Source organism: Macrosteles quadrilineatus, unplaced genomic scaffold, assembly GCF_028750875.1.
Source record: "Macrosteles quadrilineatus isolate MER2022 unplaced genomic scaffold, UCM_ALF_1.0 Scaffold_5__1_contigs__length_97177068, whole genome shotgun sequence".
In the NCBI taxonomy this organism is placed as follows: Eukaryota; Metazoa; Arthropoda; class Insecta; order Hemiptera; family Cicadellidae; genus Macrosteles; species Macrosteles quadrilineatus.
Genome location: NW_026542598.1, coordinates 15,555,175 through 15,843,532, shown reverse-complemented (window position 1 = coordinate 15,843,532; position 288,358 = coordinate 15,555,175). Strand labels below are relative to the sequence as shown.

The window sequence follows — 288,358 nt, the reverse complement described above, 5'->3', positions numbered from 1 at the left end:
GCGGCCACGGTGGTGGCGGTTACGGAGGCGGTGGAGGTGGCGGTTTTGGCGGAGGATTTGGAGGCGGAGACGACCACCATGGCGGCGGCGGCGGCGGATATGGAGGTTTGTTTACAGTAACTAATAGAAACTTTTTGTGTAGTTTTCTTAGTTATCTTACACTGTTAATAGTTAAGGCCACATAAGAAACTATCATGCCGATAAAAAAAAATAGATGACAATCAATTATTACCAAGCCTCCACCGGTTCCATTGAAGTTAATAAAATACTCCTCAATATTCCCTTCGGTATTGGAATCTGAATGTTATTTGTTCATCATTTGGTAAGTACCAAGTTGGGGCTTTGAAACATATACATCCTCTTCTAATCCTTATAGAAGTTTTAGGCTTTAGATAATCATAATTATTGAAATTTCACTTGCAAAGCTATTTGAGTACAGAAATGGTATACACTTTACACAGCCGAACTATGAAGATGTTTGATGGTTTCGGTCCTTTCTATCAATCTCAGGGAAAGTAAAAATTGCAGTGGCACACCTCGAGAAAATAATCGTTCACTTGTTTACACTCTCTCGTGTAAAGACTCAACGCAACTCTCGACAATCTCTTAACGCCTATTACATTTAATCTTAGAGGTTCGTGTTCATACAAAAGTCATGAATCGGATGGAAATATTTTTGATATAATTTTATAGTTGTTTTGATTAGATGTTTTGTTATATTTACTTGTAGCTGAAATAGTTATTTTGGTTACACGTTATATTTTACAACAACGTTATTGAATTTTATTACAGGAGGTGGCGGATTTGGCGGCGGCTTTGGAGGTGGAGATGACCATCACGGAGGCGGAGGGTACGGAGGCGGCAGTAGTTTTGGAGGAAGCGGCTTTGGAGGAAGCGGCTATGGAGGCGGCGACGACCACCATGGTGGAGGCGGAGGCGGTGGAGGTGGATACAGCTACGGAGGCGGTGACAGCTACAGCGGAGGTGGCGGTGGTCATGGAGGCGGCGGGGACGGTGGATACAGCTATGGAGGCGGTGATAGCTACAGCGGAGGCGGTGGATTCGGAGGTGGTCACAACGACATTGGTGGATACAGCTACGGCGGTGGAGACAGTGGTCATGGAGGCGGTGGATATGGAGGCGGCGGCGGCCACGGAGGTGGAGGTTATGGAGGCGGTGGTGGATTTGGAGGCGGTGGCCATGGAGGCGGTGGATACGGAGGCGGTGGATACGGAGGCGGTGGTGGTTTTGGAGGAGGTGGCGGCGGCCACGGATGGGAAGACGACAAGAAGAAATAATCCACAAAGTCATCAAACAAATCACCATTCTGTTTCCTTCATCGATATCATCGTCGTCATCATCATCGATATCATCTACCACGATCATCGCCATCGCTCCAGACATAGAATGGTCTTGTCTCATGAGCGTACCTAACCTCGCCATACAGTACAACTCCCATCCCTCTTCGCTACCCCTAGCATAAGACGCACCGACTGATCTTTGTTGTTCTCTTTTGTTGTTATCGTTTTTCGTTAGCTGTGAATATTTTGTAAATACGAATGTCGTAGTGTGAATGATGAATACATGTGTGTTTATAAACTGTGTATGATTTATTTAATTCCTTTGAAAATGTTAAGGATATTTTAATCTCTTGATAATTTTTTTGAGAGATTGGAGGCCTTTTAACTTTGCATGTGCTCGTCCACATAAGTCTCAGGCCTTTGTGTGGAACGTATATAGAATAGCAAGGTGTGATCCGTACAGTACTTGAGTTGAGTACTGATAAAATCTAGTGGTGGGCATCAGGATCCGAAACCATGACATCACTGCCATGAATCCTCCGTCGCAGCAAAGACTGAGCTACCGACTTCACCTGGCCGAACCGTAGTTAATCGGTTTGTTTTATTCATAGTTAAAAGTTTAACAGATTTGCTGCCATTTTGGAATTTCGAGTACAAATATCAAACTTGGTTCCTTTGGTAAAAAATATTTGAATTTAAGAAAAAATTCAAGATTACGGAAACCTATGATTACTGTGCAATAGGGGACAAGGCTTAGTTACATAGTCCATTTACATTTCCTCGGTAGCCAATTAGAGTTTTGGAGAACTACTGTAGTGTTTTAGGGTACAAAAAGTCTACAGGTTGTTCTGATAGTATTAGCACAATATAGTAAAAATTAATAATGTCACTTATCAGAAATTACCATCTGCCAAGGCCGCTGTAGGATATACGAATAAACAGTGTGGATGAACGAAAAATCCAGTAAGACGGGTCTAATTGTTTGCTTACTTGCCTCTTTGCATGCAACTTTTTTAGATTTTATTTTTTCAAAAAATTTGTAAGTAAATATAACATTAACATTTTAGACAAGCTACAAGGATATACCACATCTCAGAACGCAACGGTGCGATTTAATTTATTGTGTACTTTAACTTTAACTTTAATATTTAAAACGATACGAACATCAAAATGTAAATCGTATTTTTATCTTAATAGTGAGTTCAATTAAATTAACATAATAAATATCTGTATATCTGTATATGTGTGTATGATGGTACGAACGCTATTTTTCACCTCACTATACAAAATTGAGAAAATATCTATATATATAATACGCTAAGCCGATTTTTGTAAACAGAACTCCTCCCTCATTTTTGGACCGATTTTGATGATTAAAGTGTCAAATGAATGGCCCTGATCTGTAGTTTTGCAAAGTCTTTTTCGTTTTTTGAAATCTTTATTAGTTTGGGCAGGATCCTCCACCAAAGTTGGATTTTCTCCCATAAGATTAACATGGGGGAATCTAAATATTTAATTGGAAACTTTGTCTCCATGAATTTGAGAGAACGACTGGGCGTAGAAACTTGGTAGAGGTGTCCAAAGAAAGGTCTTGGTCCCTAGATGAGTTACCAAAATAAAAACTAAGTGAATCCCGTTAGGGCTCTGCCCCAGAAGCCCTTAAAGATCCCTCCACAGATTTGTTTACATTTTGTCCATGTGGATAATACTTTTTAATGAAACAGCTGTTAATTTAAAATTGTATTTTAAACAACACACATTTATTGGGAGTTACTGAATTGTCCAAAAGAAGTATTTGCAATGTTATTTTCTGATTTTAAAATTGATTTTCTTCTGTATCATGTCATATTTTGCAATATAACGTTCCATTACGAAATCAGTGGAAAATCCTTTTATCACAGTAACTGTTATTTAACAATTATTTCTTATTGAACTATCTTATATCTATTGTACGGGTTGGTGTCTGTCTTTTTCACCACTTTTGGCTATATTTTATCATACTATAAGATTATTGCCACACATGTTTTAAATCATTGGAAAAATCTTCAATTGTGTAATAAAATGCAAAATAATACAAGTGCAGAAGTGTCTTATTAGCTTCAACATCCCCCCAACCAATTTCCCAAAACTATGCTTGAGGGTTATTTATTGGCACAGAAGTACGATATGAACTGACGTGACGTGACGAAGGAAAAATCAAACTTGCACTGCAACGGATGGACCTCCCTTTTAAAGTCAGAACGTGTCTTTTCAATAAACAGATATTTTTCTCAAATAAAATCATAGATTAATCTTTATTAGACAGATGAAATCGCGGAAGTTTTAACTACAAAAGATCCACCAATATGATTTTAATACTATTTAAAGGTTCTTCTAAAAGAAGATGTACCAGTTAACATACTAATAATAACTCCGATGATGTACAGTAAGGGAAATATTTTATTCATTGAATGATCAACCATATTTGGCAACTAACGCAATTAATATCATTATTGTTTTTACACTTATTACTCTTTAAACAATGCTAAATGCTCAAAATATGTGTAATTTCACTCAATTTGTCGCAGTTATATCAGTTGCAAGCCTTGAAAGTAACCGTCGATTTCGACGGGTTTCACCTAGTATACAATAAATGTAATCCAACATTCAACACAATAACAATTTTAAGGTTATGTGAAGCAATATAATTAGAGGAATCAACAAAAATATATAATAAACTGTTGCTAGGCAGCGGTTACTATAAAACAAGTATATTATTGCAATGCATGTATACTGATTGTGTATATAGGGATTTTTAAAATGAATTCAAGTAAATAAGTGAACAGATGATTTTCGGCCCTAGGGCTGTAAAAACCTGCTCGGTCCCAGAAAGTAACAGTAGAAAGTAGCAGACAAAAGTCCACCTGAAGTACTTATGTATCAATATGACAACTAACGAATATGAGTAGAAAAGTACTCATTAATGCGGGCCTACTTTTAGAACAATGAGAGGTAACGAATCAATACCGACTTAAAAATATAGCCTACTGGTTTTAGATTGACATCACATAAAATTTACCATGTACATAATTTACCATAAATAACACCAATTTAACTGGTACAGGTAATCAGTTATTCATAAGTATAGTACCAGACTCAGTAGTAATCAGTATTGTTAAGTAAGTATACACTAAGCACAGCTCTTTGGGATATCCACATTGAATAAACCTAGGTCTAGGTGGGTACAATATAATATTGTATGTGCTCATATTGCCGAGGAAGCGCCGGCAGTGTACCACTATTGCCTACTAGCGCCGTGCTGCCTAAACTACCAACATAACGTACTGTATGTCACAAATACAGTTTGTTATGTGCAGATTTAAATTAGTTATGCATTTAACAGCTATAGTTTTTATCATACATAATTAGTATTTAGTTGATTAAGTAAAAATTTAATTGTTGTACAAGGTTGCGTAGCTTTAGCCAGAAACACTTCAAAATTTCGTTTTGAAATAAATTAACTTATTAAATATTAAAGTGCCATTCGGTTTTACCAAATTATTAATTACATAATTAAAGTACCATTCGGTTTTACCAAATTGTTAATTACATAATTAAAGTGCCATTCGGTTTTACAAAATTATTAACTACATAATTTAAGATTAAGAGACCTAACTTGAGATTAAGCTTAAGTCGAAATAAAATTAAATATTTCTGAAATGTTTGCATACCATACATGTTGATCAGCCAATTATATTTTATGTTGTTTTATCTTAATTTTATTTTATGTTTTAAGTTATCCATTTAATAAACACTATTACTGTGGATAATTTAAAGGTAATCTATCATTTTATTTATAACATGGATATCTGAACAACACATGTCATCACTAGGATAAGTGTGGAAACAGTTATTTTTTATGAATGGATGGTGTTTAAAGACACTTGATCTTTGGAATAAATACTTATTTGGTATTCAAAATGTTTGCAAAGTAAGCAAAGAGTTTAAAAAAATCAAATTTAAAGTAAGCAAAATATGTGAAACTTAAATTCCTAAGGTGAACGGTTCACCAAGAACCAGGATAAAAGTATATTGAAGGTTTCGTACGGTTATTAGTAACGGAGAAAATTCCAAAAATTGAAAATACAAAATTCCTATTTTCTTCTTATAGAGAATAAGTAAGCTGTTATAGTTTGCTTGTTTATGAATACTAGTGGTCGACCAGTGGTCGAAAACTCGACCAAGAATATGTAATGTCCACTTATTGACTATTGTATAGTGAAGTAGACATCCCTTCTACGGACCAGCCATCGCAAGCTTTTTCATTAAAAAAGTAGTTGTGTGAGCCAGTCACAGAACTACCTTAATGTTTGTTGCTGAAAAAGTTGATGGGTCATAACAGTTGCTTTAGCTCATAATAAGTCATTCCAGAAGTTAGACTTGGTAAAAAACATTGTGTATTCGACAGAAATAGTTATTTAGATCAACGCTCAGATCAGTTGGTAGCTCACATCAACTACGACGAATATAATTTAAAAACTGACGACAACTTTAATTACGTTGAGCGAAGAAGAATAGGGGATGGAATGTCTAGTTATAAGCATTGAATTTAACATGTTTCTCTATGTTCATCCCACACTGTAAATAAAACATGTGATAGTAATTTCTTACATTTGTTTTGATTTTATATTTATATTTCGTTGTTATTTCGTCACCAGAATGGCAACCCATAAATCCCATGTTAATTTTTTTTAATTTTAAATTCATTTTTAGTGCTCATTATTGAGCCTATTTTAGTTTTTAAAGGGATTCTGCACATCTACAGGAAAATATCTTTTTAACAGTATGAGTAGATTTTCCCTGCGATGCACACGAGCTGAGAAAAGAGTTCTTGTTAAACAAATTATTAATCTGTTCTCAGATGCTACTAGTCACAGCTAAGGGTTTGGATAAAGATTATGTTTGTATTTTCGAGAATATATTTTTAAACTACCCCTTTTAGTCCACCCTAATGTATTTGCATAAGTCTGTACATGAGAACTAAAATTGAAGCACCATTTCAGTTATCAGTTTCAGTATCAGTTTCTACATTTTCACAGATAGATTTTATTACTCATAATAAAAAGGTTCACCACCTACTTAAACCAGTAACAACGATTTTGGCCAAATCTTATATATTAAGAAACTTTTGCAAAGGTTATGACAGCCAGGCTACTGGACCGAATTACACGCGGTTGGTACAAAATGAATGATATTTTAAATGTGCGGAATCCCTTTATAAATTGAAATAGGCTCGAAAATAAGCACGAAAAATGAATTTGAAATAAAAAAAACATTACATGGGCCTTACGGGTTGCCATGCTGGTGACAAAATAACAACAAAATATAAACATAAAATCCAAACAAATTCCAATCAAATGTTTTATTTACAGTGTGGTGTGAAAATAGAGAAATTGTACATTCATTTTAGGTCGAGTTTTCGACCACTGGGTGAGGTCTAGTGTATAATTAAAACAATCAAAACTCTATTTTGATGTCACGTTAATTAATGTAAATTCAAAATAAGTAAATGAATGAAATGGTAATTTAATTACCATTTCATTCATTAGTTCTTTCATTAATCCATTTGATTTAGCTGTAACAGTACTGTAATTGTTTTCTACTTAAATCAGTAAGTTTATTAATACAATTGTATTCTACACCCATAGGTACCTTGATTGCAATTCTCCCCTTGATTGAATAGTATCTCCCTTCTCTAAAGTTTGACCCTAAGTTTTATTATAAAGATAAGTTATAGTAAGTTAAACACATTAAAATTAAATTTGTAAACGTTATTTTCAACTACATGATAAATGCATTCTAATTTAACACTGGTTTATATCTTTATTTCAACTACATAAATGGAGTTAAAAGTTGAATAGTTCTAAGAAGTAGCAGAAATCTGTGGTATTAATTAATACACCTCGTTCATTGATATTCATAATTATTATCATGAACAACGGCCTACTGACACAGCTACTGGCTTAGGTTGTCCTTCTAACTGACTCAACTAGACTGACTAACTATATAATAACTATAGTTGTCAGTTCAATAACAGATGTTTTGTGTTATTTATGTTATGATTGTGTTCATATTGTGATATTCATGTTATTGATACCTTTGATGATCATTAATTACATTTCAAACTATATAAATCGAAACACATTATAAACAGCGTTTGAAAAATATAGCATTTTACTATTGAATAAATAGGTACCGGTATATAAATTATCATATTCACATTTTTGTTATATGACCTTAAGTTTTTCTGCTGTGCTAGAGCTATAGTGCTTTTATGGTGTTAGTCGAGAAATGAAATTCTTCAGCTTAGCTCAAACTAATCAATATCCGAGCATGCATCACTGAAACATTCTAATTTTCTAAAATTCATTCAACCTAAAGCATTTGTTTGGTTTAGCCTGTCATTATCATCATCATCATTACCTCGTCAGGTAATGATGATGATACAAAATGATAAAAGTGATGATAATGTAAATTGTATTATTCGGTCAATCATAAATAGTCGTATCTTCAGTTTCTCTCCAACCCCCGTATCTTCGGTTCAGGTTGAACGAATAAATACTAAGCTTACCTCATACCTTAAGATCAGCTTGAATCATTACATTTTTAGTGATTAAAGAAAATGAAATGAAAAATGAAATGAAATGAAATGAAATGAAATGATTACTGTACATCTTTTTTAATATCTTGTGTCCATAGTCTAAAAACTCATTAACTCACTTTCCATCTAAGGTACATCATAAGCATCATAACAAGGTCAAATCATAAGGTATAAGGTTAAATCATAACATATTCATACATATTACATTTGTTCGTTGTATTTTAACTTTACCTTAAATCTTAGGCTCATATTAAATTATATTAGAGGTCATCCTGTGGTCGAAAACTCGACTAAAAATATTCAGTGTACAACAGACTTCTCTATTTTCACAACAAGCAATAAATAAAACAATTGATTGGAATTTCTTCCATTTGTTTTGATATTCTGTTTATATTTTGTTGTTATTTCATCACCAGCATAGCAACCCACGAATCTCATGTTAATTTTTTAAGATTTTTAATTCATTCTTGTGCTTATTTTTGAGCCTATTTTCATTTTTAAAGGGATTCTGCACATCTACAAGAAAATATTTTTATGACAGCGTGTGTATATTTTCCCAGCGTTGCACACACGCTGAGCAAAAAGGTTTTAAAGAAACATACTTCCCTATTTATGTACAGGGTTAGTAAAAAGTCTGGAGACCCCCTGTAAATTTTTTAACGGCCCATACTAGAAAAACTAAACTCGGCATAACTTTATGGCATGTTATGAAGTACTTTTTGAGCATAACCACCACTTCGTGGATATCCCCAAAGTGGAGGATTTTGGGGGAAACTCAAAATTTTACAATTTTAAGCCCCATCGAGTGACCTCTCATTTTGAAGGTCGTGATAAAGGAAAACTAACAACTCAAACTAGAGGTCTCTATCTTAACCTAGTAAAGTATGGCAGTCAATTAAAATCTTTAGAAATCAGAATTGGCTTAAAATTAATAATCTAAAGATTTCAATTGACTGCCATATTTTACTGGGTTAAGATAGAGACCTCCAGTTTGAGTTGTTAGTTTTCTTTTACCACGACCTTCAAAATGAGGGGTCACTCGATGGGGCTTAACGTAGTAAAATTTTGAGTTTTCCCCAAAATCCCCTATTTTGGGGATATACACGAAGTGGTGGTTATGCCCAAAAAGTACTTAAGGGGATTCGCCACTGAAAATAGGTAAAAATCATGAAAAATTGTAAAAATATTTTTTTACATTTCTTTGTACATTGGACCCTATTACATCCAAAAAGTATGATATAATCCATGTATGAATGTTATTATATATTATAACCAAGGGGTTTCGCTCTTTACGATAGCTACAAGATCATAGGACACCTTCTTATTCAAACGCTGTTATCCGCAACATTGAAATTTCACGTTTTTCAATACAAAATTTGATATATCTTGAGAGCCACTAAAGGTACATTGTTGAAATTTTTACTACTTATTCTAGACAGTATTAGGAAAATATTTTGGTAGAATTAGGTATCTAAGTTAATTAGGTACTGAACAATAAAGTTTTTTTCAAACTAATTTTTTTTTCTGAAGAAAAATTATATTTAATGTGTCACAGCAAAAAAAGTATCTGAGATATTATTATGAATCTACCTAAATTTTAAGTTTAGATAACTGTCTTTAAAAACACCAAACTTATCAAAATCCATAAAGAACTCTCTTCAGAATATAGATTTTTAAAACCCCTTACAAATTGATCGAAAAACCTCTATTTTATTTTTTTACCGCCTATAGTTTATATTTAGAAGTAAACCAAAATTTGTCCATTTTTTGTTAAACTATACCCTACTAGAAAAAAACATAGTTTAACGACTTTCCTTATTAAATAAAAAAATGCACCCTTTTCAGTGGCGAATCCCCTTAATAACATATCATAAATGTGTGCAGAGTTAAATTTATCTAGTGTGAGCAAAATTTACAAAATTTACAGGGGGTCTCCAGACTTAAAAAGCTGTAAGTTAAATTATACTTCTGAGAATTTCAATTGGCTGCCATTTTTTACTGGATTGAGACAGAGACCTCTAGTTTGCCTCGTTGGTTTTCTTTTACCAGAACCTTCAAAATGAGGGGTCACTCGATGGGTCTTACCAATTGAAATTTTTGAGTTAACCCCAAAATCCCCCATTTTGGGGATGTACGCCAAGTAGTGGTTATGCCCAAAAAGTACTTAATAACATACCATAAATGTGTGCCGAGTTTAGTTTTCTAGTATGGGCCGTTAAAAAAATAACAGGGGGTCTCCAGACTTTTTACTAACCCTGTATAGATAAACTTAATGTAATCATAGCCTCCGTTCACCTTATATCTTAGGTTCTGTTTGAATCAATCAGTTTTCAGTCCTCCTCATATCTTATCTTGAGCTTGAATCAGCCGCGTTACGCCGTTACGCCACTGTGTGGAAGTTCACGTACACTGTACACGGGCCCTTGGCAGTGTCCCCGTACACACACAATATAAGCCGTCACCTCTGCACACAATAGTTAGTGCCAATACACCCATCATGGCTGCCACTAATGTAATGGTGAGCACTAATTACTATACGTTGTACAATTAGTTGTAGACCAGTATTAATGTTTTAAGAGTTACAGAATAGGTTATAGTACAATTTTAATTTTAAGAGTTTTTTTTACCAGTGGTATCAGAGTAACCAATGCTGGCCATTTACGTATGAATTCTACTTCGTTTGTTTGCTCAACTAATCGTATAGGCATATTATGTGACGCTTTTTTTGCAGAACGAACCATATTATTGCAGTTCTATCATACTAATATTATTTCCAATAACATCGTTCAATGGTATACACTGTCATATTAAATTAACTTAAAGTTTGACAATATTAGGATAATATACTGTGTGAACAACTAAATTGTGCCACCGTTGGTATCTCAGAAACTAAGATTTAGAGAAAACATTAAATGGAGGACTTCAACTATTTTCTTATGACATAAAAATTTACCTTTTTAAAAATTACCACCTTTTTCCAATATGACGGTTAGCTAAGGAATTTATTATAAAACCTCTAGTATTTTACGATATTATAGGTTGTAAATGCAATTTTAGAAATGTTTTTATCTTTACATTTTTTATAGATACTCCTTTAGGAGCTACAGGGTGTTCCACCTCCGAAAAAGTGGCTTGCTTTGTACATTCTGCATCCTGCAGCGAAAATTGCAGCTACATTCTAAAAAAGATCAAGTACATAGTGTTTCATTAGAAGTTTTAAGTTAACCACTATTATTGAAAAGCATTTTCTCTTGAATTAGAATTAAATACATACACGACCTTTTGCTGGTTTGTTTACGAACTGTTATTTTCTCTATTAATAAGTAAGTTTCTTAACTTTACATTGATGTTACATTGATCAACTTTCTATTTTTTTACATGTTGTCAGGTAACTGCGATTCTGGTGATTTTGGTGGTGGCAACGAGTGAGTCAACCTTTACAAGACCGTAAGTTGAAGCCAATTATAATAGAAATGTTATAAAATAAAAAAAAAAACAATTGAGTACAGTAAAATATAATCTATTGTTTAATAAAATAAGGTGTATGTCTGGCTATGTGTAACCAGGCTATGCGCTACCAATAAAACTGTATTACCATAAGCATATTACCGTTTCGATATTGTACTTGGGCCTTAAATCAATAATGTTACACTGTTTACATTAAAGAAAGTTACTCTGTTTGGTTACCATGGAAACACAAAAAATGACAATGTAAAATTTTGTTTATATTTTTCAAAGTTATCCATTTTACACTATCAAAAAGTAATTATCAGATGTTATACTTGTGTTTTAAATTGTCACAATGGACTTACATTTTATAACTGTGTTCATATTTTGTTGCTAAGCACATATTGCTACTAGCTATAAATTACAGTATATTTCCTGTAACAATATTCTGCAATTCCTATTCTATGTAAATACACTAAGTGCACCACATTAGTAATTATCGGTGTTTGTATTATGAAAGCTTTACATTACTTGGACTAATATTATATTAATAAAACTAAAATACTGTTCAATACGATAAGTATAAAATAAAATAAAAATAGACTGAATTAAATGTCAAGTGCAGTTTGGAATAATAATCTCGATAACTCTACTGAACAGATATTTATAATTTGAAGCAAAGAGCACTTACCCAGAACAGGTCATTTTTTATTAGCGAATTTCCCTATAGGGAAGTAGCTATTACCGTAGGTGGCACGGTAAGACCTAGACCCGGGACCGATTTACTTTTTCATTTTGATGTCCCCAGAGGCCAAAAACACCATTCGTTAACATTTTTATATATGTATATATATATAGACTTATATATATATATATATATACGTACGTGAACGCGATAACTTGAGCAATTTTTGTCCGATTTTGATGAAATTTGGTTTAAAGGTGTAAAGCGGGATAAAATTGAATGAGTTCGCAAACCAGCACGATCAGACCATGGGAATGGGGCTTTACGGGGGGTTTTATGGGGTTAAAAATTGGGTTTTCTCACTTTTGACCCTCAAAACACAAAATTTCCCGATTTCTCTTTAGACCTTTTTAAAGAGCTTAAAAAAACAAATAATTTAGTATATAAAAGTATTTTTGTTAGATTATTAATAACGAAGAAAATTAAAAAAAATTGTAAATTTAAAATTCCCATGATATTCTTATGGAGAATATTGTCAAATGTTGTATTTTGCTTGTTTATGGATATATTTTGATCAAACTTGGCAAATTTATTTATTTTTTACTAAGCTATCAATATTTTACTCAAAAACACGTTTTATTAGTCTCCTTGTAGCAGCAAACCTAAAATATATTTAACTGAAAATCAATTTAGACAAATGGAAATTCGCTTAGTCGGCAGGTTTGCTGCGGCGGGGGTATTTTATGATTAGAATATGTCAAGATTCTGCAGTAATTCAAAGCTGAACTCTATTGTAAAATTATTACTGTACTAACCAACTTCAGCGCTTATTTGAAAAAAAAATAAATAAATAAATAAACAAACGATACCATGGTTTAAATATTTTAAATATTTCGACGGCTGATAAATTCACTTACTTGTTATTTCAATCACAGTTTAATACCCCATGTGCTTGGAGATATGGTTAACTCGCTTATAAAATATTTAAAATGTAATTCTTACGAGCAATATTTACAACTTTGCAACTTCTCAAAAGGATGTGTCGATGCCTGCAATAAGGTTGCCACAGATCCTTTTCATTTGTGCGCGGCACATGCGTCTCTGTACTGCAGGCGCGACTACTTGAACGTTAATTCTTGAAACCGTGTCATCCAATAATTTGATTAACTTGATGTACTATAATTATATCAGCTCAGAAATGTCAATAAATACTTACTATTTGCTAAAAGGTTAATTGGTTTTTTTTTTAAATAATATTGGCCCCGAAGGAAATGTTAAAATAAAAATTCGCTCTGAGTATTTGACTAAAAGCCAACAACAGTGAAAGGTACTCTTAGCGTTGTCATAAAAATATTTGTTCTGTTAACAATTTTACGGAAAGTAAATGAAAGATACTTGATTACTTACTTGAATACTTGAATACTGCATCGTTGACCGACAAAGTCGGAATAGATTGCGTCACATATAATAATATTACTATTTACAAAAAATTTACGTCTTACATACGTTTTAGATACGTCTTATAACACTTAAAACGTATATTTACGCTTATACTGTTACTCACAAGACGGTAAATATACACAAGAGAGAGATTCGCCTATTGGGTCTGATGATGATTGGAGAGTCCAATCGAAATCTATCACCACTTACCATCTTTTTTGTATATTTACCGTCTTGTGAGTAACAGTATAAGCGTAAATATATGTTTTGTGGGATAAGACGTATCTTTCATTTACTTTCCGTAAATTTAATAACACGTACAATGCTGATCAAGAAGTTATTTAAAAATTCTGATCAATAGTTCATCAATAATTCACTGCATTGGGCTTTGAGGCAATAGTTGCAATGTAACGACAACAATGCAGATAATTTATCTAAAGCTATTTAACTCGCAATTAATTCATATCATACACAGCATGGCAATAACGTTAAAAACTCCCTTGTGTTTAATATACCTATAAATTATTGTCAACAATGAATTTAAAATCGTTGAGGTTTCGCCTTGACTGCGTTGCGTTGTCACGTCGTGCATCGTTCAGTCTCGTCGTGGTTCGCTCAATCTCTCCTAGGTAGCAGCACCGCCTCGGTTATCAGCTGATGAATTACTTTGCCAAACATTCCCTCAATCATTTCATTTGCTTACTACTTTGCTCACTCCGAATGACACTGAACCAAACTTAATTTAGTTCTAGCATTGCAGGAGCAATAGCTGCTTTAAGAAAAAATCTTGTTTGAAATGAATAACTGTTTTTTGATTGTCCATTTGGAAATTAAAACTGTAGACAAAGTACAAAGTAAAATTCGTGTGCGACGTGTCTTTTTTAAACTCTTGAAAATTCATTAAATTTACAACATTTAATAATCACTTGAAATTAAAATAAATATTTCTAAATCTGAAAAGAATTCGTGAACTTCGCCTTTTAAATATCCAAATGATCACAGGAGATTTGGTAATTTTAGGGGAAATAATTAAAAGAAGATTTTAAGGTAAAAAAAAAAAAACAAAAAAAAACTGAATTCCCTGTTTCGGTGATCAGATTATTCACATTGTCCCAATTCGAACTACGTTTGCCGCCATAGGAATACTACAAGTTAAGAGTTTAGATACATTTAAACAATCCAACTTGATACACTCATGAATACCGGGATAGTTGGTCAAAACGTAAACATTTAATAGTTTAGTTATTTTGACAGACTCACTTACTGGCATAACGGTTCCTGATACTACAGGGTTCAACTCCAAGGGCATAGATAACCTGATAACCAACGAGAGACGCATTAAAATTTATGATTACATAGTAAATGCACATTTTTACACTCCTTAAATCAAATGTATGCATCACACCCCCATGATTCTACTCGACAGTCATAATATTACCCAAATTGTTTGTGTTGTCCTTAACATGTTTATCTCTTTGAGGGACCTGTCCAAACGATGGTCAACTGACTGTACAGGCCTACGCCAACCATTTATAGTAGCATCATTAATTTATATCACAATCTGACAAATTAATTGACATATGAAATGGCATCTGGGTCCAGGCTCGATCCCGCAAGAGCCATCCAGCACGATCTGGAGACGAGAACGTTAGCCTCTCTACCACCCGAACTTAGGATAATAAAGACTTAACTTAAATAGGTTGACAACGGCATAACAAAGTTGATGTTACAGGGTAGTGTCCAGGATAGTACATTACTACCCTTCTCCTGCAAGACTGGTCGTACATCATCACCACCCCTCCGTGGCTCGTCTGGTTAGGTACTACCATCACCATCCCGCTCCTCTAGTACACGCCCCACTGGTCGAGGAGTTTGTGGAGCCCCATCCATACACATACCCGGACTACCTCTGGAAACGAAAATAATCTAGTGTTTTTATATAAACTGTGTGTAAGTTTTGGCAGTTACCTTACATGTTAAACTTTATGTTAGTGTATCCGTAGTTAATGGTAATGATCTTAAATGTGATATTTATCCTATTTATTTACTTATCAACCTGGCTGTCAAACGTTTAAATGCAATGTTCAGAATATAATTCATGTTGATGAATAAATTTGGTTGAGCTGTAGATGCTGTACATATTGATTAATTTAAACATTTCGCACCCCCTGTAGGAAGAAACAACTTTTTCCTACAATCACCCAACAAAGTTGGCTTCCTTGCACTGATTATAGTGCAGAAAGCTGATAATTGCTGCATTTACTTAGTATGTTTTCTGAGTTACTATGTCGCACCGTTTATACTTTGTCGCACGGTTTATACTTTGGCGCACACCAGTATTCCAACCAAACAACACAAAACAGCGTGGTTTTATTATGCAAGTAATCCGTGTACGCTTGGAAATAGGTTGGCAACACTTAAAGATACTAGTACTATGATCAGCTGATTGACTATTGATTTACGATTTAACCTGCCATTTCGTGTTTATATTCCATTTTCGTTCATCGCTTGGTTTGGACATAACCAAAAGTGTAGTATTTGAAAGAATTATAAGTGGGCCTAACATGTCTGAAAATAAAGAACTCAGTGAAAGTGATTGTGAATATATGTGTACACCAGAAGAAATAGCAGAAACTACAAAACATGTTTCATTAAACCTGTTACCTGAAAAATCAATACAGAAATATATGAACGAGCATACGGAGCATGCGAACTGTTTTCTCCTTGATGCGTAAGTGCAATTACTTTCAAACGGACAAGCCTTAATCAAATATGGGTTTATGGTAATTTATTTAGTATAACGCATTTATATATCATGCTTTACCTTTGAAGTCATTGTTGCTCTCCCATTAGTTATTTATAAAGGCAAAACAAAATTATCTGACTTCAGAATCATCATCCAGCAGTATGTTTTACATTGCATTCAACAGCACGCTACTGTAACGACCTAGGTTGTTGACAAATTTGTGTTTTCACTACTGGAAACTATTTCCTGCGAATATTATCTAACTTCCTACTACACATGAATGTCACATGCACATCGTAGGTCAACGTTGCGTGAAAGTAACTGGTTACTCCAATTTCACCGTTACCGTAACCTGTTATTTTTCCCTTTCGGTCTTGAAGGCGATTACTATTGTTACTTATTTGCGTCGACTTTGTCCCATGTATCACACTTCTGGTTATAGTTAGAGAAGAGATATGGCTACAATCATTGCTATTTTCTTGAGTCTAACTACTGGTATATAAAGTGTTACAATAAAATACCACACGATCGTCTCAACATGTTATTGAGGGAAATGACTACAGGCTAGAACACTTGTATGAGTCAAAAATGGCAGCCGTTCAAGCTCACGTATTTCAGTAGGTGCGGCTCTCACTGAAATATGAATAAAATAAAAAATAGGTAGTGTATTGTGAAAATCAAAAAAACATAGCTGGATAGAATAAATATATTATACCCCTCCACAGCAAACCTGCAGACTAAGCGAATTTCCATTTGCCTGATTTGATTTTCAATTAAAATATTTCAATAACATTAGGTTTAACGAGTACCTAGGTTTGCTGCTACATGGAGGGTTATAAAGTGTGTTTTTAGTAACTCTGATAAAAGATGAAGATTAACACCTTTAGTTGTAGATAATGTCCTGCAAAGTGGACATTCTCTTTAAATTTTTCTCTATCAAAAACTATCATAGAGCCGCCCCAACTTAAAATACGTGAGCTTGACTATTACTAAAGTTTACTTTTTTATAAATGTATTTAATTCTTTTTAGAGAGTTTAAAGTAGGTTTTTTTACAAAAATAAATTATATATATACATAGTCAAGAATGCATAAATACAGTATAATTAAATCACTATTCGTGAGTTAGTACAATCCATGCTACATTGTTTCTAATAAACTAAGTAAACTGCAAACCATGCACAAACAGTCAAAAATAGAAAACTAATTTAAATAATACGTCAAACAGTTTTTCAAAAGGAACGTAAGCATTTGTTGTCAAACCAGTGGTTATATGTATCCGTGGGTCAAAAAGGTGGTACTAAAGCTTTCAATATTTGACAATGAGCATATGTTGTTGCAAAGCCAACAAATTCCCGGGCGCGAATAGATTAGCAATACAATATTTGAAACGGCTCATAGTTCCGATTTAAAACTAGTTTGCAACTTAGTTTAGTACCTCATTGTGAGTTTATTAAACCACGATAACTCTCAAATAATCCAACCGGTTCAAAAGGAGAAAAGAGAGTGAAACGCAGTGGACAGGAATGGTTACAGGAGTTCGCTTAACTAAGGGTGATAAAAAAAAAAACAGCTAGTAATTCTTTGATAGATTATTTTTCAACAAATCATAGGGTAAGGTCAGATAGTGCTCGCCATACCATGCCACCAGATCAGTTTATAAAAATATGACAATGTTTATGTTCTTGGCTCAGGTCTAATTCTTACTAGCTAAGACAAATACCATGAACACGTTTTCTTACATTTCACCCTCCCAGAAAAAAAAAACACTGGAAAATACTCGTTAGTATAATGACATTTAAATTTTAAGTAGTACTTGAAGGTAAACACATGGTGTACCATTGTACAACTTAATTTATAGTTTATTAGTTACAGTAGATAGTAGACTCCTTGGTGGCCCGTTGCGATCTACAGGATCAGCTGTGGTGTGTACTAGAAGAGTGTTTGGGGAACGAGCTGGTCTATTCGTAGTGAGGAGTTACAATTCCTAAGGTCTCGAGATAGAGTCTCGCAAATCCCCAACAGCTGTAGCTATGTAACAATGCCACAACCTCCCAGGTCTAGCCTGAAGTAAAGTGTAAAATGATTATTTGCTAGGTTCTTAGGTCCTAACTAGCGTCTGAGGATGTAAAGAGAGGGAGGAAATAATAACTCTATCATGGTGTCGATCGTATGCTCCCATTAGGCTACTATGGAGAGTGACCTCTAGTTCATGTGTAGCAGTGCAGGTATTCACCCGTGGATCGCCATGGTCCAGTGACCACGTCTAGCAGCTGATCCACAGTCAGGTCGGAAGTGTTGACTGCTGCCCGCTGAGCTAACACTTTCCCCCTGGAGAGTGTTCGCTTATCTACAGAAAGATCGAAGTAATTGGGATATGATGTGGTAATTGAGTAATCCTACTCTGTTTTGGCTTCCTGTTGGATTTTTCGTTAATTTAGTAACGTGATGAGTAAACATTGAAGAGATTATAATTTATTCCCACAAGGATAATCGGGCTTACATTGGGAATGCGACTTGCATTCTTTTATCATTATAATTAATTTTAATACAATGATATCACTTAGATGCATATTATTTTAAACCAAATATTAGTATGGAATGAGCTGCGTGAAATGATCTATGCGTAGCTCCGTTACTGCTTACGATCAGCTGTTTTCTTAACCAGGACAGTCCTACAGTATATTTAAAGTGCAATGAGCAAGAGCAGGTGGGCCCACTAAAATGCAACAAATCTTTCTCAGAATAAAATTGGCGACTCTGTTCTAACACTGCAAAAATTACCATCAAATTGTTCGAATGATGTACAAAAACTCAACCGCATTCAATAGAGTCCGGTGTAATAATTACAAATCCGTTCATTCTCTTGTCGGTGAACAGACGAATGCTCAAAGAGATGAAGTTTTCACGGCTCGTCTAATCCTATATTTACACTAGACAAACATTGTTTGCTAGCACGCAGTCGGATTCCGTTTCACTCTCAATGCACACACGAAAGCCAAGTGCCATCAGAAAATAAAATGGCGATTTGTTGTCAAAACTAACAATGTACTGCGTTGATAATGTGAAATAGTTAAAAAACAACCAAGAAGTATCGATGGAGGAAAAACATAGAAGTAGATGTGGTCTTCCTTCCCCAAAACACCTTGAGCGATCGATTTTAATATATGTTATGCAAAAATCTCAAACCGGGATTAGCTACAAGACAAAAAACCTTGAAAACTGATAACATTTTCTGACTCGAAATCCAGTTTCATTGGTTCTCTCAACATGGGATGAGACGGCATGGACGCTGCAAGAAACTTATATCCTAGCCGTGTGCTCCCGCTATCTCCGCGTTCCGCCATCTCCGAGCCCAAATCTGTCCCGCCACCTCCGAATTCTTGAGTGACTTACAATCCTGCCTGCGTTGTTAGCTGTCATTGCATCCACGGCTGCAAAGCCCCGTGGATGGAAGATTTGATGAAAATTTAACCCGTGGGTTAGGTTAGGTTAGTTCAGGTTAGGTTAGGTTAGGTTAGGTTAGGTTAGGTTAGGTTAAATTAAGTTAAAATAGGTTAGGTTAGGTTTGGACGGAAAGTCTTAACGCAGGAAGTAACCAAGGATTATAGGGGTCACTTTGAAATTCGGAGGTAGCGGTACACGGAGATGGCGGGACGCGGAGATAGCGGGAGGTAACCATCCTAGCTACGGTACGCAGCAGGCACGGCACGGTACCGTAGTGCTGGTTCAGCCAAGTGAACACTTCTCCTTCTCACGGTCAGTTAGCCTCATGCTGAGTGAAATGATCACAATTCACTTGTTTAAAGATGTATTACTACGTCTTGATCAAACTACCTAATGTGACTAGTTTAGCGCATCTACGTATCTATTGGGGTTTGCTGTTGAGCCTGTAAACCGATCTACTTAAAAGTGCTAACGGCAAGGTTTACTTCGAATCTTAGAACAGATTTATTGTTGTACCATGTTTTAGTCAAAGCATAATACAACCATCATTTAACTGCTTCCAGAGGATGGATATAGCCCCTCTAGTTTTTTTTCTTGATTGGAAGTATCTTCCGAAACCTGGAAGATACCAAGAGTGGCTAAGGAAGAGAAAGAGCGAGATAGAAGATGAATAGCCGCACGTGACCACGCGTCACCTGTTATCATATACAAAGGTCACTCGGAGTCAACTGGACGGTAGTTTCACTATCTTCTACAACTAATATTTATCATTTTCACCTGAAGGTCACAGAGGGAAATTTTGTTATTCGTCTCATTTATTAAAACTCACGTATAAAGAGCATGGTGCACGATAAGGTAGTTTTTGTTGAGCCCTTTTTGGCAAATGATTGCTCATTTCCCAGTTAAAGTGTGTTCGTTGTATTTCTTATTATTTGTGTACTTATAGAAAGATTATTACACCAATTATTATTGTGAGAGAGTTAAGATTTTTATTGGGAGACATCTGCAAATTATATTATATTATTCTCCAAAACAGTACTAAGTTACAGCTCTTGTTTTCTTTAACGTAATACAATTTCTGTTTATTTTATTAAAAACATATTTTAGGCCAATGCATGAAATTGAAACCCGTAAAGATGCTTTTTTAACTGACGGTATGAGGGATCCGTTGGGTGTGGAACATAATGTGATCTAAAAGCAAGCGAAATATCCTACGTTATAATGTGTAAACTATTCACTACGTCTAGAACACTAATCAATGTCCTAAAACTTTTCAAAAAATATCTCAAGAAAAATGCAAAGGGAGAATCATAATGAGCATACCTAAACGTTAATCAACTTGTATTTCAATTGTTGTAAATTTATCACAAACTACTTTAAATACCATAGTGATCATCAAGTAACTATACTGCCTATCAGTAACAGTAATAAACTACAGTAATAAGAACACATAATACCTAAACGCAATACCTATCGTATATTACAATTACGCAAGTGAATAAAACTATGACCATCTAATAATTGATCATGGAAACAAACTATAAGCATAATTAATAATGCAAATGAATGCAAATCATAGTCCTGCGGAGAAAGGGTCCCCAAGCAAACTATAAAATATACTCTCCCACTACTCTTCTAGGCGGGCTAGTTATAAATCAGCTACCAAATTCTATAGTTTGATTAGTGAAAAATGAAACATTATTGCACCCGATACCCGTAGATTGGAAAGCGTGTTATTTTTTCCAGCGACTTTCAAAATACTTTATTTCTACCAACATAAGTTGCACACAATCTATCAGCTTTACAATAGTATAAAGTACGATTATTTTATAACATGTTATATATTAACCAAAAGCAGCACTTTCCCCAGTGAAGATTCCAAGGCCAGTTGGTTCGCTGAATGGTTTATAATTGCGGGGAAGAGAGGTTTTTGTTTTGATGCTCGGGTAGACATTGCAAGCTCAATAAAAGTTAACGTTTCGTGTCATGTCAGGTATTATCAGCAAAACGCTTGCTATTGATTAACAATGGCCATAACGTGGGTCGAATGTTTACTTGTACGAGAAATGAAAGCGAACCTGTAGCACTATGTTAATTTATATTTGCACATGCTGTCTGAACATACCTATATATTTTGTAAAATTAAGAGAGGTACTTTCCTGTTATCTGGTACCTGCGAAAAATTCTTTAACCACAAGTACAACTTCGTCGATCCAGAGTCCGGAGCACATACTACCGTTTAGGTTAGGTTTGGTTAGGTTAGGTTAGGTTAGGTTCGTTTACTTACAATACTCATGTTATTGATAAACTAACCTAACCTAACCTAACCAAAGTACAACTTCGTCGATCCAGAGTCCGGAGCACATACTCAGAACGTCGAACGCATGTGGGGGTCAGCGAAGTGGCGCAACAAGAAGCACTGAGGCACTGCACGTCATCATTTAGAGTCTTATTTGGCAGAGTTTATGTGGCGCAAGATGGTCGTTGATTAATAAACGCAGGTACCAGATAACAGGAAAGAATTTTTTCGCAGGTACCAGATAACAGGAAAGTACCTTAAGAGATAACAAATGTTTTAATTAGTCTAAATAAACACAAATGGTTGGTTGGTGCTAAAATACTATTTAGATTCTCAGGAATGAAACTAATACATTCATTCATCTGCAACACAAATTAATCGGCCACTAGGTAAAAATTTAAAATTATCGTTTTCTAAGATAATTTAATGTTTTGTTACTTATTATACTGATTGTTATAAGAACTAGTTGTTCTGCCCGTGCCAGCCACGGGAGAGGACGAGTGCCTTGTCCAATGCAAACTGCTGGTTGATTAAGCACTTATTCTTTATGAAAAGAAATTTTATCAATGTCAAAGTCATAAGGAAAAATAGTATATTTCGTACCTAGGGCCGAAAATGAGGTTTTGCCGGTTCGAGATATTTTTTAAGTTAAAGACGAAGTCGAGAACTTAAAACGATCGAGAGCTACAAAACCATTTCGGTCCGTGGTACGAACGCTATTTTTCACCACACTATACTATACCCTATTAAACTATTCACCACAATAATAATGCACACTGATAGTCAACACAACTACAACTTTAAGGTTATGTGAAGAAATAATTTGAGGAATCAGCAAAAATAAAAATAAATTGTTGCTAGGCAGCGCTGTTAATAAAACAATCCTATTACTATGTTATGGATACTGGTTGTGTATTTAATATGCATTCATTTTTTTTTTAAAGTAAGCGGACAGCTGATTTGCGGCCCTAGGGATGTAAAAGCCTGCTCGGTCCCCAAATGACGATGACAGCTGACATGGCAAGCAAAACGTATTTTTCAGCCACCAATTAACGTTTGTAAAACAGCTAAAAACATCATAGTGTGGTGAAAAATACTCTACTCTTGGTGTAATATAGAAAACTATGGTACCTAAAATCAAAAGGTTAACTCAAGGAAAAGTAAATAAACAAACTAAATCAAAAACCAATCGAACAGCTGGTGTATCTTCAATGTTTTAAATGCACTAATTAAATGCAGTTCCCGCACTTAGAAGAGTGCTTATCGAAAAACTGATATTTTTCGGGGAACTTTCACAGCAAGACATTTCATTCAAGTATGCGATTGATAGGTGTGCGGCTTGAAAAAATATGAATGAAATAGATTGTAAAATAAATTCAAAACAAAAAATCTGTAACACAATAAAGGCTGTGTTAATAAGAATAAAGTTTTTGGTATGTAGTGTGAAACGGTGAGATTTTAAGGATCGCCATGCTTTGAACCGAATCTAAACTACATCTGTGTTCGTTGTTTCATAAACTGAAGCAGATAGTTTATAAGAATGATCAAGTTAAGCTTTCACATGGTAATGTTACTTTGAAAGTGATTATAAAACTATTCCGTGTTGCTTAAGAATTCCGAACTTGTACTTATTAGTGCAGTTAGCAGAGCAGAAACATGTATCTAGGGTTGCAAGTACTCAAGGAATACATATTTATAGAAACGTTATACCAAACATTTATTGGTGTTTCCCTGAGAATTATGATGTAAATACAATTTATACCAGAAAGTTCTGCTTTCATTACATTGCATACCCGATAACACGTACAGCTGGAATATCATTGTTAATAATCCTACTAATATTATAAATGAGAAAGTTTGGATATATGGATGTATGGATTTATGTATGTTTGTGACAAGTAAACACGAAAAATACTGGTCGGATTGGGCTGAAATTTGGCATGATGATAGCTCACATTCCCGATTAACATATAGGCATGGCATATTCTTATCTCAAAAATCCTTTTGGGCTCCGCCCCAGTGGCTCTGCAGTTCCCCATGTTAAGCTTATGTGTATTCATATTTAAAGGGAATTAAAGAATTTAGCCAGCTGTTTCAACTAAAAGAGTTGGTTCTATGATATGCAAAAGCATTAACAATTTATAAGATTTACCAACAGGGTGCAGCACTATTTTTTTTACATTTATGACAACATCTATCCTATAAAGGCCATAAAGGTTAAATTTTGTTTTTAAAAGGCTTATGTGTAACTATTTTATCAACAGATGTAAAGATCAAAATGTTTCAATTTCGTGTTCTCTTCCCGTTGCAAAGCACGGGTACAACAGCTAGTCTAAAATAAAGATAATCGGTAGCATAATCTAAATGCTGTTACATACATCCAGCTTAAGAAGCCTAATTAATAAATTTGGTACAATTTCTTGATTTGTTTCTTGTAGCAGAAAGATTTAGTTACAGTAGAGCTAAACACATCAATTTGGTAATTGGGCATAGGGATAACGAATTGAGCGTTGGTAAATGACCCGTTTTAATCTGGAGTTGCAACCGTGCATTTTGAAGTAGCGCTTTCGTGACTCATCTTTTCGGAACCCCTGCATTACTTTTTTAGCTGTCCCTTCCAAATCAATACTTTTCGGATCAGTGATTTAAATTTGAATTATTCGGAGCACCAAAAATAAAAGGGTTTGAAAATGCCCCAAAAAATGAACTTTAAATAACCTTTATAATAGAGAACAATGTTACTACAATATGATTGTGTTTATACCTCAATAACCGGTCAGGAGGAACGACTGCGGGTATTCGGGCAATGTAACGAGTGTTGCATAACTCCTCATGCATGTTAATTTACAAACACTTCCGTACACCCACTGTCGCTGTAAGCCACGGAACTACAGACGGTTAGGTTGATGTAAGGTACTGGGTTACGGCAGTTCAGTGCAGGGTGGCCCATTACACTAATTCTGTCTATTGGTTGTGTGGGATAACGGAATTTGAGTGATTAAAAGTAGTTCACAAATTAGGGCAATGCATATGGTCTCTACTTAACGAAGGTATAATCATCTGAAGAGTGTGCAAGTCATAATGTGTGTGACTTGGATGTTTGTTCTTGGGACAATATCTGATGGACCCTTTGCACAACTTAGGACCTCTTTGTAGAATTTGTCAGAGAAATTTTAGTGCATATAAACAATCTTTGGAGATTAAGCCAATCAATTAAAAAAATCTAACAAATCTTAAGTAAGACTTTATAGTTAACTAAGTTAACTAACAGAGTTAGCGTTAATGACTGATGTTGTACATTAGACAAATTTGAGGGTTTAAGCTTTGGCTATTACTTTAATACCTTAATAGTTTTTATTGAAATGGTGACCATACAAAGTAGGTATTTTAAGCCTAGTATGAATGGAGATTAATAGTCAATGGTTTAATGCTGTTAGATTATATTTTAAATACAATAATCAGTTTATTGTCCCGGTACAATACAATAATACAATTATATTACCCCAGCATTATGTGAACAATATTATTTTAGTAAAAATTCAATAAGAAAATGAGAAATTCGCTTAGTCCGCAAGTGTTAATTAAGTGTTTATTAGTTTGTAAGTTTATTGAACATCTTACCTTTGAAAATATTTCTATTTTTTCAACCCTATTTCTTCTTTGGCTAATGCGTTTAAAGCAAATTTATCCGAATCAAATAGTTGAGCCTAAGCGACCACTTCTGTTTTGTTCACAGGTAAGTTGGAGGTTCAATAGTATATTATAACAATGAGATATAACGGTATATTTTAGCATGTTTAAATGCTAAGTACTGTAGTAACACAGTACATCGCATGAAGATGTCAATTTTGGCCAGTGAGTTGTGTGGTTTTCGGCAGTTGGTTACGTCAGAGTTTCATGGCTGTGGTTTGTGATACCATCTGATCGTACCTTCTCCACCACATGAATAACACATGCTTCCACACTCTTGGCAAAAGAAAGTCTTCCTATATCCAAGGGAATCGAGAAAATCACGTGAATAGCGATCCTGTATATCTTTAGAGAACGGCTGACTTATAAAATTGTCCATACCTATACTGTCCTGCGTCGATTTATAAAAATTTATGAAACCTGCATTCTACCGTTTACACAAATTTCACCATTGAGCTATTCAATAAATACGTACAACTTTGACTGTTTCAATGCAAATTATTGGAATTTTAGAAAATGTTTAAAGAATTCGTCAACACACTTAACACATCATTCAATTAACATTTTTATATCACTGCTTGATTTTCTAAATTTCAATAGCCTTTTGACTACTGCAGGTGCTTGAATGATACAAAATAGTATAACTCTAAACTCAGTTTAACATCACACCAGGTTAATTATGATAGTGATTCTGTAATACCTGACTAGGATTTATCTACTTTCATAGCCTACCTCACTGCCATATCTCTTAATAACCATTACAAGTTGACTCACACTCGCCGTAGCCGTCCGGTATCAGCAGTAGCAGATCATTACAGATATTTATGCTCTCTTCCTGCTCTGAGAGAGTTATGACACCTCTGACCTGCAATGTCTTGAAGAAGATGAGAAAAAACTAGAAGTAATGGATATTTTGCTTTCTCCCTTGAGGTCCTTGAAAGACGATTCCCTGCTCCGGGACTGCATGCAGAAAGTGTTATGGGGTTAGTGTAGGGTTACATAAAGGGCGTCGGACATTTTGTGTGATTTTTTAATCTTTCAATATCATTTATGAATTAGTAAAGAGGAAATGTAATATTATATGCAAGTTTATGGCATTTAGTTTTTGACATATATTCAACGGGCCCATCATATTGTAATATTAGTTTTAATCTAAATCTATACTGTAAAATTTAAATTCAACAAGGACAGAGAATAAAAAACCGTAAAATTCCGTAATTCTGTAAAATTCCAATTTTACAGAAAATTTGTTCTCAGATTAGTACCATAACTTAAAATGGTTTGATAGAAATAGTTTCAACCTTTATCTTGATCAAATTTACGACCACACAAATACAGCATCGAACAAAAAACATTTGTGTTTAATTTGTAGTTTAACACAGGACTTTTTGTGTACCGAGTTTTCAATCAAATAAAAAATGCAAATTTTAAACCATAGAATATAACTATGGCTATATATAACATGGTGTTTTCACAAGCTGAAATAGAATTTCTATTGAAGGTCTACGTTTTTTTGTTTGCTACTGATCCGATTTTGTCAAAGTTTTACATTTAAATAATAATTGATTTATTAGGTACGGGAATCCTACCTGGAAACTAAATTTAAAACATATCATGCCATAATACCAATGATTTACTTTTAAACATTTCTTGTAACTCTTCGAGCTTGAGAGAACATCGATGCAATAATAGAGATCGATGGGGAGAACACCATGCCAAGTCATATTTACCTACAATAAAATCCCAATAGCACTAAATCATATAGATAACTATGCAACAATGCATATCAGCTGATCGACAATAAAGAAAGGAAAACAGGGATACCAACATTTAAGCTGGTTTCGTCATTAAAATGTGTCTTTTAAACAGTACTTTTAAACTGGATTGTGTAAAAAAAAAAAAAAAAAAAACACCCTGTATTTTTGGAAGCTACAGAATTTTACGCCTGCCTATCCCTTGCAAGTATCTTGTTTATAATATGAAACCAAGTTTACTGTGTGTATGAACTCGTCGTGAACGTAGTTTCACCACAATTAGTGGATAAATGCACCTAAAGGAGAAAAACAAACACATTGACATGGTATAGTAAAATATTGATTGGTATTGAATATGTAACTGATGTGAAGGGTACTGATACATCATCCAGATGTTATCATATAAAATGGTGAAAGTGATAAAGGTGGCAGAAGTTTAGCCATAGCGAAAGTTGCTGGTACCAAGCGTCATACAGTAGGTTCAATCCCTGGATATGTTGTTTTCTATAATTTGTGACTTATTCTCTGTAAAATATAATAAATTAACTTAAATTTATCTTAAATCAATTGTTTCCTAAGTTTAAGATTTGCACTCAACCGAATAATACCAATGCCAACACGATATTTCTAATATGAATAAAAGACCCAACTAAGTGTAACATTTAATGTTGCTCCAATTAGCAAATTTTGTTGTCAGATATTCAAAGTAAAGGAACTATTACAGTAGAGCTTATAAAATGTATAAGATAATACGATAAGTATTTACTGGAAGCTCTGAGACGGAAATAATAGGGATATTAACTTAGTGGCTATCTTTATCCAGACAGTTGATTTTCATTGTTTGTATTTAATCACGGATCACATTTCACGGGCGTGTTTATATACTTCATGTGGATATTATGATATTACTACTACCGTATTCCAACCCACTCCAAAAAATGTTGTGTGTATAAAATGTTGTGGAATAGGATTGTTTTTCGGTCAGACAACTGCATCATTCTAACGACTCTGATGTATTTAGTTACAACATTCATTAAACTTACAACTACAATAAAACTTCTTACAATTTTATATTCCTCCCATGGAAGTAGGCTTAATCTATTCGATCAAAAAAAATTAATTAAATTATGTGGTTTTTAATACATAAAATTGTTTCATTACAATAATGTAGTGACGATGTTGTGACGACGGGTTCATCAAATCAAAAGCAAATTTTAAATGTAAATATATTTTGATTTATAAGAGAGTTTAAATTTATCTGACTCTCTAAACCCAAAGCTTTAGCCTACACACAGCTTTATTTATTAAGCTTCATACACTTTAATATGATTTGTTCTTTTCGCTACACATAGTTTGATAGTCTCTTCAACACTAGGCGTGAACAACAGTCTCGTAAGAATAACATGATCTATTCTACTCGATCCGAAAATTACTATCCTTTTCACATATAAGGGCACTTTTATCTAACCAGGTATATAAGATTCTAATTCCCTCCCACTAAGCAACGATACTTTTATATTTATTCAGTACCCATAAAAAAAATATAACAACACTAAAAATTGTATTACTGAAAAATATGGAAACTCAGTCCAACAGGTGCATACCAAAACAGAATAACAGTTTTCAAACAGATGACGGACATCCAAGGGGGCGGAGTCCCGACCGGGGGCGTCGATGGCATCGGAGGAGGAAAGTAAGAGTAACCTTGGAGGTCCACGACCAGGCCAAGGTGAAGGGTACGACGCCGCAAACCGTTAAGTAACTGATGATTCAGCTTCAACACAACACCATTCTGCAGGCTCCAGTCAATGAATGGCTTCCATGACACTGGCCATCGCAGGTCTCTTGTCAAAGCTATTTGCCACGTTTATAAAATAATTTATAATAAGTTTAAGATCTATGTAATATTTTGTTTTGCAGAGATTGTTTTGGTAGTATAATATTGAGTCTAACGTAGTGCTGGAAAGTAAATGGATTGAAACAACTTATTCTTATTACATTTAGAAAAAAAGTATAATGGAAAATGAAATTAATATTTTGTTACTAAATGTAAACGAGGGTTTTAAAAGTCAATGTTGCGTTTTTGTACTACTGTAGTTATATTTCGGATCAAACATTCATTTAAAGCTCAATGATTACTTAAGTATATTTTTCGAAGCCTAATAATATGTCTTAATACTGAACCAAAATTGGCACTACTATATTTGTCTAATGTTTCGAAATCAACGGTAGCAAAAATAAGGCCAGTTGTCAATGTTGTTGTTTATAACTCTAAATAACACCTGAGTAAACAAAATGAATATTGCCAGCAGTGACTTGACTGCAAATAAACTTCCGCAATAATACAGCGATTGTAAAAAAAAATATTATTTAATTTTGTTTGCGGAGATTTTCCATCATAAGCGCGTAAAATGACTCTGTTTTTTTTTACCTGAACTGAGGTTTGATGACTGAGGTGAAGACGAGGTCGGAGAATGAGCGAGGGTTGAACAGACACGTTTGTCCATGTGATAAACTATATTTTTCGTCATATGTACCATTATTTAAGCTAACTAATTTAGGAAACGGAAATACTGTTATGTAACCTCCCCCCCCCCTAAAAAACTTGTTTTCATTTTTGCTAATGCAATCAAGCAGCTGCTTGGTAAGTTTGCAATAATTTCGTCTATTACGACAGGGTTAATGTACTATCGACATGTCGAAATATTGACAAGAATGCAACAATTTACTAAAACCATTGATACTAAAATTGTATTGATATTAAAAGCTAAATACGATCTCGTCCATCAATACTAGCTGTTTACAACAGCTGATTTTTACTCCCTAGAGAGTAAAAATGATGTTTACTCCCTAGAGAGTAAAAATGCGACTTTAGACCCGCAACGCATGCATTTTAAAACAGCTGTTTTTGCTGCAGTATGACGAAGGCCGTCCCGTACGGGATTACCATACGAGTCCGGTACACACATTTCGGACGAGTTACGTACGATAGTTTACGCCATACCACTAAATCTGTACAAATCCTTATATATTACCATTAACTAAAGGACTAAAAATCACAAGTGATAACGAGAGGTTATGTTTTTTTTTTTTTTTTTTTTTGTTTCTGACCACTCATGCCCCCAAATACAGTATAATCAGCTGATTGGTGTCCGGTAAAACTCATGACAGCACAGTAGTACGTAATGAAACCCCATTTGATTAAGCTAGCGGCAAACAGCTGTTTTCTGGACTAAATCCTTGCGTGAGAAGTTCGTAAAAATAGTGTAGTGTGGCGTAAAATACTCTTTACTCCCTAGGGGAAAAAGATATACTTTGGACCCGTAATGCATGTATAAAAAACGGCTGTTTTTGCTGCAGTATGACGAAAGCAAGATTTCATGCTAAGTTTTCGGGATCTGAAATCTGGAAAATGTGAGTAAAAATCCCTTGAACAACATTGAATCTGAGAAAGATCATCACAAACTCATCACCAAATTTGAACTTCTAAAAAGAATCATTTAAAAGGTGTTTAGTCTTGAATAAATAAAAATTAAAAAGTTACACATTTTGTTGATTAATCTATGTTAAGAGTCCAAAAGCCATTCGCATTTGCTCGTGTCAAGTATATAATGACTATAATTTATGGAAATAGTTTTCCCTCATCAGAATTTTAAATTTTACGTTGCAGGCTTATTAGGGCTACTCAAGTAACTGTGTTACGTTTTCACAAGTACCTTAAAGAATAATAAAACTCATATTTGAAATTTTGCAGAGCTGAAGACAAAAATCCACTTCTTTAGCGAACACCTATGGAAATCCTTCGGTTTCCTTGTCTGCGGTGACAGTTATCAAAAACTCACCAACATGCACGCCATGCATTGTGATCTGTAATCATACTTGTGACATAAGCCAGTAGTGCACCATATGCATGAAAGTGCCCCCTCCCCCAGCACCATAGTACCTCCTTCCCAGTCTATATAAGCGACGCGGTGAAGGTTACGGCCGATTCACATAGTATCTGCTTCGGTCCTTGCCTCGCCATGGACTTGGTCAAACTGGGCGTGAGTAGCATTTCACTTGATAAATAAATAAATAAAAATATGCCGTAGTTACATTCTCACATCAAAATACTGTAACGATACCGAAAATTGTTTGGTTTTATTTATTTGCTATAACAAATTTAACAAACAATATAAGTTTACTTAAACTTTTTATTACATGGCTGCTTTTGTGTAAATTAATATTATTCGTCAATTTTGTATAGTAAACAATTATTTTTTAGAGATAAGCTTAAACATCCAACGAAAGATAGTTTTGGTATCTTTTTAGATTATCTTTTTGGCAGATTTTGTTTTAATGTTTAATTGAACATTATTAGTCCCTAGTTTTACCGGATTTATGTATCATAAGTAATATATTTGTGGAACAATGTACTTGTATTTATTGAACAATTTGTTTACTAACAATCTAGCTACTATAACTCTTTCACATTTTGGGTTTATTGTATATCAATATTTAATTATTTTCACCGGCATACAGTCCATAATGTTTCGAAAATGCATAACGTCAACATCAATAGAGGGATTAGTTCTGACAGCCTTCAGTGTGTAGGCCTAAGCTTAAATTTTCTTTTCATATGATTTATACAATGAAATGGACTTACATGTTTACATCACACCATCATAGTTCATTTGATATAATCCAGATACTTAAAGCAAGGGCAAGACCTTTTCTATGCTTACAGGTTCCAATGACTAGATTGTAGTTGCATTGAAACGTTTTTGAGATTCTCTTGCGATTAAAATTTTTCCAGATTTTGCTGATAGCGATGGTTGGATTAATATTTTCTGCTCCTGTTCCTGACGGACACCATCATAAAAAGTAAGTATCAACAGATTTCATTTTTTTACATTTACTCTGCCTAAACCATGGCACATGAGTTTATTACTAGGTTTGATCAAAGAATGCGTGGAATTGCCTTGAAATAATAAGTATTTTGTTATTGGTGAATGAGCGTGAAATGATATCCACCAACTCTTGTGATTGTGGACTTGATAAGGATTCTTGCGATTTGACCTTAAACCTTTTTTAAAGCTTAAGATTAGAAGTTTGAAGTTTACAAAAAAATGTAACATTAATAGTTAGTTATAAAAGTATGTATATAAACCTTTTCAAATCTCTTCACATTATTTATGAATATGTTTTACAAACGTTTAATAAAACATAACAAACTTAGTAAAACCCTTAAAACGTGTCTTTAAAGACGTAAAAAATACATTAACAAGCCGAAGAAGGGATAATTGTGTGGTTTTGCAAAAAATGTATATGTTCTACAATGTGTAGCCATTTCAAATCAAAACTAATTCGAACAATTCTTAACTTAAGATAACGTAGTGTTACGTATAATCATAGTGCATGTACACACTATTTAATTCACAAACTTTATGTTCAATTATGCCAATTTACCGTTATTTACATAAACATTTTAAAAAAGACCTGATAATTATGCGTTCCTAAAAGGTTATACAGGGTGATTGGTACTCAGTGTGACAAAAATTGTTTGGTGTAAGTACAAAGTAAATGAAGTGTGATGATGCATATAAAATGTTCCAAGTCTAAAAATTAGCTTACCAAAAAATTATTTTATGTTTAAAAAAAAAACCATGCTTTTAAACTTAATACAGTGATTTCTCAATTACCTGTATATGGATTTGAGTAGATAATGTAATTTTCATGTTCTACATTAAATTTTGAATAAGAATAATACAAAATGACAGAGGATCAGTTGTAAAAATTCCATTGTAAACATATAAGAAAGTAGGCCTACCTACGATAGCTATTAAAGGATATTTGACTACTGTAACGGCATATTTAAAATAATATGTGCAGGTAATGTACTGCATTTATATCAACGTGTGTAGTAATCACTCTGTTCTTTACAGACTATAGAAAGCTTTAAATACAATACATAAACATTTTAAGCTCGTTAGTGTAAAAACTCAGCAATGTTTTAACCTAAGAACAATTCTATTATGAAATAATCACTCCGAGTTTTTAAGAAAAAAATAACAACTATTTAGAATAAACTAAATAAATCCAAATTAAAATGGCCTGCATCTTTAAAAATTGCCGTATCTTTCAATAAGATTTATGTCATAAAAATCATCCTAAATATATACTGTAATATGGCTAGATGGCTAGGCCTAGTTATGCGAGTAGTATAAACAAGAGAAATGAGTTTTGGTGAAGAAATCATTCAAATTGATGTAGTAAGTTGAAAATAGTTTTTAATTCATTTGTATGATAACCCCTAAAAATATTAATTTTAATAATCTGAGTTTACTCTCCCTAGATTTGAGAAATAGGTGATATGGAAATCCACACCTTCTAGTGTCATTGTCTCTATTTCTAGGGGATCATATATTCTGCCATGTAGTGCAACTTTTTACTATTGGAAATGGAAGTAGGATACGGTATCTCGGTACATCATGAATAAAAAAAACCTTTCACCTTCAAGTGAAAACACCTCATGTGTATGTAGCACATGTTTCCAATAATAGATATATAGTATTATATTAAAGTATTATATTTTTTATCATAAATTTAATACTTTTTAACGTAGTAGGACCTTTTATTTTAAACATAGGTCCACTTAACAAAAAAACTACTCAGTGTTGTTTCTTACACTGACAGCTAAAAAATTCAAGTAGTTTTTTTTATTACTTTTTACGAGAGCTCACCCCGTGGTCAAAAACTTGACCAAAAGTATGTATTGTGCAAACTTCTTTATTTTAACCCCACGCTGTAAATAAAACATGCGATTAAAATTTCTTTCATAGCCTTCTTTTGGTACAACGTGCGTGTAAATCAGCCCAGTATTATGGTCAGGCTAATTGTCTTAAGTTTTCCAAAAGCTTTTCAATATATAAGATTCACTAAAGGAATAGTAAACTTTTCAGGCACATGGGAAACATTAATTCATTTAACACAACCTGCATGTAAATCTGTCCTATAGATCTCCAGATCTCACTCCTATGAGAGTTAAAATTTTACCCCATGTTAAATTGTCAATAGATTTTTTAATTTCAGTTTTTAAAACATTTAGGCAAGTAATATCTGAAATCTAAGCAAAATGGACAAATATAGAGACAATTACATTTGGTACCAACCACGTGTAATTTGGTCCAGTAGTATGGTCAGGCTAGCTGTTGTAAGCTTTAAAATGTTGTCCCAAGTTAAATCTCCATAAGAAAAGTCTCCATTAGTATTTTTATATAATATGTTCATAGAGGTCGCCCAGTGGTTGAAAACCCAACCAAAAATATGTAATGTACAGACTTCTCTGTTTTCCCCACACACTGTAAATAAAACATGTGATTGGAATATCTTTCATTTGTTTTGATTTTCTGTTTATATTTTGTTGTTATTTCGTCATCACCCTGACAACCCATAAGACCCATGTTATTTTTTTATAATTATTTTTTTGTGCTTATTTGTGAGCCTAATTCAATTTATAAAGGGATTCTGCACCTCTACAGGTCTTTCATTTGGTACCAACCACGAGTAATTTGGTCCAGTGGTATAGTCAGGCTAGCTGTCATAAGTTTTGCAAACGTTGTTTAGTATATAAGATTTGTTTACTTTACAATCTGTTCTATAAATATGTTGAACAATAAGTAAATGCCATACATACAGCAAAGTAACAAATGCTGTTTTTCGCTTGCATTTATAGGCGCTAATAGGCAATAATAGAGGCTATTATGGTTATACATTAATAAATAATTGAAAATATGTTAATCAACTCGTGAAACGTTTAATAATTTGTGAAAACGTTGCGTGAGCATGCAAGTACTTTATTACTTTAGGAAGAGACATTTAACAGCTGTGATCTGAGGAACGTCGCTAATCGTTAAGTAACGATTACCAGAGGGAAACTGTTACCCGAGTAGATAATAGAGCAATGTAGGAACTGTCTCAGATAATGTCATATTTTCTCTTTCAACATTCTAGTTAATTCTTGTTAACATTCTAGCTCCGATCTATAAGAAATGGTTGATTGAACTGCAAAGTACAGCATGTTGTTGGACTGACCTTTGTCAAGACTAATCAAAAATTTCATACTCTAGGATCAACTTTATTCGTCATAATGCAGCAAAAACAGCAGTTTTAATGCATGCGTTGCAGGTCTAAGGTAGCATTTTTACTCACTAAGGAGTAAAAACCACTTTTTTGTCTCTAGGGAGTAAAAATCAAACAGTTGTAAATTTCGATTGTGTCAATCGTATTGATCAAAATTATTCATCGATTGATTTATTAGGTAAGGTGTTAGCCTATAATTGTGGTCGATCGCTCGACATATCGATGGTATAATATACTATAACACAATCGTAATAGACGAAATTATTGAATCACTCACTAAACAGCTGCTTATTTGCATTAGGAGAATTGAAAACAAGGTGGAAGTCGATTTAGAGGTTATCTTTACACACAAATTATTTCGTTTTCTAGTTTAGTTTGTTAAGTTATTATGCAATATGACGAAAAATATAGATCACAAGACGGGCAAAAAGTATCTTTTTAACCCTCACTTATTATCCAACCTCGGCTTCACCTCGATCGAAAACTTGACCTCGGGTCAAAAAGAGTCACTTTTCCAAAATGGTTTCCTAAACGATTACGCTCATTAATCTCTTGCAATATAAATGATTGCTCCATAGCCAGATGGGCTTGCCTTTACTGGGCACATGCGGCAACTGAAACGCCTTGGCTGGGCACATCCTTTATCTTTGGCAGGGAGGGTCTGCCCCCCTCGGTTCCAGGAAGAACCACGGGAAGAACTCACGTAGCCAGCCAGTGAACTAAAGACGTAACTAATGAACGTAAGACTGTAAGTACAAACCACTAAAACTGTTGGGCTTATTGTATTTATTATAACTACACTCTACCAACAGAATTAAAAGTAGAATAAAAGTTACAATTATTCATTTGTAATCACATGTTAATGAGCATATTTTTCATTATTTCTCATGATCTGGTAGATTTGGACATAATCCGCTATTTTTCCCAACCCCCTGTGACCTGTAATTTGAACCCTCTCCCATGATCCTGTGAGCTAACAAACTCTTACAATTTAGATTTTTTTAAATCTCTTAAACAGAATAGACAGATACTAAGTGAAACCCGTCAAAATCGACGGTTTACTTTCAAGGCTTACTTTAATTAATCCAACTGCGATAAATTGAGTGAAAATTATACATATTTTGAGCAATTAGCATTGTTTAAAGATTAATAAGTGTTAAAACAATAATGCTATTAATTGCGTTAGTTACCAAATATGGTTGATCATTCAATGAATAAAATATTTCCCATACCGTACGTCATCGGAGTTATTATTAGTATGTTAACTGGTATCTCTTCTTTTGGAAGAACCTTTAAATAGTATTAAAATCGTATGGATCTTTTGTAGTTAAAAACTTCCGCGATTTCATCAGTGCAATACAGATTAATCTATGATTATATTTGAGAAAAAAAATATCTGTTTGTTGAGGAGACACATTCTAACTTAAAAGGGAGGTCCATCCGTCACAGTGTTAGTTTGACTTTTCCTTCGTCACGTCGCGTCAGTTTATATCGAACTTCTGTGCCATTGAATAGTACCCTCTAGTATAGTTTTGAGAAATTGGTTGTGGGGCTAATGTTAAACATTTCTAATGAAACATATAACAACCAAGTTAAAGACACAGTATGAACAAATCCGGCATTTATCAAATAAAATGTTCAGACTGTAATAAATCCTACATTGGCCAAACAAGTCGTAAATTCAAGAAAAGGTTCCACGAACACATACAAGCATTAAAATCAGGTAACAAAACGACAATGAAATCAAAATTTGCAGAGCACCTAATTGAAACGTGGCATAAATATAAAAATATACATGGAACTTTAGAAATTCTAGAATAACAAAATAATGAATCTTAATATAAATGTCAAAGAGCATTTTCATAAATATACCCAAATTACTAAAGATTTCCTCAAAATTTACTGAATACCATGAACACCCACAAAACAAATCCGATGTTTGAAAAAATCCTACAATTGCAATAAAACAGAAATATTATATGATATACTCAAAATTAAACAAAGAATAAATCAATATCCTCTAAATTCTAAGTTAGCTCTTAGTTAGTATAGTTAGTTATATGATTATAATTATTCCTTTTATTATTTGTTATTATATTTGAATAAAATATCAACATGACTATGGCCCAAGTGTTGAAACTAGTTGTTTGATAATAAAATGAGTTAAAAGGGTACTAATTGTTTTCTAATGTTTTCATTTGCATATATATATATTTATGAACAACTAATGCACAAATGTGGAAAATCAGGAACATACCAAATCAACTGCAAAGATTGCTCTAAACTTTATATGGGACAAATATGGTGATCAATTTCTTGACGATTCAAAGGACACATTCAAGCAGTAAAATACAACAAAATAACAACTCAAAAATCAATGTACGCCGAACACATTTTATCACATAACCATAGTTATGGACAAATTAAAGATAGTGTCAAAATGTTAGAATATGAACAAAAAGGAGGAAGGATGAATGTAAAAGAAGAATTACATGTATATCTAGTAACAAGAAAAATGAAAACAACATCCTTAACATAATGCAAACACAAAATTTAAACCCAATTTATGAAAAGATGAAAAAATTAAGACAAAATTAATAATTAAAACCATTGGCATAACGATATTTTTAATTATATATTTTTCCAAGACAAGATAGATTGAGTTAAAATTTAAACATTTAAACAAGAGTAAACTATCGTCCGTCACTCGTTCAAAATGTGTTTACCGGACTCGTATAGCAATCCCGCACTCGACTTCGTCTCGCACGGGAACGACCACAGTCTCATGGAGAAAATGAAAACTGTTGTAGTTTACTTTTGTTGTTGTGGTTTACGGATATAGTTTGATAAAATTTGGCAAATTTATTTATTTCATTCTATACTATTGACGTATGGTCGAAAAACATGTTTTACCTTTCCCGTAGTAGCAAACCTCGTTAACACTCGTTAAATCTAATGTTATTGAAATTGGGAATAAATATGTCTTATTTATAGAAAAAATGTAACCAGACAGGTTGAAATTCGCTTCGTCTACAGGTTTGCTGTGGCGGGGGTATTGTATTGTTCTTGATGATTTGTAGAAAGTTTTTCAAACATTGTACTTTTGGATATTTCATGTTTAGTTTGATATACTGAAAATAAGAATGTGTCTTTGATAAATTTCTTCAGGTGTCTAGGTCTGATAATCACAAAATTGAAAGTTCTCACCAGTATTGATTTTTCACAGTGGCTTATCGTTAAATGTTGATGTGGCAGTACAAATTTTAATAAAAACAAAAGAATATATAGACCACTGCTCTTCTATTGCTTATAGCTATATTTTTATAACATTTTACTTTAGAAGATATTTGTGGATGAGACCCTCACTAAAATAGAAAATTAATCCTAGTTAAAATTAGTCCTAGTTTAATTAATACAAGAGTAAACTATCGTACGTCACTCGTCCAAAATGTGTTTACCGGACTCGTATGGTAATACTTACTTACTTACTTTTCGTCCAGTAAACACATATTTTCAGGACTAGTAACGTAATAAGCTATAATGTGCTTAATCTGTCATGTCTGATAGACAAGCGAAGAATTTCACAAAAGAGGTTCATTGTTGTTGCCAGCTGTCTTCTTTCTTGATACATCACTTCACTTATATTTTGGCTTTTGAATCATCTAATGGTGGGATTTTAGGATAAACTTAACCCTTGTTTTGAATAACATGTAACATGCACTTTCTTTGCTCACTCGGGATTTTCTAGGAATTCATTGACGCGCGCCATCTGCCTGGCGTGGACCATGTGCCCAGCCAAGGTGAGGATTAGTGAACCCTTTTTGGCTTGTGCCCAGTGAAGGTTCGTCCAGCCAGATAGCCCGATGCCCCAACATATTTATTTGATAACAATCTTTAATTTATGAAACTTTCTGAACATAAATATCTTTCTACAATGATTCTTTTCAGCTTAAAATAGTCAAAACTGAACTTGATTGTTTGATAACGCTTTATAATTTATCTAAATAATTACAGTCAACTGTTGATTCATTTTACAATCAGGATGACGATTCAATTATTTTATAAAACGCAGCCTCTGAAACTTACCCAACCATTCCACAATCAGTTAAACCTTTACTTGCCTTTAAACTAGCATAACAAATTGAATTAAAAGAAATTGGAAATGTGTGGTAACTTATCAATAGGTTTTATTAGAAAATTTAAAATGTTGTTTTGGCGATCAAGCATGGACATTCTGATCAAATTTGTCAAAAAAATACGACTATTTAATATAATCAATGGAGTATTGTTCATGAACATTACAGTTTGTGAATCTCATTACTTTTTTCTTCCAGATTCATAATCCACGTGCCTTACAAGATCCACACAATCCATCATCACCACATAAAGAAGATTCCGATCTTCCACCACTACGAGCACTATGATCACCACCACCACCATCATCACCACCACCACGAGGAGGTTCACCACGACTACCACGAGGACTACCACGACGATCATTACTAACCTGCGGTAAGTAACCACCACCGTAGAATGAAAACATAACAATCTGATCACAGATTAAAGACCCTTTCAAGATGTACGATAACTTTTCTGTTTCCCTTTGATTTACAATATAACTGATCAACTGTTTATTTTTATTTATTCATTTATTTTTAAAACGGGTAGTTACTTTTATCTCGTCTAAATCCGTGCATTAATTAGTTAAATCAGTCTTGTAGCCTAGCCTGTTGAAGTTCACCATGTTTACATAGCCGAACCTTTTTAAGTGATGTTAAGATCCCATATTGTAATTACTTTGGTGTAAAGAATTCAGTCGTCTTCAGTGTTGTGGGGTTTCAAACTCAAAGTCAAAATACCATTCGGCACTGTGGGACTAAACGGCTCGTTGCTATGTTTACGACGATTTTCTTAAAGAAGTTTTAGCATCATATTATGCTAAATATACTGTATATATACTGTATTGCTGAATGAATTCAGATCTCTTGAGAGGGATTTATACTTTGACACCAGCGCTGCAGGATTCGTTACTTTAGGACCCAACGCTAAGTTTTGACCAATACTCTCCAAGCGAGAAAAAATATACACATCATCAACAATATGCTGTAGGTCATTAAATGTTTCGGGGGTTTGGAATTATTTTCTCTTTGACACTTTGGGATTCGGTACAGAACAACCACACACAACGAGCTGACCGCAAAATACCACTACCAAGTGTAAAAAAATAGGCTATGGCACTGATTTCGGTTATTTAGATATTTAAAAATAATAATATTATATGCACTTTTCAGTATATTTGAATTGTTACATCCTCGAGGCTTTAGGATTCGGGATTAGATACAAAGTATAAGTTTTTACGACAGATTTACAATTGAGAGGTGTATCCTTATTTCCTATATTGTTGATGTACAGAAACTATTTTGTCTTCAGTGCTGTAGAGTGCGGTACTCTACAGCACTGAAGACGGCTGACAACGAACTGCACTCACGGTCAAAGGAATTTACTAGGGTTGGAAGGGTAGCCCGCCTAAGCCATATGGAACTGCACTCACGGTCAAAAATCGGTCTTTCACGGCTGAACGCTTCGCTAGCCCCTTAGTCATCTGTTTATTCCGTCCTCTGTCTTACTTTATCCATTACTTTATTTAATACACGTTTTAGTGTCTGTACCAATAAATACAACAATAAATAACCTAACCTAACCTAACCTAACCTAACCTAACCTAACCTAACCTAACCTTTACAAAAGAAGCTTCGTTATAATAAGAATATAGCCTATCATGTTATAGTAAATACTATGCTAGAATTTCTGTGCACATATGTATGTGTATTTTTTACAATGTCAGTAGTAAGTTTATTTTTTGACGTTTAGATTAATTTAATCAAAACTTTTCAATATATTTCAACTAATTTAATAAGTTTTATTCAATTCAATCATGGTGTTGCACAATGTGATATAGGCTAATTAAAAACTGACCGTGAGTGCAGTTCCAGTACCTCCAGAAAGGCTCAAAGTGACCGTGAGTGCAGTTCCGTAGTTGGATTAGGACCAGGGACTGACCGTGAGTGCAGTTCCAGCCCTCCCCTGAAGGCAACAAAAATGTTACCGTTTGCTTTGTGAGGACGACTCTGTCCACGGCATTGTAGAACCCAATATTGTACAACAGCTGTTTAGTCCGTGACCTAAGTGTCAATCTGTTTAACGCCTCGACCACTGACCACTGACCATAGCGAGCGGAGTGAGTTGTTGTGAGGGGCGGTGACAGGACCACGCACGTGGTGGTAATTGCCATCTGTAGCAAGGAAGTGTCATTACACCAACGACTGGTTCGGAACACTGCACGCAACGAGTTTCACCTAATTATGACTCTTCTTTGTCCGAAGACAAGGAATTCGCGTGATCCGATCCTCGTCCGTGTGTCTCCGACTTTGCACACGGAAATGCAAACTTTTCGCAAAGAATGGCTGGTTTTCGGGGGAAACGGAAGATACTCGGCTGCACAATGGTAAATGCTAATATTATTTATAATGTATTATGGTAATTGGCTCAGTTAATTATACTGTCACTTTTAATTAGAGAAAGATTAATTGGTTTATTCATATTTAGGCATTGTTGTTATTTTAAGATTCGCATCAGAGATGAATTTTAGTATCAAAGACCACAATTAAGAAGAATAGTAGACAATAGACCGAATCAGATTATGCCTAATCATTAGGGTTTAGGTTTGCCTTGCAGATGATGTAAGGACTTTTATGTAAGGATTCACTGCTCGTTACACATACCTGCTACAGATTTTTGTAAAACCTACACACAAGTCACACATGCCTATTCGTGTGTATGATGTGTAAGATCTTGATAAAATGTAATACATGGCACTGTATGTATGTACATAAAAATAGTTAGAGGAACAATCAAGTCAATTAATTAAAACCATTAATGAAATCAATTAAAATATGATTCTTACCTAAGAATAATACCCTAAAATATCCGATACGAATTCTGAAACACCCCGTATAAGTAGATATTGAGCCAAGTGGAGTAAGTTAATAGCCTAAGTACCACAATGATAAAAAGAGTGAATTTCGTCCATTAAAAAAAAAAAAAAAAAAAAAAACTGTCCGTATAAATTTTATTAACTAATTTGAGTAATTTACGAATAGTTATTGCAGTATCATTTTAAAGTAGAGCCCTGTTTATATTTTTAATTTTTTTCTTGATTTATCTTGACTACTATATGGATTACACATTTGGAAATATGCATGTATACCGCTGAAAATGAATGTATATAACATAAGGATTTTAAATCTACTGTTTTTGTACGTTTCCCGTAACCTTTGCCCAATAACATTTGCTACAACCATACAATACGTTTACCGTAACCTTTGCACAATAAAGCTACAAATATTGTTTTTGTTTTATTTTTCACTCGACACGATGGCTGCAATGAAAATGGGACATTTCAATGTTTTTAGGGATTAATTTTTTTGTTAGGGTTTAGGAGTGAAAAAATAGTTTACTCTAAATTAACAAATTATCTTCAGATTTTTGTGGATGAAAAAGAAATAAGTATAAATATAACTAACTAATAACTAACGTTGATGATAATGAAATTTGAATTAAATAATAATGAAAGCTTGCTGAACAGTTATACTAATTATTGAAGATAACGTTATTAACGAATCCCATAGGGAAATAGATATTACCGTAGGTAGCACGGTAATATATAACCTAGACCCAGTACGAATTTATTTTATTATTTTGATATCCACAGAAGCCAGAAGAAATATTCGTTTAAAATTGTATACAGTATTATTGTTTATGATTATTTGTGTCCGTGAACAAGATAATTCAAGCACATTTTGTCCGATTTTTATTAAATTTAGCACGAATGTCTAGAGCTAGAAAAACTTGATTGAGTTTTCCAACCAGCAAGATCGGGCTTAGAAACGAGATGTGACGGGGTCCAATTTTTATTGCAGCCATCGTGTAGGACTAAAAAAACAAAAAAGATTGTATGTTGAGACTTTGTTGTGCAATTAAAGGTTACGGAGGAAACGCTGTAAATTTTAAATTCTAATGTACTGTTATTCTTAAGAAGGAAAAAAACTCTTGTAGTTTTCTTGTTTAAGGATATATTATGATAAAATTTGCCCAACCTATTTATTTGATTTTATAATGTTAACATTTTATAAAGAAAAATGTTTCCTTCCTATAAAAGGGAAGTAGTATAAACACATATGTCAAGTAGCAAACCTAGGTACTCGTTAAATCTAATGTTATTTAAAAAAAAGAGCACGTCCGACTAGTTTAAGAAAATATTAGAGTCAAAATCCATTCAGACAAATTTGTCTACAAGTCTGCTGTTGCGGTGGTGTTTTCAAAGAACATTTCTATGACGATGTTTTGATATACTGTGATAATTATAGCCACGTCAGTTATGTATAACCCATTAACAAGTAATTCCAGTGCAGAGCGAAATGGTAGTCGAGTATGAAAGTCCAAGCGGTCACATTTCCATCACATCCCTGATCATGATCGTGCAATTTTCACCTGAGTGATTCGCGGACTAATCTTAATGTCCGGTGAGTCCAAACTTTCTTCACAATGATGGACTTTTCTGTAAGCGAATTTCCCTATAGGGAAGTAGCTATTACCGTAGGTCTCATGGTAAGACTTAGGCCCGGGACCGATTTACTTTTTCATTTTGATGTCCCCAGAGGCCAAAAACACCATTCGTTAAAATTTTTATATATGTATATATATATTATATAGATTTATATATATATATATATGTGTGTCCGTGAACACGATAACTTGAGTAATTTTTATCCGATTTTGATGAAATTTGGTTTGAAGGTGTAAGGCGGGATAAACTTGAATGAGTAACAGGGTTTTATGGGGTAAAAATTGGTTTTTCTCACTTTTGACCCTCAAAACACAAAATTTCCCAATTTTTCTCTAATCCTTCTTAAAGAGCTTATAAAACAAACAATTTAGTATACCAAAGTGTTTTTGTACGGTTATTGGTTACGGAGAAAACTAAAAAAATGGTAAATTTAAAATTCCCATGTTCTTCTTATGGAGAATATTGTAAAATGTTGTGTAGTTTGCTTATACTAAGCAATAATTATTTTACTTAAAACACACACTTTATTAGTTTCCTTGTAGCAGCAAACCTAGGTACTCGTTAAACCTAATGTTATCTAAATAGATCAATTGAAAATCAATTCAGCCAAATGGAAATTCGCTTAGACGGCAGGCTTGCTGTGGCGGGGGTATTTTCAGGAAACACTGTGCTTCACCACAACATACTGGTATTTGTTGTTTCAGCTATAGTGATATGTGTTTCAATAATGCGTAATGTTAACGCTGGATTTAATTGTTGATTCCTGATAATTGGGCTTTAAATTATCCTGGGTAGTAAAACAGCTGATTGTCAATAACAAATGTAAACATATGTATAACAATGTAAATACATGTAAACAAATCATTAAAGAACCAAACACATTCCGTGTTATCCGATGATGGTTGGTTGTTCAACAGAAGTGTAATCCCTCCTTGGCCATTTAAACAGTGAACCAGCTGGAACGATCACTCTTCTTATTGTATTATATCACTCACCACTCGTTCGTTACTTACCAAATTTTCACTAGAGTAATTACCAAAGTCAGAAAGCGGAAAGGCCGAACCCTGCCTTCTTTATTGAAACTAATGGTCTTCAGGGTGGTTCAGGTGATTCAATTGTACTCTTCAAGGCTGAGGAGATGCTCTTAGATATCTGTATCCTACAGGTGCTATAGGTCCATAAACAATTAAGATATTTTAATTTTTGTGAGGCCGTGTATAATGGTTTTTATTATGTTTACATTTGTTACTATTGTTGCGCATGCGAGGTATGTTGTCTTTATCAATTACCGTCATTTTGTGTTGGTACAAATTGGAAACCAAATACTTTGAGTTAGGCCATCTCTGTCACTCGTGAAATAATTTTTAATTCAATAATTAAAAAGATCAAAAACTTATGTTTACATTTGTTAAAATCACATACAGACAGACAAACATTATAGTCTCATGCTTTATAAGGTTATACTTTATTGTCTAGACATAAGAAAAAATACACAATATATTTCAAAGGAGTTCCCTAAAATATCTTTTTTGAGTCGTAAACTAATTTGTGATTTAGGTTTTGAGGAATATTTAAAAGTTTTTTCCTAAAGGACCCAACTTGTATAATTGCATTTTCGTTTTAAACATGCGAGTAAACTTTGATGCGATTTAAAAAATTCTAAGAATCGCACAGTAGACCTATCAAAATTATACATTTTTTGAAATTCTATCCTGTTGTGATATTATTGTTTCACTTTTATTCTGTTGTTATAAAGATAGGTCTGCTTCTGTTTCAGGCCTTAGCTCCAGTTTTAAGTCATCGCAAGGATAATGTAATCTAGATTCATCGTGATCATCACCTCAGAATCATCATCACACGTCATCAAGTCATCAGTGTGACATCATCATTCACATAATCACACCATTGATCATCATAGTCATCCTCATCATAAGTAATGTTGTTACTAAGATTATTCCAAAGAAATTCTTTACTCATAGGTTTAGTGCTTTAACAACAAAAAGTATTCTCCTTATGTAGGTTAAATTCAATAATAACGTTAAAAAACTCATTCCAGCGAAAAATACAAATTAATTAGTATTTCTAAGTCTAAATTTTTGCTGATTTTTAATCTTTAAAATTTTATAACTTTTCAAATAGCTATAGTGTGTGTTAATAGATTAATATTCTGTTTACGTATTGATAGTTTTAATTAGCTCAACAAATTAAATCAAAATCCTGAATATTCTACCTATACCATGTATATTTTGTATATATGTTTATAAGTTTAAAAAAATGTGATTAATAGATTGTTGACGATTGTACAAATGTTTTGTATTTTGTCTTATTTGCTGAATATCAAAATATATAGTTACACATAACTATTTTGAACTTTTTATACCTGTTATAGACCGTAGACCGTAGACTGCTATTATATTCTATTATATCTATTATATCTCCTAAATGATGTTAAGTATGTTAGTCATTATTTAACATACTGAGTAAATGTTATAAAATATGTTGTTTTCATAATGGAATATACTATAGATAAACATATAGATTGAGGCAAATGATGTCTTCTTTTACATTAAGGGTTCCTTTTTTTACTTTGGTAATACATGCTTCTAATAAAACTTCCACGTTCAAAATTAGGTAAACACTTTTAAAATAGTCATTGTATGTACTTGGATCATGTCGTTGTTTCCCATAAATATAAAGCATTTCACGTAATTCGGCATAATTTGCCATTAAAAAAGGTTTTCATTACTAAAACTACCTTTGAGATAATGAATCTTCTAAGACATGTTCGATTCGAACAGACTCATTTTTTACTTTAAAGCCGCACGAATACTTATATTAGATACCTTACTCATTTAACCTCCTTCATGTAAATTAATTTATTTTGAAGATACATATTTGAGATTATGAACGATTCATTCATCCGTTAATCTTTAAAGTAAATTATAGCATAACAACTAACTTTTGGATAAGTTTTCCTATCACAAACATATAATTAGTAATACCTATACAAATAAAACATGATTAAGTGAATAGACCTTAACACTATATCGTGGCTGAATATTGTCAATCATAAAAAAATGTAAATATGTAACGAATTATGTAAGCTGAGACATGTGGTCAGTCAAAGCAAAGCCAACCAAGTGCAAAGAGAGGGAGCGAGACAGAATATCGCCTCTGGTCTTCCTGATGCAAGTAATTGAAGCAATTCTGTGTATGAGGAAGAGAACGGAATCGGGGAAGCAGTGTGTGTATCGGTCAGTATGCAACTATTGCGATGGTGAATGATGTAATGATTCTTCATTAATCTGGGTGCTACGTAATCGAATAACGTTATAAGCTCAAAACTAATAGGGTATCGAGGATTCACCCAATTTCAGAAGGCTACTTTTAAACTCATTTGACTGACACAGTAAAACATAAATATTTGCAATCCTAAAAAATATGGTAACCCAATTCCATCCTCTTCCTCAAATTTGAGAATTGGTGGTTATATTTTAAAGATTTGCTTTATCCAGTAATATGGTTCGTTGCTAACACTAAACTTGAAGATACAAGGCTAACGGTGTTTATTATATAAAAATGTTTAGTAAAATTGTAAACCTTCCAATTAATAACAGTGTACGCTTGTACTTGTCCTTCAATTAATACACAATTATCATGTTCTTATGACGAATATGATCCAATGAAATATGATCTTAATGTTTCAATTACTGAATTACTTAACTGATAGTTTATCATATTTTAAACCACAAGAATAGTTTTAACCCTAAAACTTGTAATAGCAACCCATTACCATCAACTCCAAAACACCATAGCAAAAGATTGGTTTTGAAAATTATGGTTTGTTAATTGTTATGATGATTCAAGACCACTGTTGTTCTGACAATATTTGTCGTTGTTCAAGAGTAAATGAATTGCCTAACAACTTTGACGGTCTGTAAGTTTTTTTCATTATTTTTTATTCTACAGCATAATGATTCTAGTTGTTTATTTCAGTTCATCGTCTGCTATGTACAGCCATAGATAAAACTATACCTAGATAAAAAATACTCACAGTGCACGCATAATTAAACCCTATATTATACATTGTAATGAATATTAACCATTATTCTGTTCGTTGAAGTACTAACATGACAGCCACACGCATGTTTAGAGAACAGCTGTATCAGAGTCCTACTGTGAGATACTTCTCACGTCTAGTGTGACTCGTCAAGATGAAAGCATTCGAATCACACGTCTATGTTTTTAGTTTCAAACTATAATTAATATCATTAGTACACACTCACTGTGTTAATTCAGACATTTTTCTAGTAATATTCTATATTCATTACATATCATCATTGTACAAAAGAATGCTTTTGAGTGAATACTCTTGAAAATCGATACATTGTGTAAAGTAACTTTTCACAATAAAATATTGTAACTAGGATTGCTAATCTGTAACACACGATATCATGGTTTTTATGAAAAAAGTGCAATTACGTTACCAAAAATATTCTCCTGATTGATTTCATTCAGCTGTCTGCCATAGTAGAGTTTACCATGTTAACAAAGTGAACTTAACAGTTCACCAAAAAGAGTTTAACCAAAATAAAAAGTTATGCTATTCTTTGAAATGAAATAATAGGCTGTACAATTGGTGTATTTAACACACTAAACATTTTTTATAAGTTTTATCAAACAAATGGTGGATTAAAATTTAGACAATAGTTTTATCATGCTATTCAATGCCAGAAACGGTGCGAACCCTGAGGGCTTAGGTCACATGTTGGCCTGACTTGAAGTAATGTGACAAACAATTCCAGGTCTGTGTCCAACAGAGTAGAGGGTGTTTTTTAGTGAGAAGTCTGATAATTTCAGGGGTCTCACACTACAGGCTGGTTACCTTTGTGCTTAACAGCATTTTCCCTCCTCTCCCTATAAAAAATATATCGTATTCAAATAAATTCATGTGTATGTATTTTTTTTTAACCTTATTTAGTTTACAATCTGTTCAAGTTGAACAATAAGCAAATGCAATAAATGAACAAATAAATATGTTTTTTTCCGATCGAATATTATTATTTGTTTTATTTCATTCAAATCAACTTGACAAAGGGTATTTGAGATTTTTGACATAAAATATTCTCGAGCCATAGTTTAAAATTTAAGTTTTACTAAGTATATGACAAGCTTGATATAATGTATAATGTCAACATAAATCGTTCAGTGGCTTTTAAGCGAAAAGTGAAAGTCCAGTTAATAATTTGTCACTTTTGTTGGAATCCGGAAATTCTATCTTAGGTGTCGCAACCTACTGAGCAGACAGTAGGTCAGTCGTAAATAAGTGTGAAGGAAAACTTAACTCAGAAATACTGAATGCGTTACGAAGATTTAGAAACGTAAACTTTTATGTATGTGGATTCTAATAGTGATGTCAGATAATAACTTAAACCATAGATGGTTTAGACGTGTGTACTGTATAATCTACGCATAAACGTCCAATCAGACAATGCTACATATTTTAATATTACTTTAGCAGGTAGAGTAATGGCAGTCCATTCTTAACAGCCTCGTGAATAAAATAATAAACGCAGTTATGAATGATATACAAGAGTCGTGAACAATGAAGAAATAATGAAGCTCTGAAGCAATTGAGATAGACATTTCACTCGTTGCATGACCTGCAGAAACAATATTTAATATGGTAGGTTCAGATTAAAGCAAATAGAACAACAATATTGAAATAAAATCGTAATTTGGATCTAGTAACTTTAGTTTGCATTTCAGGCCAGTAAAATTAGTTTAAAAAACTGGCTGTGCCTGGAAATAATTTCCGGAAAGCTGGAAATTGTTTTTATATGTCTATTTTATATAGAAGTAAAAGGATTTGAAGTTTGTCCCATTTTTCCAGGTAAGCTTCTGACCTGGGACCACACAAACCTTTAAATTTAGGTTTATTTTTTAGTTTTCGCTAAAACGTCAAAAGACCATCCATCCTACAGAAAAACACATCGCAAATGAATTGTAGAGCACAAAATTTCGCATCCATTGAGCATCTGGTGATGAAAATCGAACCAATAATAACTGATTTATCGTAATTTAAACAAAGTTAAAAACTTAACAGGAAGTAATTAATCATTAGGTAAGTAAGTATTACATCATACATTATAAGGATTGCCTTATTTGTTACATCTTACCTTGTTGTTTGTTTAGTTGCCTTGTTGTAGAGTGATAACTTTGTTTCTAAACACAGTTAGTAGTTATCATTGGGCTGTGATTAGTTAATGACGCTTTCTTACAAGAGGTATCGTTAATTTGTTTTATTTTTTTAATATCAATATAGTTATACGACTAGGACTTATAGACTACTATGAAATGTTCACGAGGTATGACAAGATCTTTTTTGTTGTTTCTGAGGTCACTAGTTCAATGGGCAAACGTCTCTGAGGGCCATTTACCATGTTGTCTGTTGGGTTGCCTCACTGTCCCATTGCTATATACAACCAACACTGACGCCTATCTGACCGTATGCCTCGTCCTGCAGAATTACGACCATTTGTGTATTCAAATAGCCAATAAGTACTCGTCGCAGTGCCAGGTCATATAAATAGCCTGTGATGCAACCATGCTTGAAGCTCCAAGACATTTCCCAGTTGCCCAGATGTTTAGACGAATTAAATGACTTAGATTGATAGTTTTGATCGATTTTGTGAACGTAATCAATATTTACGAGTTAAGTTTATAATCTTAATTTAGTTCGTTATGGGTTAATTCTTAATTGTCATGTCATTTATCCTTTTTGGGATTTTTGTGATGTTCCGAAGGTGTTTGGGTCACATTGATAAATTTGTGAAAAGCAACAGTACGTTATTTGAAATTGCAGTATATTATACCTATATACTTAGCTTACCTGCAACTTAACATTAAGTGCGTACGTACCTCAAGTAAACCGTACCGTAAGTACGTACGTCTATTTATAGATTTCTATTTCTGCAATCATCAACCTTTCCAAGTCATCAGCTTATCGACATCCAAACTGTTTGAACGTGTAGCTTTTGGAGGTAATTAATTGTTCTTTAAGGATTCAGAAATACTGTAGTTATATCTGCATTAATATATGCTCTATTTGCACTAGAGGACCCATGCTGCTCCGCAGCGTTAAAATAAATATAATATCATATGCGAGAAATAATCAAATTTATGATTTGTGATTGAATAATACAGTATCTTAATCGCTTAAATGAAAGACGATATTTCACTGAAAGTTTTTAGACCAAAATATATAGTATTTAATTATAACTGGTAAAATACATATTAAATTGGTGTAAGAATTCGAAAATAATCAAATTATGTTTTTTAGTCGAGTAATACAGTAGGTAAATATATGCAGATGCTTGATGTGAAATATTTGCGTGCATGGCATCAATTTGTGACCTAAATCATGAAAATAGGTCAGGTAGAAGAGCCAAACGAACTCGGAAAAGAGAAACCAAATTTAACTCTCATAAAAAAAAACATGGGGAGTGATTTCGTTTGCGTATACGCCGAGTGGGATTATAGATAAATACATACCAATGCTTGATGGCAAATCATTGCTTGCATACCTTCAATTTGAGACCTCAATCATGAAAATCGGTTGGGTAGGAGAGCCAAACGAACTCGGCAAAGAAAAACCAAATTTAACTCCCATAAGAAATACATGGAGAGCAAATTTCGTTTACGCATAACATGAGTGGGATTATAGATAAATACATGCCGATGCTTGATGGCAAATCCGTGCGTGCATACCTTCAATTTGAGACCTCAATCATGTTAATCGGTTGGGTAGGAGAGCCAAACGAACTCGGCAAATAAAAACTAATTTAACTCCCATAAGAAATATATAGGGAGCAAATTTTGTTTAAGTATAAGCAGAGTGGGATCATAGATAAACTTATGCCGATGCTTGATGGCAAATCTGTGCGTGCATACATTCAATTTGAGACCTCAATATTGAAAATCGGTCGGGCAGAAGAGCCAAACGAACTCGGCAAAGAAAAGCAAAATTTAACTCCCATAAGAAATACACGGGGAGCAAATTTCGCTTACGCATAACCTGAGTGGGATTATAGATAAATACATGCCGATGCTTGATGGCAAATCTGTGCTTGCATACCTTCAATTTGAAACCTCAATCATGTTAATCGGTCGGGTAGAAGAGCCAAACGAACTCGGCAAAGAAAAACCAACTTTAACCCCCATAAGAAATACATGGAGAGCAAATTTCGTTTACGCATAACCTGAGTGGGATTATAGATAAATACATGCCGATGCTTGATGGCAAATCTGTGCGTGCATACCTTCAATTTGAGACCTCAATCATGTTAATCGGTTGGGTAGAAGAGCCAAACGAACTCGGCAAAGAAAAACCAAATTTAACTCCCATAAGAAATACATGGGGAGCAAATTTCGTTTACGTATAAACCGAGTGATACTATAGATAATTATATGCCGATGCTTGATGGCAAATCTGTGCGTGCATAGCTTTAATTTGAGACCTCAATCATGAAAACCGGTCGGGTAGAAGAGCCAAACGAACTCGGAAAAGAAAAACCAAATTTTTTTAATATATAAGATTTACTTTACTTACATAGGCTATCGAATTTGATCGATTTTCACCAAGGATAATTGTATGGAACTAAGGTATAGGCCTAACGCTGAGCTTTTAAAAATGCAATATCACAAAATGATGTTCACCTGCTATATTGGCGGATTAATCTAAAAGATTAAGAAGGTAAATATTCTCACAACGTTGCGAATCCCAAGCAAGCCCTACTGTATTTATTTATTTTTAATTTTTAATCTGATCAGCTGTACTTCAAGTTAGGTTATACAGCGTCGGCAGATGTTTATACTCGCCCGCCTCAACAAGACCTCGTGGCGCAACGGTAGCGCGTCTGACTCCAGATCAGAAGGTTGCGTGTTCAAATCACGTCGGGGTCAAGAAAAATTTTATTTTTCCTTACGATTTGTTTTAAAATACTGAGTATTTTCGATATTCATAATCCCGTCTCTATTTTTGATAATTTAATATATTCAGAGAAATACGTATTTAAATGCAATCGTTCGAATAAAGTATTAGTTCATAGTGTAGCTTTTGTGAAACCTATTAAAGAATATGGATTAAATTAAAGTATGGGGGAAGTAAAGCCGATAATCGTTTAAACAATTATTATTAATTTAATATGATAAAGTTGGCAATGGTGTCGTTAAATTTAGCATATACCAGTACTCCAAGAGTGGTTAGACCAATTGTATAGGTAGGCTAAATGTAATTTAATTTTCGTAATGACTATAACATACCAAATCAGTGATTTGTGTACGGGTTTTTGTCATATAAATAAGAACATTGCTGTACTCACAGAGAAGTAATATAATATTCTCTGTGGTGTACTGTATGAATAACTATTATATCTTTTTATCATTATTAGACACGTTATTGTAACATAATATCTTTAAGAAACTGAGTTAAGACTAATGAAAGAAAATTGAAATTGGAACCACCACAGTGTGTTATTACAGTTGAGAAGAAGAACTGTTTGCAATTGCAAAGCAACATCAAGAACGTTCTTTTACTTACAGAGAACGATATTGTTGTGGGACATACCAGATGCAAACACGGTGGCATGCGTGTAGAGCGGAAAGATATCTTCGAGTGGAAGGCTGACTATGAGGTTACAACGGTTGTCAAACCATCAGTGATCGTGGAAATGACTTTCCATACATTATTTAACAACATATATTCTCCGTTTATTCTCCCTGGCCCTTTATGATAAAGGTAGATGGGGCAGATGTTGTTAGTGGAAAGAAAGGATGGTACGGATCATGCAAAAAATATATGCTGGAGCAGATTTAGGCAAGATATAACGATATAGGTAGATATAACTTGAGCGTTTAATTTAGTGCAAATACTAAAAATGGTTATTTTTTGTAAAATAGGGGTCATGTTGCAATTATTGTAAAATAAAATATTCTTTGCAACTATGCGTACTAAGGATGTATTATTAAATATATCAAGATTTGTAAGTCTAAGTTTTCACCAATCACCACACTATGATGTTTTTAGCTGTTTTTAGCTGTTAATTGGTGGCTGAAAGTTACGTTTTGCTGGCCATGCCAGCTATCGTCGTAATTTTTGACCGAGCAGGTTTTTACATCCCCATGGCCGCAAAATCAGCTGCCCGCTTACTTTCATAAAACATGAATGCATATTAAATACACAATCAGTATCCATAGCATTGCAATAGAAATGTTTTATTGTCACCGCTGCCTAGCAACTATTTATTTATTTTTATTCCTCGAATTATTTCTTTACACAACCTTAAAGTGTAGTTGTGTTGACTATCAGTGTGCATTATTATTGTGGTGAATAGTGGTAATAGGGTATAGTGTGGTGAAAAATAGCGTTCGTACCTCGTACCACGGACCGAAATGGTTTTACAGCTCTCGATCGTTTTAAGTTATCGACTTCTCGTGCCGGAAAAACCTCATTTTCGTCCCTAGGTACGAAATGAACTATTGTGGAGTACTTGTCATTTGTATTTTATGTAATTTTTAACAGAGAGAATCTTTTAAACAAACTAAGTATTTGTAAATTAAAGTAGAATGCTCTTTACGAAGAGTAAGTTATGTTAATGGTCTATGTATTATAGTACAAACAATTTAAACTATCGTAAAGAACTATATTTATACTGTATATAATAGTTTTAAAACAGATAACGATTTTTTACTTAAAAAGTAAGTCACTATAGTAATATTGTTGAAATTTGTGCTGCATAGGTATATGTCTAGTCACGTCCAAAATATTTTGCGATATTTTAAACATATTTTTGTTTTCACCCCTGCGGTTTCTATGGTTAGAAACTGTCTATATATCTATTATCATTAAATAATAGACCCTGTAGTTGGCTTGACACTGATCAAACTATGGTTTTTAGGTATGTTAGGAAGTACAATACAATAGGCTTACATCATTGACTATCCTAATGGAAAAATAAGAAAAGAAACGAAAAAATGCATTTCTATGTACAGAATACAAAATAAACAAATTAAAGTATAACAAATAATGTTATGCTGTAGTATTGGTTTGTTACACTGCTCGCTAATGTATCTGCTCTTCTGATGTGTTAGGTAGGATATGTACTGTTTTAAATTAAGCATAAAGAAAAACTACTCAAAGCATCAAGTATACATTGGCCTACGTTCATTTTTAAATCATTGATTTTCTAAACAAAACATTCACTAAACACATTTACAAACAGAAATAACTAATTTATACTAATATATTTATTAGTATTACGTGTAATTTTGTTCGTTCTATATAGAAGTAACATTTATCTAGATTGAAACTTAACAGCTTTCGCACTTCAGCTTGTCAATTTCATTATTTTATACTGTTATATGAAAACATTGAAAGACCGGACGTCAACGCAGAATGGTCGATTTTAAGGACACGAAAAGACTTGTGTGTTAGCAGTTTTCATGTTCCAAGTACAACCATAGATTATAACTTAAGTCTCGTAAACTCAGTATTTTTTGAAACCACCAAGGAACAAACCGATTCATCGGCACATGGACCTGTAGTTTTTAACACAGTATAAATAGGTCATAGTGAAATGTAACTCCGGTAATTTATAGCCCCAGATAATTACTTGAGCGTGTCTCTAGATTGTTGCAAGTGATTAGGTAATTGAAGCATCTCGGAATGCAGGTGACCGGCGCAAAACTAATTACCGTACTTAACTATTACAACTCACGGCGTGTGAGCAGCGGACATTGTAGTGTGAGATGTTCTGCAATGACGAGGAAATCATTATTTCATTTGCAATGGGAACGGTCAGAATTATATAATTTCATTTATATCTCATCTGTTTGTTGGTTACTTGAGCTTATTAATTTACAGGATTGTTTAAGATTCTTTTAACACTTATGCATCATTAAATTTGTATTATATTTGAAGTAGAATATATAAAAAATAAGAGTGAGCACACGTAGAGTGGGGCTTGGCACAGCTAGGAGAGCTGTATTGAAATTAAGTTCGTCTACGTAACAGAAATGCTCAGTGTTGACAAATTACTTATTTTGAATACCGTAACTACAACACAATTCTATACAATAAAATATATGATATTACTGTACGGTATTAACTTAGTAAGGACTGAATGTAAATGGTGTTGGGAGACGAATTTTCTTTTATTCGTATTCAGCACTAACCTGTCACAATACTAGGCAAGAAGCTGTACAATTATTTCAACACAACCTTTATAGTCAGTCGATCTATTGCAAAGTCTAAATATTTAGCAAAACCATAGATTATAAATTATTTTATCATACTGACTTGTACTGACTTTTGAAATTTAATCAATATTTTTGTTGTTTATATGAATAACAATGTTTCTAGTAGCTTCATAACTAAGACCACATACCCACACAAGGCATTTAGTTTAATAGACTGTGTAAACGATTAAGCTATCACATAGTATCAATTAACCTACACTTCGTTTGTCGCTTAAAGATTATATAAGATTAAAGACTTATATCTTAAATAGATAAGAATGTGTACAAACAAATACGATTCATGGAGATTACTAGAGCTACTTAATAAAGGGTGTTTACTGTATTAAAAAAACTGTTTTATAATCCACTTATAACTCAACCGCCGGAGGAAGTCAAACCATAAATTCGTTTTCGACTTCTGGAATCGTGTGAACTGACACATAAATTATATGTATGGCAAATCACGCAACGTTTTACTTGAGGGCGTGCTGCGTGTGTGTGCTACGTTACTCTCATATCACACACACACTACAGGCTTGTGTAACGGGCGAATTAAATCTGGAGTTGTGATAGGGCTTTAAGGAATGAAATGCATGGCCAAACTTAATTTTCGCCATCACTTATCTCATACGAAAATGCGACATAATTTGTAATTTTACCATAAAATACTGTTAAATAGTGTCAGAGGCTAATAAATACCACAAGTTTGTCTTCACATTGTAGGATAGGTTTCGATTCATAAAACCTATTTCTACAGTTTTTGTTTTTACTTGAAACTTAATGTATATAGAAAAATGATAAGCGTTAACTCAAATACAGGTGAATTTTTAGATAGGGTGTACTGTAATTTTTTAGATATATTAACATTTTCAAACTTTAAATTAAAATAAATGCAGACTATACAGGGTTAGGCAAAAGTCTGGAACCCCTCAGTTAACTTCGCGTTGCAGTAGGAAAACCAAACTCGGCATATATTTACAACATAAGAAATTGCACTTTTTCATCAAAGTCACAACTTTGCCCCAGCCCCCGAAATGGGGTATTTTAGGGGCATCCCCAAATTTTTAAATATAAACATCTATCAAACTAGAGGTCACTATCGCACCCCTAATCAAAATGGCAGCCATCTATATAATTAATACGCTACATGAAACTTTGTCGGTTGAACTCCTCTGCCATTTCTTAACCGATTTTATCCGTTGACGTCTCATTGGAAAGAGCGTGTCGCATAGATTTGCAAACTAGCCTTACATTTTTGAAAAAGTCCCTTGGGCTCTGCCCCAGTGGCTTTGAAAGTTCCCATGTTATCCTTATGGAGAACATAATTGTTTACATTTTGATCAGCTGTATAATTTAATTGTTGTTATTTATTTTTCAATTCATTGAAACGCATTGAATACATTTATTTATTATTTGAGTTTGTGTAAATATAACGCCCAAGACGGATCGTGCGAATAGTATGGTTGTATCTTAAATGTGTGTATTTATCGTTGTTTTGTGTCGCTATGGCGGATCGTGTTAGCATGATTGTAACTTAAATTTGTCCATTTATCGTTGTTTTGTGTAGCTATAATTTGTTTATTTGTTGTTTTTTTCTTTTAAATGCCTCCGACGTGACGACAACGAAACATAGACAGGAGGCGTAACCGTGATAACGACCGTAGCTATAGAACAGTGGCGCGTAATAGGCTAACTCATCACAGTCAGCACCTGACTCTGGACAATCTCAACTATTAGGTTACAATTGCACCCTAACACTACCCCAAAACGACTTTTCGTTCTCAATTGGCCCTCTATCAATGACCTGTGTTGCCTGTACAACAAGGTATTTCGAGAAGGAGAAAACCGGCCGGAATGCAACGATAAACATGGTCTGAGTTACACACCGGTAATCTTTGAGTTGACTCTTTTAAATTAATTGTAAATATGACTGTTATTCGTTTTGAAATGACTCCTGCAATACTTTGCAATTGCTCGAATTCGAGCAACATGTACATTAGTTTTAATTATTTAAGATGAGCAAGCAAGATAAAGTCTGGACACCCCCATACTAATGATGAACCCTTTAAAATGAGGGGTCACATGATGGGTGTTTACATTAGAAAATTTGGGGCTGCTCTCAAAATACCCCATTTTGGGGGCTGGGGCAAAGTTGTAGTTTGATGAAAAAGTGCAATTTCTTATGTTGTCTATATGTGCCGAGTTTCGTTTTCCTACTGCAACGCGTTAAAAAGATAACTGGGGGGTTCCAGACTTTTGCCTAACCACGACAAGACAAGTATTACAACATACAAGGATTAGGTTAGGATTAGGTTGTAAGGGATTAGGAGGCCCCAAGGGTTTCCATGGGGTGTCCTAATCCGTCAGGTGCCACGGCTGTGTGAACGGAGTATAGATCACATGGCAAGGTCAATGTCAAGGTCGCGTTTTGTGATGAGTCACGTGATGAGTCTGCCAGTCATCGCAGCTGTTAACAAACGTTCTGAACCTGAACTCTACAGTCTGGCCAACCTACACCGCACATAACCGCATAAATACTAAGAAAATTAAATATACATTGATGATCTGTGATGAAATTCTCAGCCTATGTATTTTGTTGACAAATATATATGTGTGAAATCATCTTTCAAGATTCTCTACACACGTAGGGTAGTTCTACTATTTTCATTTTATTGTAGTTTGCTTGTTTATGAACATATTTTATCAAATTTGTAAAATGCATTTATTTCTTACTTAACTACTAACATTTTACAATAAAAAACACTTTTACCCTCCCTGTTGCAGCAAACCTAAGTATAATTCATTTTTATAGCCCCAGGATCGCGTAATATGACTAATAATGGTTAAAAACGTACCTTGTCAGACAATCCTTGACATGTTGTAAAGTGTCGAAAATAAACTTGCTACATGTTTCGGTGGACAATGTACTGTCCTGCACGCGGCAATGTACGTGCATAAGTTGATAGGCCTATCTGTTACCGTGTATTTAATCGTTTCGTGTTTCGTGTTCGTGTTAAATGTATGTAACAACTCTGACGACACCTCAAGAAGTGGTTTTGTGTGCCTGACGATGGTGGAATTTAATAACCACCGAAACATGTAGCAAGTTTATTTTCGACACTATAAAACATGTCAAGGATTGTCTGACAAGGTACGTTTTTAACCATTATTAGTCAAACCTAAGTAAATAAAAATGTACATTTTTAATTAAAATTGCGAAATTTTAGATGACTTGGTAAATGGTGTTTTCGAAAAAAAATTTTATTAAATTTAAATTTAGATTTAAAAAAATTCCTTAAGTTTTTATTCTCATTTTAAATGAGACACTCTTGTCTCACACACTGTGTATAGACACATTTTTCAGACAAAAATAATAAGCCTAACCTCAAATAAACTCAAATGAATTTTTACATAGGGTGTAAATTTTTAGATACCGTATATAATAATTTTTCAATCTTCATATTAAAATAAATGCACACTGTAAACCACAGATAAGAATATCTCATGGCCCGGTCAGTGTCAAGGTCGTGTGCAGTGATGAGTCTACCATCGTCGCAGCTGTAAAAGCAGACGTACTGACGTGTATTCATTTACATTACTGAGTATGACCGACCTACACCTCACATAACTGATATGTATAACTAATTTAGTGATTAATACTGTGCATAAAGCCATAGAAAGCTAAATATACATATCAATTAATCTGTGATAAAACACGATTACGAGTACAGCTTTGTAATTAAAATATCTGCCTATGTAAAAAGTTGATAAATATATGTGTGTAAAATCATCTTTCTAGACTCTCTGCACACGTAGGAGTAGTTTTAGTATTTTCATTTTAATAAAAATATGAAGCTAGGGAAATTGCCTCTTTATTACTAGTTATTCTTGTATCATGAATGCATAGTAATCAAACTCAATTTTTGAACTACTTTGTCAACAAATTGGTTTTGAAATTAAATTGGTGTATGATTGACCCATTGACTATTGATTAATAGTCAATGATATAACTACGCTTATTATTTTATCTGAGCAAATTATCAATTCAATAAGGACATTTTATGGTTCTAGACATAGTTTTAAAATCTAAGTGCCGAGGCCAAAGTTTATAGACTGAACAAGGTATTGTAACTTTCACCAGCCAAAGTCCAAGTTTCCTAGAACCGATGTTGCAAGTCTCCATTGTGTCACCTGTCCACCGCGTCCTCACAGTTACGAAATGTTTCAACCTTTTTAGCAGTATTTGCTAAGAATTTCTCAGATATCTAAAAATCGGCTAGTCAATAGAAAACTAGGAGCTTTCTGAAAGTGATTTTTTGATACATGCGTAATTTCTTTTTTTAATGTGAAGTAGTGCGTTTTTTACTAAATAAGTCTACTAATGTCCAATCAAAATGTGAAATTGGTTAACAATATACCATGATAGAGGCGACTTCAGAAGGATATATTCTGATACTTCCTTAAACTTTATGCGTAGAGCTATCGTAAATCGTGTTGTACTTTATTCCATGACTAAAATTTAATAACCATCGAATTGTTTTATAAAGTATCCCATTTACTATGGCTCCTATCTCATGTACACTATAAAAGTTTCTCCCTACAAAAGGTAATGAAAGGACACCACCAAATTTCTCAAGTAACAACCTTCAAGTGATGACTAAAATGCTCTTTCACGACGGTATCAGCTTTCAGCCTGAATCACTCAATTTTCAGGTGAGCTCATTCCGCAATACCAATCGCCCTGATAGGGTTCCTTCAAACCGATCACGCTTCCTTGTTGCCGCAAACTGGAGAAAGTTATAACCAGATTGGTATGGTCCATGTAAGGGCACGGGAGGCGTCACCCTGTTGGATACACGTGCCCTGGGTGCTTGTACACTGCAACACTAACTTGCTGCTATCACTCTCAAGAAGATGACAAACCACTTTGTCTGCTGGTAACAATTAGTTCACATTTGATTTTTCCAATGGGTACGTACGCCATTGATATTTTTATGTGGTCAGACCCTCTAAATCGTCATATATTTTCCGGAGATCGTACACATCTCTTTCGCCCCATTATCTGTTATCTAGTATTGTTATCTCGAAAATAGGAAAAAGAACTATCAGTTCTCGCAACAGTTTATTGTTGTTAATATATAGTAGTCTTAGGGACATTTTCTATGAAAGTATCACAAACACTTTTAAGGAAAACTGGTTAAACCCCTATATTTTGTGTATATGCCAATGATTGAACCCGTAGCTCTCTCACCAAAACCCAAGACTTTAACACTCAGTTACTCTACGGTATAAATGATATAAACCATATTGAGAGGTGAAGCAATGTTTTATCATATTTAAATTAAGTTATTGAGATGTTTTAATAAGCTAGTCAATTGACTATTGTTTGGATAATGAATTTTGTAACTTTATATTTACTACAGTTATTTACTTTTATTTTTGTACAATATTAGCCAATGACGTCAAACTACTGTATAGTCTTATTTTATTGACGGTTTTTAATCATCCTATTGGTAGGCCTATTAGCAGGAATCAAATCATCGACTCGGCTCCGCACATCTTATCTAACATCGCACTTTCATTTTCAGAACCAATAAATAACCCAACTAGGGCAGAGGAAGCTCCAAGCGCTGTAACCCTTACTCAACTGCTAACTAACAGCTGATCCTCATTCTAACACAACAGCTGATCTTTCGTGAAACCACCTGCCAATCTCAACCCATGGTTTTTGAAACTTAACAGCTCGTGTCAAATTCAAACGTCGACCATTAACCTAATCGAAACAGGGTTTTATTACTCTATCTAATTGATCTCCAACAAGCTGAGTAATGATGGAATCCAACGACTGATGCTCACTCAGTTAATCTAAAAGTGCTTATTCTTGCGCTTTTTATCTAGTCTAATTCAAATCACAAACTCTTAGTCCAACTATTGACTATTCGATACTGAAGAAGAATCCATTAATTGGACCAGCTTCAGCAAACTTCGTAAAAGAAATTAACCTAATAAAAAGAGGAGTTTTTACCTTATCTAATTTATCTAAGTTTATCCAACAAGCTGAGTTGATGAAACCCAACAACTGATGCTCACTCAGTTAATTTAAAAATGCTTATTCTTGCGCTTTACCTAGTCTAATTCAAATCACAAACTCTTAAGTCTAACTATTGACTATTGGATACTGAATAGAATCCATTATAGGCCTACTTGGATCAGCTTCAGCAAACTTCGAAAAGAAGAACATATGAGTGAGCCTCTCCATAAAGGGTGGTACAATCATATGTCCCGTAGTTATTACAACTGTAATAGTTTATGTGATTTAAAGATGCTGTAGTTAACAAAAATATGATCCATAGGGGCTGACTCCCCACTTCTGATTCTCTGAACCCATAAAGGGTATTCTCAGTCTCGCCTCAACATACTTGGAGTGCACATAACATTAAATTTTGTTTTCAGTCTACCCAGCAAGCAAAAGCCCAGTAACCTAACAGCTAGATACCGGGCCAATATGCTAGTTTGTTGTGCAACGCCTCGGCCGCCGGTCACGCATCTTTAATGTCGATTTTGGATCCGCCCCGCCCGTCCAGGGACCGGCCAACCATGATTTACCTCTACATCTTAGGTAACACCGTGTGGCCTATCATGGGTATTGATGAGACCTGGAAATAGAATGGAAAAAGTAACGCAATAAGGAACTAGGATTGGAACTGTCTGGAACGCTGTTTCAGTTTCTGGTTTTTGACACAACGTTTCTGGATCTAGGGGCAAACGCCCTAAGATGGCTTCAAGACAGGCAGTGGCAGTAACAGTTAACATTTTAAAATGCATTTAACAATTTTTTGATAAGTTGAAATCCACTTTGATGTATTGTCATATTCTAGAGAATTTATGGATGTTTGACTTATTGCTTAGCTTCGCTAAATGCTAATAATAACATAAGGAAAATTGTTGATTCTACTGACGTGCGTAAGGGACTCAACAAAATGTCAACCAAATCTTGTTAGACAGCTAAAAATAAAGGAAATAGATGTCACTAAATACATCAAATAGGAAGATACTTTCGCAACCAATGTTATTAATTCTTTAATACTTTTAATACTTTTCAATGATATGGCGACCATACACAGTAGAATAATGACAACAGTAGAACAATCGTGATCTATTGAAAGTATTTGGGAAACACAAATAAATGTGGCGTGGATTTAAAACAACCGTAAGACAGGCAATAGAATTTAGACACTGTGTTAATAATTTTAAAACCAAAAATTCAACAAAGGCTATTTCCATGCCTAGTCCAATTAGTCGTGAATATCTTAGAACAAACTATAATTCACAATCTCATTGTTGAAATAATTTTACCTCATGACTTTACTAACCAAAAATGACGTAAATGCACATTAAACTATTGATTATATTATGTATTGATTAAGAGACTCGATGGTTCGCCAAGTCGGCCAAGTCCATGCAACTGTTTTGCGTTAGCAGCTCACATGTTTGCATCCCGCCTCTCTCACATAACTCAGCCACTGAGCTGTTCATTAAGCCACTACACTGACCGTATCATTTAACATTAACAGCAGCGGACCCTTAACCTTATCTCACACCAGGCTATGATGGTTGGTGGAAAATTGCAATTTGGCCAGCTTTCACTTACTACATAGCTTGTTGCCATACCTTAAGTTTAAAATAGTGATGTAGTTTTGGTATGATTTATCAGACCGGGATTATGTCAAATGTTTTAAAAAGTTTTGCAGAAAAAGTCCTTAATAAAATATCTTGAACAACTTTAGTATGTTTACCCGGTACGGGTACACTCTAACTCAATGTTTTTATTTCAATGTTTTATTTCGAATTTTGGAGATTTTGGACCCAATGGATTCTATTCTAACAACAACCCTTTTGTTGGTACACAGATATAACATATAACGGTAACATGTGTTCATATCCTAACCAGCATTTACGTTTGCTTACTTGCCCATCCTTAAACAGGATTAGGGTTACAAACATAATATTTCGTAGATAGCATTATACATTATAATACTCAAGCAATAGCTTTAGTAAAGTAACTCAAAACGATAAATTGATAAGGACATATTGTACGTACAGCGTCTTGTTCCTATCGTCATACGAGTACCTATTTCAAATTAAATTAAGACCACTACCATCACAGTTTTCTTCCCCGTGTCGTTCATCATTTATTCCATATCACCAACATCTAGAGTCCTAGTTTAGGCAAGGGAGTTTTAAAAGGGCGATTCGATATAAAGTGGTCCTCATAAAGTGTTGCAGTAATTTAATTATTGTCCTGTCAGCAGCATAACATGTTGAAACCAGCGCGAACCAAACCGTCCCCCAGAGTAACGGGTCTGCAAATTAATTTAGCGATGTCCAAGAAGATGTATTGTAAATGTATGTAAATTAGAATGACTGGAGAATTTCTGTAATAAAGAAAAGTTTCGAAGCTACACAATCAAAGTGGTTGTTGATACTTTTAAAATAAAACTCACGACTTGACAATTTAAGGTAAACGCACCAGTAGCTGACAGTATAAGAAACTATACGCACTTAATAATCCGTGGTTTTGAATAAATAGGAACTAAAGAGATATTATGGATTTTATGTGATTCTAAATTTAGTGTAGTTTTCAAATTTGTCATACAAAAAGGGTTTTTTAAAATATATTTTATAACATTTTTAAACTTAATTCAACCTTTGTACGTGTTCCAGTGGCTGACAGTGAAAAAAGTGCTTGTACCAGTAGCTGACTGTCAGTTGTCCCAGTAGCTGACACAGGAACTAAAAATGTAATAGCTGCTAAACCTTTAAGGGTTTTATAATTTATAAGACGAATAAAATCTAACTTAATAATTAAATTATAAAATCATGTAAAACGTTATTAAGAAGTTTATTTTACTATTTTAGTAAAATAAAAAATATTTACATTAAAAAAAATTATTAAAAAATTACCATGAAACCTACGATAATAGCTCTATTTCCAATAGGGAAATCCGCTAAAAGTAGTTATGGGGTCTTATTTCTTTATTATAATGACATTTTAAGGTGTGGTTGAGATCACATAAATTAAAAATAGCAAGCAAATTTCGATGGGTAAAACCAATTTAATATTGTGCAAGTAGCAAATCCCTGTCAGCTAGTGGAACTTGTATGGCTTTTGTGTACCAAAGCCTGACATTGATATAATTTTAAATCCAAAACCCCTAACACCCCAATTTTATCATGAAATTGTCAACAAAGGTACAATTGATCAAAATAATGAGCCTAATCATTAATACTATTTAAGAAATTCAGCGAAATGACAAAAAACCAAACTTACCTTCTTAACAATTTCATTAAAGGAATCGACTAAATGTGATGTGTACAGACAGGTTCGCTTTCAAACCACCACCATTCAGTGAGTATGGGTAAAATTTCACTGATTTGTTTGTAAACAAATCAAGAATAAACATATGTTCTTCTAACAATGCAATCACGTGTACATATTTTTAAGAGACCACATTATACTTTAAAGAAACTCAAATTGTCAGCTTCTGGAGCACTGTCAGCTACTGGTGCATTTTCTGTACTTTCGTATAACGACCACACCGATAAATGATCGACTTCCAAAACAGATTTTAGTCCACATATAAATCCCAAAGTACCCATACACTTTTGAGAAAACTAAAAGGCACACCCCCATAAACCATATACTTAAAATGTTCGCCATGACGAGAAACCTTGCGCAAAACTATCTCTCTTTAAGGTTGTAATTTCTTTCTTAAGGGAACTTCCTATATACCTAATGTGAAAATACCTCAGCTGTACTTATTTGATTGTTATTCTTTCAATTTATTACCTTTTTTAAATTAAGGTTGGTTACTTGTTTGTATTAATGCATTCTGTTTGGTTTATTTCAGCTTAACTTAACCAATCAATAGTTTTATTAATACTTATGAATTCAAAAGGGATGAAGCCCGTGGGTAACAGCTAGTTAATATAAATAAGAAAATTTGTCTGACTTAACCTTACCTTACCTTACTTAACCTAACCTAACCTATGAGTTTTATTTTGCCCATTTAGGTGTGGAAATTTGTTAGGTGTGGTCGGTATAATACGAAAGTACCGCATTTTCTACATATTTAATTAAAACTCTACTATTTACTATTTTATTGTATTTGAAATATAACTCCATATAAGTTTCAATTTAATTCTTCGCGTACCATATCCATCCAATAGTCATTGCTATATTCAAACAAAAATAACACATATGAACGTGTCATATGTTGAGATTTTTTTTAAACACCTTTAAAAATCAATAGTAGGCATAACAGGTTTTATAGTGAAGGACTTGAGCAAATGCTAAAATGTCCTGCTTAAAATTGTTTACACCTGCGAACGGAACTTCCAAAAATACAATGAACCGTTTCGACCCAATCTTATATATTACATATTAGAACATATGTAGTAATGAAACATTCAATTTTAAACTACTAAATGACGAACAGCTAGCTGTTTCTTTTTACACCATTTCTATAGCCAAACATTGTGTATGTTTTAGTATTTTAAAACGTTTTTATTAGATCGTTTTCATGTTCGGTACAAATTTTACAATCAATTTTACACTAACTGCCCGATGAGCTAAAGACTTGAAATTTGAAACATAGCTCACCAATGGATGACAATGCAATATTATATCATCTAATTTTCATATTTCCCTTGAGCTACGCCTCGAGTTAATTTAAGTCAGCTGCAAATACTTAAATTTTACAGTTCAGAGAGCAGAGGTTAAGAGGTACAGGTTATGCTCCCAAGAGATTCTTTATACAAACAAACATTTCAAAATAAAGATAAACAATCTGATTGCAGGTATAAAGGTGTTTGTTAATAATATCATTGGCTATTTACTTAGTATTCTATGATGTAAACAATAAATTAAATAGATTGATATATTTATAGTTGGTAGGTACATACATTCAATCTAATGCATAATTATATGAAAAGAATCTCAAATAAACCATAGATTTCCCACATGCCTCTGTCTTAATCTGATATAGATGCTTCAAATAGATTTAACATCCACACACATTAAAAACTAAAAAGTTGAAAATAAATAATAATGCTAAAAACTTTTTTTAACACAACGTTTTTAAACGCACTTGAAAGTATAAAATAATTTTTAAATATGTGAAAAGCATAAATACTTGTAAGATTTAAAACGAAAAACGTGGGGCGCATGCATTACAAATCAATCATCTAATCAATCATCTATAAATCATCTATTGCATAAACCTCCCGTTTTTCGTTTTAAACCTTACTAGTATTTATACTCTCCCCATTAAAAAAAATTATTTTCTACTTTTAAGTGCGTTTAAAATAGTTTTGTTTTAAAAAAGTTTTTTATTTATAAATTATTTTCAAACCAAGCTTCTAACGATAAACAAACACAAGCCTTAAACAAATAAAAACTGGAACATTCGCATAAATAGTTAAAGACAAATCACCTTGTATTATAAAATTTTAATACCACCATATAATTAAATTGCAGATTTTAAGTAGATAACAACGTATTCATTATTTAATAATGAAGTATTTTAGAATAAGATTGAACTCCAGCTTTGAATGGAAAATATATATTTTTAATATTTCCATCAAGGTCATATAATTTTACAGCCTCTACTCGACCTTTATTGGCCTTTGTTGCCATGAATGACGATGATACCTCATTTCCCATACTGTACTTTCCTTCAACATTCAGGCGTTGTTGCAGTATGAGTGTGCGAGACAGCAGCTGAAATAAACCTTAGTTTATACTGACTGGTGAACGTATAAACAATCCGTGAGGCAAGGATTATGTGAAAGTTCTGCAGATATAATACGGATTTAACACTCTTCGCCACAGTTGCAGCTCAGCCACACCCATAGATAAAAAAAACGATGAAAACTGGATCTTTTAGTGACGAACCTTTTTTAAAACTAAATTCCTTATCGTCGTGTTGTGATATGTCGCATTTCATTCGCGGAATGCAAATTAACTAACTTCCACCAACAGTTCAAATATTCGACAGTAATAATAACTGTTGATAATAATATCCGTAACAATAATAACAACCAGTAACGCTTTAGTGAGCCGGGAAAATAAAAACACTGTGTTGGCGCGGGTTATCAGTATGGAAAATAGAGAAAATAGAGAAATTCACTTGTGAATTCACAACTTGTAAGACAGGAAATGCTATGAATGTGTAGGAAGGATATTTTTATCAGTCGGTTTATAAGGTGAATAAAAAGAGGGGTTTGAAAAACGTGTGAATTTTCACTGCAGTATAACCTTATTTCCATAAATTCCCCCCAAAAAACTACAGTAGTCAACTGTATTTTAGTAGAGGCCCCAATATCTGTTTTGGCTTACGTAAAACATGGATTTGTACTTATTTTGATTTCCTATCCATAACTACTATTGGCCAAAATACAAGTATATGTGACCTACTAAATAAACACGCCTCTTAATATATTTTTTTATACTAAGATCAAAATCAATCCTTTTTCTTATTACTGTTAAACAATTACGAAGCATTATAGACAATTTGAGATTCCAAATTCGAAATGTTTAGTTTGTGAACGTTTAGTTAATTTCTATTTATTGTATTTAAGTTTGATTGTAGACACTAGATAACACTATGGGTTGTCAGAAACGAATAATTTTATTCTGCGCAATTGTCAAGTGGTGTACTTCACAGAGATACCATACATCAAATCGTAATGCCAAAGAAAGGAACGAAGGAAGTGATCGGTATCGGATTTATCTGTAACAAGACCGGACTACTCGCAGGTATTGACTCCATAAGGCAACTAGTGTGGGGATTCTTTAACAACCTCAACCGGACGTTGCAACCACGGGAACAGGTTGTGGGTTCAGTGACATAACACTGACAATCCTGGTTCCGTTTTGTTCTGCAATTAAAATTGACCGGTCCGACTTTCTCGTTTAAAAGATCCATTATGTCACAGGGTGAGTGAGTGTTAGGCTGATCTTCAAGTTCAATTACTAGACGTTTGAATGGAAATGTTAATTTGGGTAACTGGCTTTGGCTACTCCAAGTAATTATTTTCATATACTATCTTGTCAACCCCCTCTTGGACTGCTCTCATCTCCAACATCCTTAAATTGCTCACATAATGGGAGCTCTTCTGACAGCCAAGATTCTTAACAAATTATTTCAAGAACGTTCTCCACCATTGAATTTGGCTACAACAAATGGACATTTCCCACCATACCACCTCCCCAACTCCCTCTTGAACTGCCTAAAGTGCAGAGAAGAAAATCCATGGGGTACCCACCGACACAAATTTGGGATTTCATCTAATGACCCAATATCCCAGAAAATTCCAAATATTAGTCTTCTGCGATTGAAATTTGATACTTTCGGGTCCACTAATCTTCTGTTCTAACTCATCATATCCATCTTAATTTTGGACACTGCAAGTAGACTTGTTACCATATTGTAAAATCAGAATCAAGTTTTGTATGTTTAGCCAGTTACGTTTTATAGTGGGGTCTGCTTTGCATGGGAACAAAGTGGGCCGAACCAAGTTCACAGAGTAATGAAATTGTTACACATCAAATAACCATAGTTGATAAATGGAAGTTATACAATAGTGTGCAGTCTGCAGTACAGAATACCCTCTTCTATCGATAGGCCAACCGCACCGGCAAACTATAAGATCAAATTACCTAAAGTCTAACCTACCCAACCTAAACCCAAACGCTTTGAATTTGCAGCCATTCTTTGCAGAACGATCCAAATTAAAGTATGCTTCTGGTGAACTATTCAGCCACTACCCCATGGTTCTCGTTACACTTCACTACTCAGTGATACAGAGATAACTTGTCAACAATGTTAGCGCGACATTTCACACTTCTCAGGATGCCGCAACATTCCATCCATTAGAGATGAGCCTTCCAGTTCCAAAGACGGCGGAATGCCAAGTCAGTGGGTCGGAAACTGGAGTTGCGCAACAAAAACAAAACTGACCTGTTTGGCGGCCTTTGGCGTTGTATAACGGCGCGGTGTATCGTGTGTCATGTGCCGTTGTGGACACTCGTTGGTCTTTGATATGCAACTTGGCAGTGGAAACAACTGAATGGCTGCTTGGTTAACGTAATTCCATTGTGCTGTAACTTTCTACAGCTGATTGTTATTATTAAACTGAGCATGCCTGCAAATTAGGTTAATTGCTGGGTATGCCAACAGGTACCTTCAATTTTTGGGATTTATTATTTTTTGTAATGGTTGTATGATTTGAAATACCATATTATTAGTTGTAGATCAATCATTGTGAAATATTTAAATTATGGACATGTTATAGTTTCTTACTAGACACTTTATGATTTTATATGGGCAAATTTATTACCAGTGAAAGACGTAAATATGTTAGATACGATTTTCATTCAATCAAAGCTAAAATGTTTAAATCTACAACATTTCATTAGACCCCAAAAAATAGTGAGGCCGATAAGCTTTAAAATATCTTTAATCATTTATGTTTTTCATCTCGATTCCAAGTGAGGTCGTTGCCAGACCCAGATGCCATTTGGACATTAATGATGCTCTCTAACAAAAGGTCACCGTTGTATGGTAACAAGGCCAGGGTTTGGACCGTTCCCTTTGAAAACGTAAAAATACCAATAGCGTATATAGACTAAAAATGCAATCCGATTGCAGTCCAGCCCTACTAGTGTAGCAGGCTTGCATCCATGCAGTCTGGCTAAACTCCCAGGTATTAATTGACCATCAAAGGGAAATTACCGCCATGTTATTAATAGGTTGTAACTCCAAACTATAGCTAGATGAGCTTGTCATTTCCCATTGTGACATAAAATAGTAACATTTACAAGTGAGAAAGCAATCAAAGCAAATTTTAGTATTTCCGTGGAAAATTCGTTCTATCATCTGAGGTCGGGTGAAAAATCATGAGACTATTCTGTTTTTATATAATTATGTAATTAATAGCAATAGCTTTACGATAAAATCAAATATCTTGTAGCGTTTGTGTACTCATTATTGCTGAATGTGCTGTCTAGGGGCCACTGATGGAAGATAATGTTATGGTTCTTGGTGTTGCATGAATTTGCATAAATAAGCCTATTCATACTATGTACAGGCATAAAAGAGTAAAGACCAACTACTTTATTTAGTACAAAGTGAAGTTAGTGGAGCGATTGAATTAGTTTTAAACCCTTTTTCTATCGAGGCAAAAGTGCGATTCATTGCAATTTGGTCCTCCTGTAGATGACAGATGGGTGCAACGTCAGCGATGATCTGGTCAGGTGGACCGTGATATCGTAGTAAATCTGAGCGGACTGCCTGCGGTAACTAATGCGGTAACGTGTGGTAAATAAGGTGGTAACGTGTGGTAACACCTCCTGCACTGCATCATGCTTCCTCGTAGCCCGGGTCGGAGGGCGAGGTGCAGTAAAGGAGGTCTACGATCACCCTGAGCATAAGGCTATAAACTGCTGGATCAAAGTTGACTTTGGAGTCAACTATCTACTTGTTTACTTTTCAACTTGTGTTTCAATTATAAAAACTAGAGTTCACCCCGTGGTCGAAAGCTTGACCAAAATATGCACAGACTTCTCTGTCTTCACCCCTCGCTTTAAATAAAACATGTGATTGGAATTTCTTCCATTTGTTTTGCTTTTCTGTTTATATTTCGTTGTTATTTCGTCACCAGCATGCCAACCCATAAGGCCCGTGTTATGTTTTCAAATTTTAAATTCATTTTTTGTGATTATTTTTGAGCCAATTTTATTTTATAAAGGGATTCTGTGCATATACAGGCAGATATCTTTCTAACAGTATGCGTAGATTTTCCCTGTGATGCACACCAGCTAAGAAATAAGGTTATCAAGAAACATGCGTGCCTATAATAATAGGATGCGTTTAAAACAATCGTTATTGAGTTTTCTTAATTCGTTGTAAACATACACTCAATAAAGTTATTAAAGAAAGTGTGTTCTGAATGATCCTAAACCACATAGAAAATTAAATTAAATAGACCTTCTGTTTCAATTGAAAACTAAATCATGTGTTTTTAATATTGTTATAACATTTATTTTCATAACATGACGATAATACATAAAACTATTGAAAAGAGGAAAAATATTAAAAAGAAAGTATTTTCCGACGAACAATCTGGTACTTAGGCTGTACGTTAAAATGATTTAAATAAAAATTGAATTTGAACTTAATTCATTATAGATCAAATTATTCTATATAGACAGTGCAAAAATATTATACTATGCATATTTTACGTAGCGGAGAAAGTAAGGGGGGCAAAAACCCCCGGAATAGCGGGAGGTCGGATTACACAGGGATAGGCTGATAGGCTGATGTTCGCACTGAGAACTGCCACTTTCACTCTAGGGCACCGGACAGCTGAAATTAATCGTTATTAGGAAGAACATCCCGGAACATATTCTAAAGATTTATGCTAAAATTAGAAAGGAGAGTGTATTTTCAAAATATCACAGTCACGATAGTATGATCAAAGTGCGTAGCTTAAATCGATACATTGCTTAAATGCTCTTCCAAGTGAACAAAGAGTTTTTTTTTATTTATACAACAATAAATTAACAGTAATAGGTACATCAACAAAAAAAATGTATGTGCTAAGAAAACCTGTGACCGTTATCTTGGCGATTCGCTATTTCATTTATTTGACCGAGGAATCAGACATGGTATGGTAATTAATTTAGATTATTTAATCTTTTGATATATGTCACTATCAAATACAAAAAAATATCAAGTTTAAGTCTTAAAATATGACGAACGTCAAATGAACAATGCAACGTACAATACACACAACATGATTAAATAACCATCTTCCTTAACATTCAATACAATTAACACTGTATTGTATACTATGATTTACATACCATACATAAACATTAAAAATTACAAACGAGGATGTTTAGCGTACTTTAAACTATCAAGTTCCTAATTAGTAAGAATCGACTTCCATATTTTTTAATCAAACACAAACTCGTAGTAACATATATTTAGACTATATGCTAAAACCTCTATACGAACCACAATACTAAGTCTGAACAGTCAGAATAACAATGAAAAGTTATAACTTTAAGCCACTCGGGGAAGTAGGAAGTGTTCTGTTATAATTATAGGTTGTCGCAACCCATAATGCTGTTCACCGGGTCTAGAGGTCTTCCGAGTCCTCGGGCTCTGCCCCAGTGGCATGTAACTGGCCGGGGCTTTGCCCTACTGGCACGTAACCTCCTAGGCCTGTGCCCTGGTGGATTAGTTAACTAATTGGCAGAATTAATTGGCCATTCCGTCTTGTATAGTTTGATAATACCTGTTAGCGGGCACAAGCGATTTCGGGAGATTTATCACGTTTTAGTCAGCCGAGCTCACAGAGGAAATAATAACATTTTTTTCTCTGCTCTTTGATGGAGGGTGGAATTTTTTAGTTACTTTAAATGCAGTAGACTTGAGCCCAAAGAAAAAGGTTGATGAATTGAATCGTGTTTTTGTCATATTTGTTGGGGTGTAGTCACAACTATTGTCAGAGTTTATCTCTTAACTAAATTTTAAAAATATTTTAAAAAATTATGAAAATAAGGTACTTTCCTGTTAAAGGGAACATTCATTATTATCGATGATTTTTTCTCGATATATCGATATTTTTGTTTTCTGGTCCATTACAAATTGATAACTGATCTTGTTTAGGCTAAAATAGACTGTTATATGGATTAAGAAATGAAACTGTTCTAAGCTAACCTAACATAACCAACCAAACGTGTTGTACTATTTAAAATTCCTTTTGATAACAGAAAAGGCAAGGTAAACACGGAATTTTTAAATGTTAAACAGCAAGTTTGGTTAGTTATGTTAGGTTACTTTTTTTTAGAACAGTTTCATTTTATTATTGTTTGTTGATACCGAACAATATTAATCGTAGTTGTCAGCTGATATGTTTCAATTTGTTAATATCGATTTATCGAGAAAAAATCATCGATAATAATGAATGTTCCCTTTAACAGGAAAGTACCGAAAATACTGCTAACTATCAATATTTTTAAGTATTGACATACTGTATTTTAACCATCATAAATAATCTACAACTAAGGTTCTATTTTGAGTAGAATCAGTTTTTCATATGGAAGATTTATACAGTAAAATGTAGGAAAACTCGTTAGGGAATCGTTTGTGTGACAAAAAAAGGGTTTCCACTATAAGCCGAAAGTGTGGTCTAGCCTCTAAATCGTGTCTCAAAGTCATTCATTCTTTGAACGAAAAATAAAAGAGGGGAAAAAGAAATGAGGGGCTTCAAGGGCTGAAAAATTATGTTAGAGCGCCTTTTTTTTTCAAAGCAAAACAATGCTATTTTTGTTAACTTAGCAAACGTATCGCTACAAAGTTTCTGCAATTTACAGCCTGGTATTGTGTGATGGTATTAATATGTGGATTTTACCACGTAAATTGATGTTTGAATTTTAACTTTGGTCAATCGTGTGAAGAAAATTCCTACTCATTTCCAACATTACCAACGTTGACTATAATTTGATAGATAATTGATATAGACCAACGAATTTAGGAATTCGTTTTGAAAACTTTACGAGTCCTTAAGAGTTTATTATAGAAAGATGACCCCAATTACTTCTACGTGTTTTCATTATTTAAATTCAGGGTTTCCGGTTTGAGACGGAAGCAGATTTTCGGGTCCTGGTCCTGCGATGGTCAGTAGTGGTCAGTGGATGACATTTGCCAAAGGTCGCGGGTTGGGGCGGGGTACAGGCGACATCTCAGGAAGCTCCCACCGCACCCCTAGAGTTATGTCAGCTGTGGGGGGAGGGGGGCTCACCTGACAACGTATATATACGTTCTAGACCGCTTCTGTGATATCACCAGTCAGCTGTTCTGTGTGTGACCGCTCCAGCAACCATGGCGTCCCTTCACACACTTGTAAGTACAGTGGGTTCTAAAAATATAGTTTGGTATACAAAAGGATAAATGTTATTAAAACAAGTAAAATGTTTAGTTTGGAACATAAATTGCTGCAGTTTGTTTAAAAATTTGGGAGGGAACTAACTTGATTCTAAAAAATTAAGAGGGTGTAATAAAATAATATATTTGTCAATGGATCTTAGGCATATAGTTTCACGACAATTATTATAATTTTGTTGATTAAAAATAAATTGAAATTAGCCAATGACAGTAAAACATTAAACGAGATTTTTTCAATAATAACACAAGCAATAGGTTTTGTTTTAGAATTTAAAATATGTAAATGTTACACATTAATATCATTTCAACATTCCACATTACGTATTTTTCCAAATCACGTTAATTTTGTGTTTTTTGTAACTATTATTGTAAATATGACAAATAATAATATTTACCTATAAAATACTCTAAACACTTAAAATGAAATTAGTTATTCGCTATAATATTAGTTATTGATGAATAAAACTTACTGAAAAAGTCCTTGGCTTACCATTTGATACTTAGCTTCAACATGATTTATTGGCTCTGTTGAAATAATATACAAGCAAATCGAATTGTTTTAGCACATCAGGTAACTATAAAATTAGTAAATAAACCATAAACCCAAAGTAAATAATGTTACACTACGATTACGTTGATTATCACGCACAAGAATATCCATATAAAATAAATATCGATAGTATTTTATATCTCAGATAATTGTATTTAGTATTTTGAATTTTTCAATTGTGTTGTATCAATCGATCTATATGGCCTTCTGTCGTGGCAAAATACATTGGCTTCTCATTTTTCTCGACAGTGTTTGTTAACTTGTACAATAGTTGGTTTAAAAAATTCACATCAACATTATATGCAATGGCAATAGTGTTAAGCATCATAAGATTTATGCACCATTTAATAATACAGTTACAGAACAGGAATGTTAACAATTTACGCTTACTTATTCAATCAAACAAAATGTTTAAAATATGTTTCTTTACGTCTAAGAAATGCCTGGAGGATTTCTAATATCTCAAATATAAGTAGCAATTATAACATAGGTTCAATACATCACATGAAATATGTTCAGTCTTTTAAAGAAGTGAGAAAATAACTAATGTTTGTTAAATTTTCCTTTCTATGGCATATAGGTATTCTACAATAGACTGAAATTCTTCACAAGAATCCAACAAATAAATTAGCTTGCAATTGATTTGAAAACAATCGTTGTGACGTACTATATTTTCTTAATATTTCTCGAATACATTTTAGTACTTTTATCAGCATGTTTTTGCATTTAGACTGCTTGAGTTGATGGAGTCAACCATTAATACCGTGTTTGATTTAAATCTCACTAGACAAACCAAATCTCTCATAATAAGATTAATAGATAATCGTGTAAATGATTTTTAAATAGTACACAATATAAAACTGAGAAACGTCAATATCTTGTCGTTGTTGGTAATCCTACCTGGTACCTTAAAAATTTGTAATGAAAATAATTTGATAGTACCTTGTAAGCTTTTCAAGCGTGTTTGAAATCAAATAGTTTGCTTTCTATTTTAATAATACTCTGATAGTTTGTGTAGGTTTGCATTTCATTATATTTGTCTTGGTTGCAGGTTGTCTTTGTATTGGCTCTCCTGGCAGTAGTCTCCTGCATGCCCATGCCTAACCCTGGTGGCTTTGGCGGCAAACAGTAAGTCAGACTACATACTCTAGAGATAATCAAACAGTGTATTGTAAAACCACACATTTATCCCTGATGTAGGGTTTAAAGTTATCTTTTTTGCACAAGCAGTTTAATAACTTGCGCCCACTTCAATTGATTATAAGTAAAAATAGTTATACCATTTTGTATTGAAAAAGTACAATGTATATCTATATTTATAAAAGAGGAAGTTTGTATATATTTGAACGTTATGGACTCCGAAACCGCTTGACAGATTGTAATGAAACCTTCAGGCATTATTAAGCATTATTCAAGGATGGTTTGTGTGAAGTTTGGTGCAGATCCGTCAAAAGGGCTCCACCCCAGTGGCTCTGGATTTTCCCATGTTAACCTTATGAGTACTTATAATTAAATGGAATTAAAGAATCTTAACAGCTGGTTCAACTAAACAATTTGATTCCGTGGTGTTCAATAGCATTAAAAAGTTAAAAGGTTTACCAACAGGGTGCAGCACTATTATATATTTTTAATTTATGACAACAGCTAATTTGCAACCAAAAGGTGAGTGAGCGTAGCGAACTTTAACCTGGTGGCGAGTTAGCGTAGGAACGAGCTAAACTGAAGGCAAGTGAGCGCAGCGAACGAGCTCCAACCTACAGGGGAGTAATCGTAGCAAACGAACTATTGAGCAATGTGAACGTGCTCATCTTGAAAATGAACGAGCATTTGTCATAAAACCACATTAGGACAGTACGACGTCTGTCGGGCCAGCTAGTAATTTTGTAATGCTGTTTAACATATTATTTCTAGACCCGCGGTAAATATGTTTGAATATATGTGTGTTTATTTCTCACGTAACATATGGACTTCAGATTTCACTTCGACCGGTTAAAAGTTTGTGACTTCTAAATGCAGCTAAATGCACCATGTCTTTAGTTGAGCCATAGCATAATTATTTCACGAAAGATTTCATTTGTTAAATATTACTCAAAAATCAATGTATGTTTCACCACAGTTTACGTCGTTGTTACTCTCCACTCAGTCTAATTAATCATTAGGATATTTCCTTTAATATAAGGATGGTTTGTGTAGTTTTAATTTTATTACCTGTTGTTTTTACTATGATTTTCTTGACCCATTGCCAATTTATTTATTTCTCTAATAATTCACCAAAGATTTTTCCAACCCAACTTTGCATTTTAGAATACAGGGCTAGGGCCATTGTTAACTTTTAAGCGGGTGAACCAGGGCAACAAATCTCTGCACACACAAATAGGACCAAAAAGTGCAGTCGGGGTGAATATTTTGCCTGGGACCCCAAAATAGAGTATTTTAGCGAACGCTCAACAATTTTAAGCGTATAACCCCAATGAATTGCATCTCAGTTTAACCTATTAAGCTATTATTATGTATCAGTGAAAACTAAAAGTCTCTATCTAAACTCAGAACAAAACTGTAGTCATTTAAAATTTGCATCAGTCCCACTTAAATGTGTTTTTGATACATTTCAAATTACCACCATGTAGTACTGGTTTGAGATAGATTCCTCTGGTTTTCGCTGATATTCTTACTCTCATCCATGGGGCTTTACGTTTGAAAATTTTAAACTGCCTCAAATTACCCCATTTTGGGACCCAGAAAAAATTTTCAAATCGGCAAAGAAATGTATTTTTAAACTATATTAAGATTTGTGGAAAAATAGTTTTTCTGGCTAGATCCATTGAAAAGCTTAAAGGCGGTATTCATTCTTTTGCCTAACCCTGTAAAGATCGTTTATGTATCTTTATGTGTATTTCTGGTTGTTTCTAGTGATCAACTAATGACCCTAGAGTCTTTCCTACGATTTGTCTAGTCCAACTAGTGCTACATAGCGTTAATAGTTTCTACAACATTGTGTACACTAATCTGTGTGGTTGTTTACAGTGAACATTACATTATCCACGTGCCGTACCACGTACACACAGTGCACCACTACCACAAGGTGCCCGTGTACATCCACAAGGAACATCACTACGTCAAGTCTCACGGATGGGACTGGGACTGGTAACTATACTTCCCTGTACTCTTATCCCTAGTCTATTAGGAAAAATTTAAATATGTGCTTCATACGGTATCTTAAAAAATTAGTCTTTACTAAAGCGTAAATCCATTTTAAGTATTTTTTTTTTAGAAATATTTCAGTTAGGGTTGTCTGCATGCTTTTGTTAAATGAAAACTGTCTAGTATAAACAAGGCCAATATGTCACGGTCCTGTGGAAACGAAAACGTGCTTAACACTAAAACGTTAGTCTTTCTATGTTACAAAAACTTAAAAAAAAATACGATGCTACCATCTTAATTCTAGATAAACTTAAGATTTGATTGAATTATCTGAAAAAGCATCAACACTAAAATTAAGTATACAAATACTATCGCATTTTGATCCCTTTGTTCACTAAATATATTGATTGCATAAAAAAATATATACCTATTTTTGGATTATCTTCAATCACACAATTTTCTCCCTCATAGGAAAGTTTGTAAAAAAGCTTAAGATGATTGTACTTTTACACTAATACCGGTTCATCCTCAATCTAAAAAATAGTTTTCTAATTATATGTTTTGGATTAAAATAATAACGAATTCAACTTAGTTCTTAAATTTCAGAATATATTTCATAGGTACTTAAAGGTCATAATTTGTAATCAATAGCTTAAAAACTAATTATTTACTTGTTTTTAAACATGTGTTTTCATTTTACAAGAACCCCATTACCCCGTCACTAGTTTCAAATATCTTCCAGATAAGCAACTAACTGCTGTAGAACTCTACAGGAAACTGCATGCCTCATAAAGAGCATATTGAATCAGATTGCATCTTAAAATGTCTGAAATAAATTGTTGCTAGTCATGGAAGTAAGTGAAAACATCAATAAAATCAATTAAGCCATAACAATTTCCGCTACGTAAACGTTACGTGGGTGCCCATGATAGACAAGTACCGTAATATAGCCATTAGATTGTCATCAGCTATTAGTGTCTACGCGTGGACCAACCACTTTCTAACGGTTTTTATACTAATCTGTGCAAATCAAACTACTTTCCATTAGCAGCCTGATTATTAAAATATTAAAATTTATGTTAATGCATATAGAGTATGGGGGGATTTGTTTTGGTTTTCCTTGAATAGATAAGGAAATGTTCAGAAATGTGTAGAAACTAAGTTGAAATCATTTTCATTTGTTCAAACATTTTTTAAGTTCCATTTTCTGTGTATCCTTTCAAAGAAATATAATGTAAGCTTGAAAACCATGTCATACTTCCTGGGAAGTAAAATGATTTAGAATGCTTTCCTCGCTATTTGAAAGTCACCAATAATTAAAGATAAAATATATTTGCTACTTTGAACGATCAGACGAGACAATCTTTAGTTCCCGTTCTTCAATGGACCAGTTGTTAATAATAAAACCTTTACCAAATTATTTTTACAGTATAACTGGATAAGTTTTAAAATCATTACATTTTTTACATTGAACAATAATATTTTCAAAAGTCGATGCACTACCTGATGCTCAACGTGTCAATTTGTAATAATACCTAGTATTTTATTTTATACTAAAGTAAAAGACTATTTAATATATTTATCATTCAATTTGACATTACTTTAGATTAAGCATGAACTCTGTAACATAAATTGTAAATGCTAACATCTTTTATTACCCAACCAAATATTTGTGTACACAACTAAAATGCGGAAGAGAAAATTTAACTTTATTATTAGCTAACTTTACCCAATAAAGCATTTTTTACCAATGATTTAAAACACTACTTGAGTATGCAATGGCAATAGCTATAGTCTCGTCATTGTGTAGTTATAAAAAAAAATTATCACTCTGTAACCAATTAAGATCTCTGTTTGTTCCAGATCTCGTGATTGTCTTCACTATCTCTCGCCTTGTCTCCCTCACCCAAGTACAACCCCGTGTCGTACCTGATCCCTGTGTTACCAGCTACCAGCTACCAGCTCACTTCTAGCTTTAAGTCCTGTTGTAAAGTCTGTACCATACATTTTAAGACTTGTTAAATATAGCTTTATATTTTTTTGTATTTGTGACATTGTTTTTTTACCTTGTTTTATAATCCACAAATTGGAGTTTTAAGTTTTTAACTGAATGGAACTGGTCTCGTTACTGTCAAACGTTTAAGAGAAAAGGGGAACTCAATAGTGCTTCTAGATGTTGTGACTTCCCATCCAATGTTAAAATTGAAGCCAAAAACGTGGTGTATTCTGTCCAGTAAACCTATACCACCACTATAGTGGTCTGTATTCTTTGGCCGTACCCCCTGTAGATATGGTCTTGCTCTTCAAATCTTCGCTTCAAACTTTCACATTGGATGGAATGTTAAAATTACATTTTTATAAATATTGATGATTGGGTTTCAAAGACTGAAAATTTGTAGGATAAGGAAAAAAAACTCTTTTTTTCTTCATGTAAAATGTTTATAAACCCATAACCTTCCTAAAAAGTAATATTACGTATTTTTGTAACCCTAATGATTCCCAAAAACTTAATAATCCCCCATATAGTTCAGTGCCAATCTCATACGATAAATCAAAGGTTGTCTGCTATATACAAAGGCTTGCATAATTAGTCATTACATATATTTTTTTAAATTATAAATGAATTAAACTTATATTTTTTATCATTTTAGACCAGAGTCACTATTTTACTTTATATATTAAATGCTAACAAACATTCCCTAGTTCTCAAAATTATCTTTCTTTCAACACAAAAATCATGAAAATCCGTCGAGTGGTTGATGCAGAATCGTGAAATAAAAAAACACTGTTTCGTTTTAATATCATAGATTTTTTTATCATTTTAGACCAGAGTCACTATTTTACTTTATATATTAAATGCTAACAAACAGCGTAATTAAAAGAGTCAATTCACATAGCTTTGTATTAGACGATAGTCTAAAATGTTATTCAAAAGTGTAATATGGTAGGTCAAAGATGCATCTATTATATTTCTCAATACACTATAAATAGCTCATACAACTTTTGGAATAGCTAGGCCTAGTCTGGGTCAAAATATTTCTTTTCTGTTTGATAAAAAAAAAAAAACACTATGTAAATGTGTAGCAAGTTTCATGATTTTTTCATTCAAAGATACCAATGGAAGCCCAAATATTCACAAATTAATTTTGAGGACCCCTTTAACTTGATATTCGGCACTTCTAGAAAAAGTTTTGACTAATATGATAAATTAGTAATTCTTTTTACAACTTTTTAAAACTTCATAATTTAAAACCTTATACAAGTAATTCGTGTAAAGAATAAAATATATATCAGTACAGGACCCTTTTAAATGTAAGAACTCCAAGAACATACATCGAATTAAATGGAATTTTCTACCACCATCATTATTATCTTTTTTATCTTTTTTATGATCAATTAAGTTTATTGTTTGACTGCAAAATACTGTAACCGAGCAAAAAACTACAAAGAATGGCTATGTTTACTTTGTTTGTTGTGTTTACTCCTGTTTACTCTTACATACGATTGTTATACGTACAGTGAGCACACTGCATTTTTGCTCAATTGGAACAGCGCCATCACCGAGCTGAAGTAGAATAGACTGCGATGTTTGTGTTTATGCATATAGTTTGTTAATGATCGAGATCAGCTTTGAAAAAAAATCTAGAACCAATTTTTAAACCATCAAGAAGCTACTGACCTTTCTATGGGCCAAACCTACGATTTTCTCCCGCGTTTACACCAAAGCCTTCTACTAAGCTTTCCACTAGTTGCCGCAATTAGTTGTTTTTATCTAAGAAATACAGCAACTTTTTCTGTCTTAAACTAGTGTAGAGACAAGTCTTCTACTCAATTTTGGTTTCCCGTGGAGTTTCGGTAATGATAAAAGAAAGTTTAAACAGTGGAAGATTAGTTGCTGCGCGCTTTGCGCAAGTAACTTGTAAAAAAAACTAGTGAAGAACCGTTTGATTTTATGTCTGATCATTGAAATAATATTCAAAGTCACTACTGGTTATTCTTAGAATGTTTGTTACACTTACGTTGCACCTCACCTCACGTAATCTTCTCGGAGATCAGTTATCAAGTCACTGCCACTGTACCTATCCCTATCCATCAACGAGGGTATCCCCCAATATCTTCGGGCACCTCATGTATACAGTGGCTGGATGACACTGGCAGTCACAGCACTGATAGTGTCTTCTTCGCCCAACATCCTTGTCACTACTGCTTATTTCACTCCAATTCTTTGGCAAAAAGTTGTCAACTGCTTGTTCTAAATAAAAGAAAAACTTTTGGTTCTCCACAAAAAAATGCACCGCTAGTTGCCCTAATGATTTGGAGCAACTTTTAATTGTCAACTTTCTTGTAAACGCACATTAATTAATAAGCTAGTGTATTCATTTGCAGTGCATGGCAAACTATTATAAAAATGCATCATACGTTACATAAAATAATATCATATCATTTTATGAACTTTAATCTGCCAACAACGAATCAAATTTACCAACACTTGTACACCTCTCATGGTATTATTATTATTTATGATTTTTATGATTGTTATTTGTTACTCGTACTAAATAATTAGTGTAATGTTATATCCACAATGTTTCTTTATCTGCACCGGTACCATGGATGTTCTCATATATCGAGAGGTTTTTCCTAGTTCTAATACGTAACATCAACCACAACTCAATCACGAGTCTTACCCGCGTTTTACGACTGCCACTGCAGTTCCCATATCCACATTCCGATTCCATTAGTCCACTTCCACAGTCTCGAATGTTCCAAGTTACACAATGTGTAGATAGCAAGTGGTACTTTCACTGACAGTAAGTGTTCAAGAGTTCCTACATGCGCTGATTGTTGTGGGCGATCGCTTGACCCGTGGAACTGGTCTTGCTGGGGAAATGCCACCAACGAGGTGCTTTAGTTACTGCAGGAGATAGAAAATGTACCCCTTGTATGACCAATAATCACCCTTCTGCTGTGATATATATGCTTTTGCTAGAGTATAAAAAGAAAATGCTCCAAGATAAAAATCAAAGCAATTGCACTATTATGTACTATTCCCTATTTAATTAATATAAATTTATTTGTGTTGTACTATGATTATCAGTTATCAATTATCGAGATGAGAACCCCACCTAGGTGCGTATTTTAGCCATAGAGATGCATGGATTATAACTGGAATCACTACTCTCTGGTTAAACATTTAATTAAAAGAGTGCCTTCAAGATGGCCGCTTTTTATTGTGTTTTGTTGGTCATCCTGTTTCGTTTTGGTCGGACTTGTTTGAAACCTATCGGACTGTTTGAGACAATCTTGTGTCGTCCTGTGGTTGCTTATCAACAAATACACTAACTTGACAAGTGGAAAATAAGTTAGTATTAAAAACAATTAATAATGTTTCAAAATTACTTTAACGCCCAGTTTTAACGTGCAATAGTTAAATGTCCATCAAATAACCTCAACCAACATGGTTGTAAAGATTGGAATGCTTTTGACAGCTATCCAACCAATCAACTATGGCCAACATAACAGCACGATAAACAGCAAAAACAGTGTTTCGTTTTTTTTTAACACAGAGTGGTGACTCCAGTTATAATCAATTCATCTCTATGATTTTAACCCAAATATGAGTGAAGGATGAGTGTAGAGAACATTGAGATGAATATATTACCTATAACTGTAGTCTCTACTCTTTGGTTGAACATTAGAAAAAAGCGTGCCATCAAGATGGCCGCTTGTTGTCGTGTTTTGTTGGTCATACTGTCTCGTTAGGTTGGACTTGCAAAAAATAACCCATCTGATTGGTTCGAATTTGACAACCAACCGATCATAGGCCAACATAACAACAAGAAAACTTAAAAAAAAAACAGCTAAAACAGTGGTACGCCTTTTAAACACAGAGTGGTGACTCCAGTTATAATTATAGCTCAGGTTTAGATTGGTGTGTAATGATCTGTGTAGCTTTGTTACTGACTAAGATCAGCTGTTTCATTAGCCAGGATCACTTATTTAAAGTCCAATATTCAGGAACAGCTGGGTCCATTTTGAAACTATCGAAAATTAAGGACTTTTCTCAGGATCAATCTGGCAACCTTTTGATTGTTAGGTGAGCACTTTAACCCCTCAGCTGATCAGACCGTTCACTATTGAATTTGTTTTCTGATTACTTCTTGTATTATTTGAAAGTCTTATTTAGCCTACTGTATAGGGAAACGATTTTAATTTAATTCTGTTTCTACCATATACGATTTTCTTAGGACTATTAGTGTTGGCTTTGGATACAACTTATATTTCCTTATATGTATGTGTATTCTAAACCCTTAAAAACACATTTCATTTTTAGAAATGAAAATGAAAATGTTTGTATCAATAAATGGTTATAACTTAAATTAAGATATTCCTTTTATTGTTATTTACCAATATGAGTTCTTTGATTGTTCGGTGTGGTAAATGTTGTTTTATTACTTGTTTTGTTCTAAGTTAAATCAATTACTTAAAAAATACACTTTTTGTTAAAATGGGTTCAAGTAGTGTCATAAAAATAATAAACTTCAAAGTCAACTAAGTTAATTAAAGTTTTTACATGTCATTACAAAATTTTATATTCGTAGAAGTCAGTTTCTAGTATTTACTGTGTAAAATAGCTTTATGGTTTAATGTGAACTTAGTTAATCGAGACAAGGAAATAAATAAAATTAACGTTTATAAAATGTATTAAAAAGTATAAAAACTACACTACATAACAATTCTATTATACATAATACAATACAATATAGACACATTTAACAGTCTTTGTTCTGTAACTTTAGCAGTTGTGTAAATGGTATGAATGATTTTTACGTGCCATTTCAATGACAGTCTAAATGAAAAAGTCAACTAAAATATAATTTGAGATTTAAGCCTCTATTCCGTTATTAAATGCTTGAATTTCTAAAGAGGTTTACAAGACCAGAAAAAATATCCTAGCTATATCACGATTTGCGTTATTAATAGGCTACTATTCGTTATATAACAATTTTATGTATGAATTTGAAACTAATTATTTAAGTACGAGGACATCGATTTTATTTTTCTACCATTAATCAGTTATTTGTAATTTATTGTTCTGTCAGAAAATTAGTTTCTGAACTAATAATAAATTAAAACTCGTAAACATTAAACTTCTTCCATAACTACAACAATTTAAAACTTGCGTATTAGTATGATTTGGTTTCAAAATATGTTTAACAAACCATAAATTATTTATAAATCTATACTTGTCCAATTAAAAGTTTTGAGTCCTGGTTAACTCAAACTGTTTCTAAGCTAAACAAATATACCAATTGTGACCTATCATACCCATTCAATTACATAGAATATTGCCCATTTTTTACATTTTATATAAGTAATCTAAACATCCCTGACTATATTACTATTGATTCAAAACAAAATATGAAAATAATTTCCATCAAACATAACATTTAAGATAAAATAATGATAAATCATATTGTTAAATAATCCAATGTTTTACAGAGTTAAAATCTATCAACAAAACATCCATGTTTAACTAGGTTTTAAAAGCAAATATGTTACATCTAACTGAACTCAGCGGAAAAATTAATATCAGAAAAATCAAAATTAAAGTCTTCAAAGCTAGATTTTGTTTTCTCCTCGCCGCTCTCTTTTCTCGGACCCTCGGCGTAGTCTTCGCTGCTCGACCTCTCTCTGGACCGTTCCCTGGACGAGTAGTAGTCCTCCCTCGACGATGACGTGTTCTCCCTGCTCCTACTGTCCGGGTACTCTCCACTGTCCTCGGCACTTTTACTGTCCTCCTTGGAGTAAGGTCTGGCTGAACCATCCTCATAACTATCTTGAGGATAACCCTTCTTTGGTGCCGGTGTTGTACTCTCTGAAGAGAATCCGTCAAACCCAAACGAACCAAAATTGAAGAACGCAAAATCATCTAGTTGTCTCTTGTTCTTATTACTCTCAGGAGGATTTTTCTTATCGAAGAACATCATCCGAGATTGCGCTTTCTGTTGGACGGGAACCACAACACTCTCCATTCCCTCGAACTGATCGTCGTACTCCATGAGACCGTCGTCATACATATCCATGTTCATATCGTGGCCCATGTCGTGATGATCGTCCGTGCCATGTTTGTGGCCGTGTTTGCTATGTCCGTGATGTTTGTGCTCCTGGTCAGAGCCTCCCGAATGTTTGTGGTGATGATGACTAGCTCCTTTGTGCATGTGGTGTTGCTCAGTTCCTCCTTCGTGTTTGTGGTGATGCTTTTTGTGTCCGGAGTGTTTATGTCCATGTTTAGCGTGGCCCTCGTGCTTATGTAGATGATCAGCATGACCATGGTGTTTGTGCTTATGCTCAGAGTGTCCTGTATGTTTGTGGTGATGCTCTCCGTGCCCGTGGTGTTTGTGTTTGTGACCCTGCTCCCCGTGATGTTTGTGGTCGTGTGACCCGTGCCCGTGGTGTTTGTGTTCATGTTCGTTTTTCCCGTGGTGGTGGTGTGAATGCTTACCTTCACCTTTATGATCGTGATGATGTTTTCCTTCCCCGTGATGTTTGTGGCCATGCTCAGCGTGTCCATGATGCTTATGCTCGTGTTTTCCGTGCCCATCATGCTTGTGGTCGTGCCCGTAGTGACCGTGGTGTTTATGCTCGTGTTTGGAGCTTCCGTGATGTTTGTGGTCGTGTTCTGCGTGTCCGTGATGCTTATGACTGTGTTCTGCATGACCATGGTGTTTGTGTTCGTGCTCCCCATGACCGTGATGTGCGTGGCTATGTTTTCCTTCGCCGTGGTGTTTGTGGTGGTGGTCGGTAGTACCATGATGTTTGTGCTCATGTTTTGCGTGTCCATGGTGATCGTGATGGTGCTCATTATGCCCGTGGTGTTTATGTTCATGTTTACTGGATCCGTGATGTTTGTGGCCGTGATCGTGGTGACCATGGTGCTCATGCTTATTCTCAGAGTGACCATGGTGCTTGTGAGAGTGTTCGCTGTGCCCGTGGTGCTTATGGCTATGTACACCAGAGAGATGGTGCTTGTGTCCGTGTTTTGCTTCTCCGTGGTGTTTGTGGCTATGTTCAGAATGCCCGTGGTGTTTGTGTTCGTGTGATGCATGTCCGTGATGCTTGTGGCCGTGCTCTGCGTGTCCCTCATGCTTGTGGTGATGCTGATTATGACCATGATGTTTGTGTTCGTGTTCAGCATGTCCGTGATGTTTATGAATGTGTTTTCCCTCCCCGTGGTGCTTGTGGTCGTGCTCGCTATGACCGTGGTGTTTGTGCTCATGCTTGCCACTGCCGTGGTGCTTATGACCGTGTTCAGCGTGTCCCTCATGTTTATGATGATGAGATCCGTGACCGTGATGTTTGTGGGAGTGTTCGTGATGCCCGTGGTGTTTATGTCCGTGCCCATGATGGCCATGATGCTTATGCCCGTGTTGGTGGTGTCCGTGGTGTTTATGCTCGTGATGACCGTGTCCGTGATGCTCGTGTTTGTGATGACTTTCTCCGTGGTGTTTGTGTTTATGTTCCGCCTCTCCATGGTGCTTGTGTCCATGTTCATGATGGCCGTGGTGGTGATGCTTGTGCTCGCCGTGTCCGTGGTGTTTGTGGTGATGTTCCGAGTGTCCCGAATGTTTGTGTTTGTGCTCGTTGTGTCCGTGGTGATGATGCGCGTGTTTACCATGACCCTCGTGTTTGTGTTCGTGTTTGTGGCCGCCATGATGTTTGTGTCCGTGATCGTGTTTCCCGTGGTGGTGATGGCTATGTTTTCCCTCTCCGTGGTGTTTGTGGCTGTGTTTTGCGTGTCCGTGGTGATGGTGGTCATGTTTGTTTGATCCGTGATGGTGATGTTTGTGTCCAGCATGACCGACATGCTTGTGAATGTGATCAACTTTCCCAGAGTGTTTGTGGTGATGGTAGACTTCTCCTAAGTGCTTCGTGTCATGTATATGTGTATGTTCAATCTCTGACTCCTGCTCCTGTATCAGCGGTATTTGGTTTGCAGGTCTAATGATTGGTCGTCTTGGGACAAACCTGAGAGGAGCGAGTCTTCTATTTCTGCAAAAAAACACAAACATCATTGTTTTAATATATAAAAATAGCCATAAGCCATTTGTAATATGCAATAGCAATGACCATTAATTATACGTGATTCATTGCTATTAGTTTCACATGCCGAAGCATTACAGTAAAATTATTCCCTCTGCACCATTCTGAGTTAATTTTACATTATTATTATATATCTCGAGTGTGTGTTTGTTATGATTAAAAATATATTGTATGTTTTCTTGCCTACCATCGTTTTGTATGAACCACACGAATTAAATAAATTTCTAAAACAAAACTGGGAAAATGTAAGTCCAAGATATTGGGATCTTGGTTCATGTTTTTCTTCGGTTTCCTGCATATAGCCTTACAGGTTTTAATTGACAAGAATATTCACACCAAACAATTGTTCATGGACTTTAAACAGCACTTATCAAAGACATGACAACTCAATAGTGTCATGTACAGTTCAATTGAAGTATCAAACATAAAGCAACATTGTGTATTATGCTTGAAATAAGAAAGAATATTGGCCCTGCAGCTAAGTTCCTGCTAAAGCATTGATGCAGCTTTCCCGACTGTTCTGTTCTATTTTATGAGTGTAGCCGCTTGAAGGAACAATTATATCAGTGAAGTAGTGTAAATATAAAACATTGGGCAAAATAGATAGATTTTAACAGCTATTACGTCATTTTAATTCTATCGTACCTCGTAATATCTGACGCGTTCAAGACGTTTATATGTAATCTAATGATCTACCATTTCGTGTATTTGTGAGGCTTTACGTTTAAATGTTAATTCAAAACTATATTTTCAATTTAGTTTTAGTTGATTGACAAATAAGTTTAATGTCCTGTTTTTATGAGGGTAGATAAATGTGCCATTTTATTGTTTAAAGTAAAAAATTTGACATCCTTAATCATGTTTTGAACTTCAATTACCTACTTCAAAAATTGCAAAAATTGCAAATCTCTTTAGCGTTCCGGAAACGATAGCAAATACCAATTTGGGACGTGACACGAAAAGGGGTGCAAACCATAAACGATTTTGTGTAGTTAAAAAATCTTATATTTCATAAAAATTACATACATATACACAAATATATTTTGATTTTCTTACCTATGGTAATATATTTCAAGATTCACTGCCCATCTCCTTTTCAATTTCAGCAATTTCTTTTTCTAGGGACTTAAAATCTGCATCTTCGAAGGAAAATGAAAACTCTGACGAATCAAATTTAAAATCTTCAGAACTTAAGGGTGATCCTTCCTTGTTCTTACTTGAATGTTTCTCTTGTTTCACGTTGACTTCGGGTTTTGTAATAGGCCTACTTTGCATTTTTGCATCTCTTTCAACAGATTTTTCATTGCTCTGTATCGAAACAGATGCTTTATTGTATGCTATAGGCTTACTTGCTGTAGATGCTGTATTTTTACTTCCCGTTTTCAAAATTCCAGTGTTCATGTCTACTGAGGTCACAGGCTGAACGTTTGTCTCAAGAAAGTCATGATCATCGTACTCGTGTTCATCATGCTCATGGTCACTGTCGTGATGTCCCTTTCCACCGACGCCGTGTTTATGTTTATGCTCACCATGTCCCTTATGTTTGTGCTCGTGATGCCCGTGGCCGCTGTGCTTGTGGCTGTGGTCTGAGTGCCCGTGGTGCTTATGTTCGTGGTGACTATGCCCGTGGTGTTTATGCTCGTGCTTGTTGTCTCCGTGGTGTTTATGTTCATGTCCGTGACTACCGTGGTGTTTGTGTTCGTGTTTGCTGTGCCCGTGATGGCTGTGGTGATGATCGGAGTGTCCGTGGTGTTTGTGGCTGTGATCTGAGTGCCCGTGATGTCCATGGTGATGCTTAGCATCTCCGTGGTGTTTATGCTCGTGTTTGGTGTCTCCGTGGTGGTGATGCTCGTGTTTCCCATGGCCGTGGTGTTTATGGGAATGTTCCGCATGGCCGTGATGTTTGTGTCCGTGAGACGCGTGTCCGTGATGCTTATGGCCGTGCTCAGCGTGTAAATGATGTTTGTGTGAATGTTTCCCATCACCATCGTGTTTGTGGTGATGGTCATTGTGGCCGTGGTGTTTGTGCTCGTGTTTCGCGTGGCCGTGGTGTTTATGGTGGTGGTCTCCATGTCCATGATGGGAATGGTGATGTTTACCCTCGCCATGATGCTTGTGAGAGTGTTCCGAATGACCGTGGTGTTTGTGCGAATGGTCCGAATGTCCGTGATGTTTATGACCGTGTTCGTGATGTCCGTGGTGTTTATGGTCGTGTTCTCCGTGACCATGATGTTTATGCACGTGTTTGCCTTCTCCATGATGTTTATGGTGGTGGTCTCCGTGGCCGTGATGTTTGTGTTCGTGTTTAGCACTACCGTGGTGGTGATGTCCATGGTCTGTATGTCCGTGATGTTTGTGTCCGTGGTCGTGATGGCCGTGATGTTTATGACTGTGCTCTCCATGACCGTGATGGGCGTGATGGTGTTTCGATTCTCCGTGATGTTTGTGGTGATGTGAAGCATGTCCGTGGTGTTTGTGCTCGTGTTCGCCATGTCCGTGATGTTTATGGTGATGTTCTGCATGGCCTTGGTGTTTGTGAGAATGCTCGTTGTGACCATGATGCTTGTGGCCATGCTCTTGATGGCCATGATGCTTGTGCCCGTGTTCTTGATGGCCGTGGTGTTTATGCCCGTGTTCGTGATGTCCATGATGCTTGTGCTTGTGCTCACTATGTCCGTGATGTTTATGTTTGTGACTAGCTTCTCCATGGTGTTTATGCTTATGTTCACCGTGCCCGTGGTGTTTGTGGTGGTGCTGCGAATGGCCGTGGTGTTTGTGTTGATGTTCCGAGTGTCCGTGGTGTTTGTGTCCATGTTCGTGGTGACCGTGGTGTCCGTGCTTATGTTCATGTTCACCATGGTGGTGATGAGAGTGTTTCCCATGACCATGGTGTTTATGGGAATGCTCGCTGTGTCCATGGTGTTTGTGGTGATGGTCAGTGTGTCCATGATGTTTGTGACTATGTTTGCCTTCCCCATGGTGTTTATGGCTATGTTTAGCGTCTCCATGGTGTTTGTGAGAGTGTTTCTGCTCACCATGGTGTTTGTGGCTGTGTTTTGCATGACCCTCATGTTTGTGAACGTGATCTACGTGACCTTCGTGTTTGTGGTGGTGTATGACTTTCCCCACCTTTGCTTTCTTTTTCTTCTTGAATAATTTCAGTTTAAATTTAGTAGCATGTGATACCATTGGTCTCGGCTTAGGATATCGAATCAAAGCAACTCTCCGTTTCCTGAAATCATCCAAATTTATGAAGAATGAATTGTATCAAGAGAATTTGATAGGCCTATGTAAATAAATAATATGTGTAAAGTGTAAATATTTATTCTTCATAAAATTGACAAATATTTTTAATTTAACACTTGAAATCAAAGATTTGTGATTGTTCTTACAATATTATTTTACATTCTTGTAGGTATGCTTGTCGAATGTTTTTTCTATGATATTTTAATCATCTTCTGGCTTAATAAATAAAATATGATTAGCTTTTTTCTAAACTATATGATTATAACAACATCGGTTTGTAAAAAAGGTGAATGATTGTAAGTGATGGTTGTAGTGTCAAATGATTTGAAGTAAGTCTTATTTGCTATTCTCCTATTGCCCATTAGTATACCGTATTAAATTCACTCGGGTATAAATAATGTATGGTATTGAGAAGTTGGACTAAACCAAGATCTGTAAATATCGTTAAACTAAATTACACTCTCAAAAAAACTACTTCTAACAAAAACATTTTTTTATTCCCAGTTTTTAAATTTAAATAATAAAGCGTTAAAACTCAATGCAAATTTAATACAATTGTGTACGTCCTTCTTTTGTAAAATCTATCTAGCATATATGGACCTACAATCTTAGGTAGACCTTATGCCTATTAATAGCAAAAATCAATATAATTCATTTAAACTTATAATAATAAAATAATAATTTATTTCACTTACAAGGATGGCGAGGCCTGCATGTCTGACGGTGTCTGAGAAGTCTCAGCATTGTTTAGTCGTATGATCCTTGGTGCGGCATCCTCTCTGTCAGAAAATTCTACATTTAGAATACACGCAAAACGCTATAAAATTTGTAAATACAGATTGTTTTTGTATGTCAGAGCTAAATGTTACCCTGGTTATAAAATAGTTAACGGTTTCAGAAGTTAGTGCCATTAACGCGATGCAGAAAAAAACAAAACTCGGCACATATTTACAACATAAGAAATTGCACTTTTTCATCAAAGTTACAACTCTGCCCCAGCCCCCAAAATGGGGTATTTTGGGGGCAGTCCCAAATTTTCAAATGTAAACATCTATCATGTGACCCTTCATTTTAAATGGGTTATCAAGAGAAATTGAATGGCGCAAATCAGAGGTCAATATCGCACCTCTAATTAAAATGGCATCTTGACACCGTCAGTTAACTTTAAAAATGTAATATTTTAATACTGGCCAAAAGGTGAATTATCTATTTTTATAAAGGTATGCTGAGTTTAGTTTTCCTGCTATAACCTGTTAACATGTTAAAAGGGGATATTTCAAAATGACTGCCATTTTGATTAGGGGTGATATATTGACCTCTAGTTTGCGCTATTTAATTTGTCTTTAAAAACCCTTTACAATGAGGGGTCACATGATAGGTGTTTACATTTGAAAATTTAGGGCTGCCCCCAAAACACCCCATTTTGGGGGCCGGGTACTAGTTTTGACTTTAACGAAAAAGAGCATTTTTTATGTGCCATGTTTGGTTTCCCCACTGCTACACGTTATAAAGTTAACTGGGAGTGTCCAGACTTTATCTTGCTTGCCCATCTAAATTAAAATGACTGCCATTTTGATTAGGGGTGCGATATTGACCTGTAGTTTGCGCCATTTAATTTGTAAGGGGTTTACATTTGAAAATTTGGAGCTGCCCCCAAAATACCCTGTTTTGGGGGCTGGGGCACAGTTGTAACTTTGATGAAAAAGTGCAATTTCTTATATTGTAAACATGTGCCGAGTTTGGTTTCCCTACTGCAACGGGTTAAAATGTTAACTGGGGGGTTCCAGACTTTTGCCTAACCCTGTATAGCATATTGATTTGTTAAAGTCGATGTAACCTGATTGGCTGGAATGTACCAGAAATTATTTAGCCAATCAGAACAGATCCATATTAAATCCAGCATGATATCGACTAGACCCATCCTCATTCTCGGTTTGTCTGCTTTTGAAGTAGTTTGTCACTTGTTGCATTTGAGAGCAGTAAAATATTGCTATTAGTTTAAAAATCTCCTTTTGGCGAAGTTAATTTATTCATTTTGGATCAATATTTATTCCGTTTGTCTTGATGGACCTAATCTTAGTAAAAATCATCTTAATTGGATGTTTTGTCAGCTAGTTGTTTGAATTTTTAGTAGCCTTCTGTGTCTTGAATTAACTTGTTCCTTTCTAAGGAAATGTAATTGAAGTTGGTCATTATTAAGTTTTTTCTCTTTTTCTTAGAGTTGGTGAATTTGACGAATTTGATGAGTTTAAGAATTCAATTTATATAAATAGTATAAATGCATCCTGATAAATTAATAATGAAAGTAAAAACTAAAATGATCAAAAGAACATATCCAAGTATAAAGATTAAATTAAATGTAGAAGGAAGATTTATTGGATTTAATAATATCTTAAGTATGAAGAAGATATGAATTTGAATAACAAAAGTTGTACCGGTAGTTGGATACTAGGAATAATCTTTGGACCTCTGCTGGCATATGTAATGTTAGCATATGTACTGCAGCTGAGTTTATATACAAATTTTCTCACAATGAAAATAACCTTAAAGATTTTCTAATTTACATTTTAGTACATTTTGAAAAAATGTTTTGGATAGTGTTGAACATTGTTCAAATGTCTATTGCACTTATTCTTCATAAGTTACTGTTTTCTTTAAATAATCAAATGTACACGAAGGCAATTCCCACTAAAATTTGCCTATGGATTTCTCAACAGAGTGTACACTTTGGATCAAGCTGTAGTGGTCCTGGGAAAATTGATTTTATGGCTCATCCTGTCTAGCGTTGTAAAGAGTAAGAACTATTATGGGCTTGCTGATTGGGCAATCTTTGATAATAGACTAGAGTGACAAGCATACAAGAGCAGTAAAGGGGACAACAAGCTCTCGTATGATAAGGTAATGTATTGATCATTAAAAGTGTTCTTGGTTATGTTATAATACTGTACTTATATTTTTAAATACCTAATTCAATCTAGAAAGAAGATAATTTGTCTACTTCTTCGTTCGCTCCACTAAATTGACGGGAACGGACGGGGTAGCGGATTTCTACCCCCGGATATTTACCCCCATGAAAAAACGCCTACGTCATTTTGACGTCACGAGGGGCGGGGCCTATGCACGGTCGAGAAACAGCCCGCGACTGGAAATGTACCCCCAATATATTATTAAATAATCAACATGTAATTGTTTGATTATAAAGTGATTTGCCATAGCATGGAAATCTACCCCCGGACATTTACCCCCAGAAATCCACCCCCGGACATTTACCCCCGGATATCTACCCCCAGACATTTACCCCCGGATATCTACCCCCGGACATCTACCCCCGGATATCTACCCCCGGAAATCTACCCCCGGACATCTACCCCCAGACATCTACCCCCGGACATCTACCCCCGGACATCTACCCCCGGAAATCAACGGCTCTTCGGTTAAGCATTGTCTTGTAATATCCAGTATAAAGCATGCGATATGTCATTGTCTTGTTTAACATTATCTATCTTCCTAATTCAATAAGCTGTAACAGTCCTTTTTCACCCGACCTACTTCACCGATTGTTACGATTGAGGTGTCATTTTAAAGCTTAAGATCTTGCGCAGAGCAAAATGGTAATTAAAAAGGATATTTTGATTAGGGCTTCAAAAGGTTGACCCCTAAGCCATTGATTTATTCCTAGAAGGTGCTTCCAATGGTTGACCAACCTTCACACTATACAGTAACAGTTTTAAAGGTGAAATGTGAGCAGATTACTAATCAGTTCAATTTTTAAGTCAGGTTGAAAACCAGAATAGATCGTCTGCAACTGTAAACAAGAGATGGAACACTACCCCCAAACGACTTTTAGTTCTCAATTGGCCCTCCATCAATAACCTGTGTTGCCTGTACAGCGAGGCATTTTGAGAAGAAGAAACCCGGCCGGATGAATGCTTTAGGTTTATCAATAACGAAGATAAACATGGTTTTAGTTACACACCGGTAATCTTTGAGTTGCCTCATTTAAACTCATTGTAAATATTCATTGTTATTCATTTTGAAATAACTCCTTTAATACTTTGCAATAATTGCTCGAATTTTTGCAACATGTACACTAGTTACAAATTATTGCACTTAAGATTTATTTGATCCGTTTATTAAAGTGAGTCACAACGTTTTTAATCTTACTTGGTTTTGGATTTTATTACACAACGTGATCGGAAATGGTTGCAGTATTTGTAAACAAAATGTAATAACGAATTTCCAGTGACAGCTAGAAAAAATCATCTTTATCCAGCTTTTCATCTTTCTCAGCTGTTCGTTATTTCATTGATGTCGTATTCTCCAAACAAATTATTAGTAGGCTATTTCATAAATTATTTATAAACATTAGGAGTAGCCTAAACTTGACAAAAATGCAAAAAAATTGGGGGTTTGAACAAAATTTATTTTAATTCAAAAGTAGTGAGGCCATATTTTAATGGCTTATGTTACTCGTGCCAATCCACCGAATCCAAAAAGACTATTTAAATCGAATCACGATCGATGCTCTAGTTTTTGAGAAGAAGGTCACGTGAAATGCCTTCTGGGCCTTGACAGACAAGACAGAAATTGAGATAAAGACTTGTTTTGGCTTAGAAACGTAAAAATTACCAAAAAATATATAGTTTTAAGCAATGTTCATAATAAACTCTAATTTCATTAAAATAAATTCGTAAAACCAAAAGAACCATGAGGTAATACATTCCCTATCCCGAAATATCCAATTTTATTCTTTTACATTATTCTCCGTTATTTCACAACCAGCATTGACAACCAGAACCAATCATAAAATATGTTTATGTTTTATTTTTTTCGATTAATTATTTGTGTAAACAATTAGACCCTTTAGCCAATGTAAAACTCCGGATAGTGTCTACGACATAGGGATTATGCTATTTCGTATTACTAGGAGGTAATTGATAGTGAAAAATTATTAATTCATTAATCAACCTGTGACAGGCTTTTTATCAACATTTAATTGCATTTTTACCACTAGTAATCAGAAAATAACCTCCTTAAGTGATATGTTTTAAATTTCACGATCTGCGCTCGTACATGTGCCGTTAGCTATGAGTGTATGTGAAAATTGGTTAACCATTTAAATCACTGCCTGAAAATAAATCAAATGCTTATGGGCTAAACTTTTGGAGCCGTTTATCAAAATATCCTTTTTAATTAACATTTGAGTTGCACTGAATCTTAAGCTTAAAAATGACACCTAAATCAGTTACAGCTTAATGAATTGGGAAGATAGATGACATTAAACAAGACAACGACATATCGCTTAATACTAGATATTAGAGGGTAATTATTAAACGAAGAGCCATTGATTATTTTTATAAACCAATTATTAAAATCAACTACAACAATGAATATTGGCCGATACGTAGTGTAGCACGGGGGGTAGATTTCCGGGGGTCGGAAATAAATAATTCCGGGGTCGGACATTTATGATTTGACCACTGGGGGTACATTTCTGGGGGTAGATTTCCGGGGGTAGATATCCGGGGGTAGATGTCTGGGGGTAAATATCCGGGGGTAGATGTCCGGGGGTAGATGTCTGGGGGTAGATTTCCGGGGGTAGATGTCTGGGGGTAAATGTCCGGGGGTAGATGTCCGGGGGTGGATGTCTGGGGGTAGATTTCCGGGGGGTAAAGTTCCGGTGTCAGGTTTATTAGCATTTTGATTAATTACAACTGTTAAGTAAACCGTGAAATGCGAGTTGATTGAATATATAATAATTTATCCATCCTAAAAGTTCGCGGCCGGAAATCTACCCCCATACATGTGACGTCAAAGTGACGTAGGCGTTTTTTCATGGGGGTAAATATCCGGGGGTAGAAATCCGGCGACCCGAACGGACCGTATGACTAGTTATTTCCTAGAAGCTCATTTTTTAAAGAAAAACACACTTAATTAATTTACCAGCAGAGCGTTGATATGAGATGCTTTAAAATCATGAATCGTTAACTTAAAAGTCATATATTCAAGTCAAGTAAAAGATAGAGCAATGGGTAAGGTTCATTTTTGGGGGATTTACTAATGAAATGATTATTTCGATAAGGCTGCACTCAATTTCGTTGCTTCAACACAAGTTAGTTGTTGTTGTGGTACTAATTTTGTGATTTTATACTAAAGGGTAGATTGAACTACATATCACAGACCACAGTAGATTTCTACATAGTTGATCCTGCAGTTGAAAGTTTGACCCACGCTCTACAAAACTGTAGTGAAATCTTGACTTGATTATGACAGGCGCAGTTGAATGGACAAACTAGGCAAACTAAATGAATATAAACTGGGTAATTGTGTTAAAAAAATTGCATTATAAAACTCTATTCTTATTTATAGAGTATGATATTGTAATGTGTGAGACCACTATACTTTTGAAACTCTTGCAATAATACTCTATTCTACAAATATTTTAAAATCAGTTGTTTTTAATGTTTAAAATGGCTTTTTATCATACTGTATTTGAATCGAACTGATGTTGTCCGAGAATAACAGATAGCTACTTCCCTATAGGGAAATTCGCTAAAAGTAGGTATTTAAAAAATGTCATTTCAAAAGACAACAATAAAATAAGTACATCAAAACAAACTCATACATATATTTTTCGAAAGTAATTATTCATAAGTATGATTTTTTTCCTAAAGTAATGTGCTATTTAAAAATCTAAATAATGTAAGAGGATAATGCAAGATTATGTATGTTATGTTTGATGATGTAAGATGTCATGCTATTAAAAATAACAAATTTCAGGCTGTTGTCAGTGGGATGTTTTTTGATAGAGGCGCATAAACAATATCCATGTTGTAATAAGATCCTTAACAACATTTCCCGAGTGTTTAGCAATAATATATGTAGGCCTAATAGTTATATGGGTTACTCGTCGAACTCACATTTTATTCATAGCTATCGGTACCAGGCTAAGAAAATTGAATTCCTAATTTGTGGTACATAGTTTTACATTAAGTACATCGCAAAGAGAAAATGAGGGACCGCGTCTCGTTGTCTCGCCGTCTAGTTGTACCTACGTCTACTTGTACCTCGAGGCCTAGGGACAACTAGTCGTAGGTACAACTAGACGTAGGTACAAGTAGACGGTGGCACACCCGACTAGTTGTACCTGCAGATTTTTAGGAGGTACAACTAGACGTAGGTACAAGTAGACGTAGGTACAACTAGACGTGTATCCCACCGACAAGTAGTATCAGCTAGCTTGTACGGATGCGACCAGTTGTCCCTACGACTAGTAGTCCCTACGACTAGTGGTCCCTCCGTCTAGTAGTCCCTACGTCTAGTTGTACCTTCGCGTATTTTGCGTCCTTATAGTCTAGTTGTATCTAGCCTTCAATTCGTTACCCTGTTTAATTGATTACTGCACGAGTACTTTTTAATAATACCCTTAATTAAATCAGGAACTGCAGTGTTCCAAGTCAACTGAGTATGATTGGCAAATATTTTTCACCGCACTACGTTGTTTTAGTAGTTTTACACAGACGTTAATTGGAGGCTGAAAGCTACGCATTGCTGTCCAAGGTCGAAATGACAGCTATAGGTGTAGTTAAAATTGTCCAGCCCTAGTACCGAAAATCACTTATTTAATTAAAACATTTATATATATATATACCGGGTGTCCCACGAAGGGGTTTAAACGTTTGATTTTATATTGCGTGCCCATTCATGCACCGAACCTTTTTAAACTTTACACAGTTTACAAAGTAGGTTCTAAAAATATTCTGGAAAAATTTCAACTCCCTAACCTTAGAAGAAACAAAATGGCGGCTTATTGACAAATTTACCAATGTGCTTTCTATAAAAACTACTTTCATGATTTATTATTAGTTATTTATTTATTATTATTATTTATTAGTTATTAGATTAATTTTTGGTTTTCCATTTGGCTATGTTCTAATTTTTTCTTGTTTTAAAGTCATATTGCCCTGGAAAGTAACAATAAAAATATTTTATAAAACCAAAAATACCTTTTTTAATGTTTTAAAGTAACTTTTTCAATATGCCGCCATTTTGTTTCTACTAAGGTTAGGGAGTTGACATTTTTCCAGAATATTTTTAAAACCTACCTTGTAAACTGTGTAAAGTTTCAAAAAGTTCGGTGCATGAATGGGCGCGTAATATAAAATCAAACGTTTAAACCCCTTCGTGGGACACCCTATATATCATTAAATATACAAGCAGTATATCCTTAATGAATTGCAATAGACCGCTGCCTAGCAATTATCTATATAGGTAAATAAAATTAGAGTTTTGTCTGTACATTGCTCAGAATCATAAATTTTGAGGTTATTCAAATTTTCCTGGCTTTTGTAGCAAGTTGTTTATAAAAAATTGTTGTAAGATTGTATGATTTTTAAAGAAATAAAATAAATCCCTAAAACTGGTGACAAGTTGAAGGGGAGATACAACTAGCCGTAGGTACAACTAGACGTAGGTACAAGTAGGCGTAGGTACAACTAGTCGTAGGTACAAGTAGTCGTAGGTACAAGTAGTCGTAGGTACAAGTAGTCGTAGGTACAAGTAGTCGTAGGTACAAGTAGACGCAGACGTATGAGGTACAAGTAGACGGTGGCGTACCCGACTAGTTGTACCTGTAGATTTTTAAGAGGTACAACTAGACGTAGAGACAACTAGACGTAGGTACAACTAGACGTCCGCACCATCGTCAAGTTGTACCTACAGCTTTGGACGAGGTACAACTAGACGCCTGTCACCAAAATGCAGCAGGTACAACTAGACGCCGGTACAAGTAGACATCGCCCCGAAAATGAGAGTGGACTATACTATACCAATCAGAATAGCAAACATTACTAATACTGTCCGAGGTAGTAAGGACAATGGTTTAATTACAATGGTGTCGTACATACCATTTATTTTTGGTTTTGGATTGTCTAACCAACCCATAAAATTGTGACTATGATAGGTCTTTTAGTTGTTTAACATCATTGATTCGTTTATTTAATGCACTCAGTAGTTGTTGGTTCTTAGTTACAATAGCGCTGGACACCAAAACGCACAGACTAACCATGGCGGAAAAGCCTTGGTTCTAGAGGACTTGTAGCTGAGGTTCAAATATTGTGAATAACCAATGGATTTTATACATGTAATAATACTGTGACTCACTTGTTGAGATCCCACCTAGGCTGTTGATTCGCCAGTATAGGAGAAATGTATGCAGCTCTATGGTGGGGATAACGTTTTCCTTAATTGAAGAGGTATCCCTACTTAACATACCATATTCGCATTTGCTAAAAATCGTGATTTTAAATCGGAATTTTACCCCCTGTCCATATAACTAGCGTTTAGACAACTGAAAATGTACGGGCCGGATTTTTCCCCCGAATTTTACCCCCGGCTTTTTACTCCCCAGAATTTTACCCCCTGGCCGATTTTAGAAATTGAATGTTTGATTTTCTTATTTCATTTTTTAATTAATTGTAAACATTTCATTATTTAGTAGCCTATCTTTATTTATTTATTTTGTAAAGAAATGTTCGAAACAATTATCATTCAGTTGATTGTTTATACGTCATATTAACCAACTGTTAGCTTCAAAGATCGAATCCTAATTACTAGAATCTCAAAATTAAAATTAAAAACCTGTTCGGTTAGTTAATGTTACAAATAAATTAATATAGGCTACTTAATAATAAAATGTTTAGTATTAAATTAAAACAGAATGAAGATGATTAATCATTCTCGCTAATTTATATATCTGGCCAGGGGGTAAAATTCCGGGGGGTAAAATTCCGGGGATAAAATTCCGGGGGTAAAAATCCGGGCCGTACACTCTAGGTTTTTATAATTTGATGTGTTCTGATTAAATTCACAACCGTGAAAATATATGTTTAATTCCGCGTTTAATCCATCGAGCTGATGTCGCGAAACTCAAAAGTTCGCGGCCGGAATTTTACCCCCTGGTAAACAAAAAAAAAAAAAATCATAAAAATCCGCTAAACCCTATTATTGACTTAACTATTCTTCAATATCTCATAGCCAAAGCTAAAACTCATAATTTTTTGCCCAAAATCCTTATCAGTGTCAACATATTAGAAATAACAACAATATCATTTTAATGGTACAAGTAACTTTATTGGTACATAATTTCATATTTCATTACATTAACACACACAAAACACACACTACATTTGTATGTGTTTGTGTTTCTTTACATTACTATTGTTTTAAACTGTACAGATTCATCTTCATGGCTAAAATAATCAATTACACATATCGAACACGTTGTCATCAAATACAAAACAAGTAAATGATACATAGGTCCTAGCAAAATATATGGAGATTGTTCAAAAGTTAATAATCAACATTAAGATCATTCTTAGTTAGAGGTGAAACGGTTTAACTTTAGTCACAAAAGAGAGGTTGTAAACCTAAATTCTTATTAAAACTGAACAGAGACAGCTATTTATTATTATAATGTTGTATCTAAGATTATTGTAAACACAAACCTTTAAGGCTTCAACTGTGCAGCCAGTTCATATCCGTGCACATGTTTAATTAATTGATTTTTTGTAATACTTAGTTCTATCAAGTGAATGTCTTATATGTTATTTAAATTTTAATTTGAAAGTTTCATAATTTTAAAATAAGTTAGAAATCCAATTTAAATTTGTTGAAAAGTTTTGATATTTGTAGTAAAAAGATTTGATCATAATTTTTATCTTAAGGGTTTAAAAAGTCGGTTGGTAAATTAATAATCAATAAAATTACCAGTTTACAGAAATAAAGTATAGTTCTACATTTTGAAAATAATCTTACTTTGCATTGTTCTATCAAAATATATTCTTATAGAGGAGGATTCTGAGGAGTGTTGTAGATACAAATAAATCTAAAATAACAGGGAAATCACAGTTTCAATACAGATAAATAAAATATGATTTAGCGAAGAACTTTAAGGTTCTCACGCATGAAAATTCAAGCAGTGTCTCCAGATGTACATCTAATTTATAAACCGATAAACCTCGCTTAATATGCCTGAAAAAATATCTTCTTACTCATTAAAGCAATTTCTTATTTATTTTGTAATACTGATTGATTACTTAGTGATAAACATAACTTGAATATTTTACCATAGGATTATATTGTAATGTGGATTTACTTTACAAGTAACATGAAGCTTTTGCCCTTAGTATTTTATTGTATCATATATATTATAGATTTATGAGGTTATCGAAAGCAATGAAAAAAGACCCATTTTAAAAGAAGAATGGAATGCTTTTTCAATTGTATATTCCGATTGGTAACTTTTTATTATTTTGAAGGTTATAATCTTATGTAAATTTGAAGTACAGCATTAAAGAACATGAAAAGCTTGAATAGAATATCTTGTGAAAGAACGCACCATTTTCGTTCTTTACCAAACCAAACGATTCAATTGTTTCTACAACATTAAATATTCATGCCTATTTCAGCAAAACCTATACATCAACCATCAATAGGGCATTTAGTCGACTCATACACTGCAAATTTTAAATATGTTGGATTATTAACGATTCAGGTAAATTTTTAAAATAACTCAGTAGACAGCAAAGAAAAACTATGGTCAACGATGGTCATCATCCGGTGTGGAATGTTTATGGCCATGTTCAGCATGCCCATGATGTTTATGGGAATGTTGGGCATTGCCATGGTGTTTATGATCATGCTCAGCTTCTCCGTGATGTTTATGATCATGCTCAGCGTGGCCGTGATGTTTATGGCCATGTTCAGCATGTCCATGGTGTTTATGGCCATGTTCAGCATGTCCATGGTGTTTATGGCCATGTTCAGCATGTCCATGGTGTTTATGGGAATGCTTTGCTTCTCCATGATGCTTGTGAGAATGTTCGGCTTCTCCGTGATGTTTGTGGGAGTGCTCTGCATGGCCATGATGTTTATGGCCATGTTCAGCATGTCCATGGTGTTTATGGCCATGTTCAGCATGTCCATGGTGTTTATGGCCATGTTCAGCATGTCCATGGTGTTTATGGGAATGCTTTGCTTCTCCATGATGCTTGTGAGAATGTTCAGCTTCTCCGTGATGTTTGTGGGAGTGCTCTGCATGGCCGTGATGTTTATGGCCATGTTCAGCATGTCCATTGTGTTTATGGGAATGCTTTGCTTCTCCATGATGTTTGTGGGAATGTTCAGTTTCTCCGTGATGTTTGTGTGAGTGCTCTGCATGGCCATGATGTTTATGGCCATGTTCAGCATGTCCATGGTGTTTATGGCCATGTTCAGCATGTCCATGGTGTCTATGAGAATGCTTTGCTTCTCCATTATGTTTGTGGGAATGTTCAGCTTCTCCGTGATGCTTGTGGGAGTGCTCTGCATGGCCATGATGTTTATGGTCATGTTCAGCATGTCCATGGTGTTTATGGGAATGTTTTGCTTCTCCATGATGCTTATGGGAATGTTCAGCTTCTCCGTGATGTTTGTGGGAGTGCTCTGCATGGCCATGATGTTTATGACCATGTTCAGCATGTCCATGGTGTTTATGCTCGTGTTTAGCATGACCATGATGTTTATGGGAATGCTCGCTATGACCGTGGTGCTTATGACCATGCTCAGCATGGCCATGGTGTTTATGATCATGATCAGCGTGGCCATGATGTTTATGAGAATGCTCGGCGTGACCGTGGTGTTTGTGAGAGTGTTCTGCATGTCCGTGATGCTTATGCTCATGTTCAGCATGTCCGTGATGTTTATGTTCATGTTCAGCATGTCCGTGATGTTTATGATCATGTTCGGCATGACCATCGTGTTTATGGGAATGTCTCCCTTCTCCATGGTGTTTATGTTCGTGTTCAGCGTGACCATGATGTTTGTGAGAGTGCTCTGCATGTCCGTGGTGCTTATGGCCATGTTCAGCATGTCCGTGATGCTTATGTGAGTGTTCTGCCTCTCCATGATGTTTATGAGAATGTTTACTTTCTCCATGATGTTTGTGAGAGTGCTCTGCATGTCCGTGATGCTTATGCTCATGCTTAGCATGTCCGTGGTGCTTATGTGAGTGTTCTGCCTCTCCGTGATGCTTGTGATCATGTTTTGCATGACCGTGATGCTTATGGCTATGCTCAGCATGTCCATGGTGCTTATGATCATGCTCAGCATGTCCGTGATGCTTATGATCATGCTCAGCATGTCCGTGATGCTTATGATCATGCTCAGCATGTCCGTGATGCTTATGTGAGTGTTCTGCCTCTCCATGATGTTTATGGGAGTGTTCTGCATGACCGTGATGCTTATGGCCATGTTCAGCATGTCCGTGGTGCTTATGTGAGTGTTCTGCATGACCGTGATGCTTATGTGAGTGTTCTGCCTCTCCATGATGTTTATGGGAGTGTTCTGTATGACCGTGATGCTTATGGCCATGTTCAGCATGTCCGTGGTGCTTGTGTGAGTGTTCTGCATGACCGTGATGCTTATGGCCATGTTCAGCATGTCCGTGGTGCTTATGTGAATGTTCTGCATGACCGTGATGCTTATGGCCATGTTCAGCATGTCCGTGGTGCTTATGTGAATGTTCTGCATGACCGTGATGCTTATGACCATGTTCAGCATGCCCGTGATGCTTATGCGAGTGTTCTGCATGTCCGTCGTGCTTATGTGAATGTTTAGCCTCTCCGTGATGCTTGTGAGAATGTTCTGCATGTCCATGGTGCTTGTGTCCATGTTCTGCATGACCGTGGTGCTTATGGCCATGCTCAGCATGTCCATGATGTTTATGTTTATGTTCTGCATGACCATGGTGCTTATGTTTATGTTTTCCATGTCCAGAATGTTTATGGGAATGTTCTGCTTGTCCACTATGTTTGTGTTTATGGGCCGCGTGACCATGATGTTTATGCTTGTGTTTCGCATGCCCGTGGTGTTTATGTTTATGCTCTGCATGGCCATGATGTTTATGTTTGTGATCAGCATGTCCTGCATGCTTGTGCACATGATCTACATAACCAAAGTGTTTGTGATGGTGAATAATCTGTCCTGGTGATGGACTTGCTTTTCTTTTGATTCTTCTTAGATGATTCACAGCAGTCTCATTGAAATTCAAGTATTTGCTGTCCCTCGGATTCCCCAGCCTGAAAAAGTCGAGATAGAATAAGTGCACATTGTAATAGTATAATTAGTTGAATCAAGCTTTTGTTGGTTTTATTATTTACATCAAATGTATTACCTACTGTGTACTTCGTCATATATCACACATACATACACAATCACTGTTTTGTTGATTTAAACTATATACTTAAATAAGTAAACATTTACCTTGCCTTTCCCTTAGTTGTAGATGTGAATTGAAATCCAGAATGTTCTAAAAACTAAATGCACGATAAAACTTACATATAAAGCATAACAGGTACACATAAAATGTACAGAACTGTGAAAAATATCTTAGAAACATTTATGTATGTTCAGATTATGTTCTTTCTGCACATGTATTCTGGATTCTCAAACTAAATAAACCAAATATATAACAGTTTTCATTTTTTGCTAATTATGTCCTCAACAGAGTCAAAAAAGCTATCATCACTGGATTTCCTTTCAATAATATCGTGGCGATTACTATATGCTGCGTCATGATCGTGATGTCCATGTCCATGTTTGTGTGAGTAATGTCCGTGGTGTTTATGTCCGTGTTCGTGATGCCCGTGATGTTTGTGACCGTGTTCACCGTGGCCGTGGTGTTTGTGGCCGTGATCATGATGGCCGTGGTGTTTGTGTCCATGGCCGTGTTCTCCATGATGTTTGTGTTCGTGTTTGTGACCCCCATGATGTTTGTGTCCATGTTCGTGGTGTCCGTGATGTTTGTGATCATGCCCGTGTGATCCGTGGTGTTTGTGGTGGTGAGACGCTTCTCCGTGGTGCTTGTGTCCATGTTCATGGTGCCCATGATGCTTGTGGTCGTGTCCGTGTGATCCGTGGTGGCTATGTTTGTGGTCACCGTGTCCGTGGTGTTTGTGACCGTGGTCGTGATGCCCGTGGTGTTTGTGGCCGTGGTCGTGGTGTGCGTGGTGGTCGTGTTTATGACTCCCGTGCCCGTGATGCTTGTGCTTGTGTTTCCCGCTTCCCTTGTGTTTGTGGTGATGCTCGCCGTGTCCGTGGTGTTTGTGGGAATGCTTGTGACCCCCGTGGTGTTTATGCCCGTGCTTGTGATGGCCGTGGTGCTTATGCGAGTGTTCATGCCCTCCGTGATGCTTGTGGCTGTGTTTCTTGTGACCAGTATGTTTGTGTATGTGAGCTACGTGGCCTGTGTGTTTGTGGTGATGTTCCACTTTTCCGTGTAACACGTGCTCTCCATGGCTTTTCTTTACATAGGCGTATGCTGGAGCCGCCGCGGGGGCAAGGTACCTAGGAGCATGGTACAGAACGACACCCCTTCTGAATCTTCTGAAACAGAAATACCATAATTTGTGTGTTTAAAACTTTACTGATCATAAAAAGTACTAAAAATTAGATAAACATCTTCTTTTTAAATAGGAATTGTTGATATGTTTTCAGAAGGAGTGTGTTCGTAAAAGGTATTGGGATCTGTTTAGTTATATATATATATTGAATCCAAACTGTAAGTTATTAGATTTCCTTATATTTCATTTACACGTTTTACTGCATTACTAATCCTCCAAATATATTTTACAATTATAACTAATACCTGTTCATTATTGTTTTGGAACACGTATCTTGTCTATTTAAGATACAATCTCGAACTCCATTCTAGGAAAGTTCTTTGGTTAAAGAAGGAATTAAATTTGTATACTAATCTTAAAACTCTACTTCCATCACTGAACTAACAATAAGTAAATATAAGATACTTACACAACATTCCAAGGGGAGAGCTGAAGCTGAAGCATTGTAAGCAATTTCAGCAGAAGCGATGATGTATATTAACAGTTAGCAGCAAAGCACACAAACATTCTGCACACGATGCTGTTGTTTCAGCACTGAAGTCATTATAAACAAAGCACAAAGCACAGAAGAATCAAGATAGCATATCTCAATTCAAACTCATACAATGTACATTATATTTGTTAGGAAGCGGGATTGTTGTGGATAAGGATGTCCTGTGTAAGCATGAAGAAGCATTTTGTTAACATGTTGATGCATTGTAGAAGGATGTACAGTAGCTTGGATGGTTGTGTGTTGAAGCAATTTTTTTATAGGGTGTAGTTACCTAATCGTAGTACGATCTAGAGAGTACATTATCATTATCATTTTAAGGTCAATAAAATGGACTCTTTCGTTCAAATTCTTCCAAACGAATATGTATATTTAAAATAAAATAAAAACGTCTTTTAAATTCTCTGATTTTGATGACATTCTCGACAAAATGATAAATATTATATTTGAATGAATTAGCAAACCTTTTTTTGCCGCGGGAAGATTTGTTTTGGTCGGAAAGGATCATTTTTAACAAATAGGTTTTAATTATTTTATGACAACCGGTTTTTTAAACCGCTAAATAGATTCACTGGTCAAGTCAAAAGGTGAACAACTTAGAGAATTGCATTACCTACTTTACATCCATTAATCACTAAGACATAAAAAGTGGCAAACCACCTGTAATTATCCTTTGACGCTAAGCTGTTCTCAATTATTATGTAAATAAAGAATATCTTCTTTTGTCTAAACTGTGGTACAATATCCCCTTTATGAAAACATATTCAAAATGTAATTGCTTGCTTCAAATTAGTCTACATATAGGCCTAAGTAATATCTGAGTGGTTGATGTAGTTTCAATTTTAAATATTGAAAGTTAAAGATTTCCCTTATAGATCCTGTGATGCAAATTTATTTACTTATTATACAGGCTGTTTGTGAACTCTCTGGAAAAACTTCGCAGGATTGTTCCATGGGTTGGTACAAGAATGTTTTACATTAGATACATGGGTCGCCGGAGCCTCGTTTTCCGGATGTCCGTCTTTATGTGTTTTATATAAATAACTCAAGTTTGAATTGAGGAACAAACTTCAAATTCGACAAATTAGTAAATCTCTCTGTGATACACAAGCATGCAAAATTTAATTTCGTTGACTAAATGTCATTACTGTTCTGTGATACTGTGTGATTTCTGTTTCAAAATGGCGACCATCTAATGTCTTTGACGTCAAATTAAATTAAAAACAGTAGTTTCAAAATAAACACAAGAATAACAAAATGTGGGAAATTTAATAAAATCAAATAACACCTAGCTTTTAAATATAAAAACACATGCAGCTGAGCTATTATTTTTTATAATTAACTGCGATATTTTGTTATTGCTGGGAAACCAATTGTTATTGTTTATTTTTATTTCTTTAAATCATCTGATTCCTTCTAAATTGTTACAACAAAGTAAACCCGTTGGTTTCCACTCCCAACAACATTTAGTTTTTGTTACTAGGAAGTTAAACGTATTAAGTGCCTATTACAAAGTAAGGGTACATTACGTAAACAGATTTCAATAAGTTAAAAATAGGACACATAATTTCTTTTTAAACTAGCTGCATAGGGAAAACCTACAGTGAACGCGGTTATTTATTTTATGCACATTCATCGGAAACTCTATTCCCTCCTGGCTGGAAGAGCCAGGTACAATCAATGCCTCTGTTCAGTAAAAATGACCACCCAGTAACAATTTAAACCAAATTAAAATATAGATATATATCCAACCATTTATGTGTCAGAATTTCTTTGCTTCGTGTCACCTACAAATTTGAGAAAGTTCTCATGTTAATTGCGTTTTATTCATCCAGGTTCAGCATGTACAGAAAAAATGAGTTATAGGCTAGACGAAGTCTGAGCTAGTTTTTACAAAAATAAGCAAATATTACAAATTGCATGCGTGTGGAACCAACCCCTACACCTCTAAAGTACCATTTTTACAAGTTTGTTTATACTTACTGTCCGCCATTGGGGGAGACAAGTTGCACGGCACCAGCTGTACACAGGCTAACCAGTGCAGCCAACACCTGAAATGATTCTCCCATTAGTAGTGTAAACACAGCTACAAATATGTAAAATATGCATATTAGGGTTATCTCAAAATATAGAATAAATCTTACGATGTTGCTTTACTGTTAGCTTATAATACCAGAGGGCAAAACACTAAATGTAAAAGTATTTAGGTACGCGAGTTGCGTACACTACTTTACCTACGACACTGTTTTAATTACTATAATCCTCTCAGTGGGTTTAGTGTTTGTAGTGTTTATGGGGTTTTTTATAATCCTTTCCCCCAACCATTAGTGAATGTTTTAATTACTAACAATCACTACTAATCACTTTTAAGAGAGGTCATGTGTTCGTTTATAGCCTCTGACAGTGATGCAGGTACAACGAAACATGCACCAAACACAATGCACCAATCAACAATTAAATTGGCCTGGACAGCTGATAAGTTTAAGTTCGCATCATTACAATTTTACTTCTCTCTCAATCCTTGAATCTCATTGGTCCATTACCCGTGTTGTTATGAGTAAAACTATTTTGTTATGAAAGTAAACAATGCTGTTATATTAAACTTTTCAATTCTAAGAACTGAACTGAAACGGCTACTTTATAAAACGGTCGTAGGGAAATAGTGTTAACGACACTCGTAGAAAATGTAAGGTACGAGCCTAACTATTAAAATTGAGTTTAACTTGTCTATAACGATAACTAATCTAAGAAGTGTGTTTAAACTGTGCTTAACTTCCGATTAGGAATGCATTTTTACAATAATTATTTCCCCACCGAAATTTATGTGGATGTCCTCAATGAACTTTTTTACAATATACAAATCATCTATCGATAATTATTAATGTAGTCCCGAAGTTAAAGCGTTATTATTACATACTTTTGTTTATAACTGAATTCATTGTCAGTAAAATGTTTCCCCCAGTGACTCTGAATAAGCTTAGTACTTACAATCATCATTTTCTTATACCAATAGTTAATCTCACAACTTGAGAGTTGAAACTACTTGGTACCACTTTACTGTCCAAGATGGACTTGATCATCCTTGCCCCCAAGACTGAGAAATCGAAATATGTAGCCTATATTGTTAACGTGCCTTGTTCGTTTTCAGTCCAATAGAGGTGTCAAAGGAATACCATTAAATGTACTCTGAGTTATGTGTTATGTCTGTTATGTGTGTTTGAGGACAACAAATTTGTCAGCTGATTCTCTTCAATCTTTGATATAATAATTGATCAATGTTTCAACTTCTTTGGCGGACAAGTTATATATTGATAACTCTAAACTGTAGGTCATTTACCCCACATTTGGCCCAGTTCTCGCCCATTACACAGTATTGTCTGAGGCAGACATATGTAGTTTTTGTTTCGCCGAATGTGACTCAGTCGTCATGGTCGGGGAAAGCGTGTATAAGTGAGCAGCAAACACGACACGCGGCGCAATAGCTGGAGACGTAATGCATGATTGGATATGGCACATGGCTCCCACTGCTACCAGGATAAGTCACACGCTGTTTTGTATATTGCTTGGACATTTTTACTAATGATTATACGATTATAACCATCTGTTATCATGGTATTGTTTCCTGGACAAATGCAAAATTAACTCCCGTATTTTGTTTCTTCGAATCATCTTACTTTCTTTCACTGTGTTTAAGGAAAACTCTCGTTGCAAAATTAATCAATTCCTTAAGACACACACTGAGGTGAGTATTCTAAGCTGAATATGATGCACGGTAACTGTTGTGTTTATTGAGATGACTTGTTTCAATTGGTCTTAGGGAATACTTAAAATTCGCTCAAAGTATAGGACTGTTTTCATATGTATTATTTTGTTCTATTAAATGGTACCCTAAAATTAATTTCGAAGTTCTGGTTGCAAAAATGTTACTCATAAGCCTAACAGTGAAATTTAAATGTTGCATTTTGCTTGTTCAGTTTTCTGTTAATGTAGAAAATAATGTTCTGATACTCTAAATGTAGACCTAAATTTCTGTTACATAATTTACATGGTAAAAGTTCTGGTTGGTAGTTTAGCATTTATGTTTTACCTTATTAGGCTCGTGTATCTAATTTATTCGGGTTAATTATAATGTTGAATTTTGCTTGTTCAGTTTCATGAAACATTGATTTATTCATTTATGTTATATATTTAATTTATCTTTTTATACCATAGTAGTTTTAATTATAGTTAATATTGAAATACACTTAGCGAAACTGTTTCATACTGGCATTATTATTCTACTTTTGTTAAATTCATAGCCTACAACCTTAGATGGCTGCTTTTGTATGTACCGAAAATGAATTTGTGATGGTTGCTTTTTTCAATATAGTTTTGACCTTAAGGATATTTATATCACAAAACACTCATATATTCCAAATACAGTCTACATTAAAATTGTACTCTTGAGGAACTTCAAACATAGACAAAAAGGCTATATAAAGTTTATAATAATTTATTAACAAATATTACAACAATGATACACACAGTAACTCAAATTACACGTATAAAAGTACAAAACATGCATCAGTCAATTTCAACAATAAATAGGTAACAAACTGGTAAACAAGGTAGCGGCGACAAGTCGCGAACAAATAAATAAGTTACTACAGCAGTGACTTGGTGGGCAGCTATGAATTGACTTCTAGGGGTGTTCTTGGACCAGCTGGACTATCGGCTGTTGTTGGAGCTCTACCAGGGGCTCGGCGGGGACCGCTACTACAGGGGTCTGAGCCTCGGCGGGGATAGCGAACACCTGGCCTGCAGCGTCGTCGATGATACGAGCGTTAGCGTAGAAAGTAACATCGTCAAAGTCGTGGCTTCCACCGTGCTCGTCGTCAGGGGTGGAGTGGTGATGCCCGTGAGCACCATGGCCAGCGTGGTGGTGGTCGTGGGAAGCGTGTCCATGATGAGAGTGCCCGTGACTGGCAGATCCGTGGTGTTTGTGTCCGTGACCGAAGTGCCCGTCGTGGTGGTGCCCGTGCTCAGCGTGCCCGGAATGTTTGTGGCCGTGTCCAAAGCTACCCCCGTGATGATGAGCGTGGTCGGCAGAACCGTGATGTTTGTGTCCATGACCAAAGCTACCACCGTGGTGGTGCCCGTGTTCGGCGTGTCCGGAATGTTTGTGTCCGTGTCCGAATTCTCCTCCGTGGTGGTGAGCATGGTCAGCGTGTCCGTGGTGCTTGTGGCCGTGGCCGAACTCTCCGTGATGCTTGTGTCCATGGGACGCGTGTCCAGAGTGCTTGTGGCCATGACCGAAGTGTCCATCGTGATGATGCCCGTGACCGAACTCTCCGTGGTGTTTGTGTCCGTGTCCGAATTCACCTCCGTGGTGGTGAGCGTGGTCAGCATGTCCGTGATGCTTGTGTCCGTGACCGAACTCTCCGTGATGTTTATGCCCGTGAGATGCGTGCCCAGAGTGCTTGTGTCCATGTCCGAAGTGTCCTCCGTGATGATGAGCGTGGTCGGCGTGTCCGTGATGTTTGTGTCCGTGACCAAACTCACCGTGATGCTTGTGCCCGTGTCCGAACTCACCGTGATGCTTGTGCCCGTGTCCAAACTCTCCTCCGTGATGATGCGCGTGCTCGGCATGTCCGTGATGCTTGTGGTCATGAGCCGCGTGTCCGTGGTGCTTATGCCCGTGACCGAATTCTCCGTGATGCTTGTGCCCGTGTTCGGCGTGCCCGTGATGTTTGTGCCCATGACCGAACTCTCCGCCATGGTGGTGCCCGTGTTCAGCATGACCTTGATGTTTGTGTCCATGCCCGAACTCTCCGTGGTGCTTGTGTCCGTGTTCAGCGTGACCGTGGTGCTTATGTCCGTGCTCGTGGTGACCGTGATGTTTATGCCCGTGCTCGGCATGCCCGTGATGTTTGTGATCATGAGCTGCATGGCCCTCATGCTTGTGCACGTGGTCAACATGCCCCGAGTGGTAATGGTGGTGGGTCACAGCTTCGCTCGCTTTCAGATCATCATCGTCCTGCCTCCTCTCTGCCTCAAGTGGCACCGCCACCACCGCGACATCTGACGAGGGTTCGCTCTTTTGATCTTCAGCTGGAACAGCGTCTATCACAGGTCTGAAAGAAAAACAAATACATTTGAAAGTTTAGCCACTGAACAACGGCAAAGAATGTGTAATATATAGATCGAAAATAAACCAAATTGTGTTCGAAAGTTAATACATATATCATTTTTAAAGTTCTTAAAGTACTTAGCATATATCCCCTTAAATTGTTTACTCCGTCAGTTTCAGTTCCTACCAACTCGTCTTGAGTAATTTTCTTTCACTAGATTAGTAGGCATAGAAGGAAAAGATAGTATGGGAAACCAAAATTGAATGTAGTTTAGATTAATGTAGGCTAACTGGCAACACACCATTTGGATTTACTAACAGTTCACAAAAGCTTATACGGGCAGGAACGTTTGCGATCAAGTTTTAAGATTTAAAATCAATCAAAAAGGATTTATACACTTGCACTCACTACATCAACGAGCTGTCTTAAAATGTGGGACCTTTTACTTATAGCTCTGCATTACCTCTAATATAACCATATATAGAATTAATTCGTTTGAAAATTTCATTTTTTGAAAAAAAAGGACTATGGCGTGTATTGGTCTATCAAAAATGTTATGCAATATGTTTTTCATTTAACGTTCAATAGGTGTTAGTAAATACAATACAAAGATATACTTACACTTCAGGTATAGGGTCTGAGGTTGCTTTGTGTAAGCATAATACTGCGACTAGAATAGCTATGGTTTTTAACGCCTGGAAAAGAGACACATGTTAATAATATTTAAAATCACATAATTTCAGAATCTCTTCTAGATACTTGGAAATGTCAATAATCATTACAACAGTTGGCTCATAATTTAATGTTCTTAGGCTAAATTAGAAACATTAAGCTAACTTAAAAAATATAAATAACATAGATGCAGACTGTATGAGTGCCAGGAGTTAGGTAGATGAATTATCTCTATGCATTGATTATATTAGACACTTAAATACTTTAAAGAGTTTTTTAATATGAAAAGAACATTATGATCATTGGAAAATCTAGGTTTTGGATCGTGTAGTCTTTTACTTTAAATTTACATTAAATACTATTCAAAAATCTATTTTAGCTACTATTTACGTCTGTTAATTCTAGAGACTTTAACGCTGGTATAAAAGAAGCCTTTCTGGAAAAGTGTATGGAATCTAGTTTGTATACTTTTGTGCCCTAATAACAACTTTGCAAAGCATAAAAATACGTTCTTTTAGCTACAATTGGTCATTCGTGATCTTAATACACCAAGGAGGGTGTGTTTCTTACTTGGCAAGAGTAGCCACTGTCCTAGAGCGGCGGAGTTAGAGGAAGTCTACGGCAAAGCATCTCAGCGGGCATTACCGTTAACGGGTATTGTTTGTGAACGGCGCTAAACGGGGGAAGCAATTTTGACACTAAAACGGCAATAATCTGCTGGATATCCGAGGCTTTCGCCGAGACACAAAAACCGTAACACTCCGAGCAGTGCTTCATGAAAAATGAAAGCATTACGTCATAGTAATGGCTTCCTAGATCATGGTCTTGCAGGTGGAGAGTGGCCAGCAGAATGGTCAGGTGTACTTGGGTTGTTTGTAAACAACTTCCACGACCTAAACGGGGTTTGAGGGGTACTAAAGATTTTTGAAGAAACTATGGGACTCGCATTCAGTTAGATAGATGAACTACCGATTGGCATTTTGAAACTATATATCACTGAATTATAAAAAATTAAAACGTTTTTTGAAAGGTTAATCAATATTTTATAGAAATGCTCAACAGTATATTCAAATTTCGGTTAAATTCATTAACATCATCAGTCCTATTGAGTTTCATTTTTTTAGGTGTCGACTAGTTTCTTAAAGGAATAATCCATAAATCATGTCTTACTGGTATGAATTATGTTAAATAACAGAAAAACTGTTGTATACACAAAAATTCAAGACAGAAATCGTATATCAAGGAGTGGCGTCAAAGTTTAAGCCCGCATACTTGGGAATGTTACCGCTATTATTTAAGAACCGGAATCCATACTTTTAGCACTATGCTTAGTAATTCAATTACTGTACTATAAAACAATATCTTGCACAAATAAATTTTATTTTTCAACAAGATTGTAAAAATAAACTATTAGGCTACAGCAAATTTAAAGAGACAAAAATATATTATTGTATATTATTTATTTAATATTGTTTAAGGAGATAATTTTATTTAACAATCAACTATTTAAGGATTTAAAAAAATATTTTTCAAATGATTAGGATTTCCATATTAAGATTTATAAATCTAAAAATTTCTTTCTTAACAAACATTGTTATACTCTCAAATAGCTGTCAAAGATTTTAGGGGGTCCAAAGTTTATTCAGTTGAAGTCCGTTTGGTACATTACTGGTAAACACATACTCCAATATTACCTTTGAAAGGGTTTACGTTTTACTTATTTCATGTTACATTAATCAAAAATAGTAAAACTATAAAAGTATTAATTTGCAATGCAAAGTAAAAAAATTGTAATTATTGATAACCTATTATTTTTTAAATACTGTTTCATAAAACTACATACTGTACAGGTATGTATGTATAAGGTAGTAAAAATTCTTCATTTATATTTTCAAAATGTAATCATCTCTTTTCAACAAAACAAACTTATTTTTTACAAATCTCTTTTAAAACGATTTTTAAATAAAATATTTTGAATTGAAAACTAAAAGTGAATAGTAAACAAACATAGTACTCACCATGGCGGTGCTGGTTGCGCCTGTATCCTGGCGCTGCTACTGAGTTGCTACTGAGCTGTAGTGAACTGAAGTGAACTGTCCACTGTCCGCCCCTCGACGGTTGACTGTGCTGAGATAAGGCTGATATCGCTATATATACAAATCACAAGAGTGATTCGGTTGCGCCTGTCGCCATCTTAATTTGAGGGCGCCAGAAAAAACGGTCCTTTCCTTTCTCTTAGCGCTGGGTGCTCTGCGCTATAGGGGAGGCGCGCATTGTATTAGGGTGGAGTAGACAGGGGTGCAATGCGCATGTGGTATTGAATAATTGTACTTAATTATTTAACATTAAATCCCCCAGAATGTTTCAAATCAAATCAAATCAAATCAAAATCTGTTTTATTTCCAGAGATTATTCACAACATATACATATACAAAATACGAACAATAGTCCCGCATAGGCCGTAAAAGACCTGTGCGCGGGACGAGCTCTATTACAAATAGAAATATTCTTTAAAACTAAGACTAAATTAATCAAAATTACAATTAAATTACAATTAAGCTATGAGACAGCTACAGGAACATTTAATGCTAAGTAAAAGGTAGTCGAGTGATTGGAGTTGCAGTTACTGATATCTGTTATCTGTACGCTAAGTATTGTTTAGTGTACTTGTGTATTAATTATTGTTATGTATTGTATACTGAACTGATAAGTGTCTCAGACTGATCGAGCCCAATCTCCGACAGCCAACTGCTTACCGAACGTTTATAAACCTTTATGTTTAAATCTACCTTTTTGTGGAATATTCAATTTTTTAAACGCTTACTTGAACAAATATATTGATCAAATTTAAGGATGTTCCCAAATAAAAAAACCTTCAATATAGAATTTCAAGATAACAAATTAAATATTTCAATAAAATCCTTGAGTTTTTAAAACATAATTTTCCAATTTCCAGAGATCGTAATAAACTTTGTGATTTCTAGATAATTATTTTTAGGAAGAAAATCTAAAGATGTATGAGTCAAACTTCTTATACTAAAAATTATCCTTTTTACCTTAATTAGACGTTATTTATAACTAAAACAATCCTTTTTAACTTCGTTAATTTATGACTAAAACAATTTTAAGTAAGTGTCAATAATGTAAATTCAATATCGGATTTACCTAACTAACGTTTATAGTATCATTATTAATTTTTAGTCCAGCCTGCACTCTAATGCTGAAATAAATCACAGGTTGAAATTTTTCATATTGAGTAGTACGTTTTTTTACGTGATAAATAGTTGCACAAGGCCTGGTAAATTATAAATTTTAGTAATCAACAATAATACAATTGTCTCCAATATATTCATTTCAAAAGTAAGAGATCGTATAGACACATAAATGTAGAAAAATATTGTAATTGAATTGTTTTCTGTTGACGTTAATTTAAAAATGATATCTATTTTTCGCTGAATTAGTGTTGTTTGTGTGTGTTTTTTTCAACTAAACAAGCAAATACATATTTTCGTTTGAAAAAATGATTTGCACCCCTTTTTGTAACACCGATAAATGAAAATATAACATTTACAAAATAGTTCACTAATGGTTTTTGATAAGGTTTTCACTTTTGTGTGCAAACTTTTGTGTGATGCTATCAAATTCAATAAACTGTATAAATACATAGTATGCCTACACGTTGTTGTTTAGTATACGTTTTGCCTTGTTGCGGGATTTTAAAAGTATAGCTAAAATAATATGTATGTATTTTTTAGAATGTCTTAAATATTTTAAATCATCTTTCTTAGTATTTATAACCGTCTTAGCACGAAAATGAGAAAGCGTCGAACGAAAATCTTTTAGATTTTCTTGCTAAAAACACAGGGTTCCTTTTCTGAAAGGCATCGTACGTGTGCTGCTTAAAAAATATTGTTGAATATATTACATGGTGAACAATTAAATTTGCTGCTACTGTACGTATTATGAATTTGTTTAGTATATTTGACATTTCAATCACCCTTTTATGTTAGGTTTTTGCTTTGACTATCAATACAACTTCAGTATCCAATAGTCAATGGTTTTAGCTATTATTTATTTCTATGATGATTACATTGTCACAAATTTAAAAGTAAATAAGTGGCAATTCTATCAATCATTTTAGTAGCTAATTTTGTACCTATCCTAGACTTTCAATATACAACAATGCAATGTTTGTACTGTACAGTGCCTTCATGTACCAATCACAATAGACATTGACTAGATAACTTGCATATGAAGTTCCTCATCCGCCACATAACAATATCGTTCCACTCATTTGCTAGCAAATGTGCTGACTAATCGTCAATACCGTTGATTAGGCTAAAAATCAACTTATATAATATAAACTGCAAGTCATTCAAATGTCTTTATTATATCCTCATGGAAGGTTTAATGGCTATGTTTTTCCACAATAACTTTTATTATTTTTTCTATAAATCAGTAATTGTGCTTACTTTGTTACCCATTTTAAAATAAATTTAATGTCTAATACATTGACATGATTGTACTTTAAGGTACGAAAGAAGTAAAGTTGGATTGTCCCTGGATATTTTATAAGTACATTCCATCATCCGCAAATTCTTGTATAAAGCTGTTGCGAAACCAGTTTTACAGCACCCACTAAATCTAAATAGTTGTAACCAACTATCTTTTAGTACCGTTTAAGTTATTTAAAATGGTTTAAATTACATTAGGGTCACCATAAATCTGGAATATACAGGGTGTCTCGGAACTCTCTGGAACTTTTCATATAGAATTGTTCTTTAGATCGAGACAAACACATTTCACCCTACGAACACGGTCCTCCGGTTAGTAACTTTGCGTATGTTGGTATTTATGTGTTTATATCAATTATTTCATAAGTCAAGATTTATTTAAGATAGAAACTTTAAATTTAATATAAATGCGTATCTTAATAATTAAAATAATGGCATGAAATTTCGTTGCTAAATCTTAACAGATTTCAAAATAGCTGTCATTTAAAAATATTTTAATGTCAAATTTCATAAAACCCGTTACAGCTACAAACCATTATTAAGAGAGGTAAAAATGCACAGTAGAAAGACAAATTAAACGGCACCTTATTTACTTAAAACACCACGATAAATTACCAAGTAATTATTGTTGGAAATCAATTCAATTTGAATAACACCACATTACACACCTAAAACATCGTTTCACAGCACATATGAGATGCGGCCCATAATCAATCAGCTGTTTTATGTGCACTTCATGGTAAACATGTATCAGCCTCTTATTAGTATGTGCCACATGTTAAGAGAGAAAAAGGAAACATTAGCTGTTTGGCGTCAACAATGTGTGTTACAACCGTATGTTGTTTTGTTATGAATTACTATACTGTGATATACATTATTCTTTCAATACCAATAAACAACTGGTCCAAGTTTAACATTAAATGGACATTAAACAGCTGATTAGTTATGGGCAGCATCCCATATGTGCTATGAAACTATGCTTTTGGTATGTATCATGGAAATTACATTTATTTACAAAAAAATATTACTACTTGTTTATTTATTATGCGCTTTTAGTAAATGAGGTGTCATTTGATTTGGCTTTTAACTGTGCATTTTTACCTCTCTTAATTATGTTTTGTTGCTGTAACGGTTTTCAATAAATTTGCCTACACAATATTTAAACGGCAGCTATTTTTAAATTTGTTTTTTTTTTATAGAGGGCCAGGCTTCAAGTAACCATGGGATTGCATCGCAGCTAGAACAGCTTATTGTGCACTTTAAATTTGTTTGGTTATAGCAACAACATTTTATACACTTATTTTCATATTTTTATATAATTTGTATAAAAAGCGTAAACGGACCGAAATACGGAAAACTAGTCACCGGAGAACCATGGTTATGATGTGAAATGTGTTTGTCTCGACTTAAGGAACAATTTTATGTGAAAAATTTCTGAGAGTTCCGGGACACCCTGTATTGGATTTTCTTTTTAATTGGGAATTTACATACAAAGTGGAAGTAGGATACAAAGTGGAAGTAGGTTAGTTAGGTTTTGCGCATTGCCAACATTACGTTTGCCTTGTTTCTATATCTAACACTACAAGAACAAACTTAAGTTGAGAATGAACCAAATTTAATTAAGAGTCCTCGGAAAATTTTTCAAAAATCCAAAAACATTATATATTAAAGACAGACTTGAGATTTAAATACATGTGTGTCGTTAATATTTTTCATATCTAATGTTGTTAAAAGTTGATGGAAATAAATTACTAATCTCTTGTTTGGCTTAAGGTAGATGAAGTATGACTATTTACAAGATTTAAAACACCGTTCCAATGAATTAAAGAACCACTCTGTTTAGGCTATTCTAGGACTAGTTTAAAAAACCCGCATGATCATAGTCAAAAAACTTAGTACCTCCTATTGGAGTGGTAATTTCTTTTTCGATATGAGTAACCTTTATACTAAGTATTCACAAATTTACTCACCCATTCACTTAAATACTTTCCTGAGTCATTTATTCGGTAATACTTGAATTCAAAATGGCGACAAAACGAAGGTAATAATGCCATTTTAACAATTATGCCAGATTATGTATACCATTTACAATTTTGGTTTGGAAATTTAGACTCAAGTAACGTAATTTAATGTGTGTCTATTTGGTTCGGTCTCCAAATATGAAAAAGATAATTGTAGACGCGTGTTTAGTCTATCATAAAACGTTCTACCCTATCCCTAAACACGCTACTAGTCCCTCGCTGAAATTAATTATTATTATTTTTTTTTTTTTTTGAAATTCAATATAGGGTTATATGGTTATATATCTTTAAATCTTCAGGGTGGCTTGGGAATTGTTTACTTTGCTATTTGAAACTTCATAAATTCATCTATGAATTTCAGTATCAGAACAGACAGAAAAGACAGGCCGTTTTTCTTGTAGTTTTGTATACATTATAATTGTGTCTAATACTTAATTAGGAATCTCTAACCACTAGGTCGTTGTAATGTAAAGAGCAAACTAACTGTTTAGTTAACGGTAGTTCAATAAGGACCTCTGGGACAGAATATCCACCACCCCTGATGACGGAATCATCCAAGTCGTTTTACTCGTGTTCTACCGAAGAGTGATAGAGAATGTTAACAAATCCTTGTTAATTATCTTAACTTCCTAACCTCTTTGGGTCATATTCAAAATGTTACTAGCGCAAAGCAGTTCACATCTTACCCCCGTTGTTTATGAGTTTCCTAATCATCTACCAAAACAAGTGTCTCATAGCCTAGCTTGATTTACAATGTAGTTAAAAACTAATTATCGTTTAAAATAGTTTACATGGGATTTTGTCTATCTTGTCCCTGTTGTCATCTCTTAGCCTTTCCCATCAAAAGGCTTCACTTCACCCGTCGTTTATGACTTCTCTCGACCATTGCCAAAAGTGTCTCTAGACAAAATTTGATTCAACAAGGAACTTTAAGACTAATTATTACTGTCGTTGAATATGTTTTACATATAATTATGTCTGTCTGTCTGTCTGTCTGGTGCTTTTGTCACACCCTGAAGGTCGCAGGCGACACTACGTCTGAGGCAACCCCTGATGTGGCGTGGCGCCGCCGTAACTCGCAATCCGCCCTTCACGGGTAGATACTGTAACTGGTCGCCAGAGACAACGCGTTTCCGTTCGAATTTCGCCCAGCCGGATCTACCAGCGATCTACACACCAGTTATGCCCAGGTAAGTGTTTTGACTAGCATAATGGAAGTTGGTTGTTTAATATGGCTTGATTACTGGTGTTGGGGATAAAATGTGCTGGTGCAGCAAAATTTGTTTTTTGTAGATCTATTTAAGTTATTTTTAGTCTTAGAGTTGTAATAAAGAAAGTTGTGTGGAAAAATTCTTGTATGACTAAAAGCATAATAAGATGAGACCATCAAAGATGTTTTTATGAAAATAATACAAACTTTTTGGCTCCTTGTTATATCAAAATAACATATTGTAAACTGTCTGTGCGAAACCATCATACTAAAATCTTTAGATTCAAACATTGCTGCATCAATTTTTATTTTGTTCTGGAATCGGATTAAATTAGGAAAATATATCCAGTACGAGGAGAATCCGCAGGGAAAGAGGTCAAACATGGTATGTTCAATAATCAAACTAAAGATACAAATTGTATTTCATTAAAAACAATTATTATTCTTTTATATATATTATTATTTATCTATGAACTGGTTAAACCAAAACCCCCCATTTCATTATTGTCTTACTACCCAATATAGTATTTAGTAGTTTATAAGATCGATGGTATTACGAAAATACATAAACCTATGACTCAGTTTTACAACAAGTCATATACAATCATTTTATAATTACCAGTATAGAAAAGCTCGTTGTTTCGGCCCGTCAGTAAACAAGCATTTGAGGAATAGTAAATTACGTTACTAGTCCTGAAAATAAGTGTTTACCGGACGAGTGTGGTCGTTCCCGTGCGAGACGAAGTCGAGTACGGGATTACCATACGAGTCCGGTACACACATTTTGGACGAGTTACGTACGATAGTTTACGCCATACTACTAAATCCGTACAAATCCTTATATATTTCCACCAACTAAAGGACTAATAAACACTAGTCATAACCTTTGAGAGAGGTTATGTTTTTGTTTATAACCACTAATTGCCACGAAAATACAGTATAATCAGCTGATTGGTGTCCGGTAAAACTCATTGCAGAACAGTATTACGCAATGAAACCCCATTTGAATAAGCTGGCGGCAAACAGCTGTTTTCTGGACTAAATCCTTGCGTGGAAAGTTCATCAAAATAATGTAGGGTGGCGTAAAGTAATAAACGATAAGGTAAAAATACCCACTTTTTCTGTAGACTTTAAATAATTTTTTTAGACGTTGCTTTGGAATTTGAAATTTGAAGGCTTGAGATGTAGCCCAAAATACATTATGTTGATACCAGCCTTTGTCATGTTAAACCCTATAATATATCTTTATCTGTCTCTATGTCAAATTTTAATAATTAATTTCCATTAGGCCATTTTGTTCAAGTAACAACATCCAAATATCCATCCATCAGTCTATTCAAATAGTCATATTTATATTATTATAAAAAATGTATCCTGAGTCTCTGCGGTATTCTGATGTAAATTAAAATTGTACAGTACGTGCTTTTGTTTCGGCAGTTTATAGGGCACGGATGTATTTTCACTACCCTCAAACAAGTGCATTTTCTGTACATAAATTAAAACAACAAAACAAAAGAATATAGGCTTCGAACAATCACGCCCGGCGATCGTTTGTATATAGAGACATTCTATGTGTATATTTTTTTCATCCACGTTTCACATGTATCTAAAATCTAAAATTCCTAATTTTCTAATTAAAATTTGTAAGCAGCACTGAACAGACAAGCGTTGCCTTATTATATTTATTTATCTCCAAAACTAATGGCCTAATCTCTCACTAAGATAACATTAACACGCTTTTATCAATCATATTTTTTGAGATTATGAACAACTAAAAAAAATTAAACTTGGTTATGAAAAGCTTTTATCACCATAGTTGAGATTTGGTAAATTTCATTGAGAAAGTTTTCAAACACCTTTGATGTAAAAGTTTGTTTTCTCCAATTCAGTAAAGTATTAACCAGACTTTAAGCATTTAAACTATTTGGTAAATCCAATATAATAGAGATTACTTCTGTATACGAAACAAGTAACTGGTCAACTTATCTCAATGATTATAAAAAAATCTTTTAACAAATTTGTATGTTTATTAATTTTTACGGTGATTTTCATAAAATGTTTTTTCCAGATAAGGAAATCAGACTTTGTGACTTTTGCCCTTAAGATTTCGTTGTTTTTCGTAAATCTTGTAAAAAATCTAACAACACATATTTTACAACAGTCCACTAATAGCTTCAGTCTTTGAGACTATGAACTTAATGTTTCGACGCTCAGTATTAACGTTACTCTCCCCCTTCTCATTCTCTCTCTCTCTCTCTCCCGCACACTCTATCTCTCTTTCTCTCATTCTCACCGACTCGCCAACTCTTTGTCTCTTTCTGCTCGCCGCAATAGAGCTGTTAAGACCAAGACAACTAAATAGTGGAATAAATGACGTAAGACGATAACTAAGATAATTGTTCATTTCGTCGTGGTCAGTGGCTATGGTATGTTTGCCAGAATTGGTACGTTCTGGGTGTTGTAAGTCCCCCCTCCCCCTGGCAGGACCCACATGTTGACACATTGCTGGAGACACTTGCAGTTCTTATTCAAATACGTCATACAAATCTATGGAAATGTAGATTTAATGTTAAAATACAACCATGGTTAATTTTTAAAATTTAATTGCAGGCCTAGCCAGAGATTTTTTGGATTCACTTAGTCATTTTTGGGGATTGTAAAACTTTTTATTTCTATCTTTAATTTTCATCTACACTGTAAATTGGTCTGTATAGTTTTGGAATGTTTTCCAAGATTTTTCATCGCAAGAACCTATACATATTTTATTTGATTTACAACTCAAACTCTGACCCTCTAAATTGTCCTTTAATTTGATTTGAATCTAAATCAGTAGGCATATCATCGTCCCATTGGCTTTTTAAAATTGCATAATGTAAAGTACATCATACACAAACAACAACAAAAGTGAAATTTTCTAATTTTAAACATGGTTATGTGAGTAGGAGACAGCCTTTTTATCTTAGCCTTTTTATTTTATAGACAGTATTTTTTTAGTATGGTAATGTAGTTAGGTTTCGTGGTGATCAGCAAGTTTAACGAAAAGTAGGAACTAACCCTGGCCTTGAAACGACGAAGAAAAAATATGTTACTAACTAATATGTTTTTTCAAGTTGTATCTTCACCATTAAAATGGTGGTGATCGTAATTTTATGATTCAGAAATAATTCTTATCATAAACGATTTTAAAAGATTATTACTGGTATTTACTGTGAATAATATTTACTCAAAGATATTGTATCCCTTATTATCGATTTAACAGTCGAAATTAACCTACAGTAACAGCCTATCTAAAATTATCCAATACAAGAGACTGTTTACCCAGTCAACAGTTAAAGTAATATAAATTAGTAAATATCACTTCACAGTGGTCATTTTAATTTAGGAATTTCGAAAAACTTAGAGATTCGTATTTTAACTAGAACAATTTAACTGTTCTCAACATTTTGAATTTAATTTGCTTAATCATGTTGCCGTCCTATCTTCTATACTTTGATTTAGTAGATCTTTAACCTCTCTGATATCTATTAGTTAATGTAAATGTTATGTAATGTGACATTTCTTTTTGTAAAACATTTCAATTCAGCACAGCAGTAAGTGTCAGTAAAGTATCTCATTCTTGGGGACCTCTCGCCGCTGGTGCAGGTAGAAAATTACTTTTTCAAGGACTATTGGTCTCATAACCCTCTGAATGTTACTCAAGATCAATTATTAAGAAAATTAATTTTTGGCTAAATGGGAATATTATTAATCGTCTATTGCTTATTCAGCGTTATACAGATTACCCAACTAGTTAACTCTCATTTGCAATTAACTTGAAACAGCTCGGACGTTAAAGTCTCTGAGATATTTCTTGTTGGGTACTGAAGTAAGGAAACTCATTCAGTTAGTCATAGTCAAAATAAGGAGTTTTGGAAACAAAATCTTACAGCTCGGACGTTAAAGCCTCTGAGATATTTCTTGTTGGTACTGAAGTAAGGGAACTCATTCAGTTAGTTATAGTCAAAATAAGGAGTTTTGAAAGAAACCTTACAGCTCAGACGTTAAAGTCTCTGAGATATTTCTTGTTGGTACTGAAGTAAGGAAACTCATTCAGTTAGTCATAGTCAATATAGGAAGTTTTTGAAACAAAAGCTCGGACGTTAAAGTCTCTAAGATATTTCTTGTTGGGTAATGAAGTAAAGGAACTCATTTAGTTAGTCATGGTCAAAATAAGGAGTTTTGGAAACAAAATCTTACAGCTCAGACGTTAAAGTCTCAGAGAGATTTCTTGTTGGGTAATGAAAAAAGGGAGCTCATTCAGTTAGTCATAGTCAAAATTAGGAGTTTTGAAAACAAAATCTTACAGCTCAGACGTTAAAGTCTCTGAGAGATTTCTTGTTGGGTAATTAAGTAAGGGAGCTCATTCAGTTAGTCATAGTCAAAATAAGGAGTTTTGGAAATAAAATCTTACAGCTCAGACGTTAAAGTCTCTAAGATATTTCTTGTTGTGTACTGAAGTGAGGGAACTCATTCAGTTAGTTATAGTCAAAATAAGGAGTTTTGGAAACAAAATCTTACAGCTCGGAATTTTAAGTCTTCTAGAGATTCCTTGTTGTGTACTGAAGTAAGGGGGCTCATTCAGTTAGTCATAGTCAAAATAAGGAGTTTTGAAAACAAAATCTTACAGCTCAGACGTTAAAGTCTCTAAGAGATTTCTTGTTGGGTAATGAAGTAAGGGAATTCGTTCAGTTAGTCATAGTAAAAATTAGGAGTTTTGAAAACAAAATCTTACAGGTCAGACGTTAAAGTCTCTAAGATATTTCTTGTTGTGTACTGAAGTAAAGGAACTCATTCAGTTAGTCATAGTCAAAATTAGGAAAATCTTACAGCTCAGACGTTAAAGTCTCTAAAGGGGTTTCTTGTTGGGTAATGAAGTAAGGGGGCTCATTCAGTTAGTCATAGTCAAAATAAGGAGTTTTGGAAATAAAATCTTACAGCTCGGAATTTTAAGTCTTCTAGAGATTCCTTGTTGTGTACTGAAGTAAGGGGGCTCTTTCAGTTAGTTATAGTCAAAATAAGGAGTTTTGGAAAAAAACCTTACATCTCAGACGTTAAAGTCTCTGAGATATTTCTTGTTGGTACTGAAGTAAGGGAACTCATTCAGTTAGTTATAGTCAAAATAAGAAGTTTTGAAAGAAACCTTACAGCTCAGACGTTAAAAAGTCTCTGAGATATTTCTTGTTGGGTACTGAAGTAAGGGAACTCATTCAGTTAGTCATAGTCAAAATAGGAAGTTTTTGAAACAAAAGCTCGGACGTTATAGTCTCTAAGATATTTCTTGTTGAGTACTGAAATAAAGAAACTCATTCAGTTAGTCATAGTCAAAATTATGAGTTTTGGAAACAAAATCTTACAGCTCTGACGTTAAAGTCTCTGAGATATTTCTTGTTGGGTACTGAAGTAAGGAAACTCGTTCAGTTAGTTATAGTCAAAATTAGGAGTTCTTAAAACAAAATCTTACAGATCAGAAGTTAAAGTCTCTGAGATATTTCATGTTGAGTACTGAAATAAAGAAACTCATTCAGTTAGTCATAGTCAAAATTAGGAGTTTTGGAAACAAAATCTTACAGCTCGGACGTTAAAGTCTCTGAGATATTTCTTGTTGGGCACTGAAGTAAGGAAACTCGTTCAGTTAGTTATAGTCAAAATTAGGAGTTTTTAAAACAAAATCTTACAGCTCAGAGGTTAAAGTCTCTGAGAGGTTTCTTGTTGGGTAATGAAGTAAAGGAACTCATTCAGTTAGTCATAGTCAAAATAAGGAGTTTTGAAAACAAAATCTTACAGCTCGGACGTTAAAGTCTCTGAGATATTTTTTGTTGGGAATTTAAGTAAGGAAACTCATTCATTTAGTCATAGTCAAAATGAGGAGTTTTGAAAACAAAATCTTACAGCTCGGACTTTTAAGTCCCTGGGAGATTTCTTGTTGAAAATTGTAGTAAGGGAGCTCATTCAGTGTTCCATTCCATTGCCGTAACCATTCAGAAATTGTATAAAACGTACCTACTTAAATATTGTGCCCAGTTTAATTTTTTTTACGATATTCAGATGTATGATATAAAATTGCTGTCATTTTGTTTGAAGCCTCTTGCATATCAAATACATCTTTTAAATATTTATATTGAGCTATTTTTTTATAAAAAATAAATTTTATTTTTATTTTAGTAAAGTTTTAATTTTATTTTTTAAATCCTAAGTTTTAAATATATTTTTAATCCTTACAACAATACCTACTTACAATTAGTCAAGGTTCAGTTCATCAGTTAGTGACCAACTTGAATGAATGCAAAGTAAGCCAACAATAAAAACCAACCAATCATTAACATTTTAATTATTAACTTGTCATGTAAATTGTTCTCAGGATTATTTTCTCTTGTAATCAAAATAACATTACACTTGTAAATTCGTAAGTTTGATTTCACGTCTCAACGAAGCCTTCTGTATGAAATCGCTCAATAACGTTGAACGAAGGGAATCTGTGAAACGAACGAGTGTCCTTGAAATGGAATTATATTCTTTGGTATATGAGTCACGTGTGGAGAGAGGGATGAAGCAAGAAGATCGCTGTTTTGTCTGACACTTACATCAGTGACAAAGACTGCCACATATCTGGTGTAGCCGTGACAATTGTTGCGTGGCGTGGCGACAGACAAATATGCACATTTTGGCATACATTTCCGACTGCCAACTCGCTTGTCGAATCTACCAGTGCGCCATGGCCACTCAGCAACGGTTGTCTAAGCCATTTATTGTTATTTCCTAATCCGTTTCAGAACACATTATTGATTTTAACTCGAAGTATTTTTTTTTCTATGTGGTGTTTGCTGACATTGTGCTAAATGCAAAACTATTGTTCAGCCAATCTTTGTCAAGCCTCTTCAAAGCCCATAGATACCCCATTTAGTGGAGTAGTAATTGTGACTAGAATTGTAATTTTTATCCCTTAGTACTTGTAATTCGCACGAGCAAAAATATTTCCTTACAACCGTACAGTTTTAACTCAGCGCATATGTATTTTACTTATATAAATGATAATAGAGATAGCCGTGTATTTTAGATATATAAACGTGTATTTTAGATGTATGTGTAGGTTCCAATACTTCGTGGTAAAAGTAAAACAAATTTTCAACCTCATTTAAAGCTCAATAGTTTGATTTACATCGCTTTTTGACAAGGTTAGATATAAAGGAAAATGTCTTTAACTGTATGGTTGTGATAGTGTGTTTAGCACAGTGTTACTGGTTTTTATCTCGCTTTTGCTTTTTATTCATTTGACTGTTTTTAACAGTTTTTTGTTTGTTTTTTATATTAGGCTTTTGATTCCCACGTTACCCGGCTTCTTTGCTAGGTTACCATGGATCTTTTAAAGAGTCGTTCACAAAGCTTAGTCAACTTCCATTCGCACCCCCTATTTGTCCGGACCTTTCATTATCCATATCTTTCCAGGCACCCCTTATCATACACATATAAACAAAAGAGTTCATATGCACTTTGTCACGGAAAGTAATTATAACAAATCGCAGATGGCAAATATTGACCATTTCCACATAAGGCACACTTGGTGTAAAAGCTCAAGCTCACCAATATAGTCGATATTAAGACTTTTAGGTGCAAAAATTGTCAACTAGGGCGGGTAGGTCAGTTAGTGGGTCAGGATGGTAGTGTGTCGTCAGCGTCTGTCCCTTGGACCGCGTCTCCGCTACGCTACTATGGTACCATGGAGCCATGGAGACATGGTGCTCGGTGTGTCAACGCTGAAGGCCGACTTGCCCAATGCAATCACTTGTCGCACTTGGCTGACTGGTGAGCCAGACTAGAAAAAAGGACAGTCGTTTTGCCCATGTAGCAACCCCCGTTTGGTTACTCGAGGAAAACTAGGAGGGTGCTAGAAGGATTATAGGTAGGACGTTAATTTAGTCTCCTAAATAGTTCTAATTGGAAATTTAAATTGGCAAATAAAAAGTAGTGCTGAAAACAATCATTACAACTCTGGCGTTAAAGTCTCCCATTATTTTGCATCGGGAGTACGCGAGCACATCGAAATGTTCATGCGAAATATATAGGGGTGCTGAAAACAAATTCGTGAACATAAAACAATTTGGTATTCGGATATTTTGTTATAGCTGTTCCTATTGGCTTGTAATAATTCCTACAGCACAGCTGGTAAATTATCTGGGCTAATAGATTATTGCAGAGTCTAAGAATTATCTTAATATTGGTTCCTTCAATTTTTTTAATCCTAAGAAAATAGTATGAATTTTATTTATGAAAAATATTACTTACTAGCAAAGTACCCGTCCTTCGTACGGGGTTGGCGTAAAAGTATAAAATGCTTATTGCAGTTATACTCGTGTTTTGCGTTTGCAATGGGAGAGGACACGGTTTAAGAAATGTAGGTTCTTTTAATTTACGGTATGCTATAGTATAGCACATCTACCATAGCTATAATGTTCTACCACTGCCTCTAAACAATAAAAAAGTGAAATTCTCATTTTTCAAAGCTTGTAGGTGTTAGTTGGTTCAAATTAGATGCTGAAATAAATGCAAACAAAATAATAGTGCTGCACCCTGTTGGTAAACCTTATAAACTTTTAATGCTATTTAATATCATAGAACAAACTTGTGTAGTTGAAACAGCTGACAAAATTCTTTTACTCCTTTTAAATATGAATACTCATAAGGTTAATATGGGAAACTCCAGAGCCACTGGGGCGGAGCCCGAACGGACTTTTGAGATAAGAATGTTTCTATATGTTAATCGGGAATGTGAGCTATCATCACACCGAATTTCAACCCAATCCGACCAGTATTTTCGAGTGTATTTGTCACAAACATCCATCCATACATCCATACTTTCTCACTTATATTATTCGGACTATGCAATTTAGATTTTTTCTTCTACATGTTCATTCTTAGTCATTCAAATCATTGCAAGTGTCCCGAAAGAAACTAGGTAAGTCATATTCCATTTTACGGTCTATCATTCGTGGTACAGTATTACCGAGGACCGATCTGAGATATCCGTCGTGTAGGCTTACGTTTCTCCTCTGATAAGAGTCATCTCATCTCATCTTCCTCATTTGCTAGTGGTCAGCTGTTGAGCTACACGGAAGTCAGCAGCCAGACCGGAAGTGTAATGGCTACTCTGCACCCTAACCATGACAGATGGTGACAATGGCAACATGGCGCACGTATGGCTAGTCATCCGTGTCCACGTAACTTCATATCGTCAACGTTGTTGTGGTTTAACATAATTAACTGCGCCAGACATTGGGACTGTTATGTCATGTCAGAGTAGTGAGCAACTTGGTAGGTGTCTTGGGTATTGACCAACGCGTGGATCCACAGAAACGTAGGTTCTCCCATGTACAAGGACCGCGTTATAGCTTTGCAGTGTTGAATTGGCAATGACTGGCATGTTTCTACCATCGTAACTCGGTTAGTTAGGAAATTTCTGGTACTTATACCGTGTAAACAGCGAAACTGGAGGATCGAAATATAATAGAAGTGATAATGTGAAGCAAATTCGCTTTAAAAGGTTATCACAGACGCGATAAGGTTTGAACGTGGTCTTTTAGACCTCTTGACTAGTGTCATGGAGAACCAAGTTTGGATCTCGGAACTCACCATTAATTTTACAATAACCTAAGTAGAAATAAAACCACGTCAAGTAGCTTTGAGTTTGGTATTACCAACCGAGAGACAGTGCATCCGAAACTACACCCCTAATATATTAAGTGACATAAGCTACGCAGAGTGCTAAAACATTTCTCTCTGCCATTTTTTCTGGCTCTATAGAATAACCGGTATGTTAATCCAACTATCCAAAAAACAAAATAATGTAGGTCTCTTGGACGAAACGGATCTTTAATTGTATTGAAAAACATCCTTCAGTAAACAATCTAATTCAAATCAATAAAAATTCATACAATTTTCTGATACCAGTTACCGTGCAGCACAATCCCGGAGGTTTTGTAAAAATTATGTATTCCAGCCCTCTCGATTTTAAAATGATCGCGAAGTGAATCAATTCAAGATTGAAACTCTACGACGAATCGGTCCCCTTGCCACAGCGGCGGACGTGTGAGGTGGTGGTCACATGCGCACGGCCGTGTAATGTAGGAAACGTAGCCTAATGCCCTGTCATGTGTGGGCTCCACAGCTCCAGTGACGTAAGCAGGGAGAGGTGCCGCATGCCACAGTACTTCCTAGACAATAACGTCGTAAAGTGTTACGGCCGCCGATCACCCACTGCTCCAGTTTTTGTGGCTCCCGATTCGGTAGTGGAATGACTCTATCCGATTGTCTGGAGCGGTTACATTAGGACGTTCATATGCAACTTCTGCAAGGAAACCCCGCCACTATGTCTCGCAGTTGGTGAGTTTTATTACTATTTCCTAGTGCGAAGATCTTTTTCAGATTTATGTGTACCATTACGACAATTTAGTAATCGGACCATCTTAAGCAAATCTATATGTATTGGGAAGTGTGGTGGGACTTTTTAACTGTAAAACCTGAGATTATGCACATTCCCCATAGGTTTATCATTCTTATGTATCAACGGTATACCATTGACTTTGTCGAAGTCCTATCGTCAATTACCTCTATTGTCCTTACATTAAACTCAGCAAACTAAATAAAACAATATAGCAATACTGTGTTAGTAAACCACTGTTGGTCCTCTGATATCATAACTAACGAGTAAAACAGGCACAATAACATGTACGTGCTGAGAAAAAATGTTTTTAAGAAACATGCTTGCCTATTAATATATAGATCCTGGACTGAGGATAAAATATACAAAACTCAAGCAACTAATAAACTATAATACGAACCATAAACCCGACCATAACTAAAATCTAAACAGGCTTCTTCGCTTTATAAATGGGTATAAGACGTCTACTTGCAGTGGCTAAAGCTAAATTTTGAACCGTAGAATAGTCAACTCGTTTAGAGAGCCTACCAAGGGGTGGTAAAATGTAATTACCATTCAAATTATAAACTATCTTCACGACCGAGACAAATTTTGCTGGCTTGTAAAACCTGCCCTATTGTTACAGAAATTATCATAGTTTTTACTGAAATTAAAGCAAATTCCCAAACGATAAGCATATTTGGTAGTACTGTCGTGGTTCAAAATGTATGTACCCCAATTGATAAGAGTAGGCCTATACTTAACATACAGCATTTATTAGGTCTAACCCTTATAGTGCAATATATTATGTGTCTCTTTGAGGGTTAGTTAATAAGCGCGTTGAGTCTATTTCTATTGGTTGATCACGTTATCGCTGTGTACCATAACATAAAATACCCTAAACTGCTATTTCTGCTGTTGCAACAGATACTCAGATCCTTACAGCATAGGCTGATACTATAAATCAGAGCGTATCGCAGTCAAAGTCTAGCAATTTGGTGCTAGGGAAAGTACAGTAAAGTCTATGTGCGAATTTAATGTGATCGGTGTTACGGCTTCTATTAGCCTAGTGATCGGTTTTAGTTTGTGCATGCAATTCTGTTATGGTAAAAGTAACGCTCTTAGTTAACAGTTACGCAAAGCTATAGCTTTGATTTAGAGACAATTAAAAATGTTATGACATGGTGTTTTTTAATTGAAAAAAAAATTCAAATCAAGTTATTTGCATGTATTTTTCCATCGCGCAAAACCACTGGACCAAATTAAGAGTCCATCCTAAGGCCATTTACGAACTGAATTTCTATATTGATCCTGCAGGTTGCATGCCAAGGGTTTATACATGGTTTACGTTCTCAAAAATTTCCATTAATTTAACTTACAGATTTCCTAGAATTAAACCATCATAAAATTATCGATGATACCAACTGTGTTCCTTGGTGGGCAATTTGTTATTCCTGGTCTATATCCGGTCACAAATTACGCGTGAAGCTACCGGTATCATGAAATTATTTGAGAAACTTACTAATTATTGAGTATATGAGAGATAGTAGTTTGGTCACAAGAAATCACAACAAGAACTCTATAAAACTGTGTGTGATCAAAGAGCAAAGTTAAAACTAAAAGAAAAACATTTTTTTACTCATACAACAGTAAAAACAACCGTTTCTAATACATGTTTTGTGGGTCTAGCTGAGGAAGTAAAAGTCAGCTGTTATAAACTCAGTTGTAACATTGACTTTATATCTACACGTTGTAAACTTCGATTGAAAGCAATAGCGTGTATCGAAATTATGCTGTAGCTTATTGCATGTTTTTAAAACGTTTTTATTAGCTCGCTTTCTTGTCCGGTACAAACTTTGCAATCAATTTTATACTAACTTCCCGATGAGACAGAGACTTGAAACTTGAAACATAGCTCACAAATGGAAGACAATGCAATATTATATCATTTAATTTTCATATTTTCCTTGGGCTACGCCCCATGGGATTGTTTTTATTAACTCGCTTTCTTACAAATTTTGATACTTCCCGATGAGCTAGAGACTTGAAACTTGAAAAATGGCTCACAAATGGATGACAATGCAATATTATATCATTTAATTTTCATATTTCCCTTGGGCTACTTTTTTGTTTTAATTAGCTCGCTTTCCTACAAATTTTGATATCAATTTTAAACGAAGTTCCCGATGAGCTAGAGACTTGAAATTTGAAACACATCTCACAAATGGACGACAATGCAATATTATATAATTTAATTTTCATACTTCCCTTGGGCTACGCCCCATGGGCTTCCAAATTTTCCATGTTTACATTTTTAAAGAATGTAAACATATCAATTAATTAATTTAAGTCAGCTGTAAATACTTAAATTTGACAGTTCAAAGACGAGAGGTTAAGAGGTAGAGGTTAGTCTATGTTTATAGTTAGGTAGGCCATATATTCAATCTAATACATAATTATATGAAAAGAAACTCAAATAATCCTTAGATTTCCCACATGCCTCTGTCTTAATCTGATATAGATGCTTGAAATAGATTTAACATCCGCACACATTAAAAACTAAAAAGTAGATAATAATTTATAAATAAATTATTTAGTTCAACATATATTGAATCATCTACTAAACAGCTGCTTGTTAGCAACTAACAAATTGTAAAACCAGTTGAAAGCCGTTTTGAGGGGTTATCTTTACATAAAACATATATTCGTGTTCTATCTTAGTTTGTAAAATAATGTTGCAGTATGATAAAAAATATAATTCATCACACGGACAAAAAGTGTCTTTTCGACTTACGTGAACAACTTAGGGTTTTAAACAACACCAAAGTCTCCTATTTCATTCTTTACACTAGGCCACTTTCCTAATTTACATTAAAATTGCAAAGTAGGATTGTTGAACTTGCATAGTTAAAGAGATTGGTTAAAAGTTGTGCAAGAGTTGTGTTATTGTGTTGCACTTTCAAAGCAATCTTCTGGAACATTCCTTCGTAGCGGAACTGCGACAGGGACAGCGGGCAATGACTTTAGACATTAGATTAACATTGGAGACACCCTATGGTAAATAGCTACCTACTGTGACAATGATAGAGTTACTCATTTTAACCTTCGATTCACCTCACAACAGGTATGTTTGAACCAGATGTGAGGAATTGTGAAATCAAAATTCATTTGACAGTTAGTTCTGCTTGTTCACATTTTAAACTTTGTAGGTTTGTTCTTTGTTACCATGGATACCATCAATCAATACTTACTTTTAAATCTCTCAAATCAAATTTTTGAAAGCCCACGGGGCAGAGCCCTAGGACAATATCAAAGCGGGAATAGTTCTATATGTATCCTCGGAGCTGTAGCTTCATTTGTGTGCAATTTGAGCCCAGTCGGTTCAGTAGTTTTTGAGATTATCTCATACAAACACACGACACACAGACACCACCTCTTCTTTATAATAGTATATAGATATCTTTTCTTCTGGCATAGAAGCTACTGTATAATACTAAACAGTATCCGAAATTTGTATCGTTTATACATTCTAATAAAATCAAATTGACTAAGTAACTTGTGAAATGTGAATGCAAAACGGTTCCTAAAAAATACAGCATAACATCTTAGTAGAATATAGTTCGTACTTCATAATGTGTACCTCAGCCGCAATGGGGAAAACCTGTATCTTACATTGAGATGTACTCTTTGGAACTTGAAATAATAATTCGGCGAGGTTGCTTTTGAATCACCTCATTATTAGCACAATTTAGATCAATTATGCTGAAGTTTAAGTTGAATATTGTATTTTTTGGACCAGTGAATGTACAAACTGTGTTGAATTGAACTATGCCGTCCTTCAATGACCCACCTTATTATGTATGTCCGCCTATGATAAATATTAACAGGTAAAAATAATTAGTCTTTCAGGTAATGGGAACTATCTGTAAAGCATTATGATCAGCCACAATTGATTACCAAATTAATTATACAGGGTTCATTTAAAAACTTTCCATATCTGTTGTATCCAAAGGTAAGGCTTTTAACACTTGTTGGTTCTCATTTCCCCCTAATTTGGACATGCCGAATCCAATAAAATTATTTTTAAAATGATCAGGGGGATTATACCTTTAAATTAATATATCACACAATCCATGTTTACATTTGAAAATTTCTAAAAAGAAGCACCCCTACCCCCCAAATTGGGCCCTTTTGGGGCATTTTTCATCATTGAAAATAATTTTATTGGATTTGGTATGCCCGAATTAGGGCGAAATGAGAACGAATCAAGTGTTAAAAGCCTTACCTTAATACACAACCGATATGGAAAGTTTTCAAATGAACACTCGGTATATCTACTGCATAGTAAATAAACATGATAAATAGATCATATGCAACAATGTTGCAAATCTGCGGTGTGAACCATTCTATGGTTATTTAACTATCTCCTTGTCACCAAACAAGACTACGTGATTCAAACCACGACTGCGAAAATAACTACAACGCTGAGGTATGTGACATAAGCAAGCAAATGCGCAGCAGACCGATATAAAACACAGGCTCAAAGGCGTGTAAAATATCATTGATCCTTGAGTAGCTTTGAGTTTAATATTATCTGTTTACTTTCATGTCAGAAACAAATTATTATTCAATCCACTATTTCCCCTAGTGTCCTTGATGACTTGCCAAACAAATATATAGCTGTATCCATTTTGGTCTACTCAAAAGATTAATTAATGTATTAAATATGGAAAATAGTATAGCCAATAATTTGTGATAAATTTAAAACATATAAAAAACATAGGCCTACAATAAACTGCTAAAAAGGCTGTATATTTTTCTACTTGTCTGAAAGTTTTGTACAAGTCATTAAATAAACAAGTACAGTATTTGAATGTAACATCATCATAGCTAATTACACCAATGGTTTTTTTATGGTTAATCATTAACATTCAGATGCTATTGAAACAAAGCTGTGTATCTTCCAGGTGCTTTATACGTAGTTCTTTGGATACCTGTATAAAATAATCCTTGGTATTGCGATGTTATTAAGCTATAAACCTTAACTATTTTGTAGACGATGTTGTATTTTGTATGGTATATACAACATACATTTTTTCATAAAATCACCCATATTTTAGTAATTTTAGTTTATAAATTGAAATGGCCGCCATTTTGAAATTTTAAGTTGATGGACCTACCTTAACATACATACCAAGTTTCATAAAGATCGGTTGAAAAATTTCAAAGATAAAGTTTTAGGTAAAAATACAAAATGGCGAATATCTGGTTAATGAAGTGATTTTGGAAAAATTGTATTCTTGATTTTCTCTTTATTTTGACCCAAGGAATCGCTATGTAAATTATGTCCCCACCATTTTTTAAACACCCTGTATAATAGAGTGCTATGACAGTTTTTATTACTTAAATCGTTGATAAAGGAAACAACAAGTAATTTTCTCAACCTATTGTAAAATCGTATGTTTGTTTGGATGCATGTTTAATGTCCAGTTAGGTTTGTATTGAGTTTAAAAATATGAAGTGACGACATTAGGAGATAAACCATAGTTAAAAAAAGTTTTTAAGAATCTCTGAGAATGACTACCACAAATTATTGTACAGTACTACTTAGAGTATAAAGTCAAACATTACATTGTTTTGTTGAAAATAAATTAAATATTTTATAATACGTAGTTATAAGAATTATTATTAAGTAATGTGTCATTATGTTTTCCCAATTAAAAAATCTTGCAATTATTCATCGCTTTTCAGCAGAGCGTCCAGCAGTTAGGTATCTGTGCCTTCAGATCTGATATACACACAACCGCGCAGTCCAGCTCGGCGTGAGTGTAGCGTGTTTTCAGGCGCTTTTATACTCGTATGTATTTTTTAAAGTCAATGGTAAAACAAAAAAAAAATATATATTTAAACAATACTTCCAAAAAATACTGTTAGATTTTTACTTTTTTCTACAACGAAAACAAAACTCTCAAACACTCATTATAATGTATTAGTGATCTTGCCTCTAGAGCAGCTAGAAACTACTTAACAGATCACAGCAAATCTAAAAGAAATGCAGTAGAGTCCCGTTGGTCCGAAATGATAGGGACCCATTTCGGATAACCGAATATTTCGGATTAAACGTTTTTTTTATATTTTTTTAAATTTTTTGTCTTAGGACGCTAGGCACGAGCCCGGGATTGTTTTTCACATTACTTTAGGCTTGACTTGGGGGCTGCAGCATTATCACTTAAATAAAATCCCTTTATAATTTGGCGGGATTGGAACCCGGTACGAAAATGAAAAAAATGTTAATAAAAAAAATGGCGAAGTATTTACTAAAAATACTTTAGAAAACAAGTCTTATCTCACCCGGCCGCTACAGAATACTTTGACCAGGTACAGCTAACTGTGTTAAAAGTTAAATAAAAAAAATGTAAAATAAAATGTTTGGTTTCGGATTAAGCGGACTTTCTGATTACCGAAGTTTAGATTATCGGGGCTCGATATATTTTTAATAGTTTATTGTACATAAGTTAGATTCTCCCCATCCTTAATAGGAGAAAGTGGTTGGTAACGTAACGTTTTTAGTGAAGTAATCTAATTTAATATCAATTAAAAAAATATGTTGTAAACAATTCAAACGTCGTTAAATAGATTATATTTTAGATTTATTTTAGATTTATTTTAGATTTATTATTAGATTTTATTAAATACGTAAATACGTTGGATGTAGTCCAAGGACTTACATTTATGGTATTGCGAAAACCCCTTTTTCCTACAGTCACCTGACAAAGGGGCCTACCTTGCACTGATTATAGCGCAGAAAGTTGTCAATTGCTGCATCTACTTACTTATGCCGCACATTACTATTATTTTTTTTATAATAGTGTTATAATAGTGTTTAAAAAACAATTAATTATTTATATGCTTTGTAGTTAGTAACTGTAAGACAAATATACAGTAATGTGTACGCGCTAGTTACACAAATAACTATTGTATACATACACAAAGCTATATTTACGTTATGATAGAAAACATATCGAGTCCAAATAACTTTTTTTATAAATTATTATCAATTAATTCTAAAACTTTACTAAAATAATCATTGGTTGTTGATAAACAATAGTACAGAAACCTGTGTAATACGAATACAAATTACCCCTTTTGTGATAAAACTAAAATCATTGAATTCATTAGAACTATTGACGACTAAATTCTAAATCGTCTAATTCAAATAATTGTTTATCTAACTAAGATGTTTTCTCCGTCAGGTACAGTGTAATACATTATACATTGTCACAACTCAAACGCAGATACAAGAACAAACTTACAGGATGCAATATACTTTAGTACTTTGGTTCATGCAATTTATATGTCGAATTTCATAGCAATATCTCTAGTCAATGGACACACTATTGGATTTTATTGTTTAATAATGTCTTTGACTATCAATACACGAATGTTTTATTTCTAGTCATGATCGATTTGTTGTTCATACAAGATAGGAAATAAAATCAGATGGTATGCCAACTGCACAAGTTTATATCGTCATTTAATAAAAGCAATATATTCCTAGAACATTTTTACCTACCTCTTCAGGGGGATGGCCCACTAGGAGTCAGAAGATAGTTTTAACAAACAGACAACCGAGTCAAAAATGGCAGACGTTCAAAGATTTATTGAATCTGCCATTTTGAATCTTTGATCGGCTGCCATTTTTTACTCGGTTGTTATTTTGAGCTCAAATTTGTGGAATTATTTTCTACTAACCTCTAATTTGATGAGTATATCGATCTAAGCATATGTTTTTGATTTTCTTTCAACTTATAGCGGGCGCCTCCCTGAGAAGGTAAGCGTATAATAGCAATGCTAATTCACTGCATCTTTGAATATATGTAATTTTTGACTCGTTTGAGTTCGGGTTTGAGGCATTGTATTTTACTAACAAAGTCCTTTAATTTGATGTACATGTCAACCTATGCCAACATTTAAGGTTTTCTTCTGTCTCCTAGCGGACCGTCCCCCTGAAGAAGTAGTGCATCTTTGAATAATGTGTTAAAATGATTGTAATGCCCAGTAACTCTGCACCAAGTTTTAAAGCTTTATCTTTATTACTTTTTGAAATATTTAACTATCTTGGGACTTTTTTCCCACCCTGTATATATGTTGAGAGTGAAATGACTGCCACAAATCTATGTTTATTCCACATGTAAACTGTAAATAATCACTTTCGCGGTAGCCACAAGAGATTTAAAGATTTAAAAAATAAATTTTAAATGTGTCTGATTATTTGTGTTGTATACTGAAAGTCAACTTGACCCAAAAGAAAAGCATTGTTTAGTGCTTTCTCATCTAGTTCTTTACGACATTGATAAAAAATGTAAGATCCATAGTCTACTTGCTTCGATGAACCTTTTTTTTCAACACTGATAAAAATCATAGATTTGATCATAAGTTTGTAGCCCCTAACTGAAATGCCATTGAATTATTAGTTTATTATTTACACTTTAGCAGTACCAAACCAGCAAAAGAGACGGTCAACCGCAAACGCGATGTAGGTACTTAAGTCTTGTGGATTACCTTACCAGAAAATGATCCAAGGACTCGGTCAGATTCTCAACTTATAACATTCATATGACAATACACGATTTTATCATTTTCATTTGATTACGTTTGAGATTTACCCTTGCAATCAAACTAAGAAAATAGCCCACCAATATTTATTCAATATCTTTATAACGAGGACATCTTTAACCATAAATAGTTCATCATTAAAAAAAGTTTAAAAATCACGATGAAAATGTGTATAAGAGAAAACATGAACTCAATATTCAATTACTAAAGCGTTCCCAGAATATTGTTACCTTGAAACCTGAAAATACTACAAATTAGCAAACACAACTGATATGTCTAATGTCAAATCTACAGTATTCCCATATAATTAGGTTATCACTTACCAAGGCTAGCAGTGTAATCCTGATAGCTGTGGCACTCATCTCTTGTCCACCACAGTACTGGTCTGTTATCTCTGGAGGACACTTTTATAGACTAGGGTATTTTGGCGGCGTCGGCCCCTCTTGTTCCGTGTTTTTCTGCCCCACTGACAGGGAAAATGGTGTCGTGCGCTTTTCCCTCGGATTGTAATTATTGGAAGTACTTAGTTTATTCTAGGGAAACGAGTTGCCCGCTTCCTGGCTACTTCCTGGACACTTCCCCGTGGTCCATGTAACACCCTCGTCGACGGAAGCGAAGGTATTGTTGGCCGGCGTCGTGTGATGTCATAGCGTCGCCGTTGTAGCCAATGAGATGGATTTGCATCTAGTAAAACAGCGACAAGTGGTCAGGGTTCTGAAACTTGGACCATTCTTGGTTTGACCGCAAAGTTTCAGGTGATGGAGACCAAAAAGGTTGTTTTAGTATTTCATACTATTTCGTATTTCAGCTCATTGTTTCGTAACATTCAATTAGCTATGTGGCAGCATATGATATCGAAATGTAAACCAAGTCAATTAGTATAATTCTAGTGAAAGTATAATCATCACCCTGTTATAGATACTATTAAAATATTACTTGCAATTAATAAAAGATGTCAATTAATAAAAAAGATTAATAAAGGTGTTCTACCTTGCAAGTTAGGACACCCAATGGGTTCATTTCATAACCATTGATCACTAAAGAGATGGAGGGGGTGTTAAGTTTTAACCAGCCGATTACTATGAATGATATATACGTGTTGAGAAAATTGCATTGCCTAATTTTTTTACTCACTAAGATCAGCTTTTCCTGTTTCTGTAATCGGGAAAAGAAAATGATGAAGAACAACTGGGCTAAGTTTAGATCCATAAAAAACTACTGACTTTTCTCAAGGTCGGACCGACAACTTAGCCACCCAGCTTTATGTTGGGGTTTATTGTCAACAAACATGTAGACAGATACCCTCTTCCCAATAATATTATTGGGAGTTTCTTTAAATTACAGCTGAAGTCCAAGTGAAACTAAACAGCTTTTATGATATCCACAGCAGTATTAAATAGGATGTTAATCAAAATAATATTCACGAAATCCTGTGAATTCTCCGGTCGGCACAGTGTTTTGTTTCTAGTTCGTTACACAACAGTATTGCGTACAGGGTCGCTAAGTGTAAAGATGTGGTCGCGTTTTTCGGCTGTTTTGATTTTCCGTAACACCCAGCCGGGCTTGACGTTCCATTCGTCTCTGTTTCACTCTTCGTTATCACGCTGGGCAGGATGGATTCTGCACCTCTTCTGCGAGCGATTATACTGGTAAGTGGAGAGTTCAAGCTTTCCTCACTCGCTGGCCATCACTTCTTAATAATACTATTAAAAGACAATTACTGTAGTTTAGATGCTCTTAATGTGCAAAGATCTATTCTGAAATTCATTATTTTCACAGTGGAAACGCATTTTCCTTGGTTTAGTTGAATATTCTTTTAAAAAGATAATTTTAACTTGTTGTAAATTTAAATCATTTACATGATGAAAGTCCATTATTTAATTAATTTATGTGCAGACAACTAATTTTGTAATTTTTTAACACGTCTCTTTTGATTATTGTGAGGTTAAGTAGACAAAGCTCATGTAAATGTGCTTCACGGTGTTATAAATCGAGTACTGTATCTCTGATTCCAAAAAGACACATTTTGGGCTCTTGACGACTTTTTGCGTTAAGAGTTAATAAAATGTATTATTCAGGCAGTAACACCAATGGTCTTAATATAATTCACAAAATGAGAACTGCGTTCAATAACACGACATGTGAGTCAGTATATTGTGTATCTTTCCTCTATAGAAAAGTACACTTTAAAATTACTCTATAAAAGTTTAAAAAAATAAGGCTATTTAGACCACATAAAGAATACTTTTGAGCGGTTCCAATCGTTTTTAGAAATGGGTAAAAAATAAAGCCCATTTTAGAGTATGAAATAATTTATGATTAAAACATAACTAACAGTATTGAAATCCCGCCGATTTTAAGAGCCAATGGGACGGAGCTTTCACGTTGAATTTCACCAAAACTTACAACATGACCTATGATAACAGGCCTTATTTAATACGAAGCTTATTGATTATAGGCTTTGAGATCTACAAAAGCCTAAATAAAAATCAAATAAATTCAACAGATAGATTGATTGACTCCATATTAATATACTGTAGTTTAACTTTAGTTCGTTCCCTTGTGATTTGGAACCGTATCAAACTTGTATCCAACAATGTTTATAATCATTTTGATTGTACCAAAATCCCATCGATATTATCAATGGATATGTAGCTAAAGGAGTTGACTCTGAAATATTCCAAGTAAAGTTACATCTCAATGTAAATTTCAAGCCTAATTTTATATGCGTTTAATTTTTGTGATGCTTCAGATCACTGATGTTGACCAAATTTTGCTCTCTTATTTTTAGATAGATTTTAGAGTTGCACTTTTCTCTTTCTTACCAGATGATACCAGAGGGTAAGCACATGTTTAAAATTATACCACTTTATTATTCGTTAACAATTGATTTGTAATAAATTAAATGCCATCCCTCTTAATCTTTAATATATGTGAGGGATACTGTATATAGTATATTATTTCGTATCCAGTTCTGTTAATTATTTTCTCCACAGTCAGATCTCCCATCCGACGAATCTCTCTATCTGTAGCTATCGTGATCGGGCAGTCTATTCCAGTGGTCTTTGGTCTTTGTCTAGTGATCGATGTCTATGTCCACAGTCTATGACGGGTCATCTAGTAGCGCTGTCAGGCGTTGGTTCCTTCCTCCGCCGCCACGCCGCGTTACCGTCGCGTTACTAACCACTCCATTGCGTCACCGCAAACGCTCGTTTCGCGCTGTTTTACCTCTGATGACATAAACTGTTCGTGATTGTGGTTGTGAGTTGTGACTTTCAATGATGGAGGAATACTGAAGACTTGCAACAAATTCTGCACGAGCCAATACAGCAGATATTGTAGCAACAAATTATAAATGCATTTTTTACCGAAATTTTAGTCAAGATGGGATTATAAATATAATTATGTAGTTGCAGCCTTCATCTGAAGGCCATTTATTTTTTTATCAGGTTCAAGTTATGTTTGTGATAAGAATTGTATAGCCTACAATTTAATGTAATGAAAGTGTCTACTGACTCTGGAACACTTGGTGTGAACACTTCTACAAACTCATAAGGGGTGTCGCTGGGCTGGGCCGTCCAAGGCATGGAGTAGCAAAGTTTTGAGATTACAGATTGGATAAGCTTAGAAATTAAATTACAAATTAATCAATGTACCTCAAAATAAATAATAGCGAAAACATTTAATAGTAGACAAATATTAAAAAATGGAACAATCACATTTCATTTAATAGAAAATTTGTCAACACATCTCCAGTGTCTCAGCAATCATTATTCATTAGCATCATCTACGGCGCTTCATTCGTCTAGTCGGACTTCGACTTGGCTATGTGTACTTGGAGGTGCAAGTTGATGAACTATCTGAAACTCCATCCCCTTGCTCTGAGACGTGACGTGGCAGATGTGGTGTATCTCCTGAAACTCCTGAACGGTGATGTACGGTGCGCAGACCTCTTGTCAGAAATGTTCTTCAAAGTACCATCAAGAACCAGGTCTCTTGGACTTCTGAGTCCCCGCCACCACTCTACCAACTACGACTAGGTACTACCATTGACTATACACCTCTACAGGTGTAGAGGTGTATAGTCAATGGTACTACAGTCCTCTGGCTCGCTTTGTAAGACTGAGAAACAAGTAGCGTTGGAGTGCGAAGTGCGACCTATTCTTCGACATCAGTCTTTAACGGGTCCCAAAGTGTGCTCTAGAGCTTCTGTCTGGTTGAATCCTACCTAAGTTAGTTAAATGAGTCATGTAAAATCTGATTTAAATGCCTTGTTACTGTCTTGTTTTGTATTTTGCTTGTTGTAGTATTTATTCTGTTGTAGGCCTATAACTAGTGATATGAATATCTCTTGTAATGTCAGTCTTTAAACTATTTATTTTGCTTCTTCGTGCATATAATATTTTATATTGAGTATTTATTCTGTTGTTATAATTAGTATGATATGATGTCTCTTGGAATGTTAGTCTGTAACTATTTATTCTGCTTGTTCATGCATGTATTATTTTGTAATGAGTCGGATCAGTCAATGCAATCTAAACCTTTTCTAGTCTTTTGTATGTAAATTGTGCCATATGAATTGTAATTCTTAAGTATTTATTTTTGCAAACCATCTTGTTTTGATATGAATTGTTTAATGGCATTTGCCGTAGGAATAAATAAATAAATAAATCTAATTCAGAATCTGAAGGATTGCTTCCTGAAACACAGTCAGGTTTCAGGCAGGGGTTTAACACTTGCTCTTCAGCTCTTCTCAATGTTGTTGACGAGATGGTAGTTGACGACTACAGAGTGTGATGACTTCTCTCAGGCTTTTGATTCGGTAAATTCCGAGTTGCTGATTGCAAAGCTGAGGATTTATCAGTTTGACAGCATCTCAGTGAGGTGGTTTTTATCGAACTTGACGGCGTACTCAATGTACAAATAAGGTTAATGGACAGCTCTTGTCAGCACTTCCTAGGTTTGTCGGTGTTCCTCAAGGCAGTTGCTTGGGGACGATTCTATTCAAATTCAAATAGTTTATTGCCATTAAGTATACATGTCATACAATAGGCCAGGTCAATGGAGATAATATACAATTAAAAGTACAATGTACAGAGTCAAGTGTAAATAGATGAACATACTATACTAATAAACTAATAATACTGGGTTTTTGTACAAAACTATTTGAGATGTATTGATAATGATGATAATAATACTGTTTATAGTTAAGCAAACAAGTTGGGTAAGTGCCTATAACAAAATAATTAAGGCTAAAATTGGCAGTGAGATACAGCTTAAAACTAAATAACAAAAAATTTTTAAATAAAGTTCACAGAAATAACATTATTATGAAAGACTATTTATATCACAGTTCATGAAACCATTATTACATACTTTGGAAACAATACCCTACTTAACAATTAGAATTTTACAGAAAATCATCATGTTTGAAAGATAAAAACTCCTCGATAGAGTAGATAACCTTTCTGTTCAAAAAATCGGTCAATACATTTTTCAGTAACTTAATAGGCAAGTTGCGTACATTTTCAGGGAGGGCATTGAAAAGTTTAAGTTGTAAATATTTATAGCTGCGCTGTGTAACATACGCGGCAAAATGTACACACTTGGTAAAGTGAGAATTTTGTATTCAGGAAAAAAGGTCTTACAACTAACTCTACTTTTTATGCCAGCTAGGATACGGATTGCTTTTTTCTGTTTTTTAAAAACGTTAACTGCCCCGCTACTACTGCCCCACAAAATTACCCCATAAACTAAGTGACAATGAAAGAATGCATAATAAACATTAATTAACATACTTAAACTAACATGATTTTTCAACCTCCTGAGCAGAAACAAAGAGTTACTTAACCTTGCAACAACCATTTCAGTATGACTACGCCAAGATAACTTACAGTCTAATATGATTCCTAGCAGTTTAGCATTTGATACTTCAGATACAAGATTTGTCTGTGAAAAAATAATTGAAACAGTTTTGTCATTGTTTACTGAAAATTTATTTGCCTTAAACCAACTATCGGCTGCTATTTTCATCTCCTCAGTTTTAATTTTTACCTCTTGCAAAGATTTGCTTGAGACTATTAAGGAGGTGTCATCTGCATACAGTACTGATTTTGAAGGAAGATTAGATGGAAGATCATTTATTGCAATTAAAAACAAAAAAGGGCCAAGTACAGAACCCTGGGGTACTCCTGCTGTGACTTCTTTCCACTGAGAGGTTTTATTGTTGGCTGATACCATCTGATATCTATTTCCTAAATATGATTTAAATAGATCTAAAGTTTTATCTTTTACACCATAGTAACTTAACTTATCAATCAACAGGCTATGAGAAACACAATCAAATGCTTTACTTAAATCTACTAAAGTTAACTCTAAAAAGGCGTGTGATTCAAAAGCATTCAGAATGTCATCAACAACTGACTTACAAGCATCGATAGTTGATAAACCGGCTCTGAAGCCAAACTGGGAGTTGCTTAGAAAATTACACTCAATAACCTTAGCAAATACCGGGACAAGCGCAATCGGTCTGTAATTTGATGGACATGAAGTGTCGCCTTTCTTGTGAATAGGCACAACTTTTGTAAGCTTAAGATTATTTGGAAAAACACCATTTTGTAAAACTAAATTGATAATGAATGTCGGAGGAGGAACAAGAGCATATTTGAGTTTTTTTACAATGTTTGTTGTTAAACCATAACAATCCTTGCTGGTGGAGTTTTTCAGATTATTGATGATTAAGTCTATATCTTGTGGAAATACATGCTCCCACATGAAGTTAAGATTTTCAGTATAACATTGCTTTGGATGATTATTAAGTAAATCAAAAGAACTAGGCCTATTTGAGTTGCAGAGTGCATTGTTGTTTGAACCATCAACATTTGCTACATTGACAAAAAAGTCATTGAAGTTGTCAACATCTATAATAGGGTTGGATTTATTTTTATTAAAACTACCAGATTCAGACTTTATAATATTCCAGGCCTCCTTACTTTTGTTATCGCAAGTATTGAGTTTATGGTCATTAAACTTCAGCTTTGCCTCTTTGATTTTGCTTTTGTACATTTTTTTGCACCTAACATAAAACTCTCTATTTCTATTTATATCACCTTCTACCATTAATCTGTTGTGAAAAATTGTCAAAAACTCCCTTATCTTTGCAAGTTCAGGTGTAAACCATTTATTTTTATTTTTCTTAGGTCTAGAGTGGATTTTACTGGATTTAATTTTTTTTACACGACAAAACTCATTGAATTGACAAAGAACTACATTTAAAAAATAATAATAATTCCTTAAAGTAAATGATAGTTAAAATAATAGTTCCTTAAATACATAGCAGATTTGAAAGATAATTTGGGTCACTGTTTTTTACACTCTTGATTCCCAACAGCTAATTTCTTATAAGCCCTCGGGAACAGCTGAAGCTATTCCTGTAATGACTTCCTGTACTGTATGCCTTCATTGTATCAACAATGATTTAGAGAGTGTAAATAGATGGTCGGATGACCATGGTTTGCTATTGAACACCAGTAAGTGTTCAGTCTTGCTTGTAGATAAACTATCTTCTGGTGCCCACTCAGCGAATGGTTGTGTCAAACAGTAAACAGTGTATCTTTGTCGATGGCAAACCACTGATTTCAAATAATATTCTTAAGATTCTCGGTCTCACTCTCGATTCCCAACTTGATTTTTCTAAAGATGAAGGTTTACGATTTAGGATGCTAATAAAGCTACTTGCTAGCAACCTTGTGTTTCTAAAATACCAAATTTTGTTCCAGATTACGATGCTTGTGGCAATGATGCCCAACAAGACACTGAGTAAAAAGTAAGTAGTGTAAGGATATTTAAACAATAAGGTAATCTCTGTATTTAGTTCTAGACAAAATAAATAAAACATTAATTATAGAAACCAAGCCATAGAAAACAACAAACAAACGGTTTAGAGCATGAAACCTCCAATGTTCTAACGATCTCGTTTTGGATACACAAAGGTTGTAAAAGGAATGACTAAGTACTTGGTCACCGAATTAAGTTTTATCACTTTGTAAAGGAAGATTCTGTGATAGACCCGTAATTACAATTAGGCTATGTAAAACCTAAAATTACAAAGTATAAGTTCTTAGAAAAGGCTAAAAATCACAAACAATGAATATAACACTTTATAATTTTTTTATAATAAATGGTGGTGTTTAACACCCTTATACAAACCTATTGTTTTGTGGCTTGAGAACGAAAATAGATTAAATTGCTTTAATGGAGGTTGTTAGAAGTCCATAAATTAAGGAGGTCTGTATTGAATTCCCTATAATAAGCCGTGCAAACCCTTAAACATTACATTAATCCAAAAAATCCTAAATAAAAACTATAATTTTAAATTTGTGTGGATTCCCGTGAAGCAATCCTCAATTAACTATGAAAAATGTACATATAAGAATGAAGTGTCCTATTGACATGTTGCTGTTTATGTGTTACAGAGTGATCATCTATGTGCCAAACAAATCAAAACACATCCACCATCATGTACACCTCCCTCGTCGTGTACACCACCACTATGTAGGAGGTCCTGTACACCACTTCCATTCCAGGTTCTCTCACAGTGCTTCTCATGGTGGATCTCACTTTCATGCTTACTAAGGATTAGTCTCATAACTCCATCATGTACATCTCCCTGTTTGTGTACACCACCACTATATGTGGAGGTCCTGTACATCACTGTAAATGGAACAATGTTTTTATGCAGCAAAATGTTTTCAATAAATTGTAGAACAACAAACTTCCTTATAGCCTTCACTGTGATAAAAAAATCAACCACTTTTTCACACAATAACAACTACTTACCTTACCTTACCGCAAACTCAAACTTACCTTACCTTCCTTGGCCACTTAAACCTAAGAAGGGTTGTGGCCTCACCAACAAGTTGCCTCCACTACTGTTGATGAAAACTACTATTTTATCTTAAATATTTCATAATGAGAACAAAAGTACTTGGTCTAGGTGTACAGACAGTTTAATGTTATTCACTACTTCATTAAAGAAAAATTAATTAAGTGGATTTTTCCCAAATTTTCTGCACGAAAAACAGGAAGAATGCAGTAATTTACTTCAATGTAAAACTAGGGTTGCTTTCAGAGATGTGAAAGCCAGTTGAGCGGAACAAACGTGATTTGATATTTGCATAAGTAACTAAATGTAAAAAAGTCAATAGATGTACTAATGCTGGTTTTATTGTTTAAGATTATAATAATTCAGATTTGTTTTTACTACATCTTGTTATTCAGATACCTCTTCCAAAAGTACATTATGGTAGTTTTGACCAGGAAAATATTATCAGTTTATTTGGTGCAACACAAATAAACAACTCGATCAATTACATACCTGTAACCTACACTTTACCTTCCTAATCTAACCTTACTTCAAAACACTTAATGTAGTCACGAATACTCATAAACCCCGACCTACCTTCCCCTCATGCCTAAATTAGATCAGTGTTCAATCTGCGTTTTATTAATAAGTGTAATAACTTACTGCACCGTCGATGTAATTCAACATAATATAACCTGTGATGTATTATCGGATTAAATATCGATTTCGATTCGGTTCAATATATAGCTTATTAAATCCTGATTTCTAACATTGGCTGTTTCTAATCAGCTGGCAACACAAATAGGTTCATGGTTTAAAAATGTTTAAAAGGAAAGTCTAGAAAGTTCAGAAATACCTTATGATTCTCTTGTTTACATTTTTCTTGTAAACAAAAAACTGTCATATGGCTACTTTAGTCCCATAAGCCTAATGTTAAAATTTGGAAATTTTAAGTTCGTTTTAAATTGCATCAGCATTATCTAATTGAAATTTGTTTGTTTATTAACCATCTCACTATTAGTCTAAGTAATCTTGTTAAGTTTAGCTGAAATGTGTTCTGCCGTTATTGAGTGATGTTGCTTTATTTGTTGCATTGAAGTTGATCCCAAAGAGCTACGCTCGCTTCGCTCGCTCCGCTCAAAAAGGATTTCATACAAATAAATATCTTATAGAAGTAGCCTATAACACTCCAAATATTAAACACTCAGCCAAATAGTGTTCTTTTCTCACTCTTGTTTGAGGATTATATATTTTTTTATTATTCTCGATAAAATTTAGGTTTAAATTCAAATTCTACTTGATGAAAACCACAAGGATAAATTAATATACCATAACAGATAATATACAAATGTTTCAACTTTATTTGATTTAATGTCATTAACAGTTTATTTGCCAAAGCTTGCGACAGCCATATAGATGACAAATAATACAAATATTAATATTATCAATAATTTATACAGGAATTAATCAAAATGTTTACAAAAAGATGTAAATGGAATCTAAAACAATCATTGTGACATGCTATAAAATAATTTATTTGCCTATATCAAAGTAACATATATAATTATCGTAAAAGTAATTGTGTCAAGGATTAAAACATGCTGAGCAGTGGTACAACCTTGGAATTGGCACAAAGATAGGCTGAAGTGATCCAGTAATGCCTGGCTCACTATCAGCAAATAAATCTACTGGTACATAATTTATATAAAAACTAGCGGCTATTTTCCCATAATTTATGTTGTTTAACTATGTAAATTTAATATGTTTATGTGTTTTACCCAACAATATTTTCAATCACAACCAATTGTACACACAACTTCATTGCAATTATTCTTTACATACAAACTATTGTTTACAAAACCCTAGACAAACAGAGCTAGTAACAAATCAAAATTATTTTGTTATATCATTTAAATGTTGAATAATTGTCCGTAATACATTAGAGTAAATTTTAAATGGAGGGTAAAATATATTGGATGGACAAAAATAAAACCATGTATTTTGCTCAGGCTCTTCATGTTCATAAATAAAAACAGACATTACACTAAAATACAACACATTTTCGGTCAAATTTATATTTTGTAAAAAAAAAAAACTATTTTGAACTTTTCAAGTTTGACTAACCACTCAGGTTGGTATACCTACTTTAATTGATATTATTACTCGACTGTTACATGTTTACTTTAGGAAACTTATGAAAACTCTAAATGTCTCGGACTAAGGATTGGATTTAGAAACAGTTTTTACAACCTGCAAGTGGTCCTAAACGAGCTAAGCTAAGTGACTGTCCTGGGCTCTAAATCGTATATACAAGTTAGTACAAAGAGTATGGCTGGGCCGAGCCCCATGTAAAAAATCGCTCACTCCACTCGTACATACACTGACAAAATAAAATACAATTACAATGGGGAAATCACATTTTTACATCAAAACAGTGTGGTCTACTGGTCACGGCTGCAGCTACGGGCTATGTACAGGGGTTCATGACTAGCCTATGACGGGTAAATCTATTCCATCATCACAGCGGCATCTGGCAGTGTCTTTGATCGTAATTTGCCACCTTAGAAACTAATAACCGAGTGAAAAGTTATTTGTGAATAAACCCTTGAAAAATAAAAACAATAACAAAAATTTACAAAACGAGCAAAAATTGTCGTTCGCTCGAATAAAATCTCGTTTGAACATAGAGCGTCTCTAAATCTAAGCTAACACAGCCATTTCTCACGAACCTGTCGTAAGGACGGGTCGATCGAAACAATATAAACTATAAAGCGAACTAAACGTAAAAAAATTTCAACAAAAAATAAATTTCCTGTGATGATAGAATACAAATCATTTACAACCTAAGATAATTAATTACACTAATACAATAAAGCGACTATCGGATTCAATCTGTCGAGTCCACTTCATATACAGCAGTACAGCTTTAAACAGAAAAATTGTGCCCTTATTGTAAAAGTTAACTGGGATCGTATCAACATCTGAGTGTCTTTGGGAAACGTTTTGAGTGGATGCTTTCTTAAATCACAAATAAAAACTATTTTACTACAACTACCACCATATGACTGAACAACAAAAAAGGATCAAATATAATAATGAATAGCACTTTTAAAAGTCGTTTGAAAGCAGTTTTAAAAAGAATAAAAAGAATATCAAAGAATTTAAAAACTGCAAAGGTACAATTAAAACCATCATAATTGGGATTTATTGATACAGAAAGCTTCCATTCAAAACAGTTTCCTCGCCACACTACAGGCCCCTGGTGGGAGAGCAGCTCCTTCACATGTTATACGCTACGTAGATGGGGTCCAGTTGGTCGGCCAGGAAGCCGTCGCGTAAGTGCATCCTCTGCTTCTCTCCCCGTGAGTTGATGGGTACGACGCCAGGGTCCACCACCACAGCCACGCCTACTATCAGGTGATGCTCCTCTAGTACTGCGTTGGTCACCAGTGGTACCAGGTCTAGTGCTTCACTCTCACTACCGTCCAGCTCTACCACCACCACCAGCAGGTTGGTCCACGTGAACACAGCGCTGCGACAAACAATCAGACACTCAGTCATTGAATTGTCTTAAATATCACACCTGATCAGACAAGGTTGAAAACTGGACTGGACGTTAAGTGAAAGAGAAAAGATGGTTAGCGTGTTCGTTAAAGTACCTGTCCAGTAGTTAAAAGCGTGCTTCAACCTCTGACAAAGCTGTCATAATTCACTTAGCTTTAATTATGTAACAATTCTGGTTAAAAAATCTGTTTGTCGTTGTTAGAAACAAAGGTACAAAAAGGTGTACATAAATTGAACATTAATCCATCATCCATGACCCTACTCGAGTAGCATATATTTCAATGAAAGTGACTACACCGATGTAAATACATCTTAGCAGAAACTCTATTTTAGTGAAAGCAAAACTATGTATGTAGGTAAACGACAATGTTAGAAATGCAGTCAATTGATGCACACATAAAATATCTGTATAAGTGATTTAATTTTTATTTTCATTAAGAAACGAGCCTCTTTTAACTTTGCATTTGCCTGTTCACGTAGAATTGTGGGTGGCCTATGCATAAAATCAAGCAAAGCAACCAAAGATAAAACTACTGTACCAGCACAAATACTACAAAGAATATTGGCTATTGGTTATAAAATTATACCAATCACGTTAAAGGTGTTTTCATTATTTTGTTTACTCCTATTAATATTAAGTTACTGACCATTCAGCGATTTTCTTATGACAGCGCATGACACTGTTTTCAATGTCTATGGGGTGATAACGCATCCCTCGCAGCATAATCGTCTCATCCAGGGCTCCAACCACAAACACTGCGTCGTGTAGATCTAAAACAACAACTTGGTAATAGAGGTTGGCTTGTTCACTAAATTCAAATAGGAAACAGTTAGTTTACTGACAATGTATACAATTTGGTATAAAGAAATTGCTTGAACATATTAACTTATGTTGGGAAACAAAACTCTAACATATCTACAAATTTGCAATCTGTATTGTGATTAGAGTGACAATTCTATGGCAAGATTGAATGAAATTAATTTACTGACTCGCGGTTTATACCATTTCTACTTAAATATCAAAAGGAGAAATTGCAATTTTTATTAAATATGACTTTAAGAGCCAAAATTTAATGTTATCATGTTATGCAACATATAATTAATTATTTCAATTCCTACTTTTATAAGTTTGGACATAACTGCCAAAGACTTTAATCATGTTCAAATAAAATAATTTAACATTGATAGCTAACTGTCTAGTTACTTGTACTAAGATAAAAATGAGATGCACACAAAATAAGACTCAACATAGTTTTAATAACTTATTTTAATTGTTTTTTTTTTTTTTTTTTACATAGACAACAAATTTAGACTACTGAAAAACAAAAAAGTACACTCTTATTTAATTTTTAAAATTGTAAATCAATAACTTTCCCAGTTGCAAAGCAGCCTATATTTTTTTGTAATTATACGAAATGTGCATTGTAGTTAGAGAAAATGAGTAAGTAAACAGTGAAATTCTAGCAAGTATAGTTACTAGTTAGTTCTATTGATGAGTTAGTAGAAACCCAAAATGTTTGTGATAGGGCCTATATACAGACTACAGTATACCCTCTCTTAACAGCACCTCAAGTAAAAAGGTCATTTCAAAAAAGCAACATGTAAAATACAGCTTGTAGAAATACATGTATTATTGTTATTATATGAATGAAAATCTCAGCTGCCAAAATGCTTATCAAATGCTTAGTTTTGAAATGTGTTCTTATGATGTTCGATGTACTCAAGTAACACGCAACAAATTATGCAAAGTGAATAAAAATAGACAAGCATGACATGACATACGCCTCTTTCACACGACGCGGCGCGCGCCGTGCGGCGCCCGCCGGATCCGGCGTAGGGCTATGGGAGTATATGAGTCCTTTCACACTATGTCCGGCGCGCGCCGCGCGGCGAATTTGCCGCACGGCGCGCGAGTTACCGCCGGATGCACCTTCAGCCGGACGACAGCGCCGCGCGGCGTCCACGCCGGACAACTCGGTGAAGGTGCATTGGTTCTTATGGGAGCTTCCACACGGTGCGGCGAGCGCCGCACGGCCCAACCCCTACACTGTCTCATTTTAGGCAAACTACCTGACCAAGAGGGTGCAACAGTTAATTAAGAAATTATATATCGTTGTATCGGAAAATAATATATTTAAAGTTATTACAAAACATATATTTTTATGTTAATCCCATGCAAATCGACCAACTTAAAGTATTAAAACAAAAATTTCCTTTAATAACTAGAGGAGAATATTTAGTATTAAATTAATAATTTAGTAATTTATACGTAGTGAAACATTTTTTTTAACTTCTAGAATACAATATTTTCAGATATGACGAATACTTATATATAATACGTGAAGGTGATTTCTACGAAACACTACTCCTCCGTTAACAATGAACCGATTTTTACAAACGATGTGTCAAAATTAAATATTTGTTGTGTACACGCCCCCTTTCACCAATTCCTGTAGTAAAAAACAAGTTATTTGTTTATAAATAACTCCTGTACTTCTTTGCAATTGCTCGATTTCGAGCAACATGTACACTAGTCTTTGGTTAAACGGACGAATAATTTGTATTAATTACAGCTGTTCATAGTACACACATGATACACACAAGAGTTTTCGTTTTCAGTTTCGATAGATGGAGTGGAGTTAGCGTTCGTTTTCAGAGTGAGTTCGTTTCCAGTTTCGATAACTGGAGTGGAGTGATTGGTTACATTATCTTTGAGTTGACTCTCACACGTCAACGGAAATAGTGACAGTTATTCGTAAAAAAACTCCTTTAATATTTTGCAATTGCTCAAATTCGAGCAACAGGTGCACTAGTTTATTATATTTAAAATTATCCTATTCATTTAATTTGAACTTTCAAGTGGAGTATTCATTTAAAAGCCACAACTGAACAGAAAATAATAAATATTTAGGAGTGCCGTACGGCGCGCGCCGCACGAAACCGTACTAGTGTGAAGACACACGCTTGTCCGGTGCAGCGCCGCGCGGCGGACGCCGTACGGCGCGCGCCGCTTCGTGTGAAAGAGGCGATAGCTGTACAAATTTACTGTGTAACATAAAAAAAACGATGCCTCTTCTATAGAACAGTACTGCACATTTTTCTCTTAAATGTAGAAAATAGTAGTAGAGCACTGATTATGCGAAGCGCGGTTATTAGAAATGTTGGTTAGCCGAAAGACCGATCACTGTTATGGCTGCAATCGCTGGAGAAAATCAAAGCAAGTAAAAATTGCATGTAAGAATATTAAAATCAATTGTATAATCAAAGTAAAAATATTGCATCATATTTTTACTATCAATAACCGACTATCTGAAAAATTAACTAGTCAAACATCCCCAATCCCCAATTATGTTGGGTAATCAACTCTTTACAGTAATCTAACCACACTGATTATTACAGCATTTATTAATTTACACAATTACTATTGCAATATATTTCTCACATGATCAATTATGTATCAACAAATTGTAAAATTGACGTGAAAAAGCCAGGTTCATAAAAAAATTAGACCTGCACGGACTTGATTCTATCACATTGTTACAATAAGGATTAGAAAGGAAGACTCTGCATGCCTGGAAAAGGTCAGTCAAACCAGCTGGTTTTACAATTTTAGTCATAAAACCATCCTCTGGTTTTTCCTGGGTAGAGAATAATCGAGAGTCTGTTAAGAGAGGGTCTACTGTAATAACAAAGTGTTAATGATACAACAATGATAACATGTATGAGTGAAGCATGCACACAATGACAGAAATGAATGATTTTCCCACACACCGGACTGTTCCTGCTCACCGGACGTGTCTTGTGGTGGGGGGTTGATGGTGAGAGCTGACAGGTCGCTTATGTCCGTCGCCTCAGAGGCCATACCCGGCGCAGTCTGACCTGCCACCGACTCTGTACGCCGCAGGAACCCTAGGTAGCCTGTACGAGCGTACACCTCGCCTGTGCTGCCCGTAACTAGGCGAGCGTTGAAGTGTTCCCCGTACTCGCTCTCTTCTCCGTAGATAGAAAAGTAGCCACTGGCGTTGTGCGGACATTGCACCCAAATCTACAAGCACACAGGGTAAAGATAAGTCATTGTTATGCTTAGTTGTAAAAAAATAATGGACTCAATAAGTACAAATTCCTATATGAAGGAAGCAGTCATTGACATTGAAATTGCTGCATCCAAATATCATATTTCAAATTGATTACAGTCAATAAGTAAAGTAAATTTCCTATAAAGGGAATATACTATTACTGTAGGTCTTATGGTGATTTACCAAACTATTTGATCTCCAGGACTGATTTACTTATTCATTTTGAGGTGCCCAGAGGCTGAAAACACCAAATGTTGAAATTCATATATAATATAATGTGTCTGTTAGTACAATAACTCAAGCCAAAATCATCCAATTTAGATGAAATTTGGTACAAATCTAATCAGTTGTCATTTTATATCAGCTTCCACAGTTGTTTTTAGATACTTCCCCATTTGAGAATTGGATGGATCCATTTTCCCTGGTCATACAGAGGTTTACGATTCAACAAACTAATACAAAAAATTAATTCTTACTAAATTATATTAATTTACTGCCTAGTATTGCACATACCTCTCCCAGATGGGAGTCCCCACATTGTCCCTTGGTGTCTGGGTTGGCTATGATGACCTTGACTCCAGGCAGAAGCTTGCCTGACTCCAGCAGACACAGAGAGTGTGGACTTCCCCTCTCTACTAGTGACACTCGGTCATTGCGCAGCGCACGCAGGTCTACATACACACAAGATGGTTCCGGGCTTGACGCTCCCTACACAACACAACCAGGTCAGCATGGGTCATGGTAAAATTACCGAATGTCATTAATTCAGTTGTATAATAAATGTACAACAACAAACAACAAACTAACTTGTCTCAGACAAAACATATTACTAAATGCTGACATTAAGTATGGTATGATCAGGTTTAAGGTTTCTATATTAATTATTATTTGAATATTAATCAGTATCCAGACACTGAAATGTTGAAAAACATTTGTACTTCTAATGATTTCGGACCATAAGGTGACAATTTTTTCTCCAAGTAAAAAAATCTCGTACACAGACCCCCAGTTATGACAAAAAAGTTTAATAGTCTGGCTACAAAACAACGCCATTCAAATCACCCTAATGTTAATGACAGATATAAAAGATGACAGTACCTGAAGGCAAATAGCGACGTTGACACGGCAGCCGAAGCTGGTAGAGACAGCCCGGGGACTGAGGCCGAGGGCTGAGAACAGTTTAGAGAAGCTTGTGGACAGGTTGATCCTCGGCCTCTCCTCAGCGACCACCACACAGGTACGGACACAAGCTAGGGACACTCCTCGGGACTTGAGCTGCTGTATAGAGGATCCTAGACCCTTGGTGCACAACTCCATCACACCTGCAGGACAGACAGTGGTGTAGGGAAACAGTCTTACATCTTACAAACTACAATTAGTAAGCTCCCACTACTAAGCTACAGTAATTACTCCCACCACTATTACATGCAATAATAAGATGGCACCATCTTTCTGTACCACAGAATCATTATGTACAACAAAGGAGTCACGACGTTTTCTTTATTGTCCGCTAGATTGTTTGACTATTTGACATTATATTTTCCTTTCTATGGAAAAAATGTGATCATAGTTTAATTTGATCCCTTTAGTACTTATATTTTAGACCAAAAGTTTTCAAGTGTCATCAGACAGATGAATGTAGTATGCCTACTAACCGTAGGAGCAGAACGTATCCCTCACTCTGTACTGACTGACAGCTGACAACCACAGGGCTGGGTTCACCTCCACCTCCGAGGGGGGGATCAGGATGGAGTGGTGACCTGAGTAAACACTGAAACAAACAAACAATCAAATAGTAATATCTTATTTTAAACAAAACCTTCCTACAAGTTTCAACCTTCCTTTGTTAAAAACACTGTTTGTTACAGTGAAATATTCTAATTTGTGTCTATCGTGTAGCGTTCAACAACCATTCCCTATTATCCCCTGGTACCTATACAATTAAAAAAAATCCTTAAAAACTAAGCACGATGTTACAGCCTTAAATTCTGGATTAGCTTACATTTGTAGAGCCAGGTTTAGCTTGAATGTGCAAGCTTCAATTATACTAAATGATAGAGAGGAAAAACTGCTTTAGTTTCACCATATTACATTGAATTGCCACATACTTAGAGTATTGCATTAGACTCTCCCCTCCCCCAAAATCTGAATACTTGTTGGTGTCGTCTAATAACACTTGAGTGCATTGATATTGAGAAAATGTTATCCTTTTATTTTATGGCAAATTTACTCGTAAGTTACCATTTCGTATAAATGGTTACAAAATATTTACTATTCTGTTTGATTTTTGTAATTTATAAGTTAGTGAAATAACAAATAATAAATGGAAGACACAACACACTCAAGAGTCAACAAACCAGAATCAACTTTCCATAAAATTGTCTTCAGCAGATACTGTAGAGAGATCAATGTAAACGGCAGTAAGATACATTTAATTACCTGCTAAGACACCAGAGCGCAAAGCCGAGGCCGCAGTAAGGGTCGAGACACAACGCGATGTGGCGTGACGGGTACAGTTCACAAGCTAGCTTCATGGATCGACACAGAGATGTCACGGCTGCATGAGACATTTTGATGCCTGCCAGCATTCCGGTGGTTGACACACTGCAACAGTCACATGATAAGTAACTTTTACTCCCCAAGGAATCAGTTATCAGAAAATGAAGAGTCGGCAAAATTAATTAAAAAATAAAGAAATATTTCTTCTTAGCTGTATATCTTTAATGAATTTCTTATTTACCAAGGGTACAAAATAAAAACCTACAATAGTAGAACTAAATGCTTTCTCAAATTCAATCTACTACTTTCTTTGGAAGATGCAAGAAAAAATACCATAACAATGTAAAAATAGGCATTGCAACTAAATGTATCACATCAATCATGATATGGAATAAGTATGAATTTATGTAACTGCAGTTTTACCTGAAGTCCAAGTAAGCCAACATCTCAGCTGTGGGAGCTCTGTACATTGCTGTCAGCTTCTTCTTAGGCATGTCGTCAGTGTCCAGCGTGACAGGCCATGACTTGATATCAACAACATTGCTGGCCTCCTGCAACACAGAATACACGTTCAATAACTTAATTGGTTAAAGCTTTAAACGCTTATTTAAAATATAACAGTCAAGTAATGTAACTTTTTCTAAAAAAATATACAAGTAATTCTATTGCAACATATCTAAATTATGGGAAAGCACACATATTTTCACAAGTGTATTACTTAATTGACTCAACTTTTAGTTAAAATTGCAAATATTTGTGAGACTACTAAATGAGCAAAGCATTAACATAAATTTAATTCCTTTTCAACTTATTTTCCTACCACATTTCCAAAGGATAACAAACCTTGGACTTGAGCAGTTTGATGACATTCTGGTTGGATAGGACTAGAACAGACTTGCTGACATCCACGATCATACGGACAGTGGGCAGAGTCGTCTGGAGGTTCTGGGGATGAGGCGGTCGGATCGTCACGGGCACAGCACCTGCATAACAGAACACCATGTGATACTGCAAAACTGTAATATCAAGGTTTTTATTATCTTTGAGAAGTTTTCTTTAAGAGCAACCAGTGTTTTGGAAAGTTCAAGGAACAGTAAAAGCCCATTTAACTGTACCCGTTTGTCCGTAACCCGGATTAACCAAAATATTCAAAACCATAATAAAAATTAATAATCAATAGGAAAATTAGCAAGTTGACAGAATTTGTGCGCCATGGCTCAAGTAATTGACCCGCCCTGGCCAAGAGAGTATAATGTAGTAGACAATGACATGGCTCTCATACTGTGATAGAGATAAGGATCAGAAACCCACTGCCAAGAAGAAATACATTTTGTGTATGCAGTTGCACATTTTATGACAATAATTTAAATAAAAAAAAAAAAAATCTCTCTGTCCTAAAGTACCGTAGCCTTTAAATTCCTACCATTGATAAAAAACAACAACAACAAAATGGGTATGTTAAAGGTCTTGCCCTCTTTATTTGAGCTAGTCAGGGTTTTACCCTACTGCTGCTGTCATTACAAAAAAACCAAGATTTAAGATATTAAAACAATCCCAATAAATTGTTAAAATAAACCTAATCTTTTTTTTTTTGCCAAATACCTTATTCCTTGATGATGTGGTTTTATCATCTCAAAATAGGCAGAGCTGTTTATTTCTACAGCTGATTAAGAATTTACCATTTATTAAGTTTACCAGTACTGCAGAAACCCTAACTTATCTGCTACCTTTTGAACTTTTAACTGCTAGATTACTGAGTGCAGTTTAAAAAAAGCTCTACAAGCATGAATAGGGGGAAATTCTACAAATAAATCAACAGATAATCTACTGCTGATATGAAAATATAACGGTATGGAAGCCAATAACTAATCTGGCACTTTATGAAGTTTAGTAGAATGCTTGACCACTGAGTGTAGTCTAAAATACAGCTGTTATTGCAAGAATATTATACATCTAAATTTACAGATCTGTCAGTTAACTCAACCACACGTCACTTACCAACATACAGACAACCGTAGAAAGCGCAAATGAGATCAATGCCCGGTGGGAAGATGAGCGCCACATGGTCCCCAGTGTTTATTTTTGCTCGTTCGAGCAGCAGTGAGCCGACTCGCTCTGCTCTCTTATGTAGCTGTGAGCAAGTGAGCAGTTGAGCAACACCTCCCTTGGCGTTGAGCAGTGTGAAGATGACGTGCTCAGAAGTGCTCACTGCTCGCCACCGCAGTATCTCAGAGATGAATTGATACTGGAAAAATTATAACGGTTGTTAGTATGACTAAAATGGCTAACATTGCTCACAAGCTGTATAATTATAATTAAGGTTCTTTCATGAGTCATGGTTATTGTCAAGTTTCTCTTAGTATGGTGGAGTAGTTAAGTTTATGTTCTACCCTTCCCAACACACACACAATCACACTAAACTAGAAGATCCAAAGGAGGAAATATTAGTTCTGAACAGTGAACCAAAGTTTTTGATCAATGGACAACTCTATCTTTGAAACTACAGTAGAACCTCTTTAATCCGAACTAATTGGGACCAGGGGTAGTTCGGACTATTGAATAGTTCGGATTACAGAACATATTGTTGTTTATACATAACAATAGCTAAAACATGGCTAAAATTGATCAACATTATTTTGGGAAAAGTGAAAAATGTTTTATAAAGTAAAATACAGTGTTTATTTAATACAGTAGTAAACATGGTGAATAAACAGTACTGTAAATTAAATACAGTATACAATAAAGAACTGCTGTACTGTGTATAGAGTACAGCAATGAGGGGTTCGGATTAGTGGAAGTTCGGATTACAGGGGTTCGGATTAAAGAGGTTCTACTGTATAAGAATTAATAATTTTAATACTTTTTAAATCTGTACCTTAACTAATGATTCAAAACTTGATTCTAAATATTTTTGGTACAAAAACCTTGACATCTTAATGTATGACTGAGTCAAAGTAAAGCCAAGGCCACACTGTTTGCCGTCTCCTATTGTGACGTCATGCTTGACGAGCATTACGGCCAGTTTTTTTAGTGTGGCCTTGGTAAAGCCCACATTAGCACGATTGATTTCAAGTGACAAATTAAAATTACACCTACCAAACTCTTACAAATAAGTTAGTTGAATTAATTTAATAGAAATCACTTTGCACAAAAATACTCTTTTTCTCTTAAATTAAATAAACCTTAGGTCCTTTAACGTTAATTCACTACCACTTCTTTTTTAATTAGTTGTTGCAATTCCGTTTATTCACTACCAGAATTTTTTCATAATCAGCAAGTTTGGTTGATTAGGTTAGTTTAGAATAGTTTAATTTTATAATAGGCTAACTGTTAAAAATATCGGAATTGCAATAAAAAAAGTAGTGGAATTAACGGAAAAGAACCAAACCTTATTTTAATCAAAACCCTTGTTTCATCATTTTAAACATATTTATTACACATACACAAGACAAAAACTATTACTAAAAATTGGTTTCTTGAAACTATTGCCTAATTCAACTGCTTATAACTGTATTGTTTTACAAACCCAACAAAAATCAATTTCCTTCCAAAAAACCTAATATCTACTATTTTTTTCTCTTAGAAGAACATCCACCCAAAAAACATCTTCTAACGGAGGTGTTGCTTGCTCACCTTCCTTGCAGAGTCAGACTCCTCGTCCTGGATGCCCATGTCTCGGCCCTGCGCACTCGCCAGTCTGTTGCCTTGTACGATGTTGCCCACCATCACACTGGCGGGACCCACATCTGGAACACAGCCAGAGGCTAGCACAGAGACACAGCTAGCGTTACACACTCACAACAACACCAACAATCAGCCAGAGCAATCAGCTGTTACCTGCGGCGCTGCCAACACGACAACCACTTATTTCCCTACAGTGTAACTTTAAAAAAAGTGATGTGATTTAGATACAACTTCAAATTAATAAGTTGAATTTTCTTAAGAAATGATAGGTAAGGAATAATCACTGAATTATAATTTTTTTTGGTCTTGTTAAAAAAATGAGCATGTACAACATACATTTAAAAACAAATTTTCATCAATTTCACAAAAGCGGTATTGTTCTGTTGCGTGACTGTGAAACATGGTATTATGATGGTAAAGGAACAAAGAATAAAAAACAGATTAGAAAACAAAATGGAACACACAAAAAAAAACAGGTAATCGATTACGTTTAATTCAGGAAAAATCTTATCTTACTAATATTATAAATCTGAAAGTTTGTGAGTTTGTGTGTATGTTTGTGTGTATGTTTGTGTGTGTGTTTGTGTGTGTGTTGCTCAATCACGCATAAACTACTGGACGGATTGGGCTGAAATTTGGCATGATGATAGCTCACATTCCCGATTAACATTAAAGCATATTCTTATCTCAAAAACCCTTTCGGGCTCCGCCCCAGTGGCTCTGTAGTTCCCCATGTTAATCTTATGATTTTTCATATTTAAAAGGAATTAATGAATCTTAACAGCTGTTTCAATTAAACAAGTTGGTTCTGTTCTATGATATTCAATAGCATAAAAGTTAAAAGGATTACCAACAGGGTGCAGCACTATTAATTTTTTTTTTAATATATGACAACAGCTAATTTCCAACCAAAAGGTGAGTGAGCGTAGCGAACGAACTTCAACCTGGAGGCGAGTTAGCGTAGCGAACGAGCTAACCTGAAGGCAAGTGAGCGCAGCGAACGAGCTCCAACCTAAAGGTGAGTGAGCGTAGCGAACGAACTTCTACCAGGACGTGAATGAGCCATGCGAATACTTATGAAGTTAAACGGGGCGAAGCCCGCGGGTACAGCTAGTAAGTTATATTTCTTAAAAAACAAACCACAGTAACAGCTGATTGTTGACATAAAAAGCATGCAGGTTAAATAATTAGTATGACAAAACATTAACATATAAAATACATGGTGAATCCATAAACTTAATACAATATGGGCAATAACATCCCTTTTTCAGCCATCTTACTAAAGCAATTTTAGCGATTGTGGTGTCATTCTAAAGTTTATGATCAAGCGGAGAGACAAATGGTACCTAGAAAGATAATTTCCTTAATGCTAATTGTACAATGGAGTATACTGACATAAAAATACATAACTTTTTGTTATGAAACGGAAACATTGTAAATATAGCAGAATGGCTTGTTAGTTTTTTGTTAACACAGGTATCATAAACGTTAAGTAGGCGGGGACGTGATTATACCAAAAATTTAGACGGTTAAAGAGTTAATACAGTTTTAAAGAACCAGAGTTCTGAGCTGGTTTTATATTTTCTATAAATATCAAGAAACAAAAAAATATTATTCTTACAAAATTTTTTATATCAGTGGTTACCTGAGTGGACCTCACGAGGCTTGGGCAGGTTGGTGACGCAGGTGTGTGGACACAGCAGTACGTTGGCCGGGTGTAGAGTGCCTTCCAGGAACCTCCTCTTGCACTCCGACAGGTGTATGCCGCCTAGAGGTGTCTTGGGGAGGTAGTTAGGCGGCACCAGCGCCAGGCAGTACAGGCCCACCTGGTGTATACTGTCTACTGCCTGCAGCACTCTCGACATCCACTGGAAACTCTGCAACAAACAGATGAATAGATCATTTAGGACATACCAACCCAAATGAAAATATCAATGTTCATCAAATCAGCTTTTCAAAATTTTGGTCAAACATTTAATATTAAAAAGGTTTAAATACCTGCTATCAATCAATCCATTTAATTGCAGTTGCAACTAGTTTCGACTCCTATGTGAAGTCATCATCAGGGCGGTAAAAGGACTTCTTTTTTCTTCATATGAAGAGCGTCATATTTAACACGTAAAAATAAATAAACATTTACACAGGACACAAAACACGTTACGAAAAAGAAACATTTACTGATCAGTTACGACAACAGACGACGCTAACCCGACAGAGTTTAAGTCCAGACTGCGGATGGTCATTGCAGTGGTGTACGTCCGTTATCTTATCACATCAGGTTACGTCCTAGTCCTGGCTAACACACTTCCACTCTCCAGTATCCTTATGGCAGTGTCATATATAAAATTGGACAAAAATGTTAGTTGGTCATTTAACACATTTTCGTGGTCGGATGTTACTGCCTTATAAATCTCAAACTCTTCTAAGGTGTTTAATTTAAATCTGTCTCTAGAGAAATGTAAAATATTCATGTTGTTACTAATGCTGGTATAATTGTGGCCTTGAGAAATTAAATGTTCTGCAAAAGATGATGTCTGGTGTACTGTTGACGCTTTTGGGAGATGTTCCTTGAAACGTTTTGTAAAGGAGCTAAATTTTACATCGGCCAGACGGCACGCTCTTTTACACCACATAGGAGTCAAAACTAGTTGCAACTGCAATTAAATGGATTGCTTGATAGCAGGTATTTAAACCTTTTTAATATTATTTGGCAATCCGGAGGCTACATCCACAATGGAACATTTAATATTGATTGGTGAGTCAGAAGCTGAGTTGACAGTGTAACAGACAATGAATACATGGCAGCAATGACCCGTCTGCTAGGCCTACTTACAATTTATCAATACAAGTTCATTTAACATAACATAAAAGGTTGTAATTCATTAATATAAAATTTTTAGGGATGGTCAAGTCTCGAAATTTCAGGAAATTTCCGGGAAATTTTAAATCTCGTTACACGAGACGAGATTTCTTTTTGGCCAAGATTTTTATCGAGACAAAAAAAAAAAAAAAAAAAAAAAAATTAAAAACGCCTGCAGAAAGTCAATGCAATACCCGCAATACAGGAGCGTGTTGTAGTTGCGTTTCTTTTGCGAAGGCGTTCTTATTTAATTAATTCTTTAAATGTAAATATTACTTTAATTATTTTAATAATATTACTTTAATAACGTTTGAGAAGTTTTGTTAAGTGTAAGCAGTGTGAGGAATGTTTTATTACTATAAAAAGTCAAAACAAGTAACTAGCCTATTTTATAAAAATTAATATTGCTTTTATTTTATGATTTATTTTATTTTAGGATAAGTTGAACTCTATCCTAACTGATATCACTATGTTTCCTAATCGTATGCATTTTTAATAAGTTAGGGGTGATTAGTAAAAAAATGTTATGCTGATGTTTTTTAATAAAAGATTGTAAATATTCTTGGCTATTATCATTACTTTTGTATTTAAACAGTCATCTAACAATGTTACAAAATCAGGTAACAATTTGAAATTGCATTTCCCGTTGTGTATGAGAAGGGAAATCCCGTCTCGATCTCGTCTCAAAATTTTATGAGAAATAAAAAATCTTGTCTCGTCACGTCTCGAACTAAAAATCCAATCTTGTCCATCCCTAAAAATTTTTAAAGAAGTATACAAAAGTAGCTGAAAAACACTAAACGAACCTCCTCCTCACTGCAGTCGGGTCTTTGCTCAGCAATTACACATATCCTCTCATCTCTCAACACTCGGATGCTGAACACTGCAATGCGACCGCGATAGATGAACTTCATCGGCTCAACTGCAAGAACTGTAGCAATGATGTCGTCTGCATTGTGTTTGCGACCAGTCACTGTCATCAGGCCATCCCGCGACCCACACACAAACACCAGACCACCCTGCAAACAGTACACAATTACCAACTGTATCATAAAACAACAGAAGATTGGGTTGGCTACTAATATTTTAGTGTAATATGGTGAAAAAAAATGTTAAACCTAAACTAAATCTAAATTTAGGTTCTGATAATGTTTTTATTTGATATATTTGACCAAAAAACCACAATATTTCAAACCTTTCAATAAACAATTTATCCATTGAAAGTTCGTATGCATCCGTCAAATTCAATAGTTGTAGTCTCATCTAAAATGTGAGCTTTTTAATCATATAACTTTTTTTAAAAAAGGTAGGCTAGCTGCTATTTATTCTAGAATTCAGAATCCTGGCACAAGCCTTCCTTACACAAACAGTATTTAGGTCAAGGAAGTGTAACGTACCGGTCCCAGGAAGCCCAGTAGGCCAGACCTAGTGTAGAGCGCGTCACTAAGAGGTTTTCCGTCTGCCAGCAGAGCTTGCACTTTGAACGTAGAGTTTGTGAGACCGGCCAGTCCCCAGTACTGACTGCCTGTAGCCTCACTGCTTACACATATCTCTCCCACCTCATCAGTCTTACACAGGTACGACGGTCCTTCCATCTTCACCACCACTATCACACCTACAGCAACACAGAGACGTACAGTGTGTAAAGAAGTGGGTTCAACCCTTACTAAAGGTGTCTCAAAACCAAATCTCAAATCCCAAAGCCACCAAAAGTTACAGATTTAGAACACAGAGTATATAAAAAGTGAATGTAAACTGAATATGGACGCTGATAATTGAGGTAGGTAATATTTTGTGTTGAGTAAGAAAAAAAGGTTTAATTCATCACCCGTCAAGGGTATTGTTCTGTGATTGCAGAGAGCAATTTGCTGACACGGTTAGTTTGATTACATTTGAATAAAAACAGAGCATACGCTCAAACTTAACTGCCAGAGTTACTTCTTTGACTATTAATGGAAGACATCTCATTCCCATGTTAAAATATTATAGCCAGTTCTGAAATAAATATTATCATAGTTGAAGGTTAATTGAGCCACCGACAGATTGCAATGATGTCGATTACTCATTTATGTCAAATGCACTATCCTATTACCCACTGAAATATAAACTAAAGCGACCCAATTGAATCCACAGTAGCAAACTCTGTGAGTGCTCTAACAAAACATTGGCTACACCTGGTCCATTAGGTAGGTAGGATACTCAAGTACCCATAGACAATGGTTATAGTTTTTAAAAGTTCACATGTAAGAGTAGAGTATTTTTCCTTGAGTGCTTAAAGCTTTGAGTAAAGTATTGTACGTCAAAAATAACAAAAAAATACTCACATCCAGGCATGACCTGTCCACAGTCCTGGAGCGTGAGTGATGTGAGAGAGTTCTCCTGATCCACACGGACCACTCCATAGCTGAGACCTGACATGGACAACACTCCTCTACCTGTGGCGTTCACTCCAGCTCTGCCAGGCCTGTAAACATACATGGGAAAAATACATAACAAGCCAACATATAATCAAGCACATTACCGGTGCTTTATCTTCATGCTTTGGGTTGTCTGCATAACTATGTCTGCATTTGTGTATTACAGTGTTTCTCAGAGAGCCTTTTATTGGTTTTCACAGGGGCTAATATTCATGTAAAAATGAAGAGATACATGAAGTACCTACATGCATTCACTAGCAAAACTTATGATAGAATACTTCTTATGAACAAAATCACAAATAAAATTTAAATCAACCGCCTTACCTTCTGACAGAGACTGTGAGACACTCGCTGGAGCTGGCGCAGGGACAGACAGCGTCCGGTCTGAGACCCTTTGCCTGGAAGACACTGAGGAACTGATCACACGAGGACAGAGACCAAGGGTTGGCTCCGTCACCGACCAGCAGCAGACGCAGCGAGCTGAGACTAATGTCCTTGTGATCCTTGGTGGCCAGCAGCCCCCAGTGTAGGTCTCTGGACTTGACTACGGCCACACTCGCTGTAACAGAATATAGTGCTTGTACCTTGAGTGTAATAATTGTAGAAAAGTCGCTGAATGTAAAATCGGTTACGCTTATCAAATTTTTGGGGGAAAGATAATAACCTGTTTCTTTATAGTCAAAGCAATAAAAGGCTGAAGAAGAGCCAGTGAATTTATAATTGCTTTAGAGGATTGACAGTTCTTTATGGCTAAAGCGTCAAAAGGAAGAAAATTCACTGAATGTAGAATTGGTTAAAAACAAAACAAGGAGAATCAGGGAAAAAGGAAAAATAAAAAACCATAAGATGAAGTATATGTTTAACATGTAAACATATTTGCATGGATTCTAGATATTTCATCACTTGCTGGAAGGATAGCACTGAAAATTTGGACCACAAATAGAGTAAAAGCGTTGCATTTGGCAATCTTTAGGGAACTTTAGCATTGATAACACAATCGTGTAAGTTGTGAATGTAAATGAGACGTAATTGAAATAAAATATGAATAAACGGCAAATGTGGGACGGTCTGGATGACTTCAGTAGCTTTGTCACTAAGACCAGCTGCTCCTTTAGACAGAGTCATTAATTAAAAGTCCAATAAAGGGCAGCCATATGCAATTTTAAAACATACAAAATGGCTGACATTTCCCAATATCAAACCAACAACCGTAACTCAGCTACCCACTACTTTAAATTAGATGTACAATTCAAATTTAAGTGGAAATTAAACTGAATTTTAAAGATTTCACAAAACTAGAGAATTGTACTGCAACAATACTACAGACTAACCTCTATACTTGGTGATCATCTGCATCCAGCTGGCCGGGTTGACCTTCATGAGAGCGTAAGGTATGAAGACCACATGCATGCCGTTGAGTATACTGGTCAGCACACTGTGCCATAGACCCGTTTCTCGTTTGAAGTCCAACACACACACCATGTTCTCTCCCTCGGTGTAGTTGCAGGATTGAGTCAACATGCGACAGTGAGACAACATGGCCGACCTAGTCACTGTCACTCCCATCACTGAGCCGTCTCTGTCCGTCGTGTACTGTGGAGGACCAAGAATACATCAATAACAGGATCAGCGTAAAGTTATAACAACAGTGTGTGATTTGAATCTCAATAAAATGTGCATTAGAATAGTTAGCTACAAGTTTACTTGATTATTAAATTATTCTTTTTTTTTATTATGATTCTTACTAAAAATGGATATGGACAAGAGGTCAGTAGTTTCATATAAAATAACCAATGTTTTAAAAGATGTATTTGCCTTGATACTTAAAAAAAGTTATATTTTGATTTTTGTGGTACGTTTGTCAAGGAAAGAAAGAAAACAAGGTCTACAGAGTCTATAATTTACAATCGTGAAACTAATTTGCCATGCTAATGCCGAACAGTCCAACCACAAATGTTACGAGGATTCCACAGCTGTTCCACGATACTTGCTTACTCTATACAAATTTTAAATAAAATAAGCAGGCTATATAGTTTGTTTATGATGTGCGATTATGAGAATATGTCCCTGGTTATTTCTAAGCTCTATTCACCTCTATGTAGGCTGGGGTGTCATCAGTCAGTCGAGGTGAAGCCTGCCAGTCCTTGGGTGTCTTTGGCAGATGTTCTGTGACAAACCAGTGCAGCTTGGGCCAGCCCTTGAATGCGACTACCTCGCCTGCCGCAGTCTTGGGCAGTCCCTTGAGACACGCCTCGGAGGTCAGTGCCACCTGGATTCCACAACTGCCCAGCAGGAACCCTATCTGTTGCGACCCTGCGTCCTGCATACATGAGGAACATATGTCAGTCAGTGGAACTATAAATTGGTGCTAGGATATTATTATGATTCATACTAGTAGGCCGATACAAACTTGATAGTTTAAGGAACCAATTCCAAAGCAAGTAGGTTTATGTATTTGTGTTTTTATGCAAAATTTCAACAGGAAATTTACTTGTGTCTAATAATAAAGGCAGAAAGCTAAGCACCATCAACAACGATTTTACTCTCAACTGAACGATATATAGCAACACACTGTTGAAATTGTTTGAATAGAAAATTTTTCAACACATTGGACCATTTGTGCTTTTGTGACAGATATGGATGGTTAATCTTATGTCTTAGGTTGACGGAACGATTCTTTTAATCAAGCATTTTATTATCATAACAGGTTAATTATGTAATTACTGAATTGTAGAGAAATTAAAAAGTTCCCCGGCCATTTTTAAAGATCTTTGCAAAATGAGTGGGTAAGTTGCCTTTCACCACTAACAATTGTTCTATTATTTTTCCAATATAGTCATCGTAAAAAATAAGGATTAATATGGATTAATTTTATATTTCAATACAAGAGGTAAATAATATGAATAAAAGAACTAAAATCAACCACCCATATCATTCACCCAACAATCAAAAGCCAAAATTTTCATTTATTTTTTAAATTCCAACAACTAAAATATTTTGCCACAAAAACTTTTCAGTAAAATTCTATAATTTTATTTCAGGGTTGATCTACACCTGACAGTAAGCTATGTTAACATATTCTGTCAGTAAAACAATGAATTCCTAATATTCTCTACTCAATATTCAAATCTGAAATACTTTCCACTTATAAAGCTTCTAAAAGAATGATCGCAAGACTTACCCGTCTGGTGAGAGGGACCTCTATGGGCACAGGTACGATGCCAGCCAACATGCAGCCGTAGAATGCACACATGAAGTTGATCGGGTCATTGTTGGGGTAGACTAGAGCAATGCGGTCGCCACACTTGAGACACGTCCCATCACCAGGCTTGCTGAAAGACTTGTTGAGCAATGTGTACGCGACCTTCTGCGACCGGCTCAACAGCTTGCCTACAACAACATTGCAAGTGTGAGTGGGCCAACCAAGGAGTGATGAAAAACAACAATAAAATATATTTTCCTATTGATGAGCATGTAGAAAAACACTGAAACAAGAAAATAAAAAAAAACACTAAATTGAATTTCATTTACTCTAAGACTGGATAAGGGACAGAAATAAATACCTTGTCGGTAGCAACCAAATCTATTAAGAGTCCTTGGAGGCCAGTGGCCATCTTGGATGATTTGAAACAGCTGCTGAAGAGTTAATGATCATCCAAAAATAGTTTTTCAAACACCAAAGTGATTATAATGTAATATCTAGTATACTGTGAAATTAGAAATGTTGTTTGTGTTTTGCAAGTATTTCCAAGGGAGTCCATGGAAGCCAAAGGCCATCTTGGATTTACTCGCCATAAGAAAGAGCAATGTTAATTTTGTTATTTTGTTATTTTCAAACAACCACTGAAGAGTTATTTACCACCTCAAAATATTTGTTCGAATGCCATAATGATTGTATTTTAAATATCTAGTATACTGTAAGATTAGAAATTTACTTTGTATTTTATAAATTAGAGTTAGAACGTCAGGCTCCAAGGACTCTTAATGATTAACTGAGTTATAGATACTCCAAAGGATTTGTACAAGCACAGTAATATTGTTCACAAGAAGAATAAAATCCAGAATAAAATCCATTAATAATAGTACAGAAGTAGCAATACTAACCGTAAGTAAGCGTAATACTGAGTTTTCCATTGGGGTCCAGCACTGTTGCCACGGGGGCTTTGTACGTTGCCGAGCCATACCTCTGGATAGCAGCCTCTAGGTTTCGTGGCAACCCTGAAGGTACCTGCAACAGGAAAAATTGTAATTCACATTAAAACTAATGATAAAAACAACAGTAAAACTTTAATACAACAACTAATGAACAGTGTTAATGAAACATATTTATATATATTTTTACAAGGCTCAAATTGGCCAATTATCAAGTAAAACTAATTATTTATCAAACAGTGGAGCAATGTATTTGCCCCAACACCAATACACTTTGGTGACTAATTAATTTGCTGATAGGACAAAGCTAATGAACGATTGATTTTACTGACAATACAAACTTGTTTGCATTGTTCACTTCCAAACAAGCCTAGTGAAGAAGTGTTTACTGAACTAGTAGTGGGTAAAATCTGAATGAGTTTTGTGAATTAATTTAGATAATAATCACCTTTAGTTCATACAGCGGATAGATCTTGATCATTTTATTTATCATTCTAAGAATTACAAACCCCAAACACACTACAGTATGTGAAAAAGACTAGGAAACATATTCTTCTACATAGCTACAGCCAGCAGAGATAAGTGTGATGGCGAAGAAGACTCATAGAGAAATAATGTTTAGAGGACATTCAAGGGAACAGGGAGCTGATAAGGTTGATAAGACAACAAAAGGCTGGAAATAAACACAAGAATGGTCAAGGTCCAGTCCTGGAGTTGTGAAACACCCCATGGGAAATAACTACATATCTCAGGACAATAGTGGGAGCACGATTATGTTATTCCCATGTTACAAAACGCATTGGGAACAAAACATTTTTATTTGCCTTTGTCTTAAAGAACATATAAATTCAAAATTAATCTAATTAATATGAATAAGTAAATAAAAAATAGAATATAATCATTTATAGTATTATTATTGAAACAATTGTAAAATTTGAGCCTTGATATGTTTTAGGATTACCTATTCCACAATAAAAGTAAATAAAGAGACAAATATAATATAAATATTAGTAAATATATCACTTTTAAACTTCAGCTTGAGCTTGGTAGTTTTGCAACCTGATGATGAGGAAGTTTTCAATAACTGTTGACACAAATGTATGTAGCATGTTATCTACAGGTCCACATGTCAAAGATTGTTTAGTGACGTATGTTTTAGCCATTGGTATATCACACAATTCTGTGTGGCTATGAAACGAAGTATAGCTTTATGGGTAAATTTTATGCCAGAAGAAGTATAAATAATATCCACGTTATAATTTTTAGTCTGTTCTGGAACTTAATATTTTTAACTAAAAGTCACTGACCACCAGCTGATCCCCGATGGCTGGAGTCATGGTTCCGCCCTCAGGTTTGGGAGCGTTGGGGTCCTTAGGGTTGGCAGCAATCTCCAGCTCGATGTCATCGTCCTCGTAGAACTCTGGCAGCGGCCGTCGCTTGGGCCTCTTGAGTGTGTTGAGCAACTGTTGTATCTTGGCGGACACTTTCCATCGACCCGTACTGGTCACTGTGCCTGCAACCCACCATGGACATTAGAACTATCTGCGGCATCGACTTGGGGCTTCAATCAGTACGGAACTTCAAAATGGCAAAAGATTCAATGCAAGAGTTTTCAAAGAGCAGTTCTAGAACTAGTGAAAAATGTTGAGGGAAGAGGTGCAGAATTTTGCAAAACCCAATGCATGATGTAAGTAGTGTTTAACCAGTGTGAAATGTTGAAGAAACAAAAGATTCCAAAGTTTGCACAAACCTATTGCACAAGGTATCATTGTTACATTTGTAAATTCAAAACATCATTTGAAAACAACATCAAATGTTAAGAGTTTATTTGACAAGAAATATATTTTAAAAAGTCTTAAATTTTTAAAAAATCAAACAAAATGTTGATCATTACTACAGTAAAAAGTTTCTCTTGTCTGTTACTGTACTGTAACTATAGTCCTATCTCTCTTTTTATTCCTATATTAAAATATTCTGTAATTTGATCAAAACAAATTATGTTCAACTTCAGTAAGATTTGATTTAAAATAACAGTTGACAGACTACAGTATAAGTCAGTACTGACCCATTCCGTCGTCCGAAGACTGGCGTGAAGAGTTATATCTGTTGACTCTGTCCGCTGGAGTAATGCGTCTTGACTGTGCGGTGTTGTGCGTTACGTCCGGTGGTTGTGAATCTGACAAGTAGAAATTAATTGTAGTACTTATTTATGCAAATAAACGGTAGTTTCTTTAAGATACCACAAATTAGACGATTTTAGCTAAACTCATTTGGATAAGTAAAGACTATTCTCTTTGTAACAGAATCTGAAAACACATAAATTAAGTAATATGTATCTGCAAGCACTCAATAAGGAAAACTTTAGTGTTTTCTTATTAAAAAACAGCTTCAATAAACTGGATCTCATTCTCCTAGCAACTTTTCTTCTGATCTCTAGCTTTCTTCCTTATTAAATTTAGTCCTGATAACATCACTCCCTTCATCTGTAAACTATATCTAGTTTGTTCCTTATATCATTGTAAAATACAAAACTCATCCAGACCTCATGCCTACGTTTGGTCAAAACCTCATTATAACAGGTTGAGGAACTTTGACTATCCGTAAATAAGTATTAATATGGATACCGTTAAACAAATACAAATACCAATCTCAACTGAAATTAATGCAAGTTTTGATGCTGAAAACATACAGCAGTGTGGGATGTTTCAAGAAAGCAATTAACAGCTGTCTGCCCCAAACTTGCAGTACTGCTAGTGTAATATGTTGAACATGAACACTGCCTGAGGGGGTTATTTAATAGCAAGCTAGTTATAACTTCTGCTGAACACTGATTCAACCAATTTAACCCACAAAGTATAACAAATACAGATCAGTTATATTACTTTCATCAACATGAGTAGGTACGTTGATTTTAGTGAAATGAAAACATCTTAGTAAGAACTAGATTTGCAATTACTATCAAACTATCCAACTTCAATGACATTTGGATCAAGTGATGAGTAAAAATATGTTTGATTAAGATGAAGAGGAGTTTTGGAATACAAACAATTAAGTATCAGTTTGTTACTTTACCATTAAACACTTATGGGTTATTAATATATTGAAAGTGCTTCCTACAAAAGCTGCTACCAAATTAAGGAATGGGTTGAGAAATTAGTACATCATGACAAATTCTCAATGATGAACAGCAGAAGGGAATGAAATCGTTAAATCCAACATTCAGCTACTGACAAAGGGATAATAGACATACTGTACTATCTTGAACTTGTTGAATTTTCAATTACGCATATAGAAAACTAGTTATCCTACGATAGCTTTTAGTTATTATTCAACTAAAGATACAACATATGTTGAGGCTGTATGTACTCACAAGGTCTGAGGTTGTGCATGACGTCTGCCAAGTCTGTGATCTCGTGTTTGTTGCGTTTGTGTTCCTCCCATACCGTCTGTCCACCACCACCGTTTGGTAACCTATCAACCAATAGCACTGTTGAGTAAAGAAAGTAGTTTCATTACATGCATGAAATAAGACATACACAATTTCTTTGGTGTATCCTAATAGTATATTAAATGCAAGGTAGACCTCCCTGGTTCAAATTAACATTCTTTATTTGAATGTTAATGATATTGAAATTCCAATCAATGATTCAATTTCAGGCATTGGTCAGCTTTAATTATATTTGCAATGACAAAGCACATTTATATTCCATTTCTTGTCCAGACAGGTCTTATGGGAGACAGGCGTGCTATGAAGTATTAACATTACTAGAAACATCATGCCTATTGTCATTGTTCCATTAACTGACTTTGTGATGCTTGTGAAGGCTCCTAGAAGCATTTGAACTTCAGTGTGACAATGGTAAAAAGTGTAGGAAAATAATAAAAAGAGAGGGGCCTTTTTGTAGATGTGAATGTCTTTAAGACAGTTAAGTGATGCTAAAACTGCCATTAGAAGTACATGGGTTATGATCTTTCCGTATTGATTGCTGAAAGTTATATGTGGTATAATATTTCAATGGTCCGTGTACCTTGTGTGCCTGTGTATCTGTCGCTGCTGAGGAGGTGTCTCTCGTGCTGACCCAGTGCTGCTGGTGTCAGACTGTGGAGGTAGAGGCTGCACCCCTCGGCTGCTCACTCTCTCTCTCTCGGGTGTACTGCCAGCATCCCCTCCCCCCACACTCTCGTCATCCGAGCTAGACGCTGTAACAACACGTCAGTGTTCAGTCAAACAAACGTCGGTGATCAGTCACAAGTAGATTATTAGTGACAAGTATCAAAGCAATATCGTAAAACAAATGTCAATGGTCAGTCGCTAGTCAATGCAGTAAATATCGGCAGAGACTAGGAGATCTTCTATTCCCTTGTCTGTCATATCGGTGATCATTCATAAGTACCTCGACAAGTCAGATAAACAACGTGTTTTGCCTTTTTTCTGTACTCCAATTTAAAATTATGAAAAACGATACGTTAAAAAAATTAAATGGACAAAAGTAAGTCTCCACAGATGTAGGTGCGATACACAACCCAAATGATCACAGTCAGGCTAGTTTATACAAGTGAAGGTTTAAGTGAGTATGAGAGGATAGCTTACTCCTCGAGAGCTCCTAGTAAATGACTTAGTGTAGGCATGTGGAAGCACTTTTTCTGTGAAAATGTAGCCCCCTTTAGGAAGGAGATGGATAGGTTGGTTTTTTCCCAGGGCCTAATCACTAACATTCAGGCCACCAATGACCATTCTCATTTAATGTTTACAAAAAAAATAGTGTTCCATTCTAAATTATAGTCATTTTCTTCAAGCAAATAAAAGTAGTGAATACAAGTGTACATTGTTAACCTGTTGTAACACTGTATTCGACCACTCAAGCAATTATTAAAAGATGAATTACTTATTTGAAACTTTATGCAGATTATATTTGAGCATAGTATTTAACGCTAAATCACATAACATTTTTTTGGCTTCATCCATATCCATCCATGTCACCAAAACCTGATGCTCAAACTGGTAAGAGATAAAAGAATATAGACACTATATTGAATCAGAGACAATCTTTCACTAGAGGCTGAGGTTATTCAAGCATAAACAAAAAGGTTTGCCTTACTAAACTTAAACATTAAATAGGATAGTGTTCAAACAAAATTCAATAATGAGAACTGTTAACTGTTTAAATTTTGACATTAATTGCCATCAAATGCTTTGAATTTCAAAAGAGTAATATACTATACAAACTTAACAAACCCGAGGTTAAAAAATAATAATTCTTAAAAAAAATGTTTCTTTGTGTGAATACTTTTCACCATACAAATCTAATAGTTCAATCGACAGTTGAGAGGAAGTTGATTCCAAACAACACTTTGGTTGATGAACTGGCTCGGGTCAGACTCTTGATAAAACCACAAACCAAGGTTAATGTATGAGTTAACAACACCACAGATAAACTACACCAACGTCACTCCACCACAGTGAATCACTGACAGGTTTTACAACTACGGCTCTCAGCCTAGTGGATAATGTGGCTGAATACTAACAAAGGTGTTAACACATTAGTACGATAAACTATTTTCTATCCATACAATATCATTTCAAATCAGTAGAACCTCGATAACAAGACGCTCATGGGGATTATTAAATAAGACTTGTTATCAAGGTCGACTTCTTATCGAGGTTTGCAATAACATGTGATTAGTCCAAAAATAAAATTCAAGGGGATTAGAAAATGACACTTGTTACCGAGGGTCTTGCTATCAAGGTGCCACTGTAAATGTTAAATGATAAAAACATTCATGTGGAACAAAAATTGGAAAACCTAGACCGAGAGACAAAGTAAAATAAAACTATATTAGTTCATCCATACTAAAACTCTGATAATACTGACTTGTTATTATTGATGGGTAATTTGACTAACACATATTTGTGCTTCCATCAATAACAGGTGATGTTTGCTGTGCAAATATGTACATTGAAACACCGGAGCTATCTCAATCTCATTATGGAAACAAACAATTAACATACATCCATGACATGTTAAATTTACATAAGTGAAACTACTCAGCATAAACAGCTGTGTTACCACAACAATGTGTCTGGAGATGAAGGCGCAGAATATAGACACTGAAGATACGATTAATATAGGAACATGGACCTTACCACTAAGCAAATTATGTCAGTGACACTAAAATAAACAAGTACAGAGCTGTTTTGGTTTAAGGGAAATGGCAAAAAAGAGATTTTGTTTGATATAACAATTAATAAAAAAAAAATAATAATAAATCTCACAAACACATTTAAGAATATTTTATAACATTTTCTAACAAATATTAACTTATATATTTATATTCAGAAACTTAAACTTAGATTTTGAGTCACTGATGTTGTATTGGTCAGTATCTGGTCTTTAGCAATTAAGATACTTTACAGTGATGTTGTCAGACAACTTACAACTAGATTAGACAAAGAGCAAATACTGTACACACTATGTCTAAGGATACTCATTAAAAGTACTAACAAAGACCGAACTAAATCATCAGTCAGTTTTTTTTTCTGGCAAGTTACATCTCAAGATACAGAATATGCAAATTAGAAAATGTAGGTACACTAAAAAAACGCTTAAAAAATTTTTAAAACTACATAAAAGTGTTAAACTTAAGAGACATTATTTCATACAACTTAGTTTGTTGCCCTATTAAAAAAATATGGGTCGCATATTTTCCATTAAGTTGATACATTGTTGAGCATGAAAATTTGTCTCTTGGGTGTCGTTTGTGCCATACATGAATAAAACCAGGTGTGCTTTACCCAGTTCATAAACGTTTATTGTTTGGTGTTTTATGAATGCATTAAGGAATATCTAATAACAACCATTGATAGTATGAGAAGAGAATATACCACTGACTTTTGTATATTAAGTTAAGACATAATGTCATATACTGTACCGGGTTTCCCAAAAAGAACTTCCTAGTTTTAATAAGGTTGTAAAGCCATTCTCTACTACTGAATAAGCGCAAAATGTGTTAAGTACTTTTTTAAAAAGTATTGACAATCCCACTTTACTGAATTATATATGTCAATGTATTTTTCAATCTACAAACTTATCTAGGAATACCATATAGCTCAAGGAATAAAATGATACAATTTTGTTTTAAATTAACTGGTGGCATACCCGTGGGTTGACAACTAATTAACAGCAAGAACAGACGGACTAGCTGACTGGGGAGGATTTGTATGAATAATGGCGAATGATATTTGAAAAAGAATGAAGAACCCCTCTGCTCAAAGTAAGCCTGTCAAAGCAACTTATTTAAAGTTGTCTGAACAAAGGAGAGATATGATTTTACATTTTAATATTATATCTTGGCACACTCTTTTATACTCAAAGGCTAGAATGTTAATAATAAAATATGTATTTTGCGAGAAAGATGAAAATTGGAATATTCTACAACAATATTATAACATATTTTAATTTTGTCTAAGGTAAGGTTAGATTAATTTGAAAAAGGTGTAAATTACACAACAAATGCGTTGACAAATTGGTCTTTCTTAGTTCTTATAAAAAAAATGCATTTGTACAAAATTAAATAATTTTTACTTAAAAAGTACATTGCCTTTAAATGTCCAATATATTTTAGTGTATCAAAATATCACCTGTGGTGACTTCTAAAACCAAATTTGTCTCCATATAAAAGCGAATGAATCATGAAAACGATATTGGAAATGATATTTCCATGCAAATTATATTGGAAAAGATCTTTCAAACCAGAATTTTATACCTTGAGGGAAGATCGCTTACTGCATCATAAAGAATATCATCAATGTAAAGTTCTAAGTCCAAAATAAAGTTTTATTTTATGGTATGTCAGTTAAAATTATTGGATCGATATATCAAGATTTATCTCAAAGGAATTTAAGATTATACTTCAAAACCATTACAGTTTATTATATTGTTTATTTTATACTTTAGGGAATTACAGTATACCCATCTCTTTAAAATCTTAAACTATAATTTACAGAACACAAAATATCAGGCAAAAATGTTAAAAATCAAGTTAAACTATCAATGTTTTGAAACTGGGTGCTAAAGAGGATTAGAGTTCATTAAATAACTACAAGCTCATCATGAACAGATATTTTTTGTCTAAGATTTGTTTTTCAACATAACCACACAGCCACCATGACAATCCCATCACTCATCCTCTGTCTCGGCTTGACAGTTCATCAACCGCTCAACATTCCTCACTTTTTCTGAGAGGAAACGTCACTTTAACTCCAACTGAACTGAATAAACAGCTGAAATAAGCCAGCTGCCACATGATCGATCTCGCTAGATGGATAGAAAAAGTACTTTATTTACCTAAAATATTGCAGATAACATGTAACAACAAAATATAATTTTAAATTATTATTGATTCTCATCACATAGCATATAAACCATTGTCGTTGAGACCGTTGGAAAGGTGACTGATCAAATCTGAGTATTTGCCAACCACATGCACTATTGTGTAATGTTTAAACTATTGGATACTTTTGGATCCATGCAGAATGTGTAATCGACACTTACTTTACTTTACTTTAAAAAAAGGGGTTGGTGGCCTCTTTTAACCTTGCATTTGCCCGTCCAAATAGACTAACTGCCTGTGCATGGAACGTATCCAGCAAAGCAAGGGGCGATCTGGTACAGTACGAAGGTGAACTATACTGATAAAATGTTTGTGGCAGTGACCGATCCGAACCCACGACATCGCTGCCTTGGGCCCGAAGTTCGTGACAATACCGACTGAGCCACCGACTCACCTCAATTCTTAAGCTCAATATTATAGCTACAAAAAACTAATTCTCAAAATTATAACATTCTTTTATTAGAACAGAAACAGCAGTGTTTTACAGTAGTGCTCGATTCAAATTGATATTCATAAAATAAATACAACATTTAAACTGACAATCACAGATATCTGAATCATATTCGTACTTCAATACAAAAAATGATTTCAGAGTAATATTTAATCAAATCCAGTGGAATAGAGTTTGTATTTGAAAAGTCAACAAAACGTTCTTTAATAAAGGGTATATTTTAGCAGAACAAACAGGTATTTCTTAATCCAATTTAATTAACATCCAACAACAGCTGTTGTTTTCCACTCGGATAACACCTTAATAAATCCTTCATAATTGATTTTTAATGCAATACAATCCATGTTAATATTGATAGTCAAACAGTTTCGGCATTAAATGAACCCGTGAAAGAGTATAAAACATTTTTTATAAAATAAGTTTTTGCTGACTCATTATAATTGAAAACTTGTATTAATTACTAAAACCATTGGCATTACTTTTGTACAACAAAAAACAGTTAGGTAACTTACTACATTTTAATCGGGGTTACACTACTTGTTCTTCACTGGACAAATTACAACATTTTAATTTCAAAATCCAATATTACAAACAGCAGTTATATTTTACTACTGTAGTTATTAAGTAAACTATTCTAAGACAAAATGTTTTCATAAAATAAGTTACAACTTGAAAAAATAGCTAACATTCTGCCAAACAGAGCTTTTGCTTTGGCTAGATCCTGCAAAAGCTATATTAATAATTAAAAACTGCAAAATAGTATTTTAGTGCAAACCACAAAGTGAAGCAGACTTTGTCATAAACAAGCTGAGCACAGTGTTCTCATCATGTAAGTCTGATGTCATCGTCTACTTGACTGGGATGAATCACTACTTGTAATATGCCATTTACTGCCATCTTTTAGGCCATTCAATGAGCTGATTAGTCTAACAAGATTTCAGAATAGTTTAACAATATATAAAAAATTAAATTGTTTTCCAAACAGAAGCAATGGAAACAATGTTTTGTAAACCAGCCCAATGTAGATTTTGACTAACAATCAACAGTTTGTATATTTTCAAGTTTTAAAACATATAATTGAAATAAAAGTTCAAACGTCAAACAAATGTTTGTGTTCTTATGCTACCTTAGGCAAAGCCCTCACTGACTGACTGACTCACTCATCACTAATTCTCCCACTTCCCACTTACCTAGGAGGCTGAAATTTGGTACACTGATTCTTTAGGCATTAAATAGGAAAACTGAGTGGTTTTTATTCTGATCGGACTCTCGGGCTCTGCCCCAGTGGCTCTGGAGTTTCCCATGTTAACCTAATGAGTACTCATATTATTTAAATGGAATTAATGAATCATAACAGCTGTTTCAATTAAACAAGTTGGTTCTGTTCTGTGATGTTCAATAGCATTAAAGTTACTAGGATTACCAACAGAGTGCAGCACTATTATTTTTTTAAATTTATGACAATAGCTAATTTGCAACCAAAAGGTGAGTGAGCGCAGCGAACGAACTTCAACCCGGAGGCGAGTTAGCGTAGCGAACGAGCTAACCTGAAGGCAAGTGAGCGCAGCGAACGAGCTAACCTGAAGGCAAGTGTAGCGAATGAGCTTCAACCAGGACGTGTGAGCGCAGCGAACGAGCTCCAACCTAAAGGTGAGTGAGCGTAGCGAACGAACTTCAACCAGGACGTGATTGAGCCATGCGAACGAGCTCACATATGAAGTTAAACGGGGCAAAGCCCGCGGGTACAGCTAGTATTGTAATAACTTTACATCCTAGGACCGTAGTTCTAGCAGAACTGCTTTACACATACTTCAGGCTAGTCCTAGAGGGTCCCGGCATTATCACATGGATAAAATCCATTGGTGACAAGTGAGATTTGAAACCGAGACCTTAGGCTCCTAAGTCTTGAGTTCTACCACTAGACCAGCTCCTTCCCATTTCTTATTTAATTTATGCAAGAGTAGATAGTAAAGAATTTAATATAAAAAAGCTTCAACTTTAGGATACAAATATTCAGCTTTTGCAAAAACATTTTCAACAGGATGTTTAGCAATTGAATTTAATAAAAACTTTCTGGCGTTCTTTATGTAAATCTACATGTATTAAGTACTATTAATACTTGAATAAAAATATTTTTGTCAACTTGCACATAGGGAATAATATAGGTCAAAATGGTTCCCATGAACCATTATATATATAGCGTAGCATGCACATTTTTGACTGGGGTACCGTTTTTACAGCAGAAAAATATCTATATCCAATGATAGTTTTGATTAAATCTTTGGCTGTGAACTGCAATTCAGTTTCACAATAGATTGCACTACATCGGGTTTGGGTTTATTTGAGGTCTTGTATCGTGAGGTTAAAACCACCAATCAAATAGGATCGTGCTTGCTTAATGCGTACAGTAGCGCTTCATCTGTGTTTACATAGTTGACATAGTTTTATGTCAGTGGCAACGTTATAATGCACAAACACTCGGTGTTTTTATAGAGCATAACTTTTTTAACTTTGGAGGTAAAAAAATACATGGAATCAAATAGAATTGAGGTAAAAAAGCAATATTTCCCCTCAGTATGATTAAATAAAACAGATAAAACTAAGTTAAAGCAAATAAATAGCAATTTAATAGAGTAATTTTCAAAAACTGAATGATAGTCCGAATAAAAGAATCCGAGCCAAAGTTGATGATTTTGTTACACAGAGTACAAAGAAGCAGACGACCCTATGAAGGTTGGTTAGAGACACACATCCACCTGACAAAAGAATACTGACAGCATTGTCACATGGGCTGCATGCAGCATGATGACATGATGACAACACCATGACTCACTCGATTACATGTGTTCAGCTGTCACTTTCACAAGGTAATATATGGCTTTGGGTTGCATCCACAGTAGGGACTGGTTATAAATCAAGCAAACTTGTGCATCAATGAATCAAAGTTGATAATGTATACTGGTGTACATTATTTTAAATTCATAATTTAAGTTTCTTGTAGTGTTGAAATAGTTTTGTAAACACAACTCAAGTGGATAACGGTTCCAAAAATGCAAAAGAATTATTGAAGGCATGAAACAAGTGATCTGATCCAACACATTTGCCTCCCTAGAACCTTGTTTTCTGATCTGGATAAACGTACTAATGGTTGAATGACTAGGTGCTAAAGATGAATTAATCACTGTAATCTGGAGGACTTGGCTAACTAAATGAAACTTTGGAAACATTATGGCTACCATATAATTGAGTGGAAGGGCTCAAAAATAAGGAAGATTAATTGCATAAAAAGGTTAAGTAAATATCAGTTAAGAGAAACATAAGGAAATAAAGTAACCCCTTAACTAAATGGAACGACTCTGTAGAAAATAGAGCATCTTAAAATAGAGTGGCTGTGCATTGTGAAATTGACTATACACCATCAAGCAAACTATATTAATTAATATTATCATTCATCAATTATCAATCATTGAGATGGGGATGCCCCCTCGGTTCGTATTTTTACTCAAAAATGAGTGAAGGATGACTGAAGAATGTAACCTCTCCGTGAACGAACAAATAATGTACAGTGCAACCATGAAGACCGAAGGTAGTTGGCAAAATGAGTTCTAGGGACCCCACCACCATCAGTTGTTCCTCATTAGCCACTCATTAGTACATCCTTACCAGATAACCGATGGATGATAGGACCATTTATAGTGTAATAGATTATCAACGATTGTCCCAAGGTAGTTTTACAGCTTGAACACAACTGAGCACTGTGCTAGACTTACCGGAGTCGTGGTGGTCCCGGTCCGGACTCTTGGCCATGACGGAGGTACGCTTGCTGGGCATGGGCAGGGAAGGCTTTGGTCTGTTCTGCATGGCTGCCAGGGCTTGTTGTACTGCCTCCTGCCGCACCTCTGTCAACAAAACATACACATCAGTACAAGTACAACCAACCACTATCTTGAGAACAAGGAATGTTTCAGCTAAACCTGCTCCAAGATATAGAAACAAGACCAGCACCACAAGAAAACTGTTTGGGGTTGCTAGAAGCCTTGCCTTTGAGGAGAAGTTGACGTTGTGGCCAGATTTAAAACAAAATTGAACTTGTATCTTTACCAATATGGGAGCACCCCTGACCATATGTATTTTATCTGGCGGTCAGGGGCACTCACATATTGCTAAGGGTATAGCTGAATTAAGGCACTAGCATGATGCCAAATAGTGATTTCTGTAGTTTGTGCTGACTTTTAACTAAGACAACTGTACTTTTTGCATATTTAATACCTCCATGATTAGGTAAGTATTGAAAACTAAGAAGAAATTAAGTTTTAACAGTGGCACATACACACACACACACATCGAGCAGTTTCTTTAACTGTTTTATTTGAATGCTAAATGGGTTTGGAGGTCCATAGATATATATATATTTCAATATAGAATGTCAATGCTAGATACAAAATCACAACAGAAATCAAAACACATTGTGTATTAAGCAAAGGGGTTTTCATTAGAATAGTGTCAAGATCATGAACATATCCCTAATGGGAATTTAATGAAAACAGTGAATATCAACATGTAGATAATTAGGGACAAACAGATAAAGATAAAAACCTAATAGACACACCACATAATTTGTATTGTATACATTATGTAAGACTGAATTCATAGTCATGTTTCTATGATGATACAAACTCATGAGTAAACTTGCCCAACTTGACCAACTAATTATGTTATAATTGAATAACTGAATCAGTAATTAGCGTTAATGATTAAGAGGAAATGCAATAACCAGCGTAATGAACTTTCATTCAGGCCAAATCAGTTAACTGCAGGAAATATTAAACAAAATAAATGTCAATTACCTTGTTGAGATAGCTAATGGTCATTTAATGTCTATATTTACCATTCACACCTTTTGATTACCACTCATTTCACAATTCTATTTTAATAAAGTACCAAAGTGAAAACATGAAAAATGTTAAAACTTGTAAGTTGACACATTATTCTGTGTATTTTACAACCTTCAGGGAATGGGTCACTTGAAACATTTACTTACTACTCTGGGATTTTCTCTATTTGCAAGATCAAGAGTAGGCCTATGTTATGCTTGCTATTAAATTCCTTAAACATGGATACAAGGTATCCTCATTCAATCATTGAGTACTTTGTACCAAAATATTAACTACTACGCATAGCCAATATAAACTTTTATATTTTTTATAATGTAGATTGCAGGTTGCAATTATATATTTCGGAACCTGTGCATTGGTGAATCAACAACGAGGTATTCATGATGGAATATTGATATTTCAATTTAATAGTCGTTTGTAATCAACTTGTATTGAATTGTAAAAGGTATGCAACCTTGATTGTTTTATATTTCAGAAGTTCTGGAGAGAAAAAATTCAGTTAAATAAATTATTTGTCACAAACTTAGAATTATTAGCTTGTATTTTTTGTTTACAAACTACTTGGACCTGTTATTTTTTATGTTTTTGTCATTAGGTTTAAAAATTGGTGTTTTATCATTCACAGCACACAGTTCTAACCGTGCTACACTGTATCTTTTGTGAAGTAGAAGTTATATAACTTTAATTCCAAATCCTTCAAAAAGGTCTTCCGTTTTTATTATTTATGAACCAATGGCGAGTAAAAATAGACTAATCTGCAATACCAAACACCCTAAAAATACATACCTTAACACCACAAACTTCTAACCCCACATTTTATTTCACCAGTATAAAAATACTAAGCACAGATAACACATGCACTATACACAGACACGCGGTATATTCACATTGTAGTTAGTGTAGTCAACACAATGACACAAACATTGGCAAGACATTGACACATGCAATGACACATGCAGTAGGCAGTGGCAGTGGCAGTGGCAGAGTTAGTGGCAGTGGCAGAGGTGTCAACAGGAAGGAGGTAGTCGCCACTTTGATTGGTCATTACAGATCATCAAGGTCGCGGCTTTGCCCTGATAAGCTAGACTCCGCCCATTAATCTCCCATCCATCACGTAATGGACCCATTCACAATCTTCGTCAATGAATGGTACACGAAACGCATGCACCGAGTAGACATTTCTGGACAGGTGAGGAGTTTTGACATTTCATCCTAAAGTAATATTAAGGATTTATGATAGAGTTATCATATACAATAATCTGTATAGGTAAAAAAAGAGTATTGATTATTCCATTCGATTGTCGATTGTCGTAAATAATCACTTATTAATGGACTTTTAAATATTATTTTTGCTTATTCACAAGTCATATAACTAATTGAGCTTTATAGTTCAAACTAATATTACACAACAAAGTACCAACGTAAAATAAGTAAATTAGTTGTAAAATCTAAAAAGTTTTTTTAAAAGAACTACACTAAGTAATAATCGATAATTGTCGTTATCGATTTGTACGGTAAATATTTGTTGAAATATTGACATATCGTAATGGGAATAAATTAAAATTATCACAGACTTAAAGTTCGGTAAACTGTAACCATGTGGCAATTTTTGAAGGGTAGACGACTTGACGGATGTCTGGGCGCCTACAATGAATGTGCGGAGTCCCGCAACGCGGCAATGTATAGCGGTGGGCGGCTACAGGCTAGTTAGGCGACACAGCTATCGTGAATACTGTATTGTACAACATTCTATCTGACATAAAACCTAATTTTGCCTGACGTATTCGCCTAATAATATAAAAGATGTCACAATTCTTTTGAATACGAAAAATCTTGCCTGAAAACCAGATGTATGCCTCACGAGGATAGCTGTGCGATCTATGCTATTTATAGACATTTGTATTTGTTAGATAACAATAGTATTATGTGTCCATTACATTATCTTGTCGGTCTTAGTTGCTTTTGAAAATATTTTTAATGGGTGAACTATTTAGTTAGACATAAAACAATTATTTGCCACATACCTAAAACCTTACAACGTGCATACGTAAACATGATACACATCTATAGTAAAAACAAGAAATTCGATGAATAAATATGACGTTACCTACAAACATAAAAAAACCAAGTATGGCCACTATTATTCTATTCAGCTACCTGATTTGCAATTTTATGAATAAAGAATGTAATCTAAGTATTGAACGAAACTGTCGAAAGAGATTAGGGGATTGTATCTCGGCTAAATGATATTAGCAGTATTGGAGGAAGAACGAACGCGACGCAATCGGGCGAAATTGAGGAACAATCCAGAGATCCCTTAGCTGATTAACATTCATGAACTTGACGTCAGAGTTGAACGTTTAGAACGTCACCTAGCTATCTGTTTTTGATCAGAGATAACCACTTCACTGTCGTATTGCTTTGTAAAATTATCGATGTAGCACATGCCTTCTGTATTTAAATTCATTAATTTTTCCGTCAATGTTGAACGATAAACACTATCACACGTCACCATATCTAAAATGAGGGATCACATGTTACTGATTATCCTTACTTAATTACAGACGAGGAGTAGGCTCTACTATAAATGTAATAATTGAGGAACACCTCTTTATTCTGATCTCTAAATAACAAGATTCAAAATAAAATATCATGAGTTCCAACAAAAATATATACATGAAAAACCCCAACTGTCATGACAATGGCATGCAGAATTGGCCAATCAACCATCTATCAATCATTTTTACATAACTACTTGACCAGATGTCGACCTGGAAAGTCTGCCAGGCATCGGTAGACCAGGAAATGTGAATCACTTTCAAAACAAGGACATAAACAACACCGATACATGGTGAACATATCAGATCATGTGGCGAATGGCGACAAGGACGATAAGACATACAGGGTTGGCTAGTGAACAGATCTGTGGCGAGAATCGTTCTTTGTGTGACTTGTGAACAGATCAGATCATATAACATGGAGCTGACTAATGAACAGGTCTGTGGCGAGAGTAGTTCGTTCATTGTGAGACTTCATATTGGAAATAGTTGTAATGTATGTAATTTGATATACAATTGCCAACAACGATATAATGTGAAATGTCGTCTTTACATGGTGAATTATTAACAGCCAGAGTAGGTTAAGCACCAGTTATAGACCACTGGATCTTCACGATCATATCTCGTAGATTCTTTTGCTTGTGAGTTGGATTGCCGGACTTGAAGTGTAAAAAGGAAATGCACAACTAGTTGTAATTTGATGATTGAATAATTTCAACTATTTTTACTTAACTCCCACTGAAACATAGGTCATATGACAAAAATGTCTCTCGATTCCTAAAGACCTCGTAATCCTAAAGTCAATCATCATTCTATCTTAAATAAAAAAAGGTCTTAAAACTATATTGTATTTAAACAGTGACAACCCAACTGCAATAAACCAAATAGAAGCAAAAGTTTAAATTTTCAACCACAGGTTAAAATTTGTTACAATATAACATGAAAAGTTTGAAAACTAGAAATAATAGTCTTCTAATGTTATATTTCTATTTCGTAGTGAACATATCAACTTAAAAATAGTGTTGAGTGTGAGAAAGGCGAATTTTTTATCCATACGACGTGGACGTACGAAGCTGGACCAAAAGCTTTGCTTTGAAATCGGATTAGCGCTGGAACGGACGAGCGTAAAAAACGGCAAATACGTTTTACGAGATTTGGGAGCATTGGATCTCGCCTTATTCAAGGGCCTCTGGAGTTTAGAGTAGCAACGCTGGTGTAAAAGTATTATGGGTAAGTTTAAGAGTTATCCACCATTGGTGGTTTGGATTGACATAGGAATAAATGATCATTGCATTTTACAAATATGGTAAAACAATCCAACTTATCTAACATCAAAGTGAGAGTATTTTGATGTCAATTAACTGTTTTACGTCGTATTCCTGGATTCGGCCTAAAAACAAATTGTAAATGAATAATTTGGGCATAGAATAGAAACATATTTCAGGTAAAGCCAACGAGTGGTATTTGCTTCAATAGGTAAAGTTTTACACAAATTACTAATTAGAATTGTTTAAGTAAATTTTGTATTGCTCTACTGAGTCCAGGTATATAGTTTGAAATTAAAATCAGCCAAGCTAGATAAGAATAAACAACCACAACCAAATCAATGTAGGCTTCAAGCATTGGATATTATATACTAAGGCAAACAACACATCTGTATGTTCCTGTTGTAGCCAACTTTTGTATTCAGTTGGATGCAAAATGAGCCAATCACCGAGTAAGATAATGTCAACCTTATATTTTCTACATTTGATTTACAATAAGTTGGACTTTTATTTTGGCTTTGTAAAAACATTAGTGTATACAGTAACTGATGAGCATATTTTGATTGTCTAATCCTAGCCTTGAATGTCTTTTTCAGCCTGTTTATGCATCTGCGTTTGTGCCATAATTTATTTGCATACTGTGTAAGTTTATGTGTCCTAAACCTTTGTACTTGTTTATCTTTTGTGCAATTTTCACATGTTGTTGATCGACCTTGACTTGTACTTCCACTCGCATGTACTTATATAATTGACTGTGTATGCATTTATATTAAATAATGTCTATAGATGGATAGATATAATTTCGTTTCACAATCTTTCAGGGACTCATCACAACCAAAACCGGCTACAACATTTACATAGGAATGTGTAAGCTGAACCCACAGTCTTAACAGTTAAGACTTTAGATGAAGAATACTTCGAAACATAATAAATTTGTTCATACAGTTAACCTTGAAAATGAAATTAAATTAAAATCCTTCTTTATTGAGGCGAACTTAGGACCTCGTGGTCCATTCTTACAGTTAACCTCTTTTCTTTCAAACTTCAACTTTCAAAGTGAACAGTTAGTTACACCGGTATTACGCAACACCTGTTGACCTGTTGTAACGAATGACCACATGACAGAGCAGCGGGGAGCAGAGCCAGAGCACTGCGGGGTGTAAAAGTATCTGAATTACTACGTCAGTTACTCTATCTGCCAAACATAGGCGGAAGTGAGCGGAGAAAGCTCGGTAGTAAATTTGGCGTTTGGCACCTTGGCTGAAAAAGTGAACAGTATGGCCTTATACACCCAGCTGTAGGTCCGCGTATGTGACCTTGTACACTATCTACCATACGAGTCTGCGTTAAAATGTCAACACAAAACTCATGTTAAATCCGCTACACAAAATTGAGTCTTGAATTGCAACAAATAATGTTACACTGGTGCTAAGTTTTTATGAAAATAATAGCAAATCGTAGTTACATAACTTAGACAATTAGTTTGTAATTTTATTATTGTCACAAAAAAGTTGTGCAGTTTCCAAACGGAGCCTATTCTAAAAATTCGATTTAAACACATGACCCTGAATGTGAATTCAATCAATACTAAATCCACGATTGGTGAAGTAAAAAAATGTAACAATTCACTAACGGTAGCCAACTCTACAATAAGTGTTGCCGTGGACAATTTATTTTTAAACATTGAATCCAATTCTACATTTCCTACGATGATTTTTTTTCGGCGAGGTAAAGAAATACCACATCAATTCCCCAACAAGAATGTGCAGTACTCGCAATGCACTCAAACTAGCTCGTTATTTCAACCAAACGGATAAAACCCTTGACCTAGACAGATGAACGGAAGACAGATAAACACTCCGTTTGGCTGAGTATTCTCGGTATGTCTGCTCAATTTGTATTAAGCCCATTAGTAGAGCATGTCATTACTGCAGTACCATACTACCACTACTCGTGGTGCATCTCATCGTTTAATTACACAATTTTAAATTGTTTTATAAATATATCCAATGCAATAATTGTCCCTAGTACATATATAATTGCTCCGTAAGCACCAGACTTGATAAACTATTGGCTAAATAAATAGATATACATAACAAGTAAATAGATCACTTCGTCAACAAAACTAGTGGATATAACTATAACATTACAGCATCCCGTCGTATAATAGAAGTGGAACAGTTAGACAAATAGCACTTTAACATAAAATACGATTGCTCACAGGGAACTACTCCACCTTAATGTGACAAAGGTAAGGGTAAAGAGATGAGGGGGGGGGGAGATAGAACCAGGTCTCAGTAGTGCTCACTAACTGCTTTGTTCATTAAAACAATATAATAGTATCACATACAGTAGTGCTCGAGAGGTCTAGTGTTGCGACATTAGCGACGAGATAGCAAACACTAGCTCGTCATGTGAGGATTATTACCTAAGTGTGTCAACCGTACAACTCAAATACTACAGTAGATATAATATGCATTTATAATGTATAGTCCTCGATTGTATCTCTTTAATGACTTATAAAAAACTGTATCTTGTACTGTTAACTTTTGACCCACTTTGTAAAGTGAAGTGAAGATGGGGGTGGGGCGGGGGTTCCAAATAGACCGATTGAGAACCAAAGCTTGTAAAAGGTAAAATTCTAATTCATACAATAATTTACATTGAGTATTATAATACCTCATATTCATAATAAAAGTTAGTAAACGTAATATGCTATCAATGATTTGATTTGTATTTCCATATGACGTAACATAGGTCTACGTTTCTGATTTGACTGAAAATTGAAATGACTTAAATGTTTTGGATACTTGTACAATTAAAGTCACAAATAGTTTTAAAAAACTATTTATTCGAGTTTCTTAATGACATTGTAAGATAGATGAAAGCAAATTATTATTGGTAATTGCATAAACACATATACAACAAATCGAAGGCATAAAAGTGAATACCTGCATTCCTGTACATAATTTGCCTTGTAATATATCATGTAGCCTGTTGTTACAATTGAATACAATGGTTTACACAGAAGTCACTTGAGTTCCTTAATTAAAGTAGAAATCTTTAACAAGAAAATCGAAATAAATTTAGGTCTAAGTAGGTTATTTTTGCACACTTTGCAGAAACACTAAGACGCCCACGCCACGCTGGAGAGCAGACCACTTCGATTGTTAATAACGATCTACGTAGTTCTTAATAAGCTTTGTTCACAAAAGATACATTTGAAAAATCTTTCTAAACCAGATGAGAATTAGTTGTACAAAACACCTGACAGTTTGAGATCCTATTTCGCAAACAGTGGGTGACATTTTCTTCTTTATTTTCCATACCAATTTCATCATTACGACCTCTTCAATAACACAAGATAAAATGTGTGTTTAAAGTGGGCTGGGTGGCTTATAAGCCTAAATTAAATATAGCATTTTGATAGTCGTACAGCAAGCAAACATAAAACAAACGTACAAAATACAGTACAAACCAACCACCACCACTTCTCATTCAATTCCTTTAATCCTCATTCATTGGACCTTCTGGCCCGTAAGTATCCATAGACCTTCCCTCTTTTGACTTCCAATGATTGGTTATATTTTAGCATCCAGCAATACTTGAGTATCTAAGTCAGCATCGGTCGGGTACCAATAAATCCTGGGAAGCTGCGTAGAGAGATCAATAGGATAAAGCACAATTTATTGCGAGGCTGTGTCGTATGTTCCGGCGAGATTCTTGTACCTGTCCCCGGAGTTCCTAACTTTACCTTGGGGATTCTCTGTGTAAAGCTCTGTTTAATAGTTCCAATATTCATAAAAAAGGTTAGTACACGCTATATATTGTCAATGATTTGATTTGTATTTCCATATAACGTGCATGGGGATAGTTAATTAAAACTAAACTTTTGTTTAGCCGACATGATAAAATTCTAGTTGCTAATACTAGAAAGCATAGATGATATCTGAGGAAATTGCCAACCTTGCTTGAATTTGATCACAAACCCAGAAATTATGTTGAAAAAAAAAATACCAACAAATTTAACTCATATCAAACAGATACAAAATGCAACTTTTCACGATAGTATTTTTTCAAATAAACTTCCATGTAATCTAGTAATAAGTTTTAAAGTCCAAAGAACCTGTGCTGGAGGGTTAGAAAATAGTTCAAACCTGAATCAACAATGGTGTTATTACACGTAAAAAAATAAATGTTAAAACATTATAAAATAACTAAAGATGAATTTTCTTCTTGGATTAAAAGATGAATTAGATACATTTATTTCCGTCTCCAGTTTATCATCAAGAACTGCAACACTAGAAACACTGTAACGCCCAAATAGATCAAACAAATTTACAGTCCCGGATAAGTTGTTTAGAGGAAGTCGAGTATCTCGGAGTGCAAAACCAGTCAAGCCAATAAAAATGGGTTGCAGTATAGGGAAGGGGGGAGTGTTTGAGATGTTTGAAACTGGGTTACTACTGCAATAATCCACCACCGGTCAACCCTCTATTAACTTTACGTGTTGTATCAGGGTCGGTACTGTGGTGTAGTGAGCGATGCACGGTGAATAACAAGCAACACTACGTGGCAAGGGGTGCAAAAGATTAGGTTTTGTTTAACAATAAAAAGAAAATATATCTTTGTCATTAGAATTTCAAAAAGCAACAAACAGAAAAAAATGTCTGATGATAATAGAGAACGATCAATAGTCGACAGACATGGTCATACACTCATTAATGTGAAGGGTATTGCAACCAACTAAACTGCCTACTTTTGAACCTTCCTGTAAACACTTGGAGTAATTAGAATCCAGTTAACTCTAATTGTCCTATGAACATCGAGAACCACGTATTACAAAGAATACATAAATTTAAACCTAATTTCAAGACAATGTTAACGCATGTAAATGTGGTATTAACGCTGGTGTATGAGTGGAGTTAGCACCCATTAACCGCTGCGGGCAATTATTGCATTTACATACCTGATTGCGGTTCGAACGTGGAGAATTAGGTGTCATTAAAAGCAAGTATTCATTGGTAGCCAATCGTTCAATTGGAAGATTGATAACGTGCCACATAAAAAAACACGTTTTCTTTGACAATTAGTTGACATTATCGTTACTTTTGACATAGAAATCCTACCTCGAAGCGTATTTTAGCAGAATATGGACTTGAGTGGTGAATGGAGTGATCTGTGAAGCTTATTTACCACAAATTGGAAGTTTCTGTATCCAGGACCATTAATTATGATTATCATAATAATTTATTATTATCAAATTCCAATGGCCAATGTTAGCTGGGCCAGTTACCGTTACAATTCCTAGGGCCTACAAATACTAAAATTTCACATCCCCCAGTTGTAAAATTGTAAAACTAATCTAATACTACTTTAAATACTTTGGGGGAGCGAGCTGGTGTAGTGGTTAGAGCACGGGACTTCAGTCCCTCAGGTCCCGGGTTCAAATCCCGCCAAGGTCACCAATGGATTTAATCCAAGTGATAATGCCTTAACCCCTAGGTCTAGCCTGAAATAATGTGAAAAATAATCCCAGGCTCGTGCCTACTGTCCTAGGAAAAAACTATAAATACTATTTCATCTATATAAAACGAACAAATTGTACCAAAACATATATTAAATATGCAACTTCCTAACCGCTTTGCTATAGTGTAGGCTGTAGGGACAGTTGTACGAGTAGCACGTTCTCTAATGAAGCTAAGATGACAACGTGGTCCGACGTGCGACGTGGGACGGTGGTCTGTCGTTAGAGAACAAAACTGACCACACTATGTGTCCTGTGTACAACTACAGCGGCTAATGTTGTCATTTAGTACTGTCGTACAATACTGTACAAACTTACTGTATAAACCTAGACCCATTATACGATAATGACCAAGTAAATGCGAAACTATAAAAGATGAGAAGAATTTAATTACAAATATTACAATTTTGCACAGGTCTATGTGATTGTTATTTATTGTAATACTCCTTTGGTATTTGTAACAAAAAAGTTAAGTATAGGGTTAGCAATCTTTTACATTAATTTTGTACAAAAATTAGTTTATTTAAGTTCCAAATGGTTGGGAATCAGATGTTGAAGTAATTCCTGATTCTACAAGAAAAAATCATTATAAAGATATATTTAACTGAAATATTTTACATATCTTATACTTAGTTGAAAAATCCTGCACACAAATGAAGATTTCAGACGGTATTGTTTTATCTGAAATTAAAACCCTTATTCACGGATTTAGATATTGAAACTCCCACAACTACCATTCAAAAGTACCTACTGGAATGAATCATCACTGAATTCACTGATTTAGATGTTGAAAACGCACACATATCTATTAGTCTATTTAAGAGTACTTTATAGATGTAAGTGATGTAACATACATCGATATAATCGTAGTTTAAGTAACAAGTCGTCACAGAAGTTTATAATTTATCCATTATTATTTATCCATGGGGTTAAAACTTGAAAAAAAATCACGCACCGAAACACATTTTGATGGATGATGAAGGTGAAGTTGGTAGTGATAAAAGCACAAATTGCGCCTAAATTACTCCGCACTGCGTTTCATTCGGCCTCGCAGATGGATAGATTGGCGGACTGAATGTATTCTATTGGACGCATCAGCTTCCGCCGCCATCATAATTAGTTCCTGTCGAAGTGATGTTTGTCTAGGCCTTGTTGCCGTGACTATTGTGTTTGTGACCGATATTGTGCTAAAAACAACGTTAAAACCAATCCGTACCCATTTAGATTTGTTTACCTGAATGCTATATGTGTTCGAATGTATATCAGGGAATACATTGTGATTTAATAGTTTTGCGAATATTGCACGCCCAATAATTATGTCAAAATCACAAAAAAATAATGGTTTACCTACAAGTACTAGGAAGATAAAAACAATGGAGAATTTCAGTATCAAGAGTATTTGCTGACATACCCAGATGAAAACATAATTTTTTTTTTCATTATTAGATGTATTTAAAAAAAAACAAAAAATATATCGCAGAAAAATATATTTTGATGTTGGCCTTAAACAATAGTATCGTAAATTTTTGTAAAAGTAAATTTGTCAGATAATTCAGGTGTTCTCCTATACAGCATACACACTCTATTGTTAATTTTTTATTTCACAGAGCACATTTCTGTTTTGTACTGTTTTTATTTTATTTTTATTTTTCAAACATATATAAAAAGATTCTAGTTCAGCTAGATCTAGACTGCAAGAGACTGCGAGTTCTCGGCGTCGACCTGTTGCCAACGTAACGACGCCAAAGTTCAAAAGGGAAGTAGTAAATATTTCACGCTGTCAGATATTTACCACGAACGCAATAAAGGACCACTTAAAGCGAGGTAAGAAGCGGTGTTGGAAGCAAGAAGCTTGATTTACTGCGGTTTCTATGGGAAAATCGACATCGGATGAGTTACTGCCGCGCTGCTAACTGCTAACTCTGCTAGCAGATGTCGTCCATAGCAACGGCTGCTGTATGTTACTAGCGTAACATATGTTAAGTCTGTCAAACTAATTTATATATAAACCATATTGATACAACATATTTGGAAACTGAGTCGACATAATTTACCTAGCATCACAGATTCTGTGCTAGTATTCAGGTGGTTTAAGGTTTAAAAATAAGTATAGATTCCGATAGAAAGTTGTGACTTTTTTAAGAATCGAAACTGGGTCCAAGCTCTTGATCGGTATTGGTCAGTAAAAAAAATACACAAGTTATCCAATTTTTTCCTACAGTAAACCCACATATTTGGGTTAAAATACGCCCATCAAAGTCTCCACCCTGAATGGTAATAAAAGTATTACAAAATTATAAGTTTACTGGTTCGATGCTGGACAATTTCATTTGCTTTTTAATGGTTTTTGAAACTGGAGTTGAAAAGCTGTCATCTGATTCGTTCAACACTCATCCTTCACTTACACAGCCAACGTGTCCGCGTAGTCTAATAATGTAATTAGAAGTAATATAAAATCACAAAACATATCATAAAACAAAACTGACCTACTAGACTTCCATGGCAGATATAGCTAGTTCTTAGCATGCAATTTAGTCATAGCATGCAACGTCTAATCATGGGGGTCCATCTATCTGCTCCGTAAGGGGGCTGGGGGACTTGAGGGTACGGCATAACCTCCAGTAAAAAGGGGCCCTTCTCTGGAAAATGTTAAATATGGTTGATTTACCAAATTTTTGTAATTAAATTTACTTTATGTAATGTAAAATTGTGGGGTTTAATAGTCAAGATATTAAATTATTTTCCTAGTTACATTTTACTGATTTTCCCATAAGCAAGAGGAGTATTTCATCCGATACATATTTCATGTAACTACACTGATATTGGCTAAAAGTGTCTTGAACTATGAAATTAAGAAAGTTGATTATATTACAATAGCGAAAAAGACGAGCACAAAGACATAAGAACTCGAGGAACAGGTACAACAATCTCTTGTTTCAATGTAAGACAAGACACAGGCTCGCAATAAATTGTGTTTTATCCCATTGATCTCTCTGCGCTTGCCTGGATTTATCCAGACCTGACTGATGCTGACATAGATACTCTAAAGTGCTGTTGGATGTTGAATAAAATCAATAAATAGAAATACGTACGTAGAGGAATATTCCTATTCCTTCCTGTCTGTGCTGTAAGCTAGATTTTGATTGGGGGAAAGCAATGATTCACAGCTTACAGCACAGACCACAAGGATACAGGACATTGGTGTCTTCTCATAAGCCTGATAAGAGATAAGGAACTTTTACATGATATCTGTCTGGCTGCATGGTTCCACAATTACTTGACAAGTAATAAGATTAAACCAAGTGTAGGTATGTTATACCTTAGATCATTTGATAAAGCATACAAATTGTCAAAGATTTTGAAAAAAACCCATTAAAAATGTAATTTTTGGAGTAAAGTAAAATGTCAAATTTTGAAATTTAAAAGTGTCATAACTCTTGAACGGCTCAACGCATAGGTATGGGATTAACTGCAGGGTGTATATAATTCAAATATCTACAATATCTGATCAAAAACACAATATGTCATAATGCAACATATAGTGGTTGTATGGTTGACAGTTCTGGCGTCAGAGGCGTGGCGGCACTGTGGGTGGTCTTTAGGTTTACGCTTTAGAAAACTCATTTTTTGAGTAAACTAAAGGCTTTTAAGATTTCTTTTTGGTTTATTACCTTGCTCCAACTAGTACCCTGTTGATATATGAGGTTTTAGACATTCTAAAGTGATTAATTTGAAAGATATTAACAAATAATGTATGGTTTGCATGAGTGAAACGAATGAACTTCTTGAAAATCTGACTATGTTTTTCAATTTTTAACCAAACTATTGGATTTTTATCCTCTAAATCGGTTCTATACCATTGAGTATTTAGTTCTGTAGTGTAATAAAGCATTTTCAAGCGTTCAAAATATACAACCTTCAAGAAAATAAACAAATAAAGTAAGATTGCACCAAAAATGATTTTGACTTTTTTGTTAACGTAATGCTTTTAACCCATCAAATGAGTGTTTTTGGTCTATATTATAGTTTTATTCTATTTATACACGCTTTGTGCAATTCACAAAGCCATAACCCTATTCAAAATTATCATATTTAAGCTTTTTTGGCCATTTTATAGTTAAAATCAGAAATTTCTTTTACGCGAAATTAATTTTCACGTAATGTTTTTAACCCATTAAATGAGTATTTTTTGTATATCTTATACTTGTATTCATTTTTTATACTCTTTGTGCAATTCAAAAACCTATAATTGTATTCAAAATCATATTATTTAAGCCGAATTTAAGCATTTAAAGGTTTAAGGCGGGAAATATGTGAGACCAAATTAATTATTTTACGTAATGTTTTTGACGCATTAAATTATGTTTTTGACATAATCTATAATCATATTAGTTTTTTAGCCTCTTTGTCTTATTATAAGAGCCATACTTTCATTTAAAATCATAGTACTTAAGCCAATATTTGGTATTTTTATGTTGTGCAGAGTTTAATTTAAAATCAAAATTACGTAAAAAATGCTAATATTTAGGCTAAAATGTGACTTTTTATGTTATAATTCAAAGTGGTTCTATCCGTTAAAATAGTGTAATGCCGTTAAAGGTATTTTTAGCCTTAATTTACTACATATTTTTACTTTTTTCGGGAAAAATTGATTTTTCACGTTGGAAAAGTCAGATTTAGATGCTGTTTGGACTTTTCTTTACCATAATTTCATGAGGATTACAAATCAATAAGTACATTTTATCTATATAGTCTTTTCCAACGTTTAAATGCAAATAAAAGTTTACAATAATACCATTCGCAAGGTACACTCTTCATTGATACCTGAGTCAAGGCCGGACCTCCCAGGAATGTGCTGACTCCACATTCTTTCTGCGCCGACAAATAATAGCCTAATACAGTTGTAGTTTTTTCTTAAATCAGAGTTTTGGAGATGATTAAACATATTCATCTTGTAGTACTCTTTATGCTGATTAAAACTCAGTTTTAACCAAAGCTGTAGCTATTGTAGTTTTAAAGTTACAGACGTTTAATGTATCCATACTTTTAATGCATTTTTCCCCAAAATAATATGCTTTTATTGACAAATACAATTGTTTCATGCTCTAAACAGTTGGGACAAATGGTTGACTAGCATTCTAATCACTTAATATCACTCTTAATCTTCCCAATCACCAAAATGCAATTAACAGTATCTTCTTACCTGATGTATTGATTAATGCTAATTTTAAGTTTTTTTGAGTTTAGTTAGGTTAGGTTAGGTTAGGTTAGGTTAGGTTAGATAAGTTCTATCTTAACCTCAAATAACCTTAAAATGCATAAGGACCAGACAGGCAGATACCATGTAAAGGTTCCTTATCTCTTATCAGGCTCATGGGAAGACACCAATGTCCTGTATCCTTGTGGTCTGTGCTGTAAGCTGTGAATCATTGCTTTCCCCCAATCAAAATCTAGCTTACAGCACAGACAGGAAGGAATAGGTGTATGGAGTTGTTTACATGAGTAAGATATAATGAAGAAAATTACTACACTATTGTACAAGAGAAAAGTGCAAAACATTCTTGCAGATATATCCAAACACATTTGTATAGTTAAGGTTGTTTATTAAAATTTGTATATTTATGTTTGTATTTTAAGTTAAAGCTAACATTTTTCATGTTTTTTTTTACTTTATGGCATATTTTGTGTGTAAATCATGTGCAAAACCATAACTGAAATCGTGTAGAATTACTCACAAACCGCATACGTTTTAACCTTTCTAATTGCGCACTACACTATTTACACAAATAACTATTTTTCGCAAGAATATATGAAGCGCATTGCATACACGGTTCTAAAACTGTGATGATTTTAAACATCCTTCAAGCAACAAGTCTAGAAGTTTTATTCAAAACACTTCGCAGCGACGATAATACCGAAAGAATTCTACAAATCAAGTTGCAAGTCCACAAAATAACAATTTCTATTGACCATAGAAGTTGCATAATCTACAACAACAGCAATAACGTAATCAACGTCACGCCACAGCAGCTGTGGACTGTGAAGTGGTTTGTGTTTGGTTTACTACTGGGCAGATGCAGATCCTGCTAATGTATGTAAATCTGCTAAAGGTTATTGTTGCTGCCAACCTGCATTGTACAATATTAAAACCAATGCGTAATTTGTGCATCGTAATATTGGAACAATTGATGGAAATAGTGTTGCGTAGCCTAAAAATATTCTAAACAAAATTAGCTTATGAAAGGTAGTAGCAATGAATACAAACCCACGAATCGAATGGGCATGTTGCAGATAATACAGAATATTAAACAATTGCCACCAGATAGAAACAATGTACTGAATTTTTATTTTTATGAAATTCTGGTTGTAACAGGTCTTCAAAATTTATTGTAGTAAATAATAAATTAGCACACAATATAAGAGCCTCTATGATTGATTCATTATAGCTGAAAATGTTTAAGTTGGACTTGTTTTCTAAATATCGTCAGCGTTTTGAAAGCTATTGTTAAGTCAGATACAAAATGATTATATAACTTAAAATGTAGTATAAACACGCATTAGTCACGTGATAAACGTTTATAAGTTATAAGAATTCAAACGTGCGTTGTTTAGATTCAAGCATCATATTGGTAAGCCCGTCAAATGCAATTGTATTTGAATAAAACCACTAACCCAATTGCAAATAACCTAAGCGAGAAACGTCTAATATAATTTCAAACGGGGGATTTTCTAGAAACGCACTTTTAACGAATCCATTAATAGATAATCCGTAACAAACATCAGTTGAAATTAATTGTACGTGACAAACTGAGCAAGAGCCAGATGATTCTAAATTAAATACATCAGCTGTGGACACACGTGGAGATGGCTTTATCCTATTGTGTTGCACGTTTCCGAGGAATCGCAGCGACTGTGTAAATGTAAACAGCTGATTAACAGGTAAGTAGAAAACTCAGCCGAGCGAACATTCACTGCTTATATTTGACATTCAACGTTCAGCGAGCGCCAAATCAATAGCATCCGTGGAATTCAGAGAATTTTACATGGTAAAATAACCACTGGATATGCCTTCTACTTGGAAAATTAACTCTGTATTTTGTTAAACAAACTTTTTGACACGTATTTTAAACTTTAAACTCATTTTAACTTTGCTTCAAAAATATGGGGACAGTTTTTATCTCCACAAGATGCAACCATTAAACCTAAGTAGATATATTCATATAAAGAATCGATATGACTTAATTAGTCATATACGTTCATAGATGATCCAATAACGAATGCTGTTGCAAATGGGACCCACCTTCAGCCAAGATATATAATACCTAACCCCCTTCGTGTTTTGAACAATTTTATGACTAGCACTTTAATCTATGGGCGACATATCGTTTTTTTTATATCTGTTCAAAATAAATAAGCTTAGGAAAATACAATCATATCCCACACTACATATTTTTATCCAAGCAATTTCAACGTTTATCTTTGCATAGGCATGTAATTAAAAAATCGTTTTTTTTACTAAATAATTATTTAATGATCAAAAGTTATTACATGTCTCGTTCAAACACGTTTTAATGTGTTAAGCATTTTAGAAATTGGAAACGATTCTTTAATATGTACATATTATGAAACCGGGCAAACTAATCACTGCTATTCAAATTAACGCAGTAGAGGAAGACGGTAAGTACATAGACTCGCGGTAAGTAAATAATGAGCGGCAAGTGGTTTTGTGACTGTTCATTTGGCTAACCAAAGAAACTCTATAATGAACTCTAATGAGCTTCTTTTATAAAATTCATGACATAAATGTATCCACCAGTAACAACGGTTTTAATATACAAATACTATTTTTATATGAGCATAAATTGTATATGAGGAATACTAAAAGTGTAGAGAGTAGCCAATGTTAACAGTAGATTAATTCTTCCTTCCTGTATTTTTCGAGAAATATTCACCACCCAAAATTAATTTCACGTTCACAAACTTGTTATCCGAGCAGTTTGAGAGTTACAACCTCCGTCTCTAAGAATGTTGTCTACTCAAGGATCCGGAAACGGCCCAAACTGTCAGCGGTTTAGTTTAATTAATTTACAGCCGTTCCTAGAACTCCCTTCACTTTTAACGAGGCGGTTTTGAGTTCTTAGGAAAGGAGTCAAAGTTGTTTGAACAGATCGAAATAACGTGTGTTTGTTTAAAACGTACATATAAAGGATCAATTATCAAATTTTGTTTAGATCAAATTTCGTAGTAAATGAATAATTCGAGCGCCTGCAATATTGCATTGAAACTTCAAATATCTTGGGATGTCAATAAACTAAATGCATGGTACATAATGAAACCAAAACTAAGATGGGAGAAAACTATTCGCCAATGAAGCAAATTAATGTATATTCTATTGCACTAATTTAAACGATAATTTAACATCTTAAATTTAGGATTTTAATTTTTAACTTCCCGTACTTTATACATAATTTAATTTTACAATAATGTAGTGAAAAACAAGATGCTTGTTGTATACGATCGAATAATGATGTTACATGATGTTATGCATGACTGTAAGGGTTACCGTACATATATTATTTCCTGTGTAGAGAATAGATGGCCTGACAGGTTTTCGTGAGGGTCCAATTTATTGGGGTGGTTTTATCGTTATTGCAAACGAACATGGGATTTCTTATGTTATTTACTAACATTATTAAGTGATAAAATAAAATAAGATTTATTAGAAATATTATTATTATTAGAAATACAAAATGTATCAAACACTACGCGAAATCCTTACTGAATATATAGTTTCTTAAGAGAAAAGCAAGTAATATCATTTAAACTTCAATGTAGACCTACAGCAGCTAAGTCCCCAATCACGACGCCAGTGGCGGTCCACGAAGAACAACACAGAGAAAGTAAAATCAGCTGGAGGCGTGCGTCTTCCCAGGAGAATGGTCTGATAAATCAGCTGATCGCTAGGCTCGGACACTAACCACTGAGTTGTAACTTCCTCCGCCTCGAGACATCATCCTCTCAACGAGCATCGGGCGATGCAGGGAAAGGTCGATATGCATCACTACACGGACTAGGGAGTGAGATCAACGTACCTGTCACAGTTCAAACTATCAAAGTACCAAAAAGGGAGGTGGCAGCAGCCCTATCTGTGAGTGGTCAAGCACTGTGAGTAGTCCATTCAAGCATGCTATTTTTTTATAAATAATTGGTATTGATAAGATGTCTATTTCAGTATCCAGAATAATAATTTATTACTTTATTATGATAAAGTTAGTTTTTTAAAGCTCTAAATTATAGTAGTACTAAGAATGACAACGTGTTGCAGTTGAAATAAACAATAACAACATAATATGAAGAATAACTCCTTTTTAAAGTAATTTTGAATAAACTAACTCTCCCAGTCATTTTAGAGTTCTCTCTTATTTAAAATTTTTTGAGGTTTGGAGTACGTTCAAACTATAATATAAAATGAAAAGTGTATACGAATTAACTAGATGCTACACAATCAATATAGCTGTCAATATTCTATCCATACCTATGTACCCGCATACATTGAAAGGAAATGTAAGGCGAAGTAGAGTATAGCCATGATATTGGCTGGCAAAGCCTTCGTGCTATTTCTACCCAACAGTAAACCGCTTTTAATTACATTTCTCGACAGAGGTTCAAACTTTCTAAACCCTACTCTAAAATTGTGTAGTGCTACCACAATATCAGGCGTAACAACAATCACAAATGCGTTTACATATGATTTTAAAATGATAAAATCTTGTAATCTAAATAGTTATTACAAACCACGTTGTTTATTTTTGACTAAATCAATTACTAAACAAAGAGTGTCGTAAAAAAAATCTTTCATGTAAATATTGTATAAGGAATATTTTCAAAGTATTCCAGGAGAATCAACAGGAAAACACGAACTCAAGTATCACGTAGCCTTCGTTTAAGCACGTTCAGCTTACGAAGGGAGCGACGTGGAATTTTATAAAGTGGAATTTTTATAGAGCAGTATTTTACTATGTAACTGTATAAGATATCTTAGTAAACAAGCAAATGAAACATAAAACATTTATTTAGCTAGTTTACATAGGCTGATTAAACCTATGTTTTGATAGCCCAGCACACTTAAATATCACATAAACATAGTTGGTACGTTAAAGATAACAAAATAAGTACGTCAACAAAACTGTTCAAATTCTTAAGCGGTTTAATCCAATGCAACAAAGCAACGCAAAAACAGCTGATTCGTAACATCAGCTGGTTAATTTGTTAAGTGGAGAGAGAGTAAAACAGCTGATACCGCGTAACAGCACTTTTCCGTTGAGTGGGAAATTACATTGTTAAAACAGCATGATTAAAATTCGTTCAGTGTATTTCAACTGAATCGAAATTGCCTGTAGTATACAGTCATTTAGTAATAAAAAAACCATCGAGGTTATTGTAAAATCTATAAAAAAAATACTAAACGAAATTGCAGTACAAGTAAAGTAATTAAGTATTTTAATTCCGACTGGTATTTGCCTAATGATCATTATTTAATGTATAAGATATCACCAACCTTAAACTTGAAGCAATAAGAAAGTTATCCCTGTTGAATGAGAAACTACATTTACACTTGGAATTTTTTACTAGAACTAACAGTATAAAATTCCAAAAAGATTTTGCAAATTATCGTACGTACCAAAAATGTGACAGATAAATTCAAGTTTTAAGTTTAGGTTAAACATGTGAGGTAAAATTCAACTCAATGCAATTAAAAGTACGTGGATGAAATATCCCACACAGAAGCCAGCTAAGAAGCTTAACAAACTGCAGAATATTACTAATCTTTATTGAGAATGTTAAAATAAACTCGGAGCTAAGTAGGATATTTCTGCACCCTTTACAAAAACATGTAACACCCACCCAACGCTGGCACTGCTGATCTTTTGACAATTTAAGTTTTCTTTGATTGTTATTTGATATTTGAGGCTTGTTCCTTAATATTCCTGTTTCGACTTGAAAATGAAATACTGGTAAAAATCTTCGTACCCGATAGTGATTAGAAGAATTTTAGTCAAACACCGGTAAACTTATTTATTTATTTTAACGATATAGCATTAAATGATAGTATTGGATGTGTCTTTTCTTTTCTCAATTTTTCATCCTTATCAAATGAGGACAATTTTATGGTTTTTTTCCCGGTAACGCTTTAACAAATTTATATTTTCTCTTTAATCAAAGATATTTTACTTCAATATCAAATAGAAAGAATTGTTCCTTAACGTCCTCAGCGTTAAGAACAAAAGAGTAAAAATTGAATTTATACATTAAAGTGTATAATTTGTATATAAGTTAAAAGCTTGAAAGTTGTATAACCTAATATAAGTGTATTTCCATATGTACCATTTTTAGTTGTTGATACTGTACTTCGATCATTGATGTGACTTGAAATGTGTTATATTTTACAGTGAAACGTTCTATTTTCAGTTTTACTTGACTGAAAAGTCAATAGATACGACGACATAAATCAGTAATTGAAAGCAGAACACTCCGCCGGTTGCTTAGTTAAAATACGTACATTTTAATTCAACTGGTTACATTTTTTACATATAAATGGGATACTTGGTCAAAGGTTACTTTATTGATCTTCTTGTGGGCTTCACTAACCTTAATTTGTTAATCCAGGACTCGTCAAAATGTAACACAACGAAGACACTATCACACAACATACACGCTCATAAAAAATCGTTCTTGGATTTACTCCGACGTTTCGCGGGACCAAAAATAACGTCCCGCTTCCTCGGGCTCCGGCTTTTTCTCGCGGACACGAGCTGAACGCCTAATCACGATTCGTTAGACGTTAGTCCTAGGAGTCGTGGTTACGCGTTCAGCTCGTGTACGCGAGAAAAATAAAGTTTTAATTCCCCGATGAAGCGGGACGTTATTTTTGGTCCCGCGAAACGTCGGAGTAAATCCAAAAGGACGATTTTTTATGTGCGTGTATGTTGTGTGATAGTGTCTTCGTTGTGTTACATTTTGACGAGTCCTGGATTAACAAATTAAGATGAGTGAAGCCCACAAGCTGATCAATATAATAAACCTCCCCTAAAAACATGTCTTAAAATACAAAGGTTACTTTCGTACTAAAATTTACAATAAAATTATACTGGCACATGTATTTGGCGGCATTACCGTATTCAAGCGTTGGTGTAGTCTAGTACTGTACCTAGTTTGTATAGTCAATGTGTGTTACCTGAGTGGTATCTACTCTCGTTGCGAGTGAGGCGTCTGTTGCCACGACGTCTGGCCCTGGTGTTGGGGCTGTAGTGAGAGTGACTCTGGCTGCTGCGTGCTGTCAACATTACACATCTCATCACTTACCTTACACTCTTACACACACTGGCCTGTCTGCGGACCTGTCAGTACACCTCCACTGGCTAGCAACGATCCTCGACATCAAACAAAACTCTACTGGCTGAACAGAAGATATACCTGTCTCATACCTACTTCAACAAAAAACCTTGATTAAACGATTATACAACTCTGTCTCATACCTACTTCAACACAAAACTTGATGAACGGATGATACAACTCTGTCTCATACCTACTTCAACACAAACCCTTGCTGAACAGAAGATAGAACTCTCTCTCATACCTACTTCAACACAAAAAATTTGATGAAAAGATGGTAAAACTCTGTCTCATACCTACTTCAACACAAAACTTGATGAACAGATGATACAACTCTGTCTTATACCTACTTCAACACAAACATTGATGAACAGATGGTAAAACTGTGTCTCATACCTTCTTCAACACAAAACCTTTCTGAACAGAAGATAAAACTCTGTCTCATACCTACTTCAACACAAACCCTTGATGAACGGATGATACAACTCTGTCTCATACCTACTTCAACACAAAACTTGATTAACAGAAGATACAACTCTGTCTCATACCTACTTCAACACAAAACCTTAATGAACAGATGATAAAACTCTGTCTTATACCTACTTCAACACAAAACCTTGCTAAACAGATGATACAGCTTTTTCTCATACCTACTTCAACACAAAACCTTGCTGAACAGATGGTAAAACTCTGTCTTATACCTACTTCAACACAAAACTTGATGAACAGATGATATATCTCTGTCTCATACCTACTTCAACACAAAACTTGATGAACAGATGATATATCTCTGTCTCATACCTACTTCAACACAAAACCTTGCTGAACAAAACTCTGTATCATACCTTCTCCACACACTAACCTTACAGCACAACCAGAAGATTGTTCCTATTCAGCTTGGAGTCACCGTCTCTATTGGTTAACACGTTGATCATCAATTAGTGGCTTCTGTATTTGGCCTGCCAATAATTTACTCGATCCTTGAAACTTCACCGATTCGTATACGGTTTCATACCTGAGAAAAATCCTATTTTGTCCTGTGACGAGATATCATACAACCAAATAACCAACTAAATGTTTTAAAAACTGTGTACAATCAAAAACCCCTAAAACTGGACTGTCATATTACTTGCATTGGAAAATCTATACATTATTTGAATATGAGGAAGACCAATCAACGATGGATTTAATCACTACATATTGATATGGTGATAGATTGAAGACCCACCAAGTACAATATTGACCATTGAAAGAGTTGAAAATACTTCAATTGTAATTTGCTTAAGTCGTAATTTTATTCTCTAAAGTTAGACTTTACCATGAAGGAAGAACTAAGTCTTTTTAGGGAAAGCTATGTAATCCCATCAAATTTTATTGGATGTGCTTGGGACCGAACCTGTGCTTCTCTCATCGAAGTCCGAGGCAGACTAGCAAAACCACCGTAATGATCCTTGGTAATCTCAAGGTTGTGCGTCTTATAAAAATGGACCAACAACACACTTAAAATAGGTTTAATTTATTTTCAACACGACCGAAAATACAAAGTAACACGTAGTACAAACAAGTTTATTTTCGAAAACCAATTTCGGAGATCGCTCGAATGTAATTTGTACAACTGACGATCAGAGTTACAAGTTTCTTTGATGTGACTTTGAACGGTGGGGTTCCAAAGAGCAATAAAGAAGAACGTACCTCCACTGATGTGAGGTGGGAAACCTTCTGAGAACACGTGTATTTTATATATTATTATGTTTACACGAAACTATAAAAATTTTCTATTTTCTGTGTATGGTCAATGATATTATTTAACAAACATATATATATATATATATATATATATATATATATATATATATATAAGAGTAGTCAGTTAAAATTCGTGACATTCTTAATTAGCTAAAAAGGTTTTACAGAAGGTTACGAACAATCTTAAATAATATCAAATAACGAATTTAATATACAGAATCCTTCAAATAATTTTCGTTTGCGAATACTATTTGTGGTTCAAATACAAACTAAATAATTTCATGTGTGTTTCTGTTAAGGGAGGTCTTCAATACAGAGTCTGACATCCTGAAATAACAGAACTTTATTTTTATATCATGAATGAACTTACGTGCTAGAGTGATCTCCGGACCACAAGTTCAAAATATTTATATGTACAGTGTGATTGAAAAGTCCCGGAACGGTTTAATATTTAAAAAATAATAATGCAGATAGAGCTAAAATACTTGGTACAAAGTTACAGGGCATAAAACTCTATTTTAACACATATTCAGTGACTCAATAACTCTTCAGGGGGACGTCCCACAAGGAGTCAGAAGAAAATCTTAAAAGGAAGCATAAGTCAATATGCACATCAAATTAGAGGTCTTTTTTAGTAGAATACAATGCCGCAAACCGCACTTCAAAAGGTTGATCCTTGCGCAAAATGAGAGTTGTTCAAAGATTAATTTAATTTACATTGCTATTATACGCTTTCTTCTCAGGGGGCATAGCCCTAGGAATCGGAAAAAAATTGTTAACGTAACAATAGGTCGATATGCACATCAAATTAAAGATCTTCACTTTTAGATTACGATGCCGTAAATTCAAGCTCAAAAGAATGCCTGAGTAAAAAATGGCAGTCGTTCAAAGATTCAAAATGGCGGATTCAAGAAATCTTTGAACATCTGCCATTTTGTGCAGGATCAACCTTTTGAAGTGCGGTTTGCGGCATTGTATTCTACTAAAAAAGGCCTTTAATTTGATGTGCATATTGACCTATGCTTCCTTTTAAGATTTTCTTCTGACTCCTTGTGGGACGTCCCCCTGAAGAGTTATTGAGTCACTGAATATGTGTTAAAATAGAGTTTTATGCCCTGTAACTTTGTACTACGTATTTTAGCTCTATCTGCATTATTTTTTTTAATATTTAACCGTTCCGGGACTTTTCAATCACACTGTATAACATTTCCAACGGTGACCTTTGATCCAAGGGCTCCGACATTCAAAAAAAATTTGCTAGACAAACGATTCTCGAAATAAAAGTGTAAAACCAGCAAAATCACATGGAAATGATAATTTGCTTTTTGGAAAATATATATTTGCAAACTGCTTAAACAACCCAGAAACCCGCTTGGCTGAAACGAACTTAGGTTACACCGCTTTCTTCATTGGTTTAACACCGAATTCGCTTTTGCGACGTCTTATTGCGTTTCAACTCGTAACGGGATTGCATATTCAAAATGCATTACTGATTTACCTCCGCAACGATTTGAACCCGTTATTATGATTTTTGCTGACAAAAGTGTAAAACTTCCAAAGGGATACTGAAACAGACCCACATAGACTATAAAATTTCAAAAGTAATATTTTATGCTTTTCAAGCCACTTAATGAATAAAAAAATTTCAAAGGTAAAGTGTAAATCTTGATCGAAAGTACCGTATATGTTATAACACTTGTCATTGATACCTTCTAATGGATTTACTGTGTTTGGAGTCGATGGTAAAAAACATCAATTTGTAACAGCTATAAATATTAGTTTATAGGTGTAATCGAGGTGTAAAACTCCAGTTGCTGACTTAATTTTGCCCTTAATCTATCCCAATCTAAGTTATAAGTTAATTAAGAATATAATCTTTCCTTAAATTAAATTCTTTCAGTCAAGAGGAAAATCGTCAAAACAAGTGCCGTGTACTTTCACGCACCATTAGTAAAATAGTTCGAGTGTCACATGGAAAATAAATCTTGAGAACTGAAATCATTTGTCCTGCGACAGACTTAAATCAAGAACGAGGGAGATTTCCATCTAAGCTGGAATGAGATTGGGCAAATGAGGTGTAAGATTATAATGGTCTGACGGACGGATTGTGGCGTTCTGGAGTTCTCATCTTTTAATAACGCGGCCCCAAAACTGACGAGAAGGGTTAGTCACTACTTGGTCGACAATCGGATTGAAAATATATCCCCACGCTTTTAACACTTTCCCAAGTGTCTCTAATTATATTTACAACATCTAAGCTACGTCGCATAGTTTTTCAATGTGGGCATTGAAAGGATTTGACCCCACCCTAATGCTCATTATATCCGTGCAGGCATTTACTTTTAAAATACTAATAATCAATGGTGCTCATTACAAAATCTTCATAGACAATCGTTTTTTTATATAGCTCAAACTAAACATTAACTATTTAGTGAATGAGACCAAATTCGAACGTCGGAAAAGGGTTTTATATAAATAAGCTTAAGTTTGGAAAAGCATTATAAAACCCAAAAATTTTGCTTTGAAGTAATCTCGGACATTTTATATAAAATAAACAATGCTTATCATTATCAAAAAAAAATTATTACAATCTATCCCAGTATTATTTTTCCTACTCTTTGCTTTTTCAGATTTCTCACAGAAGTAAACTAGGAAACATTCGTCAAAGACGGCGGGCGTTGCGAGGAGAGAATCCATCCAGGAAGACAGCCGCCGTTTGTAAGCCTTCTTGAAGAGGAAACATTGTCGTGCGAAAAACTTTCTGAAATATGTTCTTTAAGATATAGAAAATATTCAGGTGTATGCCCGCAAACTATACATTTGGTTTTAGTTTAACATAAAACTGAGCTACTATTAGTTTCCGAATAAAGAGATGATGATATATAATCATTATACAGGGTGGCTAAAAAGTAACATGCACCCCCACTTAACTTTTCAACCATTTGAGATATTTGAAATCGGTTTGCGGCAACCTTCTTAGATATGAGGGGCTACAATAATTATTGTCAATTTAAAAAAAATTGCCCTAAGGGGTAGCGGGGGTAGGGGGTAGCTCAAAATTTTCAAACGACAAGTATAGTCGAGTTTGGTATCATTTTACAGGTCTTGACGAAACATAAACATTGACATAAAGAAAACCAAAATCGGCTTACTAATAACAAAATGGCGCCCTAAAACGTTTCAAATCGAAATAACCATCTAAATAACCATGAGGGTGGCAAAAAAATTAACTTGCACCCTCTTTAACTTTGTTACTATTTGAGATATTTGAAATCGGTTTGCGTCAACTTGTTTGAATATGAAGGGCTACAATAATTATGGTCAGTTTTGAAAATTTTGCCCTTAGGGGTAGCTGGGGTAGGTTGTAGTTCAAAATTTTCAAATAGCAAGTATAGTCGAGTTTGGTATCATTTTACAGGTCTTGACAAAACATAACAAATAACATAAAGAAAAAGAAATCGGACCATTAATAACAAAATGGCCGCTAAAAATGATTGAGACAATGGTTATTTAAAGTAATTTTGAACTTGAAAAGTTATCGGGGTGTGTGTGAGTTAAGTGTTTGCCCGGGGTAATTAAAGAGCAGACAGTGAGAAAGAAGCTATATCTGTACACTACGACACTTGGCTGGTGGCTAAGACCATTGACTTTATATATAAAGTCAATGATAATACCATGGAATGAAAACATGTCAAATCTTATGAGATTTGGTAACCATTTTGTAGCATTTTAATCAACAATACAAGCTAATTGAGAATCTTCAGCTATTTTTAATACTATAAATCATTGTGTTACGTCATCGTAAAAAAATGGATTCAGCACTAACGTATGATTCAGCTTTCAGCTACAGGAAGCATATGTTGCTGAAGCTATACACTTTTAGTATGAAACTACAATTATTCAACGACATATATATATATATCATAGTTATCATAGTCGGCCGGTAAACTTAATGTAAATCCAAAGATTCGCGATCTTTTCTCAGAATTTCTAAAAAATTATGTTTTGCTTCTCCATTACTAAGAAAAGTAATTTAATTTAAGCTCTTAACGCCATTAAGAGGAAAGTCCCAAGCTTAATATTCAGTGTACGTTTTTCTAACAGGTTTTTACTGACTATGAACTAAATTTCACAAAACTGATATATCCTCCTCAGACCCATAGGAAAACTGAGAATTTTATTTTTGTAATTTTTGTGTATATTTAAAGGAAATAAATAAAGTAAACAAGAAAAAATTTTTTTGGAATTTTTTTTTTTATTAGAAATGTACAAAACAGCATGTAACCTATTGGTTACATCGGAACTCGACCAAACTCATTTTTTTACACACGTAAATCTTTAACTTAGGAACCTGGTCATTATAACTCATGAAACAGTTTAAAACAGTTCCTATTAGAATTTAGACATAAGAAAACATTGCAGGTGCTGCATTTAATGCGACATTTAGGACTGTCACATCCTGGGAACCGACATCTAGAAGGCTTCACATCTGGAGGAATTTCCGGTAGATGCTGAACCTTGCTCTTCCGGACAGCATCTGTTGGCAAAGGAGTTTTCCTTCCCGAGGAAGAGGTTAGAGGCTGTGGATCATCCTCAATCTCCTCATCGTCCACTGGTTCTTCAGTTTCTGACGCCAGCAGGTGTTGAGCCACATCAAAACGAAAGTCGAAAAAATCAAACCTGTCTCTTCGAGGAGTTCCAGCTTGTTGATCGGCTCTTCTTCTCTCAATCCACCCAGCTGCCAGAGAGAAATCAATCAGATGGCTAATTAGCCTAGTGGTCCATTTTTTCGTCCTAGCAGCAATTCTATAATAGGATATCATCCTATCTAGAAGGTCGACGCCACCCATGCATTCATTGTATTTCTTTATTATGTAAGGTCTTTCGACTTGTACATACCTTTTTTCCTTCTTGCACCACCGTCGACAAACATCTTTTGGCTCGCAGCCATGTATGCTCGATGTCAATAGCACCGGTTTGTTGTCGAACCATTTGACGATGGCTATTTGTCCATCATCTCGAACTATTTGGCACATATAGCCTCGACCACCTCCCCTCACCTCAGCGTCAGAGTACATTTCTCTGTTTTCTGGCATTCTGTCATTTATAAGTGTGCCAGTACCTTGAAAACCCCTGATGTGAAGTTCATCAAGTAGTTGTATAGAGGTAAAATACCTGTCCATAAAAATTGAAGTACCTTGCGGAAGATTCTTTGACAGCCTTACAATAATTTTACCCCCTATATCTAAACCAGGATAGTTCAGTTCAGTTTCGTGCAAAATACTATCTCCTTTGCCCTCGTATAGGAAAAAATCCAGTGGCAGCCCGTCTGGAGCACATACAACCAAGTTTTTTAGGCCCCAGGGGTTAGGTTTTCCTTTTATGTGCTGCCTCATTTGTGTGTGACCCCAGAAAGGCACCATTTGCTCATCCATCGATACCTCGTTGGGTCGAGGGTTCAACAAACAGCTAGCTCTGACACTGTCAATTACTGGAGACACTTTCCAATACTTGTTTCTTGCCTTTTCTTCATCGCTTACGTTAGTGTAATCACGACACCTTATGTGATTTCTTATAAGAAAGTACTTATTTCTCGGCATGGCATCACTAATTTGCGGAATCCTTGTTCGAGAGGCCCAGTACATCTTTATCCTGGGATATTTCAAGTACGACATCATTATTGTGATACCAAAGAACTTCTTCATGTCTGTAGTTGTGATTTGTATTTCTTTACCAGTGGAAGAAATTATATTTTCATTAGTTGCTGTAGCAATTTGACATAGTATATCATCAGGTATGTACTTTTGAAAAAGATCTAATGGCGACGACATGTTATATTCAGGATTATGGCCTCCAAAATAAGGTGCAGGTGGCAAAGGGTAAAAGTTGTTGCTTACCTCCCATTTACCATTAGTTGGCAACGGTTCCATTGCCCTCAACGTTTGTTCACGTGGGTTTGGTCGAATTGACTTACGACGCTCTGCTCTTGGTTTTTTTGTCTTAGTGGGTAGGCCTACCTTAGCCCGTTTCCGACTGGAAACTCTAGATGGTGCTGGGCATCTTTTAGATTTATTCAAATTTTCACCAGAAGGCCCAGGGACTGGCCCTACAGATTGAGTCGGTTGAAAACACAGAGGTGTGTTACCTTCATTGGTTGGTGTTACCTCGGTTGGTGTCAAACCATCAGCTTCGTCAACATGAGGTTGTTCCACGATGACTTCATCAGGTTCGTCAACAGCTTCTTCAAGAAGGTCTTGGTCCTCTTCAATTCCAAGTAAGATATCGATTCTCGGAGGTGCAGAAACTTCAATTGATCTTCCATCATCGTCGTCTGATAGGTCTTCGACGTCTGTTAGCTCGCTAAAGTCGTAGTTGTCGCAAAACTCCTCTAAAACCCCTGTAAAATAAAAATATATTACTAATAGGATAAAAGCATACACATAAACAAACACACACACACACTCACACACACAAAAATCAGACATAACACATGACAAAAATCCATAATAATAATATTACATGTAAAGATGCCCGAAACATAGAGTTCCAACGTAACCAATCGGTTACAACAAACTTTCAGGGCCATTACTGCTGACTAAATAAATATTTATTCTTTGTTTGACAGTTCCTATTTCACAACCATATGTTTAAGATTATTGTAATTTTTGTTGAAAGATTTACACATACTAAAAACAATAATAATAATTTACTTACTTTGAGTAGAACTGGGATAAGCCTGAAACTCGCGATCCGCCATCTTTCATTCTGTAAAATGAACTGAAGATGATGAAATAATGAAATATAAAAATTCCCAGTATGTGCTGCAACCTAGCGGAGACAGCGGGAACTACTTGCAGTCATCTAACTCTAACAGAACATTGTACAGATTTCGCTAAATATTGTAACCTATAGGTTACGTGGGAACTGAGGAGGATAACAACAAAATTTCTTTTATGAGTTATATTGGATAGCAAAATATTCGCATTACAACATTAAACCATTCCCCTAGAATAAATACTGTGAAATAAACTGAAAACATTGAATTCCAAACAAAATACTTTCCCAATCTCGGAACAAACAACTCTAACTATGAATCAAATCAGTTGTTTTCCACGAATCAAATCTCATTGCTGAGTGAGGTCGGTGAAAACACGGACAGGAGATTGTGTTCCTATTCAGCTTGAATTTACCTGATTTCAATTATTTGATACTATTTTAACATCGCATAGATATGCTGTTTTAGTGTTGCATGTATACAAATTTTACCTCCAGTATGCAAGATTTGCTTTACAACAGAAATCAATTTTATTTACTTAGTTTTCATGGGATAAGCACCAACTGATTGTAAAGTTGTGTCCGCTGTTTATGTTTTTATTTATATATTTTTAGCTAAACACAATTATCTAATATACACTGTTATCCACTTCAAAAATATACGGTAACTGAACTTGAGTAACGCAATGACGACCACCTAGGTATTATTTTTCGCATTTTAGAATCTCATAGATTTTAACCTATCGATAACAAATTGATGGCTTGTATCAGTTATATTCATAGTGAGGATAGTTTATAATTCCTAATGTCTAACATTACAAGTTTAAATAGTTGTTTGCCGTACGTAGAAGATAGTTAAATACAATAATAATGTAAAGCAGAAAATGTATTATATTAATTGATGTTCTATTCGATTAATAGAACAGCAATTAATATCATAATTTTTTCAAGTATACTTTTAAAATAGCACTAACAGGTGACTATAAGCGACCATGCGGCATTGTAAATGATTAAAGCAAAGCATTATTTACATCCACAAGCTTACAATTCACCAAACATGCAACAAGATAAATTAACATGCTGCATACTATAATGAATCAGTTAATTTACATATCGATTCTTACCTGCTTACCCAAAAATACCCTGGCATTATATTTTTAGACCGAGTGTGATAGTTTTAAATTTGCAAAGTGAACTGATATTATTTTTTATTTTAAACTAAACATTGAGAATTGAACGTAGTCCGGAAGAAGTAACAATCCATTTGCAAAACGGAGTGTTTTTTCAAACAGATATGCAATTTAGTAGTAAGTAATCTGCAATGAAACTAAAGTTCATAAATCCAATACGATTATTCGTAAGACAGATTTTTATACATTACTACCACGGTAGAATTCCATTTATACACAAAATACTTGTATTCCAATTAATTTATAGTTAGTCAAGTACCTTCACTGGCTTTGTTTGAAGTGTGTGCACACTTGGAAAATTAAAGAATCCATTCTGTAACCAGCTCATAAACCTATTGACAAGTTTGCAACTAGTTCATGTAAATGAAATGGCTACTATGGTATCTGAAACTCAATTTTGTCAGTAAATAGGTTCCTAAGGTCCACACGATTCATTGGAAGTCTCTCGAAAACATCTTCCATTAATTTACATACGTGATTCAAACTTTACCATCATGGCAATTCCGAATACGTTTACAACAATTTAACCTTGAAGACGACTCTTGGTTTAACCCACTGTTCCTGAGATCGTTGTCTAAGCTATACACTATCACTAAGTTACAACATAGAGTGTGGGGTGAGGGTGACATGCAGTGTACCTGAGTGATAGCGTTTCTCATTGTGTGTGACGCGGCGTTGCGTACGACGCGTGCGAGGCTGCTGGCGTCCCGACGTCGGCGCTACAACACACCATACACACCGGGGTTAGTCTCTCAGCACACCCGACACCGTACCATACACACCTTACCATACATACCACCATACCAGTGTACACACAAGGGGAACCAACGTACAAACGTCATGGTGAAAGATGGGGAACTTTTACAATACAGTAACTACAATAGTCCAACAATTAACGTTAAAAGACAAACCAACATTTACATAGACTGATTCTTCATTCATTAAGTACAAAATGTATTGCCATTTGATCACAGTAATAGATTTATTTTCAGAATGAAAACCACCAAGAAAACATAAATACTAGTACATACACAAACAAAACTAGTAACGCCCATTTAGATTGAGTCAACATGTTAAAACATTTTCCGTAACATAATACTTAGGATTGAAAATGGTTTGCATTTTCTGACAGTTAAGTGAAGAAGAGAGCAGTGACGTAAAGTACAAGGTCTTATTGGTGCAGCTGTTCGTTTAGATCCAATGGCGTCACCAAACTCATGTTTGCCACTGCTCTTGTTGAGAAATAGTTTTTTATTTACGTTATAAATTACAAAAGTACACTTTTAATTCAAAACCTCAACGTTTGTCTTGGTTAACGAAGTTAAGTGATTGTTATAAAAAACTGAATGTATACATAGTTAGTACTATAATAGCCAAAGGCACTATATTATATCATTGGTAGATACCACAATATCTTGCTGTTAATATTCCACTACCATCGTTATAAGCTACATTAAAAATATACAAACCATATCCAAGCGTATACCCTTAACCAAAACAGCAAAGCTTTTGACAAGAGATATTATATGAACAAATTGCTTGTTTAGCACAGAGGAGCTAGTAACGAGCTTCAACTATGTTGTGCAACAATAAAGCGTAATAATATTACTCAAATTACTTTGTATGTGTAGATGTTTTATCATTGAATCCAGCTTAGTTTTACTATTACAATAATTATTTTTTATCACTAGATTATATCAGTTTAAACAATGATGAAAGCAGTTTATAGAATTGAACTACCGGTTAACATTTAGAATAAACCATCTGTTTCAAAAACCCACTATGTTTAACATTTACAAGCATTGTGCTGAACTATAAACAGTATCGAAATAAGAAGCAGGTCAGTGGCTCGGAGTTTACAATAACGGCAAAGTTATGACCGGCGTCTGGTGAATCGGTTACGCTACAAAGAATCACTATTTTGATTCCCGCGTGGGTTTGTTTGCACGCCTGCACGGCCCGACCACGAATGTTTACAACATCATCGACCTAGATAATAATGTTACACTTCAATGTTGACATGTACTATGGTGGGAGTAGGCCATCGATGTATAATAACTCCCGATGTAGAGTATTATACATCGATGGTGTAGGCTGGACTCTACACGCCTGTTGGATTTGACTTGCCATCTCTATAGTTGAATAGATACAACTTCCGTATCGGTGTGGTGGGGCTATCTGACGTTCAAGTAAGAGGGAGAACTGCCAGGTTGTCTACCAGACCAATAAGAGCGAGGAGAGCCTGACGCGGTTTCCATAGCAACAGGCGCTGTTGCCATATCGCTCAGCAACTCCTCGCACGCACGCACATGTGCAGTTCCTCCAGTGTTGTTATGATAGATGACAGTGACTACTTCGAGTAAAACAGTATACTGTCCGCGAGAGTTCAGTCTCCTAAGCTCCAAAACAAACATTTTGATGTTGGAATAGTATATTCTATCACTAGAGCCTCAAAAGCCACTTTTTGCTCGTGTGCTGAACTATATTCTTCATCATGTTGCCTCATCAAACATAGCTAGAAAATAAAATAATGATTATGTAGAGATAACCTATCAAAACTACTCCCAGCTTGTTTTCAATATAGTAATATTGTGATAGTAATATTTATACATGTTTAAAGATTTAAGGCATAGTGATATTACTGCGCAAAAAAGATAAAATTACAAAATTGAGGTTTATGTCTAAAAAACAAAAACCGTGTGTAATACATTTTAAAGTGAAACCAATTAATCTTTTTTATGATTTTTTTCAATTATTTCTCAATTCCAAATATACTAAGAATTATAGTGCTTTATACATATTATTTCGCGAAATTTTGAGTTCATGCGTAACTTTTTCTTTTAAAAAGGAAAATATGTCCTTTGCCTGTTTGCTCAACTCAGCTATAGTTTTTACATAGGTAAGCAATGGACAAATCAAAACAGAACTCTGTAGGTGAAGACACGAGACTGCACCGAATCAAATGACGCGACCACCCACTCATCATAACAAAGATGATACGAGTAATGATGTTTACAACAGATGTTTACAGATATATACAGTATATGCCGAGGGCCAGAGGGCAGGAACTCTCAGTAGTGCCGTTGCGTTGTCTGCGTCCAGTGTTGTTGTCGTGAGTGGTTTTGGGAATTACATGGTGTAATATCGTGTTAAATCTGTTGTTTCATATTACGTTGTGTTATCATATTAATTCTGATGGAAAGAAGAGGAGGCGCTAGTGTTAATAAACGAGGGCGTCCTCGCGTTCGGCCAGTGAGACCATCACCTTACACCAAAGTTGGCCAGGGATCTGCTTTACGCAGCCAGTCACGGGAACTTGTGGTTAATGTACGGAATTTTTTTCAGCGAGAAAAGGATAACAGGGCTATTTTAATACCATTAGAGAGGGTAGTAGACAGATCCGCAGCAGCGTTAGGTCTAAATAAAAATACAGTCGTTGCAATATGCAAGGAGAAGGAAAAACTTATTAATGAGGTTGGTAATGCCACTACGACCTTACAGACACCTGGAAAAAGGAGAAAGAAACAGAAAACCGTCACTGCCATAGATGGTTTCCAACAGGATGCTATTCGCCGGCATATATACGATTATATTAGGAAAAAAGAGCACCCTACAATTAAAAAACTCTTGATTTCATTAAGGGACGCAAATTTATTTAGAGGCAGCAGTTTTTCTCTCAAGAGTGTTTTAGTTACTTTGGGGTTTGAGTATAAAAAGTTGAATCGGAGGAGAATTTTATTGGAACGAAATGATATTGTTGCTTGGCGTTGCCGGTTTCTGCGGGAGGTGAAAGATTTGAATTTCGATAAGATAGTGTGGTTAGACGAAACATGGGTGAATACCGGCCACACCCTCGCTCGAGGATGGACTGACGAGACAACTGAAGGTACGTTAGCAGCTCCTATTGGTAAAGGTAGTAGGTTGATATTGCTGCACGCTGGAACATCTGAAGGGTTTGTTCCTAACTGTTGTTTATTGTTTTCTTCAAAGAAAACCACAGACTACCACGAAGAAATGAACCATGATACATTTTTTAAATGGTTCACAGAATCACTTCTGCCTAACCTTTCAACTCCATCGGTTATTGTTATGGACAATGCCCCATACCATTCCAAGATTTTGGATAAGGCTCCAACACAAGCCAACAAAAAACAGAAATTCAGGAATGGCTCAGTGAGCACAACATACAGTTTGAGGAACATTTAAGAAAAGCAGAATTATTAGAACTAAGTGACAGGTATAAACCAACGACCCCCAAGTATTTAATAGATGAGATGGCCAAGGCCCAAGGACACAAGATCGTCAGGCTCCCACCTTACCATTGCCATTTCAATGCAATTGAAATGGTTTGGGCGCAAGTCAGGGGACACGTTGCTCGAAACAATAAAGCATTTAACCTAACTGAAATTAAAAGATTAACTGAAGAAGGCATTGGACAAGTGACAAGCGTAGAATGGACGGATATCGTAAGACATACAAAAAAAATAATTTTAGAAGCGTGGGCACAAGAGGGTCTCATTGAAACAGCAGTTGAAGAACTAATAATACACCTTAATAGAGATGACAGTGACAGTGAAAATAGTGACCTTGAGGATTTTTCTGATGAATACAGAGTGCAAACTGACGAAGGGACACAGGAAATATACGTCAACCAAACGTATGCTGATTACGGAGCAGATGATAGCGATGATGACTTCGATGGAATAAATCCACTGCCATCCACATCCACTAACGAAAACGTCCTAGACTTTTCACAATATTAGGTAAGCTTTATTTTGGAGCAATATGTGTGCATTTATTTCAGAAACAACTTTGTATTTAAGATTATTAAAACTTGAGGTATTATTTATTACTATTAGCACAGAAAACGTACTACTGGTAGTACGTTTTCTGTGCTATCAGTTTCTTCAGTCGTGGCCAACAAAGACATTTGTCCAGCTTGATCTTGATTTACTCGCAGGGTTGGTAAGTTGGGTTCGTAAGTCGTAATAGTAACGTTGCGTGCGTTTGCGTTGTTGACAAGTACGCTGGCGCGCATATTCTGTGTTGAAGTTAGTTGGGCAGTACCCGCTCACTGCAGTCGTAGGCCGTCCGCGACAACGCGGCAACACCGCAACAGTAGTCTCCCCACTGCTCGCTACCCCTCCACACCACGCCGATACTGAAGTTGTATCTATTCAAGTATAGAGGCAAACTGAACAGATTATTATCATTTACAGCACTTATTCTGTCATTCAAAATAAGACGTTTAACTAACAATAATTAGAATATTTCCCTCTGATTGTAACACATTCCACTCATTCGCACACCCTACACGATTCTCTATACGCGTATAATAATAACTGATTTGTTGGTGGTAAATAGTAATATGTATCTCTACGTAAAGAGACGGCATATAAATCATCGCCATAGAGTTTTAAAATAGATTTAACTCGACCCTTCTCTACACAAAAGCTACACACATTGAAGAGGATATCTAGTGAAGCGAGAGAATACCACAGCTGTCGACAACTAGTACTGGATAATATCATTGACTTTACACCATAGTACTAATGATTTAAACAATAAAGTAATGTTATTCATCATGATCTGTTGTACTGGACATTGAGATTAATCATTCGCCAACAACAGTAACTTTAATTACAGCAATTAGGAAGGATTCGATTTATTACTGCCATCGGTAATGGACTCAAGCGTTTCCATTGTTGTGAGTTTATATCTAATTACAGAATAAAGAAATACATCTCACTGTTTCGAATTCTTTCCCTTCTTTTGCAATCTTACTGAAAAGTTTTATTGTACTGAATTTTCTCATAACACTTTCGTAGTAAAAATTTGTCTAAATTTGTTTTATAAAATCCTGGTAGTATTTTAATTATCTAATGACACTGAAAGGTACAGTTTATAATAATTAATATATAAAAAGTTGCAGTTTCATTTGACAACTCTACAAAAATTGTTCTTCTAATTATTACCAAACATATTTAAAATGATACCAATTTATGATACAATTTGACTTCTTCAAAATAGATGGTTCACCTCGAGATAGGATGATAATTGTTTATTGTCACACTATGTAGATATATTGTTCTTAAAATGTCAAACTTTAGAGTAAATTGACTCTTAAATTTAACGGAATTCCAGATACAGTAGGTAGTGTTAATTTTTCACCCCAAATATTTTTGTTATCGTCGTCAATATCCAACATTTTTTGGACTGTTAAATAATGCAATTAAATGAAATGAACTTGAGATCTATAGTATTAAAAAATATATTTAACATTCAACATTAAATTAATTGATAATCAGTTTTCAATAAATAGTTTATCATTCTTATGCACGAATTGTTAAATCGAAATCATATATTTCGACTGATATAAACAATAGCCCTAGTAACTGTGTCAAGGCAGTTATGCTGACGGGGAGAATCAGCTGTTTAGCAATTCAAGGGGGTGGGGGTAGTTCGTGACCACGGGGGGGGGGGGGTTGGAGAAGATTTATCGTCAGTAATTTGTTGAGTCCGACTCAACGCCCCGAGCTGTTCAGTTGTTATGCCGTATTTGTTAATCATAGCCTGAATAATGCAAGAAGTTCTGCGCAAAGTTTTCAGGTCAAGGTTAAAGTCAAAAACAGAAATTAAAAGTTTCTTCGATTTCGATTTGAATATATTTAAGTTCACATGTCATATATGTCGATAATCTTAAATTGTAATACTAGGAATAAGAATTTTACAATACCCATGGTAAAGGAGGTTGGATAAACGAAAAATTTAGTTTTCACAACATTCCAGCTTATGAAATTACGACAAGGTTTCCTGTGTCAGGATTCCTGCGTTCCGTCTAAATCAGCTTTATAGAAACAAAAGAACGCGATTTGAATTCTAGAGACTATACAAATTGGGAAGATTTAGAAAAAGGTTCAAAAATGGCTTTTAAAAGCTCTTATTATTACAAATTACGTAAACATTTTTCATTGGGATGTTTCGAAGTTTGTTTATTATTTATTAGTATCAAAGTATTGCAGTATTAACATAAAATTATGTTTAGCTCCTCCTAAGGTTTACTCATTTAACTATTCCAATTCACGAACAATATTTCGAAACTTAATTACAAATAATAAGCCTTCACAACAAATTTTAAAAGTTAATCCCCAAAACCGCCCAATAAAGGACAAAGTAGTGTACCGGCGGAATCGACTAAATTAACTAGAGCTTTCCTAAAACTTTGAAACAAAAAGTTAAATTAAGTTTGGGAATAAAGTTGTGCCATTAGTAACTTGCGACGTCTAAGATAACGTAGCAGCGTAGACGTAAGATAAAATTGAATAATTTATAATAGATAAGATACTAGATACAGATACTATTATTAGATTAGATAAGATACTAACTTTACTCTCGTTTGTCATTGTGTGGCTTTTCGTGGGAGATGTCAAATACATAGATGTGTGTCCTTTTAACAAGATCTATCTCAGTTATATGATAGATGGATCTTCAACTGAGTCTTCATCAGTGGTAACTATATTGGAATTAAATCACATAAGAGCAATGTTAACTTTCTAAAAGAATTTCTAAAAAAAACTGTTGTGATAAAATAATGATTGAGGTGCTAAAATTAAGGATTAGTGGTCCTCAAGGGAGTGAGGATTTTAGTTTTGTAATTGTTCCTCCACTTAATAAGTTAATGCTCATTAATTAAGCCTTTAATTAAATAGTTTATTAAGAAAAGATAAAAACGAATATTTGAAATATAATATCCTCATTCCCTAGTCCTAATTACAAATTTTCAAAACAATATCTTTAAATAACACAGTCATGCATCTTCAAATGATGGTAGGTTCTGTCAAATTTAACGTTGCTCTTATGGGACTAAAACCCAATATGGCTACCACTGATGAAGACTCTTTAGGTACTCTGGACCCCCAAGTAAAATTTTGAAAATTTGGCATATCAAATTAACAAATAGTAATTAAAATGGCGGGATTTAACTCTGACCAAGTACTGCTAGTTATTAATGCATTCTTGTGCAGTTTTAATTGTAATGGACAATATTGCTTATGGATGTTAAAGCGAGCTATGACAGTGTATTTAAATTTATATGTAAACCTAAATTTAAATGTTTACATACACTTCTACATTCTCTACTTCTCGTTGAGAGAAGGGAGATATGCAGAGCAGACGAGAGCAATCAACCAAGTGGGAGTGGGAGCCGAGGAGCGGATATTTAGACGAGGAGGAGCCTACATAACGACTCATAAATAATGGTTTACTACACAACACACCGCACAACGCACATACGGCGCGGGGGCCTTGCATCATATTGTGTCTGGGAATACTACACTCCACACGAGATCATTGCACGATCTGCCGGTATCGTTATGTGTCTGAACGAAATGATCGTTACCACCAGTTCTTGGGAAGAGGTACCAAACTGAGAAGAGACGTAGAAATGTTGTGACTGGTGCATCGGAGAAAATGCCAACGCCGCGATCGAAACTTTAAAAGTAATCACGTCGACATCGTCATCATTTCCCGCAATCACGATGTTCTGGCGATAACAACGTGCAAATCAAACTAACAGACCACCGTTAAATGGATTAGCTATTAGCTTAGCAAAAATCAATAAAAAATCAGGTACTGTCAGCTATTGTTCAGAAACATAGATTTTCAGTTGATAACTTAAATTGCACAAGCGATTTAAGGACTTTACCCGGTTGTGATATTGCATGTACCACTTGCGTTTTTCGCGGTATTCCGGACGAAAGAGAGCGTTATGTAGTAAGAAAATTTAATATTATTAATTTATTTTCAGGGTGACAAAATTTGATTTGGGGTTGGATTTGCTAAGAATATCAACAAGCCAAGTTTTATACCTGTCAGAATTCCCTGACAGAAAGATCCTTCCATAGTTTCAAATTTACTTGCTCCCGATATCTGAATTTCAAACACATTACACCCTTCAAAAAATAGTGTATTTTTGTTTGTGTGCAATTAGTACCAGTTGCGAAACCCGGGCATCAATTTTGGCCAGGGATCACTGTTTACTCTAAAAAGTAGTATGCTTCAAACAAATCACTACTTTTTTAATCATATATTAAATTTGTAATATTTTAACATGACAGTTCAGTTGTTCAAAGAATACGAAATCCCTATAGCATTGTAGCAAACAAACTGTTATTTCCATTCAGTATTTAATTCATTTACCTCAAGCAGTACATGAATAAAAAATAAATACAAACTAAATCAATGAGCCTGGATCTACGAAACATAAATCATACAACTTAAATATACCAAAATGTTAATAAACGAACCAAAGGATTGAGAACCATGGATAAATCAATATTAAGACGAACTGAAACCAACAAAACCCAACAACGACCTGAGACAAATGAATGGATGGTTAGTAATACATAACTCAATGGAGCAATACTGACAGATCCAGACGGGCGGTAAATAGTAGTTAACAGACATACAGAACCATTAGTGACTATACCACATCACATATATCATACTACATGTTACACACGTCATCAAATCATCACAATCATACACACGTCATCATATCATCACCAAACCACATCCCCTGTGTTCAGACTATATTGTACTGTGTGTTTTGTTGTAGTGTGTTGTCTAGAGGCCTTTGAAGACGTTTAGATAACTATCATTGCATTACTAACAATAGTAACTTAAAAGTGTTCATATGCAAAATTTCAGCAACATGTTTCAATATAGACAATTTTAAAACACAGGAGGGATTAAATTTGTAATAAGCAGTAATGAATATTTTTATGAATAGCCTCTTTTGATGGCATGCCTTTGTAATGTTATATAAGTTTCGAATTCTTTCCTTGGGTTTGAATATTGTTCTTTCCAAGAACAATATAGGTTTGAGTTACATCTCTGTATTTACACGTTTTTAGTAATACATGAACTAAAATTGTAATCCTTAAAAATAGTTTTCAATCTGCAAACGTGTGTATAGACAAATCCTAAATCGATTATATACTATTATAAGGGAATTAAAATAATATTACAACCCTTTTACACATCTCGTCAGTGCTTTCGTGGAACTTTATTTAAGATTAAAGTACGTAAGTAACCATTTAAAAACATTTAGTAGGAAATACGTTACTTATGCCTTTACATTAAAGCAATCAATGGGAACTGAATCTACAGAATAATAAGCACTGGCATTTTTGTTCCACAACAAGGAAAGAACATTAATTATATTTATTTCTCAAAATAGATTCAAATAAATGCAGATTATTTTATTTTCAAAGCTTCATCATAACTCATTTTAGATTGCAAACATCTTTCGCTTTAGGCATGCCTTTCCTTCATTCCTGCAAAATGCATTCTCTTAATCAAATACTCAACGGCAAGTCTATTTCCTGGTAACACTAATGGGTTCTTCGTCAAAATCCTTGTTCAAGATCAAATAATAACCATAATTAAAAATGCATACTTCTTGGTTCCAAACGAAATTACGAATTAAGAGGACATTTTAATTCGTAACAAAATACTGGGTATAAGAAAAAACTACGTAAATAATTCATTCTAAATGTACACTTGCTTGCTTGGTGAATTCAGCAGTGGTGAATAATATGCAAGTGTAGTATGGAGAAGCCAAACGTTATTGCAACTTGTTTGCACAAAATAAAGAGAAAAGGAAAATCAGGATTGATCATGAACCACATGGGAACATTACTTGCTGCATGACACACTCCGGTCTCTACAGAGGTTTACAAACCAAACCACACTGTTGTCAACTGTTTGATTCAAACTAACTCATTCATCCAAAATACAATGAAATTTCGTTAAGCACAATAATTTATGATTCGGTGTCTCTAAAACGGTAAATTAAAAATATTATATTAAAAGGCTTTAAGAGTATTAATCACACAAAATCTAAAAAAAGGTTATTAGGTTACGAGTGTAAAACGAAATCATTATTACATTATAGTAGTTTTAACACGAATCAGTTAGAAACATTTACCACACTTTCATAAACACCGCCAAATGGCAAACAGTGCTAAATATGATAAAGCTATGGGTAGTGATGCCCACTTATTGCACGGACTGGGATGCTACTCATGCTTACCTTGGGTTTGTTTGGGGACATAAGGAGCCAGCAGCCGCGTCCTCTTCTTCTCGTATCCTTTTTGTGTGATGTCCCCTGAAACAAAATGGCTTATTACAACATTGTAAAGATGTAAATTTTACTGGAATTATATGAACAAAAATTATTAGAAAATCAAGAACAAGCGTGTTGAAGAAAAATATATCATGGGTCAACATGTTTTCACATAATTATGCTAAGCCTCAATATACATACGCAAGACGAGCAGACAAATTATATCACACAAGAAAAGAACGTTGGAGTTTCCTAGTTCTTTACACTGATAAAGAGATTTGTATGAATTTTACAAATTAAAACTCCATTACAAACACAATCAACAGTTGAGCGTAATGCTATCCCAGTTGTTAGCACCACGAAAACATCCATTACATGACATCATAGTGGATTTCATAGTTTTTTGTAAAGCGTGTTGAGATAATTTTAAAAGTATATAACTGGTTTGTAAACTGACGGAAACACCTTTACGCCTACTCTGGAATCGTACACCACGTCTACTCCGCAATCAGCTCCGTTGTACATGATAAAAGTGAAAGCGTGATAGCGACTGGTAGGTTGTGTGGGAGGACGAGCCGACGACCTTGAGACCAATGACCTTGGGTGGGCGATAACACGGTGACTCAGCCTCACCTGCGGGAGTGCAGGCACACCCGCCACCGCGGCCTTGACGACGACCTGTGCAAGGTGGCCAGCGAAACGTCGCCAAGATGATGATCCTGCTACACGTGGATCCTTCTCCATCCCTTCTCTATACCACATTAAAGTGTGGAAGTGGCAAAATCTCGTATAATAATTTAATATAACATAACAAATTATCATCTGTTCTGTTCTTCCAATCCAGAGAGTTGAAACCCTACTGGACTGAGGCTGTTTTAGGACTTCGTCCTCTTCAGCCAGGGAAAGGATAGCAGGGAAAATCTACGATGAAGATAATATAATAGATTAAGGAGTAGACCAATATTCATTTCAGTATATCGCACGGTTTGAATATTTTCTTCTTGATTACGTTCCAATTTACGTACCACATTTCAGCAAAACCAGTTTACTTTTGTTTTTTTTTTTTTACAGATAAAACGTTCGGCGATTATGTATTGAAAAACAGGTTGGCTGTTTAAGACAATCCAATGGGTTAAGTGATTTTCCCTCACAATTTTGATATAGGAAAGTACAAGGTTTTTTAGACTTTAAGACTTCGTTGCAGGACACCTTTGCTGTATAATTTCTGTATGTTTAATTTATTCAATTTAAGGAATCCATTTTACTGTTTTCCATCCCATCGACTAACCAAAGATGTATCATTCAGGATTCAAACTTGTACTCGACATTGCAGCTTGTATTTCGCTAATGCAAATGAGACGGCAAACTGCATTGATTAGCATATCTGACTACGATGAATACCGCTCGAAGGACATTCTCTGACCTTTTGACCTCAGCTTCTTGTACATTAGGGATAACTTTGACAGCAGCAGAATTGCCAACTAAATTGTCACCTTGGTGTTTCCGGTACGTATAAATATATAACATTAAATTCATGAAGATTGGTGCAACTGGATGCAACGTCATTACTGTCATGTACCACACAAACAGTAGTACAGTGCAGTACAGTGTACAGACAAGACTGTACACCAATAGCAATCATGATGAGCTACGGAGGTGTGCAACGGACTGGAATGTGGAATCAGTTGCCAAACAGATATAGCAAACTGGCCAATACTACATTGTACATGAACCTCATCGTCAAGTTTTACCATTGACGTTGTATTAGTAGTCGAAGGCTTTACCAAACTTTCGTAGGGGTAAATTAGTTAAGGGGGTTTATTTAACATGTTAAAACATTTACAAATTATGGTTTTAAATTAATTAGGAAGAGCATTCAACACAAGTAGGCATATTATCTATTTGTGGACTACTATCGACTTATATTGCAAAGTTATCACCACTCAGTCGTCAGTGATCTGAAGGCCTTGATATGACGGTTAAGGGTCCGGTCTACCTGAGCGGCAAAATCGCATTACAGTTCGACCGACTGCCGCTTGGCGCGCTCCTCGGCCAGGCACACAACACAACAACAAATGCTCGCTTATCGCTGCGCTCAACTCTGCCACTGCAACCGCTGGCTACTCACACTGACCACTGACAATTAATTGTGCTTACAGCACCTATGAAAACTCAAATATTATAGCTTAATATCTTCTATTTAAGTTTTAAGCTTGCTGATTTTACCACAAATTTTATTTACCCTCCCTTGAAAGTTAATGGACAAATAAATGTCGATGTACAAGTAAGATTTAATGTACAGGGTTAGTAAAAAGTGTGGAGACCCCCTGTTATTTTTTTAACGGCCCATACTAGAAAACCTAAACTCGGCACACCTTTATGGTATGTTATGAAGTACTTTTTGGGCATAACCGCCACTTGGTGTACATCCCCAAAATGGGGGATTTTGTAGAAAGCTCAAAAATTTAAAATGGAAAGACCCATCGAGTGACCCCTCATTTTGCAGTTCCTGGTAAAAGAAAATCAACAATGCAAACTAGAGGTCTCTATCTCAATCCAGTAAAAAATGGTAGCCAATTGAAATTCTCAGTAGTTAAATTTAACTTACAGCTTTCCAAGTCTGGAGACCCCCTGTAAATTTTGTAACGGCTCACACTTGGACCTGTATATGTATAACTACGGTATCGATTTATTATACAGTGTGTAAATTAAGTATTGAAACAAATCTGTATTTTTAAAACGGAAATAGATAGACATATTTTGTTTGTGATAATAATTGTTAACAAAGGTTTCGCAATTTTTTACATCAAAAATATTTTGAAACCCCTCTAACAGGGTAGGGGGTGACTCATTTTTCTCAAATAGCAACCCCTAGACGCAGTCATAGATCTCCATATAATATATATTATAGAACATACATCTCCCAACACGGTATTGGGAACCAAGTGCCCTGCCGGTGTATATCTGTACGGCAGTGAGGTGCAAGGTCTTGAGTATAGGCGGCTTAGTGCTGTCTAGTTTCTATTTTTATCAACTAATTATGTCCTTAAAACATGCCACGTGTCAGTGTGTTCTGCATTTAATTTGTACGAAAAGACGATGCAATTTATTCAGGCTATGAAGATCAAGTGTGTGGGCAATAACGTGCCGAGCCGAGCACGGCGTGCCAATAAAAAAAATGGCACGGCGTGCAACGCACATGTAGTGTGTAGGCCGCTTTATGTGAGGCACACAATTTTTAGTCCCACTTGGTTTTGGATTTTCTTACAAAACCGCGTTCGAAAATGGTTGCAGTATTTGTAAACAACATTTAATGTAAACTTATCCGGTGACCGCTAGAAAAAAATCACACATTACATTACTTTCACTAGTGGCTTGTAGGGTCAATAGCCCCTATATGTACCCTATATGTACAATAACCCCTAAATGCACGTGTATTTTCTAGATAATAGAACCTACAATACAAACGAGTGAAACATCAATCTAGGATATTATAACAGAATGAGACTGAGACTGAGTACGACAGAACGTGTGCAGGTGATGGATGTTATATGTTATATGTTATGGATGTTATCGGCACTCGCGTTTTGCTACCACTATAGTACAGCAGAAAGCCCTGCTATCGTGCGGCCTTCGCGGGCGCGTCCAATGGTGCGAGGGGTGTTTCACCCCAGTCTCGCAACAGCTGATCATTCAGCTCCACCGCTCCATAGTGGACTACCGTCGCTGTCGCTAGCCATCGTCCTGGAGCTGATGGTAGTGTACATAGGTAGCAAGCCCTCGGCCTAGTTAGTCATACTTTGAAGACTAGTCAGTCATCAAAGAAATTTTGATTTGAATTTGGTTTCAGTTTTGAGCGAAGTTGATCTTTTTCTACTTTCTTAACTCGATTATTATCTTACAAATATTATAAATGTAAAAGTTTGTGTGTTTATTGTTCGTTTCCGTAATTCTTCTTCCGTTTTGAAGAGAGGTAGAGTCCTTTCTTTTTGCATGTTGGTGGAATCGTAACAACTTACAAAATAAAATCTATTCTTTAAATAATTCAGTTTTAAAAATCTTTGTACAACTAAATTTAGAGTTCTGCTAGACCGATTTTATTAATTAATGGGTCGTTGGAAAGCTTAATGCGTGTAGATTTGCAAATAATTATGAAAGTTTGTTTTTGTTATGATTTATGGTGAAAAATTAAAAAAAAAACTTGTTTTACATAAGAAATACATTGAAAACGGCGTTTTTCACACTTTTTATTTGAGTGAGACTTTTGGCTGCCTTTCTTGAGTGTTTCCAAGAAGTATATAGTATCAATTTGAAGGAAATTTTATTCTCTTTCAGAATATCACCTTCCACTTTAGTCGATTTCCTCACCATTTCAAAGTTATTTGAAAAAATGTTAAGCAACCTCCAAATTTATAATGGTGAGAAAATACTGAACTAAAGATTTTGTTGTTCAACTTTGTACAATTAAATATACAGTTCTACTAAACCGATTTTATTAATTAATAGGTCATTGGAAAGCCTAATTCGTGTAGATTTGCAAATAATTATGAAAGTTAGATTTTATAAAGATTTAGGGTACACTAGGTAAAACCCGTCTAATGACAGTTGCTGTTGAGGTTGCAAGCAAGACCGTTTGACTATAAATCGATGATAAATAACTCCATTTTTAAAACAATTTGGGTTGTTCGTGATTTAGCAGTGTGCTTTAGGTACATCCGATCTTAATAATCGATAATGCAAATGGAAGCTGGTAGGTCAAAACAAATAGAATAACGTAATAAGAATTGAGTAAATATATCTAAAACTAAATTCCATATCCAAGATATAATTCAATTTATGTTTTCTGATTGAGCGATACAGTATATCTTTAACTTAACTGATTAAAACTATCAATATCTCAAGTGAAAGCCTTTAAAGTATTTTATGTCCAAGACACATAAAATAACTTAAATAACATTTGAGTTAAGTATCATTGATTGCAGATAAGTACTAAAACGATTATAAATATTGTTGATTCATGATTCAGCAGTGTGCTTTAGGTAGGACTAAATCTGTGGTGCGTCCATAACTTTAGTTTAAAGCCAAAATCATGAAAATCGGTCGGGTATAAGACCTTTAACCCGACTCGGAAAAAAACATGTGTTAATAATTTAACAGCTTATTGTTATATTATTATTCAATTGATTTTTCTTTGATTAAATGTTGTTAACAATTTGCATTTGTGTTTAAAGTGAGTTCCTTTTGTTAAGTATGCGATTCTAATGTTATGTGCTTAATCTGTACCATTAATATTAGTGAGTAAAGTGGTGTATGGATTTCACAACCATTATTTTACTAGAGACCGTTGTATGTAACCACAACGGGCTCTGTTGCTAGTTATAACATAAACATGTTTTCCAACAATTCACAAACACAGCTGTATCGAAATGTCAAAGCTTAAATTCAACCACGTGTGTCCTCACCAGTGGAGGGGAAACGGAAAGGCAGGGGTGGGGCGCGCCGCAAGAGTTACGCTGTCTGGCCGCTACGAGCACCACCAAACGGCAGCAAAATTTTGGGTTGCAGACGGTTGGTTTTACACTCGTAATGCTTTTATTTATTGGGTTATTAAAATTAACTAAACTTATTATTGCAGGGCACACTTGAATCTACCTTTCTCTAGTTTTAAAAATTAAACAAAAATTTTTTTGCACCTCTAATTCTACTTTGAAAAGTACCAATTTCCATGCAATTTGATACGTCTTTTATACTTCCCTTAGTAATATTAAGAAATTCTAAAAACAAGGAAAGGTAGATAAACTGTTAAGCTTTCAAACGAGACCTTAAGTTTGTTCTTAACTTATATACAGCGTATGCAATCAGTGTAAAACGAAAGCTCTGCATTTCCACGGAGTGGCAGGGGTGTACCACAGCCAGTTTTCTACCTCTTCATAATCCCACACACACACACTTCATTATCAAGGCGATCCTGCAATACAACCATCACGTTGAGGGAGGAGTTTTACATTTACATGGGATTCAACATTATATTTCCATTGATTTTAATTCAGACGAATTCAAATGTAAAAGAGAGTAATCAAATGTGAAATAATTTTTGATTTGGCGGAGTAGTAATACATAATAGATGGACAAAGATGAGACCATTTTGGGAATTTATAAGAAAAGTTAATCTATGTACGGAATTAAGGTTTTGTGAATTATTTTTCTCATAGCACGGTGCTTATAACGATCTTCTTTTCACCCCTTACAAATTTAAACTTTTAAACTTGTGGTCGGACCAAACAGAGTTACATTATAAAAAAGCCTAAGTGACGAGACACACTATTGAACTTAACACTTGATTTACCCAAATCAATTATTTTGTGAGCTGGTACGTTATATTGATTTTTCATTAATTAAGTTGAGAAATTATAGTAGAACATTTTTGAAGGCCTTGAGCTACAAACCATTAAGCGGTTGTTATAATTCGTTTAATGCCTGTGTAAAGTATATTAGACGACGTAGACTGGTAAAGAGCACAGAGCTCCTTTTATTCTCTGTTCTGTGGTAAAGACACCGTCAACTTGACGGCGCTACACAGGCAATACAGGTACACCTTACACACACAACACTAGCCTTGTACCTAGATTGTATCCTCTGCTTTGAAGGCGCTCTCTCACTGAGCCTTTGGTCTGCTGCTTCTACTGCTTTACGTCACAACGAAAAAACATTCGGTTCATTCCTCAGCTAAATTACAACTAGTGACTTTAGTAACCAACGTATGTATAGCAAAATACTGTAGTTTGTACCAACGTATTGCAAGTTAATGTTCTTCTTTGTTCATAATGGAGTGTACATAATATTTTGGCTTAAGTAGTTTCATTACTTATTGATTTTCTAATGATAACTATTACTATTTCTTGGTTTAAAAAATTAAAGAATTGTAACTGCTACATCATCACGGCATGACACCATTTACGTTATTTAAAAACCACGTCTCAAGTTTAATAATATTTTAACACAAGGGAAGATGAAGATATAAGAAACTAATTTTGGGAACAATTAGGGACATCCATAAAGAAATATCATAGAAAACAAAAGGAACATATTAAAATTCGTACAACCAATTTCTAACAATTGTTAATAGAGAGCAATGAATAAAAATATGTAAAACATATGGCTAAACCAAGGAAATAATGTTCGTATACATATCTGGAAAATGATAAGCTAAAATAGAGAAAGGTTTGAAGGACTGAACAAAATGGAGGATAATATATCAAACAATTCTTACTCTAATGGAAATTGGCCGGTGTACAGAAAAAGAAGAATAGGTTCAATAAATGGAGATGACCTCGTTTACTCAGTTATATCATCCAGGGAAAAATAAAATTAAAATTAAAATCGTGTTGTATCAAATTCGTTCTTGTGTTTATTACATTCACGTGTTGCCAAATTCCATTTCGTATCCTTTAATGTTGGAGTTAGTGGGTGAATAACGATAATTGTGTCTAACGTTTTACCATCCAAATAGTTTATTACAAGCCAAATAGCGTAGTTAATTATGCATACAACTATTAGCCAGAGACAAGCAATAACAATTCTTTAGTTCATACACAATCACACAACATTATGAGATTACCATTATCAACACACCACCATTATCAAAGGCGGCTGTCACTTAGGTGGAGCCCACCTGGTGATAGCAGATAACAGCTTTAGCACAGTTGACAACATTATCGCTATTTAATACTAATACAGCTAAAAACACTCAATTCCATTCCTCACATTTAGAGGTTGGTTTATCTAATTTCACCTTTATTGACGTATATGTTGTGGATACATTTATGGTTATTTCATCTCAGTTGTAGATATAGTGATTCCTTATGTTTTACCTTTAGGTATGAAATAAATGTGTAAGCTAATTTGAGTAGAAAAAGAACTGTATTACCAAAATGTGTTATATTAAGTTTTAGATCTATTGGTGCCGAATCATGGAAGAGGATGTACCTGGAGATGTAGCAGTCTCCACGAAACACGTAGGTAGTTTAACCAAAGGGCAATTGAATAGTGTATAGACATATTTTAATTTAATGGTATTTATAGTCTGTTTTCAAAACATGTACACACATGGACATTTTCATAATTAAAAATCAAATGAATTAAACGGAATAATACATATTTATTTTAGTAAACAAGATCCTAAATTCAACAAACGTAATATTCAGAGCTGCACTTTAGTACTTGTAATGGTTCAAAACATGTCTACGAGGAAAAGTAATTATTATGAAGGCGAACGTTATAGCCTACTGAATGTAGTTAATTTTATTGCCATGCAAATTTTAAACTGTATAATTTATCACACTCATCACCAACGTTTCGAATCCTTAGAACCATTTAATATGAAAATTACGTAAACCTTATCCTCAAAGTAAAATTCTTGACTATGGATGCACTAGCGTTGAGGTTAAGCGCAATATAAAACCAACCCCCTCCAAACACCATCTCAGCTATAAGAAGTTAGCACATCACCCTTGCCCTAGTTTCCCGCCATTCTGCACAGTATGTCGCGCCATTACTCATCCCACAGCTGAGATATTCCAAGCATGTTCCGTCAAACACCCTGATATCTCCGTAGCCATTTGTTTCCTTATTGCTACCCTTTCAAACGTACAATGTGGAGGTGGATAACGTCTCTGACGGGGAGTGAAAAGCTATATTTCGCAGTTACGTGACATTATTTTTCAGATAACACAATGTGCATGCATTTCATAAAGATTCTTCAATGCAGTAAGACCGTTAGTTTTTTAGAGCATGTCAATTAAAATAAACTAAGTTTTTTTTTGCTGCGGCGGGGGTATTTTATTACTGTTTCCACAAAAACCATATCTACACAAAAATTTCATAAAACTCAAGATAACAGTCAGGGTTGAGACGGCAAAGGGTATGTAGAATCTAACTTATTTCATCAATGAATAGTTTCTTTTATCAATGACTTATTCCAAATGAAATATTATTTTAGTATTAAATTAGATTAAATCAAATGTGTAGGATTGTAAAATGAAATGCATTTTTAAGATGAACATTTAAAAATATATTCTATTAATTTCAGTTGTCACCTTTCTAAGAATACGCGGACAAGAGGCAGCGTTGAAGTCATAGCAGGTTATTGGAGATTTTATCAACTCGAAATCATTGTCGCTTTTGAAAGCCAGCTCTTTGTTTCCTCCTTTTATCTTCTGAGGAGACATTGCGTTTGTCTAAAATGTGCGTTTTTAGGGTTGGGTACTCTAGGGAAAGCTATTTGTTTAACATGTATTAGCAATACATGGTAGTAAACAATGCGCAGTACATAATATTAGAGAATTATCACAAAATCTCTATGTAAAACTCATGGCAAATTAAATGTTTGGAGTTTGCATTGTTGTCGTTGCTAAGCGACTGTTTTAAAGTCTAGACTGTTTTAAAGTCCACAATCTCGAGTTGAAATAACCGAATTCTACCAATTTTCTAAGGGGTTTTTTTAGAACTCGGTAATCCAATTGCAGACATTTTCAGTTACTCTATTAAAGCCTGGAAAAACAGTTGAATATATTATTCTGGAAACCCAACATAGATAAGGGTATATTTATCATATTCAATGTTTTTAGGACATCGTGACGAAATACTACATAATACACAATATGTGGCGGTTATGACGTTATAACTCAGGAAGGTATATTGGGGTGAGTGTGTGTGTACAGTATACATCGAGTCCGTTGTCCAAACAATCATCACACTTAGGTCACTGACACCATTTAACTTGTAAAAGACAAATAATAAGACAAGTGAAAGAGTTCTAAAAATATTGGAAAGAGAACTAAAACCCTCAACAAAAATTTTAAACGTAGAATATAACTATCAATATTTTAGAGTTGTTAGTGCTGACATTAACATTGACTTGTGATTGTTGATTACACAATTTTACCGCCAAATTACAATAATTTATGAAGGTGTTAAGAACTGTTAATACTAAATATTATTGTTTTTGGTTCTAAACTATCTTTAAAAATTTGAAATTAGAAGCATAAATAAGCTTTATGAATATTCAAGTAGATTTATACTTCTAACTAAGCTCTTGTCTTAAGCCTAGATTATTTTTTTCTTTTCTGATTGTATCTAAAAACTTAAGAATACGATATTGGCTTGGTCTCTGCCAATCAAAATAGTAAATAAACATTCAAAATGAATTCAAAACATTTTAAAAAGCGAGTGCGACCATTTATAACCTCTTTATATGATTTCCATCTATGGAATCGACAAGAAGAGGCAAAGGGGAATAAAACTAAATTGTGTAACGGCGGGGCATTGGAATTGCAAATGAGGCTGGCAGAGCAGTTGCGTAAACTAATTGTTATCCTGGGAGCCGATAATAAATGTTGACAAACAATTTTTAAACGCTTGTTTTAGCAAGAAAGATTACATCGAAAACCTTTATCTCACTTTTCACTAACAAAAAAAGGACGAACAATATAGTTATTTATAAATAAACATCAATGGTATTGATGGTATTACAATTGAGACATGATTTTTTTGGATTAGAAGTTTTTTGATTAAAAGTTAGCACGATACTTGTTATTGAATTGAAAGTATCATTTATCCATTAGTAACAGTAAAAATACTAACTAGTTATGACCATATTTATTTAAGTCCTTTGTTTGTAAAAAAAGTATCAACAAATAATTTGACATAAAAACAACTTATCGTAGACTAGCTAGAAAAAAATAATGATTTACACAGTAAGACGAAGGAAAAAAAACAAAATCCCAAACCAGTTGACATTTATATTGTTGCTACCAACAACCGGTGAAAATAAGAGACAGGGACAGGTCCATAATATAGTCAACCCCGTGTAAACCAGCAGTAACATGCGGACGCTGAGCGGGCGTCTCTTCCTGTGTATCTGTATCAAACAATAGACCGATACACAAACGATGTATTCTTTTGTGTCGTAATTTCTAAAGGCCGTAGGATCAGATTTACAAGATTTATATTCAACGAATATAACTGTAATAAATTGCATTGTGTGTTTTTTTCTAGCTCTGGACTGTCAAATTGGTTTGACTCTTAATACGACTTTTTGTTAATATGTCTCACAATTATACATAAATAAATTGACTTTGAAATTGGCATAAGTGACGAAACCTGGTCGAATTTTAATGTTACACTTGAAATAAGGGTAGTTATTTCTTAAATGTTTATGCCTAATAAATTAATTAATTCAAGTCAATTTTGTATTAAACCTAGTACCACATGTTAGTGTATAATGCCTGCACGATATTTACCTATAACAATAAGGTGGTTATTAGTAGTATAGTAAAGCTAATACATATATAGTTAGCAATGTAATGATTACGTCAGACACAAAAAAATATGAAAATTGTCAGTGATTTAAGTTAGCGATACCTAATAGTAGTAAATAATACTCAGATCAGTTCTATAAATATTTACATAACTACTTCCGGATGCATTTTCATCGTAAAATACCAATACCTGAGACAGTGTTGAAGGATTTTAATTTATTAGATTGGAGTCACAACGAAGGGAGAAATATTTTTCAACATTTACTTAAAGATACAAAATTAATTATCAATATTCAATTAATAACTCATTATTCACGTATAGATTGAGTACCGTACGAAGTTGCGTCGTCAAATATGTAAACTCGTGATATAGTCCAGGCGCTAAACGGGTTGAGTATGCACTGAAAGTCTGACAAAATTTGACTTTTGATTATTGTTGGGGACATCTAGTAGATGAAAAAAATCGATGATGTCGCATTTCTAGGGTGGTCACAACTTGGGGGGGAGGGGGGGAAGTTGCGCGGGTCATCGGTTTACGTTTCCGCGTCTAACTCACAAACGGTTAATGATAGAAAGGTGAATTAAGCGTCTATCTACGCCTAAATATATTGTCTTTTAAAAAGGTAATTACAACCTTTCTTCTATCTCTTATACTTTAGGCGCTAATCAACATTTATTGCAAAAAATAAAATTTAAAATTCTTTAAAATGAAATATCAGAAATATTGCGCTTGTTTAGGGCATGTTACAAACTATTTATGGTTAGAAAAACTAACAAGTAGTACAACAACACCAATTTTAAAGAAATCCGTGCAAAAACAACAGAGCTACGTTGATTTCAGTAAGAGTAAACGTGGAAAATTCGTAGTAGTGTCGAGGCGCGCATGGATGGTACACGTAGCCCACAGTCAATATAGGTTTGATGTTGTAAGTAACTATGGAAAAGCTGAATTTTTCTATGCTGTTAGACCATGTTGAGATGAGCATTTTCCCAAAAGGCAACACTCCTCCCCCCTTGTGCTTTCCTCTAACCCCCCTTTTTAGATAAATTTACAGCCTCTTAGCAATTAAGCTATAACTTTAAAACGGGTAAGGATAATAATGCAATATTTTATTAATCATTTTGCGTTACGATAATCTACAAAAAGAATTATTAGATGAATAAATATTTAAAAAGAATTATTATAGATTTCTGAAGAAGAAAAAGAAGAAAATGTGTTCATTGTAATAAAATATCAATACAGTGTTTTTTACTTAAATGCAAAGAACAATGGTCAAAGACCGTCTGTTTTGTGTTAGACACACTGATTTTAAAATATTTTAAAACAGTTTAAAAAAATTCCATGAATCACATACAACTATTCATAAAATTAACTTATTTCCACTACGGAACATACACAAATAGCACTACATACTAATAGATCAGATATCAATTGAATGAATAATAAAATTTAAATGTAGCCTACTGAGAATCTGATTTTTTCCTACAAACAGTTAATAATTCATAAAACAAACCTGTTACTTTTATAATTTACTTTGATAAATACTTAACAAACAATATTTTATAAATTTTTTTAAATTACATAGATTTTTCCAATTTTTGTATTGATATCTCAATTCTTAAATTTAATAATTATACTCCATTATCAATTCCCACCCTTTACTCCACGCCTTTTTAAGATAATTTCCAAGTGCCCGCCAATCTTTGCCATTTAAAAATTAAAAAAAAACTCATATTCATTTAAATATAACTTGTTAGACCAAAATTGACGTATCTTTTTTTAAATTGGACATTCTGCTATTAAAGGGTACACGTTTCATCCCGGTTGAGATTACATAGTGAACATACATAACTTTTATTTTCCATATAGAGTTAAATTTTTATTAGACGACCCCTTTTATTTGTAAAAAATGTTTTTAGGGGTGGTCACGAATAAAAAATATATATCCACCATTTTCCAATATGGCCAACAACTTTGTTATTTCTTATGGAATACGCTGTATTTTAGAATTTAAAAGCTATTTTTTTATTCGTGACATTTTTTCTCTAAACCTACCCCAATTAGGAGTTACAGCGTGTTATATCTAAAAGAAAGGCTTGTGGTGTACATTCGGCATCCTGTAGCTCATAAACGAGTGAGTTGAGAGAGAAAGTGCAAAGAATAAATAAGTCACATATAAGTCCTCGTTCAAAAAAATATATAAAATACGTTAAAAAATACTGATTTTGTTGTTTTAAAAATGGCCACCATTTTCAAAAATGCCAGCTTACTTTGATATTGGAACAATTTATTTTATGGTTTTTTTATGTAGATGTGATTTGAAAACTTGTTTATTCTTTGTATTTCCGCTCTTAAACTTACTCGTTTATGAGCTACAGGATGCAGGATGTACTCACAAACCATTTCTTTTTCGATGTAACTCCTAAACAAGTAGCTTTAGAGAAAAATGTCAAGAATAAAAAGGTTTAAAAATTGTGCGTTTACATTCTAAAACAATCATAAAATACAGGGTATTCCATAGGACTAACAAAGTTGTCAGCCGTATTGGAAAATGGCGAACATATTTTTAAAATTCGAAACCACTAAAAAAACATCTTAAAATAAGGGGTAGTGTCCCATAAGAAGTTAACTCTATATCTCATAATAAAAAAGTTATCTATCGGTTCACTTTAGGTGAGACACTCTGTATAATAAAATGAAGGCTCTGGCGTACAGCAGCAAATGCACGATATTCATTCATGTGTCCACTACAGTCTGTATATGTACTGAATGAGCTACATAACGTTAATATAATCTATATAAAGCGGCAAATTAAAATACAAAAACCATATAATTAACCAAATATAAAAACCTAATATACGTAATTTTTTTCATTGTTGCGGTGCACAAAAAAGCCAGAGTCCTGTAAAATCAATATACTGTACTATCTATAACCACTATATGCAAACAAACTGTTAATAACTATGTATCATTTTAAAATGTAAACTATGCACCCCAAATTTTTTATCAAACATTTTGTTGTGCGACCTCGTATAAAAAATCTACAAAGAAAAGATTCATAAATGAATCCGTAAAAAATATTTTTTTATGTTTATGATATTTTTTAACTATGAATATTTAGGATAACATGGTAAATACACTTTTTGTAGAAGATCGTAACGCAAAATGATTAATAAAAGATTGCGTTATTATCCTTACCCGTTTTAAAGTTATAGCTTAATTTCTAAGAGACTGTAAATTTATCTAAAAGGGGGGGGGGGAGGAAAGCTCAAAGGGGTAGGAGTGTTGCCTTTTGGGAAAATGCTCATCTCAACATGGTCTAACAGCATAGAAAAATTCAGCTTTTCCATAGTTACTTACAACATCAAACCTATATTGACTGTGGGCTACGTGTACCATCCATGCGCGCCTCGGTACTACTACGAATTTTCCACGTTTACTCTTTTACTGAAATCAACGTAGCTCTGTTGTTTTTGCACGGATTTCTTTAAAATTGGTGTTGTTGTACTACTTGTTAGTTTTTCTAACCATAAATAGTTTGTAACATGCCCTAAACAAGCGCAATATTTCTGATATTTCATTTTAAAGAATTTTAAATTTTATTTTTTGCAATAAATGTTGATTAGCGCCTAAAGTATAAGAGATAGAAGAAAGGTTGTAATAACCTTTTTAAAAGACAATATATTTAGGCGTAGATAGACGCTTAATTCACCTTTCTATCATTAACCGTTTGTGAGTTAGACGCGGAAACGTAAACCGATGACCCGCGCAACTTCCCCCCCTCCCCCCTGAGTTGTGACCACCCTAGAAATGCGACATCAACGATTTTTTTCATCTACTAGATGTCCCCAACAATAATCAAAAGTCAAATTTTGTCAGACTTTCAGTGCATACTCAACCCGTTTAGCGCCTGGACTAATAGCAAGGTAAGCGCTACAATTAAACTATAAGTTTGTATTGTTAAGGTAGAGTATTTATGTACAGTCTAACTTTGGAGGACCGACACGAGGACATAATGTAGCGGCAGTAGGGAGTCTGAAGAGCGATATATCCCTGTCCAACACACAACAGCACAGGGGTCCGAGGGAACTGACCGCGCAAATGACTCGGAAGTGAACGAATCAGTCAACTGATCAGCTCCGGAGATTGATTCACTACTAATGGCCACATACATTGATTTTATTGGACAACAGAGATTACAAGTATACTGTTCTCTAGATGAAACGTGTGGTCAGGTTTGAACATCCATTAAATACTTAGTGATTCAATTAATACTTTTCAATAATTTTCTTGCTTAAAGTGCTTTCAAGAAGAAAAGAAAGAAAATAAAGCAGTAGAAAATGTAAATACCGATGATTAAGGTAATTAAGAATTTTAGGTGAAATATTTTGTAACCACACTAAACAGCAGGTACATTGCGTATTTGTATAGTCAATTGTTTGAGTCTTTATAAGAAACGTACTGATTAATTTTGTAAAAAGTACAGAACCTTTTCCAAGAGACTCAAAATTGTTGAAATAATTAATTATAATTATTTTTTATAAGAGAATCTTTACACTTTCACCGAGTAAACGCAAAACCCTAAACCCCTTTTGAACGCTATTTATGCCAACAGTATAAGAACACTAAACAAAACATGCTAAGTAGTACATTGGTTTACTATTAGTGAAATAGTTATGTTCGTGAGTTCATATTCAATTGAGTATTCCAGTGATCGCGCCTAAGACAACCACCACAAACCGTTACAATAGCAAAACACAACTGTGCTTTACTTAATGTAATTGGAATCCAAGTACCAACGGCAAACGGTTGACGACACTGCAAATTTATCTACATTGGAAATAAAATACAAAAACGATAGAAAATTTATTAACCAACACTAACTTAGTGATTCTGCAGTGACCACTGTTTAATCAACGAATTAAAATTAATACTATACAGTGTTTTTGAAATTGCATATACAAGACTTGCACACAACTCTTATCCAATAGTTTTCATAAAGCAGTTAATAATACATTTTAAGACTTAGTAAAGGATTGCTCTGTAATGGGGTATGAAAAATTATCCTTTCTCCGAAGACTTGGTGGATTGTATTGTACAAAAGAAACAATACGCTGTTTATATGACAGGATTATGAACTACAAGCATATAAAGTCTAGAATTTAATTTTTCTCGATGGTAATTTGTTTCATTTTATGATTAGGAAAAATGTGTATATCTGATATTCCAACACATCACAATGATATACGATGAAAGCTTTGGCGTATTGATGCAACAATCCGCCATTAACACAGCAAATATAGTGTTTCTCGTAGTAGAGATCCGTGTCACTTGTAGCACAATGTTATATAACTGAAAATCGAGATTTATATGGTACATTTCACCATACAAGTACATTATACAATTGTAAATATTGTAAACTAAAGTTTGCTGAACACTGAATTAGAACACTCGAGGTATACTCATTCTAGCATAAAAAGGTTTTATGTTTCTAATGATAAGTTAACACACTGTTTATCGTAGAGGACTTCAAAGACGAATTAAGTCATTTCCAAAACTATCGCTGCATAAACTGTCCAAGTGGAGTTATATATTTCTCTGCTCAAAACTATATATTTTTCCAAGTGGAGAGATGAAGTTGCAGCTACTGCAATGGATTGGGTATGTTCCTTCAGGATACACACTTTACATTATCACGAAATTCTATTAGTGCATAAATAGTCTCGCATGTATATTATTGTGGGCACAGAATGAATTTCGATTTCAAGCAACAACTTTAAAGGTATGTGGTGGTTAGTTAAAAAAAAGTAGTACCTTAGTTAATGTACAAGATTTGAAGAAAGACGCGATAATTTGCTAATAAATAGCTTGAATTGTGTAAACGTAATGCTTTAACACGTTTTAGAAGAATATTTATATAGAGTTACAAAAATACATAAAGAATGTTGAACATGGGTGGACTTTTCCTTCGTGTTTTGACCACACCGTATGTGAACTACTACATATCGTCATGACTAGCGGAGAAGAGCAGTCCATTTAAACTTAAATTAAAATAGTTTATCCTTCTGAACTACGAACAGTAAAAACACAGTATATTAAACACAATACCTTAGTAAATGGTTTTTTTTTACCTTAATAAATTACCACGATGTATGTCATATTAAATTGGCGAATCGTAAAAACCAATAAATCACCAACAACAAGTTCCCAACATGCGGTCCTGTAGTTTATGTAACATGTTGTGTTAATTAATGCGGCCATAACAGCTGCCGGTCCCGAATACGGGCAATGTCTAATGTGGGAACTCAACACTACAACGACCAGTCCATAGATACGTGATACTATGTATATACATACCTGAGGATACACTAACTGGTCACTACACTACACTGTACTGGACTGGACTCAAAACACCGGAACTGCTCTGCACGTCCGGTCTGAGTATGGTCAAGGCCGTAGCTTCCGTTTGTGCGACGTGAGGATCATTTGGCTAATGACCTTGCTAAGTACTCTTGGTCATTATGATGGTTACTGATAACGACTGTAATATTGTGGTACACTCCGGTTAGAAAATAAACATAAAATTATGTTTCATACGCACTAAGTGCAGAGTACTGACTGAGAAGACGGATCTTACGGATGAAGTTATCAAAATGAGGTGTAGATAAGTATTAGATTTACTGCTAATATGTTATGCTGATTTTATATAATTGAATATAGTAATCCATCTTCCAAAGTTTAAAGGGAGTATGCGTTCCAAAATTGTACAATCTGTATTGTTTATATAAATTTGTTCGCTTTGATACGGCTTCGCGTTTACCTATATGGTACAACAGTCCACAGTTTACTTTTGTTATAACAAATTAACTAAACCCAGAAGTCCTGGTTTTATTTGGCTAAAATGAAAAGTACTGGATAAACCAGTTGATATTGGTCGGTAACAACATCATGCCATCATGCAATACGTAATTTGATGGTAAATTTGAATGTTTTAAGTTTAGTTGGATTATTATACCTTCTATTAAAGTTTTTTTTTAGGAATCGACGATATCCAATACAAATCTTCACTGAGGTTGTGGAGTTGGTACAGTAGTAATGTTAGGCCGGTTTTATGCACCGCGACAGTCGCGTGTCGCGTGTCGCGGCGCGACTCAAGTTCTATTGAGTTAAATGGGAGCATTTATGCACCGCGACAGCGACAAACTGCCGCGGAGCGACTCTAAATACCCGCGACAGGTTTTAGAATCGCAGCTTCAAAAAATGTGTCGCGCGCGGTTCAAGTTCTATTGGATCAAATGGGCACGTTTATGCACCGCGACAGTCGCGGCGCGACAGTAGTATTTTTCATACTCCACGTGGTATATTCTCCATAGATTTATATTGATTAATGTTAATAATTAGTATATAAATGAGTTGTTTAATCTTTATTTGTAATATAAATTACATCATTACATTATGTAATGAAATTTTTAAGAGGGTTGACCCAATTCCAACTGTAAATTGTATGTGTTGTTTAAATAACTGGGGTTTTGTCATAACCGTGTACAACACTACAGGGTATATATTTAAACAACTTAATAATCACTTCTACAACAAAACACAACACACAACATTGGTATGAGAACAGACTGATTTCTTTAATTCCCCCACCACCGGATGTGAGTTTACGCGACAAAAAAGTGTCGCTGTCGCGTGACATTTATGTCAGCCGCAAGACGAGGCGCGACTCGCGACTCGCGACTGTCGCGGTGCATAAAACCAGCCTTAGCAGCGCTCGAGGCGACCGCACTTCTAAACCCGGTAAATGTGGCATTGTAATGCAATATTAGCACGACCATTGGTTATGTATACAAATGGATCTGACCACCATTGAGCCACAGACCACTGCTTTCCTCCGCCTCAACCTGTGGATATTGCATCAAGTTGGTGAAAATATTGTCTCTACAGTAGTAGCAAAGAAAATTAGTACTTAAACAGTAGGAATACGATTACAATTTCGTAGGCTATATACATTTCATTTGTAGTCTGTCAACTGTTTCTACACTATGAATTAAAATTACTATAAACTTATTTTCACACAAGATAAATACCTAATAGACTTTAAAAACGTGCAAATAAATATTTCAAATACTGTACGTATAAAAATCTTTACAATTCAACATGTACCATATAAAACGAGTAAATTTAAAGTAAATTATATGCAAATAAACACGTGTTTGTCAGACGTAAAAGGACATTTAAATAAATTCTAGGACATTCCATAAATAGTAAATTTTTAGTCATAAACAAATATCATTCGTCGGTACGGAATGATGTAAAAATATTATTTCTACACACAAACCAGAATAACGAAATCTTTTTTTGTGATGGCATATTTCAAGCAGCACTTAAAGATTTATTTTCGGATTTTGAAATCGCTACGTTGAGGAAGGTAAACAAAAAGCCGTCTGGGAAAAACCAAGAACGATTAATTTGAAATGTCACAAATCGCCCATCGTCGAAATCCTTAGTAAATAAGAGGCTTTCGAAATGGAACAAGTGTTGCATCACTGGTACTTAAAAATTAAAAGATGCAACAAAGACTTAAGAGTCACTTTCTCTGATGATGTAAACAAACAGGTGAAAAAGAAGCTCTCCAGAGCAGATGTTGGTCACCTGGACGTTGGCTATGAGGAAGTCGTTATATCCTACACTTAGCGACCAGCCACTCAATGTATAATCTGAATCTGAAATCGACGACTTAACATACATTACGAACCAGTAACACCAGAAACCTGAGTCCATCGCGTTAACACGATAATTATGCCAGGTAATCGTTGAAACGGTAGTGTTATGAATGGTCCACTGTTGAGCAGCATTCGATGATGTTTTCAGCTTGAATTTAATATCACTCTATATGAATATCGATATAAAATGTAAAATTGAGCCATGATGCTACCATATGTTGAATGTGGTAATGAAACCGGGAATGTTTTATCGTAATTCTCTGCAATACTACTGTACATCACTCTAGATTAATAATATCATTGACTATCCTACTAATATTATAAATGAGAAAGTTTGGATGTATGGATGTATGTTTGTGACAAGTGAACGCGAAAAATACTGGTCGGATTGGGCTGAAATTTGGCATGATGATAGCTCACATTCCCGATTATTCTTATTTCAAAAATCCTTTCGGGCTCCGCTCCAGTGGCTCTAGGGTTTCCCATGTTAACCTTATGAGAAATGGAATTATTGAATCTTAACAGCTGTTTCAATTATTAAACAAGTTGGTTCTGTTCTATGATGTTCAATAGCATTAAAGTTACAAGGATTACCAACAGGGTGCAGCACTATTATTTCTTTTACATTTATGACAACAGCTAATTTGCAACCAAAAGGTGAGTGAGCGTAGCGAACGAACTTCAACCTGGAGGCGAGATAGCGTAGCGAACGAGCTAACCTGAAGGCAAGTGAGCGCAGCGAACGAGCTCCAACCTAAAGGTGAGTGAGCGTAGCGAACAAACTTCAACCAGGACGTGATTGAGCCATGCGAACGAGATAATCTTGAAAATTAAGAAGTTAAACGGGGCAAAGCCCGCGGGTTACAGCTAGTAAGATTATATCTTCCAAAATAAATATATCGCTAAAAATACCAAGGATCTAAAGTAAATGTAATTTACAGTTGTATTTCTTGTGATCAACAACTACATTTTCAAATTTTAAAAAATCATATGAACCCCACAGTTGAGAATATAAATTTGTATTCATCGATAAGACTAAGAAAAATAGAAAATAGGCCTATAAGTTAACAAAACAATGATATGAAAGAATTATGATTCGTCGATGATTATACGACTGCGATACTGCCAATCAAACAGTATTTTATTATACTACTTACAGCATTTTACATTGGTGTGTGAATGTGTTTTTCTATTTGTTAAGTTTTTATGTTTTTTTTTAGATATGTAGGTACTTGAATTGTTAAATATTTTATGTTTAATTAGATTAAGTTATCCCTATATAACATTATTTTTGTTATATTTTTAATGTCAGGTTAAGTGTAAGAAAGGGCCATGTGGCCCTAACTTTGCCTGAAAAAATAAAGGATTTTTCATTTCATTTCATTTTATCACAGGACTTTGGTCAAGTTAGGCAATATAGCCTATTATTCCCATCATGATAAATTACCTAAAACAAGTTAAAAAACTGTCTTCCTAAACGGGGAAGAAGAAGGGTCCTAGATATTGAGACCCCAAATATTTTATAAATACATCAGTAGGTTGTTTTGGTTGTTATAACACATTTTAAACGATCTGACTAAAACATATTTACAAATACCAAGATTTGTTCAATAATTCCCTATAAAATCTTGATTGTGTATAATTGCTGTGTTCCTATTGGGGACTTTGCCCGAGACAGTCACGTGCAGATTGTTGCATCAATACATCACGGGTTTCACCATTTATCATTGTGATGGATTGTGTGATGCATAAATTTTTTTCTTGATCACAAAATATAAAGGTTATTGATCTTCAAATGAATTATAACGAGTCCAATCATAGATGCGATCTCTTTCTGTTAATGAAAGTACATACTATCTCTATTTGGTTGCCACAATGGACCAACCATTGCCTTCTTGACAGCAATGTAGCGCGAAGCTCAAAAACGTTACAGAGAAGGAAATGATGCAAAACAGCTGATTGGTCATATGGAGGGTAGACATCTGCAGCTCTGTTAGTAACATCAACCGGTTTACGAGCAACTGTTTCATAACTCGCAGAATCGAGAGAATCGCATTTTGTAATCTGCGATCAATTTTTACGATAATCCGAAATACTCCATTACGACGCGCGAGCATAACTCGTATAAGTGTGATTGCTCATCAGAAAATCATAGCCGATATAGGCTACCACTTTAACGCAGGGAACACCAAGTTTATTTACATTGTTTTTGATTGATCTTCAACTCCAGCTGATCATGCACAACAACATACCTAACTCTTAAAATTAGTAGATAGCCTAGCTCTCGCTGATAAAAATATAACTGGGTGTTTATGGTGTTTAAAATTTTACCTTTGTTGTGGCCAAAATATGTAAAACTTCTTTTAATTATTCCAATTCATATTTTTGTGGAAGTTACGAAATATTTATTGAGAACTACGGACCCACTAATTATGTACACCTGTGATGCAATTGAACAGATAAACTACGTATAATACAGGGTGATTGGATTGATATGAGTGTGCCAGCCGTTTTATTCGAAAACCATAAGAGATATAAAAAAAAGTTAAATGTTAAGTGCCTTGGACTTTTTATTTAAAAGATTGTAGTAAAGTCAATACAATTATTTTAGCCGCAATTTTTCCAATATGGTCGCCAACTTTGATTTTTCTTAAGGAACACCCTGTATTTTATGATGTATTCTGGTAGAAAACGTAATTTTAAGACGATTTTATACTTGTGATTTTTTTCATAAACCTAACCGTTTCAAAGATAATAATGGTTTAAGTTGTGAAATTTTGAATGATTTTCGAATAAAACAGCTGGCATGCTTGCTTAGGCCTTTATCGAAACTCTTTCTCGTGCAGAAATTTCAAAACTTTAACCAATATTATCTTTGAAACGGTTAGGTTTATGAAAACAATCACAAGAATAAAATCGTCTTAAAATTGCGTTTTCTACCAGAATACATCATAAAATACAGGGTGTTCCATAAGAAAAATCAAAGTTGGCGGCCATATTGGAAAAATGGCTGCTGAAATAATTTTTTTGACTTGACTACAATTTTTTAAATAAAAAAAACCAAGGCACTTACCATTTAACTTTTTTTGATATCTCTTATAGTTTTCGAATAAAACGGCTGGCACACTTATATTAATCACCCTATATACGCATCCATTACCGTAACCGTAGAACCTTAATGTTTCACAAAGTAAGGTGTTGTTATTTTATATGAGAAGAAGGAAGGTTGGCGAAACGAGCAGAGAAAAGAGGATGAAATAAGGGGGACTGACAAGAATGGTTAATAGTCTCACATTCTCAACGGCTCATTTCAGGGCAGGATATATATTTTGACAATTTGTTTAGTTTAGGTCAATATATTTCCGTATAATACAGGATGTAAAAATAATAAACGTGTCAGTGAGGAAAAATAATGTCTTTTTGTCCAAGGAAGCTAGGCACGAGCCCGAAATTGTTTTTCACATTACTTCAGGCTATATACCTAGGGGTTGTTGCATTATCACATGGATAAAATCCATTGGTGATTTGGCGGGATTTGAACCTGGGACCTCTGGAACCGAAGTCCCGCGCTCTAACCACTAGACCAGCTCGCTCTACCCAAAAGTAAAACAATGTTAAAAATCAATACGTAATTCAGTGTAACAGTTTTAAATGTTTGAATCAAAGGTTTTGTTGATGTGCAAAATTGTGTGTAAATCGTTAAGGGTGTTTAAATGACCACAAAAAGCCAGCTAATACATTGTAAACTCAATTAATAAATATGGTACAATTTAACACTCTCTTCCAGCTATCCCAAGGTGTACAATTGGTAGTTGATTATGAATATAACTTTAGAAGTTACGCTAATTTCTCTACATAATAAACTTAATGTTATCAACAATTTTAAACAGCAAACTTAACCTGCGCTTGGCATAGGCCCATCGTGGTTGCGCCGGTTGCACGCTGCGCGCATTGACGCAATGCAGGACCAGTGATTGCGCAACAGGAAGACAAGGCATCACAAATCGCTGTCCCCAAACACACGACACAGCACACTATGGCACACTATATAGTGGGTGAAGGACACACAGGGGGCGGGGCGGTCAACTGATATTGTAAAGGTTACCACTATTGCGCTGACATTGCTCAATATTGCTCGACCTTACAATAACATTAAACGTTGTTTATGTCGCATAAAACGTAACAGCTGGAGACAACAATTGCATTGCAATACTCGAGTATAAGCAGAGATATAAAAGAACCGAGAAATGAGTTTTATCTAAAAGACCCACTAAAGTGGCACTCTATAAGATCTACATAGTAATTCATAATCAGTACAGTCACAGACTAGGGTACAATTAACGGTGACAAAAACGATAAGTTACAATGTCAGGCTTGGTTTGAGCAGATTAGTTCAATTGACACTTTTTTTTAGATAAATTGCAAAACGATATGGTGAAAATGGTAGAACATTTCTCATATATTTCGGCACTCAAAATAAATCCAAATCAATTAATCTTGGTACACAACTACACTGGCTTTAATCACTGCAGTTTAACCCAAATCCCCCTAAATCACCGGATAGTGCTTTATTACACTAATTTTTCAACTTTATCCGCTGTCCAAACTAGTTTACAGCTTGACTAGTTTTAATAGATTAAACTGAAGTTTGTCAACTTAATCCATTGCTCCCATTAGTGTTTTTATAATACAATCTAAAATGAATGTGCGAGTCTTATCGAACTTATTGAATTTATTTATTTATTAAAAATTGATAAACGAATATATCGAATCTTCATGAAACAAGATTCTTTTCTAACTTACGTGTTTTGTAAGTAGTCTTTGGGTGTACACAATATGTGCAATGAAACGAAATGCTGTACTGTAGAGGTCAAAAATAGAAAAAAATTGTTTAGTAAAACTTTTATATGTCGCAGAGACGAAACTATTATAGGTATATTTAGCAGCCAAACATAGACAGTAGTAGACGATTTTATGAAAATAGGGTGTAGAAGTAGGAGATATATATTTTAGCAGATAAAGCTATATATTTAAAAAAATCTACAAATTCGTGTAAGATGAGAACGAGCAATATCGAGATGACTAAAATGCATTTAAAAGTATAATCAACTATAAAAATATGAAAAAGTGAATCATATTATTATACAAAAATAAAAACAGACTTAAATTTACGACTAGAAAGAAACTTTAGTTTCGGAACTGCGTAATGGTCCTCGGAGGGCAATGAGACCAACTTTACTGCAGCTCTGGATTTTTTACAATAACTACTGTATTTGAATTGAAGGGTTGCTTTTGCTTATAGGAATACAACGGAAGAAGTGGCAGGTCGTGTAACTGAAGCTTAAACTCAGATAAGAAATAAGAAATCATGAAGTCTATGATTGTTCATCACATTGCTAGAGGTTGGCTTGGCTCGACAACCCAAACTAAATACTGTCAACTTGGATTAAAAAGTGACGTGTAGATTCAGCTTTGCACAATTAGGACCGATTACTGTTAATCGTTTTAGCTCTTTTGTAAAATTTAAAGAATAGATACTGTCCATGGATTCATTGAATTACCCATGGTTGGTGACCAATACAGCACTGAATATGTAAAACGGAGGATAATAGGAAATTTGCGTAGACACGCTAATCGTAAAATCAGGTGATTAAGCGAGCGGGAATTTTGCATAATTTTTCATTTTGAATTTCCCGCTCTAGAGCGGAAATGGGCTATTTTGCGTACTGTTGCAGGAATTAAAATTTTTAGGTAATGGTGGGACAAATTTATTGAAATTTCAATTTTTCTTCAAAGTAAAAAATAATGGTGTTGTAATTGACGAATACGTTTCGGGTATTATCTTTAGATAATTTTACACACAGTGCAGTTTTATATCACTACAACAATAAATTTTCCAAGTTTGGTAGCAAAAGTTAAAAGAAAGCTGAAGAAAAGTCGCAACCAATGTGAATTTTAGGAAAATTCGATCACTGTGGGTCTTATAATCATTTAGGATTTCCGAGTCATTTCTAAATATTGAATTCTTTACCAGTTTGGCAGTTTGGGATACAGCGTATATACAGTCAGATATCTCTGATGGCCTGGACAGAAGCCAAGCTGTCTCTGTCACCATCGCAGCTAAAGATATCCAGCCAGGCTGATGACCTCTGATGTGTTTATAAACACTGGGGCGATCTAGTGATAACACTGCGACTCAGGAATCCACTCTACTCACACTACACAGAACGTCAAACATAAGAAACTGTGGAAAGATACATAATGAAGCTAACAACTAACATCATTAATCACATGTCAACTAACCCAAAGGATATGAGGTGGTGATCATTACATCGTATTAACGAAATTTAAATGCGTACTAAAGATTACAAACAAAGTATCTACCACCTACCTCTTCCAAATATATGAGATATGTCATCAAATTTAAAGAAATTAATAATATAAACTAATGATTTGAGCTAAATAATTCACTCTTATGAGGATGCATTACACATAGCTGTAATGTCAAGTTATAACACCGATACAGCATAGCCTATACAGTAGGTCATTTGGGATGCTTTCAATAAACGTCAGCAATAAAAACAAGAAAAATATAAATTTTATGTTAAATACCGTGTAAATGTGAGAGTTAGGCACGTTTATCATTGATACAAGTTGTGTATACAGTTGTGAGTACTTATGTAGATAAAGTTGCCATTACAGTAACGTGGTCAATTAGATTCAGTGTCTATGTAAAACCTTAATAACACAACAATAAGTAGCCTACAATACTGTTAGTTAGTTATGTACAGCAGTATAATACTATGTTCGATCGGATGTGATAAAAAATAACTGTCAGGACTAATATCAGATAAATTTCACGCAAAATCTGTAATGGAAGTATAGCAGTACACGTTATACTGTAAAACACATTAAGTAGAAGACCCAATAGATAGATAATCCTCGCGACAACGACCGTAGTCCCGCAGGGCGCTATTTTGGGCCTTATCATTGATTTAGCACGTTTCTCATTTTTATCACGTCTTCGCTGCGGAGAATTCAAATTAATTCATCTAAGATAAACATTGTGTAAAGACTTCAAAATATTACTTAATATACGTATATTATTTTTGCCTAACACTAACAAGACAAAACATTCATTTCATGATACACGAATTATCCACTGTCCAATGTTACATCTGCCGCAGTGCGAATGCCTTAGGTCAACTTGGAGGCTCTTCGTAATAATCAACAATTATTGTTATTTAAAACATTTTCGACTCAATATAAACATGAAGTAATATAACATTATAACAAATAAAGTAGTAAGAAAATAGCAATATAACATGTAAATTGCTCATTCGTACCTTGCGTATGAGAGATTGAGTTGCGATACCATTGTGCAAGGCCTTTCAAAACCAAACTAGCAAACACTAAACAGCAAGTCATTTTATTCAATTTGTCGAAACGTTCTTAAAATTAAACATAATACATTAGTTATCCCATAATTCAATCGAAACTGAACGTTTTTATTTTCTATTAATTAATTTAAAAGGTGAAATAACAATTGTTTGCTGCTAGATCAGAAAAACAAAATCTCCCAATACATTTGTCAATTTGTCCTCTGTGCTGGTAATGAATGAACTTACAACGCGCACAGGTTCGATTGAAGCTGGTTCAATTTACTGCAGTTTTGCCAGTCTAATAAACGACTACAGAGTTATAAAATGCACACGAGTGAGTCGACCTACTACAAAGGAACAATTTGAAACACCACACTCAACCATATTTCATTTGTTTGTTAACTGTTTTTACTGATATCCCTAGCAGACCGGACATCGATTTACAAACTAGATAAATAAACTATCTTAATTTTTACTGACTGATCAATTAATATTATCACCTTTATTTGAAATACGAATTAAGACTAATTATGTGTTGCTTACTTATTTTCATGTTTCGTTGTGTTTACGCATTTATAGATTTACGAGATACAAGACATTTTATTTTATTTTTGTGTCCGTAGACAAAATGGTTATTTTTCCTCGTTATGCTCCAACCTCTAATAACGTCGACTTTTTGTAGAATCGCATAAACAATTGATAAGGTAAATGACATTTAGATCCAAAACAAACCCACCTTGGAGTAACACCAGCAACCTCAATGTTTAAACGCGATCATGCAACTATAAACACTTAGAAATTCGTTAATAACACATTTTTGCAATAAAGATAATACCCAAAAACATTGAAGAGCCTCAACGACAACTAGCTAGAGGAGTAAAACATTTAACTCTCAGCATAATCGCAGAATGGCGAGATCTTCCCCGGGGTACACCACTGCAGTGTTTATCGCCAAGTTATAAGCATGTTCAAAGTGACCGCACCATTAATATTACAATCTGCATTGTTGTCTCAATAAATCCCTTTTGGAAACCACTGCAGATTTTAAATGCACAAACAGATGTTTCAATACTATTTTATGACCTGTTACTGACAATAAGTGTATCAAAAATTATGTTTATTGTTTTATAGCGAAGTAAAAATAAAATCATCACCTAGTTTTGAAACTAGTATGCCTACGATTTTGTCCGTTATGGACCTTCTACACGAGGACTTCCATCATCTCAAACTAAACGAATACTTATTCAATCACGAAGTTTGACAGAAGATCCAAAACAAATAACGCATTATTAACATTGCGTTACTAAAAGAAAGCTGTAGAAAAGTCGCAACCAATGTGAATTTTAGGAAAATTCGATCACTGTGGGTCTTATAATCATTTAGGATTTCCGAGTCATTTCTAAATATTGAATTGCGCGTGACGTAATAGAAAGTTACGTCACTTTCTCCAGCTGGAAAGTCACAAATGTAATAAAAAATTCCAAAATTCAAACTATATCTTTTTGGCCTGAATAAATAAAATTATAGAAAAAAATTGAATCTAGAGGCGGAACGATGTTGGAATTAGCAAAAAGTAACCAAATCTTACCCAAGAAAACCTTTTAAGCTACACCACAATACTATCGACTATACACAAAAACTACTAACAACTCGTGACAATTATGTGGAATATAACCTTTCTTCAACCCAGAACGCGTTCTTTGCCATTTTTCTCCTCCGATCTTATCAAAGTGTTGATAATATTTTCACTCCGACTTAGCAAGATAATTCTTCAAGAACTGGAGTGAGTTGATTTATCTCAAAGTTTCTAATCTGGCGAGAATGTTGATGAAATCCGTCAAGATGTTGTTGTGTTTTTGTAATCTAGATTAACGCGAACGTCTGGGCTCTATCAGTTATAGCAGGTTGTTTACGGTGTGCAGTGTACGGATACAGTGTTTACAGCATCCGTAAACCGTCCGTAAACTGTCCGTAAACAACGTCTGCCACAAGCACCATGGTGCACCTGCATCGCGTCCTTCATATAACACTTTGCTGGGGACAGATTATATTCAAACTATTCTTATATAAATTTGAAAATGTAAGGTAATAGTATTGGATATTAATACAACTTTGTTTGTTACATAACAGTTACGTTTAAAATACAATACGTGGCAAATCGAATTACAGATATTCCAAGGATAATTGATTCTAGTTTAAAATATATAAATTAAATCAAATTGGCGATTTAAAACCAAGATGCCTCACCGTGAATGCAATTAAATCATACTATAGTGTACTATATTAAATAGCTCTGGTGGTATATGTGAAAATTTGCTGAAACAAATACCTTTAAGTACCAAATCACTAAACCAATATAAGTACAACAATGGCGTTCATTATCAATGCATACGTTTTAGAGCTATCTGAGAGTTAAAAATCAAGCAGTGTTTTTAAAAGAACCATCGGAAGGTTCAGTAAAATTAATAATTTTCATTGTGCACAGTAACAGTATAATTATAAATACATACGTGCACCCGGCTGACAGGAGAAAAATCTTCATAACACATATGATGTTATGATCATTACCTGAAACAAAAAAAAACACATTTAGATCGTGTGTTTAAGAAGCAACATTCTAGTGAACATAAGCAATCTTCAAAGTAAAATATCAAGATGAAAAAAGTATTACAAAAAATAGGTAACGCAAATTAAAAAGTTCCATAAAACTACACAAATGAACCCATAAATGTAATTGTATCTTTAAGTCTAAAAATATTGACGACTGAAATTATTCGTCTACCAAATCCATTTTCTAGAATAGGCCAACTAGGTATAAATAATTAAGAAAAAATAAATTGCAGTACCATTATGGTTGCTTCACGAAGTAATATAATATTCATTGCAGTTTTAATTGTAGTGTATGAAAGGTATCATACATTATGAATAAGATTCAGTTTTATAAAATAAAATTAAAAGCCCTAATTCTTATCAATTAACATTTTATAGCAAACGATTTAATTTGCATTTAAAATTCGAGGCAAAGATCGTAACGAGAAACATAGCACACATAAATCAGCTCCGAAGATCGGTCACCAGTAAAATGGAGTTCTCAGAAAAAGAAGTTTTCCGGTTGTTGATTTCTTCCTTCTCAATCAATATCACTTCTCAAGAAGCTTCCCTGCACTTTCTACTTCAGCTTAAATCGTCGAAATCCCCAGCAAATAATACGGAATAACAATCCCATGCTTATTCTGATTTTCGTTCTACTCTGGATTCTTTAAGTAGACGATTATGCTTTGGTAAACTTTTAGCCTGTTTTTGTGTGTTTCCGGTAAAGAGTGAATGAGTTGAATAATAACGTTTAGCTTATTTTCAGTTATAGGCCCTAATCTACAATCCTAACTTTAATCTATCCATGGTTGGTCTGGTAAGGGGAAGCAATATTGTATCTATGGCTATATTGAATCGGCATGCTCCTTCACTTCTATACGACCGTATTTCCCAAAACCTATGTCAACGGAAAGTCTGACTTAATTATTTTATCAGCATAAAGTTACACATAGGAATAACTTCGCGTTTATCAATTACATTCTAACTAATTCCACGCCATACTGAATTATTTGTTTATCTAGAGTTTACTTAATAATCAACTAAACCTAAAACCCAAAAGAATAATCCCTAAAAAAAGTCAAATTAAAAATATTAATAACGTTTATACTTATTTCTTACAGCATTATTGAAAACTGCAATATTCCACAACAATCGCATAACTTCCAATTCATCAAAAATACGTCACTATTTTCCATAAATTAAATCTTCCTAAAAACCGACGCTGCAAAATTCAAAGGATAAATACGTAACAGTAGCGCAGTTAAGGGAGAGCCGCTCTTCAGTCTCTGTGGAGAAAATATCCAAGCAGCAGTGGAAATGAAATCACATACCCAGCTTATCTCTCGGGAATATATAAAGGTCCTCAACAGATAAACGTCAGTAATTATAAATAAAGTTAAAGGTAGCAGGGGAGGGAGGTGGGGGCACATTTAGAGATTATTTCTTTGAAAGGAGGCACTTGCACCACACAATATCACGGCTCGCTTTACAGTTCCTTCGCATACAAACAGTTTACAACTCTGTAGAGATAGACGTTCTTTAACTCAGTTTTTTAATTTAAAAAGTTGCTTAAGTAATTGAAGTAAGTAATTGAACATCAAGCATCCGTCAAGGGACTGTTGGTAAATATATAGATAGCTCCAATAACCGTCAGGTCAATCCGTCTTTATATCTAAATCGATATATATTTACAGTTTTTTACAAATATAAATATTGGAAAGGTTGATTCTGTGAGGATTTTAAAATTCCACACCTACGTGGCAGGAGCGGGGCTGATGATGGTTTATGGCCTAATATCCGCCAAGAGCAATCCTGACAAATCTACTCCTGAACCTTTCCTGGGATTACAGCCGCCGTTATCTTGACACTATCCAGTAATCCAGAACAGCCTAGACTAAGTGGTGGACGATCGTGACGTTCATGGTCTGACTATTGATACTGTACTACTATTTATGTTATTGATATTCTAGATCATTTAAGTTTAAAGTCAATAAGGCCTTAATAAATTCTTTTGCAAGATTAGTGACATTTTTTACATTTAATATCCCATTGAAATTGACCTTAAGGGCATGTGCATGGAAGGTATTGAACAAAGCAGTGGGTAAGCAGTGGGTTTTGGCTTAATTTTGGCTTTGTCAGTACAGTAACTGTACTGACAGTAATTTTCGAGTGGTGGCGCTTCCCTACTCATATAGGATACAAATATTTAAACAAAATCTATCGGACTTAAATGAATGAATACGAATTTTAATACAAAAAAACTAAAAATTTATTGAATTACCCGTATAAAGGCAACGGTAAACAGGTAGATTTTCGTTCGTCGAGAGCGTCCAATAACGTAATTTCCGCATAGTCGACAGCACACAGAGAGTTAGTGTTGGGATCAAAGAGGAATTCAAACGTTTAATTGCGCCAAACACGCAAATTACCTGAGCAAACAAACACAACATCGCAATCAGCTGTCTGCCGGACTGTAGCAACCAACAACCAACAACCAACAGGTTGTTTGCTGTACATCCCGTGTATTGGAGTAGCTTCAGAGTAGGATTCAACAACAAACATCAAGCTTATGGTATACAGGGTCCTTAAGAAGTCCAGGAACGGAATTTTTGTTTTGTTGTTTGTTATAAAAAAAATTTTGTGTATTTTTATAGTGATGTAGTTTGTAATTTTAACCCTACGTGTTGACGTATATTGGCTAGGATAAATCGTTTAAGGTCGAGTTAGCGGCACTGACTTCTCCTAATGATTATTGTTTATTTTAATGTACTACTTGACCTATGCTCTTAATTAAGATATCCTTCCAACTCCTTATGGGCGGTTCCCAGTTTGATGGAAAAATGTATTATGCAACAGCTACAAAAATTAGATTTTTAGGTATGTGTAAAGCTTCCTAAGAGACAAGTGCGATAGTAAAACATTGTAAACCAATACAGTACTGTATTTGTATGTAGACAGTCTTCTAGTGTTACAAATACCGATGTTAGCAGCAGGTCCCTTCTAAAGAGTAAATTTTTTATCATTTTAACAATGATTTTAAATCCACCATATTTAACTCAAGATAATGTCTTAACCAAAGATAACAATTTACCATAAATAATGATTGGCATTCATTCTAAGGTTACAATAGAACAATGTTCAAGTAAAATCGTAATTTTTGGGCTACTAATTAGTTATTCCACAACTGCAGCGGGATTTATTGGCAAAATCACAAAAACTAACCAAATGTATATTGCGTATACTATTGAAATTGAGTTTACCATTCCCAACAACAGTATTACTGTGGTAGCAAAAGAATTCATGAATAAAAAGAGACGGCTATGCCAAAATGCAGAGTAATAGCTCATCGTGTTTTGAATTGCGTCTAATTCACAACACTACACAACTAACACATTCATTTTAGTAGTATAACACACCAACTGAATAAGTTTACTAAAACGATAATGCATTTTTTTAATGTTGGGCGTCTGTTAGATTCAATAGGAATGAGTGAAAGGAGAGCACAAGGCATGAGGCATTTCTCCGCGTTAATGGTAGCTAGCCTGAGCTCAGCCACTTGCTTTCAAAATATTAATCCCTTAATGTAAGCCCCCCATTCCTCTCACCCACAATATTCAACTAAGCATTTTCCGCTATTCGCACCCATTAATGTATGTTTGACTCCTCATATCTCGAACACGTGGACTGCTAGATTACATACACATAGTTGTTTGTTATTTAACAGCTCGCTGGACTGTAATACCAAAACTAATTAGTTATTCCACAAACTACAGACATATTAATTAACGTCAGTAAACATGTATATTAGTAGGCATATTTGCATTGATTATGTAACATATTCCTCTCCAATATTTTGTGTTGACTTATTATTGCCATCATAATAAAGGATTAGTAATAAAAAGTGAGACATTCGTTATTTTTTAGGGGGGGGGGGGGCTATACATAAAACGAAGCTGACAAAACTTTGCTGTTCGCCACATAATATACTGCTTAAATCTCGGTTTAATACAGCAATTACAGTTCAATATCTTAACCTGAAACCCCGTTATGGCTAACACTTAATTATAAACATTCTCGCAATTATCAAACAAGTATATTATCGAACTCAGTCATTGAACCAGTATACTAAAAAAACTATGGATTAAGGATTTTTTTACCTAATAAATACATGCTAAAACTTAAAACAATTAAGAGAACATGCCTATGCTACTGGACCAACAAAACGATGGGTGAAATTAGACATCTTTATTGCTGAAACATGTTTAGAACAATTTAAACATACAAATCCGAACCCGAACCACAACATAATGGAGACCAGATAGGGATCAAGGGACCGGCGGCCGGAAAACTACTTTTCTTATTGGATAGCTCTCCAGGCCAGCTTGTTTAAGTTATTGTCTGTACCTTCCCTAAAGCCGACCTCCGCTTTAAAACCGGTCGTAGTATAAATTGACGTCCTTTTTTTTGTTTTATACAATGTTGAATTTTATGTATTAAAATATTCAATTTAAATTGATCTGATTTGGAGTAGAATAAATTAGATTTAACAGTACTTTATTTAAAACACAGTTTTTCTTAATTAATACTTTATTCCTTATACAACATCGTAAGCAATATATTTTTTATAAAACGGCACAATAGTGAGACGTATATTATTATAATACATTCCATACTATATGAATTTTATCAAGAATAAAGTGTTGAATGACAGAAACAGATTTTATTTCAGAGCTTAACAACAATCACCACACGTTGTACATTAGTTATGAAGGAGTCGTTGTTCGCCCAAGACATTTGGTTTAGGAGATCATTGAACAAGAATAACATTTCTCATAGACGACGAAAAGCTGTAAAATAGTTTGTACATATTTTGTTACACATTTAAAACCGAACAACTATATCAAAACACAAATACTCAATTACGTTAAAACTATATATCGCAGTTTTACATTAAGTCAAAGCTGCGTATTTTGGTTTCATGGAATATCCACACGAATATAACAAATCAAATGTAGTGGAATAAAGTTTTTTATGTAAGTGAGGTAACCGATATTACATCACGAACCGGACGCGATGATCAAAAGTTTGAGCTAATGTTGACCGACACCCGACTCGTCTACAAACCAGCTGTTATGCTAATATAATCACTAATCATTGGGTGTCCGCCACCTGAACCATGTATAATCATTCATTATAGACTAAGAACTTGTTCCAATTCCGAAAACACGGGTTTGGGTGTAACTTGTATGATTACTGCGGTGCACACCATGTTTTACGCTTGGAAATTTGATTGTGAGAACAATAAATGCAATGGAACATACACATTTTCATAAAAATTAATTTTTGTAAGTTAGTATTGCATGGAGCATGATACGGGTTGAGAGTTGAAACTATAAAAGAAAGAGAAAATCTTTGTGTTTAATCAAAGAGCTTACATTTGAAATTTTTATGTAGGTCCCTATAATAAAGTAAATTACTATAATAGTAAATTATTAACTGTACATGCAGATAGATTAATCTAACATTGCTGAAATGTGGGGATTAAAGAATGACATCAATTTTAGTTCACCAAGTTTTCGACTCGTCTCGAACTACCAAAACAAAAATAATCTCCGGAGTAGCAAGAAAGTTGATTCGAACCTTCGCGCACGCTCTAAGAAAATAACAAAAGTGGAAAGCGAGAAGTCAAACTTAATTAAAGAGAAGTTGTAACTCGCGTCAGCTGGGCGAGGATGGACGGAGCGATTAAAACTCCATTTGGGAAACTTTGCAGCGCAATCGCTCAATGAGTGCTGAAACAATTAACAATTTAGCAGACAAAATGTCTAAAGTCATGGTTATATGTGGGTTGAGCCGGACTACAGGAGTAACGAATGCCGGGCAAATGCGGACACGGAATATTGGGGACACATCATTAAAGAGGGCATAAGCGGACACTAGAGATTACTGCTACCTGACAAGGCGTTGACAGGTCTCTGCAAATATTTCAAGGGCGGAACATTGCGGACACATGTATCTACGACGGGGAAAAAGGTGCGAGGGAGGGAGGATTTTATACGCGTTACGTTTGTGCTTACAATGTTTTAAAAAATTGCTCCAAGGATTTCAAAAACTGGAACTAATAGCTTTCAACAAATGTTGTTAATTATTATGAATATTTTGTAGAGTTTTGATAATTAATTCTTTTACTTTATTAGTCCGGCCATGCTGGTTCGCGATCTCCTTTGAGAGACTTAGATTCACACGTTTGTTCCAAATGTTGCCAAAATCGTATTATTTTTTCTTGAGTTATAGTGCTAATAGACGCAATTATACGTATTATTGTACGTTTGCAAAATTCCAAACATAAAAATACCAGTAACACCCCTACTCTGGCATTTGTGTCCCGTGGATTGTACGTTTGCAAAATTCCAAACAGAAAAATACCAGTGAACTTTATCAATTTACTTGAAACTTATTTTTGTAACTAACGTAATGATAATATTGTTCAGAAGTACATATGATATGTTTAGTTTTAGTTAAGTGGTAAGTGGTGTTTTACCGTGAAGGCACGACAGTTCGCGGATTTTCGTGCGAAAACAGTGAAGCATACAGGGTGAGTACGGTAACGTACGATACCTGACATCATACTACAGAGAAAAATAAATACATTTTAAACTCATGAAACAATTTGTTTAGAATATGACATAAATTCCAAATTTTTTTATTTCAGAAAATAAAATAGGCCGTTGCATTTTGTTGTTTATTTCATCAGCTGACTAAGTGCACGGTAAAAAACTTTTACGCCACACTACACTGGTTTAACGAACTTCCCACACAATGATTTATTCCAGCTAACAACTGTTTGCTAATAAAGTAAGAAACCTCTTAGCGATGCCCCGTCTTTATTCTTTATTTAATTAACAAATATTATCAATCTTGTAAGCGATCCCTAATAAAAATATAAGTATCAACAGCAAAGCTCTACGAAATATTCATAATCAATAACAGCATTTGTTGAATGCTATCAGTTCCAGTTTTTGAAATCCTTGGAGCAATTTTTTAAAACATTATAAGCACAAACGTAACGCTTATAAAATCCTTCCTCCCTCGCACCTTTTTTCCCCGTCGTAGATACATGCGTCCGCAATGTTCCGCCCTTGAAATATTTGCAGAGACCTGTCAACCCCTTGTCAGGTAGCAGTAATCTCTAGTGTCCGCGTATGCCCTCTGTAATGATGTGTCCCCAATATTCCGTGTCCGCATTTGCCCGGACACCGGAGTAACGGTGTGGGAAGCCCGGGGTGCGAAGAACTGTTGCCAATTTTATGCTAATTATGACTCATTCACGCCAGAACCTGTTATGTAATGCTTGAGTGCTCGATGTTCATTTCGTTCTTCACTCACGTTCTGAAGCGTTGTGAACGGGTTGTTGGATTAAATTCAAGCAGTTACAGTTAGTTAGATGCAATTCCGCCGAATATTTCCTTTGAAACGAAACAACCAACGACAAGTTACTCGTTGGTCGAACTTGAACTAATCGGCTCGTTATTAGTTCTACAAATATTGCTGAACACTAAATTCGAAAGATTTTTATCGGTACAACACCGTTTGTCAATTGAGTTTATCTATGCCGCGACCCTCCCCTGAATCAATGTATTAAACGGTTGCGTCATAGACCGCCGTAGATGTACTAAACGGGGCTACCCGAATAAATAATTTTGTACTGGATAAAAAGGTTGCAAACTCAAATTTTATCAAAACTATTAGTTTGGAACTAGATAAACTACGGACACATGATTTCACAAGCGATTATCACATGGTGAATAATGTATGAGCAAAAGCAATAAAACTTTATATCGATCATAACCAGGCAGTCAATATGTAACGTGTGATGTAACACAACACAGCTTCACCTCTCCAGTCGCTACTGTAACCTATTTAATTTGACAACATTTTAAGTAAAAACGAGACAACTAATTATTATAGGAAATTGCTTCCAAACAGTAAGGCGTCGTCGTCATCGCCCACGTAGCTAATGTCGGAATGCCCGAGAGGTTTAAATTACATTCCTATAATTACAACGTAATACACTGTTCAACAGTCAACTGGAATTTTATCAATGTAATTCTATTAACTTATTGAATACTTTCCATGATGATGTTTGTTCAAAATATACAAAAAGCTTGAATTGATAACAAGCCGAAAAAGGCCATACACAGTACGCGTAACTAAATATGTAGCCTTTAACGAGTTTCTTTTCTAGGCTAATCATGCCCACCATCGGATTCAAAGCAAATCATGGATTTCGGATAGATATACAATGAGTGATATCTAATTCATATCACTATTTATATCACATGACAGCACTATTTCACATTTCACAGTTCATCATTATTGTAAATGGCTTTATGGAAGCATTGCAAGCGAAGTTCAAAGTGAAATAGTTCAACATAGTTAGCTGTAACACTTTTCAACTTAGATTCGAGTTTTAATCACATCAACTGAGGTCCACATTCAGGTGAAGCCTAGCATCCAAAACGATTCGATGGTCAAAGGTTCAGCTCGCCTTTGCCAAATTATAATTCTCACTTTCAACACATCTTTTGCCCCTTCAGATCAGTGGCTTGAACCGAGTTGATATTTTTAAAGTTATTTTTAGAACCAACATGTTTCATAAATGGTAATAACGCGGTTCAAAGTTACAAATTCAAGGAAAACGACACTGGCATGATTAATAACATATCTGCATTGTAATTAGTAGCATATTTATAATACTATGTTAATACAATTTAGCGTGTTATTTATAGGCTGAATACATAGCTAACATAATACAATGCACTCTCCTTAAGAATTTACATATTCAGATATATCTTCGAAACATATTGTTCCACAAAGCACAACTCTAAAGGGAGTTCATCCGAAAATACGGTTCGGATTAGTGCCTTTCGCAGCAACAATTTTCGAAGTAACGCCCTTTCTGACCAACGCCAGGATCACCTGCCATCAAGAGGTCGAATGCACGCATTCCTAGCGAGCGGCATACAACAATAGAACCGCTATCCTCTTCTAACCCCAATTAATGCCATCTTTTTGTTGCCGCAATGACAGGGTTGCCTGTTACAAGTGCTTGTATACGAATCAATGCAGCTATTATAACGGCACTGCTTACATCATCAGACAGACCTGTAGTTTCCATTCTGCAGCGGTCGTTGCTTCGTGTGCAGGAATGCTTTAATGTTACCTAGTACAAACATCAACTGCATTTGATATAAAATTATACAAGTATTTATATTATTTAAATGATAAAGTACATTAGGTACAAAAAGTTATAAATCAATACTTTCTACATTATGGAACTTGTAAAAAAAAAAAAAATACCTATGTCACAAGTATAGTTATAACTATCTTAAATCTATAAGTATAAAAGAGGATGTTTGTATATATATTTGTTCGTTTGTTTGTTTGGCAGTGATAAACTCAGACACCGCTGAACCGATTGCCACGAAACTTGGTAATACGTGTAGAATGTCATGGAATAGGTTTATACACCATCAATTTCGTGAGCCGTCCAATCGGCTCCGCCCCAGTGGCTCTGGAGTTTCCCATGTTAACCTTATGAGAAATGGAAGTAATGAATCTTAACAGCTGTTTCAACTAAACAAGTTGGTTCTGTTCTATGATGTTCAATAGCATTAAAGTTACAAGGATTACCAACAGGGTGCAACACTATTATTTCTTTTACATTTATGACAACAGCTAATTTGCAACCAAAAGGTGAGTGAGCGTCGCGAACGAACTTCAACCTGGAGGCGAGTTAGCGTAGCGAACGAGCTAACCCGAAGGCAAGTGAGCGTAGCGAACGAGCTACCTGAAGGCAAGTAGCGCAGGGAACGAGCTCCAACCTAAAGGTGAGTGAGCGTAGCGAACGAACTTCAACCAGGATGTGATTGAGCCATACGAACGAGATCATCTTGAAAATTAAGAAGTTAAACGGGGCAAAGCCCGCGGGATTATAAATAGTTAAAGGCAAGACAACGTCTGCCGGGTCCAGCTAGTTATATGTATTTTGGTACAATATTTCTGATGTTATATGGTGGACACACACAGAGGTTTGCGTAACATATAGCGATACATTTTTACCAAGGTTACGTTTTACGTTCAATCCATTCTTGATAGAAAATTAATTACAGATTTCCACAAAATAATGAAAAATTTCAGGTCTTATAATTTCATTTAGTTATAGTACAGACTTTGGATTATACATCTATGCTTGCATATTGACAGTAAAGAAATATTTCATCACCTATACTTAGGGTAAAATACACTTATAACAAAAATAAAAAATCTACGTGTTTAAATAAGTTTCTTAAAATTCAAATCTTACTCGACGCCAGCAGTAAATAATACACTATTGGGCCAAGCTCTTATTAAAAGCGAGAGTCGAGCTGGCGCGGGACGTAAAAAGTCAGCCATTCAGGGAACGACACAATTCCGACGATTTATGTCCTAATTCCTTGAATCATGAATTTAACGCTCCAGTTACTGCAATTACTTCAATATGCAAGTTGTGCGACGTAGCGGTGAGTTCAGACGAGATACGACCATCGACACAGAATAGCAAATTATACAACAATAGTCAACAACAAGGCTAAACGTGCTATACGTCCAGATTACAGATTCAAGATTAAATTATATATTGGTTTCTTTGTCTTTGTTGACTATACAATAAAAATGTTTAATGAGTTATACACTTCGCACTATACCAATGTACAAAATAGAAGTACAGCACAACTAACAAACAAATAGAACAAGTGTTTTAACGGAAGAGAATGAAATTAGAAAAACTTATTGAGAAAGTTTAGTATTTTATAACTACGATTGTCTAGTAGAATGAGTAAAAAGTCTCTCTTCCTTTTAAAGAGTACAAATACAAATACCTACTAATATTGTCACTAGGACAGTTTATAAATAAAACAATTACAGTAGTTCCAAAAGAAAACAGAAGGAAAATAGACATGTATAGAAAACAACTTTTAACTTGTGCTATACGTATTGATTCCGTTAAAGAATTATATTTGTAGCAGTCATACTCATAACAACCACAGACGAAATCCAATCGAGGGATTAGTCGCTGACCTATTTTACCTTTGACTTTAATCAAACTAATTCATATATTATTGTTCAATCAAATCAATATTTGACCTTCGATAGTAGTTAAAACCGCAAGGACTAATTAAAATGTGTTTGATACGTTGTAAAATAAGAACAGAAGGCCAAATAAAACATAAAGAAAAAATCATAGGATAAATGTTCAAACAGTGTGTATTCGTTATATTAAGTTATACAGTAGTATATTTACACACTAGGGCCTAAAGTGACTCTTTTTGACCCGAAGTGAAGTTTTACGATCGAGGCGAAGCAGAGGTCGGAAACTGAGCAAGGCTTAAAAAAGACACTTTTTGCCCGTGTGATGAACTATATATTTCGTCATTATGCATCATTAATTAACAAACTAAGCTAGAAGAAACAAAATAATTTGTATGCAAAGATAACCTCTCAAAACGACTTCCAGTTTGTTTTCAATTCTGGTAATGCAAATAAGCAGCTAAATCATTTCATCTACCTATTACGATTGTGTTACAGTACATTTTACCCCCGATTTAGGCTAATAATTTCAAACTACATATACGATTGTCACAATCGAAATTTACAACTGTTTACAACAGCAGATTTTCACTCCTTAAAGACTAAAACGATATTTACTCCATAGAGAGTAAAAATGCTACTTTAGACCAGCAAACGCATGCATTCAAAACAACTGTACAAATTTGTTAGAAATAACAAAGACGTCTGTCCAAACCTAACACTTTAAAACACCAGTTTAGTAGTACAGCTTTATTTACACTAGTGCAACAGTTATGTCTCAACTACACATTTGACAACACTAACACTTTAGAGGTGAGTAAACTCCATGTAGTAACATCATGAATGTGACGTAGAATTGTGGTTAGTTGCAGTACAAAGTCGCTTCAGCAGCCACAACACTTGATAATTACAAGCTAGGTGTTGTAAATAAACCGTGTTTTAATACTTGAGACATTAACTGCGCGGTACGCCGCCACATTATATCGTACATTTAGCCGTTTATGCAGTCCACGTTTAGAAAATTTTTGCAAACATTAGCTTGATTAACAATTAAATAGAGATGTACACAATTTTTGCTACATGAATTATTACTTTCATTATTTTTGTGTCTAATTAATGTGTTCTGGCCCACAAAGTCCTCATTGGATCTTTTAACCCCTTCACATTTCGTTTCCTGGTACAGTACTTATAATTTTAGGCAGAATAAATAACAAAATGTCTAATCCAACATCAAACCGCTAACCAAAATGGAAAAAATCTTCCCCAAACCAACTACTTCTATAAATGTTTATATGGATGGAACGCATTTAAAGCAAGGCTATACGGTAAAACAGTTTTAGGTTGAAAGCTAATTTACTCTCAAATAGGATGGTAATGTTGAGGACAAAGTTAGTTTAAAACTGGCCACCTGAGCCGATAACCAATAGCCCGTGGAAACTTGCAGTTCTCGACTGGCTGGTTTTATACGTTACTTCCTCTACGACCTCCTTCCTTTGTACTGCAGTATTATACACTTCCTCACATAAAATTGTCGAGTCTGAATTCCAAAACAAATGTACATAAACGAAAGTTTCCTTGGCGAATCATAACACCAGTTTCAATACTATCCATTACAACTTATTAAAAACTAATAAAATTACTTCAAACTAGCTTCATGGACTTCACCCCGTTTGACTTCATAAGTATTAACTTCGACTATAATGGTGATAATAAAACTATGTATTGGTTAAGTCAAGCTACAGAATACAGTAATACAAACAAATAATCACACCTGGTTTTAATATATAACAAGAGGTTCTACCCGCGAATTCACGGGCGTACAGAAGCCACAATTAAATTAATTTAATCAACTTTGACTTTTATTTCATGCAAGTTCAAAAAAATTTTCATCTGAAAGGATGTTAAAAGCAGTGGAACCTTCATACCTTGTGTCCTAAGGTGGCCAAGGTGGGTACGGTTGTACCTGAACTCGCCACTCTCTTTCACGACGTCTTTAATACTTTACTTTAATACTCTTCAATGAAATGGCGACCTGCTAAAGATCAGTGACAACCTTTTGGAACGAACAACATACATGGTTTGTTAATCTCATATTCATCGTGTACCGAACACCTTTAATAACTCACTTGTATCAAACAGCTAGAAATAGCTTCACTGTCCATTCACCGCACCTCTTTTAGGAACATAAAAGTAAATAATAAAATAAGTAAACAAAAATGTAAACAAACAAACTATATTGTCAATTGCATTGGCCAGATGTTGTTCACTAAATTAATCGAATGACGTTAACTTCCAAAACATGCAAGGCGTAGCCCTTTGGAAATCAGAATGTTGGGCACATTCTTAAGGGAATTCGTCTATATCAATACTTTTCGGCAAATCTACACACTCTAAGCTTCATTTTGATATGCCATATGCCTATATTTTTATTTGGTAAATGACCTTAACCGCTTACATAAAGTTTGATTGTATCACTTTAATAATATAATAGATAACAAATAAGTAAGTACAGCTGAAGTATTTTTCACATTATGTATATGGAAAGTTCCCTTTAGAATGGAATTACGACCTTAAGGATAATGTATTATGAAATAATAGATAGTATTGCGCAAGGTTTCTCGTCATGAACATTTTAAGTATATGGTTTATGGGGTGTGACTTGTAGTTTTCTCAAAAGTTTATGGGTACTTTGGGTTTTATATATGGATACATAAATGCAATTAAATGCCTGAGGTTAGAGTTGTTACAATATACCGAGTAAAACAATTGACACACAGTATACAGTATATTCAATAGTAATGGGAAGAAAATCATTTCATTTGTAGGTTGTTAAGTATTTTGATTGTTCCATAATCTCTTCAAGCATTCTTAAAAAGCCACCAACATAACAAGCGACCACAACAGCTGTGTGACAACAATTACTATCACGTGGTATATTGTACAATCAATCACTTTTAAAACAATTAACTTGCACAACTGTTTAACAGTGACGTGGTGTTGATAGTTACGAGTGTCTAGTGGCCAGGTGTGAAGGGTTACATTGTACCTGTGCCCGACCACAGCCACACCAGGTGTGCCACTAGAGGGGACAAAGAGTATTGTCCCTGTCCCGGGTCGGGTATCGTACCTCCTCGAGCGTGAACAGACGAGAACGGAGAGCGGGCTGCTGGTTACTGACTGCAGCCTCACTATAGTGGATAGATCCGGCGATATCACTGTAGACACCATGAGGTACTGAGTGTTGTTGTACAGTTTGTTTCTGTAATCGTTAGATTGAAACGGTGGAAACTGAAGAAGACGATGAACAAAACCACTGCATATATTGTAAAATGAGTCATTTAGACAACATGTATGTCAGAAATAATTTAACCTAATCAGTGAAAATGAAGAAAATAAAACAAACTTAGTCAAAGTAAACAAATTAAAAACTCAAATTACAATCAGTAGAATAGTTTTGTGGGGTTGGGCAGATTAAAAAAGTGTTCGTTCGAACTGAGTAAAAGAACATTCTAAAATAAGATTTCCCAGATGGAAGATGTAGTTTTTTTTATTATAATCAATTGCTAAGAGCAATTTTCGTTAAGAGAGTTTTTTTTTATTTTAGTGATAAACATACTTAATATAAGCAATAACTACTAAATATATAAGCAATACTAAATATAAGCAGAGTATAAGTATTTATGTGGAGTGGAAACTGAGGACGAAGACAAAAAAACTTGTAAGTCAAAAGTGAACAAGTAACAACACAAAATGTAGACATTTGACCTGTAGACATCTTTATAACAGAAACACTGATCCAGGCTTTATTTACGAAATAAGGAAGGTAAAAATACGTGGGAGCAGAAAAATGTGAAAATATTGAGGGAAACGCTTGGCAGATTGTAGCTGGAGGGCAGCTGTTAAAAAACATTCACTTCAATTGGGGATGCTGTTTTTTAATTCTCCTCTATCTTTAACGTAAAGTTTTTGTCAAAAATGCAAACGGTTGTTTAAGAAGAATAAACCATACTTTGGAGAGAGAACATGTATCGAAAAACGTCAAATAAATGGGACGTTAAATACTGACGTTGCAATTCCTGAAGTTTCGTACATAAGATCATTCTTTTTTTATAAACAGGAAGGAGACCACGTCTTATTCTTGGTCAGTTAAGTAAAGGTATATTTTGACACCTGAAAAGTGATAAATATTACTTGAATATAGCTCACACAACTAGGCAAACATTTGTGAATTCAAGGATAAATGATGGCATACAGTAATATGAATATTATTTAAACGCTAAACACAACAATCTTATTACATTTTTAGCAGTTATCTATTACATTTTTAAAAGGGGGAAACAATCTTAGTTCTATAGGACTGATCGTTGATATCAAAATTAGTAAAAAAAATTCACACAAAATCAAAATTTTTATTATTTAAGTACGCTGTTGGTTTCAATGTTTCAAATTACCAAATAGCATTGGGGTTTTTAGCCGGTTGTACAAATAGTATTTACAGGGTGGCAATACAGGACTCACGCATGATGTCATTATCTTTGTAAACAGATGATCTAGTGTACCACGAAATCAACCAAACTTTTAATGCCCCACAACCCTTTGTTGGAGTTTGAAAAATCCCCAAAGTTGGAAGACGAAGACGCAAACTTTGAAACAAAGCCAATTTGTGGTGAGAGCGCGGGGGGAGGGAATTTTACGGTGGATGCACACCGGGATATGTGGCACTGGGTCGCGGGGAACTCTGGAACTGGTCTGTGGCCTTGCGGGGAAACTTTGGAATTGAAACACAATAAAATACTACAGACAAGGGATCACAAGTTGTAAAAAAATAATTTATCTGAGTTATTAGAATACTAAGAATCCTCATGGTCCTGTAGTAAATATCACTAATGTAGGCTTTTAAAATATATTTTCATTAGCCAGATATTTTGCTACAATTGTGGCAGCATCAGGTGGGACAATACAAAAACATAAGTCGTTGCGTTTGTAATTAAATAAACTAGTGCTCTGCCCGTGCTTTGCTACGGGGTAAGAATGCAGAAAAGAATAATTTGGTTTTACTTTAAGATACTATAATATACTATACGGAAAATACAACACACTTACCAGGAAACATATAGGCAAAGGCTCAATCGTACTTTTTGATTATTTAAATGAATATCTCTTAATGTATTACAGTACCATCATTTTATATAGTGTATATCATTTAAAATATATGCAAAAGTATAACTTATTGACCACATGGCACTAAGAAACAATTCTCCTTGTAAACAAATTAAATTAAATAAATAAATAGCAGACCAGCAGTTCTGACAACAGCTGGAGCTTCATAACGATGTTTGTTTCCCATGTTAATCTTATGGAGGATTACGAAACTTTAAAGGGCCCCAGGGCCTCACTCTCTAATTATTTCCCTATAAAAAAAGTTTCCTGCACAACTTCACGTTACGCTCTTTCCAATGACACCAAAAACATGGCAATCGGTTCAGTAGTTTCGGAGGAGTAATTGTCACAAAAAATCTGTTTGCGTATTAAATAAGTAATAGATACTCCCGCTTGGACAAAACTGCTTCCTGTAAAATGTGTAGCGGAACTTTCAACACGAAGGCCTACAAAGCGCAAGTGGTTATGTTGAGATTGGATGTGTTTTTTTTTTTTTTATTTTGTATTATATGTTTGTAAAACACATTTTCTATTTAATTTGAAAATGTTTATGAATACTGACACATATAGATGTAAAATATGAAAAGGTTAGATTCGAGTCCCATAGTAATGTTTAAACTATGTTTCTGTAGTTTACTATTTCGATGACACAAAAATGTTTTGTCACTGAGAGATTTTAAAAACTTGCAGTAAAGACTTATATATTTTTTATCACACAGCACAGAAAACTTTAAAAAACGTCTTGTTAGAATCGTGAGCTAAGATATTCAGTACAACTTTATTTTGCATTCCGCCCTGTGAGACTCAGTACCATTACAACTCCAGTGATTTGTAGAAGTTATTTTTAATACATTTTCAGAGTATAACATTTTAATGAAAGCTTGGCAAATGAAAGTCCGTAGCAAACCACTGGCCGTAAACGCCAGAGTGGAGTGATTGTCGCACAAATTACACGTCATAAAGAAAACTGATTACATACAATGTTATCATTGTCGTCATTACCTGGTTAGCCAGTTGGCGCTCGTGTAATCTCTGTCGCGTAATGGTGTAACAGTGACTAAAGTACCTAGATTTAATATAGTAAAAATATACTTTGTGATTAATTCAATCATTCAAAGTACGTCTTGTAAGCTTTGAAAATCCTTTAACCATAGTTAGGTTGAACGCAACTCTGTGATAGCAACCACAATAAAGGCCATTTGTCTACTGAAAATTAATAAATACCAAGATTAGTTGATTAATTTTCAAATACACAATTTGTAGGCTATATTTTACAAAAACCTTTCATCGCATTGCTTGGAGCTCTAACCATGGCCCTAACATGATAGGATACAAATATAAACACAAACAAAAGGTAAAAATGTATTATTTTCTATGGGCTTTGTTCTTGTTGGTAAACAACATTGATTATATGACGCTTTTATCTTCTAAAAAAGCTTTACGGGTGAAATTAATCTCCTTAATGCCGAGCTTCGAAGTACAGTATTTCATCCATCTAGCAGAAAAGTGTTGACCACAAAACAAAATAATGTTTTCGTTTGCAAAATGTTAAAAAATAAATCTGGAAATAAACACAATATAACCAGTTTAATTTCATATCGTCGCTCCTTATACTTCCATCAATATATTTTACGTACCCTTCAAACGAGCGCTGCTAAAAGTAAACTAAATTACCGAGACTTTGCCATACCTCGTATTACAGTACTTCCAGGAATAATAACTCTGGTCCACCATACCCTCCAACCTTTAAAAAATCTTGCTGTGTAGCTCTTTGTGAGAATTGACTTTGCAAGCGAAATCCTGTTCCAAAGTACAGTACTGATATTTGACGATGAAATTGCTCATCTCAAATTATTTACCGTTAACAACGTGCGTATTACCATAGATAAAACATAGTTGGTTAGTCTATGGTATTACAGTCAACCACATTGTATTTACTAGGAGTGTTTACCTAAATCTTATGTAAGAATTGATATAGTCAACATATTATTTACAAAGGAAACATAGAATAGAACAAAATAATTATATGTACAATGCCCAATTACATATTGTGAAAATCAAAGCATAGGCCTACCTCATTGTTAGGTGAGAAACGCTAACAACTCATAAGAAATGACCCATGGGCGCCAATTCAATCTTATCACTAATAGCTACTTCCCTATAGGGAAATTCGCTAAAAGCGCACACTTTTATCTTAGCATAGAGTTAGAATACTTAGAGCAAAGGAAGCAAACTTATGACACAACTAATGCAAAAAGCCCCAAGAAGGGCAAAAGACCCTCAATGTGTTGTTTAAGATTTCATTGCGAACATTTTCCATCACGATATATAAGAAAAGGTTTTCACGATCATATTTCAGATCGCAAAACCTGGTGATAGATTTATTTTTATACAAATCGTGATAGAAAATGTCCGTAATTATCTCGCACAACGTAGCTAAACTTACCACCACCAAAAACCAAATATGAGCAAAGGAGTAAAAACGTATTATTTTGTACTGCATCGTAGAGTGATAAATTACGACAGGGATTCGTGGAAGTCAATAAAGTGAAGATGAACTATTCGACCTAGAAGCCGCCTACACCACGCTCCAAGTATCTGATTACGGCCGACCCCAGAGAGGGAAAATCAACGTGTCTATCTCGAGTCTTCCTTTCTCACTCTCTCTTATATAGTTCAGAATCTTTCCTCGTTCCTGAGATAAATAAATAGGTAGTACAATACAAATGTACATACTATAGAATCCTGCAGGTAGTACGTCAGGTATTCGTTAACCAATTTATGTGGATCGCTTTTCATCTTTATTTAAGTATGCTAAAATAATATCATTGGGCAACAGTATTTTTGAGGTTCCACAAAAATATTTTTCACTCTGAAATAAGTACAACAAACCTACAAACTTTAATTGTAACTGTCGAATAACCTTTCACCCACAAAAACAATTACTTACTATAGGCTTCATAAAAGAAAATCGTGGTTTAAGAGGGGTTCTGATCAGAAAAATATTGGTAGGGACTGTTTAAATAATCTTTAACTAGCGTGAAATTAATCCTTTAGCTTACGTAAAGGTAAGTGTTAGGGTATTAGGGATGGATCATCCCTCACAAGGAAAGTTTGGTAACTAATAGTTCATAAAGGAAGCGCAATAACTACAAAATTGCATTGTCATGGCCGAGAGTGGTGATTGTAGCTAGTTCGATTTAATCCCTTATTTAAAGTAGATTATTCACTGAAAATAATAATTTCCGGATGAATCCATTTAATTTAAATAATGTAGTACAGGTACAAGTAAACTACGACTAAACATAAAATACCTTACCTACCACAAACGTAAAGCAAACTGCCGACACGTTACAAATAAAAAGAGAAATACGTAACAACGTGAAACAAATTGAACGGAAACAGAGAGAAACAAGAGTAAACATTAACGTCGGTGAAATTGAATCACTCTCTGGAGAATTTAACTCATCGAAAGAATCAACAGGAAGAACACAGCATATATGAATCACGTGCAATATTTGATCAAGAGAACACCCTTACTCTGTTGAGAAAAATACACTCTCTAGTCTCTACCCTAATACAACTAATTATAACAGTTAATATGCAAACTGTACGCTGTTTAAGAGTCTAAATGCAATCGATAACTACTACTATCGTACCCCCCCCCCCACATCATAGCCCTTATGACATCACATATTATATTTATTTCATAATTAATTAATCGAAAATACAAATTTACTTACTATTTTACTACAAATTGTAAGAAATTACGACCTTTTTATTGAAATAAACATAAACACTGCAAATAAGTAAAACTTAACTAAGCGTAAAGTTATTGCAGTTAAAAACAATTATTTCAGCCATTACTAGTAAAATTCCATCGTAAAATGGAACTGTACAAGGAAGATCGTGCTTGGGTTATTACTGTTAATTAAAAAGCGACAAACTCAGCCTTGCATTTAAATAACAGATTGTACCCTCTGGTAGTTCACCTCTTTTGTCTAATTTAAATTAAACTTTTTATTGCGTTAACTGCTTAAGCATTTGACTATAGGATTACGTTATCTTTAATTGAACTGGAGACGCTTTTTAATGTAATCTGTTACCTATAAACCCAAAATTTATTGTAGAAAACATAATATCTAACAAATGAGGATCTCACTTTACAGTACCAGTATCAACAGTATAAATACTGTACTTCCTTGACGAAGTAGCCGAATGACATAAACAGTGAACCTATTCTGGCGTTATTTTTTTGGAATCTGTCACTATAACCAATACCAATAAATAACCGTTACTTTAAAAATCACTGGATGTAAAAATCCTAACTGAAGACGTTAAAGCTATGATATGTACTTCTATTGATACAAGTTCTTGCAATTGACACTACGCAGTTTTGAAATTGGAGTATCATACAGAAAATAACAATATAATGCAGAAATAAATAACAAAGAAGGAAAGAAACATAAACATTACACTTTAATGGGACAGGATCGCAATTGGAAGAATTTTATAGAAGAGCTTACATGTAGATGGGCTATTTACCAGCTTGAGAAACAGTGTGGCGTGTGCTCTAGCCGAAGATGTATTTTAGGCGATTATATATTAAGAAATTTGCTCAAACATTTATTCTAAAAGACGTATTGCTTACTAACCAAAGCTCGATAGGATCATTTTCTCCGTGAAATTGGTTGTACCTGACAGCCAGAAATAGTGTTTCATTGTGTATATTTTTTGCAAATAATTATTAGATTTATGTAGCTGAATCTATAATTTGATCCCATATTATGTATAAATACTTAAGATATGTATGAGTTTTTATGAATTTCACTAATTTATAATTATTTTCAGGCCCAATTGAAGAACAGAAAAAGATTCTGACTTGTTAAGGATGGATACGGCAACCTTCAAATTAGTATACGAGCGCTAAAAACATTCAGGTACCTAGGCCTAGCTACTTGGTAAAGAAGAACAATTGCCTATCTACATTGCTTTGCAGCAGTTAGACGTAGCATTGTGTTATTTATAAGAAGTTTCATTTGCTGATGCAGTGATCAATGATTCCTCACAGACGTTAGCCTGTGGTGTCAACATTATGCCAGGAGGCGCTCGTCGACCTCCCGCGGTCGCCGCTATGTTTAGCACGCCTCGCACGCGTGTCATCCATCTCACGACACGACACGAGCGTCACCACCTGCGAGGAGGGATTTATAGCTTGATTCACTATTTGTGAACAACCACAGAATAACTAGTACCACTGACTATACAAAGGGTATATAGTCAATGCTAGTGCGATATGGCAGCCCTGATGCTAACAATTGTAAACAAAAAATTTTAATAACAAACCGACTCAATCGTAGGTGGTGTTGAGTGCAAAACACCCTTAGGGTGTCCCCCCTATGTCACCCAAGGGTTTTCTGTGGTACAACTGTACTGTCTGCTGCGTGGACCGTACGGAGCCATCGTGTTCTGCCTCTTAGAATTGATCCATAATAAACATGTTGCTAAGGCGTGATAGGTTATGCTACGTTATAGGTTGTGCTAGGCCTATGTATGTTTACCATATAAAGGTAGTACAGTTTATTTAAAGATCACCGAAGTTAGTATGAAAATTATAGGTTTATCGACAAGAAAAACATATACCTAATGTTGCACTTAAGTAAGATCACATAAAACTGTAACATATTCTAATAATCCATTTGTTAATATAATGTATCCAAATTTATTTTTGTAATAATTTAACATATTTAACAAGTAAAGATCATCTAAATATGTATTATTGTTTTTTTACCTTGTTAACTTTGACTTGTCCACGATACACCAACACAATTCTTGCTCAAGAATTACCAACAAAACTACATTCAACCGTATTAAAATCCAGTTTCAAGTTAAAACACCCTGTTACATCCAAAGCGGCGCTGGATTCAAACTGTTAACATTTGCCGTAAGCGACGATCGAGGATCTTAATCGCAGGGTGTCGATTACGTTTAATTCCTGCTATTCAACAAACTGGAACGTTTCCAGCAGTTTAAACAGTGCTACAATACAGCAATACGGTTACTCTCGTATTAGGAGTGGCAGAGGTAATTATCGATTAAATTGACATGCAAATTTAACATGGTGATTACACTTTATACGTTGATAAAGAATAGATAAAATGTGAGAGTCTAAAGAGGGTACTGCCTGGGTTTATAATAAGACAGGGGAGCTTGGAAGGAGAGAGCAGTAAAAGAAAATGCAAAAGGAGTTAACTTTGCGCAGTGATTGCAAAACATATTAATTTATAACAAATACGACGAATATGCAGGGAGAGAGGGTGCCATATGCTACAGACCAGGCCAGGCGTACAAAATTATCTCGCGATTAGAAGTAAAGTTAATATACTATCAATAGTCAAGTTTTTAAAACGTCTGAGAGCGGTGAGAAACGCATAAAATGGGCCAGTTAAATCTTTTCGTAGATACAATACGAAATATCAGCGAACAGCAACGTTTTTCGAAATTTTCAAATTAATTTTCAATTTCCGTAAGTGAATTAATTAAATTTTAATTGTAAATAATCTATTATAGAAGAAGAATTTCGTAATACATAGGTAAGATTATCATAAGAGTTTACACTTTTAATTTACATTTCGTTCACATAAAAAGCCTACCTATAATATTTGACCAACTTTTCCCTTATCAACGACTCACCTATTGTCGGGTCCTCGAACTGTTGTAGCCACTCGTAGAGCGACTCCAGATCTACGAGACTCTGCTGACGAGCAGCCTCGTCGTCCTCGTCCATCCTGTACCGGGTGGAAGTGTGGAAGTCAAGGATCGCGCACCATCACTAATGTAAATTGTTAAACGTAAACACTCATCACTGTCATTTCACATTTGATCTTGAATTTGTTGTTGTATTTGTATTTTTATTTGATTCGTAGAGTCACCGAGGTCACTATTCCACAAGAAATTACAAAAGAAGATAAATACAAACTCATCTAGTGGCCTAAAAGCTATAGAACAATTTCTATAAAAATTATTAACTAACCAGATTTGGCGCTTGAAAACGAATATTATGATCCTACCATTTATCACACGATCAAACTAGAATAATTTGTTGTCTCCCAAACATTTTAATAATGCTAGATAGATTTAATTTCTCAACAATCCAATTACCAACTAAGTGAGAAGATCAAAATTGGGTAGGTCAATTTTGAATACGATATTACATATTCCTAGGTTCTTGGGTTTTAGAATAACACAATGTCCAACGAGGAGAGCGAATTTGGGCGCGACAATTTTGCACAAATTTAACTATTCCAGTTTAATCAGAAGTAATCCTCTAATCATACACAAACCAGATGGTGGAATGGTGGCGGTGGCGGAGTTATTACAATTCAGATTGTGACACATGTGTGCTCCAAGTGGCTTCCGGGTAACACAAGTAATTGCTCGGATCCCATGGCGCTCTGTTCTCTGTAGACCGAATTTAGTACTTCCTCTCTCTACAACACGCGGTTTGGGTTGTTTTTTTTTTACAAATACCTCCAGAAGGGTAACGTACATGAAGTTTGAATAGTCTTATTGTTTACAAAGTGCAATAGGTGTAAGACTAATAGGCATGGGCAAATACTTTAAATGGGAATTGATTAAATGTAAAATTACAGCTTAGGCTACAGTTCGTTCAATTATCAGTTAATTAAAGCACGGACTTAAGAGGAGCCACTTATTAACAGTTTGGGTAAAGCTACAATTTTGGCTTAAACGTGCATGATTTCCATGAATAGTAATGTATAGTCTTAGCCGTTTATTAATAGAAAACGTTGATCCTTTTCTACTTAGTGTAGAAAAACAGGACTACGGCATCAGCAATAATTATAGGCCAAACGACATTGTGTTTATTACAATTAATTAATGGTATTTCTATAATATGATGAATAAACCTACTGCGGTTTAGCAAATATAGGCCTAATTTAATAACTTTGGTATGGCTGTTTAAAAGTTTGTGAATAAAATTGAAAGCCATTGAGACCGATCGATATTTACTTTATGATTTCCATCTCTGAACTCAGTTTATTTGAATAATGTAGGTGGTTTTTTCATAAATAAACTTACAAATAACGATTATAATTGAATCCTTTCAAATAATTACAATAAAATTACACATTAAATAAAAATCACAGCCAAGTGATACACGTTGCAAGTACAGTGCACATACACATATCAATGACTTTCGTAACCTTGAGGTCACTGTATCACGGGAAGGCTACAACACGTGTAGCGCGACACGTCACCAACACGGACTATCACGGCTACGTGTATACTCACAACAATAGGCTGACAACACAGAAGTGAGTAAACTGATAGCGATAATAGCAACAAACACAAGGCGACTGAGCGGCGCCACCACACTGAGGTTTTGTGATAAAAGTTCAGACTACTCTTCCTGCTCTTCTTAAAGAAAACAATGTCAAACCAAACGGGAAAACCTGTCTATTCAGATAAAAGATGGGCGATGACAATCCATTAGCGAATTTGAGGAATCTTTGAGTTCGAAGACTCCAGTCGTCGATCTAAATTTGACTGTTCTATTCCAGGCTGTTGGCCGTTAGAGCGATGGCCTCCTCAGAGTTAATGCGAATTGAAAGTTGGAACAATTTCTATTTGTACAGTATGTGCAGTTATTAGTTATATGCACAGGCTAATTGATGGTAAATGTGAGTAATTTTAACGATATTTTGTAACAAATCATTTTCGCCACATTATTCAAGAGTCTCATCCCCTTTAATAGTGAATAGCTATGATTCAGTTACAATATTTTGTGTCATGTTCCTTATAAGTCATAGAGCAAGTCAATTCTGTATAAACACAGCAAATGAGGCGAAAAACGTCAAACAATATCTTGGATACGAATCATTTTGTTGAACTATCATCATCAATCATGAAAGATGGTTTGGACAAAACATTGGGCTGTACTTATTTTCCACAATATAATTTCTCGGTAGCTTTGATTTACTTAACAATTGTCACATGTCAATTCATAACCGCTAAGGATGCTAAACATTGTTGGTGGAAACTTGACACACGCTCCATCTTTGGCATTGTTTCCTAGGACTCCAGGTTGAATTATCCCCTCGTTGTATGCGGAGGTGGTCTCTAGGCTGGGCTCGGTTGTTGTTTACTACCCTGGCCCTCCCTTCCTGTCCATCCTAGCGACACGCCCTTAACAACAACAGCATTCTGCGAAATAGATGCGAAAGTAAGACATCCGTAGGAGAATATTGGGTACTTACGTATTATACGGAGGCCACTTATTTTACAGCGCGCTGCGGGGGTTAGGTTAGGTTGGGTTATCATAAGTTTTTATGACTCATCTCGTATAGTTCGATTCATAACGAAACTAGGAAAGTTCTACAAACATATTTATGATAACCCAACTTAACCCAACCGCCGCAGCGCGCTGTAAAATAAGTGGCCTCCGTATAATACGTAAGTACCGAATAGTGTTAGCTTTTTTGCCAGGATCTATTTGGCGGTTGTAATTGAACATGATCATTGAGAGCGAATCAGTGAAACTTATTTTCGAAAAAGATGAGAGTAGGACAGCCGTAGGGTAAACATTTTCAACTTATGTATTTCTTTGAGGATTATACAATTCGACGAATGTAGTGACTTACAATCTGCATTAAGAACACGTAATAAAACATATCTAAGGATTTTTTTATTTTAGTTTTTTATGGATGAAAAAGTAGGCCATCCTAAGAAAAATATAGATAACTTTTGTATATTTTGTCTGGATTTAGGTCTATTCGGCGATTTTAGTACTGTATTGGAACATGAACATTCAGAATGAGTTGTTATCAAACAATACAGTCAACCTTACACTTGGAACTGCCAAAATAAATAAGAATTTTCAGGAAAATATTGTTGGCTTTTGTCTTTTACTCAGGATACACGATTCGGTGAATCCGGTGAGCGTAGAGAGTTTGTTTCTATCAGCCAATCCAGTGATCCAGTGGAATTAATTTTCAATTAAGATGAACAAGAAAATATTTTATACGTATTACCTTGTAAATTGTTACACTAGTCTCCCACTAAAGTAGAGTAGATGGTAGAAGGATCAGCAACAAGTCGACCACGAGTGCACGCCGAAAGCTTTTTACGTTTCTGCGGCAGACTCAAAGACAATCAATCACAAGGGCCAATCGATCCATCTATTCTCAACGCGCGCTGCACCAGTGGCGAGCATTGCTTGTAAATTGTGGCATTGTAAAGTACGAAATCGCTAGTCACATGAACCACAGCAAAATATCGTTTCGAAATCCAAATAATAGAGGTGATGCATCAAACCTGCAGGGTATTGATTCTCGATCGGCAGAAACACTTCGGTCATCCTCGAGTGGGCCTAGCATCGAAGAGGACTGTTTAAATACAATTGATGCAGAACTTTGTTAAGGGCATTTGTAAAATTGCATTAAAATCTTAGTTATTAAATAAATTGAAAAACTGTACAGGAAACTTTTACGGCGAAACATACAAAAACACAAGGATTGGAGTTTTAGATATTACATGATAGAAAAAGCCAGCAATAATACAAGTCACTATCACTAAAAAAGGTGTGTTAAACAAAGGATTAATGAATTGTAAAACACTTTATAGTTAATATTCGGGTGTCCAACAACTAAGAACTTTCAATACCAATGTGTTAAGAAATCAGTATGTACATTAACTATTGCACAAGTTATGTTATTTTCCCTTACAATTGTCAGTAATTAGGCGACCATGAGTAGATTTGAAGGATCATAACTAAAAAGTATTTTGATCGTGTAGCCTTTACCGAAGGATATTATAGGACCCTTTGACGGATGAAAAACTAAAATTGACCACATCTGAAATTCAAAACTCTTTCGTCCAAAAGGGGATCAAAGGGGTACGAAATATTTTCTGAATGCCAATAACCATCTTGAGGCAGAAGACGTTGCTGAAATTCACAAGAAACCATTGATTATTCCGATCAGGAGCAGTTCTTACACGAGTTAACGAACGGGCGCCTTTGAAGTTTAAAAACCCGATACAGAATAACAAGAGTTGCTCGGTTTCAGCCCTAGTTATCTTTGAGTTTGTGTCATTTGAGATTCGAAAAGCGTAAAAAGGAACGTAGCTTGATATTGCTGAACTTTCATAAACCCCTCTGTAAGATTTCTGTTACACTCTATAGGGTGTACTCAAAATATGAACTCCATCAAGCCAAACTATGTACACTCAAGAATTGTGTTAATAATTTTGTATGTCATACTGTTTCAATAGAAAAGCCCATAAACAATACGCACTATAATTCTTAATCAAACAAAACTTTTAAGACTAATTTGGCCTAAGCTATAACAATAAAATCCACACGCACGCGATAACCTAAATAACAAACTATATTGCAATAATCATTATTTATTGCTCTACTAATAGATAAAATTTGTAAGAAGCGAAGTTACACTTGTGAGAATTTCCTCAAATTCAACTTTGACAGAAATCTTATACTTTACCTCGAGCTTTCAATTTATTTAGCTGG

General features: G+C 34.7%; 8 protein-coding genes, 1 long non-coding RNA gene and 1 other non-coding gene across 15 annotated transcripts in view; 4 read left to right on the top strand and 6 right to left on the bottom strand.

Annotated features, from left to right (window-relative positions):
• Positions 1–1,413, top strand: part of LOC128995052 (uncharacterized) — a 7,003-nt gene extending 5,590 nt beyond the window's left edge. Inside the window, exons 3-4 of the mRNA XM_054419928.1 lie at positions 1–105; positions 793–1,413. The exon at positions 1–105 is cut by the window's left edge and continues 311 nt beyond it. Coding sequence (XP_054275903.1) covers positions 1–105; positions 793–1,298 — 611 coding nt within the window. The 3' untranslated portion in view covers positions 1,299–1,413. The remainder of the gene's footprint in view (positions 106–792) is intronic.
• A 30,011-nt stretch (positions 1,414–31,424) lies between these two features.
• On the top strand, positions 31,425–46,322 carry LOC128993771 (uncharacterized histidine-rich protein DDB_G0274557-like). Its single transcript, XM_054417756.1, has 4 exons — positions 31,425–31,490; positions 32,243–32,310; positions 39,903–40,080; positions 45,972–46,322. The coding sequence occupies exons 1-3, from the start codon at positions 31,470–31,472 to the stop codon at positions 40,072–40,074; spliced, it is 261 nt and encodes an 86-aa protein (XP_054273731.1). The 5' UTR covers positions 31,425–31,469; the 3' UTR covers positions 40,075–40,080; positions 45,972–46,322.
• A 6,764-nt stretch (positions 46,323–53,086) lies between these two features.
• On the top strand, positions 53,087–53,158 carry Trnaw-cca (transfer RNA tryptophan (anticodon CCA)). The gene has a single exon. It is a non-coding gene; the product is annotated as a tRNA-Trp (tRNA).
• Positions 53,159–75,408: 22,250 nt separating this feature from the next.
• Positions 75,409–81,246, top strand: LOC128995991 (uncharacterized). Its single transcript, XR_008491002.1, has 4 exons — positions 75,409–75,468; positions 77,112–77,188; positions 79,085–79,204; positions 81,065–81,246. It is a non-coding gene; the product is annotated as an uncharacterized LOC128995991 (long non-coding RNA).
• Positions 81,247–86,763: 5,517 nt separating this feature from the next.
• On the bottom strand, positions 86,764–89,931 carry LOC128995449 (sarcoplasmic reticulum histidine-rich calcium-binding protein-like). The gene is made up of 2 exons (XM_054420468.1): positions 89,927–89,931; positions 86,764–89,251 (listed from the first exon to the last, which is right to left on the bottom strand). Exons 1-2 carry the CDS (start codon positions 89,929–89,931, stop codon positions 86,764–86,766), a joined length of 2,493 nt encoding a protein of 830 aa, XP_054276443.1.
• Positions 89,932–90,373: 442 nt separating this feature from the next.
• Positions 90,374–94,475, bottom strand: LOC128995448 (filaggrin-2-like). Its single transcript, XM_054420467.1, has 4 exons — positions 94,386–94,475; positions 93,244–93,365; positions 91,435–92,534; positions 90,374–91,224 (listed from the first exon to the last, which is right to left on the bottom strand). Exons 1-4 carry the CDS (start codon positions 94,473–94,475, stop codon positions 90,374–90,376), a joined length of 2,163 nt encoding a protein of 720 aa, XP_054276442.1.
• Positions 94,476–104,147: 9,672 nt separating this feature from the next.
• Positions 104,148–106,935, bottom strand: LOC128995447 (filaggrin-2-like). Its single transcript, XM_054420465.1, has 2 exons — positions 106,925–106,935; positions 104,148–106,665 (listed from the first exon to the last, which is right to left on the bottom strand). The coding sequence occupies exons 1-2, from the start codon at positions 106,933–106,935 to the stop codon at positions 104,148–104,150; spliced, it is 2,529 nt and encodes an 842-aa protein (XP_054276440.1).
• Positions 106,936–107,064: 129 nt separating this feature from the next.
• On the bottom strand, positions 107,065–111,558 carry LOC128995446 (histidine-rich glycoprotein-like). The gene is made up of 3 exons (XM_054420464.1): positions 111,502–111,558; positions 110,462–110,529; positions 107,065–107,971 (listed from the first exon to the last, which is right to left on the bottom strand). The coding sequence occupies exons 1-3, from the start codon at positions 111,556–111,558 to the stop codon at positions 107,065–107,067; spliced, it is 1,032 nt and encodes a 343-aa protein (XP_054276439.1).
• A 1,396-nt stretch (positions 111,559–112,954) lies between these two features.
• Positions 112,955–117,363, bottom strand: LOC128995296 (histidine-rich glycoprotein-like). The gene is made up of 3 exons (XM_054420270.1): positions 117,279–117,363; positions 115,210–115,283; positions 112,955–114,591 (listed from the first exon to the last, which is right to left on the bottom strand). The coding sequence occupies exons 1-3, from the start codon at positions 117,279–117,281 to the stop codon at positions 113,160–113,162; spliced, it is 1,509 nt and encodes a 502-aa protein (XP_054276245.1). The 5' UTR covers positions 117,282–117,363; the 3' UTR covers positions 112,955–113,159.
• Positions 117,364–152,275: 34,912 nt separating this feature from the next.
• Positions 152,276–283,621, bottom strand: LOC128993899 (disco-interacting protein 2-like). Of its 6 annotated transcripts, none has more exons than XM_054417986.1 (28): positions 283,504–283,621; positions 230,472–230,546; positions 220,015–220,095; positions 186,799–186,927; positions 178,215–178,386; positions 177,557–177,657; positions 176,252–176,362; positions 175,494–175,699; positions 174,139–174,262; positions 173,216–173,424; positions 172,127–172,354; positions 171,366–171,627; positions 170,359–170,593; positions 169,942–170,081; positions 169,015–169,232; positions 168,424–168,636; positions 166,403–166,634; positions 164,707–164,837; positions 163,072–163,318; positions 161,917–162,056; positions 161,497–161,624; positions 161,014–161,178; positions 160,230–160,345; positions 159,673–159,896; positions 159,088–159,282; positions 158,270–158,543; positions 155,146–155,269; positions 152,276–154,466 (listed from the first exon to the last, which is right to left on the bottom strand). In XM_054417986.1, the coding sequence occupies exons 1-28, from the start codon at positions 283,595–283,597 to the stop codon at positions 154,214–154,216; spliced, it is 4,827 nt and encodes a 1,608-aa protein (XP_054273961.1). In that variant the 5' UTR covers positions 283,598–283,621; the 3' UTR covers positions 152,276–154,213. The 6 variants fall into 6 exon arrangements, with proteins under 6 accessions (XP_054273961.1, XP_054273963.1, XP_054273958.1 ...); XM_054417988.1 differs by having other exon boundaries at positions 164,707–164,819; XM_054417983.1 differs by lacking the exon at positions 220,015–220,095 and adding an exon at positions 209,509–209,607.
• Positions 283,622–288,358: the final 4,737 nt, after the last annotated feature.

Excerpts from the sequence above, each read along its gene's own strand:
- LOC128993771 (XM_054417756.1), top strand. The coding sequence starts at position 31,470 with ATGGACTTGGTCAAACTGGGC. Across the intron at positions 31,491-32,242 it reads TGGACTTGGTCAAACTGGGC|ATTTTGCTGATAGCGATGGT; the intron begins GTGAGTAGCATT and ends AAATTTTTCCAG. Across the intron at positions 32,311-39,902 it reads GACGGACACCATCATAAAAA|ATTCATAATCCACGTGCCTT; the intron begins GTAAGTATCAAC and ends TTTTTCTTCCAG.
- LOC128995448 (XM_054420467.1), bottom strand. The coding sequence starts at position 94,475 with ATGAGGATGGGTCTAGTCGATATCATGCTGGATTTAATATGGATCTGT. Across the intron at positions 93,366-94,385 it reads GGTACATTCCAGCCAATCAG|CGTTTTGCGTGTATTCTAAA; the intron begins GTTACATCGACT and ends CAAATTTTATAG. Across the intron at positions 92,535-93,243 it reads ATGCAGGCCTCGCCATCCTT|GAAACGGAGAGTTGCTTTGA; the intron begins GTAAGTGAAATA and ends GGATGATTTCAG.
- LOC128995446 (XM_054420464.1), bottom strand. The coding sequence starts at position 111,558 with ATGATCAAGTCCATCTTGGACAGTAAAGTGGTACCAAGTAGTTTCAAC. Across the intron at positions 110,530-111,501 it reads GTAGTTTCAACTCTCAAGTT|GTGTTGGCTGCACTGGTTAG; the intron begins GTGAGATTAACT and ends GAATCATTTCAG. Across the intron at positions 107,972-110,461 it reads GTCTCCCCCAATGGCGGACA|AAGATTCAGAAGGGGTGTCG; the intron begins GTAAGTATAAAC and ends TTTCTGTTTCAG.
- LOC128995296 (XM_054420270.1), bottom strand. Across the intron at positions 114,592-115,209 it reads TCAGACCCTATACCTGAAGT|ACCTGTGATAGACGCTGTTC; the intron begins GTAAGTATATCT and ends TTTTTCTTTCAG.
- LOC128993899 (XM_054417983.1), bottom strand. The coding sequence starts at position 283,597 with ATGGACGAGGACGACGAGGCTGCTCGTCAGCAGAGTCTCGTAGATCTG. Across the intron at positions 178,387-186,798 it reads CCGGGACCACCACGACTCCG|CGTCTAGCTCGGATGACGAG; the intron begins GTAAGTCTAGCA and ends GTGTTGTTACAG. Across the intron at positions 161,625-161,916 it reads TCAAACTGCTCAAGTCCAAG|GAGGCCAGCAATGTTGTTGA; the intron begins GTTTGTTATCCT and ends TCTGTGTTGCAG.